We start from the raw sequence: 285,030 nt of genomic DNA, 5'->3' as shown, positions 1-285,030 counted from the left end.
TAAAGTGGGAATAAGATGTCAGGAAGTGGGGAAGCGGGAATGATCCCAGCAGAAAGCACTGGAATGCTCTCAGTCAAACAGCGATACAACAGAAGAACAAATGGAACATTCACCTGGGCTAAATACTTTACTTCCAAAGTGCCTATGAGTGTCACAAATGCCCCTGAGACACAGAAAGGAAACTGAAGCACAGATAGGTCACCTAAACAAATTCATGTTCCTAGGTAGGGTCCCCCGCTGAGATAGATTAGGGAATGTATCACCGGCAGGGGAAGCAGGATGTGGGAAAAGGCCATCAGCATAAAGATATACAATACAAGCAGAGTGTCCCCAGCATTACAAAACTGAAGACAGGTGTGTCTGCTTCAACATCTGGCCTGGTATCACCTCAGGGGAGATAGCAAGCTGTCCTGATAACCACTTTTAAAAAATATTTATTTATTTATTTATTTGTTTATTTATTTATGTGCATGAGTCCTTTGCCAGAATATATGTCTGTGCAACACACACTTGCAGTGTCTACAGCACCCAGAAGAAGGCATTAGACTCCCTGGAACTAAAGTTACGATAAATTGTGAGCTGCCATGTGGATGCTGAGAACCGAAGAACCTGGGTCCTCTGGAAAAGAAGCAAGTGCTCTTAACTGCTGATCATCTCTCCAGCCCCCTGTTGGCCACTTTCAAGGTGAGAGCTGGCTGTGCCTTTGTGAGCTGCATGCAGTAACCAGGTGTGGGGCAGTAGGAACAGATCTGGTGCTGGCTGCTGCAACTCTTCCTGGGGACCATCCACTCCAGGCTGATATCTCAGAGACTACCCTCTAATTCTCTTCCTCCTGTTTCACTGGCCCTAGGGCCGCAAACAGCAGGCTATAGGACAGGAGGCCTTTGCCTGTCTTTTTTGGGTTTACCACTTACTTCACTGGTCATTTGGTTTCAAGTGTGGTAGGAAGCACTGGCCCACACATGTCCCCAACCAAACAGAGATTTCTCTGCCAGGACAGGGAAAACTCCCTCCATGAAGCCATCAGAAGCCCAGAGTCACAGCTCGTTCTGCAGGTAGTGCACTGCCATACAGCCGTGTCCGCTAAGGAAGTGGTCTCTGCAAAGGTATGCAGCGAGCAATCAAAGCCACTGCAGAAAACAGCCTGGACCCTACATTTTCCCTGCCATGTGTCTCTGAAACTGCATTTCTTCTCAAATGCTCTACCCCATATGCTGTCTGACAAAGGCCTTCAGCATCTTCCTCCATCATGTTCCTCCTCAGCCAGTGGCACATGTGGTCTCGCTTGAGACCTCCTTTAAGTCTTAGTTCGTCCAGTAGTTTCCATGAGTTGTCACTGTCAAGTTACCTAAGTGTCAAGGGTTCCCTCTTCCTGTACCACACCCCACTGAGGAGACTGAGTTTATCACCACTGGGAACACTCAGTTAATAAATGACCCATTTGATAACAATGATGATGGCTTTGAGGCATCAACAGGATTCAAGGCTGCTGGGCCTTCTTTCAACCCAGCTCACAGACAAGCGACCACCTGCTTCCCTCTCTCCCTCAGAACCACTGGAGTTGTGGTCTAGGATCACTCTATGAAGTAATTGAACTCTACACATGGAGTTGTGTGCCTCAGGAACTTCCTCAAAGGCTATGGGAGCAAGAAATTGAAAAAAATAAAAGCTGAAATTATTCCTCCTCCTCTCTTGCAAAGCGTGTTTAGCAGTTTATGAGATCTCAATGGTGGGGAGGAAAGTGAACAGTTAGTGAAAGTCAACCATGCTGACATCCTTCACAGTCTCTTCCTGGACACTCATCACCTCACAGATTGCCTGGTCTCTTCTAAAAACACTGGAAGCACATGAGGATGCTCATTTGCATGGGAGAGGACAGTCATCCATTCACTCTTCAAGGGTCAGGCAACATCCTGCCACAAAGGTGAAAAAACGTTATCCCTACCCTTAGGCGCTCACTCTTGACAGACAGGATAGATAACGAGTAAGGGTTACAGCACAGTGGGGCTGGTATCCTAAGAGAGGAGAGTTTTTTTGGGTACGCAACGAAAGCACAGCAGATGGACCACATTTAATGAGCCACAGAGGGGAACATTTTCACTGGGTATTGAAGGATGAATAGGGATTTTTTTTTCCTAGGGTATTCCAGAAAGTATTTGCTTGAGGTTAGAGGTTAAGTCTTTTATACCTATTCAGAGACTAAGATAGCTCTACTATAGCATCAGTTTCCAACCTTTGGGTCACGACCCCTTTTGGGGGTCAAAAGACACTTTCACAGGGGTTACATAAGCCCATTGGAAAACACAGACATTGACATTACAGTTCACAACTGGAGAAAAATTGCAGTTACGAAGCAGCAGCAAAAATAATTTTATGATTGGGAGTCATTAAAGGGAGTTAAGGGTCGCAGCATTGGTAAGGTTGAGAACCACTGCTCTACACAGATGAAGAGAATGAGACAAGAAAGATTCTCTATGGGCTGAGGCTGGAACCAAATTGAGACCCTGCTACGGCAGTAGCTTCAGGGTGGTGTTTCCAGAGCTCTGCTTGGCTGGGCTGTCATAGAGAGAGCAGACATAAACTAAGCAAAACGCTTGATTAAAAATAAATTTTAATTATATGTAAGGGGTGAGTATATGCTTGTACAAGTGCCCACAGAGATCAGAAGAAGGTTTCAGATCTCATGGTTGGAGTTATTGGCATGTGATTATTTGGACTACTGGGAACCAAACTGGGGTCCTCTGTAAACAAGCCAGTATACATTCTTAAACACTGAGCCATCTCTCCAGCACCTTTTTTATTACTGAGATACTTGGTTACAAATGATTCTTTCTATCCTTTGGATGCTGGACCCTCATAACTTAAATATGTATAAAATATTTTCCCAGTTTGGAGGCTCTTTTTTTTTTTTTTTTTCTGTGTGCTGAGGGTTAAACCCAGGCCTTATCCATGATAAGCAAGTTCTCCACCCCAGCTTTAGGTCCTTTGAGACAAGAGCCTGTTACGTATCCCAGACTGATCTCAAATGTGGATACTGCTGTCCACTACTGGAATTCCAGTGGTGTGCTCCCATACCCACCGCTTGCTTTGTCATTTTATGAATACTACAGAAGCTTGACTGTCTCCAACTCTAGGGTAATTGTCTATGGTTTAGGATGAACCCCTGACTTGGAGGGCACGTAGAATGGGGCCATGATGAAAACGGCAGGGTGTATTATGGAGGAGACAAAATCCATACCTCTCATTTTTATCACTACTAAGGCCTTCAAGTGCCGGCTCCTACCCCGCTTTGCTTGTCCGTTGCCCCTTCCTCCATCCACACATTTTAATCATTCTAGTCTAATAAATTATAAATTATAGCTGCCGTGCAGTGTCCAGAGGAGACTGGATCTAGAATCCTCATGGATGCTAAAACCTGAGGACACAGAAGCTCTTATGTGACGTGCTATTATATCTCCATAGATCCTACACACATCCTCCTGTGAACCATGATTACATGACTTACACCTAATGCAGTGTAAATGCTAAATGCTTCCATCAGTTGTTGTTAAACTGCACTGTCGAGGGAAAGATGAAGAAAACAGTCTGTGCCTATTTGGCATAGATGCAGTTTTCTAGACGAGGTATATAAGTCAGCACCTAGCAAGCAAGATACTCTAGGCTCAGTTCCTGGTACCAAATATAAACTAAACCATCTAAAACCAAACAGTAAGGTGCAATTTCTCCAAAATATTTTCAACAGTTGATTGAATCTGCAAGTACAGAGTGCTCCAAAGAGGAAGGCTGGTGTTCCTTGTGGATCTCTAGTTGCCTTGATCTCTTCCTCGGGTCCTTTTCTTGTGCTACTTCCTTTGCAGGTGATGCAGTATTAGGCCAGACTGATACACCTAGTCAGTTATCCTGGTCCTGTGGTTCCCACCTAACATCCTTGTCTTTGAGAACATCCCTGTCACTAACACATCCCACCTTGCTATGGCCTCCTCACCCGCTCACTCTTAATTCTGGGCTTCTCTCTCCAGATAGACCTTTAATTTAACAATTATAGGCAATACCTTTGGCTTCTTTTGTGTCTTTTGTGTCCCATACATAGTGTCTCAGGATTCCCAATGCATTGCTATTTAATAGCCTTTTAAACAGTGAAATAAGCTGATAGTCTCTTATCCCCCACTTACACATGAGGATGCTTTCCAAGCCCCCAGTAGATGCCTGAAATCACAGATAATAAAACCTTACATATAATACTCCTTTCCTATACACACACACCTAAGATGAAGTTTAATTTATAAATTAGGCACAGTAATAATGATAGCTAAAAGTAAAAACACAGAAATTAATGAACTATAGGATCGTATATGATCTCTCTCTCTCTCCCTGGTTAAAACAATATTCTATGTTTTAATCTCCCTTGGATTGCCTTTGAAATTCATTTAGAATATTCTCAATACTATCAAGCCATTACCCTGTGCGTATGAACGAACTGATTCAAGTCAGCTCAACAAATATGTAATTAAGCACTTCTCAAAGTCAAAATAGAATAGTAAAGGCTGAGAATGTTACCAAGCCAAGTCTTTGTTCTCCACCACCTCACAGTACGGATCATACAACAGCACGTGAGCATGCCTGAGTAGAAGATATGGCTGCAAAGACACTGAGATTGAGCTTGAGTTTCAAGTCATCAGAGCAATTTCTTTGGAAGCCATTGTGCACCCAGAGTAGCTGCCAGCCAGGACACTGTCACATCTATGACATTAATGCAGCCGTGTGGAACCCTCTCATTCTCTGCCTGAGACATGCTATTGACGATGTGGGATGCCGTGGATGGGCGCCTCCGTGCCCTCCAGAAACTCATGCCATATTCAGGGTGAGGTGACAGGCTTGGAATTGGGTGTTTGGAATGGTCCCTCTATTGCAGTATTGAGGTGCCGGGTGCCAATCAATGAAAAACGGGTCACTTCTGCACCCATCTCTTCATGTTTACCCGAAGGAGAGGACTAATGACTTCATCCCAGGCTGTGTAACAACAGACATGTGTGAGACACGGGGCTTAAGAGGCTTTCAGGACGAGTAAGGTGTGGTGACTGTTGGTGGTAGCAAGTTTCCAAAATTCCTCTACACCCGAGGGGCTGGGAGAAGATGGAGGAATGGTGCAGTGCGCGCAACAGAGAGAAGCAGAACTGGAGATGTGGCTGTGGAGATAGACATGAGCCAGCGAGCTGCAAACGAAACGGTCGTGCTCAGAGGAGGGCTAGCGCCGCTAAGGGTGAGGTGGTGTGAAACAGCCTGGAGCTCGCACAGGTCCTACCTCCAAATACGCTACCCAACTACATGATCACTCTGACTCCGAACAAGATAGTCAAGATGAAGGATGGTTCATTTTCTGGGTGAAGTCTCCTCAAAAGACTTCCATGATTCACGACGTTGCCAGAACCCACGTTAATGTCCTTCATCCCTCCCGCCACCGCTGGCAGCTATGGGCAGGGAAGCTTCTTTTGCAGACTGTTGATGACTGCAGACTCGTGACTGAAAATGAGAGACAACCTCCCCCACCCCCACCCCCAAAAAGGGAAGAAACAGTTCATATATGAAGATATATGAAGCTATTGAAGAGAGTCCTTGAAAATTGTGATAAAGATGCAGAAGTGTAGCTTTTCGGGTGTGTATGTGTGTTTGTTGGGGGAGGGGGAGCTGCCGGCTTCTTTAAGAAGCTGGCCACTGGGAGTTTGACCTTGCTCCAATGATTACATGAGCAACAAAATGGGACTGGGAGGGTTTTTCGTTTCTTTTTCTTTTCTTGTTTACTTTTTATTCATAATCATAAACTTAACTCTGCAATCCAACTAGACTTGGAGGGGAATGAGGAAAATATGGAACCCAAAGAACTTCAGCGAGAGCAGAGATCACAGGGTACTGTGAACAGATGAGATTGGGGTGCTCTCCTGAGCTACAGAAGGAATGGTCTGGTGGGTAAGATGCCCGAAAGTCAAAAGAATTAGTTTAGAGTCGTCCACAGTCGGAAATTGTGATCTTCTTGCTGGTCTTGCCATTCCTGGATCCAAAACGCTCCATGGCTTCCACAATGTTCATGCCTTCTTCACCTTCCCAAAGACCACAAGCTTGCCATCCAGCCCCTCAGTCTTGGCAGTGCAGATAAAAAACTGGGAACCATTTGTGTCCATTTGCCATGGACAAGATGCCAGGACCTGTATGCTTCAGGATGAAGTTCTCATCCTCAAATTTCTCCCCGTAGATGGACCTGCCACCAGTGGCATTACGGTGTGTGAAGTCACCACCCTGGCACATGAATCCCGGAATAATTCTGTGAAGGGAGGAACCCTTACATCCTAACCCCTTCTCTCCAGTGCTCAGAGCATGAAAGTTTTCTGCTGTCTTTGGAACTTTGTCTGCAAACAGCTCGAAGGAGACGCGGCCCAAGGGCTGGCCATCGGCCTCGATGTTGAAGAACACAGTGGGGTTGACCATGACTGCAGCAATAGACAACAGGGGACAGCAGCGTCTGCAAAGCGTGGTTTTTCTTTTCTTTCTCCTTCTCCTTCTCCTTCTCCTTCTCCTTCTTCTTCTTCTTCTTCTTTTTTGGTGGTGGGGAGTGTGGGGTGGGCATTGTGTGCAAAGGTGGGAGAGTGGATGTGGGAGAAATGGGAAGCAGGATAAATTCGTGGGAAAAGGAAGAATGAATGGCATGAATGCCCCCATTAGGTAAATACAAACAGAGCAATCTGGGAATAAGGGCTAGGGCCTCCTCAAACTCACATCCACGCAAGACATTGTCTAGGGCATCAGCAACCAGCCGGCACCTGGATCCAAATTCCAGGCTTTTCCTAGCAAATCCACCCATGGACAATATACACAGGTGCCATCACCTAAGTCAGTCCTCTTGCGCTCCTGTTTTATTTTCCTGCAGAATCGGTCACAGGCTGCAGAAGGATGATCTAGGCAATGGCAGACCACGTGTGCAGAGGCTGACCCTGAAGACTGCAAAAGAGCTGGAAAACTCCCACTCCCCAGACACTGAACTGTGTACCACTGGTCACATGTCTATTAGTCTTCTGGTGTAAGCGTACCTGCTGCTCTCCCAGATGCCTGAAGGTGCAGCATGTACACCAAGCACTGGATGAGGGCTCCTGTACTGCTTATCATTTCTGGGTATCCACCTTCTACTTAGAAAGTGAGGCAGTGGTAAGCTTTGCAAAGAGCCTCACATCCCAGGATTACCGTGCTTCTTGGCTGCACCCAGAGGCCACATGAATAACTGACCTGTCCAGGTTTGGGGATGTCCCTTTAGGACGTGTGCTTGTGACAAACCTGGTATTCTCAGAATGTGTCTCCACTGTTTAGCTATGGTGTCTATGCAGGATGAGATGGAGTCTAAGATAGCTTCCAGCTATTCTAGGCTCACATTGTCCCTCGCTGTCTGTCACCTTTCATCTGCGCAGCAGGTTCTACGGTAGTTTTCTTTTCATTTCCATCTCAGAGGTGAGCAAACTCTGAGTTAAGTGATTTTAATTACAGCCACAATGCATGTAAGCAGCAGGGATGAAGTCCAAGCCTGTCTCTGACTCCAGGATCTAAATTCTTTACTGCCACACTGAGTAACAATTACGGTCGTTAATTTTATGTGTCATTTTGAATAGACCAAGAGGAAATCAAATATGTTAAACAGCGTTCTGGATATTTCTGTTGAATTGTTTCCAGAAAATATCAGTATTTGAATTAATAGGCTGAGCAAAGAGATCACACACACCCCATCACACACACCCCAGGTCCCAACCCCAGCCATGATGACTTGTGACATCCAACTGGCCTAGGGACCAAGGAAAATAAAAGGCAGAGATGGTGGAAATTCTCTTTTTCTGTCCAGCATTTTTTAAATTTTAATACATTCACTTTACATCCTGATCGTAGCCCCTCCCTCAACTCCTCCTGGTTTCGCCTTCCCTCCCTCTTCCCCCTATACCCTTTATCTGGCCTTCAGAAAGTGGGAGTCCTCCTCCCTTACTAACTGGCCACAGATTATCAAGTCTCTTCAGGACTGCCTGTCCCTAGTCCCCTTACTCTGGGATCCACATAGAGATTGAGCTGCTTATTGGCTACATCTGAGCAGGAGGCCTAGGTGCTCTCCATGCATGGTCCGTGGTTGGTGGGTGCATCAGTCTCCACAGCCCTCTTCCCCCAAGCTCAGATTTGCTGTCTGCCCAGCTATTTGAGCTGGAACATAGGTCTTCTTTTGCCCTGGGTTTTAGGCTCTAGTTATACAACAGCTTGCCTAGCTAGGCTTCAGATTAGGTGAATCCCACACACTTTCCTAGGTCCCAGACTAAATGAAAAGAAAAAAAAATATAAGAAGAAGAAAGCCTTTAGAGCAGTGTTGCTCAACATGTGGGTCGTGACCCCTTTGGAGGTCAAATGACCCTTTCACAGGGGTCGCATATCAGATATTTACATTACACTTCAGAGCAGTAGCAAAGTTACCGTTATGAAGTAGCAATGAAAATAATTTTATGGTGTGAGTCACCACAACACGAGGAACCCTAATAAAGGGTCACGGGATTAGGAAGGTTGAGAACCACTGCATTAGGGAGTTGGCATTCTCCTTTCTCTGACACAGATACTGTGCTTTCCCCACCATGACAGGCTGTATGCCTCTGGGGTGTGAGCTAAAATAAATTGTTCCTCCCTTCACCTGCTTTTGGTCAGGTATTTGGTTACAGTTTTCCTCTACTCCTGAGACTGTCAGGCACTGGCTGAGGGCCCACTGTTTTCTGGTATAACCTGGTCTTAATTGACCCCTTGAATTATTGTTCCAAATAAGAGCACATATAAAAGAGGTTAGGCCTTGAACATGTTGGGGCCTGGGGCCACATTCAACAACCACAGTGATAGGGTTACTCACTAAAGCTGAGAGGAAGAAGAGGGGAAGTGGGCGCAGTTTGAGAATGCCATCTTCCTTGGGAAGGAGACTTTGATAGGTTCTAAACTCAAGAGCTGCAGAGAGGAGTGTGTACCCAGATATAAAACTCCAGCTTGCAAATGTTAGCTCAGAAAAACATCTGAGGATGATGATATCTTCAGAGAAACTATCTTCTTAGAAACATTTACTTAAGGCTTAGCAGCCATAGGTTTTGTTCTTTTATAAAATAGATAAAACTTAGATATAAATATTGTTTATTCTTTCAGAGCTTACAATGATGTCTTATGAGATTATACGGCTAAGAAATTATGATATGAACTGCCAATCATTAAAATCACCAGAAAGGAGAAATAATGAAGGAGGGAGTAAGAGGGCTGAAAAAGGGAGAGGAATGAAGAGTTGTGGGAGGAAATGTATGAATATATCAGAGTCTTGGTCTTACTCACATCAGAGACATTAACACGAGCCTGGTTATAGCTGCCAGTTTATAACTGTTTGCTGAACCGCACCCTTTGCTGTTAACAATGGCATGCTGTACCAATGTGGACATGTCCAGACCTCTCTCTCTATAAGACCACAGCCATGAGGACCTGTGGTGTTCAGTATTCAAGGACTGCATGTTTCATTTCTCTTTTGTACCCAGCAGTCTGACTCTGATTAATTCTAGACATAGCCAAGGAGGAAAAGCCTGCATTCTCCTCACATGAGCTGACCCTGTTGCCAAACAACAAACAGAGCCCTTTCCTTCTGTCTAGAAGGTACTTTGTGTCTCCAGCTCCTGAGTTACATTCTCTTTGGCAAAATAACAATTCTTTCCTTGGACAATAGGACCAGCTGGTAAAACATAACAAAACAAACAAACAAACAAACCCAAGGTGTTATCTCTAGAGCTGTCTGGCTCAGTCCCTTTCTCTGCAGGGGACACTCTGGCTGCTCATAAACACTGTCCGGCTCAGAAATAAGCAAATGCCACAGCTGCTGACAGATGCTCTCAGCCTGTCACCGTCTCCACACCTCCTCATCCTGCCTGCTCCTCCCATGCTGGCTCACCTCCAGCCTGTATCAAAGGCAACAACAGTGACTCAGGCTTCTATAAAGAACAGGGACTGGCTTCACTCTCACCAGCAGGCTCCTGAGAAGGGACTGTCAGAGCCAGACACCTCACGCCTCTGCTTTTGCTATGAATGTCTTTCCCTCCACCAATCCCTGTCTCCCATTTGCACTGGAGCAATCATTAGTCTCAATCACAGGCTGAGGACCTATCAGGCCCACTTATCATCCTCTGCTGACTCAAATATGGAACCCATCATGAGCCCAGCACTCCATCTGGCTGGACCAGGAGCATGGTGACTTTCTAACTTAAGCCGGCTCAGCACAGTTCCCCTTTTTCCTGTTTCCCCAGAAGTCAACTAGGTCCTTACTTAGGGTACCTTGTCACCCTAAGAGTCACAGAGGCTCGGGGACCTACAGACCTGTGTGGGAAGAAACATCAAGTGTCATTGTTTCTTTTAAGTGTGAAGAAGCCACCAAAAGAAAACAGTTCTCAAAAAAAAAAAAAAAAAAAATGAAATGAAAGGCCAGGAAATACCTGAAAAAAATGTTCAACCCCTATAGCCATCGGGGAAACACAGATCGATACTGCACTGAGGTTACAGCTCGCCCACATCAGAAAGAAAAGTATCAAGAAAACAAACTGCAACAAATGGTGGAAAGGGAACACTATATATCACCGGTGAGAATGTAAATTAGCGCAGCCACTATAGAAATGAGTATGGAGACTATAACAAAAAAACAAACAAACAAAAAACAAAACAAAAGAAGAACTACCACATGAACCCACTATGCCTGGCTATGTACCTGAGGGATTCTGAGTGGGTGAACCATAGAGATACAAACATATCCTTTGCAGCACCATTCACAAGAGCAAACTATAGAAGCAGCCTAGACATCCGTCCACAGATGAATGGGTAAAGAGCCTGTGGTAAATGTACACAGCAGCATTTTATTCAGCCACAAAGAAGAACACAATGATGTCGTCTGCAGGAAAGTGCATGGGTCTGGAGATCATCATGTTAAGCAAAAGAAGTCAGATTCAAAAAGGTAATCATCACATGTTTTCAGTCATATGCAGAGTCTAGACCTTTTTTTTTTTTTAAGGTATAAAAGCCAAAAAGGAACAATTTAGGAGAGCAAGAAAACATTAGGAAGGATAAAGGAACAGCAGTATAGGGCAATGAAAGGGTTAATAAGATCAGCGTGCGTAAACTGCATCTGTGAAAACATCATAATGAAATCTATTATTTTATGCAATGACTGCATGTTAATAAAATGATTCGCATCTAGAACCAATCGGCAGCTGCTACCCTGGGACAGAATCTTCATAATCAGGTATGGTGGATAACCTAATTCTATAACCCAACTGAAAAAGGCAGCAGTGTGGAAAAATAAACACTCACTTAAATTCTATTCAGTCTGATGAATAAGGCTCGGAGCTGGCTGGATGCTACAGCTGGGCTATATTATGGGGACCCACACAGCAACGTATCAAATATTTAGTCCCCAGCAATCCCCCTGGGAGATAGCAAGACCTTTAAGAGGTAGGGCCTAGTGGAAGTTCTTTAGGCTACTTGGGGGGGGGGGATGTGCCCTCAAAAGACATTATGAGAACCCAGTATCATTTCGCCCAAGTTGGACATGATTATTGCAGTCTTGACTCAGAGCAGCTGTGACCACCAGCCTGGAACCCTCAGCAGACCCTAGCCTATTAACGTTCCTATGGAAGGGCCAGGAGGGCTCCCAAGGTGATGGGAATGGCTAAAAATGGCTGGAAGAGAAAGAGACTCTGGGAGTAGCTGCCAGTAGTTGCTCATGCTCCTGTAGATAACTCCAGTAAGTTCACCGCTTTTCCATGGTGGGCTCGGGTAGAATCATTCTCCGGTCTGATGTTGCCCTCTCTATCTGGGGTGAATAAAAGTAGACACCCCAGGAGATATCATGCAACACTCTTTTCCTTCCCAACTGTGAAATGTGTGGTTCATTCTGATATGTGCTCCTGCCATGATCTGCTGCCTTATCATAGGTTCAAAGGCCCAATCATAGCATAAAACCTCTAGAAATAAGCCCTGAATATGTCTATGTTCTTTAGAAGCTCGTGACTGCAGGGATTTGTACTAGCAATGGGAAACTGACTAACACGCTGGAGCTCAGAGAGCAATCCATCCAATCCCTTCATTCCCAGGAGGAGCCAGAGATATGCCTGCAGCAGGCTTTGCCTCTTCATGCCTTCATCCTGGCACCCCTCCCCCAGCTCACACAAGTGAGCAGTCTCTGGAGCTTCAGGGTTATTTTCCTGCCTCTATTTTGTGTGCTGCCACGTGGGTTTGCAAGCTGCCCTTACTTTGCTTAGCAGGGGGATGCTGGGAATCTTGGTGCTTGTGGCATGCTTAAGAAATAAAAACTGCTTCCATGTCAGGGTGATGAAGGAACACATGCAGCTAGGCTTGTTAGAAAAGACCAGAACAGGGAAGTCCAGGGTAGCGCTACCTACTAGCCAGTTCCTGGAGATCACAGGAAGGCTGCTCTTCCTAATCTCTATTATAGCTCACTAGCCCAGGAAGGAGGGAAATGATGTCACTCTGGGACAGTTTGAAGGGTAAAGGGCACCTAAGGTTCGTAGAGGCAGCATGGAGAGCCCTCTCCCTGCCCCTTGGAAATCCCTGCAGAGACTGTTCTCCCTAACCTTTCGTGCATTCTATTGCCCTGGATGAAGGCCTCAGGGGATAAGGGGGTAGATAAAGAAAGAGGCAGCCAGAATTGGGACATGAGACCCTCCAAGGCATGCCTGCTGTGTCTGTGTGTTTCGGAGAACAGTGTCCCACAAACAAGCTGGGAAAGCATAGCCCATTGGGCTCAAATTAAATTGCTACTCCAGGGTGGCCAAGCCTCGAGGTGTTAGTTGAAAGAGACCATGATAGAAAGCAAAACTTTGAAACAGGAAAGAAATATCTAAGGTCCCTTCTTTAGGGTCCTGAAATCGCAGGACCCTGAGCTTAGTGATCACGGGGGCTATCTAGCTGTTTGCGTCCTGGATAGGAAATATTTGCAGTCAAGCTGCTCTGAACCATGCCTGAAGAGGCAGTATATCCACTGCCCACTCGTCCACTTAGAGAGATTTAAACTCAATTTTAACTCTTCCCAGGATTCTCAGAAGACAACTTGCTACAACTTTTCAACATGTTTTAGAGGCTGTACACATGTGGGTGAGAGCACAGGAGAGAGGAAGAATGAGGAGAACTCACCTATTATTTAAATTAATAATCTTGCCAATTACCAACAACTAGCAAGCCAGTGATTTCTTTACTTGATTCAATGACAAATTCCAAAAAAAAAAAATCTTGATTTATTTCTCAGAGCTGTTTGAATTTGTGATTCCTAAACCTTATACCAGGGAAACAAGCTCAAGCAACTTTTTTTTTTTATAAGGAATCCTACATCAGTTTTATTTCTATTATTTGGGGGAAACACATATATACATATACTGAGAGCAAACTCAGCACAGCTGTTATATAATAATTATTATTATTTATTATTGTTTATTAGTTTATTATTATTATTTTACCTCTTGTTAATTAATGTATTTTCTTTTTTTTAATTTTATTTTTCTTTTTAGTTACATTTTGTTAACTCTGTGTCCCAGCTGTATCCCGCTCCCTCATTCCCTCCCCAACCCCACACTCCCTCCCTGGTCTCCTCCCTGCCCCTTTCCAAGTCCACTGATAGGGGAGGACCTCCTCCCCTTTCAAATGATAACAGTAGAGTCATAAATAAAAGCCCGTCTTTTCCCCAGGATACACGCCCTGTTAATAATGTCTGCTTTCTGTGTCCCTGAGCCCCGAACCTTGCTGTCACTGTCTCTTGTATCCTTCCTGTCAGACTTGCTGCACCCTCTGCCCTCCTTCCATCCACACCTGCATGCCTCAGTCTTCTGCTCCAAGCTCCCTGAGCCCATAAGGTCTCATCTCAACTGCCCATCTTTCAAGACCTTTCAAGGATACAGCCATTTTGAGTCACCATCACTGTGCATCCACCATCTTGCTTCTTTGTTGGCAGCTCCTGGCTGCATTTGAACTTGGTGCTGGGACTCCTGGCCTATGAATCCCTTACCCAGATATCCCTCCAATCCTATAGCCGAGTCTCACCACATCCCGCAGCTCCCCTGGCCCCTGCTCCGTAGGTCCATGTCCAGTTGGTCATTTTCTAGCCCTTCCAGTGGAAGTCCCTTTTCCCTTGTGCCATGCCATGTGCCCTCATTTCATCTGAAATGCTTTTTCTTGATCACATTCACAGCAGGGGAAATGTGACGTCTACAGTACAGAGGCAACATTCCATTTCACCTGGGGAAGGCACTCAACCCTGAATGGCTCAGCCTCAGCTGCAACTCCTTTGGGTCTGACACTGAAGATAGATTTCCCGGATCTGACAGGCTCAAGGATGAGGTGGAGCTACCTCCTTCAAACTTATCTTTGGTTCGGTTGTGTCTCTGCATGACGGCCCGGTGGTCAATGAATTTTCTGGGGCCATTTAGAGTTACTTACAAGAACATGGCTAACTTACAGGCAGAAACACCATCCAAGAAGCTCCTCTCTTCCTCTTCCTGGCACTTGTTAACCACTTAGACATGCGCAGAGAGAAAAGAGCTCTCATGACCTCACAAGCCTTCCCCTTCTCCCAAGAGAAAATGCTGTGGACCCAATCTGTGGCAGTCTAATTTCAAAACAGTAGCAACCATATCTAACTTAGAGGGAAAAGTCATTCAATGTGAACCAAGGAGACTATCCGCATTGCTGTAGGATACAGCTTGTAGCCTCCCCGGGGCCCTCCCAGTGTGATCCTGAGTTTCCTTCCCATGCCTCGTCAACATGTCTGCAAAGAGCACATCGAACTGCTAAGAGCTCTTCTATCTCCAAAGATTTAGCCTATTCCCACCATGAGACTCTCACTAGTAGTAACATGGCTGTAAATTATTCACAGTATCCATCATATTACATAATAATATACAATTGAACAATTCACATATACATATATAACTTTAAATTTTATACACCTTAAAGTGTTAATATACCTACATATTAGCTTAATATGTGAAGTTTAATAGCACTTACTATAGCATTATAGCAAATAAGAAATTAGAGAATGTTGCTAAAATATACATATAGAATTATAACTCTATAATGTTTATACATGGCATACACAATAATATACTTATATATTAAATTAATGCATAATATTTGATAACATTTAATGTTCATCTAATAAGAAATAAAACATTATTAGAAAATATATTATACATTATAATTGCATATAGTATATTGACATAACATATAGCTGTGCTAATATACTCATGTTAATTTAATATGTAGAGGTTGAAGTGTTTAGTAATAAAAATATTGGACAAGGTATTAATAGATGACTAGAACATTATTAAATATAATGCTTTAATATTATCTTAGATGCATATTGTATGGTAGCATATTATAGTCTAATATTACTTATTACTGTTATAATATATCATGATCACAGTAGTAATGTAATTATATACCTATGTGCATATATCATGGTTCACAATTCGTTTTCTGAACCAGCTACTCTGCTGAACACTTTGAATGTACTGACACTTAATGTATCACCTTATTGTCTTCCAGATGCTTTGAATTCTCTTATTTGATTTTCACAGCAGCATTCCAATTGCAAGTACTTTCATTACTCCTATACTCAAAAACATTGTACCTTTCGATAGCCCACTGTAGCTTTGAGCTCCTGCTAGAAGTCACCTCATGTACCATTGCTGCTCAGTAAGCGTGGTTCTTGCCTTCCTACCTCCACTATGCTTTCCTAAGTCTCCTTGATGCTGAAGGCAGTCCTGTGAGTCTGCGTTCTGAGTTCCTACCTGCTGCCTCTATGAGAAGGCCATGAAGGAGCAGGTCAGACCTGGTTCCTTCCATTTGACAGGAGCCTCAGAGCTTGTCCTAACAGGTCAAATTAGGTTTCATACATCTGCAAGCACACTCACTTAGTCTGGAGAACTGGTTTCTACACAGTTGGGTGAGTCATATATTTGGTAATTGCCCACTGCCACAGAATTACCTCTGCCACATCCTCCAAATGTTTGTCAGGCTCCCTAGCTGGATATAATATATCCTGTTATTTGCTCACAAAACACAAGACAGGCTTCAAACACAGGGTTAGTGGATGGCTGGGGTTGGGGGGGGTGCGGACTCCTGAGCTGACCATTTCTAAACTCCCCAGCTCCTCCACTCCACAGAGGAAAGATGATTGTCTACATTTGTACCAGAGGTGCTACTTGTCAAACATACCACCAGGAGAGGGAGCAGCAATGCCCTGACGCCACCATCTCCTCCATCAAAAATGTCCGAAAGGCCTTCAGACATGTCACATCTATTGTGCCTTTCCTGATTTCTGCAGGAGGGCCTAGATGCCTCTGTCCTCTCTTGCTGGGATGCCGATATTGGTGGAAACTTGACCCTGAGAAGCTGGCATTCCCATTAAATTGAAGTCTATTCAGTTCAGAGGAGGGGCTGAAACTACCACGAGCTCTTTTCATTCCTCCTGCACTGAGGCTCCAGCCCCCATCACTGTCCCAAGCATTTCTGCTCAGGCTTCATTGTGCATCATGACTAGAAAACAAAAGAAGCCATAGTAAGTGAATATACATTCCGTAAGTAGAGTGTCTTAAACTCTTTCTTCCCAAGCCCTTTTCACCCACAACATTTGAATATACCTATGTACTGTTCTGGGTACATAGATACATAAAATAGATCTTCAAATCAAACATTCACTGATAATAAGTCATTAAAATTTTTTGGTATGCATATAATTATGTCATTTATTAAAATGAAATTAAGTTTTCTAGTGACATTAAATCTTGGCTCAGTGTTTGATACTGCAAGATGGAAAGCATAGTCAACATTTTTCAGAGTTGGTCAATATTTTGATTTTATACTCACTAATGCTGAGAATGGTGCTTTGCAGAAATACATAGTCCAAAATTACGGAAGTGTATTTAGGACCATTTCAGACATCACTGGAAATTCCTTCTTAACCCCAAGCAAAAAGTCATTTTCTATTTATTTATGTATTTATTTAGTGTGTGCCTACATTTGTGGTGGAACCTGTGCAGGTCAGGAGAAGACATTGGATTCCTTAGAACTGGAGTATAGGTGGATGTAAGCTGCCATGTGGGTGCTGGGAACCTAACCCAGGTCCTCTGCAAAAGCAGTAAATGTTCTTATCTACTGAGCCGTCTTCCCAGTCCCTCCATTTCGCTTTTATAAGAAGCTATAGTCAACAATTCAAATAGCATCTTTAAAAATCAAATATTGTAAGACTGAGAATGCGGCTTAGACAGTGAGATTCTTGCCTGCCACCCATGAAGCTAGCAGGCAATACGTGGCACGGGCCTTGGGGCAGACAACTGAAATCCCAGCACATGGGGCATGGAGGGAGAAGAACTAGAAATTCAAGTTCATCCTTGGCCACACAGCAATTTTGAGGCCAGCCTAGGATACGTAATACACTGTCCCAATAAAAAGGAAAGACTTCGAATACAACACATTGCACAGATACACTGCCTGCTGAGGGATGGCAGAAGGAAAATGCTTAGTCTTTGTTTTCTGTAATTAAAGCACAATATTTCCATAAGGGTAGAAGACTTTGTAGGTACAGAAAAAAAATGTGGTTTATAACGCGCAATGACCTGTTTCTGAGCCGAGGTGTCCCAGGCAGAGACCATTGGTATTGAGTAGTGTGAAGGCATCCAGAGAGCAATCTACACACGTGTTCAGAACCAAGGCTGCAGCGACATGGGTGAGCAACATGGGTGAGAGCTGCCAGAAACTCTCCAGCTTTGTTACATAATTTATTTTTAATTAATTTTTGCTTGCTCTGCATTCAGAAATGTTTCACTGTTGTCAAAATCTTGAAAACCTCATACTTAGTCATGCTTCTCACAATTCAAGAATCTGTGCCAGCCCCACTCCCAAGATTCTTTCCAGTCCCTTCTGGTAAGAGCCATTTTTCTCTTCCTCCTTATAATCCCAAGGCTATGTCAGGAGTCATCTAGGTCCTGGCTACCCAGACACAGGTCCTAAGACCAGGCTGTGAGAGCAAGTGATGTTTGCAGGTAGTTCTCCCAAGGAACTCATGAGGGAGTGGAAACAGCCCAGCTGAAAAGGAAAGGTCCCTAAGCCAAACTACAGCTCCTGCCTAGTGAGAAATTCAGTGAAAACTATCTCTTTTGTGCGTTTCTCCTGCATCAAAACAAGGGCTCTAACCCAGGTTTCCATATTGTTTCCCCAAGTAGTCCTTGCTTAGGACAGAACTCCACATGTGGAGGCAAACTGGTTCTAGTTACCCAAGGGCAGCTATGTGTAGGTGTTGGCCATTAAAAGTGAAACACAGTAATGCTGGAGCTTGGTGCTGTCTTAGTCTTTTCTATTGCTAAAATGAAATACCCACGACTGGGGTAAAATGGTGGGGTTTTGGGGGGAGGGTCTCATGGTTTTGAACTGAGAAAAACATTTGCTAAATCTTGACCTGACCTTGAGCTAAAACTTAAGTCAGTCTGACCTTTTGGCATATACAGTAAGTACTTTAAGGAACTTTTGCTAACTTGCATTGTTTTGCTTCTGTAATCTCGATCAAACAGAGACGCCATGGTAACACAACTGTGTCCAATCTTGTTAAAGTTTGTACCCTGCCATGCTTGCTAGCAACTGTCACAACTATGTCAACTGCAGGTACTAAACTTTTTTTAGTTTAGTTTTTATCTTTACAAACCCCTGCTCACTCAATTTAGGGCAGCCTCTAGACTTGTAGTCACAAGAGTATGTATCTCTGGCCGGGTGTATGTGGCTCAATAGAACCTTTAAATTCATAAAGAGCTCAACCTGATCTCCTTCTCTTGGTTTGGAACAGCCTGGCTACAACAGTCTGGAGGCTGAAAATTTTAAGGCAGAATGGCTGCACCTGGCAAAGGCAACGTGCTCATTCGCCTCACGGTGGAAAGACAGGAGAGTGTAGTCACATGAAGAGGCACATCTGTGCCTCCTGGGTAATGGAAGCACCTGACTCACTTCATAACAATCTGTTCTTGAATGAACTAATCCAGCCTTGAGAAAATTAGCCCAAAGCCTCTCAGAAGGGGCAGTGATCTACCTGTGAAGGCTATGTCCCAAGGCCCTTTAAACATCCTACAACTCCCCAATGCCACTAAATTGAAATTCTGATGTCGTATGAGAGTTTCAGAGGGAGCAAATGATATTCATACTGTGAGCTAATGTTACCAAATGGGGGGAGAGGGGGAGGCTGTGCCTGTGTTAAAGTCTCTGAGACCAAATGACTGAAGTTCAAGATTATGGAGAGTTACTAGGAATTTACTACCTCAAACACAGCAGAGCTTTCCCTGTTTGCAGCCACTCGCTTTCCTGTAGCCCCACCATAAACGTATTTGGCAAACACTGATTTCTGAGTTTCTCTGTTCTGCAACTGATAAAATCTCGTGTAACTATGGAACATTGTATTTGGGGGAAACTATGTTCCTAAGACATGGCCACTCATATTTAGCTCCAGAATAAACTATCTCTTATTCCTTTTGAGACTTCTTTTGAGTTGACCAAAACCACAGCAGGCACACAAAGACAAGGAGAGTCAGATACCAGAAGCTGGGTGAAGCACCAACTATGTTGCTGAATCATGATGAGTGGAATTTGAGGAACTGCTGCCTGGATGAGCCGTTCCTTTATGTGTCTCTGTCAAGAACTAGGGATTAATAACCTAGAAAAATCTTTGATTCGTTCATTAATGAGGTGAACTTCAATTCTCTTTCCCCCCTCTCCCTCCCTTCCTCCCTCTCTTCTCCTCTCCCTCTCATCACACACACACACACACACACACACACACACACACACACACACACACACGCTTGCGCACGGGCATGGGCACGGGAGGAGGGGAGGAGGGGAGGAGGGGAGGAGGGGAGGAGGGGAGGAGGGGAGGAGGGGCACCACAGCAGGAGGGCAGGAACTCAGGGTCACATACATCAAGTGTATGAATGGCTAGCCCAGGTAGAAGCCCTTCCTCTCAGCCCCTGGGTCAGGATCATGTTGCAGCCCCACTGCCTTCCTGCTGGGCCTTCCTGTTTCCACCTCTTAGAGGTTGTGTTTGTCTGAAGCCCAGCATCTGTTTCCTTTTGTCATGGTTCCTGTGGCTTCTCTGCCATGCACATGGTTTGTTTGTGAATCCTTTCCTGGAGCTTGGAGCTTGCAGACTCCAGGCCCCTGGAGATAGAGTTCCTTGCTACCTGAAGACCAGTCCTCTGGATCATTGGTCCATGCTTTGTAAGGCAAAGACCATTACGTCCCTAGGGCTGTGGGACTTTCTCACAAGTTGTAGCTAGGAATCTGATAGCTACCTCATAGCCCAGCTTCCAAGGTGCACTTGAGTGTTCAGCAAGTAGGAACCAGGCAGAGCATACAAAGAGGCATGCTCCCTGTTGCTTGCCAAGGAATGCTTTACTCACTTCCTGCATGTCAGACGAAGAACACACAAACTTGTCAGAGTAAACAAATCAAGCATGTGAGTCATACAATATCAGCCCAATTCACTGTGAGCATCTATTTATGGTAGCAGTAATGGATGCTGATGGACAGCGCTGCTACCCTCCTCCCCCCAAAAAAAGTTGTTGGGGGAATTTCATAATGGCTTTGAAATCCAAGACCAAATATCATTTTTCTGATCACCAATCCTAGGAATACCCAACTCCCAGGAGCAAGCTCAGCTCTGACATGTCTTTCCTGGGTCTTTGCTCAGTATGTGACAGGTACCTAAGAGAGATGAGCTGTCTTGCTGCAGACAGAAGTTGCTGGAGGGGGTAGGAGTGGAGGAGGGATATATGCACATGCATGTGAATTTTAATTAAACTGGTAAAGATTAATCGAGGGGGTTGAAAATAAGGTCTATTGGCCTGAGTTGATCATTTCTGAACAATACGTTAAAAGTCAAACTCAGATTTGAATTGACTAAAAGAAGGTTCATTCTTTTGAACATCTTTCTTTGCACAGTCTACTGCTCAGTTGACCTTCCTCTCATCTTCCTTACATTTGAATAACTTCTAACCAAAACTGCAAGCATTTCCATAGTCTTCACACAGATGACCTGTGTGACTGCACAAGTGCACGTGTGGAGGACAGAGTGTCAGGTGTTTTCCTGTATTGCTGTCCACCTTAATTTTTTTTGCATATGTGTTTGTTTGTGGTAAGTGGACGTTACGCATGTGTGTTTGAATGTGCATGTATGCAGATGAGTGCATGTATGTGTGCATACATCCATATGAAAGCCAGAGATTGATGTTTGGGTTTCTTCCTTGATTACTCTCTACTTTGTATATTGAGGCAGGGTCTCTTATTTGAGCCCATAGCCCACCAATCTAGCCAGGTTGCTCTACTTGGACTACAGGCAGACCACGCACACACATGCCAGCATTTGTATGGTCATCAAGAATCCAAACTCTGATCCTCACAACTGTGCTGAAAGATCTTTACCCACTGAACCTTCTCCTCATCTCCCAGATTACCAATGTGCTGATTCCTTTAACTTAACCTTTCCCTCTCAAAGCATACATGTTATTTTTTTCTAGACAATTTAAAAAACTAATAACAAACATTGTATGACTACTCCCAAAAATTTCAACGTGAATTTGTTAGACATGATAGCCTCTCTCTCTCTCTCTCTCTCTCTCTCTCTCTCTCCCCACATACTACAGTGACCAAGCTTAGGTAAATTAAATGGAGACAATAATATGGTCCAACCCAAAATACAAATTAAATTTTCATGAAGTTGTTCTATTAACATCCTTTAAGGGCATTTCTTCCTTGAACCAGAATCCAAAAAAGACTGTATGTAACTAGAGTTTCTTTCTGTACTTTGGTCTACAGTAGCAACTCAGCCTGTCATTATCCTGAAAAATAATGACTGTTTTTTGTTTGTTTCCAGAGAGGTCTTGCTGAACATCCCAAGGTAGCTGAAGTACTGGCATTTCTTGGAGAGATCTGATTTGTATAATGTGCTGTTGTGTCTTTCTCAGTGTCTGCTCCTCTCAAGCCAATTAGCCCCACTGTTTTAGATGGTAGCCTTTCTCATGTGGTAAGACTTGATTTGTAAGTTTCCTCACAAATTGTTGCTTGCAAGGAGAAATCTAGTATTTTTCTAAATTTAGGGACTTATTCTCAAAATATCCCAACAAGTTTCTGACCTTCAGAGGTATATAAGCAGACACCTCCAAAATAATCAAGCAGGTACAACCCAGGAAGACTCTAAGATAAAAGGAAACGGAGGAGTCTGGCATGCTGGCTCACAGCTATGGTGCCAGGGCTTTGGAAGGAAGGGGAGTTAAGGCAGAAGGATTGCTAAGAGTTCAAAGCTAACACTAGCATGGGCTACAGCGTAAGAGGACAAGAAGGAGGAAGATTTCTGTTCTCCTCAGTTGTCAAAAACCACCCAAAAACTTTGGTGATGAATACAAAATTGCACATGAATTGATAGACGACAGCCCAGTGAAACAGAAGACTAGAGTTGCACAAATAATCTAATCAGTGACCATGGACTCTGTACAAACAACACCAGGACAGAAAGGTGACCATCATGGAGAAAAGTGAACTGGAAACCACATTACACACATTGAGAGCCTCACTAAAGGATCTAAGTTTTAAACGGCTAAAAGTAAAAGCCTCCAAGTGCTGCCAGGAAGCAGGGATGCAAATTCCCCACCTCTGCAGGGCTTTGAGCCTCTCCTCTCATTCTCAGCCAGGAAAACCCCCCACATGGAAACAAACCGGCCATGCCATGGGTATCACAAGACCGTAAAGAAAGGTTAAAAAAAAAAGTGTGGCCTCTCTTTCCAGGATCTCTGCCTATAGGTTTCTCTTCTGACAATGGTGGAGAGAGTCTGCTCTAGAGGGCTGCTCCTCCCAGCTCCTTCTAGGATACAGAAACTCTGCTCCCTCATCCCTTGAGCCTCATCGGTGATGACATCTTTGTTGTCTCTGGGCTCTGATTCTAGTACCATCCCTTAGGAACCCTCTAAAACTTTCTCACACTCTTATAATAAGCCCCTGGGGGGACTAAGCAGTTAGTCCCTGTACATAAAACCATCTTAAGTTATCCTAATTTAAGTATACCATCTGCTTTCTATTGGGGCTCTGACTGATGGGATAACCTTGGAGTGGATTGGCACATCTAACTGTCACAAGATCTAAAATCCAAAAATAAAATACTTCTTAAGATTACACAGGAAACAAAACCAAAGCACAAGACAAAAAAACTGGGAGAAATATTTGTGGCTCACAACACAGAAAATTGCCTTTCTCCAAAGCATGAGAAAAGAACCCAGAGATGAAAAAATAGAAAGACCACAAGATCAATAGGAAAGTGGACAAAGGGTCATGGGGTGGTTCACAGAATCAGAAATATAAATGGACTGAAATACAAGCATCCATAATCAGAGACATGAAAAATTAAAGCTATATTAAGATACAATTTTCCCTTGATCAGATTGGTAAAATTCCAAAAGTTTGAAAAATGTTCTATTGGCAAGTGGCCAGAGCTACAGGCTCTGTCACTTTTCTTTCATAGGAGAGCAAAATATTGCAGGCCTTACCAGGGTAGTAGTCACCAGCATTTCACATCAACTCCCTTTGGCCAGCAACCCCACTCCTGGGATTGTATTTGACAATTTGTAAACTGATGTGACAAGTTTACTCAACCTAGCATTGTGATACTGACACCTTGGAAATTACCCTAGTGACCATGTGAGTGGAACTGAAAAAAACTTATGATTCACTCACAAGATGGAATGCTCCGGGAGTGAGAATGGGCAAGAGCCTTGTGCACTAAAGTCAAGATAGCTAAATACAAGAGGAAAAGGAAACACTATGCAGAAAGTAGAAAATGCAAACGTACATTTATATTCACTTGTTTTGCATAAAGGAACCATGAAAGAGTGAAAAACAAGGTAAGGACAGCTGAGGCAGACGAGGAAAAGGGAAGCGTATGATATCACACTTACGTGGTCTCCGTTGGTTGGGGCTTTGGCTAAATTAAGAGGCTGAACAGCCCCAATGTGAAATTCCGAAGTCCAAAGTGCTCAAAAATCCAAACCATTTTGAGAATTAGCATGACAGCTTAAGTAAAAAATTCCACATCTGACCTCATGTGACAAGGTGGCACTCAAAATGCAGAGGTCTTAAGAATACTGTATAAAACGACTTTCTGTGTGCCCGTGCAGATACGTGCATGAAACACAGCTCATGCTGGTGTTTATACCTGAGTCTTTCTCCACCTCATTGTGTATGTGCAGATATTCTAACAAATCAGAAGGGGGAGGCATCCTAAACACAAAACACATCTACTCAAGTATTCTAGGCAAAGGATATTCAATCTGTACCTATTCCAAAAGATGTGAAGGGTTGAAGAGGGGGAAGAGAAGATGGAAAGCACTAAGAAGAAGATGAAAAAGCCATGAAGAGCACAAAGACGTGACCCACGCTCCTGTGCTGCTTGGTGAAAGCTGACTTAACTGTATCTCCTGTTATGGTAGATGTGGACCAGGATACCAAAGGGAAAGAATGTGGGTTGTGGATGAAAGCAGACCTTGACTTGGGTCTTGGCATCTCTGCTTTGGCTGGGCAAATGGGTTAACCTCTCTGGTCTATCCTGTGTATAATCAGTGAGAGGGTATTTCAGTACTCATTATTTCAAGGTGCTGTTGTGAGGACTGAATTCGGGATCACGTACACTCAGAAAGTGCTGGCTCCTTGGAAATATGAGACATAGTCCCTATTTTTACAGCCTTTAGGCAGACATGTTGAAAGGTAAGAGTTTAATTGCCCATGTAAATTCTTTGAACTGAAAATTCTCCCTGGAAAATGAAATTAGTCTTCCGAATAAGTACTGAGGCTTCTATTTTGAGATATGTTGCTGAGGGCTTTCCACTCAGCGGCAGTCACATCATTTAATAAGCCTCCATTAAGAACACACAGGGGTATGTAAGGCATATGCTTTTGTTCTCAACAAACATGATGGCAGGTTTTCTCCTCTCTTCCCATTTCCCTCTTCTCCCAGAGTTCATTTGCTCTTCCTTTCCCCTTTATTCTTTTTTTTTTTTTTTTGTGCCTGCCTTTCCTTTGGCTTCTGCAGTCATCAGTGACCAGAATGTTAAAAGCAGATGTGATCTTTGTAGACCATGTGCCTAATCCACACATGATTGCAGATGAGCAGTCAAAATCCAGAAATGAGCAGCCCCGTGGCCAAGCCATTTCCCAGGTGGCAGCAGACAGAGCCAGCTTCCCCAAAAGTGCCCTTTCCATGCATCTCCAAGGTCATCTTCTGCTCACATTGCCCACAACTTATACTGAAGAAATATTGACACTATTTCTCAATATTTTGCTTTGGTTGGAAAACAAATGGATTTATATCTATCTATCTATCTATCTATCTATCTATCTATCTATCTATCTATCTTGTCTTAAAAGTTTGAGTCAAGCACTCGGTACCCCGGAAACTTCAACTGGAGAAGGGCTTGTCAGAGTGCAGAAGGAGAGCAAAGAGTTATGGGAACTCAGCCTCTTTGGCCTAAGGACATAGGCAGCAGGCAGCTCACAAAACCTTCAATCTCCATGTTTCAAAGCCAAAATTTTTCAGTTGCCCAGATGCTGCCTTCCCTCATCAAGGCCTGGTTACTCTATCTTGGCTCTTTGGCCTGGAAGCTACAGAGCAGTAAATGCAGTTTAGAATGAAAGGACAATATCAAGAATCACAAAGATGTGGGGGCTAGCTGCTCCCTTCCGGGGATGCACTAGGGAGTCACACCTACAGCAGGTGCTGATGGCAAGAGGCTTAAAACTCAGGATGCAAGAAAGTTCGAATTTTCATTTGTCCAGAACTCACCACTTAGAGGCAAAAAAAAAAAAAAAATTCCTATCATAATTGTACTCAAGATTTCTCAATCATTTCTTTTGAAATCTCTTCACTTCGCTGTTGTCTCCTTCTCCCCACCATGCTTTAGTGCTGAGTGGTACACACAACTACTTTGGGTTTCTGGGAGGATAGTCCAGTTTGGGCCATCTCCTACCCTGCTTACACTCACATGGAAGCGTGGCTACCGCCCCCCCCCCCCGTCATCCCTGAGGGCCTCTTGCCACGTTACACAGTGGTCTAGGCATTTTTTCTTCCCTTCTTCTTTATCCTCTTTGCCTGACCTTGAGCAACTATGGGTTCACCAAACGCTGAGTTTCTCCTTTGGGTAGGTGTTGTGATGAGAGTGTGCTTTTCATCCCTTGAGGATAAGTGACCTTATCACATGCTTTGGCTGGTGAAACATGAGCAGAAGACTATGTGTCACTACTAAATAGGACCATGTAAGAGCCAGGGATTAGATCACCAGCTCCCGCCCCTGCCTCCCCCATCAGGATTGCTTCATAGGGAATCTTCAGAGGATTCACAGGTCTTTGAGTGATGTTGGTGTGAAGCAGACAAATGGCAAGAGCAAGAAATAAATTATTATTTAACCCACTGAAACGTAGTAGGAGGTGCTTGTTACTGACTGTCATCGGGAAGAATGAAGTTTTAGGATGTTCTCTTCTTTGGAGCCACGGGAGGTAGGGAGGTTCTCTGAGCTTGTATACCCAGGCTATATGGTCCTGATGGAATTTTTGCTCCCACGTCAGGATGGGCAAGGGTCTCTACAAGGTTTGTGTCTTCCCCGAGGGATGGGACATATGACTCTATACTCTCAAATTCTCAATTTTCTTTTTACAGGATCCTATTGCTCTTTCTTAATAGATGCTTATTCTACAAAGTACAAAGTATTGCCAGCCTGGAACCTTTCCCTGTCAACTCCTCTCTGATGTCATCATCTCAGATTTGACCCAGTTCTTAGGCATTGACACGTTGGCCTTTGATTCTCTTCCTGATTATTTTTTGTGGCATTACCTTATGGTGGTACCCTCAGCTAATACCATTTTAGATCCCCAAACTCACACTCCAGCAAGTCAAACGTTTTTCCTCTCAAGACAGTCCTCTCACAGTTTCCATTCGATTTGAGGTTAAAAAAAAAATCAAAGATATACAAGTGTACTATTAAAAATCAGACAGTACTACAAATCTGGCAATTTAAAATGGCACCTTTTAATTATTTTCACTGTGCCAGTATTAATAGCTATAATCTTAAGTAATATCATTAGACTGTGGTTTTTTTTTTACGATTTGTTTTTATTATTTTTATCTCTCCCTCCCCTCTGTGTGTGTGGGGGGCAGGGTGTTGAATCCCCTAACAGTGGATACAAGCTACCTGCCATCGGTACCGGGAACTGAACTTGGGTTTTTTTGCAAGAACAGTACATGTTCCTAACCTTTGGGTCATCTCTCTAAGCCCTAGGCCTTTATTTTTCACTTGTCCATTTTAAACAACATACACCTCTGGATTTCCTGAAATGGAAAATGGTCACGCAGTGCCTTGAATCATCACAGTGCTTTTGTCCACATTTCTTTTTCTCCCATCATCCCAACGGCGGTGACATTAATAGTCTCTATTTCCCTTACGTCCAGGAACTGTGACTGACTCCGCCCCTTACATATCTTTTTCCTTTTTATGCTGGTTAACCTTAATTGCCACACTCACCGAATTAAAAAAAAAAAAATGCCATGGGACATTGTGAAGCACATGTCTGGATGGGTCTGGAGAGCATTTCCAGAGCTGATCAAAACTTGGGATTCTGACCTAGTGTATGAGAGTCATCCTTGGATGGATTCATATAATACCATCATCGGGAAATGGAAAAGGATAGGAAGGGTCCTAGTTGGAGAAAGCAGCTCACTGAGGGAATGCCCTTGGGAACTACAGTTTGCCCTGTCACTTCCTGCATTTCCTTCCAGCTTCCTGTCTGCGGTGATGGGGGCTGCTCTGCTTGACCATGCTTTCCCTGACATGAAGGACAGAATCAACTGAAACCATCAGTTAAAAACAATCTCCCTTCCCGTAAAGCTGTTGCTGTCAGGTGGTTTTGGTGCTGTGATAAGCAAAGTAAGGAGGAAACCTTTAGATCTAATATCTTTTGAAGCTAATAATTTGTGTTTGTTTGTGTTGTTAATTTCTTCCATGAAATTTTGGCAGAATTATAAAACACTCCTAATGTAGTGGTGTAGCTATAGATCAAAGATATCAAGTAGCCTACCTATCAATTTCAGTTTTCTAAAGGTATATGTCTCCCAAACTATTACTCCTCCTGCCGGGAGCAAACTAAGGGGTGGGCCCTGCCCCACCCCTCCAGGCCTCTTGCTTCTGTCTGTTTTCAGATGCTGCTTCCTACAGTTTCTTCCTTGTTATTGATGAATCCTTTTTTTTTTTTTGAAGGCCGAAGGCATGGTCTCTTGTAACTTCCAAGAAAGGATAGAAGGGATATAGCTGCATGTTTCAAGCCATCCAGTGTCTTTATTCTACCATTCCCCTGGTTCAGTCATTTGGTAGGTCACTGTTGTGTGAATCTCCAGCTTCCAGCCCAGCTTTTGAGAAAAATATAAAATTTGAATTCTCTTGCTTTTGTGTGTTGCCTTTCCCTCCCCCTTTGAAGAATTAAGGACCATCTCTTGTTACTAAAATGTTAATGTTTCAGCCTTCATTGTGCTTTCATTGTGTCCAGGGATTTTGTAGAGCTCTAAGTTCAGAAATTTATGTCTTTTGTCATGCAGCTGTATGCCTAAGAACTGTGTGCTTTTTAAATACAACATCTCAGCGTAAACCTTGTCAAGAGCTTCTGAGTGGGGATGCTCACCCTCCCATGTCTGTTCTTTCTCCACTAGGTCACATGATTCTAAAAGGAGCATGTGTGTAAAGAAATTTGGCTAACAGCAGACTTTTCTCATGCCACCCTTCCTAGGATAATTTGTGCTAATAGTTGCTCTATAAAGTAGGAATCATGAGCCCCATTTTACTGAGAAAAACTCAACTCAGTTGTCAGCATGTTTAAGTAACTTCCCTGTAAGTCTACTGCAAACTCAGGCTTGAACCTGATAATCTCAAAGACTATTTTTTAAGGTTTGTTTTGGTTGTTCTATAAATTGTGTATACAGAGGTCAAAACACTGAGTCAACATTTAGATACATAGTATAATCACACAGGCAGGGCCAGCCTATGACTTGAATAACCATACCCCAAAATGTCATATGCTGACACTGGGTCATCGGCCTTTGAACCATGGAGAGGAGGTGACACCTTTAGGAGGTGGGTCCTAGTGAGGAAAAGTTCGTAAATTGAGGGGTATCTCTTTGAAGAGGCTACTGGGTTTACAGCCCCCTCCTCTCTTGTTCCATTCTTAGTCAACATGAGGTGATCCTGTGTTGCATAATTCCTGCCATGATGTACTCACCACAGGCTTCACAGCAACAAGCCAAGTGACAGGAACCCCAAAAACTCTGAGTCCAAGTGAACCTTCCATCTTCATAACTTGATTGTCTTGGGTATTTTTATCACAGCATCAGAAAGGTCACACAATGTCTTATCATCAAATTGCTGAAAGTCAGTGACAAAGAAACTCTTTAATATGGGAGTCAAAATAAAAGGTGTTTGAGGACATAAGTGAGCTTAGATTTGAATATCACACATGTGTTGAAATATCACATGGTGGGGCTGGAGAGATGGTTCGGTGGTCAAGGGCACTTACTGCCCTTCCTGAAGAGGCCCCACTTTGGTTCCCAGCATATAGCTCTGGTTGCTCACAAGCTACTTGTAACTCCAGCTCCGAAGAATCTCTTGCTCTCTTTTGGCTTCTAGGAAAGCCCAAATGAGTATGCATGCACATACACGTAAATAAAAATTAAAACAGTCAATCTTTTTTAAAAACACCATATGGTACACCATAAATGTATACAATATTTATATATCAGCTCATTAAAATAAACAAGATAAAAAGAGCCAGAGAGGAGAAAGATATGACAGAGCAACAAAGACACACACCAACAAAGTTCTTACCAGAAACAAAGCCACACAGAAGAAAAAAAGAAATTAAGTTGTTTGCTCTCATCTTCAGTTTTATTTCTTTACCATAGAGTTCCTGGTCCTGGGGACTGGGCCGAGGGCCTTTGCATGCTAAGCATGTAGCCTGCCGCTGAGCTGCAGCCCATTCCTGACCCTCCTGTTCATAATCACATTTCCCAAGTGCTTCCTGGGAACTATAAAAGGGCACAGTAAGGAAGGAAGGCAGAAGAGCCACCGGGCTGCAAGAAGCCTGCGCGGCACATGTCAAACCCCATGGAGACGGGTTGCTTTTTATGTTCTCTCCTCGTTAGGAGACACAGACTCTTCCAGAGAAATGCAAATGAAAGCAAAGTTCCCTGAAGCTAGAGAAGAATATTTGAAGACTGTTTCCTTCGTGGAATGAGTAAAACCTTCTGTTCTGTGGATTCCCTGAGCTGCCAGAGACCCCAACTCTCTTGCCCACCTTTGTTCTAAGATGACATTGTGTGGACACTGCCGTCTCCATCTCTCAGAAGTGATGAGGAATGCCCACTGGACCTCTTTCCTTTTCAAAAGCATGTTTCTTCAGGGCGTCACTTGGGACTCCTTCATATAATCATGAATGAAAGCCAGCTGGGCCCTGTAAGTCTCCTCAGTAGGTTAGCTGTGACCCTCTCAGTTGATCTGTGTCCCTTCCAACCTGATAATATGAAAATAAAGTGACTGTTCTGGCCTTCTCAATGATGCGAAGGTCTCGCTAAAATAGGACTATTCATTGCTGTAATGAAATCTCGAGAAAATAAAGATAAATATTTCCCTGGGAAATGAAATATCCAATTAGGGTTCTTTTCTCACAATTAGATTTGCTAGCCTCATGTCCTGGTTTTGCCACCTGGTGATTAATACATTAAGCCAATTAAACTCTGACTAACTCTTTATATTTGTTCGCCTATTTTTCAGAGGCATACACACACACACACACACACACACACACATACACACACACAATTAGTCTGAACCAAAGGTGTAATTTATTTGTCTGTAGTCTGAGTCACCAAGTTCCCTCAGGGTATCTTTTCACTGCTCTTTTTAGTCTCCATGGAGTATTTTTTTTTTCAAAACATATGATTTATTTAGAAACAACAGGCTCTCTATAACAGAACCCAACCTGTTGTGTGTCTTCCATTTCAGAATTCTCTGACATGACTGAATACATTTAAAACCCCGGATCTCAAGCTCTCGATTGGTTAGTAGCAGAAAAGATTACTCCGAAGGATGCTCTGTGGCAGAAACAAGATTCAGCCGCCCTCAGAAATGCACCTGCCAGCAGCTGAAAGGCCGAGGGAGGGATAGCTACCTCCCAGGCCCTTCCCCCACCCCTGGCTACTCTACATTTTGCCACCACAGCACAAGAAAGTATTGGGCTTGTGAGTTCATAAGAAATTGTCCTTCTCTGCTCTTGGTGAATCATGTGATATGCCCTGATCAAGAATGGACCATATGTATATGATGGGGAACCCACAAGATAGCAATAAGACTAAAGATGTACAGTTCCTACCAGTGGCTCCTTGTGATGCCTCCCTCTCACTCAAGTGTCTGTGTGGAGCTGGTGGAAAGAAATACATAGAACAGATTTTTAGAATACATAGAATAGAGGGAAATAATGTCATAGGATAGTACAGCACACGTAATAATAACTCACAGGATGTGGTACTTGGTGATAATTAACAAATGGATGGATGGCTTGTATATTTCCTATTCTACAATTATTATATTAGAATGTGCACCTTAAAAAAAAAGTTAATTAGAAAGCAGCCAGAAGTAGGTCCTTCATGGATAGTCCAGAGGCCTTGCTGACATAGGTGATAGCTATTGCATGCTCCTGCTCCCAAAGACCTTTCAGTGGGACAAGGAGTAGGATGGAGGATGGTGATATTAATCACGACCTAAACTAAGATCTAGGCTTATGTGTGTGGTTGTATCTTAAGGTTTTTATTTGGGAAGGGGTTTGAGACTGGGTTTCTGTGTGTAGCTCTGACTGTCCTGGAACTTGCTCTGTAGGCCAGGCTGGCCTCAAACTCAATGATTCAACTGCCTCCGCTTCCTGAGTGTTGGGGTTAAAAGAGTTTGCCACCATGCCCAGCCATATCTTAGCGCTAAAAAAAAATTATTTAAAGGTTTATGTTTAATTGTGTAAGCATGTGTGCACACGAGTGTGTGGGTGCTTGTTCACGTGTGTGTGTGTTGTGGTATGTGTGTTCATGTGCATATGTACATGTGAATTCTGATGATCGGAGAGGACAGGAGGAGGGTATTAGAGCCACTGGAGCTGGAGTTACAGGTGTCTGTGGATGCTATCGATGCTAAAATTGATTCTCCCATCCCCCAGAGGAGCAACAAGTGTTCTAACCCCCTGAGCCATCTCTCCAGCACCCCCCACAAAAGACAGGGTCTCCCTATGTAGACCTGGCTGGCCTTGAACTCAACTGCTAGAATTAAAGACATTTCTACCACACCCAGCCAAAAGAGATTTTTTTTAAAATAATACAAACCACATAATGTACATGCATAGTTGTCCAGCCCGTGGAAACACCCTCTATAATATTCATACGACAAAACTGCTTAATGAAAATACCCATGATGCCTGTTTGTCATTCTGCAACATGGCCTTGCAAGTATAAGAACCTGGGCACTAAGCCACAATTTCCTGACACAGAGGCCATGGAGATGTGCTGCTTACTGGCTTGCTCAGCCTGATTTCGTATAGAACCCAGAACCACCCACCCAGAAGTGGCACCGCCCACAATAGGCTGGCTCCTCCCACATCGATTACTAATTAAGACAATGCTCCAAGGCATGCCTACAGCTCTATCTTATGGGGCTATTTCGTTAATGGAGTCTCACTCTTCTCGGATGACTTGAGCTTGGGTCAAGCTGTCATAAACTAGCCATCACATGCTACTAAGATTTCTGTCTAACTCTGTGGCAGTGTGGCCAAAAACAGCCAGAATTCAAGCTGTAGGTCTGTTCTTAGCTAAACCATGTGACGGCCATGTGGGTGACTTGCCCTCCCTGGGCCTCGGAGTCCTAGTGTAGCAATTGGCAGGTTTAATGAGTGAATCTGTATCGTCTAAATGAGTTCATGTCTGCAGAAGCCCCCCTCAGTGTGTGAGGCTGTCCTGGCACAAAATATTAGTGTGAGGCTTTTTACCGCTGCTCTTAAATAGTGGTCTCTACCCAGATGCCCTCAGAGGGACCCTTTGCGGAGCGGTAAGGGAAAATACCGGAATGCCTAGAATATTTACTGTTGACTTTTCATCTCTCTGTGTGTGCTTGCGGGGAATGGGGTTTGGGTGTGTTTGCGGGGCTGATTGGTTTGTTCCACGGTGATTCCAATTTCCTTCTGGGTTGGCTTAGCAGATCGCAGAGGCTGGGAAACTGAAAAGCCATGCTCGAAGCCCTCTCAGCCAAGAACCAAAGAAATGGTTTACTTTTATGTATTCACCAGTTCGTATCCTGGGGGGGAGGGGAGGCTTATCCCATGCAGCGCAATAACCCCTCTCACCCCTGCTCCTCCCTAATCTCCCGCTTTTCAAATGCAGACCATCCAGCCCAGATTTCCTACTCTCTTCTTCACTGGGTTCTTACCTTCTGCTCACTATCTGCCTCTCTTTGCCCTAGAGATTGGTGAAATTAATTCACACTGGCTGGTCCTAAGCTTGTTCACCCAACCTGTTCCTTCCCACAGAAAACACAGCCTTTCTCCTCTACCTCCTAGTCACCTGGGGCTTTTCCTCAACCCCCAACCCACAAGCCATGCTGTGTCCCTGCTCCCGGCAACTGGAAGCTGGAAACTGTCTCCTGGTCTCTTTGTCCTCATTCAGATAGTCTAAGGCAACCAATTCAGGCTGGGAAATGAGGATACAGATGAACATGGCCATTTCTCAGCCTTAATTTCCACTCTATTCTTTCCCACCTGCTGAGTAATGGGGGAGAGGGAGGAGACCAGAGGTCTCACGTGACCTAAAAGAATCATACCTCCCTCCATTGACACAGAAACACCAAGCACACAGACCCTCGTCCCGACTTCCACCCCCACTCCGGTGTGTTCTGGGAAGTCCTTTCTGAGCTCTTCTATCTCCTGTATGTGGCAGGAAGTGTATGTGAGAAGAGAGGCAAGATACAAGGGAGCAGAAAAGCTGTCTTCCCTCTGCGGCTGCGCTCTAAAATCCTGCTCTCCATTTGTAACTGGGCATTTGGGAAGGCCTGGCCCCTGTGTACATGAGTTGCCTTTTGGTTGCATTTGTCTTTGTTTTTCTGGTTTGGGGCTATAAAAATGAGAAGCTGGGAAAAGACAGTTTTCTTTTTCTTTACTATTTTATTTTATTATTTTGTTTTATTTTACTGTCAAGAGTCTTACCTTGTGGCCCAGGCTGGTTTTTTATTCTACCTGCCTTGGTCTCCTGGGGGCTGGACTCTACGCATGCACCATGATACCCACCTGAGAGTAGAATTCCCACATTTCCACATTCAGTTGCAATCTTTGTGAAAATACTTCTGTGTTCTTTCACGGCTGCATTTTTCTGATCCCTTCTTGGAGGTAAGCGTGCTGGTGTTAATATTACTCTTATTTTCCCATTAAGTGATGAAGGGAACCTAAGAGATGAGTTAGAGGCCACAGAGATGTTCATTGTCTAAAAGAGAAGGGAGGGCAGGGGCAAGGGTGGATAAAAAGAGAGATGGGGGAGGACAGAGCGCCAGGCAGCACTGAGCAGGTCGGGCCACGCTTCCCCAGCCCAACCTGCAGAACCTCTTTCTCAGGATCACAGGAGCCATCTCCATCAGGGATTTATTGCTCTCCGGCAAGCTTTCTGTGGAAAAGAAGTCATCTAAGGGTAGCATAAAAGGTTATTGATTATCATCGGTCCATTTTGTGCTGGGTACTTACATAAGAGGGAAAGAGAAAAACATAAATAATCTCTAAATTTACTTCTGCAGAGAGAAATGGACCAAATACCAATATGGCACCTTCCCAGCACAGACGAATCCTTGCACTCATTAAAATTCAAAACAGTGATCTGAGCACGTCCTGAAAGGAACGGCCCATCGTCTCACTAATGGGTCCTCCCAGGCTCTTTTTCCAGCACCAGCAGAGAAGAGAAGAAAGTCTACACCAGAATCACATAGAGGGCTTGTTAACCTAATTCTATGGGCCACCCCAGCAGGTCTGGGCCAAACCAATGTACATTTCTAACACGTGCCCACGTATGTGAGTGCTCCAAGGACACTAACAAAATAGCCCAGGCTGATGATTTATGGACAACAGGATCTCATTCCTCACAGTTCTCCAGTCTGAGAAGTTCAAGATGAAGATCTGACCCCGCCCAACCTGAGGAGTTCTGTAGAAGTTATGCTTAGCTTCATCCTGAGTAGTCTTGTTCAACCAGGAGTAGTTCCCATCTCTTGTATAGTTTGAGAGGAAGGAGAAGGAAGTGAGGAGGGCTGGATATTATTCAAGCATTTCCAATATTCCTTAGGCAGCCCTCTGGGGACAGTTGGCATGGTCCCATTTTTGACACGACAAAACCAAACTTAGAAAAGCTGTTACTACCAAAAAATTGGCCAGATGGGATGTGATAAAACTGAGGTCTGGCCAGGCATGTGGTACACACACCTTTAATCCCAGCACTCAGGAGGCAGAAGCAGGCAGCTCTCTGTGAGCTGTAGACCAGCCAGATTTATATATCATGAGTTCCAGTACAACCAGAGCTATGTAGAAAGAACCTGTTTCGATATAAAAAAATAAATAAATAATGTCTGAGGTTTGACCACCCTGAAAGGAGTCCAGGGTGGAGAGTTAGGGATTTCAGACAGGCCAGAGCATACCAGAGGGTTCATGAAGCAGAGGGGTTCACTCACGAAGTGGCTCACAAACTGAGCCTGACACTTATTTGACAAGCCCTTCCATGATGCACCATCAGCATTTTATCTCCTTTCTTTATAATCTTGGGAGGTGTGTTCTTAGATGCTGGTCTACAGGGCATGGCCTTCAGAGAAAGCAACATGAGAGCAGGGGGAGCCTGGTCGTAATACTCACCTCCCTCCTCTTGTGAGGCTATCCTCATGGAGGATGCTGTTAGAAGGTCTAAGCATGGACGGAGGCAAGGCCATTGTACCACCCACAATAGAAATACACGCCAAACCCTCTTTTAGCCAAAATGAATCACAGCTATATTGCCAAATGCAGCTCCAGCCATTCTTTTCTTTCCTGTTGTGGAAATCTCTTGAAATGCTCAATTACAGAATCCTTTCAGCTTTCCAGCAATATCTAATCTACAGCCAGCCCAGCCAACATCCCCAAATAATCCAAGCAAACCCCAAAACCTTTCTGTCTATCCTCACACCTACCCACTGAGATCTGCCATGATTCCCCATGGCCTGAGTCTGCCATCACTGAAACAAATGTACAACAATTTGCTCATCAGGAGAATGATTCTGGTTGATTCAACTGGGGACATTGGCAGTCCTATTCTGTCGGCTCTGTTTGAAGGGGTGGGAGTAGCATGCCCGTTGCCTTTTGGAGAAGCATCTAGGATGCTAGGATGCTGCACAACCACATAGTTCATCTTTCCAACACAACCTGATGCCATGAACACACAGGGTACTATTGACACTGGCTTTGGATTTGGAGCGAAGAGGCCAGTTCTCACAATAACTAGGTGAAAAACAAAGAGTGTGTGCCAATACCACAAAAAGAGTAGATGGCATCTGCGGCCCCTGTGTTGAGCTACCAAGATTGCCTCTTCACCAGTCAGTCTACAAATGTTTCTAGAACATACAACCTTAATCTTGAGAGGAATAATTTAGCACTCAAAGTGCATTCAGCACGGAAGGGGCTCAGGACAGACTGAGGGACTGAGTGGCTATCCAGGAAACCCTCTGCTTTCCAGAGAAAACTGGTCATCATACTGCTGTCACTGGCAGAAGTAGCTCTGGGCTTCTGACCCAAGGCAGTCATCTCTAGGCTTCCTGCCAGTGTCTCTGCAGATCAGGAATGACAGGGTGTGATGGATCTATTCTGGTTCTTTCTTAGGGCATTTGGCAGCAAAATAGATGGAAGGCAGTATGAGCATATTTGTTCCCTGTGGCTGTTGTAATGAACTACCACAAGCTGAGTGCTTTCAACACTAGAAATTTATTGTCTTGCAGTTATAGAAGACAGAAATTGGAGATAAAGTTATTAATATTAACCAGTTTATTGTTACTATAAGGAAACACCTGTGTAGGCTACTTCACAGCAGAAAGATGGTCACTCAATCACAAGTTCAAGCAGCATGACCCATGACCCAGGCTCTAGCAAAGGATCTCTCTCTCTCTCTCTCTCTCTCTCTCTCTCACACACACACACACACACACACACACACACACACATTTGTATCACATCATAGCAGGACCGTATCTCTATAAGTCTCCCTCTCTTTATGAAGTCACCAGGGAGTGGGGTAATGCAGATCCAGAAAGACAAACATCACATGTTGCCACTCATATGTGGATCCTAGAAAAGACTCTTTGATTCGATTTGTAGGTTTAATGTGGAGTACCTCTAGAATCCAGAAAACTCAATAGGGACAGTGGGTAGGGAAGGGGGAGAAACATCTTAAGAGAGGGGAGGATAGTAGAACACAGATGATGTTAAAGGGAAGCAGAATGATGGGAGAGAGGTTTAAATGGGGAAAGAGGAGCGTAAAGCAAAGGAGGTTGAGGTACAGATAACTAATACTAAGGATGTTTGGAAAAGTCACATGGAAACTTATCTTTTTATAAACTCCCTGAATATGCATATATATTCATATAAAAGGGTTTAATTGGAGTTGCCCTACATAGGAGATTATGCTTACCCACAGGTGGCCAATAAAAAGCCTAGTTCCAGGTGTGGGATACCTCTCCTCCAGTTTTTGGTCAGTAATGTCCTAGGACACCCCAAAGCAATAAATCCTGTTGCCATTGCTCTTGTTTGCCCACAAGAACTTGATGCTGGGAATTTACTGCTGAACACACTACACACATGGGTCACAGGACATGGAGAAATCAAGCTGGTATAGACCAGAAAGTTTCCTCCCTGGTGGCTAGCTTTCATAGTACTGGAAGGCGCTATTCAGGGAGAAGGGTAGGGGGTACCTATGATCAAAGTACATTGTATGAAATTCTCAAAGAATTAATGACATTATTTTAAAAGAAAAAAAAAATAGTCACCAAGATCCAGCCAGTGGGGCTACCTCCTAATAATCTAACCTAATCCAATCACTTCCCTCAAAGTCATAGTCAGAAAACATTCCCATTCTTTTACCACCATTAGCACAAGACTTTAGGGATTGATTAAACTCCTTCATGGACTGGAAAGACAGATTAGCCCTATTCAAACACTAGCAACATTTATAGGCAGGTTCCCGCTGAGGGAACCTCTAAAGTCAGTTATCTCATTGTATGACTTTGGGAGTGGAAGAAAGGCCTTGTTCAACCTGACACAATGAGAAAACAGCAGAAGCCAAGAGAACACTCAAAGCATAATCTTGGAAAGTCCATTCAAGCCTCACGTCCCCCAGTGACGTATGAAATGCAGTTCTACTGAGTAGGTCTGTGGTGGGGCCCAACGTCTGTTTCCAAGGCCAGTAGATTTAGATGCTAACACATCTGGGACAGAAACCATACATGGAGCTCTGAGACAGAAGGACATGTCTTAAGGTTCCTCGTGCCCATGACTAGCAAATAGGACTGAATGGCTCCCTCAGATTCTCAAGGCAAGTCTTATGAATCCTCACTGTATTGGAACTTGAAGACTATAGTCATCTTCTTACCTCCTAGAGATGTTTGCCTGATCTGGAGTAGATATCAGTAATTTTTTGTTTGTTTGCTTGTTTGGCTGGTTGGTGTTTTGAGGCAGGGTTTCTTTGACAGCCTTGGCTATCCTGGACTCGCCTCTATAGACCAGACTGGCCTTGAACTCTCAGAGAACCACCTGCTTCTGCCTCCCCAAGTGCTGGGATTAGAAGTGTGTGCCACCCCACCCAACATATCAGTATTTTTAAAAAGCTTTTCAGATAACTATCCTTGCTTTCAGAGATCCCTCTCACAGTCCACAGCTTTAATATTTTAATATTAATATTAATATTCTAGCTCCTGTACAGGTTAATAAGTGACTGACGGATTTTAAACATCAGTTTCAATGGTGGGAAAATCTGCTTGGGCAGACTAATCTTTTGTTCTTCAAATAAAAATAGCATGGGTCATTCTATGATTTGTAAGAGTATCATTGGCAAGTAGTTTGGAGTTACAATGCCACATCCCTTACGGGGGTAGAGACGTGTCCCCGGTACCCAGGAAAGCACTGAGCAGTACTTAAGGCAAGAATAGCTCCCACCCTATGCACACAGCACTGTGACACCCAAAAGGCAGGAAGTGGGTTCTAAATTGTTGGTGGTGCTGTAACAAAAGGATGATGGCTGCATGAGAAAGGCTTTCTTGCCAATAGTTCTAGGGGAATGGGACCCAATAGGAAACTCCCAAAATCAGGTGCTTGCAAACCATAGGATGTGCTGTGAATTTTCCAGTGAAGGCTTACTTACTGTGTTGGCAGCAAAGGGAGCAGGTAAAATAGAGGACTGGGCTTTGGGGATGGTGATATAAAGAAGAGAGTTTCGTTAAACCTCATAAGCTTGGTCTGGTGACTTTTATCTGTAACTTCAGCACTCAAGGGGGCAGGAAACAGAAGGGCTGTGAATTCAAAGCCGACCCAGACTACATAATACGATCCAAATAAACCAAACCAAAACAACAACAAGAGTGTTATAATCTGAAACAACACCATCACATTGTACCTTCTGAATGATGCTGACTTCCGGTGTGTCTTGGTAGATGATGCTTGAAAAAGTCTCTCAAAGTTTGTATTCTGGAAATGCAATCCCCATCCCAAACAAGGTTGAAGGCTGAGGCCTAATGAAAGGTGATTCAGTCCTGAGGGAAGGACTGAGGAGGCCATTATTGCAGGAATGGACTAGCTCTCTCCACATTGGCTTCTTATGAAAAAAAAAAAAAAAAAGCCCTCTCTTGCCCTTTCAACCTTCTACACAATTTCTTCCATTTTCCTACCTTCCTCCAAGCAGGACAGACTTGATAGCAGTTGGAGGAAGAGGAAATGTTCATGGCTCTATCCCAGTGCCCAGCACAGTAGCTGCACACAAAGCAGTCCAGAAAGCACTTGGTGAGTGAGCATCACATCTCCAGGCCTTGAGGATCAAGCTCTGACCATGGGGAGTGCGCCCTTCATCCACTTCCTGCCCCCTTTGGGTACCACAGTGCTGTGTGCACAGGGTGGCCGCTGTGAACAGGCTTGAACAGGCCTCCTTGCATTTTGCAGATTGTGCTTTGTAACAGAAGGATGGATGGGAAGTGTTAAGAGTGCTAATTATGGGGACCAGGAGGAGCAGCCATCTTTGACCCTGACCTTGACTCTTCTCCCCTGGAAACAGTCTAGGTTCTAGCAGTGCAGCCGCCTACTTCCTTGGCCACCACTGAGCTCAGAGCTCTGAGCTTTGCAGAGTTGAAGCTTGAAGTATCCTTGTCACACCTCCTCTGTCTCACACATTTTCGCTGCCTCCCACACAGCACTGCCCCCTGGGCAGCCAGCTTTGCCCTCAAATGATCCTGGAAACTGCTGCTTCCTAGACTGGGAAGCACAGCATACTTTTATCCCAAGTAGGCAGCCTCAAGCCAGGCCCACACACCCAAACAGATTTCAAGAGCAAAACTGATGTGTAGAGAATGGCTAGTAACTAGGTGTTGGCACAGCTGGGCTACCTAAGTTGAAATCTATTCATAATAATCAGCTAGCTCTTGTTGAGTATTCACAGGGAGTCCGGGCTCCGCTAGGTCCCATGGCAGGAAGCACAAAAGACATGTGAGGTGATTTCCAGACTGATTGGAGCACAATTTCTTCCTTACCTGAGGTGACAAGGTTAGTACTAAGGACAAGGTGCCGGCATTCCACCCTACAACAATCTGCACTCTGACAACACAACAGAAAAGAAATAGGAAATAGAAGAGGAACAAGGACTAGAGGGACTAGATGGAGAAGGCAGGCTGGTGCTTGGGCACATGGGGCCTTGCATCACGAGCAACGTTACTGTTGGACCCAAAGTACAGGGATGTGAACAAGCATGTTCTCTAAGTGGACCATAAGGAGCTTGGCCGGCTTCCTGACAGAGTATGCTGGGGCTGGGCCACAGAGTCACTGGCTTGATTGGGCCTCGCTGATAGGGAAGTCGGAAAACTGATGCGTAAAGCTGGAACCTGAGCGATCAACTTACTCAGCAAACCAAGCCAGATGCCGCAGGGGCCGCAGCCAGAGAAGGGCACGGCAAAGAGTCATGGCAACTTGGAGCGCTGCAGCAGGACCAGGATGAAGAAAGAGTAACGCCTAAGGGAGTGGTAGGGTTTGGTAAACAGAGGCCGGGCCGCGGAAACGGCTCACTGTAGGAAAACTGCTTGGCTCGTGTGGAGTAGAAAACCACTGGAGACCGCCTTTCACCCCAGGCAGTAGAACTCTGCGGACTTTCCTCTGCCTAAGAGGAAGAGAAGTCGAAAGCCCCAGATGCTGGGGCTCCTGCTCTGCCTGGTTCTGCTCTGCCTCCACATCCCCTTGAGCAGCCATGCAGCTCAGTCTGTACTTACTTTATTCGCTGCCTGTGGCACGGAGATGGTGAGAACACGTGCTGGAACTGATTCGAAAGTGACTGAAAGCTTAGAGCACATTATAGGTTACAACTGTAACCTTCTATATTAGCATTCCTCCGGTAGTCCTCTCCATAGCAATAAAGGGGTGCTGGGAAAACGTCAGCCACGTTAATAGAAGGAAGGAGAATGACTTTTGAATATACAGACTTTTTTAATAGAATTTTTTTCACTTGAGTTTTGAACCTCGTGTATCTGTTTATTTTGTTGGAGGTTGAACCCAAGACTTCACGCGTGCTGAGCAAATGCCTTCTCACTGATGCTTACCATGCTGGCAAGTCAGAGTCTTGCTATGTTGCTCACACCAGCGTAAAGCTCCCTTGAATGGCTGGGATTACAGGTGCCGTTATGATTTGAATCTTCATTGTTTCCCAAAGACTCTTATGCTAAAGGCATGTTAGTGAGCCTGTGGCACAATTAGGAACTGGTGGAACCTTTAGAAGGTTGGGGCCTAGTGAGAGAAACCGAGGCATGTCCTTGAAGTTAATATTGGGAACCCAGCCTCTTCCTCTTTCTTTTTGTTTCCTAACTGCCATGAGGTGAACAACTGTGTTCCCACGCATGCTCCCTGCCATGACAATCTAACCCGCCACAGCCCCCAAACCAGTAGAACCAAGCAGTCATAAATTGCAACCTCTGAAACTGTGAACCAAAATAAACCTCTCCTGTTTTGTTTTGTTTTGTTTTGTTTTAAGCTGATAATCTCACATACTGTTACAGTGTCAAAAAGTTAAGAAAAGTGCACACCACTGTACCTGGCTTACCATGTGCATTTCAACAAACTCTTTTTCGTGTGCTGTATCTGAAAGATTTTTAGATATTCCTTTTATAGATACATATAGCTATCCAAAGCTTGTACATACTTACGCACATACTCTGTGTGTGTGTCTTTCTTCTCTCCCCTCCCTTCCTCTCCCTCCTATGCTTCTCTTACATTTGTCCTCGATGCGGTATATGTGCTATGTTACGATAAGCATTTCCAAGGACTTGCATTATGACCCCACTGCTCATTTGCGCTGAGCTAGATAAGCATTTGAATTAATGTGTGAGGCTTAAGTCAGGGCGCAGCGAAACCCATCAGCCATGTTACATTTATATGAACTTATATTTCCATCAATGGTGACAATAAAAAAACAATATCAAAGCAAGCCCATACTTGAAATGCTTTGAATATATTGTAATACATTAATTCCACCGAGGCTTTCTGAGGCAGCCTCATCAGGCATTCGGAAATCATTTATCTTAAATGGGGCTCTGTAATGTATGAGGGCATTAAGAGCAGCAGTCAATCATGCCGACTTCATGTTTTACATTAAAAAATAGGAAGCATCATAATTCCTGCTGGGGGTGAGGGCATTTTTTTAATCCCATAATTAGCTCTCTAGGCATCCAAAAAGAACATTTCATTCCAGTCTTTGGAATAGCCACCTCTTTTTAAAGCTGGATAATGTATGCGTTGGCAGACACAAAAACCAAAATAGATCGAGTGGTGCCTGCTCTGGTACCTCTAGGTGATGAGATATGAGAGAAAGGAACGAAAACAAGGAAGACGTTGATGGCATTTATGGCATTGTAAACTTGTCAGCATACCCCGCTCAACACACACACACACACACACACACACACACACACACACACACCATTAAGTCATTCCTCTGCTCCCTACATAACCCTAACTGTATGAGGGATTCTGTGCCAGGCTTTGACAGCACAGAGAATAATCAAAGGTTCTCCTCGTCCTCAAGGACTTCATTGTCTAGTGAAAGGGAAATCACAATCATGTAATTATGAAGCAATGCCAGATGTATATTTCAAAAGGAAAAAGGTGCTCTCAGGACACACCCATACACAATGCTGTAACAAAGGAGTGCCCGCCAGTAACCCTTTACCAGCTGTGAAGAGCCTCAGCTCTTGTCTTGTCTGAGATAAAGCATGAAGGTATCTGTTCTTTCTCGCTCAAGCTACGTATCACTGGCTGGTGATACGTCCTTAGCCACGCATGTGTATGTGCCTTGTCTGAGATAAAGCATGTGTATGTGCCTTGTCTGAGATAAAGCATGTGTATGTGCCTTGTCTGAGATAAAGCATGGAGGTATCTGTTCTTTCTCGCTCAAGCTACGTATCACTGGCTGGTGATACGTCCTTAGCCACGCATGTGTATGTGCCTGAGGGCACTCCTTCACTCATCAAACATTCCTTCAGTGTAAAGCACTATGTTAGCTCCCACAAATGTACAAGATTGACAGCATGGTAGTTTGGGATCTAAGTTGTTTGTTATTTAATAGCCATGGCACCTAGAGTTATGATTTCAAATGCTTAGGCAGCACCTATTCATTCTAGATGGAAATAGAAAAACAAGAGTGTGACAATTGACTACCAGAGTTCTGAGCGTCTGGACCAAGGATCACCTAGGTCATAGTTTGGTTTCTGTTACTGTCATAAAATGCTGACTAAAATCAACTGTGGAGGAAAGGCTTGTTTCACTGTACAACTCATTGTCACACTCTATCACTGGGAGAAGTCAGGAGAGGAAGTCAAGCAGGAACCTGGAATCTGGAGCTGGAGCAGGCGCCATGAAGGAACACCACTTTCTGACTAGCTCTCCATGGCTTGCTCAGCCTGCTTTATTATACAGCCCAGGAGCACCTACCAAGGAGCAAATAGACAGTCATTCCTGGTACCAGAAGAGAGGCCAGAGAGGTTCGTGGAGCATAAAAGGTAAGCACAGAATAGAACAAGTGCACCCCTGAGTTAGCATGGGATCAGTTCATCCCACAGATATCTCCGAGTCTTTGATAGGGACCCTCCTGAGCTCTGAGGCATGTCTTAGGTATGGCAGAAATGAAGATCTCTCCGAATGGCCCTTCTGTCTACTCTAAGATGAAACCCAAGCTCTCTGATATGGTGTACCTGGCCCAAAAGGGTGCCAAGGCCTAGCAAATATGGTGGCATCTTGCTCTTTGTAGGCTCAGCACTTGGGGCAGTCTCTCCCATTCGGGTTGCTGCATAGATGTGTGGTCAGAACTGTTGCTGTATCAGAATATGTGAGGTAATGTATGACCGTACTTCAACCCACTGCTCTGGAAGCCCATGAGCATGGCTCCTGACAAGAGCTTATGCTGCCTCAAGTTGTGGTAGAATATGGAAGGGCAAGCAGGAACACAGACTCAGAAGAGAGGACACACAGGACAGATTACTTTCAGACAGAGACATGGTCAGGTGACTACTCTTCTGGGAGGGAGAACTTACCGCCATGACTTGATATCAGTCTACTCATGAGGGCTCTGTTCCACTATCCATTACCCAAACTCTAGCCATTAGGTCCCTCAGAATTAACCTCCAACACGACTTTTAAGGAAGCACACCATTCAAGGCACAACATCTATTTTAAAAAATTCTTAACAATCAGCTGAGGGTTGTGTCTATGACTGACTTCATACAGACTCTGAAAAGTGAGGCTTGGAGGTACAGCATTTGTCTATCACATGCCAGGCCCCGATTCTGCCCCTCCGGCGTTGCCTTAAACAAAGAAACAAAACAATACTAGACTAGAATGATCATAATAAAGGGTGTGAACAACATGGTTCTGCCAGAAGGAGTCCCTGATACTGTGAGTCACAAGTTGGGGTGCAGTGATATCCACTTAGCAACGATAGTGCATGCAGATGGGGTTGGAAGAGGGCCCTTCTACCTGCCAGGATCTCTACGGGAGCTAGTTCACTGAAACAACTCTTGTGCAAATAGGTGTGGGCAGGGCTGGGGAAACAACTAGAGGGTATGGAATAAAACGTACTTCCCAAGTTCCAAACACAGGGTTCCTAACACTTTTGGAAATTCCTGGGTGATAAGAAAGCCATGTTATTCACAGCAAGTCCTCACATCACCTTGAGTTTATGCTACTAAACTGACTGTAACTTCAGGATGGGGCTGGCAGACAGAGTAACGCATATATGATGAAGCTGAAACTTTAGGTCCCTAACCCCAAACATGGGGGGGATGCCAGAGATCAATGATTTAACCAATAGTTGATCGCATAAAATGTCTGAAAAATAAAGCTCGGGGAGCTTCCTGCTTGGTGAACTTGTTGATATACCCAGTGCATCAACCTGGCCCCATGGGAATGGTGGAAACTCAAGTTGGGACCTCAGTAGACCCTGCTTCCTGCAACTCTTTATTTAGCAGGTCCTGGGTTCTATGCTTCCTATTAAAAAAAGAACTTGTAAGCTTGGAGCATTTCTGAATCCTTTGAGTCACTCTAGTGAACCATAGAACCAGCATGGAGGTCATGGCAACCTTTGTTTCTTGGCCTCATGGAAGACTGGGTTAGGTGTGGATGGAGCAGGTTAGTATGATGTATCCGTCCTTCTATTCCCATCCTCCCTTCTGCCTGTACTTGCTTACTTGCCTTTCTGCATTCTTCCATGACTCGTGTAGCAGAAGACTCTCATAAGGAGCCATGCTTGTGGGCTGAAGTGGCTTACCTGAAAACTCTAGATTCATGACTCATTTTGACTGATCAGGAAACACCAATCCTGATGCTGAGCACCAGTATTTCTCTAGCGCTGCTTCATGACTGTGAACAGATGCCTCATACCCTGATGCCAGGCCCTCTGTGCCATGATGAACAGTGGCAGCCAAAATACATGATTGGCACTGGACCTTCCAACTGGGAGCCAAAATAAACATCTCTTTTCTTAAGTTCCTTTTGTCAGGCATATTGTCACAACAATGTGCAAAATGACTAATGCGAGGCTAGTTGACAGTTTGGAGATATGGTTGAACCACAGGAGTACCTGTGTCACAAGTATATACTTTGTCAAAGCAAGCCTTGAGCCATTTATAAACAAAGCAGATGCATGACATGTTTGTGAAGTGTGCACAACACACCATGACCCAGCCACTGCTAACTCTGACAGTAAGATGGTGAAGAAATGCTAGACGGTAAGCAAGGGCTTTTAGACGGGATGACAGAAAGGATGACAGGTGTGTGAGTAAAGGAGCACATTGCCACCGGTTATTGGCTAGACTATGACTGTCCAGTCCATTGTTATTAGACATCGGGATGTCATGCCATTACAAAACGTACCTGGCATAAGTCTGATCCAGTTTCAAGACAATGGTCAGGCCATCATCCACTCTAAAAATATTCCCTATGGAACTGTCCCAGGTTGTGAAGCATTTTCACATCCAAAGCTAAGTCCTAACTGTCTTTTTAAAGTTCTAAATCTGAAACAAATTGGATCGGTTTTTAAATTATGGGCATTAAAAAAATACTGTGTATGTTTAAAATTTTGTACCAAAGTACTATCCAAGATTGTGGCACTTCTTCGTAAATCTCTCCCTTTGAGAAACTCCCCATCTTTTGAGAGGCTCAGGCCCTGTTGGAAGGCTTAATGGAAAGTTCAGAACACCTTAGACAAACACACATAATCAATATGTCACTTCAAAGCTGTCAACACAAAACAGCAATTCTGCTTTAAGGGAAATAAGAAAATTGTTTATCCTGGACCAAATACGAGCAACACATTCAAGTTACTCAAAATGGACGTGTTCCACCATGAAAGAGGTAATGTGAACTGCTAAGAGTTACCAAACAAAAGAAGGCTGTGAACCGATAGTTTGCCCAGCAGAACAGCAAATCTCCCCCCCATTGGCTTCAGATGCTATCTGAGAGCATTCTTAGCTTTAGAGTTGATGGAGGCTGGAGGTCTGCTGACATTAATGATATATTCCCAAGAAGTTTACCCATTAATTAGGAAAATGTTAGATTACATATAAAAGTTAAACGAGTTGGCTATTAAAAGGCCCAAGATAACCCAAGATAATTTGGGCACTTTTATATAATAATGTGGAGAATGATAATAATAAGCACTTTCACCATTTCTAGCTTGGCAAGCTCTCTCACTCTGAGTTAGTCTAGAATTTTAATTATGTTGCCAGAAAGAGAAAGGGAGCTGAAAGTCTTCCTCCCAGCCCCACAGCCCAACCCTAGTGAAGCCATTAACAAGCATTTAGAGAAACCACCAACTTGGGCAAGGGTGAATTACTGCTGAGTCATAGTGGCAGCCGGGGCTGTTTATTGGCTTGTTTGTGTCAGATATTTATGAAATGACCCCCAAGGGACATAAATGAGCTCTTCCAAGATTCTGAGTGCTGTAGTCACAAGTAGACTGAGAAAACTAGAAATTTTGAAAGCATTAGATAATCAAAGCAAAGCAAAGTGCTGGGAGCCACTGGGCTTCATTATGGACACCTGTCAGTAGGAGTTTGGAGACAGAGAGAGAAATTGGATGTTATATTTTTACTTTGGATTTTAATTTAAATGTTGCCTTAGGCTAGGGATGTAGCTCAGTGGTGAAGTGCTTGCACTGAAAGGAGTCCTGTGGTGTGTGTGTTTCAGGGAGGGGAAAAGAGAGGGAGAAAGGGAGGAGAGACAGAGACAGATTAGCAGGCTTGGAAGTAACGCTCTAGTTTTAAAGACAAAGACAACATTACAATTATTCCTCCTTATGATTTAAAATATTATATGAAAGGGAAGAAGGTGGAGGCAGCAGATCTTTGTTGAAACCTCTCAAGAGATCATTATTTCCTCTCAGTGAAGCATGGTTGGTGTACTGGCTAGTTTTAGATCAGCTTGACACAAGCTAGAGTTACCTGAAAGGAAGGAACCTCGGTTTGTTAGGCCCAGCACAAGGCTAATTTTCAGAAAGGATGAAGAGAACTCATGAGACCAGGTCTCATCCTTGCAAAATCGCAAGAGGTTTATTTTAACCATTGCGCAATGGGGTCACCCCAGCCAGTCAGCAAAGTGGGGCCCCCGGGAGACAAAGGCCTTGGGTTTTTAAAAGACACATCGTGGGAATTTTGAGGTTGCAGTCTTGGCAATTCGGGATTGGATGAGGAAGCTATAAAGTGAGATAATTGGTTAGTCTAAGGTGCTCAAGCTTGGCCAGTCCTGCCAAGTGTGAATGCAGCTGTAATTAAAGGTGGGGGTGGCTAGCTCATCCTTGAAGATTGGGGGCTTCAGGCTTTTGGCCGGAGGTCTGGGTCTACTCAGAAGAAGGATTGAAGCCATCTGGGTTGGTTGCTAAGAAACACTATCTTGAAGACAAGGGTCTGGTCATTCTTTTTGCTGAGTGAAGGACATTGCTTGCTCCCTTTTTTGTATCTGTCCTCACAGATAGGATCACATTCCTCTGTTCTCTGGAAAGGTACTAAGATGCTTTAGCTTAACCTGGACCTAAAACTCAAAACTATAGGCTTTAGAAGACATAGAGGTTACCATGTTAGTCTGATCCTTTCAAGTTGAGAAACTGCCTCCATAAGATCTGGGTGAAAAACATTTTTTTTTAAATTAGTGATTGATGGAGGGAGGCCCAGCCCAGTGTGGGTGCAGCCATACTTGGGCTGGTGGTACTGCAGTCTATCAGAAAGCAGGCTAAGCAACCGATGGGGAGCAAGCCAGCAAGAACACTCCTCCAAGGCCTTTATATCAGCTCCTGTCTCAGGTTCCTGCCCTGCTTGAGTTCCTGCCCTAACTGCTTTTGATGGTGAATTTTTATATGGCGCTGTGAGTGAAATAAACTCTTTGCTCTACGAGTTATTTTGGTCATGGTGTTTGATCAAAGCAACACTAACCCTAACCAAGGTGCTAAGATATTGGGGTATTGGTGTGGCAGACCTGACCATGTTGTTTTGGGGAGGATTACAGAAAGACTTTGAAACTTTGCCTAGACCATCTATTGAGTGTTGAGAGCTCAATGAACTCGGAAGATAAGAATGTTGAGAGCAGACCGAGACCTGGCTTGCGAAGTCTCAGAGGGAAGCAAAGACTCTACTAGGCGAATTTTTGTGAAGAATCTTCAGTGTCTGGTCAATTGGAGCTGAAGAATCAGCTGAGATTAAGAAGAGACCAGCATCACTGTGGTAAAGTCTTCTGGGACATATTTCTTCAGAATCAACACACAGAAGCTGTGGTCCTGAGGCAGCCAAGGCTGTACCTCAAGCTGGCAGCTGAACTTCGTAGTGTAAGGGTTGCTCAGGTGATGCTGGTTTTGAAAAGGTTAAGGGGTCATGGAGGGCAGCTGGGCTTGGGCACTGTGTGGTAAGGATAGAGTCCCTGAAGAGCTTCCAGGAGAGACTATTGGTGAAAGTGCAGCCCAGTTGCAGTAAGGGAGCTCAGAAGTTTTGGAGATACTGGTGCCATGGGATGACCACCGAGAAGAAAGTCTAGATATTTTAAAGAGCCTTTGAACTTAAGTGTTTGGATTTTTAGAGATTCTAGGACTTTTCAATTTTGAAACACTTTATATTGTGATGTTCCTATTAACATGAGACCTTGGGGATGGATAAGAAAGAAAAATTTGTGGCTTAATAGTGATGTGTTTGTGTCTCAAGTTGACAAGGAGTCACTTGTGCTGGCTAGCTTTTTATCGCAGCTTGCCACAAGCTAGAGTTAACTGAAAGGAGAAAATTTTATTTGAGAAACTGCCTCTATAAGATCCAGCTGTAAGCCATTTTTTTAAATTAACAATTGATGGGAGAGGGTCCAACCTATTCTGGATGGTGCCATTTCTGGGCTAGTGGTGGTGGGATTTATATAAAAGCAGGCTGAGAAAGCCATCAGAGCAAGTCAGTAAGCAGTACCCCTGCATGACCTCTGCATCAGCTCCTGCCTCCAGGGTCCTGCCCTGTTTGAGTTCCTGTCCTGACTTCCTTCATGATGGACTGTTACCTACAAGTGTAAGCTGAGATAAACCTTTCCTCCCCAAGTACTTCATCAATAGAAACCCCAAAACACATAGCTAGACTATAAATTTATTTAAAAATTTTCCTTAATGCATCTACACTACTACATGACCTTTTTCTTCAAAAATAAATAGATAAATAAAATGAGATCTGAGTTATGCACAAGAGATTATGATTACATATTGTTGTCTCCACCATGGAGAATACATACAAATCGACCTGTCAATCATCTCGACAAGAAACTATCCTTCTAGAAGCTCTCTGTTCCAGAAACTTCAAGAAACATGATACCCCTTAAACAGTAGGTGGTAGGAGGAACACTCTCCCTCTTACAGAGATATAATGCACCCAAGAGGTATTTATGTGTGTCTATGTTCTATCTGTATTTCCATGATATAGTTGCTTTTTTTCAGAGTTCTAACTCAGAAAGTGTAACTTTTTCTTTTTCCCTTTTCCTGGGTGACTAAAACTTAGATTCCCCAGTTAGGCAGACGGATAGGGAGAGAGGCCATGACTAGTAAATAAAAATGGCAAACTTCCAGGAAGGCTAGCTTCTTCCTTACCCTCCTGACAAAAGCCTGGGTGCTTAACATAAAGGTCTTGGCTTCTTTCTTTCCTTTCTTCTTTCTTTATCTCTCTCCTCTCTTTTTGTCTTTCTTACTTTCTTCCCTCCTCCTCCTTTCCCTTCCCCCTCCTTTTTTTTCCTTCCTTCGTCTTCATTTTCCTTTTTCCTTCTTTCTTTTCCTTCTACTTATTCCTCTCCCTCCTCCTTCTTCTTTACTCCTCTGAGAGGGCACCTGCTGACGGGCTGGTTCAACAGTTTCAAGTTTGGATGAGGATCTGCTACACAGGAGTCAGAACCAATCGGCCATCCTATCTGTTTTCAAACTGATCAACCCTAAAGTAGGGGAGGGAAACTCTTCAGGAACTCTTCTAGATGTCTAGAAGAAACTGGATTTTGGGCTTCCAGAGTGTCTCCTCTGCCTTGCAGAAGGTCTTTTTCTGTGTGTCTGTTGTACGTGTGTGTCTCCTCACCCCCAATAGCCACTTTTCTCCAACTGCTGGCTCTGTCTGCTCCTCTTTGCTGTGTTTGAGATTTCTCCACTGCTACGTTTTGAATTCAAGATTTGTCCCATCTTTTAATTATTTAATTGTCAGAAACAACACTAACATAATCAAGAACCTTGATGGTAACAGTTCTCTCTCCCCCACCTCTCTCAGTTACAGGACAAAACCCTAAGCCTGTTTGCCTGACATTTTGGGCACGCTTGTTTTTCTCTAAAGAGCCTCCTGCCCCACACACAGAGCTGCATCAGACTTCCATTGCTGAGCTGGCTTGCTCTCTTCACCTCTAATTCAGCACACACAAACATAATGTCCTTCTCCCAGCAGCTGCTGAGACCTTCTGTTTGCCTAGCTCATTGCTTTTTAGCTCTCTCTATCTCTGATAAAATTGTCTGAGTTACCTTCTGGACTAAGAACCTGCAAAGCAGGTCTCATGTTCTTGGGCTAATACTTTAAAAATGAAATTAACTTCAAAAAATTAAATTAAGCAAACATAGAAATAATAGTGTTTGAATAACTGAATTACTTAGTAACTAACAAGAGGGTCCCTCTGGCCCTTGGTAGTATGGCTGGTTTTGCCTCACTCTGCTTCCTTCATTCTCTATCAGCTGGGTCCTTCCCGGGGCTAATGCAGTGTGATCTGCGGGGAGTCTTCAGGGAGCTTAATATTTTATGGAAAAACTTGGAGGAATCCATCTTAATGTAGTTAAGGTATTAGCTACAGAGAAATGTGTTTCGAGAACGGCTGTGTAATGACCCATTGATTGTTTCCATAATTTCATGACTGATTATTACAATGCATGAGGTTCAGGTTTAGGGGACAACATGGGAACCAGAGAGACTGGGCTGGTGTCCAGTGAACGCTTCAATTTGGTTCCAAAGATTTTATTTCTCAAAGAAAATGAAGGGCATACAGCAAAAAAGCCTGGTGAATCTCTAGCTTATCTCTTAAAAATTGGATTTCCCTGGTCAAAAAGAGTTTTCTGTTGTTGTGGAAGAACCCTTCCCCCAACCCCCATGGCGTAAGGAGCAAAGGCAACCCTTACCCAGCTGGAGCCTTCTCTTATTATTTTGCATAATCACCCTTGTTTAACCATTGAAAAGACATCTCCTCCAGAGGTGCCCAGAAGTGCAAATGACTATTTGCAAAGCCACATACAGGTTTTAATTAATGTGAATTCACACTTGGGTTTAATGCAAAAGAGCCTCCTTTTTATCAGCCTAGAACGTCAAAGGATGAGGCTGAATTCCAATGATTCCAGGGACACACGGGATCAGGGTTGAAGAAGGAAATGGGAGACCAAGGGAAAGAGTCCTAAATCAGTGGTTGACTGGAGGAAGGAGATGATCTTTAATTTCCTGAAATGGCCTAAGTGGGTGATGGGCAACTGAAGCAACTGACATCTCAGAGCCTTGGCTGGGGTTTACCTAGCATGTGCCAGGCCTGGGTTCCCCGGGTCCTTCCATAGCCCCAGGAAGAAAGAAAGCAAAACATTGAAAGAGTTGTGATTGCACAGAAACTTTGCCAAATGGGCCTAACTGCTAATCCGGAGAGGAACAGAACTACATTCACACATTTACCCCTTTGAAGTCAGGAAGGAGAATCATAAAACAGGGCCTTGAGGACTACAGAGGCTGCTTTTGACTCCATTTTCTTACCTTTCATCTTAACCACTGTTGGAAAAGCAGCCTATCAAGACATAGGAAATACAAACCATCCCTTGTTGGAGAAGAATGTAAAATCCATCCCTGTGGTTCCTCTCAGTAAATAACAAGGTGAAGGACCGTGTTCTGCAAGGAGAAGACTCTCTTAAAGGAGAAATGGGGAAGCTCTTCCTCAAAGGCTGGGTCTTCCCAGCCTTCCACACACCACTTCCCAGGAGAAAATAATTACCACCAAAGCTACTTCAAGAGCTACTAAAGAGCTAAGGGAGGAGGGTCACCAAGAGCTGGAAGCCAGCCTGGGCTCCATAATGACTTCTAGGCTAGTCTGAGCTAGAAGAGGAGAGCCTGTCCCAAAAACAGAAAATAAGAACAGGAAAAGAAATTTTTATTTTATAATTAAAGTTTGTTTGAAACCCCAAATGATAGTTCTGTTTAATCTCTGACCTTGGTTGGCTTCAGTGTACTTTGTCACTTTTCCTTAATTCTCCAAAATTGATAATATTCTGAAGAATATGTTGCTGACTCAAAACACAACATCAAGGAAAGAGGGATGGGAAAGTTTGAACAATTCCAATGCCTGTACCTTTCTCATTAGCCCATGACTAAAATGTTTTACATAGGAGCCCAGGCTTGCTTGTTTAAAAATCCCATCTAAGAGGAAGTGGGATGGATGATCAATTTAAAGTAACTGGGTGAGAGAGTGGAGACATAGCTCAGTGGCAATCAGCTACCATGCATAGGCCCTAGGTTCAATTTAAAAAAATAATAATAATAATCTGAAGGGAAAAAAATGAGTGAGGAATAAAGGAAAAACGATACAACAATCATAGGCCACAGCCTTAGATGCTATTGGATTCTCTGTAGGAGGGTGCCAGACTTCCAAGGCTCTATTCTGGCTGCTTTGATGCCTCCTGGTCCCCAAGGATGGTTGATTCCCAAGGGCTACAAATGAAGCATGGGATGAACGCAAAAGGAAAAAGGGTTGGTTCATGTGTCTCTAGTGAATTCCCTTCCTATCAGTAGGACTTCCTAAGCATCTCTCACAGTCAAAGCAGAGAGGAGGATATAGGATTCTAGTCTCCACAGCCTCTGCACCAGGGAAATAAGTCTCAAACCAACCCAAAGGGGATCCAGGAAAATTATCAGGAGTTTTCACTGTGATAAGCTCCATCTGGTTTCCCTAATAAGAATTAACATTAAAATCCCCATGGCTAGGTACATGATTGTTGACAAATATAAGGACAAATATAGCAGAGCCTCAGGAGGCAAGTAAATGACAGCCTGGGGACCAGAAGTAGACATTATCCTAGAGGGAAACACTGGGGTTTTCCAAGGTCACTGGTGAAGCAGTGTTAGCCAGCGTTCCCATCACTGTAACAAACTACCTGACAGAAACCACTTAAAGGGGAAGGGGAGGTTGACTTAGGCTCATGGCCATTTGGCTCAGTGTTTACAGGCTTGGGATTGAGCAAAACATCATGGCAGGAAAACATGATAAAGGAAAGCCTGTCACCTCATGAGAGCCAAAAAAGGGGGGGGGGGGTGAAGAAGAGGGAGAGAAAGAGAGGGAAAGGAAGACGAGAAAGGGCCTAGGGACATGATGTATACCCTTCATGCCCACTTGCTAGTCACTTCTTCCAACTCCTTCATTTCCATTACCTCCTAATCATGCCATCAAACTATTCATACATTATAAGGGCAGAGGTCCCTTTGCCCAATTCTTTCCCAAAGGCCCATCAGCTGGCAAAAAAAAAAAAAAAAAAAGGTTCAGGAGGGGTTTCAAACTCAAACCATAGCAGGCAGAGAAGAAAGCCAGTATCTGAACAAAGACACAGGCCACACAGGAAGCCTGGGGGTCCACATTTCTGTTGAGAGAAGGGTCAGGATATGTCAGATCTGGACCAGGGCTCCCTGCCCAGTTCTTGGCTGCTATGACAGGTGGCGAGTGGTACAGTGTGAGAATCCCTAGTGTTGGTTGTTTTGAATTCGGTTCTGAAGCTGTATGTCCTTGGGCTTGCTGTTAACAATTCTTTATTGGTTTGTTTTGGGTTGTTTTTGTTGTTGTTATTTTTTTTTTTACAAACTTAACTCTGAAATACAGCTAGACTTACAAAGGAATCAGAAAAATAGGGACCCCAAAGAACTGCAGAGATTACAAAGATTATAAAATATTTTGAGCAGACAAGGTAAGAGAGAGTTATCTCCTGAGTTTCAGAAAGCATTTACTAGTGGTGAAGATGCACTCACAACACAAGTGTCGGCGCTGTCCACTGTTATCAGTGATGACTTTCACGCTTGTCTTGCCATTGGACCCAAAGCACCCCATGACTTCCACATCGCTCAAGCCTTCTTTTCACCTTTCCCAAAATCTACATGTTTGCCATCCAACCAATCAGTCTTTCTTGGCAACGTGGGGGAAACCTGGGAACTGTTTGTATCTGATCTAGCATTTGTCACAGACAAGATGCCAGGCCCTGTGCCTTTCAAGATGAAGCTCTCATCCTCAGATGTCTCCTGTATGGTGTGTGTGGACACCACTCTGGCACGTGAATCCTGGAGTAATTCTGTGCTTGTCACCAAGTCCTCTCTCTCCAGTACCAAGAAAGGTTTTCACTATCTCTGGAACTGTGTCTACAAACAGCTCGAAGAAGAGTCAGCCCAAAGGCTCTCAGTCAACCACTCCCTGTTGACAATGGTTGCAGGCAAGCAGCTAAAGGCAGTGGTTTCATCTGCAAAGCCTTTACTGTTCTTTGGCTGGTGCACCCTCATTTCCAGAGTAGAGGTTAGTGTTACCTTCGTGACGTCTTAGGGAACTTTAAGTGAGGCAATCTCTACGATAAGGCAGTCAGCTGCTCAAGCAGTCAAAGCCAGTTGGATGATTAAGATTATTCAGTTGGGGAAAGGTTGATCAATTGCCATGAGTTAGAGTTGGACAGAAGTAAAAAGTTCTGGCGTGCTACTGTTGTTCAGTAAGGTGACTGTAGATACCACTTTAAGAAGCTGGAGTGATTTCTTTCCCCCCTGAGACAGGATTTTTGTTTTGTTTTGTTTTGTTTTATAGCCTTGGCTGTCCTGGACTCACTTTGTAGACCAGGCTGGCTTTGAACTCACAGAGATCCTTCTCTGGCTTCTGCCTCCAGAGTGCTGGGATTACAGGTGTGCACAGCTGAGCCCGGCTGCTAGAAGAATTTTATGGTAACATATGAGATGATAAATGTTGGAGGAGATGGGTACATGTAAGGTGATATAAACACCCCATGGTATACATATATTCAAATGTTACACGGTATCTCATAAATATGTATCATTTTTGTTTTTATGTATCAGTTAAAAAAAGAAATTTACTTGGCAGGCCTAATGACACAGCCTGTAATCCCAGCTACTGGGAAGACCAAGTCTGGAAGATATATTCAGGACCTGCTTAGGGTACAGTGTGAATTCATGACCAGCCTAGGCAGTTCAGTGAATGAAAACTTGTGTCAATAAGTAAAAAAAAAATTAAAAAAAAAAAAAAAAAGGTGTTAGGAATTTCACTCAGTATACAGAAATTACCTAGTGTCCCCCCAGGAGTGTGACTTTAGGATGATCTTAGTGTCCCAAGCCTTTAATCCCAATACTTGAAGGCAGAGGCCAGCCTGATCTACACGAGTTCCAGGACAGCCAGAGCTACATGAAACCCTGTATCAGAAAAAAAAAAAAGGGGTGGGGTGGGGTGTGTGTGACTGGTTTTAGATCCCATTTTTAATTAACTTAAAAATTGGGGTGCGCTATGTGTATATGCCTTTGTTCATGTGTTCAAACATGTATGGGCATATGTGTGTGGGTACTCATGCATGCATGTAGAGGCCAGAGATTGGCATCAGGTGTCTTTTAAGTACAGCACATAATTTATCCACTAGGCCATCTCTCCAGCCTTAATTAAATTATTTTATACGTATGGATATTTTGCCTACATGTATGGCTGTGTGCTCTGTCTCTCTGTGTGTGTTTGCGTGAAGGACAAAAGAAGGCATTGGATCCCCAGGAAATAGAGTTACAAATATTGTGTGTCACTATGTAGGTGCTGGGAATCAACCCCATGACCTCTAGAAGAACAGCAAGTGCTCTAAAATGCTAAGCCATCTTCCCAGCCCATCCATTCAGTGTTTATAAGCCCACTAGAAGATGTGCATAGGTTTAAAAAAATAACAGATTATTAAGGCACGGTATCTTATCACACACCTGTAATGTTCGCACTCAGGAGGTCTAGAGGTCAAGATCATCCTGGAAAAACCTAGCAAAACTCCCTCTCAGAAACAAATAAAAAATGTGAAAATGCACGAATTCCTGTGTTTCTCAAAAATTCAAAGCAAGGTATATAAATCATGACGGGGCAAGGGGTAAGGTGGGACTAGGGATCATACTTCCCTCAGCCTAGTGGACAGACTGGGGGCAGGAAGCAGATTGCTTTGTGGAGTGGTTCTGTTGGGGGGATTCACTCTCTTTCACTAGTTGTTAGAGATACTTTCTACCACTAAATTGAACCCCACCTCCAACCTTCCACTCTTGTTGCCGCTTCCTCTGTGGATAATACGCAAGAGGGTCCAATCTCCTTTGGGGGCCAGAAAAGCACAGTGGTCTGTACCAGCAAACCTTTGCCACCACGATCTTACCTCAGGTGGCAAGCTCAAGCTCTTTGCCTATCTAACTGAACTGTAGAATTATTCAGTGGTGCTAATGGAATGAAATAGCCTCTGGAGATGTCATTCTCTCCTCTATGTGACTGTTAGAATCTGACCCTAGATTTGTAGTGATGAAAAAGCAGATTTGATAATGGCCTCCTCTCTCTAATTTATATGTAAAATATATATTTATAAATATAATTTATAAATATTTATTTATAAAAATATATTTTTAATATATAGTTTCTTTCAAGACAGGGGTTCTCTGTGTAATAGCTCTGGTTGTTCTGAACTCATTCTATAGACCAGACTGGCTTCAAACTCACAAAGATCTGCCTGCCTCTGCCTCCCAAGTGCTGGGATTCATTTTTAACATTTTTTAAAATAATGCTTCAATATTAAGGATTATCATCTGAATATTTCTAATTCAAAATACTAAACCCCAGACTTTGTGAGCACTAGCACAATGTCACATCATGCTTTCTACATAAAATTATTTTAAAATATTACATTCAGGCTACAAAGTATATATGAAACAATTCCTTTTTAGTTAACGTTAATTTACACAGTTAGCATAAGGATGTGCCTGTGTGGTGTGCTTGTGCTATGGAACACATGTGAAAGGTCAGAAGAAAACTTTGTGGTTCCCTCCTCCCACCTTGTGGGTCCCAGGGACTGAAGTCAGGATGTCAGGCTTGGCAGCAAGTGCCTTTACCTGCTGAGGCATCTCACTAGCCCAAAATAAATAAAATTTTGTGTTTAGGCTTGGGTCACATCACCCAAATATATATATATATGTGTGTGTGTGTGTGTGTGTGTGTGTGTGTGTGTACAAGTGTTGTGTGATTTCCGCTGGAGAGACATGAAAAGATCTATTCATCCTAGACAGGACAAACTCCTGATAACTACTCCATAAAACTCGGGTAAGCTCAGAAACCTGGTTAGGAATGTGGACGTGTGGACAACAGCTTCTGCAGGAAGTTAGGACCTGGGAAGGTCCTGACCAGATATCAACCTCTCCTGGTATTTACAGCTTTTGCAGGGGAACAGATATGCAAATGGAAGCTTCCATCCCAAAAGTTCCCTCTTATTTCCCATAAGATTTCCCAAGCCCCTGTGTCTGCGTGCTGTCTCCACTCCTGTGGAGAAACTGCTGCCTTTCGTTGCTCTGATTAAAGGACAGCCTGCTTCTGTAGAGATCAGTCTCCCCTTTCTTTGATTGTCACATCGCCTCCATCAATCTTGATCCAACACACTCGAGTTTAGCTTCGTGAATCAAAGTGCACTGGGGTTACAGAAGTATGAGTGACAGCTTCCTTGCAGGAACACGGATGACTCAAGGGCAGCTGAATCATCCGAAAGCCCACTCCATCAGGGGCAACAATGCACAAAAGCTGCGTGGCTGGAGCTGACTGAAAAACTTGTAGGCAGCTCAGCCCGGCCCCATCTCACTGCTCCAGCAACCGTCACTGCTTGTCTGAGGAGCAGCCTTGCCAACCTTGTGACTTTCAAGAGATTCCTGATACTTCCAAATTTCGTGCCTTTTCTGAGTCTCACGAGGAGCCTTTCTGCAAGAGGAAATGTTTCAGTTTGAAGGGAATAGCTAAATAACATTTTCCTTCCCCAAAATCCAAAACACCCTTTTGGTCCCAGGCATTGAGCCTCTGGGTTCACATGCTCTCACCACGCCTGTGGAAGGGTACATGTGGGAGGTGCAACGATTATTCCTAAAGTACAGGTGACAAAAGCAAGACGCGCCGAAGTAACAGGACATGTTCAAGGGCACATAAGCAGAAGGTTGCATAGCCTGACCCGCAGAGGCTCTTTTTTCTCACTGGACCTGCTGTCCTTTACAACTTGCAACTTGTATCCAGCCAGCTCAGGCTTTGCTCCCTAGAAAGAGATCTTGAACTTGGGGGGTTTCTTCTACATCACAGACAGGCTTTCTGTTACCTTACACTGGTTTCCTGTTTCAGGTTACAAGGACACTAAGCACCTGGGCATTTCTTGCTTTTGGGGGGAGAGGTACAGGGCGTGGGAGGGCAAACCAGCTCCAAAAATCCACTCATTGAAAAATAAAAAATAAAAACAAAAAACTTAAACTGGAGAATGAGGGAAATTAAAGGCCCCTAAGGCCAGCCCCTTTCCCTCCTAGCCAAAAACAACAAAAAGGTTTCCCAGAGGACCTGAGCAAAACCTGGCTCTAACTCTTGCTTTGGCTTGGAAGACTGGCGAGCTCTGGTTCTGGGTCCATTGAGCTTGGATGTGTCTTCAGCGCTCCCGCGCATGCGTTAGGTGAAAGATGGCGTTGGAGCAGCATGGACTCATCTGTGTTTGGTTCATTCTGATTTATTTGCTGAGTTATCCTGGCAAGTAGAGTATTTGTTTCTGGTATAGTACCTTGCCATCCCTCATCAATTTTGTTTTGTTTTGTATTAGGATCACTGAACAACAGCCATATATTAAAAAACCCAAATTTGTGCATCTAGATGGCCATCATTCTTTTGCCTTTGGTAGCTGCCTTAATTTTCTTTAAAATACAAACAAACAAACAAAAAAACTATTCTACTTCCACTGACCATATTTCAAATTAGGCCAAGGGAGCTTTCCTACCATGTGCTCAGGCCTGGCTAATCAGAGCCTTCTGGCCTGGGCGCCATAGTGTTAGATTCCAAACCGCGCCTGGGGCACACAATGGTCTCGAGGTCAACAGACTCCAGGGTGATCTGGCTGGAGTCTGTAGAGAGCACCCTCTTTGTTGGAATAGCGAAAGAGAGAGAGAGAGAGAGAGAGAGAGAGAGAGAGAGAGAGTGCAAGGAAGGCATCCCATTGAGCACAAACAAGAGGGTAGTGAAGAAGAAAGCACACCCTGAGACAGAGAGAGTCAGGATTCCACCACGGGAAAAGCCATGCAAATCTCAGCTTCTGGACCTCTGAGCCAAGCAATTCCCTTCTCCCACAGCCACTTTGCCTTGCGTTTTCTGCAGTTTGCTGTAAAAATAATACTGAGGTAGACACCATAGACAAGATGCCTAGAGGCTGGTGGCCATTAAGACAAGTATGAAAACTGACCTAAAATGTGTTCATTTTTCCACACTGACATGTAAAGTACTCTTTTTCGCTTCAGATTTCATGAGTAGCACAGGGTGCTATCTCCCCATTGCTGCTTGTGTCCTGAAAGGCTGTGAACATTATTCTAATTTCATAGGAACACAAGCTGTTCTGTGCCTTCTCAGATGATGCTTTTTCCAGCCCTAGGTTCTTTTTCTAACAGCAGCCCAAGGACAGTTGGTTTAGAAGGGTGACCTAGAGCCTGGGAGCCACAGTGCTAGGTTCCAAAATAGCACCTGGCTCAGCCAGTGGCAGTCAGAGCCAACAGACTTCACTGTGATCTGGGCTTACAGAAGACACATTCTTGATGACACCTAGAAAGGTGTCATTTTCAAAAGGTGACATACAGCCTCCGCTATAACCAATCCTGCTTGTTCCAGAAAAATCTCAGTCCCTGTCTCTGTGAACTTACCTCTGGATGCTGTGAGACTGAAGAAAGGAGCAAACAGACCCATCCTTGCAGAACACACTCCATAGGGGACTTTCTAACAGGAGCATCCATAGTAGCATCAAGACCACGGATCCCCGATGACCATGGGTCAGAAGAAAAGGGTGATCAGGTCAGAAGTGAGTCTATTCAGGTGGCTTATCTCAACTCAAGGTCAAAGACATCAGTCATGTTACTGGTGTACCAGGGTCTGGCTGAACAGCTCCACATCCTACTCAAATGTGTTTGTGTGTTAGTTACGTTTATATTGCTATCATCTAACGCCGTGACCAAAGCAACTTATGGGGAGGGGGACTTTATTTTGGCTTTATGGTTCCAGAAGGATAGGAGTTGATCGTGGTCAGGAAGCATGACAGCCAGCAGCAGGCAACGGTGGCAGGAACAGGGAGCTGAGAGACCACGTCTTCAACCACAGCACAAAGCAGGGAGTAAGCTGGAAGTGGTGGGGAAGGTTTAAACTCCCATGCCCAACCCTTCTTCCAGTGAGGCCACACCTCCTAAACCTCCCCAAACAGTGCCACCTACATGAGATCAAGTGTTCAAAGGCCAAAGACTACAGGGAGCAGTTTTTCATTCAAACCACCACAGATCAGTTTCGTTTTTTTTTTTCAGATTGTATGCATTCATTCTTTCTTTCTTTATTAACTTACTAATAAAGAATGAATACATTTAATTAATAAAATTAATTAATCGACAGTGCTGAGGATTGAGCCCAGGACCTTACATGTGATAGTCAAGTGCTCTCCACTGTTGAGCTACACTCGCAGCTCTTGCTTTTTTGTCCATTTATTGCTCCCTGGAAAATTATGGGCAAAACTGAATAGGGTTACTCAAGTCATGTTAGGCTGAATCCCAAAGCATACCTAGATGATGTACTCAGGAGAAATGAATTATATTGGTACAAAGAACTCTCCCTGGAGGTTCAACAGTAGTTCTACTCACAAGGGCTACAGGCTGGAAAGGACCCAAGTGCCCACAAATGGGAGAATAGATAATGAGGCATAGTCATACAGTCAAATACTATTTAGCAGCAAAAAAGGATGAAATGCTGGTACAGGCACCATCACACAGCGGTGGATCTCATCAAGCTGTGCACGAAGTGAGAAGAGTGGACATGAACAAGCATGTATTGTCTGCATCTGCTTCTTCGGGATCCTAGAGCAGGGAAATACAATCTGTCGTTTGAGCAAGCTTGAGAAAGAGTGTCATCTGGCAGTAGGAGACTGGTTGCAAAGAACACAACAGATCATTCTGCCAGAGAAGGAAATGTTTTGCTCTTATTTGGACTGCAATGATACATATCCATCATCAAACTGAGCGTTTGAATCATGTATGTGAATCACATCTCAATTAACTTAGGTGGTTAAATGTGGTATTTCCCTATTTTCTTCCGTTTCTTTTAGACGTATTTTATTATATGTATATAAGTGATTTGCCTGCATGTGTGTCTATGTATCACATGCATACCTGGTGCCTGCAGAGGTCAAAAGAGAGTGCAGAGGTCAAAAGAGAGTGTCGCATCCCCTAGAACTGAAGTTACAGATGGGTGTGAACCACCCACCATATACATGCTGGATACTGAACCTAGATCCTCTGCAAGAGCAACCAGTGCGCTTAGTCATTGAGCCATCTCCGAACCCCTAGACTTTTGCTTTTAAAAGCTTGTGCTGTTTAGAAGATAATCAACTTCAAATCTAGCTCACACTGCCAGAGGTTTCAGGCCATGGTCATTTGCACCTTGTTGCCTCTGCATCTGTGTGAAGCAGCACATCCCAGTGGGGAAGGGTGGAAAAAGAAAGTTGCTCACTTGACAATGGCCCAATAAACAGGGAGATGATTGAGGGGGCTGATAACAAGAATCTGCCAAAAGCCATCCACCTAGAAGATGCAGCCGGCTCTATGATGTTACCCAGTATCTCTTTCATGGGTATGCCCCAGTGACCTCCACTTCTTCCCACTACACCTTACTCTCTAAAAGTCCACAACATTCCAAAAGGACCATGGGCTGGGGATTAAAGCCTTTTACATTAGCCTTGGGGAACATTCCAGACCCAAATTATAGCAATTACTGGAAGTAAATCACACTGTGGAAAAGCCATCCCCCAACCAGACACATAGATCTTACACATTCCTGCACACGCCTTAGTCCTCACCTCCTTTAGGGCTTTTACTCTGACTTGGAAGGTCTGTGACTTCTCTCTCTCTCTCTCTCTCTCTCTCTCTCTCTCTCTCTCTCTCTCTCTCGGAAACTGCTATTTGTCATTCCATTCTTCCTTCCTTCTGTCATTTAGCAAATACTCCCAACTGTCAGTCCCTGTGACATGCAACAGGGCTGCAGAGGAAGATAAATCAGGGGCTCTATCCTTTAGGGGCATATACCAGAAAATGGAGTATTACCTGAATGTAGATAGATTTATATTCACAGGATTTTTGTGGCTGATAAAAAGACTCTGTCAAAGGGTGTTTGCCTGGAAGCTACGACCTGCTTTGTCATTCGACCTAGAAAATGTGCTGGTTCTTCTATACGGATGTATTTTGCAGCTTCCCCAGAGGTTCTCTATTAACTTTAAAGAAATGGAATCACCAAGGAGGTTGACAAGGCAGAGGACGCTCCAAGAAACAAACAAACAAAAATCCTTGGTTTAAATGTACGGTTACAGCTGGGCGTGGTGATACACACTTGTAACTTTAGCACTCTAATAGCTAAGACAGGAGGATAAAAAGTTCAGGGTCATCCTCAGCTACATAGTGAATTCCAAGTTAGCTTGGACTATGAGAGACCTGAGACCTGACTCAACAAACAAACAAACAAACAAACAAAACAAAACGAATCCATACCTGAGTATGGAGAAAATGTGCCAGAATAAGGAAATACAAAGACAAATGGAAGAAGACAGTCTTCAGGTTGCTCTTCCCCAAATCCCCAGCTTAGGAACTAAGAAAGTGTTTGTAGGTTTTTCTACTGGCCTCACTCTCCCATTGTTTCCCCCTCTCCCCCTTGCTTCCCACAGCTCCCTCCCTGGCAGGAAATCACTGTGTAGCCCATTCTCAAGGACAGGGAAGTCATGTTCCACCTCTTTGACAGCCAAGCATCTTTGTAAGTTATAATTCTTGGGCATTGAAGATCAGCTCTTCCGTCTTTATTAAGTCATTTATTTCACTAATTTTCAAGTTAGCATACAAAGTAATGTTTCCATTTACATCTTACACATGTATGTCATCATGCTTTGTTCATTCTCATCATTTTCTCCTGTGCCTCCTCTTGCTGACCTTCCCCCTCTATGCAGTGAATTCCCTTTCCCTTCTGCTTCTATGTCACTTGTATATCATTGTCCTTTCTTCCGGTCCCCCATCCCCAACTTAAGATCTCTCCTCCCCCATAGTCCTCTTTCTACTTTCATGATCTACACACATACATGTATAAAAACTTCAAAACTAGACTGTGGGTATGAGAGAAAATGTAGTACTTGTCTTTCTGAGTCTGGCTTATCTCACTGAACATAATGATTCTCCAATTTTGTTCATTTTCCTACAAACGTCATTATTTCCTTTTTCTTACTAAAGGAATAATTTTTTTATTTTAATTTTTAATAACATTTTGAGTCTAGGCAATGTATATTCATTCATCGGTTGAAGGGCACGTTGGCTGGCAAATATCTCTGTGGTGTGTTATTAGTCATTTATTGTGCTATGTATTTATTCATTTGATCTCGTGTTTTCATTAATATAGACCCACAGCTATGTTATGCTCTGGGTTGTCATCATACGGCACTTCCTGTTCAAGCTGCCCCAGAACTCAAGCACTCCTCTTACCAGCTCTTTCAGTCAGTTCCAATGTCTATGTGATTTACTCTACATGTGGTGTGTATAGTAGCACAACTGCTGCTCTCTGGCACTCCGTGATACCCTAGGATCATCTTGTATATTTCTACTGCAGTCCCAGGCTCAACCATTCCACCACGGAGCCATGGATCCTTCCATGGAGAGTGGTATTAGCTATTAAGTTCTGAATACTAGGTGCCTTTGTTGATATGACTGTGTTGAATTGCTTTATCAATTTTTTAAAGTGTTTTTAGAGTTCAAAATTTTTAAACTTAGCTTCATTAAAAAAATCATTAACAAGGCCTACAGAGATGGCTCAGCAAATAAGACTTGGCTATGCTTGCAGAGGACCTGTGTTTGGTTCCTACCACTCACATGTCAGCTCACAACCATCTGTAACTCCAGTTCCAGGAGATCTGATGTCTTCTGACTTCTGTGGGGATGGCATGCCTATGTCATGCATACATATACAGGCAAAACACACGAACATATAAGAAACAATCATAAAATTTTAAGAGTTTAGTAGCAGTATCTCAGTTACTTTACATATTTATAGTTTTTGTTACAGAAACAACACAATTTAATTAGGACCCCTCCAAGAAGGTCCACAGTTTAGGCTGGAAATAGTAAGCAGACACTGTGTGTTAATCAGATTCCTGTTGCTGTTCCAAATAACTGAGAGAAATCAACTAAAAAGAGGGAACTTTTGTGTCAGCTTGCCGGCTCAAAGGCATTGGTGTAAGACTACGTGGTGCCATTGTTTCTGGGTCATGAGTGAACTAGTCCATTACACTGGAAGCAGGTGGTAGAGAAACATTTTTGCCTCATGGCTTCCGGGAAGATAGAGAGAAGAAACACCACCTCATACTTCACACTCTTCCAGGGCCACCCAGGAACCTACTTCCTCCAACTCACAGTAAACCAACGGTCCAGTAAGTTATGAATCCATAAATGGGTTAATCCATGATCAATGATCTCCTAAGGTCCCACCTTTCAACATGGATGCCTAGGAGGTGAAGCCTTCCACACTCAACCTTCAGAAGGGCGTTTACTATCTATGTATAGCTCATTTTTCAACTAAGAAAAGTTCTTTATGGTTACCCAGGTTATGTGGTCAGCACCACTGAGTGTAACACCTTTTGTCTAGGGCTGAAGTGGCTCAGTGGCAGTATGCTCCATGCCCTAGAGTCTGCCTCCAGCACTTCAAAGAAAGAAAAGTGGTTTTTTGTTTGTTTGCTTGGTTTTTTTTTTTTTTTTTTGGTTTTTTTTGTTTTTTTTTTTTTTGTTGTTGTTGTTTTTTTGCCTAGTGCCATGCATATTGTTTTCAATTTAAACTGTGAGCCATCTTATAGGGTCTATCTATCTATCTATCTATCTATCTATCTATCTATCTATCTCTCCAGTTAATTGGTTTGTTGGTTAGTTAGTTAGTTTCTCTTAAAGTCAGGGTTTCTCTGTGTAGCACTGGCTTTCTTGGAAATTATTCTGTAGACCAGGATGACCCTGAACTCAGAAATCTACCTGCCTCTGGTTCTCAAGTGCTCTTTGAGGATTGTAAATTAAATATTATTTCTATAGCAAAAACTCTAAGTATAAATGGGTAAAGCCACTAAGATGGCATGCTCTTACAGCTGAAACTACTCAGGAGGCTGAAACAGAAGCAGGAATGCGCATTCAATGCTAGCCTAGGTATACGTGGTTTCTGTTTCTAAAATGGAGAAACAAGTGTGTAAAGTTTATCTTAAAAAAACAACAAAAAGGTATTGGAAAAAGCATTCAGTTTCAGGAGGTATATTACGGGTCTACAGTGCACTCTGTCTTTTAGGGGTATTGATTATCTTTCTGTAGGTTCTAGCCATTGAGAGATATTTATTTACTGACTTTAGATTTGATTAGGCAGAGCCCAGACCACCTGCTGGGAAGTTTTCTTCATCTCTATTCCAGGAGGAAGAAACAGAGACAAAGGCTTATTTCAAGGACCGTCTTTTTTCATCTCAGGAAGTGAAAATTCCTTGCCCCACATCTCACTTAATTAATTTTCTTTTCCCAAAGCCTGCGAGGCAATGGCACTCTCCACATGGCCTGCCCATAACCAAAACCCAGTGTTGGTCCTAGAAACCAAGTTCAGGATGACTCTCATCAAACAGAAACCATTCCAGTGCCGGGACAAAGCATTTAATGTTTACCTGTAAGGCCTGGCCTGGCAGTCCATCTCATATTCTCACTCTCTCTCTGTCTTCCACAAAAGCAACAGACTTCTTATAAATAAAAAGCTAACACTGAGCTCTACATACATTTGATAGATGAATTTTTTTTAACTCACTAAAAGAGTTTGAAATTAAGTGAGCTTTGATGTTGGTGGTGGGGTTTTTGTTTGTTTTTCTTTTTTTTGGTTTTTGTTTTTTTTTTGGTTTTTTGTTTTGTTTTGAGATTGGGTTTCTCTGTGTAGCCTCTGTGTGTCCTGGAATTCACTCTGTAGACCACGATGGCCTGGAACTTACAGAGGTCCTGCCTCCCCAGTGCTGGGATTAAAGGGGTGCACCTCCACCCCCGGGTTTGAAACTAAGTTTTAGCAAAGCTTTTGAAAGTAATTGGGCCTTGCTGATCCCACTGGCAGTGGAGTATCTTTTCGCATGGAGGACTTTGTTACTTTCCTGTGAGTTGTGATCAGGAAAGATGAGTTTGGCTCTTAGCAGATAAGCAGGCGGCTTCTCCTCCAGGTATTACCTGCAGCTTTCCTTAGTGGAGCTTGTGTGACATTTTTATTACTTCTGCTACGGCAGAATGAAACTAGCTTTTTCATTTTGATTTATGATAGGTTTTGTAAATGTCAAATTCCTTGTTAAAGAGTAAGAGTTGACATTCCAGAAGCCAAAGGATGATAAAAAAATAATGTTTGAATACTATATGCACAGCTCTAGCTGGGGGTTGCTTCATATCACAATAAGGGGACACTTGTGGAGAGAAGGCGAACCTATCTTTCAAGCAAGTAACTGAAGGGAAGAAATTAAGCTGCCATAAAACAAAAGAATGATGCGATGTTCAAGCTATCCACCTAAAATTCAAATATAAAGAAAATGAATGGATGAGCAGAAACAATTCAAAATCTACTTAGAATGATGTGGATTCTGGGCAAGGTTAGTTAATCCTGACATCAATACCTTGGGATTGACTTTTAACATTGGGTGTCCCTCAATTTTAGAGGTAAGCCAAGAGTCATTTGTGTTCCCCTGCCGTCTCCAAGGAGAAAAAAGTATGCAAGCATATTGCAGACTAGGTTGTATCTTATTTTCATTTTCTCAGTTTCGGGGAATGGCAAAGTGATAGATTACTTAACAGAATGTCAAAGGAAGGGAGGATGACTCAGCTTCTTTATGGGCATCAGTGCACTCAGGATGCTAATATGAATAAGGGTCATGAACTCAGATGGAGATGTTTCCAGGGGCCAGATGATGTGCCAGGCAGCTATAAACACAAGCTTGGGAATACTTGCCTCCTTACTGTATTTCGAGGGGGAATGGCCCCACAAATAAGGCCCAAGGAAAAGTCCTGGCATCTGCCATGTTCGAAGAATTTCCGAACATTTTGAAGACACATTTAGTCCTCCCAGTTTGAAATGTTGGCAGTGATGTTTTTGGAAACCTTGCATGTAATCTGTAAACTGCACTCCACCGGGAAGCCAATGAGAACTTCATATCAGGAGCTAATTCATTTACCACAACAGCTCACAAGGCATGCAATTGTCAAGTTCGCCTGAATTCTCATGTTGGCTCAGCTGAGCACTGTTTGAGAGATTAAACAAATATGAAAAGCTTGCTTAATGACTTAAGAATCAAAGTAAAGCCAGTTGTAGATCTTAATAGATGGCATCATCAGATGCTAACAGCTGGGTGCACTCAGTCATTCGACAAGTATATATCAAAATTCTCACATGTGCCAAATACTGTTACAGCCCTCAGGAATAAAGCTGAGGGAGGGAACCATGAGGCTATTACATTATGGAGGTAGAAGGTAGTAAAATCAGCAGGTAAGCAAGACAAATGACAGGCAATAGCAAGGGCCATCCAGAAAATTAGGGGCGGGCTTTCCAGAGCTGGTGTCTTTTGGGCTTCTCTATTCTGGCTGGGTGGCCTTTGAACACCTTGGAGGCCATCTTCCATTCTGGAATGTCAATTTTGCTTTACTCCTTTCATTCTAGGGCTAATCATGAGGTCACTTATGGTGCCTTTTAATAAATAGAAGGCCAGTTTACTTTAAATTAGTTACATTTTAATCATCTTGACTAGATTTGGGAGAAATTTTGATCCAAGAGGGATTTAGGAAAACCCCTAATCTAATCAGTAACTTAATTACAGTGCCTGGGTTGAGGCCGCTGCTGTTGCTGAATTCCAAACATTTGGTGTTGGTTTCATTCTTTGTCAGCTTTAGAGGGCACCATTTTTCAGCGTGTCTCCGAAAACTCAGAATGTACCATTTGGGGATTGTTGCTACCCTTTGCAATAAGAACAAAGAGCCTTTAAGGTCCTTCAGGGCCACCTACCTAAATGCACACATTAACAAATAGCTTTTCTTAAAAAGGCAAACAGACTTCATTTTATAGACTCTACTTTTTGTAAGGTTCTAAACTTTATTTCATTGTATATGTTTAATGTGGACAGTACGTTTTGATAGATACATATGTATCAAGGTGATTACTAGTCAAACAGTCTCTTATCTCTCCTGTCAAACATCTTTGTAAGGTCTTCTATGATTGGTAATCTGTCCCTGTGTGTGGAAATGAAAGAACGCTGGAAGTTAGATGACTAAGGATCTAAAACCAGCACGTTGTCAGGCACCCGACTCTCACCTCTTCTCAGCCCTGGATGTGAGAACTGAACGGCTGTGGCTCTGAAAGCAAACCCCTCCAAATTTCTTTAGGATTATCATTTCCGTTAGATGAGCCACTACTGAGATCAATGGCTGTGTTTTGTCAACTAGGGTCCTAGTGAACAGAAGGTTAAGAGGCAGAACCAGACACCAAGTGGGCTTCCTTGGAAAGGATCAGAACTGAAGGGGAATGAAAGAACGCCTGGCCTGCCACATTTCAGTTCAGATAAGAAAATGTAGGTTGTGCGCAATGGGTGGGTCCACTAATAAATGTCTAACATTCATTCGTTGAGTGCTGACTCTATTCTGGGAGGTGGAGTGGGGGTGGGGGTCAGCACTTCCCTAGAATTAGCTCTTCAAGTGAGGAGGGGAAGAACAGTTTAACCAGTAACGTGAAACTGGAAAACAACAACAACAAAAGAACACCACCACACATGCTGGCAAGGCGCACTGTCCCTCCCAACTGATCCTTTAAAATAACACTTTATTAGATTATAATCATTATGCAAAGTGATGGGTCTCCTAATGACGTTGTTCCCATTCAAGTATGTCATTAAATATGCTTAAGTTTCCAGACTGGGTTTCCCAGACCTTTAGTGCCTTCTGCGGCTTGTGTCTCTTCCTGCTATTGTTACCTAATCTCCCCTTCCCAGCCACTCAGGAGAGTTCACAGCCGGGTTCCCCAAAGTCCAGTTCTCCGGCAGTCTTCAGAAATAGTTGTCTCCACGTGCCTTGCCAGAATTTCAGCAGTAAGTACGTGTTGCCTGGAACACTGAGCTGCATGTTAAAAAAAAAATAAATGTCTCCCACTAAATTATACAACATGCAGCTGAACAAATAATGGAGACGCTTAAAGAACGCGTTCCATACATGCACTCGCAGGATATGCTTTTGGAAAGAGAACGCGAGCTCCTTCCCCTGTGCTACAGAAGACTGGAGATAGATTGCTCCATTTAAGATTTCCATTAATTCCATTAATAAACTTCTCAGGATATGAAATGTCTCCAGAATGCAGTGAGGCCAGGACGAAAGCCACATAATTCTCACTGGTGTCAGGCCCTGCACGCAGGACAAGATATGCTAATGCGGCCGTTTGCCGCAGGGCTGGTGTTATTTATATAGCGCCGGCTGGGGCAAGGCTGGCGCTGGAGTCCGGAGCGTTTGGATCTCCTGTGAGGTGTAGATGTGTGCGCCTGTGCACACAGCCTAAGAATCGTGAAGCCGAGACCTTGGGGAGGGGGTGGGGCAGGCCGCCCTCCTTCACGTTTGCATCCAGCGTGTGTCTCCCGTGGAAGGTATAGCCTTCCAGCCTTGTGTTTATTTGACATTCATTCTGGAAGGAAATGGCGATTCGGGGTGGGTGCTGCAGTCGGTCGCGGGTGACCCAGCGTTGTGAGGGACTGGCAACCTAAAACTGGCAAATATGCCTCCCCGCCCCTGCCCCACGGCCCTAAAAAGCAGCCTTATTTGAGTCTTGGAGAAGCACAGAAGGTTGCCCTGGAAGGCAGGCAAGCTTTGGGCTCAGGACCAGGAGTGGGGTGCCAGCCGCCGGGCACCTCGGAAACGAACAGAGGTCACGGAGAGCCGGTGCGCCCGGGGTGGGGTCCCACGCGGGCTGTGGGACTCGAGACTGGCAGACGACCCTGTCCTCCCGCTCCCCGCCAGCGCCGATTCTGTAGGGACCACCCCCTACCCCCCACCCCGCCCCTTTGCGCCGAAGGGCCGCCCGGGGATTCTGCGGAGGCCGGGGTGTCCCTCTCCCCGCCGCTGCGTCTGCCCGGGCGGTGACGGCGTGGCCCGGCCGGAGGGGGCGCTAGCGCGCAGGAGCGGCGCAGCAGGTGCCGCGGTTACCTCCACCTCGGCGGGGGGAGAGGGGGCGGGCCGGGGCGGGAGGCGGAGGCCCGCTCGGTGATCCGAGAGCGCGGCCGGCTCCGCAGGCTGGCGGCGAGCTCGCGGCTTCCGGGAGCGCCCCGAGTCGGCGGAGGATCTTCCAGCCCGCGGCCGGCGGCGGCGGGGGCGGCCCCGGCACAAGGCGCACCGGTGTCCGCAGGGCCCCGAGTCGCCACAAGGACGCGGGTCCGGCGCGGCGCCGGCTCCTCCTCCTCCTCCTCGGCCGGCGCGCGGCAGCGGAGAGCTTCGGAGCTCGGCGGACGCCCGGGGCCGCGGGGCGGATGAGCCGCGGCGGCTGAAGGCTCGACCGGCCTCTGCCGGCGCCCGAGCGGGGCCGCGACGCCCAGGGCGCGGGGGTGCGCGGGTGACATGGGGACGGCCTGACTCGCAGGGCCCGGAGCGTTCTCTCTGGCCGCGGCGGGCCCTCCTCGGCGGCGGCTGCGGGCGCCCGGCCCGGCGCGCTGTGCCGGGGCGCCCGCCGAGCTCCGCCGCGCTCTATGCGCCTCTGCGGGCGCCGCGGGCCCTGGCCATGGCGATAGACCGGCGGCGCGAGGCGGCGGGTAGCGGCTCCGGGCGGCAGCCGGCCCCGGCGGAGGAGAACGGCTCCCTGCCGCCCGGGGACGCGGCGGCCTCGGCGCCCCTCGGTGGGCGCGCGGGCTCCAGCGGCAGCGCGGAGATCCAGCCCCTGCCCGCGCTGCACCCCAGCGGCGGCCAGCACTCGGGCTGCTGCGCAGCGGCAGCCGCCCCGAGCCTCCTGTTGCTGGACTACGATGGCTCGGTGCTGCCCTTTCTCGGGGGCCTGGGCGGCGGCTACCAGAAGACCCTGGTGGTGCTCACCTGGATCCCGGCGCTGTTCATCGGCTTCAGCCAGTTCTCGGACTCCTTCCTCCTGGACCAGCCCAACTTCTGGTGCCGCGGGGCCGGCAAAGGCACCGAGCTGGCGGGTGCCACTGTCACCGGCCGGTGGGGCGACATGAGCAACTGGACCAGCCCCCCGGCCACCCCCTTCTCCACTGCCGCCTGGGGGACCACGAGCGACCGGAGCAACAGCAGTGACACGCCACCCCTCCCGTCTCCTCCGGGCAAGGGGAACAACGACTCAAATTGCGACTGCCACGCGTGGGACTACGGCATCCGAACTGGCCTTGTCCAAAACGTGGTCAGCAAGGTAAGGGCCAAGACTGTCGCGTCCCCGTGTTCTTCTTGTGAACCTTATCCTTCCGACCTCTGTCGCCTGTGCTCTGCGCTCCATCTCCTTCTCTGCAGACCTAGGTCCAAGCCTACCCAGCTGAGGAACCCGAAACGCTAGCCTGTGGACGCACAATCCCGCAGTGGCTGGGCTCCAGGCTGTCCCCCAAAAGAGATGCTCTTACTTGGATATGAAGCCAAAGCTTTTTGCCGCCCTCTGCGGTGCCCGTGACGCTGCATCCGCTTCAGAGAGACCAATTTTAGCCTTTTCTAATTTCCACCCAAACTCCTGTCCCGGTGCACACATAAAAAAGGGCGCCCCTCCCCCAAAAGGTTCAAACCCTCTCCTCTGTCTTGCTAGGTGTGAGGCTCATTGATGCCTCAGCAGTGGCCCTGGAAGACTCAGTCCCTCTTCTAGGTCTGCTCCATGGAGCCGGGACATAAATGCGTTCTTTCACAGGCCGCCTGTCCCCGTGTCTCCCACTAAGAACTAAATACCTGTGAAAAACAGTGTTGTGCTCCCAGACCTCAGCCACCCACACGTGCCTTGAACAGATTAAAGCCAGTTAAAGAACTGAAGTTATGAACAAAGACGAAGACGGGGGCCCTTTGAAAAGTTCCCTTGCCACCCCACCCCTATCCCGGCCATGCTCTGTCCTTCCCACAGATCTGACTGTGGACTTCAATGTCAGGGTGTTCCCTCAGATGCTTTCTCAGGACTTCAGGAAATAGCCCCACGGCATAGGAAGAATGTGGCAAGCTTTCAGGGTGCCATCACAGCTCTTGTAAGCAGCTGCTGCGGTCTGAGGTGTTGAGGCTTGGTGAACCCGTCCCCGGTACCCACTTTGTCCTCTCTGTGCCTTGCAGAGATCTTGCATTCTGTGTAATATAGCAGGAGTGTTCTGTAAGAGAGTCATATCACCCTAAGAATGGTCAGTAGGTATCGTTAGATAGCCGTGACCCGAGGTACCCATAATTTTCAATGTTCTTGGCCTGTAGGAAGTACTGGATGCCACCTGGTCAAGCCATTCGTGAAACGCTTCTAGTTTCTGTCCTTTTGGGCGTTTTAAGCAGTGCAGTTAGAAATTGGGCAGTTCTGAGTTGTTGGTCTAAATGTGAGAATGGCCCTGGATGGTTTGTAATTGTGTGTGTGGGATCCATCCCCACAGCCAGTGTGTGTTAGTAAACAGTTGTATCTCATGGATGTGTAAGATGAAACTCTTACATCATCATAATCATTGTTTTAATCTTGTACCAACCTGGCCAGAAATGCTGTGTCCTGTGGGAATCGTCTGGCTTAGTGATCCCTCTGCTTCACAAGATAATTGAGAATCCTCCTAGCTTGTCTCATCTTGACTCATCCCCCATAGCCTCTCCCTTCCAAAGGTGCTTCAGTAACTGATGCTCATTCATAAAGAGCAATGTTGCCTTTTCTCTTTCTCTTTCTTTCTTTCTTTCTTTCTTTCTTTCTTTCTTTCTTTCTTCCTTTCTTCAGCACAGACAATTTTAAAACTATTTAAATTGCCATGCATGCCTGTCAGAATAAGGATTTGGCAACACTGCTGATTATTTTAAGCGCCTTTCTAGAGTAAAGGAAGGATAAAGGTGTGTGTGTGTAAAGAGCGCTTTGTGCTAGAGCCAAGTTGGAAGTTAGCAGGTGGAGAAAGCAGACCATCACTCTAGCTGTGGGAACCAGGAGCCGGCTACTCATATCCTGCCAGGCATGGTGTGAAGCTAGAACAAAAATAGTTCTTGAAAACAGACTAGTTAGAGGCATATTGGAAAGCTGGGCAAGTTTTTAAAATTAGCACACGGGAGGGGGGCTGCATGTGTGTAGGGGGCAGTGGCTGACAACGCATGACAGTTACATGTTACGGACAAGATAACACTGAGCAATGAAGGCCTGGGCACAGGAATTAGAGGTATGCTTTCTCGTACTGTAAAGGCTAGGAAGGACATATTGATTTTCACAGGCAAATACGCTCTGCATGGAGGACTGCCCTTCCACCGTGTTCTGTTCTGTAACAATGCCTGAAAGAGCTTTTCCAGCACATTTTGCTTCTCAGGCAGACTTTTCCCTCTGCTAACTGTGCTCACTGGGTTCTGTGTCCATGGACAATTGTAGAAGTCTTACTATGATGCTCTTGGCATTTTAACAGCCAAATGTTTGTCTGCTCTGAACACAGTAGGCAGAAACAGAGGAAGCCTTCACCTTCTGTCAGTGAATACAAGTTCAAGGTTGGAGAAGTTGACCCGTGTCCCCTTTCCCTGCACTATAAGCCACAGGCTGTCTTCAACATTCAGCATGGCTCCTTCAGCAGCTGTGCTCCTGAGACAGGACCCTGTCATTTCTAGAGCTGTTGTTTGGGAAGAGGTAACACAGTTGCTGCCTTCATACTGGATGAAGTTAGCACAGACCAGCTAGCCTCAGAATATCAGAATAAAGAGCCCCCACCCCCGGCCTCTGAACTTCTTTCCTCTCCAAGTTATACCCGTGATACGCACTTACTACTTCAGTTTAAACCCTTCTACAAGTGTGGCTCTGTTCAAAGCAGGCCAGCCTGCCCTTCCTTGTAAAGAAATGTGGACTTGGGTGAGTTCCTATTAAATTCTGCCATGCCTGTCTGCAGCTCACTCCTGAGAATGCTTGGTTTTCTGGCATAGAAGGCATATTTGGTGATTTGTCTCTTTCTTTACTTCCTTCCTCCTCCCACCTGTGTCTCTCCCTCTCTTTTTCTTTTCATTTTTGTTGTCATCTTGTTTTGTTTGAAACGGGGACTCACTATGTAGTTATGGTTGTCCTAAAACTCACTCTGTAGGTCAGGCTGACCTCATAGAGTTCTACTTTCCTCTGCCTCCCAAGTGCTGGAATTAAAGGTGCGTACCAGTATGCCTGTCTTTATTTAGTACTTTCTTACCTGGCTGAAAAAAAAAAAAAGTCCACCTACTTCTAGCTGTTCCATTCATGACAAAGTCTGCCATATTGACTACTACATGGAATACATGGCTCTTAAGTATGGTAGGAGAGGACAACCAAGCAGGCACTACACGTTCTACCTCAAAAGAGAGATGGATGAGTGCCTCCACTGATGGAGTCTATGGTAGATGCACCATCGCTTTTAGCAGCTATGACATACTTCTGTCTGAAGACTGTGGCCCTCAGCCCATCTTGCTTCCTCTATTAGATCGCATTCAGTGAGGACGTCTCTGCTTCTTAGTAGTATGGGATACAGCTCCAGTTTTTTCTAAGTAGTTTTGAGTGCTAAGATCTCTCCTCTTGGTTTATGTATGTATGTACATAGGTAGGTAGGTTTGTATTTTAAGACAGGGTTTCTCTGTGTAGCCCTGACTGTTCTGGAATTCACTCTTTAGACCAGGCTGGCCTTGATCTCAGAGATCTGCCTGTCTCTGCCTCCCAAGTGCTGGGATTAAAAGTGGCACCACCACGCCAAGCTATTTTCATCTTTTGAGTTGATCCTTGCCTCTGTTATACACACACCAGACTTTTCACCACATGATTTACAGTTCCTTCAAAATTATGATGGTGGTGGTGATGATGTTGCCACCACCTTTAATTTGTGGAGCCTTTTCTAGTTTCTGGAGCATTTTATATGCATGCCTCCTTTGATTAAGAACAGTAGCCCAAGGCCAATTTTAACATAGCAATATCACTGAGTACAGAAAAGGAACACACACTTGAATGGATCCTCATGGGAAGCAGGTTTTCAACCAAGTTCCTTATCTCTATCCTAGCATTCTGTACTTCATGCTGAGCTGAGCTGTCAGTGCCTTCTTGAGAAGATGAATCAAACAAATCCCTTTCCCAGTGTAGCAGGCTTGGGGTTCTGAAGATAGGTGAATCTGGAGTAGGCTCCTGTGGCTTCTTTTTCTTATTTTCTGTGCTGCAGCCCAAAGTTTCTCATGCTTCTGAGATGTCAATTTCTTTCTTTTTTTTTTTTTTATTAAAAAAGAGAAAGGAACTCCATGAATATAAAAGTTTTGCTCTTATTGGCTAACATCTCATCCTGCATGAGTATAGCTGGCTGCTGAAAGTCACTGCCTTATTGAATAGATTCCAGAATTTGGTCAGGAAGCAATGCCAGCTTACCTCCCCAAGTCCTCCTTTTTTCTTGTAGTTGTAGTTTAAATTGTTCATTCATTCCCATCTTCTCATGAATTTGCAGAGATTTCTGATCTTTGTCTTGAAAGCTGTTTAATATCCTGGGAAGTAATTTGTATCTTTTTTTTTTTTTTGAAGTTATTTAAAATGACTTCAGTACAATGTAATTAAGACTAAAACTAATTTTGTTACCATTGCAATAGCAATATTTTTTAAAAGAAGTCCACAGTGTTATCCTAAACTAGTGACTAGTTTCCACTTTTGAGATGCTTAATACTCATGTATATTTTTACTCTTCCAGAGTGTTTATTTCATGGAATGTGCCAGTATTCTATATCATATCAAAAGTATTTGTTGATGCTTAGAAACATTTTATATTTTTAAGACTTTGTTTTTGTGTGCATGTCTGTCTGTCTGTCCTCCCCCTACCGTGTGTGAGTGTGTGTGTGTGTGTGTGTGTGTCCTGTGGAAGCCAGAAGAGACCATGAGATCCATTGGAGTTACAGGTGGTTCCAAGCTTCCTGACATGGGTACTGGGAACTGACCTAAGTCCTCTGCAAGAGCAGTAAGAGCTCTTAATCAACCAGCCATCTTTCCAGTCCCTCAGAAACATTTCATGTCCTTGCTTATGTACAGAACTTTCTTGAGTTATTTCCTAGTATCATTTTGTCATCCCAGTATTGGCTTTTCTATGGTATATATAACACAACAGTCAACATCTTTATGCAAATGTCTCTTTTCAATTAACTATAATAGATAATACATTGCATGTTTAGAATATAGTATGAGCAGTGTATGCCTTTACACCTACCATTCAGACAGAGTCCAAGAAACGTCTGTGAGTGTGAGGATAGCCTGGTCCATATAGTGAGTTCTAGGTCAGTTAGAGGCTGCTTAAGACAAAACAAAAGAAAACAAACAAAATACTAAAGTGTAAGTCACACCTGCTTGTTCTCCCTGCTCCTGAGGTTCACCATGGTTACCAGATTGTCTGTATCTTTACAAAAAATATTCTATTTTCATTTCTATATTTACCTCTTGTTTATATCAGAATTGAGTACATATCCGTTTATAGAGAAGGCCCTCCTTCTCTTTTATGTCTGCGCAGAAGTTCCGTTATCTGACTGGGCCATAATTTATTAAGCTAGTCACTGGCTAAGAAAGCTCTGGGGTCATTTCTCGTCTTTACTGTTTTATATATCTGTGTATGCAGTAAGTAATGACATCCTTACACCCGGAAACATTTGCCACACACATACAAGACGTAAGGAACAAAAGTTTAACCCCCCTAATGTTCCTCAAGTCTTCGCTACAGAGAACTTAGCAATTTATATGCTCACCAAAAGTTTGTGTGGTTCGGTCCCCCACACCTTCTGTGGTTTGGAGAGTTGCCAGACATTTAAATGTTTGCTAGTCTGATAAGTAGGAAATAAAGTTTGGCTGCCGCTGTAGTATTTGTAGTTGTCTAGGTCTGCAGCTTCACCATCTTTGTGCAGGTTTTTGCATTCACCTTCATCTCTTTGCCTCCATGTGCTTGCATATTCCGGGTTTATTTCCTAACTGACTGACGGCAGCACTGTGTTCTAAGACTGTCTTGCCCTGGGTAATTACCCGAGCCTCTGATTCTGCTTGTGGCGCTCAGGTTGTGCACACAGCTTGGTTTGGATGGAGTGGAACGACTTGGTCTTTCCTTTATGACTTCTGAGTTTTGTATTGTTAGGTTTGTGATTTCCATAATCCTAGATGACTGGGGGGAAATCCCACGTTTTCTTCTAATATCTGTATGAGCTCAATGACCTCTTCAGTTCTGCATTACAATTCTGTTTTCATGGTACTGTGAGGACACATTTCTAGAAATGCTAAGACAGGGATAGAAGCCACATTTTGTGCAAACCTCCAATTGCTTGTAAGTTTTAATTCAGCGGTACAAAAGCCAGAGCTGAGAAGCCGTGGAGAAGCCTGACCCCAACCCCTCCCTCAGGGAACACAGCTCTCTCTAGGGCTCTAAGACCTTCTCTCTTCTGTCATCTTGTTCTGAATAGTTTGTGTGATGGTGGTGTTGTTGGAAGCCACTTCAAGCTCTTTTTTTCCTGTCATTAGCAGTTTTTGCAAGTAGTGATTTATTTCAGCCTTTAATCCAAGGTAGAGCTGAGTCAAAAAAAAGTTGGTGTCATTTAAAAGCACATTGGTTTTTCTGAATGTTGTTCCTGGCATTGCCAGTGGTTGGCGTACCAGAGCCACTGTGGGCACCTCTGCCCATCTTCACGCTCAGCATCATGTCGGTGGCTCCCAGCGGACCATCGAAGGGTATTTATACCATGGAAGCTGGCGAACATCACAGACGAAGGATTGCCATTTTCTTCAGAAAGCCAGTTGTTAAGTGTTTGTCAAGGAAATCAGTGCAAGCCTGCCCACCCTGCCCCCGGCCTTTCCTTCTAGTCCTCCCCTTTTCACGTGCTTATTCTGAACCTGGCATTCTGCCATGTGCCGGGGGATATAATGCTGGGTGAAAATGGCTCAACTTTCATAGGCCGGGAAGACTAATGAGGAAAGCACACCCTAACTGGCCAAGTCATGGTCTTTTCAATTCAAACTGAGATAAGTGTATGGAAAGACGGGGGAATGGAAAACCAGAACAAAGAAACCTGACCTGGATGGGCTGATGTATCTGAGATGGGTTGAAGGTTGTGTATAGGGAGAGAGGCAAAAGGGAAACATTATGTGTTTCCCAGAGGACAGCGTTTGCAGGGGCCATGTGACATGGGGGAACTTGAGACTGCCTGTCATTGGTGTGGGAGCAGGACAGGGGTCAGGGCACATCACCCGTGTTAAGAATGTTCTCTGTAATTCCAGAGCAAAGGAAAAGCATCAGTGTGCTGAGCAGAGTTGAGGGGGTGAGGGGGTGAGAGTTCATGTTTCTAAACAGTTTTCTCTCGCTGCAGCGTCAGGATTTGGTGGTGGGATGTGCAGAGCGGACTGGGCTGTGCCAGCCAGGCCTGCAGAGGACACAGTTTACCAGGGATATGAACTCAGTCAGAGAGGTGATGACATGGGGATGAGACAGGCAGGAAGGTAGAGTGAAGAGGGCCTGGGCTCAAACAGTGCAGCTGCTATGGACTCTCAGTGAGGAAGGCAGCCTGTGGAGCCCTGGGGCACCTGGTTTATATGTGCTACCGAGAGGTAGGGAGGCTCTAAGAGACAGCAGAAGGTTATCACACTGGGGCTCTTGAGTCCATGGCAGACATTGAGTACCTGTAGTGAGATAGGAGGACCTGACATCCCTTCCCTGGGTGTGGGTAGGAAGTGCTGGTCCTTAGGAGACTTCTAGCATCTCATTTGCTCTCATGCTAAAAGTGAAAGGGTGCTAGTGAAGTTTCTACAAGGCTGACAGAACAGATGTGAGAAACCTTAGGAGCAGAATGTACATCCACTGCCCACTTTCCCTGTACCCCTAGGCTAGACAGAGGCCACTTTGGGTGCTGGGTATCATGTCAGTAAGACCGTCATGTTCAGAGTCTTTAGTTTATAGAAAGTGGAGCTGAGGCACAATTGATATGCCCAGTTCTTGTCACCCACTGCCTTTTGTGCCCTAAGACTGAATGCCCCCAAGCACACATTTGGATTATTGTGTTTGGAGTTTTATTGTTCTGTGGTTCTGTGGGGGTAGGGTTTTGCCTCTGGGCAAATTTCTCTGACCTGTGCCCCTTGGCCTTTGTAGACCCCTACCTGGCCTCATCTTGCTGCCTTTGAAAGCACAGACCCAGAGACACTAAGTTGCAAACCGGTCCTGTGGTTCTCCACCTGCAGCCTTTCAGGACTCCCTACCATTGCTATGTAAACTGCCCGGCTTTGACTTGAACTCTACCTACCTGTCCATTCCTCCGTGATACCTCTCTTGTTGTCCTGGACTCTCTAGCCCCCAGCTGGCCTCTCTTCCTCCTCGACATTTTACCTAAGGTGTTCCATTAACCTGGACTACCCATCCCTTCATTCTTCCACCCACTGGTTTCACTGGCTCAGCCGTCATCTGACTGACTGACTGACTGACTTGACTGTCAGATGGACTGACTCCACCCAGAGATGGTAAGAGTCACTCAGAATGCAGTCTGTCTCCCTACTTTGACCCCCACAAACTCTTACATACATACTTGAACCCCTTGGACATGGACAGAATGGTTGATGTGAGGGAGTTTTTTCAGTTGGTGGGTGTGGTTGGCACAGTCAGTGCCCCCGGCTTGGAACCAGCTTATCAAATCTAGATTATTCTTTCCAGCTTCCTCATTGGTAGGGTGGGGTACCTCCTGCCTTACTTCCAGCTGGTGAGAGGACAGGACACCTATGAAGTATCACCCCACCCCTCCACCTGGCAAACAGGAGGTTCCTGGCTGGCTGGGTGAGGGCTGCTGGTATGAGAAGCCCTGAGATGGAGGAGGTGATAGGGCCATCTGGAAGGGTGATTTGTCTCGGTGGAGCCTTAAGCTGGAGGTGTCTCTCCCTGGAGAACTGGGTGTGCCCCGTATGCGGGAACCCTGCACCCAGAGTGGTGTGAGCAACCAGGCTACCAAGGATCCTCTCGTGGTTGGCTGACTGGTAGAATTCTAATCTGAGCACTAAACAGGTCACTGGCCACAGGGCCTGAGGCTCATGGGATGTATGTGAATCAGAGAAGGAAGACGAGTTGGGGAATGAGTTCAGCACACGCTTATATCTGACTGAGCTGCACTGGGGGACAGTACAGAGAGAGAATGGAATTTGAGAAGGGTGTCCATGGTGAGAGCAGCCCACTTCAGGGCTAGGTGGAAAGCAGAGTGAGTTTCTAGGCGGGACACTTCCACCTGGAGCTCCCCCTGGGCAGAGTTTTCAAAGCCATTGCCTTTGGCCACAGTAATCATTGACCTTCTTCCAGGGTGGTGGATGTTACTCGTTCTTTTCTTTGCTCATCTGACTCAAGGCTGGCGGTCCCCAGTAGCATAGCTCCCTCCACCTAAGCGGGCAGAGACTAACAGGGCCTGTGCTTCTGTGAGGGGTGGCAGTTATGGAACTGATGAGGGTAGGTTTCCCCTGGACTCCATCGCTGCTGGGCTAGACAGTCCAGCCCCCTGTCTGCACAGTGTGATAGCCCATCAGACCGCTCATGACACTGGGTTTACAGGGAACAGAGCAATATTGCAGATCGTGCAAACCGATAGAAAAGGAGTTTGTTTTTGCAAAGATGCACCATGGTGAGCGGGATGGGATCTGAGATGGCCAAGTCAGGCAGGGGCCCTTCAGGAACCCCAATGTCACTGGCACAGGTCTTTCCTGACATCACTGTTATTGTCCTTGTCATCATCCTCTTGTGAGCTGTGTTTACTCTCATCCTTGTTTTCAGAAGTTGTCCTCCTTTCCCTCCTTGCAAACCCCAGCCTGAAATCTGGGATAGCAGTTTCCTGACCAGGCATGCAGTCACCTGAGCTGGGGAACTCCCTGGAACCAGTGACTGGGTGTGGGACCCTTTCTTCTCTGGCTGGGATTGGGTTAGAGGCAGACCTCTTTGGTAATTAATTGAGAATAACTGACTATTGCTGATTTTGTTGATAAATGCTTTAAGTAAGTATCCCTTTCCTTCTCAGTCACTCAACCTGTAACTAACTTATCTGGCCATTCAAACTGAGTGTGCTATTGGCAAGGGATCTTCTGAGGCCTCTTTTGGAATAATTAAAAATGACCTTAGGCATTAGTTCCTTTATCACCCAAGGAGCTTGGAAAGTGCCCCTGTGTGTCAGAAATTAGAAAAGAAAATTGCAAATTCTCACCTCTACTCTGCCATCATCTTGACACCATCTCCATAATTTTCAGAGCCCCCTTTCAGAGTGAAAGTACATTCAGTATAGTAAAATACCAGGGCAGTGACTGTAGAGCAGGAGGCCACATGTGGGTACTTCTGAAGATGAGGCTAGATGTGCCTGTGCCTGCTTCTAGTGGCCCTAGGCTGTCACTGTCAAGAAACACACACACATGTGCACACACTCATAGACACAGACACACACAAACATATGGATGTCACTGCTGCAGAACTAAGCAGGCCTGTAACCTGAGCTTTTTCAAGTCTGTCTGCCTCATTTTTACCTACTTGTTCATATTCATTCATACCTTCTCTCCCCTCCCCCACACACCTTCCTTTGTATTATTTCACATCGTTTTCTACACTCCTTTTAGTAAAAGGCCAAACTCACTTTGGGAGAGGCCGCACTCTTGCCAGGAAGCAGCGTCACAAAGCCCTGGCAGGTATGTTTTAGGTCTTCCGTGGCCGAAGGTGTATTGTACAACGTGGAGGAGCCCCAGAGCCGCTTAGGCTGGAGAGTGTGTCTCCAGCGGTCGGTTCACTTATCTGGACTGAAAACCAAAGCGCTGAGTCATAGGGACGTGTGGCCGAGAATGTTAAGTCATAGCCGTGCTAGCGAAGTGTTTATCAGACTTTTGTTTTTGAACTGGAGAAAAGCAGAGTCAGCCCTCTGCATGATCCTACTAGCCAGCAGTCATACTTTACTTCTCTCAGTGTCATTTTTAAAATAAGACAAAAAAAAAAAAAAAAAAGGAGAGGATGTCAGAGAGGCTCCCAGAGGTCAGGCTGAATTATAGTTTATGCTTTCTGCTTCATAATTTGTACACCATAGTGTTTCCTTTCAGATTAGATTACAAGCTGCCTCTCTGTGTCTAAAAGACACCCAACACTTTGAGCACCCTTGATTGCCACTTACTGACGAGGTCCCCCGTGGCAGCTGTGCATACATAGCATGTAAAGTGAACACAAAGATGTCTCATGTTTAAAAAGAAAAATGTCTCCGTGTTTTTAACGTTGATAGCATACATCACAAACTCGACTATCATTAAGTATGTGAGGTGGCGTTATGCTTGTACACACACTCATGTAGCCTCACCCAGTCCGTTTCTTTTGTAGCTTACTTAAACAGTCATTTCCCATCCTTTGTCCCCCGAGCTCCCAATGGCCACCATTCTACTTGCTTGTTCTATGATTCTGACCCTTCTAGATATTTCATGTAAATGAAGATACGTAACATCTGTCCCCTTGCAACTGTCATGTGCTGTTGAAGATGTCCTCAGGGTTCATCTGTGTTGTAGCATGTTTCAGAATCTTTCTTAGCATCTCAAATATTTTTAACATTTATTAATTACATACACAGTGGTCTGCCTTCATGTGTGCCTGCACACCAAGAGAAGGCACCAGATATCACTCTAGATGACCATGAGCCACCATGTGGTTGCTGGGGATGAACTCAGGACCCCTGGAAGAGCAGCAGTAGCACTCTTCACCTCTGAGCCATCTCTCCAGCCCAGAATCTTCCTTAAAGTGAATTCTGCTAGATTTTGTTCAGCCTTTCATCATGATTGACACTTGGGTTGCCCCCTCCCCTTATTGTTCAGAACATGGCTGTGAATTTGAGTGTCTTCTTGAAGATAACTAGTATAATTTTTTTTTATCATTTTCCCTCTTAGATGCAATCTTCCCGTCCTATGTAGGGCCTGATTCTGGTCTTTGTCTCAAAATATCACCATAGGCAGTTGACATAGACCAGGAGAAGGAGCTTATTCAGAGGTACATACATTTGTGATGTGTAGATCCAGATGCCGGGTGGGGCTAGGAGCTGAGGGATAGAGGTGGAGAAGTGGGCTCAGCTGGGAGTGGTGCCCAGGTAAGAGAACAGATTAAAGCATAGGAGCCCAGAAGAATTGCAGAGGGCCGAAGGAGACAGGAAGGCCCTGGCAGGGTGTGCCGTATCAGCTGCCCTGGAGAAGAACTTATGTTTTGATAAGTAGAAGATGGAGACAGAACTTCCTCTGCCAAGGAGCTGGTGATAGCTAGAGGGGACATGTCCAGGCTGTGGAGTCGCAGCCTGGATGCAGACACGGGAGTCCACCCTTCTTAGTTCTGGAATTTATCCCTTAGCTGGAGTTCAGTTCCCCTCCCCCAGTAAACAATGAGTCTCCTGAAATTTGTAAACAGGAAGATGACAGAGGAGGGTGATTCGATGATACAGGAAGACCCAGAGGAGAGAAGCCAGTCTCGTGCTAGCCTCAGGCTCCTGTCTACCCCCGGGTTCCGCCCACAGTCCCCCTGGTGCTGTCCCCATCAGACTTTCACATTACTCACTACCTTTTGAAACCCTCTCACCAAGCTCCTGTCTTACAATGTGGCTGTGTTCCTGCCTGCATGTTGTTGTCTTTTCCTTGTGTGTGTATGGGCGCCTGGGAGGTGGCAGTGCGGTCCAGTGTGCCCACTGGCCCCTGCATGGTCTCTGCTGCTGCAGATGACTATTAGGCTAGCCAAATGACAGATCTCACAGGACTGCTGAGAGGCTCCAGTTGGCCTCCCTGAGTTAGCTCATACAGCTGCCATAACAGACCACACAGACCGGGCAGCCAAGGACCACGCGTGGAGATCGCCTCGACCCCCTGCTCAGATGTAGTCCATAGGCAGCTCAGTCTCCAAGTGGGTTCTCTAACAATGGGAACAGGGGCTGTCTCTAGCATGAACTCAGTGACAGGCTCTCTGATCACCTCCCCCTGAGGGGTACATCCTTACCAGGCCACAGAGGAAGACTATGCAACCAGTACTGATGAGACCTGACAGGCTAGGGTCAGATAGTAGGGGAAGAGGACCTCCCCTATCAGTGGACTGGGGGAGGGGCATGGGAGAAGAGAGGGAGGAAGGGTGGGATTGGGAGGAGACAAGGGAGGGGATCACAGCTAGGATACAAATTAAATAAATTGTAATAAATGATAATAATAAATAAAAATAAAAACAGGGGGCATGCATTCCCTCAGTTGTGCCTGCTGAAATCCACCCAGATCAAGGCAAACACACACCTCTACTTGCAAGGGGTTGCCTTTTCTTGCTTCCCCTCAAATTTAACCCCTGTGTGTTCCTGTCCTCATCACTCCCTCTTTTTCCTGTGCTGGGAGCCTCCGTCATACCAAGCCTGTACCCTAACACTGACTCACCTCCCCCAGCCCCTCCGCTTGAAAGGCACCAGTCATATTGGATTAGGGCCCACCTACATGACTTCATTTTCCTTACCTCATTGAAGGCCCTGTCAGCTAAACTCACTCCTAGGGATTAGGGCTTAAACACACGGGTTCATGGAATACAGTTGGGAGAACAACCCTGAGGTACCAACCCTGCACAGAGCAGTCCTGTACGGATCAGGTTGGCAGTGTGGACGTTTCTGGAAACCTTAGACTTGTTACTTGCTGGATGGAGCTCTGTTGAGGGCCTGTGATCCTATCTTCTTCTCTTTTGCCCCAAATCTCAGCACTTGGTGCCCACATTGCCACTGAGCAGCTCTTGCTGTGGGCTGGACTTCCACAGTCCATGGCTGGCTTTCCTTCGTCTGTCCCCACCCAAACCTGTGTACCAGATGCTAATCTGTTTCCAAGATAATACCAGGCCTTTGCAAATCCAGAACCCACCCCTCTGTGCTATCCCCTCACCTCCTTCAGCTCTTCCTACCTCCCTAATCCAACACTCCCATCCCCCACCCCACTTCCCTGGCCAGTGTGTGGACCCTCAGCTCTTGGACGTGCTGAACGGCACCAGGAATGAGGTCATTAAGGGGAAATGGCTTCTATCTGGGTGAGGTCACATGACTTAATTCTAGCATAAGCCACACACAGGCCACCTCAAACCCCAAGTGTGCATCCTTGTAGCTGCTGAGGAGGAAAGGAAGTTCTGTTTATCTTAAGAAGCCACTGGATATCTGAAGCCCCATGCCAGGCTGGGGTCTGAATGGTTGTCATTATGAGCTGATGATTTTCAGAACTTGGCATCAACGTGCCCTCTCTTATAGAACGAACAGGTTCCTGAGTTGGGAGTGGGTTGGTCCAGAGCACTTAGGCTGACTTTGGGAAATCCCTGAGACACCTGTGGATGCTTCCTGGATAATTCTATATGGGGTGATTCTCCCCTTCCCCAGGGACATTTATTCTCTTTATTTGGTTGTCATACCTAGGTGAGGAGTGTGGTGGTATGGGTGCTATTGGCATTTAGCTGGTAGAGGCCAAGACTTCTGCTCATCCTACAGAGCTGAGTCCAGCTCTATGCCCCAAGTGTAGAAAGTCTGGTTTGGGCTGATAGTACGGTGGATGGATATTTCCTAGCCACACCCAGCAGATGTCTGTGCTGTGAAGAATTGGCTCTGTGATCTGGGCTCCTCTGTTTCTCAGGTGAGACCCTGGGGAGGAAAGAGGGGTCACCCTGTCCGGGTGTCCTGTGGTAATCATCTCCTCCAGTTTCTCCGTGGTAGTAAAGGTTAGCCATGCTTACAGCCTGCAGTATACCTGGAAACACAGCCTTTACCTATTTCTGCACAAACAGATGTTACCAATAACCAAGACTTTCTTTTCTCTCTGTTTTTTTTTAATTTTTTATTTTATTGGCGTGCATGAGGGATTGAGAATCTACCCCAAGGCATCATGCTAAGTGTACACCACTGATTTCTATTTCCAGTCCCTCAGCCCCTCTTTTTTTTTAACGTATTTTAAATGATTTTTTTGAAATTATAATTGCACCATTTTCCCTCTTTTCTTTTCTCTCTCCCACTCCTATGTACCCTCCCACTTGCTCGCTCTCTCTGTCTCTCAAATTCATGAGCTCTTTTTAATTGTTATTAAACACACACACACACACACACACACACACGATCCTCATATATAAACACAACCAGATCAGTCAGTAGTATGTATCATGTCACTTGTATGTATCATGTGTATATGAGTTCAGAGCTGGCCACTTGGTATTGAGGCCCCGTGAACTTTTCTCTTTCCACGTTAACATGTCTTTTGGTGTTGTCCTGGTTCAGTTCCTGTCAGGAAGCCATACTGATGAAACATCATAGATGTCGATTCTCTGACATTTCTAGGAGACACAGTCTCACAGCAAACTTTCTATCCCTCTGCCCTCTAACAGTCCTTCTGTCCTCTCTTCTGCAATGTTCCCTGAGCCTTTGGTGCAGGAGTTTTGTTGGAGATGTATCCATGTGGGTTAGGCACCTTGATTTCCTGTTCTCTGAATTTTGATTGGTTGTGGTTTTCTGTAATGGTCTTCATCTGTTGCAAAGACATGTTTCTCTGATGAGGGGCAAAGCCCACTGTTACCTATGGTTATAAGGAAAATTATTTAGATTGCAGTTAGGGGCCACTCCTAGCCCCTTTTAAAAGTTGGTGCTTCGCCCTTCTCCTTAGAATACAGGTTACCAGAGAAGGAAACATTTATTTGGAAATAAATGGCATTGTGTGCAAAATGTCTCTAATTCAGACAACCCTTCTCCATAATTAATTCCTAGGGAGGTGGTTTCCTGGTGTTTAAGGCAGCAGGAAAAGAGAGCTCTCCTGTGGGACACAGCCGTGGTACGCTGGAGGCCAGGGCTACTCATTAGCCCTGGTGACATTTGCTCGGTAATAGACAGGGACCCACTTCCTTCTGCAGTGTCAAGCAGTAAGCCTCAATGGTCCTAGCATAATATCTCTAACTTGGGCTGAGGATGAATTAACACACACTTGTCTCCTCTTCAAGGAAGTATGTTGTCTCCACTCTAGAGGCGGTGGGACCTATCTCATGCAATAGCTAGGTTTATTCAGAGCATCAGACAGTTTATACTCCGAGTGTTAAGAGTCACATGAGCAAAATATCCAATCACAAGGGCAAGCCACATGTGATGGATAAGCCACATGTGGCAAAAAGAGTGTTTCTCTTTAATAGAGGCATATAAACAAATAACAAAAGCCAGCTGCAACGAATAATCTGAAGTAACTTTACTCTTACCTGCTACACCTGAGAGGCATGAAAACACATTCCAAGAACCATTCCATGTTTTGAAGAAGCTGAGGTCACAAGATCCTTGTCTTGTTTTCTTGGAGTCTTCTCACAAGCACTCAGAATTCTTTTCACATGACTCCACGTTCTTGGATTGTGTTCCGACAGTATGCCAGCCGTTACACAAGACTGATATCTACTTGCCCCTGTACCCAAAATGCAGAAGCCCCCTAAGAGTCTGCCCCTCCTTATTTGCTCAGTGCACTGTCTGTCCACTCCACTTGATGGGCCTTTGACCGAGTGTCATTGTGTCCTTTTCTGAGTGTGTTTGGGGTTCTTGATGTTGCTGGTCGAGCCATTCATTGGCTGTGGACAGTGAAACCTGGCCACGTGTTGGCATCCGACATCAGTCTGGCTGTCAGCCACCAGAAAGGATCCTCACAGAGGTGGGCCCAGCGAAAGACGATGGCATGCAAAAAGGGATGTGCTTTTTGGAAGGGTCCTTCTACGGTTTGGTGATCTCTGCAGCTTTGGTGCATGGTGAGCCTTCATCCTATGCTCCAGGTTAGGTATTGTTTGTTTGTTTAAATTATGACCTCATTTGTATAGAAGATTTATTTTTAATAATTTTCTGAGAAGTCCAATAAGATTCTTGTTTATGTAATTGATTTCTCACTTCCCTTCTGTTCTGTGTATAGACTCCAGTTCCTCTTAGGCAGAATCTTAGATAAATGGTCAAAGGGAGGGTTAATGAAGACGTTGAGACTCTAGCTCTGCTGATGAATCTTGTTTTCTGAGGTAGTTGTGGAGGAAGCTGAAATGAATCACACTTAACAAGCAAAGGTGTGTCAATCAACCTTCTATTTGTGAAACAACAACAACAACAACAACAAAAAAAAGCCAGAGCTAATCAACTTAAGAAGAAAGATGTGTTTTGACTCACCATTTTGGAAGTGTCCATCCACAGTCAGTTGGCCCTTTGCTTCCAGGCCTCCATAAGGCGGTATGTCATTCTGGAGTGTGTGGTAGAGGGAGATGATCTCCTCTGAGGGCATGGAAGCAGGACCAGAAGAAAAGAAGGGCTTTATACCCTTCCTAAGGCTGGTGTCTTAGCGGATGCATTGTCTCTTAGCAGCACCACAGACTCAGACCAGGTCTTTAACACATGGGTTTTTGAGGGACCCTTTTCCAAGCTAAGGCAGAGGGCTGCCAGAGACGTCAAAGACCCATAGTTTACCACACTGAGTGAGGTTTTAAAGCCCGCAAAGGCATTTTCCCCCTTAACTACAGTGAGGTCATAGTACATAGCAATTTTTCTTCCCTGATCTCTTTGAACTTATTCAGCGAACATAATAGCTGACTCTCACAACTTAAAATACATGAGGTCTTGAAAGACCACACAAGAAGATCCAGAATGCCACATTCAACTCAGATATTTAGTGAGCAGCTACAAATGCACAGAGCACTGTTAGCAGCAGCTGGTGACCGAAGGAAGACAAGTGGAGGTGGAGTTGAGGCAGATGAAGAGCAGCCTGGGTGGAGGGGAGCTTGGAGTGAAAGGATAGCCCTCGGGCTGTTAGCATAGTTGATTGAGTTCTTCCTTCCCACCTCTAACCAGCCTTCTCTGTCAGCAACCACTGCTTTCAACTCATGCCAGTCACTGCTATTTTGCCTCTCCCCCAAAGTTCTATATGTGTGAGGTTAGGTAGTCTGTAGTCTTGGCACTAACATCACCTTTGATAGTCTTTTCATGTCACTGCACACATTACTAATTGTTCCTGTTTGGGGCTGAATGATCTGGCCATCCCTCAGTGTTTGCTGGACATCACTTCTAGGACTCCCGAGCATAGCAGAGCCCAAAGATGTTCAAGTCCCTTCTGTAGAACCTACACCTGCTTTCTTTGTACACTTCAAATTATCATCTCTAGGTTAGTTAATGTGTCTCATACAAGATAAATACAGTGTCAGTAGTTACTAACCTGTTTTGTTCAGAGAACAATGACAGAATAAAAACTCATGTTTGGTAGAGAGGCAACTTTAAAACGGGTTTTGGATAGCTTCTGTTGCAATGTATTGCTACAATTCTATTTTATTCTGAACTGTTATTAGTGTCTTACTATACCTAATTTCAAATTAAACTTTGCCATATGCACGTCTGTGTAGAAAAGGTATAAATAAAACTTAACCCTATTTGCTTTTTCAGTCTCCCACTGGAGGCTCTAGAACTTGTCCTTCTCAGATAAACGGGCCAAATGCTTTGCAAGTCCTGTGGGGTGCGGCAAAGGAGCAGTGGCCATGGCAGGATTGGGTAGGAGGTTCTCTGTTCCCCACCTTTCTTCTCCTTCTGCGTGAACAATACGTCTTCTGCAAAATGGATTCTCATCTAGACATTTGTGTGTACAAGCACACACACAGACATACACACACATGCTCACCTGCATAACAGGTTCCTTGGTCCGTGTGGCTTCCATTGCTTTTTAAAACTTTGTTTTACATTTTATCTGCACACATTAGCGATGCATATTAGTGGGTTTTATTATGTCATTATAGTTCATGTATAGACTGTACTTTGATCAAATTCACCCTCTACTTCTATCTCACCTCCTCCCATTCCTTTTCCCAACACCACACCCTCCAATCTCCTTGTACACTTTCTAATATCATGCTTTTGTTTCTTTGGTTGGTTGGTTTGGTTTTGGTGAGCCGATTAATTTTGTTAGGGTTTTTCACATGAACATGGGTCAGGGGTCATTTATAGGAGTACAGGCAACTTATCAGTTGTACACCACTGAATAAAACATCTCTCTCTCCTCCAGTAACTGTTAGCTGCCTATAGATCTTCAGATAGTAGTGGGATCTTGTGAACCCCTTCTTGCCCCGAAAGGGAATGTCACACTCACTCTTGTGCCCATAATTACAACTACTGTGAGTACAGAAAAAAATGTCTAGCCCAGAAGTCAGAGTTCCACAGCACTCTGGCTCTTGCAGACTTTCTGCCCCCTCTCCTGTGAAGTTCCTTGAGTCTTGGAGAGGGAGGTGTTTAGGGCTGACCATTCAACAGTCACTTATTCTCAGTGCTTTGACTAGTTATGAGTCACTGCAGTAGTTGCTGTTTACTGCAAAATGAAGCTTCTCTCACCAAATTTGACGGCAGCACTAACTCACAGGCCCAAAAATAAATACTTAGAGGACAATTTGATAGTCACAACATATCAAGGAAAACAGCTATAGTTAGCTCTTCCCTGTTAAGCCCTAGAATCTCCCAGCCAGAGACTCTGGAACAGCTTTACAATACCTGTGGAGCAGGCTTGACATACAGCTGGAAAACTGTTAGTCTTGTATAGTCATGGCATCATTGTATCAAGGAGTACTCTTTACCCAGCGCAGGATGATATTGTAGTTGAGAGGTGACAGCCGAGTAAAATTATTGGCTTTTTTTTTTTAACCTACTAGCTTGTATAGCACCTTCTGGCACCGTGAAAGCTGGCTAAACAGGAAGGAAGCTTCTAGCTGAGTTCCAGTTTGATTTCCTTATCTCCTGTCACTAAAAGTATATGGTGCCTTCAGCAGTAGCGCCCTCCCTCACCAACAACTCCCAGAAAGGCTTGTGAATTTTTCACTTGATGACCCATGGCTTCTGAAAACAGTTTTATTATTATTATTTTAAATTAGCTTGTAGGGCAGGTTTTCTTAGAGAGTTTTCATACACCCTGGGTTTTGCTTGACTTTCCCCTCCTTTCCCTATTTTCTTGTCTCCATCCATACTCAATCCTTTCCATTACCAGTATTCCTGCTTTTGGTTTCCTATCACATTTGCTGTACACACCCCTGCCCCTAGAGCCTCTATTTCCTAGCTCATAGGTCCCTTTCTAGTTTCCTGAGAGGCCACGTTCTTTTATTTGTTTGTTTTGTTTTAATATTGCTGACCCAAGAGTATGAAACTCTGATGAAGGCTTGTCTTCCCTGCTACATATGTCTTCCAGACTGTGCCTCTCTCCACACTGCTGATGTGCGTTTGGTTGTTCAGGCCCATAGACACCTGTGAATACTGGAATCTTCATCCTGCTCATCTTTTCGATCCTATTTCTGTTACTCCCCTTATTCTTCAGTTCTAATAGGAACGAGCTGATTGGCAGAATCAGGCCAGCTTAGGAGCCAGGCAAACTCCCTTCTTTTCCCCTTCTTTTCAGAGGACACTGAGGTGGTGAGAAGGGGCTGTGGGGGAGGGGGCATGTCACCTCCAAGAGGCATGGGTCCTCTGCCCTGCCAGTTGTGATGCCACTGCTTCCAGGCCTCGCACCCCCTCCCCCAGGGCTGATGGAGAGGCCCTGAGACCTAATGCTGCCCTGTGGGTGGGGGAAAGCCACATCGAGATGTGATGCTGCCACGCAGCTGCTCTGTGTGAGCACAGGGTGACTTAGTAGCTGACTGGGTTGAGTTTCATCTTGTGTAGGCAGCATGTGAGAGAGGCATCCCTCCTTTTCATAGCCTCTTCATCCTCCCTTTTGTGAAAATGGCCCGGTGTGGGCAAATACCTGGGGGCTGAAAAATCCTTAGGCAAACTCCCAGACAACACAGACGCCATGCCTATTCTTGTGCAGCCCAGTATAAAATGCAGAGGGTTAGAGAGTCCTGTTTGTAGAGAAATTCCAGTGAGCAAGGGACTAGCCTTCTTTGGTGATAACGCCTGCCCTGCAGGAACCTACTTGCTCCCTTTGCTAAGTTGAAGAGGGACCAAGGAAGAACTCCCCAAGCGTGAGTCAGTGAGAGAAGCCAGCTGCCTTTGCAGTTCACCTCCCACCTAATATCTTTGAGCAGAGCAGTAAGGGTAGGCGGGCATCCCATTTGGCCGGGATGTCCAAGAAGCGAGGCTGTTCTGCGGGATGTTCGTGCTGCTCCGGTTTGTGAGCCAGCCTGAGTGTTGTCAGGAAGCTTGTTTGTGCTTGTGGAAGCATGTTACCCTGACTGGGGCTGTGCCCCTTACAAAGCAGGTTAAGCGACCGAGGATGCTCTTTCAATAAGATAACCATTTAGAGGTGGAGCCTCCAAATATTCTGAGCGAGGGGTGCTCTCAGCCTGTGGCTGTTGAAATGACAGTGCCCAAGAGGAAAGACGGGTGACAGGTGACCTACTGCAGGTTCTGCCTTGCTTAGGTCCAAGGCAGCCAAAGAGCAGCTCTGCTAAAACATGGAAGTGAGGGTATTTGGAGGAACAGGGGCCAGGAGTTTGGTCTTCTTCCAAAAGGCTGAAATCCTTGATTGGGATATATCTAACAATAGTAGCACCTATCAAAGGATCAAAATAAGATGATTTATTTTGTCTTCTTGTGATGTGAATGTCACTCAGGACTTTGAGCATGCTGAACACATGCTGGAGGTAGAGTTGCAGAAAACCTGACTTCTGAGCTGCAGAGATTAGAGGAACCTTTGCTGACACAACAGAGAGAGGCAGGTGTGTTCTCACTGATACCCGGAACAGAGGTAGACAAGGGACACTGAGCCCAGTGCGGAAGGACTGAGTTTACACCTGAGCTACAAACTTCTCATTGAATAGCCGTAGCAAAAATGTTCAAGATTGGACCTACTCTCCCAAGTGGAGAAGACACTGTTCCCTGAGGATCTGTGGGGATTTCTGTGATGCACATAGAAGGCCCTCTGCAGAGTATGTGCTTGGCTGGTCTCTAACCCCAAGCCTTTCTGCAGGACTTTTCCGTGGACTCTTAGTCAGGGTTGACCCCATTTCTTTCTGTACTTACACTGTCTCAAACCTGTTCATCAGAGACTGGACAATCGTTTATAAGCCTCTCATGTCCTCTGATAGGTGACATATTCTGAAAAGCTGGCCTTTAGAGTAATGTCCTTGATTAGGACCTTTTTTTTTTTTTTTTTTTTTTCCCAAATAAAGTCTCATTGTATACTCCTGGCTGGCATAGAACATGTAGATGAGGCTGGCCTTAAACTCACAGAGATCTGCCTGCTTCTGCTTTCCAAATGCTGCAGTTAAAGGCATGTGCCTCCATGCCCAAATCCTAGATATCTTAAACAGTTAACAGGATCCATCAGAAGCCCAAAGTAATTGGACATCTTTTGGTGATGAGAAATAAGCCTAAGGCCTTGTACATGCTAAACACACACTCTGCCACCGAATCACCCTTGGCTTGAGGTTGGATTTTTAATAGCTGTTGACTGCTACCCTTGATGAATGTCCAACTTTATAGTGCTATGTGCTGGAGGTTACCCAAGGATCTGCCCTGAATTCTCTCCATTCTTTCTAGCTCACTGTCCAGCCCATGTGTGGCTCTTTTTCTTCCCAGCCTCACCTCACTTGCCTCCCATTTCTTAACCCTTACACATGCTGATGACTCTGGGCATCTGTGTTTAATATAGGTCATACAACATTTTTTTTCCATCTTACTGGTTTTTAACTTGTGCGGTTCGTTGGTGTGAAGTACATTCACATTAGGCAGAAGTTGCCATTCTCTACCCCCAGGGCCTCCCCATCTCCTTAGATGAACAGTCCGCACCCTTCACCTTCCGACTTCCTGTGTCTCTATCCATCCCTGGCCAGCCCACATGCTCTGTCTTTATGCATTTGGGTCCTCTAGAGACTCTGTGTAAGTCAAAATGTACGGCATGCATCCTTCTGAGACAACAGCACTGAACGTAGTGTCCTTGGGGTCCCCTGTGTTGGAGCCTGTGTCAGGTTCTCCTTCCCTTTCAGGCTGAGTGATAATTAGATCTCCTGTGTAGACTACACTTTACCCTTGATTCCAGGGATGGCACCTGAGCTGTTGAGACTAGTACTCCAGACACATGATCGGGCAGCACTTTGTGCCATGCTGCTTTTATTGTTTTGGGATAGCACAGTGAGTTTGGAGAGGCAAAGGTCATGGAAGAAACTGCCCACACAGCACAGAGCCACCACTGAACCTCAGCTAGCTGAATGGTACTCCTGTCAGCGGCCTGCTGCGCTGTTGGACTTTTTCAGAAGGTGGACTTTTCACAGTTGACTGCTTTCCGCTGTGGCTGACCTTTTGCGGGTCACATCCGAAGGGCATTTAGTATTTGGCCATGTCCTAACCGGTTAGTACTGATGACCCCCTGAGAAGACACAGAAGCATCATCTGTTTTGTTTGTTTGTTTGTTTTTGTTTTTTTTCTCTGAGGGAGGGCAGGAAGCATTCCTCTGCTTAGTGTGAGCATGCTTCAGCACACAGGAACCCGCCTTCTTTCTCCTCAGGATTGCTGTACCCCAGCCTTACAGGTAGCACGTCCATGTGTTACAATTTGCGTTGTGTTCGTAGACAGCATTAGATCACGCAAGGCAAGCAGAACGTAAGTATAAGCCACTCTCGAGTTCTTTAGTCCAACTCTCTGCCATCAAAAGTGTGTGTAGAGGACAGAGTTTCCAGATAAGCTTAGAAAATGTATCTCACAGGGCACAAATCCTCTTCCATGATTTATGTTGGCTTTTTAGAGCTGCTGAGAAAGCCCTGCAAAGGAGACAGCAGCTTAATTTTCTTTAATTGAGCATTTCTAAAAATTATTTAGCCATTGATCCCTCTCTCCACCTCTTTTTTTTTTATTTTTTGTTTTTGCTTTTTTTGCTGCTGGGCAGTGAACCCAGGGTCCTGCATATGAACTCCATGTCCAGCCTGATTCCTTTATTTAGATGCCCACCCAATGATGCCTTCTGTGGATTGATGCTTTCAGCAAACACATCACCTGCTAATGCAGCAGTGACTGTGACTACAAAGGGTTCCCTTCATGGACTGTTTACTTATAAAATGATGATGATGATGATGATGATGATGCTACTGATGTGTATGAGTGAGTGAATAATGTATGTGCATGATCTATGTGTTTATGTGTGTACCTGCAGAGGCAGAGCAGTTCTGTCCTTCCACCTTTACATGGGTCCTTTAGCTCCAGTTCAAATTGACAGGTTCTTACAGTAAGGACTATGACCCCCTGAGCCATTTCTTTACCAGCCCCATGGATCACTCGGTTTATCGCTTCACCTTGTCTTTTGATTCTGATTTGATTTGGAGGAATGCTGCATGGGTCAGCTTGATTGTCCTCTGCCACACTTTGGCAGGGCTGCACTGTGTTGACTGATCTGTACGGCATGGAGAACCTTACTTGGGAAGGGCTGTGAAGAAACTCCAGTGTCTTCATTTGTTAAGTCCAGCCTTGTCACAAACCCCATCTATCTCCAGAGTGTCACTAGAATCCCAACCCCAGTGCCAACAGGAGATCCATGCCTGTTACAGACTTCAAAACCTGAGGTGGCTGGGAGGGGCTGAAGCTTACCAAGAGTCAAGGCTGTAAGATGTGAAGGCCATATGTGCACAACTCTGCTGCATCTTAGCTTGTGACAGACTCTCAGCTAATGTGTGAATTTTCTTTAGCATACTCCATTTCTCCACTCTATGCCCATCCATCTGGCCCCAGAAAACTGATCACAGGCAGCTGGCAGCACCCTTCAGGAAGGCTTCCCGCCTTCAGCTTGCAGGTGCTTTCCTCTTGGATTTGAGAAGACATCTTGGACAACCGTTTCTTCGCTAGCTTGTCCCTGGGATGCCAGAGGCACCCACACGGCCAGGGTCCTTTCTCCCCAGTGTCTGACTCTCTGGACTGAAGGGCTGTATCTGAAGGGTTGAGCCCCAGCTGAACCCTGGCCAGCCGAGGAGCCAGACTGCCTGGTCACCTTCTGTCCTCACACTGCTGACTCATAGTGTTTGTAGGAGATGAATAGTTTAAGAGGGGGAAACTTAGCACCCACTGGAGTCTAACACATGAGCTTCTGAGAGCCATCCTGTCACTCTTTCTCAAGGTCAGGGAGATGGTATATTTAAGGGCTGATTGCGGGAAGTGCTGAGGAGAGCCAGATTACAATTCCTAGGATACTTCTGGGAAGGTCAAAGTGAAGGGCTTCACGCTCAGATTTAGGAGGACTTGAAAACTGTGGGGACTACCATGTAACATTGTGCAGTTTAGGAGCATAACTGATCCCCACATGCCTCTCCTCCCTCCTACCCAGTGCTGGCTGTGTGGACATGATGTAGAAGAGTAAAGCGCCCCATAATCGGAACACCTCAGTGTGACTTAATGAGTAAATCAAAACCTTTTCTGGGAGTTACTCTATTGCTTTCAGACTCAAGTGTTACTCACCAATGGCCAGCAAACCCAAGGACTAGCCCAGCATGCTAACGAAACAATAGAAAGCATCAGCATGTGCCAGTCACTGCTCTGGCACACGCCCAGCATTGCCCTTGACCCTCACAACAACTGTGTATTGTAGGGTAATGTGCCTCCCACACCACAGATGTTGAAACAGAGCTTGCACAAGGTCCAATTCCTTGGCCAGGGTCACACAGCTGTCAGAAGGCAGAACTGGACTGGAGGTGCCTCCCCATCAGGCTCAAAAATCTGTGCTCTCACTTTGAGTCACTGCTATACCCACGATCCCATTCTAGCACCCTTCTCGACCCCTTACAGTTGACAGTGCCCATGAAAGAGCTCTGTGGGATGAGTGAGAGATCAAAGCAGCTGGCAGAGTGCCTCAGAAGAGTGCATAATTAAGAAATAGGTCCATTCTTTTGAGAGAGAATCCTTTTTAAAAAAAATAAAATAAAATTTCCATGCACCTGTTTCTCCATCAGTTTTAATAATAAAGCATTAGTATCTTTCCCTGGGGGGAAGCCACCGATAGTAAACAATTGAGCACAACATTTCAAAACTACATTCTGGCATAAATTTTGCATACTATCATATATTATTTAAATAAAATATGTTTGAAGAAATCATGATGAAGCAAAGGCTTAAGGAGACAAACATCACGGCTCAGCAAGTATAACACAGGTGAGGAACCCTCTGGCTTCTGGGAGTAGGAGCCCTCCAGAGTAATGCCCCTCCTTCCTCCCCTGTTCCAAGTCCTTAGCTTAATTAGTCAGCATAGAGAAATAAGATGAAATGGTACCTCGCACTTGTAATACATAAGGCTGCGACAAGGCTGGAGTTAGAGTCCTGTGTGGGCCACAGGTAAACACCCAGTCTCAAAAAGGAACAGACATTTGGCATTACTTTTCTACTTGCAGGAACAAAACACTGACAAAGAAGCAACTTGGGGAAGGATTTATTAAGGCTTATGTGTGTGTGAGGTTGTAGTCTTTCAAGGCAAGACAATGAGGGGGCTGGTCACATGGCATTCACAATCAGGGAGCAGAAAGAAACAGATGCATTCTCCTTTTTTTTTCCCCCTTCCCAGTCAAGGACCCCCAACACATGGAATGGTACCATCTGCATTCTGGGTGGACCTTTCCCAAGCTTGAGTTTTGATGGTGATGCTATAAAGATCCAATAGTAAACGTTTTTAATCTGTGGGCGTGGGGGCTATGCTGGCATCTTCACAGCAGCCCCAACTGCTACTGTAATGCCTATGCATGCATAGTTAACACATAGGTGAAGTGTGGCTGTGTGCTAACGAAACTGTTTACAAAAACAGCTACAGAAGTGCACTGGGCCTGTAGGCTAGAGTTTTCCAGCCCCTGAGCTAGTGACTGGACTTGTAAACAGGCAACTACAGTATATTTGATCATCTGGGTGTTTGTCATGAAGGCGGAATGTTCTCGGAGCACAGAGGAGGCGCCTCGCTGTAGCCTGGGAGGGAGACCTTCAGCCGAGATGATTGCCCTGTTGGGAATGGAGGTCTAGATTCACTATATCCATTTCCACATTTGTATTTTATACCTCTTTCTCTTAGTCTTCTGCTTGCAAAGGTGCCATCAACTCATGGAAAGGAAAAAGAAAAAAGTATAAGCAGCAGTAAGCTCTAGCATACTTTGACTGGTTGTAGTGAGCATAGGTTTTAGTTGGTGGGGTCTTTTTATGGTGATGGGAAGGGAACTCAGAGTCTACCCCACTGAAACACCCCACTGAGCTATGCCTTGCCCCTGGCGGGGAGAGGTGTCTTATCCTTTCAAGTAGATGCTAAGACAAGCATGTCGGGGGCAGGCAGAGTGGGATGCTAGATGGGGGAGCAGTTCTTTGAAGAGTCCCGAGGCTTTAGGGAGCTGGTGAGGTCTAGGGTATGACTCAGTCATAACAGGAGTTGGAGTTCAGGCTTGTGAATAGATGTGGTGAGTTGGCGCTAGAGAGAAAATCATGGGACCATGTTACGCCCAGCCTTCTCCCTTGTAAGTCCTCATCATGGCTAATCAGTCTGATGGTTTTCTGATCTCAGTCAGAAGTTTCCCACCCTGAACTCTTTTCCTAAATGAGTGTGCTTAAACCCCAACGTGACAGACCAGGTTTGCTCATGTGTAGTTACATGAGGAAAGGCCCTCTGAACTTTGAGTTTCTCATGTGTGCATTTCTTGATTGTGCTAAGGACATGGGGAGTGTCTTGATGCTCAGAGCTTTGTGGAGTTGCCTTCTTTCCCTCCCCTCATTCCCTTTAAACGGTTGGCTCTTCATTCCCTTTCTTAGAGATGGTGGTCACTCATGAAACAAACGTTGACGATCAGGGCAAGATTTCTCAAAGTTTGGTTAATAGAAGGCATTGCTTATTAGCAGTTTCTGCTGCCTTGTGGATATCTGTTGGATTTCTCCCAAATGACACAGGGGTTTCTATGGAGAGAATAATGCTATTCCATAGTATAGATCTGTGCTTAGAGCTACCACATAGTATTTCCTTAAAGAAAAGGAAAAGATGAAGTGACTCCCTGCATTGTTTTTCCAGCAATGGCCCCACATCAGCTGAAGTGAGAGTACAGCCATGTGATGATGTTTCAGTTTCCCTTTGTAAGCCCTGCTGGAAAGCAGTTCTCCATCTCAAGCCCTATGAAAAATGATCCAGTTTGGTGGAAACTGGCACCCCCAACATCAGTAAATGAAGCGTCATAGTTTGGTCTTCTCATGCACCAGAGAGCTGTAAAAGCAGGGAAGCCACCCCCAGGAATACTTTCTGGAAAAGGAGATGAGATGTTGTTTGGGGTTTGGATAAAATGAAAAATCACAGTGTTAGTTGTAAAAATGGGGTCCTACGATGTTTAAAAATTCTAACTAGCTTTAATGCTGTGGCTTTGGTGGGTATATCCAGAAAAAAAGAAAGAAAGAGAGAAAGAGAGAAAGAGAAAGAAAGAGAGAGAGAGGGAGGGAGGGAGGAAAGAAGGAAGGAAGGAAGGAAGGAAGGAAGGAAGGAAGGAAGGAAAAAGAAAAAGGAAAACTGGCGTGCAGTGTTTCTAGGAGGGGTGCTTCCTCTCTTTAGCTCCGACAAGCTTACAATCCATTTTTTTCCCTACAGTTTCCTTCCTCTACAGTTGTTAGTTTCCTGTTATTATTTTGTTTTGTGTTTTGCAGTAGGTTAAAGGGGGGAAATAAAGATGAAGAACAATTGCAATTAACAAAAACCAGAGACGAAACTTAAAAACTCCCCAGAGTACCTGGCAAGGATGTTGCTGATGTCATTTAAGGAAGCTCACAAGCATGCCAACTCTAATTGGCACTTGTGTTGGCTACTGTTGACAGCAGGCCTTCTGAAACTGGAGGATGAGCTTCAAGGCAAAATACACAGAGTTTGAGGTTTTTCAAATTAGGCAGTATATCTTGAATTTTGATGAAGTCTTTTAAGAAAAATAGACTCTATATCCTGCTAGAATAGACACACTAAAAATGGTGGTTTGGCTGCCTCTCTGTGGAGAAGCTAATTGTAGCTCATACACTCCCCCAGTCTGGTTTGTGGAGACTATTTCTTTTGTCCATATGTGACTGATCTTCACATGTGTATGTATGCTTCTTTTGTGTGCACTTATGTATATAAGGGTATGTTCATAAAATTCCAATTGTTTCTGGTTTAAAAGCAGTGCATTCATAATGTATAACACACGGATTCCTGAGAGGCTACGAAATGCTATTTTTGGAGGGAAAAAGCGATGACCCCTTATTTCTGTACATTCCCGCAGCCCAGTTGGGGATTTTGTTTTATTTAAACCATTGGAATTTGAAGCCGTTCTGTCTTCTTTGTAGTATTGTCCTGAAATATTTCCTTGTATCTCAACTGACTGTGCTCAGGAACAGAACAGGCAGCTGGCACAGTGGCTGGCAAAAACCCTGTGGTGTGCTAAGGACAACAAGCTTACATGGGCATTTCCATTCTAAGAGGTGAAACTTTGGGGCAACCTATATTCATTTAAACACGCACACACATAGCTTGACTTCAGGCTATGAAGTTTGTTGCAAGCTGCTTCTTTTACAAGAAAAAAAAATTAAATTTGGGGCTGGAGAGATGGCTCAGAGGTTAAGAGCACTGCCTGCTCTTCCAGAGGTCTTGAGTTCAATTCCCAGCAACCACATGGTGGCTCACAACCATTTATAATAAGATCTAGTGTCTTCTTCTGGCGTGCAAGCATATATGCAGATAGAACATTGTATACATAATAAATAAATAAAATATATATTAAAAAAATTAAATTTTTTTTTCTGTGTATGAGTGTTTTCCCTGCATGTATGTCTGTGTACCTTGCATGTGTCTGATACCTGTGGAGGCCAAAAGAGAGTGTCAGGGTCCCTGGAACTAGAGTTACAGATTGTTGTAACTGCCATGTGGGTGCTGGGAATTGAACCTGGGTCCTCCAAAACAGCAGCCAATGCTCGTAATGGCTGAGGTGTCTCTCCAGCTCCCATCCCCTTTTTGAGCCAAGGTCTCACTTGTAGCCCTGGCTAGCCTGGAACTCACAGAGATTGGCTTGCTCGTGCCTCCCACATGCGGGGATTAGAGGCAAGAACCACCATGCCCTGCTGCAAAGCTTCTGCCTAAAACATCGGTTTGCTCTGAAACAGCAGTGTGGTGACTTACCCCCGGCTAGCCTTGAGCTTTTAGGTTCACGAAAACCCTCCTCCTCCTCTTCTAGCCATTGGGTAGCTGGGACTGTGGGCATATTCTACTGTCCCCGACCCTATTTTTAAAAATTCCAGTTGACAACCAAACATTTTCAAAACAAGCTTCTCGTAAACATGTTATTTGTTCACTTACGGATTGTGAAGATAGGATCTCATGTATGTGAGCTGGTTTTAGGCCCCATGTGTAGTCTAGGGATTACCTTGAACTTTTGATTCTCCTGACCTCACCTCGAATAACAGACACGTCCTACCACACCTATTTTTCTGCTGTGCTGGGATAGAGCCTAGAGCTTTGTGCATGCCAGGCAAGCACTCTACCATCTGAACTCTATCTCCAGTCTCCAATTTTTTTAGACTGTATGAAAATATTTATGCTCCCAAAGGTGAAAGGAATATGTGCTCTTTCGTTGTTGTTGTTTTTATTGAATTTCGTTTTTTTTCTTACTCTTATCACCACTTTTTCTTTTACTTTATAGTTCACAGTTAATCACAATAAGTTTAGGGGGTACAAGAATAATATAAACTGGGAAATAAAATTTGGTTTCCGTTCTTTTCTCACCTCTTTTTCTTCTCTCTCTCTCTCTCTCTTTCTGTGTGTATGTGTGTGTGTTCAGTACATGTTCAACAGCAGGCATTGTGAGATCAGAGGGAAAGAGTCCATTCTCTTTCCACTGTGTGAGCTCTGGCAATCAAGTTCGGGTAGGCAGTCTTGGTAGTAAGCTCCTTCCCTGCTGCGCCATCATCCCTGCCCCATCCCTGTTCTGGTCTTGATGTTCTGGGGTGTCTCCTTTTCCCTGTGCACATCAGCTTTTGTCTTCACCTCTTTTCATTCTGGCACTGTAATACATAATGATAGTTTTTTTGTTAGTCGTTAGTTTTTGAAAGCAGAATTTTCAGTGGTCACATGGTTCCCTGTGACCTTTTCTCATGCCTTGATCTTGTAAGTGTTAATTGGTGATGTCATTGCATAGGGGACCGCTGTGGACATCCCTGATAATTTCCTTGCTAACAAGTTACCCAAAGTGAGGTTTGCTCTGCCAAAGGGTAGATAGTACGTAAAGTAATGAGCTGTATGTTGTCAGGTTTCTTCTAGAAAAATGGCGCCTGTTACTTCAGCTTGTACAGATCTGAACAGATCTGTCTCTCTTTCATCTTTAGAAAGTTTTATATATATATTAGATTTACATTAGCAGAATCAAACATTTTTTTAGTATTTTCTAACTCATTTGTGTTTTGTATTTTGTCAACTGTCTGGGTGTTCATGCAGACTTCTATTTAAAATGTTATTCTATATTGCTAAGAAAATAAAACAAGAGGAAAGTAGCTGACAGTTAAGTGCATGTAGTTTTACAAATGTGGATATCTATGAATTTGTTTATGATATTTTTGGTGCATAGAATTTTTAACTAATTCAAGTTAGTAGTGAAGAAATAACAATTAAACCAAAACATTTACTTGTCTTTGAAAAAAGATTTATTTTTACTTTATGTGTATGAGTGTTTGCCTGTATGTATGTATGTATGTATGTATGTATGTATGTATGTACACCATGTGCATGACTGGTGCCTGTGGAGGTCAGAAGAGGGCAATGAGTCCCCTGAAACTGAAGTTACAGACTGTTGGGTGCTGGGAACTGAACCCATGTCCTCTGCAAGAGCAGCCAGTGCTTGTAATCACTGAGCCGTCTCTCTAGCCCCTCCTGTCATTTCTTTAGGTCATTTTTATCATCGATATTAAATCTCCACAATCAGATAAGTAACCTATCTGCTTCCAAAATCTTCTCAAAGATTCTTCTTCTAAATTTTATTAGAGAATTCATTATTACTGGTAATTGTTTTCTCTACGTCTCATTTTTGCGTCTTCTTGAGAAATGTGACTAGTTTCCTTGATGCCTATTCTCCACTCTAACAAATTGAGAAATTTGATAATTTCCTTAAAATGATACAACTTCTATTCCTTGCAGGCTGTCCCTTATAATCTATAGATACAAAAGCAGGCTTTCAGATTTATTTTTCTCTCTCTCTTTAATTTTTTAATTGATTTTTGAACAGAGCACACAACAAGGGGTTGGGGATTTAGCTCAGTGGTAGAGTGCCTGCCTAGCAAGTGCAAAGCCCTGGGTTCGGTCCTCAGCTCTGGAAAAAAAACAAAACAAAAACAAAACAAAACACAGCAAGTAACATGTAGCATGGGATGTATGAAGTCATTTGTCTTGCCCTTAAGCCTGGGGCCAGAGTCCCCTGTGGTACGGCAGAATGCTTCTGGTGGCAAAGAAGGCAAGAGTGGGATGGTGGGATGGGCTGTGGCTTGAAGCTTTTATGATCCTCTAAAACCTGCCGCTGGAATGTTAACCTGCTTCATTAGAGGGCTGTGCCCATTGTTCTCCAGGGAATGGATTTCCAGAAATTGGACTTAATGCCAGGCTCTACTGCTGCTGAAGAGTGGGTGCTTGGCCCACATCTTTCTTGGGAACTCTATTTCAAGGACACCCAGTCAAGAAAGGGGCTCAATTGGCAGTTATCAGGCACAGCGGTGGGTATTGGAGGAGACAGTGATTAAATGCAAGGCCACAGGGCCTCTTAAATTCCTAGAACAGCTACAGAATGACTCTCGGTGTAGCACTTTACACCCAGCCTGCCCACTGTTTCAGTTGGAAGCCTAGAACTTAGGAAGTCACTGTCGCATCTACTGGCTCCAGGCTCATGCTCTTTGTAAAGCCCACCATCGGAGCTGTGTGCCCCAAGACCACACAATCCTTGCCAGATCTGCCCAGCGGAGCAGAACATCCCCTGACCCACCCCAACTACTTATACCTTCTCAAGTCACGTCAACCCAGAGATCAGAACTAGAGAGCATGGAGAGTTATTTGTTGTGTGGGCCTGGTTAGCAGACCCTAAATCACGTTTGAAACCTCTGTAAGGGTCTGCAAGTAGTGTTTTTTAGCCTCGTGGCATGTGTTATAGGAACATACACCAAAAGGAAGTTTCCACCATCTTGTGTGTCCAGTGAATAGCTCCCTCACCCCTAGAAATTAGGGTGGCCATAGCCGCAGTGGAAGATGGGAGAGACATATTCAGGTTGTATATTTGAGAGGTTCTGTTGGTTCTACTGTTCTGCTAGTGTTGGTGATTGATTGATAGAGGAAGGAGAAGGGGGGAGGGGAGGTAATCAAAGGTCATTAAGTCTGGTCTTAACACTTTCACAACCTCGTGGTTGTAGACATTTTGTTTTGTTTTGTTTTCATTTTTGACGGAGTGTTTAAAATCCTAAAAACTCAGTTTAACTTCCTGCCTAACTAATCATCAGCATAATCTTATCTATAGCAATGAGAACAAATCTGAGAGCCAGGTGATGGCAAGCTTCCTCATACTTCTGAAATTCTTTGGTGGATTGTTTAAAAGATAACAATGCGTGACTATGCACTTCATGAGCCCGGTACATTTTTTGGTAGAAGTTAAATGAGAGAGCCAGCTCCGCAGACTTCCCTCAACTCTGCTGCCCATTTCCCCACCTCCACCCCACCCCAAAAGCTCAATAGATGCCTCCAGGGTGGACCCCCAGAATGGTGCTGGTGTAGGTGGATCCCCAGGCATGAGTAACCCTAGGTGCTGTGCTTGCTGACTCAGGTATTACCCAACTGAGGAAGCTGTAGGGCACAGGTGGCTGCCTTGCCCTGGATTCGCTGGCCCACCACCCCCATGTGGGTGTGTCCCCACAGAAGCTGAGCTCATTGATGCCAACCAGGCTTCCCTTCCGAATTGACAGCGTGAGTTGTTCGGTCTTCCTCCATGTTCTAATGATTTTCCACTCTGGCATTGTTAATTGATAGGGGTCATGTTGGGATGACTGCTGAACAACTTATTAGGTGGCAACTAAATTGGGTCTTGGCTGCCCCAGGCCAGGTTAATAATTGCTCAGGTGACTGAGTTGGCAACAGTGCGGGCTATTTTCACCACTTCCCTGGATGCTTTTATTAAAGTCTCCAGTCTCCCGGGCCACTTAATATAAGTGTAATGTACTCTTTTGCATCACTTAACCTTGAGTAAACTTATCAACGGGGAGTCTTGGTGGAGATGTGGAAATAGTTAAAAGTAGAGAGTGAGTGAAAGAGACGGTAGCTGGTGTGTTTCTCCCAAGCTGCAACCTGGATCAGGCCAGCTTTGTGCTTGCCAAGAATATGCCGTGCTGAAGTCTATGCAGGTGCAGTGTGGCTGGGAGATGAACCGGTACAGGTGCGGCCTCTCTCAGAATGTTGAAATGGAACTGGGAAAAACAGAATGTGCTCACATGGCTTATGACAAAGCTGTAACCCACGCTTTAAGGCCAAATCTGCCCTTCTGGCATTAGAAAGATATTGATTATTAAATTTTTCTTTTAGAAACATCAGTGAATCTTGGCTTCCTAGGCTGTCTGCAAGAACCCACTTACGCTCTCTTGGAGCGTCACGGTTCACTTACAAGTGGACAAAGATGTAGTCAGCAGTGATGTTTGTGTTTGCATGTGGAATGTTAGCATCTTCCTTTCTTGGAAGGTGACTGAACCTCGGGGGTTGGCTCCACTGTGGAATGGGAAAGGAGAGTAGGATCTTGTGGATGCAAGACAGTCAGTCCGTGTAACTCAGGCTCACCTGGCTCATCAGTCCCCACTGCTGAGCTTTTCTATAAGAGTTTTCACACAGAGCCCAGGGGATAGGGGGTCCCCAGATCTGTGCTTCTTGCTCATTCTCCAGTGATGGAGTCCCTGTTTTTCTGTAGCATTTTGAGACCTCCTTTAAGGAATGCCTGCATCTGAGTACTTGAGTGACATTCCAAGCAGCCAGTAGCTTTCTTTCCCAGACACATGATTACCTCTAGACAACAGGCCCTAAACCATCCTTCTTGGCCTTGGTGTGGCTTGTGCTTGACCTTCCTGCTTTTCCTCCTAAGTTCTGGTTCAGACCGTCTGGAGCCAGCTCAGTAGATGATGAAGTCAGTTACTCTCTCTAAGTCTCTGGATCCTGCCGTGGACCACAGGCAAGCAAACATCCCTTGGAGTCTTATGACAGGTGTCCCTTTCCTTGTGTCTAGGCCAGGCTCTTTTCTTGGCAACCGCTGATACAGGCAATCTCTCACAAATTCCACTAAAGCCGTGACCTATAGCTGTCATCCTGGGATCTTCAGAATTTGGGAAACAGTCAGACCTGAGGGTACCGGAATCCTTGGCATTACACTTTGTGTGGAGGCTCAGAGGTAGAGAGAGACACCTAAGAAGACAGCATCTAGCTCAGGTTTCAGCCCCATGCCTTTCCCCCTTGCTGACTCCCTCTAACACACTTCTTGTTCTGATGTTCCTAAATTTCCCCACGGTAGGGTATGTCTCCAGCTGGGATCAATCACACACACACACACACACACACACACACACACACACACACACCACCCTTGTACCTCCTTTGACTTGGGATCAAAAGCTTCAAGCTGTAACATTAGCCAGAAGGGCTTCTCTGCCACTGAGGGTGGATGGCAACACAAAACAGCAAGGATGGGTGATGATATATTCATTTCACCAGCCAGTCACTCCCCGTGTAGCTGCCCCTCTGACCTAGAGGTAAGCTGTGTGTGCTGTGTGTGCCGCAGTTCTGTTCTACTTTGGGAAATAGGAAGGATAATAACTGAAGATATCTCTCTCCCTTCCTCCCTCCCTCTTTCTCTTCCTACCCCTCTCTCTTCAGCTCTCTCTCTCTCTCTCTCTCCCACCCCCTCTCTTTCCCTTTGTGTGTGCATGTGAATGATGTGTGTGTATGAATGTGTATCTGTGAGTGAGCATACATACATGCTATAACACAGGTGAAGGTCAGAGGGCAACCTCATCTTCTGTCTTGTTTTGAGACAGGGTTTCTTTGTCACACACCACTGTGAAACTGATTCACAAGCTTCCAGGGATTCCCCTGTCTCCACCTTCCGTCTTGTAGGAGCCCTGGGATTACAGACGAGCATTACCATTCCCAGCTTTACATCAGTTCTGGAGACTCAAGCTCAAGTCCTCAACATTTATATAACAAGTCCTTTACAGACTAAGCCATCTCCCCAGTCCTGAGGATCATTCTATTTTTTTCTATTAGATAGTAACACTTTACTGCATAAAATAGACTAATTCTAAGACTCTAGGAGTGTAGTTAGCCATACAACACAATTCACAAGAAAAGGAGAGAGAGAGAGAGAGAGAATGTATAAAGCTCATAATTTAGCATTCACTATTTACTCCTTTTTTTTTTCGAGACTGCTGTTTAGAGGTATAATGGGGTGAAAATGCAAATGTTGCCTCTCATTTCTTTATGTTGTTATAGCACCCCATAAGAAACTCCACTGGGCCTTCCCATCACCTGGATTGCAGCAGCTCTGTGGGGTGTGAAGGGATCTGGTCACCAGGGTGTTGCCCATCTCTTTGGCCATTCTCCTGCCCCTCCGTTTCCTGTGGTGGTTGAGACAGAAGGTGCACATGTCCCCCAGATTTTATGCGTCTCGCAGACATAGATAATCCATTTAGATTAAAGCACCCCATTTTATTTTGTGGGCAAATTAGAGTTCCCACTGGATTTTCAGCAGCCTAATGATGGTATTCTTAGTGGCACTGGCCCCAACAGTGCCAAGACCCTGTAGGGTTATTGTATTGTCCTTGTGATTGAGTGCAACTAGCTCTATGTATGCGTCTTCTCTGATTTATCTTCTGTTTGCCCCTCTCTAGTGGGATCTTGTGTGTGATAATGCCTGGAAAGTCCATATCGCTAAGTTCTCCTTACTGGTTGGATTAATCTTTGGCTACCTAATAACTGGATGCATTGCTGACTGGTGAGTACCAACACACCTGACACATGGACCTTTGGAAGGCACAGCACACCTTTGCTAGCTAAAGAGGCGTGGTCGGTGTTAGCACAGGGTCACTGTGCCTTTGCTCTGCTTGCCATTGATGCCAGAGTAGAAGCTACCATATGGAGAATGCAGAGTCAGAGCAGAATTGACCGGTGCACACAGCAGACCAGTGGGGAGGAGGATTTGAGTGCATTCGAGACCAGACTGCAGCCCCGTTTAATTAGGATAATTTATGCTTAGTTGGGAGGAGCTAGAGAGCATGGAGCTAAACAGTGGGTCACCAAGTGGGTAGATGCACAAAATACATTAAAAACTGGAGAGCTGGGTGAAGTGGCATGTGCCCATAGTCTCTGCTCCTGGGGACTGAGGCAGAGGATTGAACTCAGTGAGATTAGCCTGAGCAGCATAATGAAACTCCATCTCCAAATCCTTAAGAAAAAAAAAAAATGGTGACAGAGATGGAGACCTTTTCACCGTATGAATGGAGATAAATGTCAGTCTGGATTAACACCTTAAAATATCATGCCCATTTTAGAGAGAGTCCTTGGCTTAGCCAGGTGTTGCCTCTGTGTTGCCAGTAGTGAGGAAGACAAAAGAACGTAATGGTATTTGGATAATGGATAGGCATTGTGGACCAGGGAAGGGTAGCAATCAAATGAGATAGAATGTGTATTAGGTGGGTAAGGAGGGGTGGATTTGCAGAGCAAAGTATGTGGTTCAGCAGGAACTGATAAAGACGGCCAAGAGGAGACAGAAGCTGAGTTAGTGATGATAATAATGGCAACAGCATCATTAGAACCCACCGCTTAGGGACTAGAGAGATGGTGTAGTGGTTAAGAGTACTTGCTGCTTTTCCAAAGGACCCAGGTTCAATCTGTAGCACCTACATGGTAAGACTCTTGAGGGCACCAGGCACAGACATGCATGCAAGCAAAGCACACATACACGTAAGAATAAATGAGTAAACTTTAAAAAGCAGCCCATTGCTTACTGATTGCTGTGTGCCAGGAGATGTCAGATTTTCCCATGCATTGAAGTAGCCCATCCTCACAATACTTCTATTAGATAGCTACTGTTATGGTCATTGCTTATTGCTGAAAAGCTGGAGTCCAGAAGTCTGTTCCCAAGCCCACTCAGCTGCATGCTGCAGTCAAGACTTGCCACCACACCGCATGGCCCCAAACCGATTCTCCGACTGCATGCCACAGCACTTTTATTTAAGGCATTCTGTGGTCACAGGAACACTGTGGTGCTGTGTCCAAGAGGGGAGACAGTTGCATAATGTCAGGGGTTGCCCAAGGATAAAGATGTGGGGTGGTTGTTTCCTATCCCACTCCTTTTACAAAAATCTTTTTTTTTTTTTTATGTGTATCAGCATATCTCAGGCCTGTTGACATAGGAATGTCAGGAATGCCAAGGGCCAACTGTGTGTGTGTGTGTGTGTGTGTGTGTGTGTGTGTGTGTGTTCCTGGTGCCTTCTGTATCCTGGTCAGCTGAGAAAGGTAGCCAGGACAGTGGGAATGGCGACAGAGAGGTCTCAGGCCACTTTGAGTGGTGGAAATTTCCTTCCTCAAACTAGTGTCTATTTGTGTGAGCCATACAATGTGATTTCCTGTGAGCGCAGAAACTGCTCAATCACCATTTCTGGGGCTTCCTATAGACACAGTATTTGTGTTTAGCAATGAAACTGTCAGTGACCCCTGCAGGCCTGTGCCAGGAGCTGTCTAGTTTTTGAGGGCGTGGATAAGGATGGGAAGCAAGGTTTGATTTAACCAAATGCTTGGGTTGCTAGCTTTTTAGCACAACCTCTACTGACCCAGTGGGAGCTGCTTCCCAGAGAACTTCACTGACAGAAGATAGACATGTTAAACCACTATGACCCATGGCCCTCCTCTCTGAGAAATGCAGGCTTGATGGCGCTTGTAGTGTCCCGATCCTGCAGGTGATTCACTACAACGGGAAATATGGGGTTTTATTAAAGAACCCATCTGTGGAGGTGTAAGTTGGATCAGGGTTTTTCTTGCACATGTATGCATACCCAGTGGCCTCCCTCGTCACACTCCAGGACTAGGCCTGGGACAAAAGACTAAAGAGTTTGGATCTTGCTTAGTGTGACCAGTATCTGATGGCACAAACCCAGTTCTCTGTGGTGGCCTTTTGAAGGGCTAGGACAAACAGTCAGGGGTACCCCATGGAGTCATCACACATACTTGAGCAGTAGCTCTGGGAGAGTTTGGGTGGTCTTCCATTTCCGTCATTTGTTATGTTTTTCATACCTCTCCTACCTTAGGGAAGCATATTTTACTCTCTGCTTAAGCCTTAAAAGAAATCACCCCCATTTAAGGGAACTCCATATCTCACAGCAGGGTCAGTTTCAGGGCTGCGTGAGGAAGCTGATCAAGTCATAGGGTAAGATTTCTAAAATTACAGACATTTAAGTGGTAGGCTGTTTTTCTTAACAAGTTTCGGAGCTGCTGAGATGGCTCGGTGGGTAAGAGCGCTTGCTATGTGAGCATGAGGACCTGAGTTTGAATCCCCAGCACCCATGTAAAAATCTGGGTACGGCCACATTCACCTAATCCCAGAGCTGTTGAGACAGAGGCAGGAGGATCTGGGGAGGACTCACTGGCTGCTGACCTACTCCCAGGTTAAGTGAGAACATGCTGGCTAGATTTATGTCAACTTGACACAAGCTAGAGTCCTCAGAGAGGAGGGAGCCTCATTGAAAAAAAGGAAAAAAAAAGTGCCTCAATAAGATTGGGCTACAGGCAAGCTTATAGGGCATTTTCTTACTTAGTGATTGACTGTTGTAGGTGGTGCCATCCCTGGGCTGGTGGTCCTGGGTCCTATAAGAAAGCAGACTGAGTAAGCCATAAGGAGCAAACCAGTAAGCAGCACCCCTCCATAGCCTCTGCATCAGCTCCTGCCTCCAGGTCCCTGCCCTCCTTGAGCTCCTGTCCTAACTTCCTTCCACGATGAACTGTGATGTGGAAGCATAAGCTGAAGAAACCCTTTCCTCCCCAAGTTTCTTTGGTCATGGTGTTTTATCACGTCAATGGGAACCCTAAGATGGTGAGAGACCTTGTTCCAAGGAAATATGGTAGAGAATGCTAGAGCAGGATAGCTGACCTCCTCCTCTGACCTCCTCAGGTCACACGTGCTAGACACACCCACAGCATGCACACACTCTCCCACATACAAACACACATGAAAATATTTAAAATAATAAAATATTTTTAAAAGAAAAAAAAAACTAGTTTCATTCTCAACCCAGATTTTTGTTCGGAGGACGTGTTAGTTCGGCTGTGCGTGAGCCACTCAGGACAGGGCTCTGTTGAAGGATTGTCTGTGTTTATTACAGCAATCATGGGCTGAGTGAAGGAAGACATAGCTAGGGGGGTATAAGCTGATGAACATATTCAGGGAAGAGGGAACATCTCAGGCATTGGTCCCTGCAAAGCGACAACGGACACCTGCCAGGTCCCCTCGACACAGTGCCCCTGTCTCACACATGGCCTCTTCCCCCGTCCCCACTGATAGAAACTTCAAAGTGGATTTTGTCCCGCAGGTTCTCTGCCAGCTTGCCCCATCTTTTATAAACAATCCCTGAATTGAAATCCTCCCAGTCACTTCTTTGGAGTGGGATGTCTGTCTGGAGACCAGTATCGGCTCCCTGTGGACTGCTGTCACTTACTCTTACATGCTGGGTGGCTTCAGCACAATTAGTCATGGCTCAGTCACAGACACACCTCCTGGGCATCACTGGGACATACACGGGATAGCGCTAGGGAAGAGCCCCTTTCCAAGGATCAGAAGAGCAGTCATTTCTGTTCTACTTCTAGCCCAAGTAGCCACCTCTGTTCTGGGTTCATGACCTCTTCATCCATCTTCAGAACCAGTAGGATGGAGCCAAGGTCTTTCATGGTGCCCTCCTTGGAAAAAAAAATCACCTCAGTTGAGGTCCTTAGCTGTAATTCCATTTTCAGAGTCCCTCTTGCCCCGAAAGGCTAAAAAAAAAAAATCTGAGAATTCAATTCAGATAGGGGCATTTTGAAGATCATAAAAGGTAAAGGTCTTTGCTGTCATGCTCACCTCTGATCCCACTCTGGGGAACCAGATCATATGAAGCTTGTAATTAGCTCGTAGTGAACGGTCACTGAGTTGCTGGCACGTTCTCACACTTGACACAAACCCCATAGACAGCAGTTGGCCCGTTGGAGAGAGCGTGGACTTTGCCAAGATGACATAGCTCAGAAATGATGTGATAGGAGCCTGGATACAAGGTGTTCTGACTTCCTAGACCTCCAGTGTCCCAGAGCCCCCACTGATTGATAGGTGTGATTTACTGACTTAAGTAATCAGGGAGAGAGGTACTTAGAATGTGCTTTTCGTAAGATTTAAAGTTTTCTAAGACAAACTCAGAGCAGGGAACAAAACAAAACAAAACATGTTTGAGCATCATGGAGAGGTGGTCTGGTACCATACACCTGAGATCGGAGGGGGTTTAGAGAGGTTGGAAGTGGGAGGGTTGCCAGTTTGAGGCCAACCTGAGCTGCACGGTGGGTTCTAGGACTGCACAGAAAGACCGTATCGAACAGCAGCAAGAAGTGCAGGAAGGATGAAAGCTGAAACGTTTAGCTTGGAGATTCAAGCCAAGCCCACTGTGCCCCTCCATGGAATGAAACAGCCCATGTCCCCACTCACAGCTGAGGTAGGCACAGGGAATTAAAAGTAGATGTTAGATATTTCTGTACTCTCCTTCCGTAAAGCCATGCTTTAAATGTACTTCTGCAAGTGAGTTAGGTATGGACAATACATCTGGTAAGGTCTTTCCCAGGAAAGATCTTGTGACCCCAGCACAAACATGGGACACGGGCTTTTCATTGTTATAAACACATAGCCTTGGCCACATACCCCAAATCAAAGAGACAAATAGAAATGGGGAGACCCTTAGTCTTCTGAAAAAGACTGCTGGCTTGTTGTGCCTGCCCCATGTTTTCTTAAAATATGTTACTTGGTATTTATATTATTTTTTAAGTGCCATGCTTTTACACGTTATATTTTATATTACATGTTATAAAAATTGAAATTATAGGAGGCCCAGAGCAAGTAGAGCAAGACCTTGCCTTACTTTTTCTTAAAAATGAGCTTTAAGAGAAAGATCATTTACACACACACACAAACACACACACACACACACACACACACACAAAGCCTGCTGTTTAATGAGCACAATTCAGTAATTTACAGAGTTGGCCACTTTGAGTTTCAGTCATTTTGCATTGTCCTTGTGAAGATTGTGAAATGTGCTCATAAGTATTCTCTATTCTCACCCAGCCCTGGGCAGCAACCATTCTACCATCTGTTTCTTTGGCTCCTTCCCTTTCCCCTTTTACTTGTATGTCAATGCCTTGTCATGAATGTCTAAGACAACAAAAGTTTTTTAGCTATCCTATGTCATGTTTAGGGCACTGAGCCTGCATTTCCTTGCTTCCCTCTTCCCCCAACGTCTCCATGAACTATCCTTCTAGCCCAAACCAGTCGTGTTAAATATTAATTTGTTTGCTACAGCTTGACATAGTTTTACTTGTAAAAAGTAGAGAAAAGTGGATGGTTAGTCTGGGAACCAGGGAACTTGTGAGTTTTTCAGTTTCCATGGACTACCCCATCTGCCCTCTGATTGCCCCCAAGTTCATTGTCCCCTAGTGGCCACTGATCATGCCGCAGTCACCTCCTTGGGAGGTTTGTGGACTCAGTCTACCACTGCCCTTTCCTGCAGGTTCTACTGTGGGACACCAGGTCAAAGTGTTTAGGCTTAGTGTGTGAGCCCCGTGGTCCCTTCAGCATTACATGTTGTCATGTAGCTGAAGCAAATTGCAGCTGACCCATGCCTAGACCTATAGGCCGCCAGTGAAACAAGATTCCTCCCTGAGGTAACAACTGGAGAATAGAAATAATGCCTTCCCTCCATTTCTACGTTGACTTTTGGGCCAGTTCCAAAGGTCGGCAGTTTCTCAAGACATTTTATGCTGGGTGTGTCAAGGTTTGTGTTTGGGGAGTTATTATTGATTTTGTTCTCTTGCCTTGAGCTCTCCCTGTTTATACACAGAGATGGACTCAGCAACAGCAATCAGGGCCACGTCATAATTCTCTCTCCTAGTACCTGTTTGAGCTCTGCTCTCTTAGTTTTAGAAGAGGTTGTGGACTTACTGCACCGCAAGAGGCCTCTACCCCAAGAGTGTAAGCCATGATCTAGTGAAGTGGGTATAGGTCGTATGAAGACACTTAGCCCATACTCTTCAACATACATAGAGTGCTGAGTGGAAGCCGGGTATCGGCACTTATCATTGCCCTCTTGTTTAACACTGATGCCTGATTTTTCCCCCCTCTTCGTATGCAGGGTTGGCCGGCGGCCTGTGCTGCTGTTCTCCATCATCTTCATTCTGATCTTTGGACTGACTGTGGCGCTGTCAGTGAATGTGACAATGTTCAGTTCACTCAGGTTCTTTGAAGGATTTTGCCTGGCTGGAATCATCCTCACCTTGTATGCGTTACGTAAGTAGGAACCGCCATGACTAGACCCCACAAACGTCAACCCAAGTGTTGCTGCCTAAGAGGTTCTGGATGGGAACTGAGTGTGCTAGTTGGGGAACACATACTTTGAAGCCTTTATGGTTAAGAAAGAAAAAAAAGAAAGAGAGAAAGGAAGAAAGAAAGAGAGAGAGAGAAACACTTACAGCCTGGCCTCAGTGCTGGCATCAAGGAGAATGGAAGTTTGTGTAATGGTTTGGAGATATGGGGATCAGCTCAAGCTGACATGGGGCTGCTGATTTCTCTGAAGTTTCTGTATTGGCATTCTGTGCACTTCAAAATACACCGCTGGGTACCCTAGTCCTGGATCCTGCAGAGCATGCTGACCATCTCTGTGTGGACTGCAATAGGCATATCCTGGACTCCTTGAGATCTTTTCTTCTACTTTAAGGCCATACAAAGGTCACATTTCTAGCATTCTTTGAGGCCTGTGCATAAGTGGTCTGGATTTGAATTGTCAGCTTGATACCAGACCATTAGGTCTGAGGCTTGGTTTTGTTTGCTCTGTTGAAACATGGAGCAAGCATTCAGCGGATCAGCCATATTTGTTTCCCGATGATCTCTGCTGTCAAGTATGGGTAGGTTTTACTTACTTGTCTTCGATTCTCTAGAAGACAACCACACACCTGCAAACGAAGGAGACTCTATAGATGTTTTACTTTCTAGTTCTGTGCTTCAACTGCCACCCTTCCCTCCCATCCTCCCGTCCCCCCACCCCCACCCCCAGAAAGACCTGTTGGGTCACTGGACCGATAAGGTTCTGGCTTTCTTGATCTTTGATAACAGGGAGAAAGTTAGGTCTAGATTAGGTAGTGTTCTAGAGTACTAAGGTGAAAATACCTCTTAATTTGCTGCAATTTGCATATTAAAGACTTCTTTAGATAACCTAAACATAATCAGTTCATGATATAGCATTTCAGCTCTAAGGAAGGAGTGGATACAGGAAAGGCCCCAAGTATATTCTCTTATCTCATTCTAACAGTGAGCTGGATTGTAGTTTCTTGGGTTACAGTGTTTGCCTTTATTTTGGAGTACTTGTCACATAGAATTCTTTTAAGAGATGTGACAAGGCAGTGGGTTTAGGTGATGAGATCTGGAGTTTCTTCCTTTGAAGAGACAATGTGTTGGGACTTGAACACATTCAGAGTGGCTGTGGTGTCCTTGTGACTTTTACCTACACATTGGTCTGTGTAATAGGTCAGGTCTGAGGCGTGCTTCCTGCAGTGACTCCAGGCAATGCTGGAAGTCACCCCGTGTGGTCCTCTCTCCAGGCAACTAACTGTCTCTGGTTGTCACAGATCTGGCAACCTTGTCCTTCCCATGGAGTGCCTCTACCGGAAGAAGGCCTGTACCATACAGCCTCAATCTTACACCCTCATCAACAGAGTTCAGGAGAAAATGCTGTAGAGCAAAGATGGCCTCTCCTTTTATCTTACCTATCAAGCGCTCGTGCTTTGCTGAGGATATTTAGATCTCAGCAGAAGAGAGCACCAGATCAGTAACCCCATCAGCCAAAGGAGATGAAGAAGGGTTGGGAAAGGCTGCGTTTGCATTTGTGCCTGGCAACTGCTTCTCTGAGTCTGTCCCAGGATTAAGCCGGCCCATGTGTGAATGGTACCTCAACTGAGTACTGCCTTTTGCTGACGTAGATCATTGAGCTATTGGCCCTTTGAAAGTCATTGCTGTATCTATGTTGAATTTGAGAGAGGCAGGTTTCATAGGAATATGTGCGTGGTAACTCTTTCTTGCCCTGCCCTCCTCCATCTTTGATATCTGGGCCTTCCTGCAGCACACACCCTCTGGGTTGTGCCAGCTCTAGGGCTTTCCCATTAAATGCTTGAGTCAGAGTTTAGCACAGGCACCTGACAAACCATTTTGGTTTTGTTTGTTTATTGGTTTATTAAGCTTGAAGAGAATTTTGGAGCCTGGGGAGATGGCATTTTTCACACAAAGGCCATACCAAATGGGTTTGCTTCTGTTTTGTAAGCAGAGAATCATATAACCTGGCTATTTGCACACTGTCATGAAAAGAGCCAGGCATTGTGGGCCATCTGGTCTCTGTCATAGCTACTTAGTTCTACCACTGTAACATGAAAGTAGCCATACATATACATAATATGAATAGCTGTAGCTGTGTTACCATATAACTTTATTCACTGAAGCAGACTGTAGACCATATTGAGCCAGTAGTCTAGAACCTTCCAAGCACCAATGGAAGTGCTTCCTGTGTTAGACTGACAACACAAGCTTTAAGTCTTGTCCTTTCTCTTGGTTTCACCATAATTTCCCTACTTTACTCTCTTCTATATGCAATTTTCTGTCTTTGGTAATTATCTTATTGTATATATTTGTCTAAGCAGCCTGCCAATTTTTTTTTTTGAAGTAAAATAAGCTATAAAAAAATAATTGTGTTTGTGGCAGGAGAGATGGCTCGTGGTTAATAGCTCTTACTGCTCTTTCAGAGGACCGGAGTATGCTCTCCAGCACCCATGGTTGGCAGCCTACAGCTCCCTGCAGCTCTAGCTCTAGGGCATCCAACACCCTCTTCCAGTCTCTAGGGTTTCCTGAATATACAAAGATGCACACACACGTGTGCGCGCGCGCACACACACACATACACAAATAAATCAGTCTCTCTCTCTCTCCCTCTCTCCCTGAGTCATGTTTTTCAAAGCTGAGAATAACACACAAACATCATAACACATGTGAGTGCAATGAATACGTGCAAGTGTCACACAGTGACCTCCTGTATGAGCTAATCCATTATCTCAGATTTAGCACAACTAAAATGAAGCAAAAGAATGCGAACAATGGCTCGAGTGGCAAAAATTAGGATGATTTTATTAAGAGATGCCAGACAAGCCACCTCTGACAATGGAGAATTGACAAAAAGAAAAAAAAAGGAAGGAAAGAAGGAAGGAAGGAAGGGAGGGAGGGAGGGAGGAAGGAAGGGAGGGAGGGAGGAAGGAAGGGAGGAAGGAGAAAGAAGAGAGAGAGAGAGAGAGAGAGAGAGAGAGAGAGAGAAAGAAAGAAAGAAAGAAAGAAAGAAAGAAAGAAAGAAAGAAAGAAAGGGAAACCAAAGTCATAATTGGCAGATGATGAGGTTGGGGGTGGTTGGGGTAGCTGGGCTGCAGAAGCCCATTTCCCCAAATCCCTGGACCATCTTGAGGGCCAGCCATCAATATAGGAGCTGATGACAAGACATAAAGAGATGCTTTCAGTCAACAGAGCAGGGAGTTATGAATTTCCAATTAGCTTTTTATATACACTTGGTATATGCACTGTGAGTTTTGCCTAGAGGAGTTATTGATAAGTTGGGCCATGGGGTAAAATAGTTCTGAGCTCTAAAGATGCATGTAAAACTTCTGGACATTAATTCTTGGCAAGTGACATTTTTAATGGTTCCCAAATTTTCTCCACCTTGATCTAAAAACTTCTTATATCACTTAAGTGCTCTGCTGGGAAGGCCTGGCCTTTGTTAAAACAGACCTGGGCTTTAGTCTGTTTTTAATCTTGCAGGTGCTTGATAGTGGAACTAGCAAAATAATGATTTTTGCCACTTTGATTTTTTTTAAGATTTATTTATTTATACAGATGAGCACTCTATTTGCATACATGCCTGCATGCCAGGAGAGAGCATCAGATCCCATTACAGATGGTTGTGAGCCACCATGTGGTTGCTGGGAATTGAACTCAGGACCTCTGCAAGAACAGACAGTGCTCTTAACCACTGAGCCATCTCTCCAGCCCCCATTTTGATTTTTTATGTAGTTTGCCATGAGGGTGGGCTTTTCATTTCAAGAAATGCTACTGCCTAGGCAGTGGTATTACAGGCCTTTAATCCCAGCACTTAAGAGGCAGAGGTAGGCGATCTCTGAGTGGATCTTGAAGTTAGCCTGGTCTACAGGGCTAGTTCCAAGACAGCCAGGGCTACATAGAGAAAGCCTGTACTGATAAACAAAAAGCAAACAAACAACAACAATAAAGCAATACTGCTGACTAATGGATATTTTCTGCTTCATTAGCAAGGCTAACTAATGTTTTAATTTTTTTTCTGCTTTGGATTTTGTTCTAAGGTACACTGTGGTTAAATATTTTACCCTTTAAACTTATGTTTTCTTTGAGTTGCCAACGGGATAAGTGGTTGTGTGATTAGGACATAAAATAGAGAGATTATTGATGTCTTCCCAGAGCCTTTGAACAGAAGCAGAATGTATGTGATCAAGAGAACAGGCCAGGGGCTGGATAGATGGCCCAGTGGTTAAAAGTACTGCCTGCTCTTCTAGAGGTCCTGAGTTCAATTCCCAGCAACCACATGGTAGCGTACAACCATCTATAATGGGATCTGGTGCCCTCTTCTGGCATGTAGGTGTACATGCAGTCAGAACAATTATATACATAAATAAATAATTAATTAAAAAAGAAAAGAGAACAGGCCAGGTTTGCACAGGACCATGGCTGTGGTCCCTGCCCCTGACACTGAGCCATTGTGAAGCATCCAGGTACTTAAATACACTTGGGCTACATTGGAGGGCTGATTTTCTTTCTTTCTTTTTTTTTTTTAAACCTGTGAATGTGAGTGTGTTTGCATTCACACATACCCACTCACATATGGTGAAACATTAGATTTAGTTGTAAGAGAAAAAGAGAACTACAATCACATTTCCCTCTTTATGAAAAGTCAAGAAATCTTATCAAGTACTACAGAGGTAGTTACATAAGCAGATTCGACTGACTAAGGCTTGACTCTCAATCCCTGCTAAGATCATACTGTCAAGGTGAGGTGATCCAGCCCTGTATAAAATGTGTCTGTCTTCAAAGCAAGCTGCAGCATACTGTGGTTCCAACTCCTCAGGAAACTGAAGGAGGGTGATGTCTTGAGACCAGGGGTTTAAGGCCAGCCAAGGCAGCATAATGGGGCATGTCTATTTAAAAACAAAACAAGCAAGCAAACAAACAAAGCAAAAGCTAAAAGAAAACAGCCAAGATTATTGCCTTGTTTTTTTAAGTTGATTTTATATAGGGTATAGTAGGGTTTTTGTTATTGTTGTTTTATTTTTTATTTGTTAATTTGTTGGTACACTTTGTTTTTTCAGTGCTAGGGTAGGATACAGGTCCTTGCATATTCAACTAAGAAGTGATATTACTGAACTGCACCTCTGGACCATTAAAAAAACCCACTTTCTTCAATTTATTTATTTGTGTGTGTTTAATGTCTTTTATTTCTCACCTTTCCTTCCGCCTTCCCTTCTTTCCTCCCCACTTCTATTTTCTCCCTCCAAACCCTTTTATCCCTTTTCTCGCTATCTTTCAAATTCTTGGCCTCTGTTTTCCTGAATTGTTGTTACATACATGTATGTGTGTATAGTGTATATGTATTTACATGTATATATTTCCTCATGTAACTCACCCAGCCTGTATAATGTTACTTGTATGTGTGTTGTCATATTGTAAGTACCGTTTTTTAGTTTCTCTGGTCATTAAATCTCTACCTTCTCCCTTACTATCACTACCTCCCCTTCCCATAATTCTGCTTTTCTGGCTTGAAACAATGGGTGTTACCTTTTGCTAGCAGTCCTTGCCTGGAGATGGACACGTGACTATAACTATGTATCTTTTTTTTTTAAGGATCATTGAATAGTTTTCTTTAGAAGTTCTCTCAAAGAGGTTCTCATTATGATAACTCTTCTTAAGCCTAAGCAGCCAAAACTGGATGAATTTTACACATAGTCAAAGGATAATCAGGAATCGTAAGGTGCCTAAGTTACTGATGACATTGCAAAATTAGAATCCAAATCTTGACTTAATTGCTGTATAGACTAGAAAAAAAAAATCTAGGGTTTGCTCTAGATGGTGTGTTGTTGTTGTTTTTCCCTGATACGACACTAATGAGTTTAAACTCTCAAGGAAACACTGAAGAACTTCTAATCAGTGAGGACAGGATGATACATGTGTTCTTACTACACTTCATATTTTTATACTTATATATTCTTCTGAAGTCCTGCAATTTGTATTGTATGATTTTCTGTATTTGTCTGTGTTGCTTAAAATTAGGGACTTATTTTAGTCAACAAGATTGCTAGACATCACCCTTACACTGTTCTCATTTTTTTTTTTTTTTCGTTTTACTTGAATGACTGCACCAAATGTCTCCAAGTAGTGAGTGGCAGATATGTGGAATGAAGAGAATGGAGCTTGTTGAGCTATGGAATGAAGAGAATGGAGCTTGCCTCTTGAGCAAGTAGTTGAGTGCCTCTGGAGTGCAAACATTTGCCATGCTTTTGCGGGAGGCAAGTTCCATGAGAATCTGTGCTTACTGGGTCTCTTTTTTTGTGCTGTCTTCCTCCATCCCTGATACCAGGGTCTTCCCATAGCACAGTCTTTGGAGCTGTAATTCTGGTTCCCTGTGGGCCAGCTCTACTGACAGGGCCTTTTCTGTCAGTTCCCATTCCTATAATTCTGCTTTTCTGGCTTGAAGCAATGGGTGTTACCTTTTGCTAGCAGAGTCCTTGCCTGAAGATGGACAAGATATGAGTCCGACTTTTCCATTTTATTTCAACTGGACCTTTTTTGGGGGGAGGGGGAGGGAAAGCTTGTACAGCATGAGAACCTGTTTTCAAATCCCCAACACACGTATATAAAGCTGGAGGAGGGGCTGGGATGATGGCGCAGAGCTTAGGAGGACTTACTGCTCTTGTGGAGACCCTAGTTTGATTTCTAGCACCTACATGGCGGCTCACAACTGCCTGCCAATCCACTCCCAACAGATCCAAAGTGGCCTTTCAGCCTCTGTAGGCACTGGACACACTTGTCATACACACACAGAGCCAAATACTCACACATATAAACTTTTAAAAGTTGGGCATGGCTGCATGTGCCTGTAACCTCAGTGCCATAGAGACACTGAGGGATAGAGACAAGAGGATCTTTGAGACTTGCTGGCCAGCAGCGTAGCACAGGTTCACTGCAAGAGCATGTCTTAAGGGAAGAGGTGATGGATGATAGAAAAGTGCACTCAGCTTTTTTTCTGTGCTTTCCACGTGTGCATAGGCACATGCTGCTGAACACACATGCAAATTTTAATTTTTAACCCCTCTGGCGCAACTTGGCTTGATGAGGGAATCTACTAGTTGAAGGTTCTCTACCAGTCTTTCTGCAGGTAAATTATGAAAAGCAAAGCAATACATTTATCAAGGAAGAAAAAAAAAATAAAACGAAAAAGATTGTCCTCTGAGAGGTGTGACCCAGCAGCGCCTCAAAACAGATGCAGAAACTCACAGCCAAACATTGGGTGGTGCATAGGGCATCTTGTGGAAAAGTGGAGGGGGGGGGTGGGCCATAATTTGCCATTCAGGACTGCTTTAAACCAAAATCATTCATTAGTGCCTGTAGAGCATATACAGATGTGCTGTACTTCTGCATGCTAAGACCTCGCCCCTCCCCGAGAACCACCTCATCTTTGCAGAAGCTAGGAGACAAAAACAAGCACTGGCTGCCTAAAAGTACAGACAGGTTTTGAAGTTTTCAAAATCAGAGGGGGGAAAAACATCAAATATTTTGAGCCTTTGTCATTTTGAAATTCCAGGGTTTAGCTGTATTCTCCACATAGTCAAACAACATTATTAAATTGTGTGCTTCCTTGTGGGCCAGGATTTGTCATGCTAGAATCCCAGTGCTGCCTCTGTACTTTGAAACAAAACTGTCTATGCAGCAGAAGAATCCATAGAATGATCTAGAAATCGATAGATCTGAGTTGCGGCTTCAGTCCCTCAGATGGCTGTGACCACAACAGAGGACTTAAATTCTGCCAGCTTCCAGTCTCTTTCTCTGAAGTTAGGGGATGGGTTTTTCTGATGTGTCCAAAGTATAGATCCACTCCCGGAATAAACAGGGACTGGGGGTGGGAATGAGGAAGAACAAAAACATAGAGGAATCCTTCCAGTTTTAGTGTTTCACAACCTTAGAGTCCTAAACTCAACCATGAGCATTGGTGGAATTCTGTCCTGCTCTGCAGGGTGTCACATGGAGTGGCTGCAAAGGCCAGCTGGAAGAGGTGAAGGAATGGGGTGGGATTAATGGTTAACACTTTGTCTTTCCTGTGGTCTAAGCCCTTACTTTCCTGTCAACATCAGGGCCTCCCCTCCCCCATCTGCATTTTCCTTCCCTGATGCACATTTACTTACTGGTTTAACTTGACAGACAGTCCTTGGATCCTGTTGTACCCTCCAAGATTCCCTGTTCTCTCACCCGCGGGACACAGAGCTGGGAACCAGAATTCCTAGAAAGAGCTCAGGATTTTAAGATAGCAATGTGTGGCAGACTCCTTTTCCCTCCCTCCCTCTCCCCTTTTCTCCACTCTTGACTGAAAATAAAAATAATGAAGTAAAATCGATCATGTTGAAAGCAAACAAATAGTTCCAGGCTTCTAAAAACCTTCAAAACATATGTGGGGGAAGTGAGACCATGCCTGGTTTGCCTGGGTGTACTGCTAATGAAAAGAAAGCCACAGCTTTGCCTGAGAACAGAGAGAAATATACCTTAAATTATATAGAGCCATAGAGCTTTGCTGCCAGTGCTCTTATCCAAATCACTGTGTAATGCCAGATATTTTATTTTATTTTATTTTTTATTTTATTTGGCTCACACAGAGCTACTTCTTCCTTTATGCATTCATTTGTTAAACATTTGAGGGCCAGGGAAGTAGGAATTTGTCAGTTTGGATATACATTAAACTCTGAGTACCATCAGGCTCTGAGGGTTTAGAAGCATACATCTTCTTGCTTCCCAGGACACTCAGGCTTCAAGAAGGGGAGATGAAGGCCACACTCTGACTGGAAAGAAACACCTGAGCTTTGGCTTGTGTGTTCATTACCTGATGAGAGTTCTCAAAGACCAGTAGAGCCTAGTGCCTTCTGGGTACTGTGGATCGTTAGAATTTGGCTGGAGCCTACTGCCTTCCGGGTACTTTAGGTCATTTGGACCTGTCTGGAATCTGGGTCATGACTAGAAAAGCCCAAGGAGGAGGCTGGGACAGGACACAAAAATTCTGTCCTCCATGAAATTAGGCTAGTGAAATTAGCAAACCAATGCAAGAGTCCAAGCAAGAGAGGGAAACTTTCAGATGTTTGTTTTGGAGGGATCACTCTGGCTGCAGTTGTAAACAGGCCAACCTGGCAGGCCAAGCTAGTAGCTGGGGGCTGGTGCAGTGTCTGTGTAAGGAAGAGGAGCCTGAAAAGGCCAGGGCCTTGGCCAAGGGATCCACAGCCAAATAAAGAATTTGAAGACCAAAATAAATAATTGAAGACTGAGGAGAAGGCAGAAAGGTGGCCATGTAACTGCTTGCACCTGGATAGGTGTGTGTGTGTGTGTGTGTGTGTGTGTGTTTCTAAATATAAGTGCTTTTGATCCCAAGTCCTAGAGACTTTAAGCAACCCACCACTCCTTCCTCTGCAGGCTGTGGGAAGGGAAGATGATGACTTCCCGTTTCAGGAAGGTGAGTTGGTGGTCACCTCAGGGCATCTTCCAGCTTTGCTACTGTAAGGGATTCATAGCTCAGAATCTCAGGGAAGAAGGCCTGTGGGTCTTCAGCATAAAGTAGCAGCTAAAAGCTGCTGAGATAGCTGAGATCACCCCTGGACCAGGGCGTGGGAACATAATGGGTGCAGGTGGGTGAACTAGCTGAGGAATGGCCAGACTGGTCACTGGTGACTCAGATAAGCTGGTAAACAGGGAGCCAAGGAAGGGGCCACATGATGTCAAAGGATGAAAGACTTGGAACAGTGTCCTTTAGGTGAAGCAATAGCTGCATGGTAGGTCAGAGGTAACTGTGGCAAAGGCAGCTTTACTTCAGTTTAGTGTGAATATGAAATACTTCAAACATAGGCTTTTATTCATAGCGGCCTCAGAATACCGTCTTGTTTCTATGTTATATGTCTTGTTAAGTAGCTTACAATTATTTTCAACTGTTGTAAAACATAGAAAACCAAATTTTCGACCATTCTTAAGCATCATAATTTATGCTTAACGTGACGCATCCATCTCTTTGTACTGAAGAATAATTTTTTTATATTGATAGTTTGTTATTTTGTAGAAGGAGAAAAAAAAAACCTTAGCTTATAAGGCATCTCAGTCATGATTTTCCTTCAAGTCCTTGAAGCACATTCAAATGTTTTAATGCAGAGTTGAGACACACAGCTGAGGTGCAGCTGCAGTCCCACTGATGTGTTGTCCACACTGAACGGTAATAGATGACCAATCGCCATACCCACCACCTGCTTCTCTCCAAGACACATGCAAATGTGCACACACACGCATGAGTACCTGTAAGCTGCTCATAGTGAGCTGGATCTACCCAGCGTTAAACTGCAAGCCGAGCCCACTGCTGTATTTGTCTTGAATGACTTTCTCCTGCACTGCCTTGAGTCTGTTTTCTCACCTCTGAGAGACTGGGCAGACGGTGGCAGGGGTGAATGTTCAGAGCTAAGTAAGAAGCGTTGGCTTCTGTGTGTGCTCCCTGTGACAAGGTGGAATGTGACACCATTCTGCTGAAGGCAGTAGATACAACCAGCCTCTCCTCTTCTACCTGGACCTCTGGGTTTCTTCCACTCAAAGCGGGCATGGGACACTCATCGAGGAAAGAGACTGGGCTATGGGTAGCCTCCGGCTTAGCAGTGCAAACCAGGCTGAGTGAGGTGTGCAGAGGGAGGGAGCTAAGATTCTGCTTTGTAATTGCTCTCCTCAGCCTGTCAGGGCTTGTCAACATTCTGTGTGTGTGTGGGGGGTTGTTTTGTTTTGTTTTGTTTTTTAAGAGTTCTAGCCATTTAAAATGTAGAAAAATTCTCCTGGACCACCATAATAGCATCACCCAGAGCAAGCCATAAGAAGTGCAAAAGAAAGAGTAGAAGTAGCCACTTCTTAGCTTGATATACCCAAAGCAGCCCCCCTCCCCTCCCTAAATTATTGATTCTTAGTGTTATAAATACACCAGTTGTCCATTTCCCCCATGTTTTTATTTTTGGTCAGATCCAGCAAACATCTGGAATGAAATGGCAGTGCCAGGTTTCCTGTGTGTGTGTGCTGTCCTGTCTGTATGAGCAAGTGCCCAGCCCAGCTAAGGGACAAGTGCACCAAGGCTGATCAGGAAAGGGGTCTGCTTCTTGCCTGGGTTGTGTAAACAGAATCAGCCCTTCCTGCTGCAATTCTCCAAACTCCCTAGCAGGCAGGCTGGCCTTGCTTGTGTTGTTTGTACCTCCTGCTGGTCTAGGCTCAGGCTTTCCTGGTAAATCTCTTACCTGGAGAATCAGACTTGGGCCATGGCCAGTTTTAAAGCTACAGCAACCTCCATTGCACCGGACTCAAAAAGTCTGAGAAGGGCAGGGGTGTGTCTGGCTCCTGATGCTTCCTGTTGTCAGGAGTGGAGGGAATAGAGACAACTCCACATTGCCTCCCTCAGTGGCCTGAAGCTTCAGGAAGGCTGACTCACACTGAATCAAGATTCTTAACATTGATGCCAACAAGAACTTCAGAACTAGCCTGTTGATGAAACAGAGTTGGAGGCTTTATTAAAGAGACTCTCATATAGGCTTAAGCACTACCAGAAGGGAAAGAGGGTCACTCGGAAGAAAGAAAAGCATGTCCGAGGGTCTGGGGGTAAGGCTTCTCTCAGGGTCCCAGCTCATTGTTTTACCAATAGTCAGATTTAAGATCTTGGCTGGTCTCAAGTTACTCTCTTATCACTGGGTCCCTGGGGGGAGGAGGGCAAAAGGATTACAGTTGATTGATTTGGTAAAAGTCTGACCCACAGGCAGGGATACAGGAAGGTAGGAGTTTTACTGTAAAGAGCTTTGGGGTTCTTAGACTACTTCTGGGGAAGAGAATGAAGCTCTACCAAGGTCATACACATTGAGGCCTTAACTTCTGTTCACTGTTACTTTAACTTTTATTATCTATACATGAAAGGAATATTAACTACACCGGCAGCCTTTGCAGCACATACTGTTAATTTTTGCTGGAGTTCTCGACTGGGAAAAAGGTTTTAATCAGATTTTGAGAAAAGGGGTTCCTTTCCCCTCCCATGTAAGCCCCTATAAATTTCCTTTTTATCCTGTCTCAGTGTGATGGCGTGAACAGCACAGGGGCCCAGGCGGGGAGGGCCTTTGAACTGCCTCATGGAACACAAGGACAGGAAAATCAGGGCTCTGTGCTTGGAGCTGTGTTTGCATTTCCCCTCTGCGGAGCCTTTGATGGTTCCTGTGGCAAAGGGTGCTTTTGTGACCAAGGAAAGCTTACTCCAGTGCTGTTGTTTGAGAGACCTACAGAGCTGGGTTCCTCTAACCTGGGCCTTTTGAAATCCTGTCGTTCTTGGTATTTGCTTTGTACTGGTTCTGGGAAAGGGCTCACAGCTCCCTCCAAACTGAAGGCGTGTTGTCCTGGTGGGGCACGGGTGAACTAAGGGCCCTTTGGCTCCAGCCCAGCTCTGAATTCGTCTATTTTACATAACAGAGAGAACTGTGCAGAAGTTCCGCTGTGATTAGGGGTTGCCGACACCCTTTTGTCCAGCTGGTGTTGCTTTTTATGTAAAGAAGGCTGTGGCTTTATGCAGCAGGGCTCTCTAGGTGGAGGGAATCCTGGGGAAGATGAGAGTTGGCTCTTCGGTAAATAGAATTGGCATCTTTATGTTAGGGTGGGAACACGCAGCCACCCTTACTGCACAGAAGTGCCTGCTGGGAGGTCATGGCCTGCTATCCTGGGCCATTTGTACACTATTCTCTGGACTCACTCCTCATCACCAAAAGGCATTGTTTGGTCTGATTTTAAATCCCCCTTACTCCTTATTAGAAGGACTAAATCCACAGCTCTGACATGAGGAGTTAGGCATATCGTGAATCCTGGCCTGTGCATTCCCTTTAATGCTCTCTGGTATGTAAAACCATGGATGAGACAGTCCTGATTCAGTGGAGCAAACAGGAAGGACTATTGATGGTACCCTGGTGACGATGGCTTGGTAACGGTTTAGCATCTTCCAGGTTCAGGTCCTCTGCTAAGTTGCACGTGCCTAGTTGATGTAGCTGACTTACATTTTATATTAATCATAGAGCCTACCAAAATCCTTTTCTTCAGATAAGGAAGCCATTGCTCTCACCCTTGGATCCCCGAGTGTGCTGCTAACGCAGGGAGGTGAAAGCTGCTGTTACTGAACTTGAATGTTGTACCTAGGCGCTTCTGAACACTGCCCGTGTTTCCACCCAGTGAGCACTGTTGTCTCCATTGTTGAAGTTTTGCCTGAGATTTAAGGCGAGAACTTGCCCAAGGTGACAGTCAGTGAGGAAGAGGAACCAGAACTCAAACCCCTATCTCCAGGTGTCCACATCTGTAACTGCTGCGTAGAACTTCGTGGCTCTACTCTTTGTCTTAAAATAGGTTGTTAAAATACGAAAACGTCTACAGACACAAGGCATTCGCGGTAGTGCGTACAACTTATAAGTGACTATAAAAACAGAATTTTGACAGTGTACAGTGCCAAATAGAGGATGTGCTGTGGCCAACACTGGCCTCTCTGAAACGGAATCACATGTCCACCCTGGCCTGATTAAACAAGAGGAACCTTAGCATCAGGTTCAAAAACCTGAAGGGTTTTATGGTGCCTCTTCGAAACATTGTGCTATCCAAAACAGCATTAACAATCTTAAGGTTTTTGCCACCACAGAATTCTTCAGCTTCATGATTCCCTACTCTGGGGTGCACCTCAGTCAGTCCCTGTAATGTCTCCATCTCAGAGAGGTGGTTATATTTGTGACTTAAAGGATTCATTAAGTAGACATTTAACCTATGTATGGCCGTCATAAAGCCAGGGAACATTATTATTGCCCATTCCTGTATTCTTCCTGCTAACAAAGATGACCTTTAATGGAGAGTTGTGGGGTTAGTAATTGCCTCAGTTCTTGACCTGACCTCTAGGCTCAGGGGTGTGTCCCTCAGGCCTGTGCCCATCCCTGCTTAACCTGCAATAGTGCAGCCAGTCATGGTGACATTGGCCTATGTTTATCAGAAACCTAAATGGCACAGGTGAGTGGCTTCAAAATTTTTGTTTTGTTCTTGTTTTTTGTTTGTTTGTTGCTGCTGCTGTTGTTTATTTTGTTTTGTTTTATTCTTGAAACATGTCAAACTGTTTCTGAAATGTGGTGTCCATATTGAGCTTTAGCATCTTAGACAGAGAACCTTGAAAACACCTTTGTTAACCTAGTCAAAGATTTTCACTAACAGGAGAGGACAACTTAAGAACTGTTGTTCAAGAACATACCCCAGTGGCACACATCCGTAACTTCAGCATTTAGGAGGCTGAGGTAGGAGAGCTGTGACTTCAAGCCATCTTGGGTTGCATAATAAAACAAGTAAACAAAATTCAGCCACACATGGCCATAGTCCTCTCCCCCTACTCCAGAGCCAGTATCCTGGCATCCAGCCAACCTCAGCAGACCCACTCCTTGTCCTGGATCCTGCTTCCCTCAGCCTCACTAGTTATCACATGGCTTGGCCAGCATCTACCCCCTTCTCTTCTTCATTCTCCACCTGCTCCATGATTCTCAGGCCTCATTATCCATAAAGACATAGACATATTAACAGATATGGCAGGGAGTGGGCCTAGCTTATGAAGGAATGTGGATGGCACAAGACATTTGGTCTGCAAGCAGGAGAAGGCTGCTGTCAGCTTTTTAAAGGAAAAAAGTCTTGGGCCCTAGTCTGTGTTTGGGGAGATAAATCTTCCCATCCCATGAGCTGCTGTGAGGAAGTTGGTGTTTGTCCATCTTAACAAGTTCAGTCCAATAATTCATTTCTGGGGCAGAGGATAGCACTAGCCCATATTTCCCATAAATGTCACTTACCAAAGCCACTATCTTCCTGGCAATTTATCACCAACAAGTTGGTCTTCTTTGGAATCTCTATTAAGTTTTCTCATGTATCTGGTGAGGTGTGTGTGTGTGTGTGTGTGTGTGTGTGTGTGTGTGTATTGTAGGTATCCACAGAGCTGCCTGATGTGAGTGCTGAAGAACTAAACTAAGGCCTCTGGAAGAGCAGTAAGTACTCTTAACTACTGGCCATCTCTCCAGCTCTGATAGGGTTTCTTGAGTCCCATGTATATGGTACCTACAAACCACACATGGAAATTATTGAGAGAATGTTAACATGAACCTGATGTTGCTAAGGGGAGTTGCAACTTACTCTCTGATACACGAATGTTGTCCTTGAAAGAAAGTCTGAGTGAATTAGAGATTACACTGCCCAGCATGTCAACTCTGCAGCCCTGGGACATCACAGCATTCATTTCACATCTCTTTCTTCCTTTGTAGCTCTTACCCCCAAACTCAGTGGTGTTCTCTGACCCATTCATGGTTGGTTCTTATTTTCCATTTCTTTTGTGGGGTCACTGTGGGGTATTATTTCATGTTCTCGTCAGGGGGTGATTGCTCTCTGCTATTTTTCCAAGATCTCCTTTTTGGCAATTTTCCCTTCTACCTTGTGACATGGAAGTGAATGTTTGTACAGATGGCTTTTCCGTTCCATTGCTGCTGCTTTTGCATCTCTGCAGAGCTCCAGGAGAAGAGTCCAGAGGGTGAGGTGGGCCAGTGAATCAGAGGCTCGCTCCCAACCCTTCTTCCAAAGGTCTGAATGAAAAGTTGCAAGTCAACAGACAGATGAAATTGATGCACACCTCTGATCTCCTCAAAAGTCAGAAGTATGGACAGCTGGTAAATATGAGCCTGAAGACTGCAAAGGAGTGAAAGCAATGCTGCATTGTCTAAGTGGTTAAAGCAAATACACCCAGTAGTCTAGTTTCTAGATCCAAAAAATATGTAAGGCTGGATGGTTCATGGTTCTAGATGCCCAAGGGCACACAGTTGGCATCTGCTTGGTCTTTGGTGAGGACCTCATGGCAGAAAAGCACAATGGAGGGCAGGCATATACCATGAGCCAGAGAGTGACAAGAGACTCCAAGCTTGCTTTATAACAAGACTCTCTAATCCAGTTCCATATGAGGAAAATCGTCCCCAAGACCCATCAGTGTCTTCATGAGGGTAGAATGTTGTAGCCTTACCACTTCCTAAAGGCCTCATCTCCCAATATGGCTATGTTGGGCATCACATATCACCATGAGTTTGGATGGGAACAAGCCATATCCAAACCAAAGTATCACCCAATTGAGAAAGCATGGGTTTGTTTGCTCTCCTCTTCTCTCTCACATAGTTTGAGGGTACAAGAGAAAGGAAGCATCATCCATCATCCATCAAACAAGAACCTGGGGAGTGTTGAGGTCAGACTCATTCAAGGGAACTCACTGCTGTAGAGAATGTGCCTTCTCTGTGCTGTCCAGTCCTTGGAGCTGAGGTACTTGAGTTGTGGCCAGATTGACCAAGAGACCAACCATGTGTGCTATTTTTATTCATCTTAATTGAAGTAGCTAAAAGCATCTAGTGTCTCCCACACTAGGTTGAACAAGAGCAGAATTAGAGGATTAGAGACAATGGCTTCATTTCTGCCCTCTCATAGAAACAATTGCCTCAACCTGAACTCCATATCATATCTGCTCTTCCCTCTGTCCACTCAAGGAACAGTATCTTGCCCTTGGGGTCAGGCCCCTTCTGTGGTGATAATGCAGCCATCGTAGACAAATGTTAGCTAGCTTCCTACTGAAACTGCTCAGGCATCCTACCTTTGCTTCTTTTATTCATTGGCCAGAGTTCAGTAACCTCTCCACACTGATGGCACAGGAAGCTGGGGAACACAGTCTTACCTGACGTAGGCAGGAGCTTTCAGGATCAAAGGCTCCTGGGAGTTGACTAGCAGTGTGCTTTGTCCTTCACTGGGCATCACTGCACATTCCAAGCTCCTAGTGGGATCCTGTGGATTCACGCCCCCGCAGGCTCACAAGACGTCCTAGCCAAATCGGCCTTCCAGCTTGCTTCTTCCTCCTTTTTAGGTCAGGTGTACCCACGCCTCTTCTGCCTGAGTGTTCTACCTCACATCCCTTTGTACCTGGCTGTGTCTTGCAGTTGTGATCTCTGTTCGTATGACCCCTGTGAAGCTTTCTTTGTCTGTCTAATCAGTATATTACAACTGATTCTCTAAAACCACGCTGCCTTTGTTTTCTTGCACATTAGTGTCCCCATGCAGTCCACCACCCTAAAGAAGACGCTCTGAAAGCAGGGATGGCACCTGTTCTCTTCACCATATCTCTAGAGCTAGGTCATTTCTTTGTGTGGATTGGATGTGGAAAAACTAGTCGGGTGAACCAATGACTTCATGGAGCATTATGAAAGCCTGTGCAGCAGGATTATGAAGTAGATGGACCTGTGTGGTTATAGAATGTTGAAGCTGGGAGACACCAGACCTCCAGCTTAATCAGCTCACTATCCTGCCCTATCAATACGTCATATTAGCATTGAAGCAACAAGACCACGGCTGTTTCACTGATGTCCTTGAGCAATGAACGTGCTGAGATTTCTCATGAAAGATTCCTGACCTAGATAGGTTTGAGCTAAATGCAAAACAGTTGGTTAGATTTCAATCTGATTGCTCAATCCTCTTGGAAGTATTGACTAGCAACATCGGTCAGAGTAAGTCTCGGGGAGTAGGTGGGAACGTGTGCACGCAAATCCCACTGCAGCGAGCACAGAGAGAGGAAATGTTTGTGGTCGCCTCTCTTTTCTTTAACGCTTGGTAGACTTCCCATGTGTTGGAAAAGTCTCATCAGGATAGTTTGGGTGAGTCTGAGAAACCTGTCAGTGTGAAGAATCGGGATATGATTTCTCTGCATTCCTTCGAAGCAGTTCAGCAGTGTTGCTCAATCACAGAGCCAGCATCCCTCGTCAGCGCTGCTGGGTGGGCTTCTACCTTCAGCACTGACTCCTTAGCTTTTCTGCAAGGGAAATGCTTTGGTGGATGTGCTGCGTGTTGTCTCAGCCCCAGAAGCTGAAAGTGATGTTTAGAAAGCAGAGGGGCGGGGTTGGGGGGAGGCCAGTGCATTTGATATTCTCCCTCCTGATCTACTTATGCACACCAGGTTCAAGAATGCCGAGCTACTCATGTTTGGGGATATACCGTGGATAGAATATGACATGCAGCCAAAGTGGTTCATAGTGCGTTAGGCTACTGCGTACAATGCCCTCAGCTGTGCACTAAGTATACCTGAGAACTCTAGCCTCCAGGAGACTAAGGGCGCTTCAGTCTTGGGCACTTCTCCTGGGGCATTCTTGGCCTCACACACACTAGGTTAGAACTTGGACTTGATTAGAGTTTGGAGAGTGAGGTTGGGGGTTAGGGAGAACCGCAGGATATATCTCAATCTCTGTGTTCTTATGGAGGGGCATCTTGCTTTTTTCTAATTCAATGTGACACTTTCTGTGATTTGAGGCTTGTTTGGGATGGCTGAGTACATACGGGATTTTCAGGCAATGATACCCTTTCTTCGATATCTTTTCCTTCTTGGTATTGCTGGAGGCCCAGATATTCAAGAGAGATCCCAGTTTCTTTGCCTGGCTCGTAGATCACATTTGGCTACTGTTCTCTGGGTGCTAACAGATAGATGGTAGCATCTGGCCTGATATTGCTATGCTAGAAGAGTCCAGCTTATATCATCCAAAACAGGAACAACTTCTGAAACAGTGATGTGACTTACATAGTTTGACCATTCTTTGAGTGGTGGCATATTATTTTGGAAAGTGGGTACAACTTTGCTAACTTAGCAAAAAGCTAAGGACTCAGGAAGCAAGTCCTTACTCATTCCAGCAAGGCCACTTACTTCTAGGAGCAGGCATCACACAGCTCTTTCTCCCTTTCTGCTCTTTTATCACTGACCCCCAGAAATGAGGATGCGAGTGCACACTCTTGATTTCTTGTTATCCCAAGCTATGTCCCTCTTAAACTCACACTTTTTTTTTAAATGAAAAGGTTGGTAGAGATTTTATGGAAAATTAAGGTTGGAAAAAAAATCCAACTGCATATGGTTAGAAAAGAGCCATGGGTTTGTTTGTCTGTTTGAGAGAGGGTCTCACTATGTAGCTTTGGCTGGCCTGGTGCTCACTAAGCAGACTTCTTGGCTGGCCTTGATTCACAGAGATCTGCCTGCCTCTGCCTCCCAGATGCCAGGATTAATGGAGTGTGCCACTGTACTCAGTGAGTTGGGTTGTTGTAAAAGGCTAGCTTGGTGGCTTACACAATGTGTCAGAGGAAGTCGAAACCCTGATACCCCTGAGGTACCCAGCCTTGTTCTTCATGTCTGCTTATGATGATCAGCAGGTGAGGAGAAGAGCATGCACCCCAACCCTCAAGCACCCAGATGCTACCCTGGCTAGGAGAAAATGACCTAGAGCCAGAGATCTGGTCCTATTGCTGCTGCTTCCACAGACTGAGTGACCCTTGGGCATATCACAGGCAGTCCAGTACTCGCTTCTTCATCAGTGAAGCCACTCAGCCCTGGGACTGTCCCCAGCAGTGCTTAACATTGCTGCTGCTGAGCAGTGGCTCAGAGTCCCCAGGCTGTAGGATGGCTGCGACCAGGCGGTGCCAGCCTCTGCAGCACTAAGGACAAGGCTGCCTTAGAAGAAGTGGGAGCCTCCTGCTGGCTTTTCCACTCCGAGTTCCTCCCCCACTCTACGAACAAGGAAAGTTGTTGAAGTGACAAAGAAGAAATGAGTTACTGATGCCCACTTGACTGAATCCCTGGCTGAATCCGTGTATAGAATACATAAAACAATGAGGCTCTCTTTGTCCCTCTCTCCTTCAATGCTGAGGCTTGTCTGCCTTTCCTCAATGCCTGTGTGAACTGTCAGTACCTACACACCTCCTTTCCTGCCTGCCTCCCTTCCCTTTCCTCCCTTGTGCTTCTAAACTCCTGATGGTTTGTTGTCCAAGCTTTCACAGGATACTTCTAATTAATGTTGAGCTGGATCATTGAGTAACTCTGCCTTGCCAGGTAATAGAAGACCAGTGAGGAAGTGTGGAAGAGGGAATCTTTTTAAAGCCTGGTAAGCCTCCCCTGTGGACTGTCAGAGATGAGTTTTTAATGGGGAATCTGAGCACAGGATCATTCTGAGTGACATGTGTTCCATCGTCAGCATCCCACGTGTTGCATATCTTGGCAGCCAAGTGGATGATTCTGGGGGTGTCCTTTGTGAGAAGAGGAGCTGAAGACAAGAAGCATTCCAGCTCTGTTGCATGCCTTGTCCTGGCAACAGAATGCACTCTGAGGAATGCCGTTTGCATTGAAGACAGGAAGCTCTTGTCTGCGTGGACCAGCTGCAGGCCCATGTGTTGGCCACATCGCAAGGTGGACAAGGATAGCTGCCCCTGAAAGGCCGAGGCTGTAACCGGGCTTCAAGAAACCAGCAAGTCATAAAAACAAAACAGAACAAAACAAAAAACCACCAGTGGGGTGATGCCCAGTAGTGTGGGAAGGGCTCACCTGCTGTGGGGTTCACTTAGGAGTTCTGTATCCTGGAACTTCTTGTTTCAATTGTGAGAAGTGTACCAAACTTTAGCGGCGTGAAGTTCATTCACCAAGTTATGTGGTCACCACTACTGTCTTTCCCCAGAGTACCTCATTCCATAAAATGAAACTGCACCCTTCAAATAATGGCTCCCCAGGTCTTGCCAGAGCCCCTGGAGGTTCCCATTCTGCTTTCTGGTTTTGTTTCTTTGTTCGTTTTTCCTTTTTGTTTTTGTTTCTCATGACAAGGTTTCTCTGTGAGCCCTAGCTGTCATAAAACTCACTCTGTAGAATGAGCTGGGCTCCAACAAGAGATCAGCCTGCCTCTGCCTCCAGAGTGCTGGGACTAAAGGCGTGTGCCACCACTGCCTAGCATCCACTCTCTGTTTCTATAAATTGGACCACAACTGGAATCAAACAGTGCTTGTAAGCGGCCTTTTTAAATTTAGCTTAATGTCACCAAGGCTCATCACTGACTGAGTCATCACTGGATGGAAATACCACATTTTGTTTACCCTCTCACAGGTGGGTTGCTTCCACAGTTTAGTTACTGTGAGGGACGGTGCTGTGAATGTGGGTGTGCAAGTTATCTCCTTCAATTCCTCCTCAAGTTTCTTTAGATGTGACTCAGACGTAGAAACGCTAGATCCTATGGTTTGGGGAGCATTTAATGCCACCATATTCTTTAGAGACAATCTTTCAGTTCTAGTTTAATTCGTTGTGTAGAATAACAAGTTCACACACACACATTTTGCTCATGCTCATACATGAGCATCTGCTGTGACAAGGAAGTGTTGTGTGTGGTTCTGGCCTGGAGCCTTGTTTCCAGCCATTCCTGCCCACACGTGAAACTGGGTTATTTTGAACTGAGCAGAAGCCCTGTAGGTATTCCATGGTGACCGAGTGAATGGATGATGCCCCCATCCTAAGAATCCTTTCAAACTGCAGCTCTGGCTGTGACGGCACATACCTGTAATCCTAGCACTTTAAAAGTCGAGACGGGAAGATTAAAAGCTCAAGGTTGTCCTTGGTCACACAGCTGAGTTTGGGGACAGTGTGAGCGTCGTGAGAGCATTCTGGCTGTGACCTGTCACATGGCTGACTGCCAGGGTTGATTTGGCTGATCTGGATGGTTAAGCACTCCATGTATGTGTCCTCTCACAGCTTTCCTCATAGTCATGCTTTGGTCACGGGTACATCATAACACAGGTTACTGTAGCTGATAGAATCCTCCAGCCAAGCTCTCCTGGGCCTGCTTTACCCTGGCGTGTCATGGAGCACCACAGCTTAGATACTCGAGAGGACCCTGTTGCTCTTGGCACCAGGTCCTCGATGTAGCCCGCAGGCTCACAGCGTGGCCATGGCTGCTGTCTCCCTCGATTTCTCTACTCGGTCTGCTATTTTTGCTAAGGTGGTTTCAGTTCCTTAAAAACTGTGTTGATATCTGCATCATCGTGGAATTTTTGCTGGAATATTCCCCCGTGGCCTTTTCTCAGAAATTTGCTTATGAAATCCTCAAGGAATGCATGTGGCATTTTCTCTGGAAACTTTCTTTTGAGTTTTCTCATCTGAATTGGAAGCTGCACCCATAGCACACACTACTGTCCTGAGAATTATAGCACAGCACACAGATCTTCCAGCCCGTACAGTCTGGTTTTTATTTGGCATTAGGTTGATGTAAACTACTAGTTTTGTGTGAGATGTGAAGGATTTTGACACTATGTGTATGTCTCTACCCGGCTACGGTCCTTTGACACACCCTGTGTGCTCCCTGCTCTCCTAGAGCAGCAGTGAGCTTGAAGTTTTGCTTAAGGCACCCATTGCATTTCTTTATAATTTTATCTCTTGTACTAGTAGTCTCTGCTAGTTTTCCATTCGTGTGGTGAAATGAACAAGGTAAATAATGTAAAAAAAAGAAAGGTTTATAGCCGGGCATGGTAATGCACACCTTTAGTCTCTCAGTACTTCAGAGGCACATAGAGCTCTTTGAGTTTGAAGACACACTAGTCCACATAATGAGTTCTGGCTTCATAGAGAGACTCTGCCTCAAAAAAAAAATATATATATATATATATATATATATATGGAGAGAGAGAGAGAAAGAAAGAAAGGAAAGAAAGAAAGAAAGAAAGAAAGAAAGAAAGAAAGAAAGAAAGAAGGTTTTTGTTGCTCATATTTTTAGATTTCAGCCCATTGTCATTTTGCTCTGTTGCTTTTGGCTTGGTCCTGTGGTATAGGAGGACAGTATGGTGGGAACACAGGACAGGGGTCACCTGCTCACTTCACAGCAGTGCCAAAGCAAAGAGAAGGGGCCAGTGTACCCTCACAGAACACTCCCAGTGAACTGGCCTCTTCCCATCAGATGGCACCTCCTAAAGGCTCTATCCCCACCCCTCAAAAGTACTGTGATTAGCATTTAAGCTTTTGACACACGGACTTGCAGACTACCATGGATCTGAATGGCGTGTTCGCAAACAGCACAGCATTTGGTTTGTGTATTGTGCAGTGTTAATAAGTCACATCATGCTATGCATGTCCCCTGTGTATTTTTTTTCCACATGGCACTGTTCCTGAGGTGTCATCTCTGTTGATCTTCATAGCTGTAATTAGCTTGTTTCACTGATGTCTGAAGTCACTGCCATTATTTGGTCTGTAATTGCTTTATTGTGTACCTCTACTTCTTATCTGTTCCTTATCCTTCCATTATATTCACATTTTTGCCCTAACCCACAATTTTAAATTCTAAAAGAGTACTGATTTTATCTTGCTGTGAGGTCTTATAGGAGAACATTTAGATGGGAAAGGACAGTGCGCTCTCTGAGCTGAGGATCTTCCTGAGACTTGTTCCATATTCCATCACAAGTTAGTAGCTCTTACTTGGGAAAAACTCTTTCCTTCCTATATCTTTCATCACTACAATGCCCTAGACTTAGGCTGCAGAACATTTCCTATGGAATGCCAGATGGTAAATACTTTAGGCCTCCTGGGCCATCTGTTTATGTCATAAACTACAAAAATCTACCTTGGTATCAGGAAAGCAGTGATGAATGAAATACTTTTTTTAAGATTTTTTTAAAAATTTTTATTAATTACACTTTATTCACTTTGTATCCTCCCATAAGCCCCCCCACCTTCCCTCCCGATCTCACCCTCCCACCTCCTTCTTCATGAATGCCCCTCTCCAAGTCCATTGATAGGGGAGGTCCTCCTCTCCTTCCTTCTGATCTTAGTCTATCAGATCTCATCAGGAGTGGCTGCATTGTCATCTTCTGTGGCCTGGTAAGGCTGCTCCCCCCTCAGGGGGAGGTGATCAAAGAGCAGGCCAATCAGATTATGTCAGAGGCAGTCCCTCTTCCCATTACTATGTAACCCACTTGGACACTGAACTGCCATGGGCTACATCTGTGCAGGGGTTCTAGGTTATCTCCATGCATGGTACTTGATTGGAGTATGAGTTTCTGTGAAGACCCCTGTGTTCAAATTTCTGGTTCTGTTGCTCTCCTTGTGGATCCTGACCTCTCCAGATCTTACTATTTCCCACTTCTTACATAAGATTCCATGCACATTGCCCAACAGTTGGCCATAAGTCTCAGCATCTCAGACCTGATAGTCTGCAGGGCAGATCTTTTCAGAGGCCCTCCGTGGTGGGTTTCTAGCTTGTTTCCTGGTTTCTTCTTCTTCTGATGTCCTTCCTCTTTGCCTTTCGGGATAGGGATTGAGCATTTTAGTCAGGGTCCTCTCTCTTGATTAGTTTCTTTAGATTTACAGATTTTAGTAGGTTTATCCTATATTACATGTCTATATGAGTGAATATATGCCATGTGTGTCTTTCTGCTTCTGGGACAGCTCACTCAGGATGATCCTTTCCAGGTCCCACCATTTACCTGCAAATTTCATGATTTCCTTATTTTTCATTGCTGAGTAATATTCCATTGTTTAGATGTACCACAATTTCTGTATCCATTCCTCCATTGCTGGACATCTGGGTTGTTTTCAGGTTCTGGCTATTACAAATAAAGCTGCTACAAACATGGTTGAGCAAATGTCCTTATTGTATACGTGAGCCTGTTTTGGATATATGCCTAGGATGAAACATTTTTTAAATGGTTGTTCCAATAAAACTTTATTTACAAAATTAGGAAATGGGTCAAAATTGGCTATAGTCTATAGTTTTTCTAAGGCTGCTGCCCTGGATGACTTCCATAGTTAGAAGAGAGGACAGTTCTCCTAAGACATAGGAAACCATGTTCAGAGTTGAAGTGGACTGTCCCAACCTCAAACACATAAGCATACCGAGGCTAGGCTTATGATATCTCAGGAGGCCATAATACAGGAAGTGAGGTAGGAAGCAAATTTCAGGCTGTGACCAAAGTTTATCTTAAATGTAAACATGTTATTCAGATGGACTGCATTCGTAGGCCTTTAATAAAAATGCTACCATTGCATTTGGCTTTCAGGATGGGGAAGAATTCAAATGTTCTATTCTCTATCTTCTATCCCAAGCCTGTTTTCCCCAGTTTATCTCCAAAATCCTGGTGGCTGTGGATCCCAAGACCTGAGAGTTGGTGGTGGCTCAGCTCTGTCATTCTGTCAAACGTATTCTCATCAAGAAAATAGTGGTTAGCTGGGTAACGTGGCTCATGCCTGTAATGCCAGTAGAGGCAGGCAAGTCTCTGTGAGTTCAAGGCCAGCCTGGTCTACAAAGTGAGCCCAGGACAGCCAAGGCTACATAGAGAAACCATGTCTCCAAAAACCAAAAGAAAAGAAAAGAAAGAAAAGAGTGGATTACAAGCTAAAATGAGCAGAACAGCATACTTGAAGATTTCCAGGTAGAAGGAGAGGAACAGTGCTTCCTGAATGACTTCCTTGTGTTAAATGCCTTCTTCTGTTCATAGCATGGTGTAGACAAAGGAGAACATTACAGGGAAAAAGCCCAGCCTGGCCAGATGGTGGACAGATTGGAATCTGGGCCAGTCATGGTGTTCTAGTTTAGAGGGCGGTTTAGATGCCAGCGTTACTGTGAGGAACATGACTTGCTCAATGAGGTACAGATAAGTAAAATAAGTGTGGCTGTGAGCGCTCTGAGATGAAGATAAGAAAAAGAACAGGAGCCACAAGTGCCAGCGCTTACTAAACAGCACCACACAGAGTTCTAATGCCTTCTCCCTTCCATCCTCATAGTGACCTAATGAGGAAGGCTGCACAATTTTCCTTTTCTCGCAGACAGTGAATCTGGCCTACAGCAGGCAGTACTGTTCTCCAGCCTTGCTTGCCTGTATAGGGATAGAATCGGCTTCAGAACACGCTACATCTGACCGGTTGATAACATTATCTTCACTCCTGTACTGTCTGTCATAGTGCTAGTGCTTATATTTAGTTCGGTTTTGTTATTTTTACCTTATTTTTTTAAGGAGTGCTTTTGAAACCCAGACTGAGGCAATTTGGCTCCATCCTGCTGTATCATATGCTCATGGCAAACTATGGCAAAAATAGACCTAAGTTGTTCCGGTGAATGGTCTTGAAAAGATTGGAGTATAAAGTTGAAGGCTGCCGGGCTGCTACTGTGATAGCACTGAGGATGATAGACAGATAAAGCTCAGGAAGCCAGCATCTTTCTCACCTCCTACAGTGGCGCTGTGTACACTGAGCGGATGGTGTACCTCAGTGCCTGACGGTCATATCATGGGACTTCAGTTGGACCCTGTATTGGGTACAAAGCTCAGATAAAAGGACGTAGGCAGAGGTGGGCTTGAGTTCTCAGCTGCTTCCTCAAGGACTTGCAGGAACAGACATCGACGTTATCATGTGCAGTGCGTCTTCAAAGCAATTTTAAAGTCCTCGGTGACAGAGTGGAGAGTATTAGTTCCACTTGCCAGTATTTCCATGAAGGTTAGGCAGGCCCATGTGACAGGTACAGCTGAAAATGGAAGTGACTTGTCCCTTCTGGCCCGGAGTGCTTAATCACTTGTGAAAGATCCCTGTGCCTCTTGTGTACCAGCCAGCAACACTTAAGATGAGGGTTATTCTGTGGCCTCCATCCCCAGGTGATAATGAAGAGCAGAGACTCCACTGTCTTCTGTGGACATGGGCGGGTAGCTTTGAATATACTTTTGCTGTTTTAAGCCCAAAATCTAAGTTCTTTGTTACAGTAATGTGACACCACCTGGCAGATACACAGAAAGACCCCAAAGCTCTGTTTTTGACTTGAGTTAGGATTAGCATGGAAGAATATCAGTGTTGGATTGGGTGGATTTCAGTCTTGAGGACAGTGCATAAATTCCGAAAGTTGCGTCTTCTTTCTGTGACTCTTCTATATTCCAATTCTATCAACAAGACTGATTTAATGACAGTGTCAAAAACAAATCTTTGGGCCATTGGTCACGGCATTGTTAGGGGACTCAAGTGAATATTATTAATGTGTCCATGCAAATTAGCTACTCCTTGTAATATTCTCATGTTGTTGCCACTGCTTTATTTTTAGTATTAGGGATTGAACGCAGGGTCTCACATGCCCTTCCCTGTCCCTTCAGCCCTGGGAATTCTCTTAGCAATTCTTTCTTCTTGTGGTATGATATAGAAAGGCCTTATGCTCTTATCTTTCCAACTCTGGCAGCTGTTACCGGAGAATGCTGTAATCGTAGGATGCTGTATTTCAGAATGTCATTCCGATTTGTCCACACAGATTTCTTTGAGCTTTAAGTTTCTATCTATATACTTCCAAAATATGCTGAACTTGAATTTGGCAAACTGCTTACCCCTATAGAGTCAGAATCACTGTCTGGCCATCAAACTCTGTGTTGGCTTAACACTCAGCATTTCCTCTCCCTCTGGCCTTCCAACCTGTCCTTTTCCCTTACCACTTCCTTTCTTCCTCTCCCCCACCCCCATTTATATCCATCCTATCATAAGGTCCTAGATCCTGGGGAACTGTCTGAACATTTTTTTCATTAGTCCTCATAAATGAAGCTGCAGGAACTTTTGAAATATCCACCAAGAACATCGAGGCTGGCAGTGTCCTCATCAGTAATCCGAGGCCACCCAGCTGCAGGACTCCAGTTTGAATTGCACAAGTTTCCACTTAAGCACATTCTGCACAGGTTTAGGCTTTCAGCTAGTGTTGAAGCTGATCCAAGTGAGGGTAGAATTAGTAGGAGAGTTTCAGTATGGGTGATGTGCATGGAAAGATGGCAGAGCTCCATCCCACACATATATCGACCTTTCTCTTTTACCCAGTCTCCCTCCCTCTACTCCTCCCCTGCCCTCCATCTTCACACCCTTGGGACATAATATATGGTGTTCTTTAGTTCTGCAATGGTCAACTGCAGAAGCTAGGAACTTCATTCTTTACAAGGGAGACATACACTGAGCTTCTTGGGGAGCATTCGGTGTGCTTTCAGCTTATATAGATTTTCATCAAAAAGGTGGCGCTTTTCCTCATCTTAGCAGGGTTTAAAACAGCTTTGCTAAGCAAAAAGCATTTGTGGGAAGGGGATTAACCTCTTCAATGGAGAAGGAGTACATTTTAGAGTTCCTGCTTTGGACTAGACTCAACATCAGAGAATAGCACCTCCCTCAGAGGCAAGCCAGGACAGGAGTGGGTCCCTCGAGAGCTAATTAAGGGCATTGGGTTTACACAGGGCTGAAAACAAGGCTGGTGGGCAGGCAGGCTGGCAGGGAGGCCAGCTGAGCTGAGCTATCCTGTGAGTCAGGTTCTGCCTGAGCTGTGGCTGGGAGCCCGGACCTCACAGTCCATTTCCTGCTGCTGCTTACCTCTTCCATGTAAAGAGGTTGAGATGTCCCTGTGGCTGGACAGATATTATCTGAACTGGGGTCAGAGTGCGGACCTTCTGAGTAGCAGTTAATGGCCTACAGATGGTGGGGGAGGGTGGCACAACTGTGGCATCCAGGGTGCAAGTCAGGAAAGGGACCCAAGTGTTTGGGAAATTTCAGTGATAGCTGCCATGGATTGCCTCCAGCAGAAACGATCTTGAAATGCCTCTCAGGTCTTTCGAGAGTGAGTGCTAACAGCAGGCTGAGGCTTTCCTGCCCTTTTTAACCTTCCACATATAGAAGAAATTTGAAGGCCACTCCTCCCACCCCACCTCCCAGGCTTGATGGACTTTTGTCCATGTTGACTTCAGAACTCAGTGTCACGTGATAGGTGTCCACTCAGGAGGAGGACAAAGGGTTGGAGGTCATCTGAGCATCAAGCACAAAGTCTCCGGGACTGTTGGCCAGCCACGGTAAAATGTTAAAGGAGGAGGCAAGGGCACAGGGGGATTAGTTACAAGTGTCTTAGGCATGTGCTCTTGCAGCTGGTTTCCAGGGAAACGGATTCCGTAACGATGTTGCTCAGCCTGTCAGACACCTGGGACTCCTGGTGCATGTCCTGTTCCATGGAGAAGCCACTCACAGAGGCCATGTAACCCGACATCCTGGGGTCTGGCTGGTGTTTCTGCAGCTGATAGGCACTGTCGGGGGTGCAGCTGCTCAGGAGTGGCTGTTATCTGGAAGACGCAGACTCTCCATTTAAGGCGTTCATATGGTCCGATGGGCTGGCTTCGCTGAATTTTGCGTAGTTCTCAACTGTCTCTGCTTTCCCGGCACTGTTTCTGTTGTGTGTCTTCCTACAGCTTTTCTTCAGCATAGGACTTTCCCTGGTTTTACTCTCTGGATATCGTGCAGCTGCAATGGAGACGGCAATATGGAAGGCATGATAGAGGCCATTAAGGTTCACATCTCTGTTGCTTGCCCATACAAGAGAGGAGGTGTGTGACCCCTGATCACTTTCTCAGGCAACATAAGGGAGAGCCTGGAGGAAGTTGGAGGTTGGTGACTCCTCACCTGCCCCAGTCCTGCACCAACCCCCTGTGACCCTCCATGGTTTCATCTGCACCTCTCCTCCATCTTCAATGTCTTTCTTCCTCTATCCACAGTATCCACAGCCAAATGGACCATGCTTCTCTTTGGGCCAACACAGCCAGCCCTTTTTTATATATCTTTTCTCCATATTCCCTACCTTGAAGTGAGGGCCCAGCCTCCCTTTCTAGGTCTCTGTGCTGTATTTAGCAGGCCCAAAATTTGTTGTAAGCTAAGCGAATGAGGTAAGGCGGGCGGAAGGTTGGCTGGAAGCCTTTGGAAACTTAGAGGGGAAAGGGCAAAAGGTCTAAGACGGAGGAAAATCTTCCCTTATGGTTTTCAGGTCCACAGTGGAACAAGGTCTGCTCTGGAACAAGAGACAGAGAGATTGAGCCAGGAGCGGGGGTGCTGTGAATACATAGAAGAGGGAAGAGAGGAAGTCTAAGATGAGGCTAGGTGCTGGGAAGGGCTTTCGCTAGAGTCAGAAAGGAAGGCTGAAGAGGCTCATCCTGGAGCGATCGCTTGGTTCTTGAATTAGCCTGGTCCCAGGTAGCCAGATGAATCTCTCTGCTCATTGCAGTGAAGGGGGGGGGGAGAGGATGAGGAGCCCTGATTCAACCTTTGTGCAGATTCCCTATTAACAGGTACTCCTCTCTAAGATGGTGTGATAAATGTATATTCTGAAACTGCATTAGTATTTACTGATATGTACTTATTGATATGCTTGTTTAATAAAATCTGTAGGAACTACCCCAAGGCAGTGTGCATCCCTAAGGACATGTATGTGCTGATCACATATTCAAAGATGAAATATAGAAGAGGCTTCCCAATGCCTCCTGCAAATGGAATTGAAGTACACATAGCGCTAAATGAATTTATTTCTGCTATTAAAATTCCTAGTGTGCCATCTACTTAAAAGAAAAATTTAAGTAAATAGAAGAAACATGATTTCCTCTATGGGGAGTATTTTAATAAGAATGCAGACAGTCGATGGGTGTTTGAATCCGTGTTCCTTCTCTCTATCCCATTAAACTAGAAATTGGTCTTTGCCAATAGTATCCTAGTATATGTATCCAAAGCAAGACAATTATCTGGAAAGGAGCCAATTGCAGAATTGCTCATCCAGTCATATTTAGTACCACTCTTGTACATTCAAGATGGATATACACATTATAGGTTTTACATTCTCTCCCTAGAGAGAGAGAGAGAGAGAGAGAGAGAGAGTACACAAAGCAGTAAATTACATCTGCTGAAAATAGATTGTGCCGTTTCTCCCCAGAACTGAAATCTCTGCCCACAGTGATAGCCTGCGCAACAGCCCACTGGCCTGTATTGATTCTGGCAATAAGCTCTCTGTAGTACGCTGGCAGCGTAGTGAGTGAATGGCTCAGCCAGATGACTAGCTGTGCTGCGGAATATCTTAAAAAGCAATTAGCTTCCTGAGGGTCAGTAGATGATATTCCATTTCAAAACACAGAACGAGCTCTGATATAATCATGAGGCTTCATCACACTCAACAGCAGTTTTATGCGCAATATTTTGACAGGGGTGGTTTGTTTTGCAGCTAGAAGTACTGTACATGTTAAATGATGAATAGAGGCGGATAACCCAGCCATCAGTGGATTAGCTCTTCTCTGGAGCTTAATTTTTTTCTTCGTGATCTTCTTCTTCTTCTTCTTCTTCTTCTTCTTCTTCTTCTTCTTCTTCTTCTTCTTCTTCTTCCTCCTCCTCCTCCTCCTCCTCCTCCTCCTCCTCCTCCTCCTCCTCCTCCTCCTCCTCCTCCTCCTCCTCCTCTTCCTCTTCTTCTTCTTCTTCTTCTTCTTCTTTTTCTTCTTCTTCTTCTTTTCCCCCTCTTATTTTCACTCACAGTCTTACTTCTTGTAGCTTTGTGATGATTGGTATCCTTTTGTGCATATTTTTTATGTGTGATACAATGTATTTAAAATTTTTCTAAGACGTCATTAACCCATCCTTATCATCATTTTTTTTCCATTTCTGCATTCGTTCTTTTACCAGCTTTAAAACTTCCACCACTGAGAGAAATGGCTCTTAAGAATCACAACTACATTCTTAACCCTAAACTGAATCTAGTAAATTCCTATTAAGATAAAACAGGGAACATTGTCTCAAGCCCTTGTCTGTGCTCTTACTTGTTATTTAGCCTCAGATTTATCATTGAAATCACCTTCACTGCTGACTTAACCTGTGTGCCTCCATCATACTTGATGACCTCTGCTTCTCAGCTCTGTGCTGCTGCCCATCTAAGCTTTTCATCTCCCCTGGTGATGGTTTGAATGAGAATGTCTCTCCTAAACTCAGGTGTTTGAATGCTTAGTCCCCAGTTGGTGGTACTGTTTAGGGAGGCTTGGGAGGTATGGATTCTAACTGCCTAGAACTATAAGCCCAAATAAACTCTCTTCTATAGGTTGCCTTGGTCATGCTCTTTCTTTCCCAGCAATAGAGGTGACTAACACAACCTTTCATCATGGCTGCCTTCCTCACTATTTTCCCATTGCATTTATTGTGCTATCTTTCTCCTTGAGGGCCACTGCATTTGATGCCACTAATTTCAGCAAGGTACATTCTTTATACCAACCTGCTTTGGGTCCCCTCAACTCATTGTGCTCATTGCTGACTCCAATACCCCAGTGTTGTTATACTCCCACATGGAATGCCAGTGTACCCTTCAGATCATCTGGAACTTACCTTTGAGGCCCCCCTCAGTGTCCACATGTTCCCTAGAGCCTGTCATCATCTAGATCATAATGGCCTTGGTCTTAAATGTTTCTTATTCATCCATCATTGATCACTTACCATGTGCAAAAACTGGTGTCCTGGAGGAAACCCAAGGTTGACCTAGGCTTAAACCTAATCACACAAATTAGAATCTTGCACAGGTACTGAAAGTCAGGTGCCAGATGTATGAATATATTTAAAAAACCTTTGATATAAAGGAGGTCAGCTTCAGCACTCTACCTGTGTTGGTCCTGCCATGTGGAGTGCCTGTTTGCCTTTCTGGCTATATAAAACACACCATAATCAGTCAGGATGTTAATATTGCTCTGAACGTTTAGTCAAAATGAATGAGGTATCCCAGAAGCAGAAAGAAACACATGGTATATACTCACTTATAAGTGGATATTAGACATACAATATAGGATAAACATACTAAAATCTGTACACCTAAAGAAGTTTAGCAAGAAGGAGGACCCTGGGTAAGATGCTCAATCCTCATTCAGAAAGGCAAATGGGAAAGACATCAGAAGAGGGAGAAAACATGGAACAGGACAGAAGCCTACCACAGAAGGCCTCTCAAAGGCTCTACCCAGCAGGGTATCAAAGCAGATGCTGAGACTCATAGCCAAGCTTTGGGTAGAGTACAGTGAATCTTATGAAAGAAGGGGGAAATAGAAAGACCTGGAGGGGACTCTAGCTCCACCAGGTGAGCAACAGAACCAAAAAATCTGGGCCCAGGTATCTTTTCTGAGACTGATACTCCAACCAAGAACCATTCATGGAGATAACCTAGAACTCCTGCACAGATGTAGCCCATGGCAGCTCAGTCTCTGAGTGGGTTCCCTAGTAAGGGGAACAGAGGTTGTGTCTGACATGAACTCAGTAGCTGGTTCTTTGATCCCCTGAGGTAGGTAGGGCAGCCTTACCAGGCCACAGAGAAAGACAATGCTGACAGTTCTGATGAGACCTGATAGGCTAGGGTCAGATGGAAGGAGAGGAGGACCTCGCCTATCAGTGAACTAGGGAAGGGACATGGGAGGAGAAGAGAGAGGGATTAGGAGGGGATGGGGGAGAGGGCTACAACTGGAATACAAATGAATAAATTGTAATAAACAAAATATAATTTAAAAATTTAAAAAACAAAATAAGTTGAAATCACACACACATACACACACACACACAGAGAATAAAAAACCTACTAACTGGCTTCTGCTCCCTTTTCATTCAGGGTAGCATATAGATTTTTTTAGCTTTCTGACGGTATAATAGAATACCCCAGATACAAATACCTTATAAGGAGCTCGGGCCTGAAGCTCTAAGGATTCCAGTCCATTATCATGTAACTTTACATTTGTAGGCCTGTAGCAAGGCAGCACATCATGGTTGGAGCACGTGGTGGAACAGAACTGGTTTGCCAAGAAGTAAACAGAAAGAGGAGGAGCTGGGGTCCCATAAACCCCTTCAAGGCTAAGCCCTCATAGCCTAAAGACCACCCATGTAGCTCTACATGATAATTGTCCATGGAGAACTTCCAACATTCAGCATCCAAACTCCAGCAGTATAGAAAACAGTCTGCTCCTCTCCCCCAGGCTATCTTATGTCACACACATTTCAGAAGGACAGCATTGTAAGATGAGTTGGCTCTGGGTAGCTGTGCCAAGAGACTCTAAGACCACCCATGGGTCAGATATCTCACTAGGAGGCCTCACAGGTCAGCAGATGGCTTTTCCCCTTGTTGATGATTTATTTCAGTGAAAGGATACACAGCAGAGTCAGCGAAGGAGGAGAGCAGCTGATGGAGCAAAGTTCAGGCAGACCAGGTGCATACTTGCAAAGTGCTCTCCCTGTGATGTCACATGCCTACCTTAAATTGCCCCAGCATGGGCCTGTGATTGCAGGTGTTAAGCATTGTCTACCGGGGAGGCTCAATGAGGACTAAGTCACATAGGTGTCCTCTGCCTGACATGTGCCCAGAAAGAACACAGGTACTCGCCACTACACACAGTGTTTATGCAGATAGTTGAGGCATATGCAGCTCTCCTTCTCATCCAGGGGTCAGAGAGCTCTTCCAGAGTCACAGTTGAGCCCCTGGGGGCTGGCCCTGCACACAGGCCTTTCTAGGGAGAGCAGCTTTGGCCAGTGTCACTCTACTGTACTGTACTGCAGGCTAGGAATACATCGTGGGCATATTTTGGACTAATCAGAGTTTTGCAAGAAGAGGAGAAATGCTTTCTCTCACTTAACATATTTTAAGTGTTTTATCGATTGGGGATAAAATAATAATGTGGAGCAAGAAAGATTTAAAAGAAATTTTTGTGAGGGCAATCTGTGGAAGAATTTGAAAGAGAGTGTTCTTGATTCACTCCCCCTGTATTCTGAATGTTCCACACTGTGCCCCCGGCTTTTGCCTCCTCTGACAAGTACAAGGCTCAAGCTGAGCCGCCAGGGCCTACTGTGGAAAATGCAGGGGGAAGTTTGGCTACCTGGCCATGCCGTCTGTACACCAGACTTCTGTACAAAGACTTCCTGGTATTGGTATTTGAACTCCATAATACATACTGTTCCTGGAACACTGAAGCTCAGGAGAAGGGAGCTCTTCCAGCCTCACTCTCCTTTGCCCTGTGCAAGCCACTGCTTACCACCTACCTTCAGAGGGCATCTGTCAAGAGAGAGCTGCAAGCTTCTGGTCTTCCGTACTGCAACTGTCCTCCGACCTGGATGTCCCAGAAGCTGTGCCTGCCTGTCCTGGTACAGGGGACGGGTGCATACTGACCAAGGAAAAAGCTCACATGCTTAGGGTAGGATGGTCTTCTCTCTCTCCTGGGATGGTCATAAGAAGAAAGAGAGTAACATGGATTTAAAGATGCACCTGCTCCCTTTGTCTCCTGTTAGCATTGGTGATGAAGTCCTGTCTATAGCTGATGCTGTGCTGGAAATGGACTGCATACAGCCTTGTCTTTCTGGATGATCCATTTAATAGTGAGGCACCTCAAAATCAGTGGTTTTGTTTTACCTTTGTTTTTAGATAAAATGCAAGTATAAAACACTTTGTACAATGCCCAGCAGGAAGTTTTAGTTCTTGCCGTTATCAGTGTTGTTTTCAAGAAGATATGAGAGGCTAGCCAGGAATGCCATATGATCTACAAGCTGTAAATGGCTTTTGCATTTTAGATGGTTGAGAAAATGTGAGCGATAAATGTTTTGCAACCCGTAAAAACAAATTAAGTTTAAGTATAAGTGCAGCAATAAAGTTGAACATGGCCTCGTACATGTGTTTACTGGTAGCCTGTAGTTTCTTTTACTCTGCAGTGATAGAGCTAAGTGGCCACTAAGCAACCACGAGGCCCGCCACATTTACAATATTTGCTGTTTGGCTGTTTCAGGAGAAGCTTGCCAATTCTCCATTTACTGCTCTGCACTGTGACTCCTGTCCTCAGGAAAGAGGCTTTCTCATTCATCTTTTTTCCTTTCACACTTTATGGGTACTCCGTAAGTAATTGAATTTCTGCCATCATTTCTGAGTCCAAAAAGTAAATCTCAACTCCCGCTGGTTACCATGGCACCAGATAAACATCAAAATGAAATGCTCATCAGCTAAGGGAAGAGAAAAACCGACTCTCCAAGACACTCTTCCAAACAAGTTTCTATTTGTATTGCAATATCTGTCAAGGAGCAAATAAAATAAGTAACTGTAAAGAGTAAGGTCGTGTCCCCTGGAATGGCTGAGTGGGGAAAATGCTTCTCAGGTGGGAAATGTTTTCAGGACACTGATTGCTTCATAGTTCCTGCTTATCTTGAAAGGGCTGCTGAGCACATAGGACCATGTACAGACAGCCGGGGGCAGGAGGGGGAGCACAGCAGCACAGGTGCAGAGAAGTGACCTCATGACATAGGACCATGCACAGAGTGCTGGGGGCAGGGGCAGCACATATGCAGAGGAGTGAGCCCAGAACATAGGACCATGCACAGATGGCCAGGGGGCTCTCAGCACATATGCAGAGAAATGAGCCCATAATATAGGACCATGCACAGATGGCCAGGGGGTCCAGGACATATGTGGAACAGTGAGCCCCTGACAGCTTGAAAAGCCCTGCTGGTTTCCAGAAATCAATCAGGCTATCGCAATTAAACTACAGCTGACATTTTCTCTATGTTAAATGTTAAGCCTAGGCATATTCAATGTTGTGCCGAAGGTTTACTCAACATGGAGTTAGAGTGAGCCTTGGGTAAAGGCAGCCATGGTTGAGTGAGTGATGTTGAGGTGAGCATGAGGCAGAGGACTTTGAGAAGGAAGGAGCTGCCTTTCAGGCTCTGGTAGGTGTGCTGTCTTGCCTCTGTGTGTGTGCATGTATAGCTGTAGGAGCATGGATGGACCAGTCGTGTTTATGGGATGATCTTCCCTAGTGTCTGCAACTTAAAGATACGATGTAGGGAAGCCAGCTCCCACATGCCCATGTGGAAGAAACTTCATACAAAGCTAGAAGTAAGACTCACATTTTCTCCAAGTCCAGGGTCAAAGGTCTCCAAAATTTATTTAAGCATTTTCATTATAATGCCAAATGATTCCTCATTAAGTCATTTCCCAAGAAAACATGATTTTTTTAAAATGATTTCTTTTTCTTATTTTATGTACATTGGTATTATGCCCACTTGTGTGTGTGTGTGTGTGTGTTTGTGTGTGTGTGTGTGTGTGTGTGTGTGTGTGTGTAAGATCTCTGGAACTGGAGTTACAGACAATTGTGAGCTGCCATGTGGGTGCTGGAAATTGAACTTGAGTCCTCTGGAAGAGCAGCCAGTGCTCTTAACCACTGATCATCTCTCCAGCCCAAAGAAAGCATTTTTTTTTTAAGTTTTTGGTTTTACCTTCTTAGGTGTGACTAGCCACCTTTAGTTTCATAAAAATCAGTGGAAAGAAATAAGTGTAGAGGAAAACAGCATTCCCAACTGAAGCCTTTAATGAATCAAAGTGTTGGCCGGTGATCCCAGCACTTCAAGAGGCTGAAGCAGAAGGGTCACAAGTTCAAGATCAACCTAGGCGATTTGTCAAGACTATCTCAAAGTAAAAAGTAAAACAAGGACTGGGGTTGGGCCCATCTTACAGAGGGCTTGCTTAGCATGGGCCAAGCCCTGGGTTCCACTCTCAGCGCCACCACAAAAAGAAGAAGGGGAGGGGAGCATACGGCCAAGAAATTCAGCAGCATTCCCTACAGCCCAGTCTCTTTAGCAGCTATCCTGATCAAGTTGGGTTTATTTCCTTACAATTTGTTTCTTTCTCCTAAGAGGAAAATATGACATTTAACAAAGATTGTGGTTAGAAAACAGTTTTTCTTTTGAAAACAAGGCATATAACCTGTATAAGAGAATTTTTCCTTTTTAAATATTTATTCATTTATCTTTGTATTTGGATGTTTTGTCTGTGTATACATCTGTACACGAAGAGGGTATTGTATCTCATGGGACTACAGTTATAGATGGTTGTAACTCACCCTGTTGGTGCTGGGAATTGAACTCAGGACCTCTGGAAGATCATCAAGTGCTCTTAACCACCGAGCCATCTCTCTCCAACCCCAAGAGAATTTTTCACAAGAGAAATTATTCTCAAGATTTGTTTAAATCCCTCTATAGGACCAGCAAGATGGTCTAGCAGGGAAAGGCACTTGCCACTAAGCCTGACAACCTGGAATTCAAACTCCGGGACCCACATTGTAGAAGAAACCTCTTACATATTATCCTTTGACCTTTAAACTTTCTCTAAAGAAAATATAATACATTTCAAATCTCTAATATGAAAATAGTAGTAGCATTCCCCCACCCCCCTATAGCAATTCAACACTCCTCGAGTTAAAAGGCTTGTGTGGACTAGCCTAGATCTCTTTAAAACAAAACAAAACAAAAAAACAAAAACATGGCTTCTTACTGAGATTCTGAGTGTATGCTTATACCATTATTACTAATAAGCATGTTACATATAAACTCCAGAAAAACCCTGGCCTTGAGCACAGTGTTGAAGAAAAGTTCCAGGGGGCATTGGTGATTCTGTGTCACCATCCTTCTGTTTTGACTCTTGAGATGTAATCAGAGTCTCAGCCGAGTGGCCCACAAGAATTCACATGGTTTCTACCCAGTCCCTCTGCCTGGGAATGTCTCCATGTGTCTCTAGAAGCAGGCTGGAGGATTATCCGCTAAGCTTGAATTATTCATGAGATGTTAAGAAAAAAAAATATTTTCTTAAAAAAAAAATAAACCTCCTACTCTACTGACAGAATTAAGTTAAAAATAGAACCAGTGCTGGGAAAGACTGTAGAATTCTAATTAGCTCAGCCCTGAGCGGGTCAGGCCTATCTGCAGGCCGGGCTCGGTGGGAGGACAGGACTGCTGGGTCTGTACATGGCTAAGTATACACAGTTAAGAGCTTGCATGTAGCCTCCACAAGCTACTTCCAGAACCTGCCTTCCCAACAGCATCCATGGAGGAGATAAAAGGTTCCTACTGGGCCATGCTGGCCTTCACTCTTGCCTGTATTGCCACAATCCCACCTCCCTTTCCTGACCCCTCTGGTTCCTTCCCCTCCACAGAAAGGGTCTCCATTCTACTGTAATCCTTTTGTATAACTTATTCTATTGAAATAGTTTGTTTTATTTCTCTGAAATCTTACAATTAAATTGTCTTTCTTGACTTAGTTACAGCTTCTAATCTGACCCACTTTATTTTGAAATTTGGCTAAATTGACTGAAATAATAGGGCCTTTTGAGCATGTCTTTCTTGCTTAAAGACCTCTTCCAGAATTTGAAAGAAACATGGGTCCTTCCCCTGGGGGGGAACAACAACCATCCTATGTACAAATGCATGTAGCTTTATAGAATTACACCCGTATCCTCCCAGATTGAAATTATGTGGTGGCTGTGGTTTGACTGCATCTCCCAGATATGTGTCATCCAGTTATAAAGCTAATCTCCAAATTCATACACTAGTAGTGTTTGGTAGATGGGAGCTTTGGGCAGTAATAGGGTTCAATGAAGTCATGTTAGTGGGGTCCCCACAATGACACTAATGGCTGTATAAGAAGAGGCTAATACTGGCATGCTTGCGTTGCATCTCTCTGTGGTGCCCTCTATTACTTCCAAGAGTTCACAGGAAGGGCCTTGCCAGGTACTGAACTGATACTATTTGTTTGTTTGCTTCTTTGTTTCCAGCCTTCAGACTCACGAGCCACATAAAGCTCTATTTCATATAAATTCCCTAGTTACAATAGCAACAAAATAAGAACCAAGAGTGGCCAAGGAACAACTGTGGTGTGAAGGACAAGGGCGTTGGGGGGAGCCTGACTAGCATTGTCACCAGTGCTGGGTTCCTGTGGAAGATACGGTGTGAAGGGCCAAAGACAGGAAAATTTTGCCATTAAGTCATTTGTCATTAGAACTAAGGGTTCAAATAAACCTATTTTCAGAAAACACCTTTGTTCTATAGAATAGGAAATTAAATTCACAGTTGTGACTTCCAACCCAAAAGGCTCTCTACCCTTGGTATCAGTTGACCTCACTCGAATCCAGGGTTTTCTTGGTTGGCTGGTAACCATGCAGTGAGCTGTGATTTTTTTTTTTTTAATGTATCTTGACCTATCTTGAGAGCTGCATAGAACTTGGTTCCTGTTTTTTAGCATGGTGTATACAGGGAAAAAAAAAATGGGTTTGGGGGAAGGTCATGTGGATTTGAGTTTCTGTCAGCAGTAGCACTTTGGAGATGGGAAGGAGCAAATTCCTTTTCATTTTATGGGAGTGATCTGAAGTGCTAATGAACAGTCAGGAGCCCTTCAACATAGCAGCCATTAGCATCTGCACCCAGGATCATTCTAAGCCCTTCTTTTGTCATCACTACCTGTATGGCTTGGGCAACCTGACTTGCCTCCCTGCAGCTCAGTTCCATCATGTGTGAGATGGGAGCTTAATTCTTCTGGGACTGATACAAGTCTATCCTGTAAAACCATGTAAAAGATACCTGGTTCTCTTGTATCTTCAAGACCCTGTTCTGAACAATACTCCAGCCCCAATGGGATACCCAGGTAATTAAGCCAGGGCAGCAGGAAGGAAGGAAGGAAGATGCAATCAGTGATATCCGTACGCATGGCCTAAACATCCCACACCTCATATGACCCAGGTGAGAGTGTGTCTGGTGCTCTTCAGAAGTTATAATTGGGGGACACAGGAAAGGATCCAGAGGACAGTGCTGGGTGGACATCTTCAGAGGAGGAATGTCACCTGCTGCAGCCTCAAGCTGGGGTGACTGGCCTGCCTGAAGTAGGCACAGAGCAAGCTTCCTAAGGAGCAGGACTCTGTTTTCTATGCTGTGCTGAGAAAACCAAGCGGGAATGCATGTGGATCACAACTCATTTCCCTGGCCTCCGAGCATCTGCAGATGAAAAGCTGCTAGTTGGCTTCAGAAAGGCTGTTAGTTGGCTACCCCTGTGTAATATTACACGCGCTCTCTCTCTTTCTCACACGCCTATGGTAGAAGCTGGCCCAGAACTTTCCCTGCCACCATGCCCCCCCCCTCCATTCTCACGGTTGTTGTCTTTTGATCCTTGCAGTCTGCACTTGCTTTCTCGCCTGGGTCCAGGAATCTGCTTGCTTCATGTGCTACACCCTTTCCCTGGGAGAAGAGCCCAGCTCCTGCTTCCTATCTGTTCTAGGCAGTAGAGGGATGGCAAATAGTTGAAGGTTTCCACCTGCCCAAGTTCCTGTACAGCCTTTTTTTAAAAAGTAGGATGGGGTTTCTGCCCTACTTATTTATCCTGATGCCATGAAGCCTAGCTTTATGGGTGAGTCCAGGAAGATCCTGGCCCTTCCCTGCTAAACAGCACTTTGGCTCTCCAAAGGGTTTCCTCAGTGGTGTTTCTGTCCCTGACTAAAATGTAAACTAATTTATTTTTGGTTTTGTTTTTTAAAGTGTATATTAAGATGAGAATGGGGAACCCTCCTCCATTGCTGGTGGGAATGTAATCTGGTACAACCACTTTGGAAGTCAATCTGGCGCTTTCTCAGACAATTAGGAATAGTGCTTCCTCAAGACCCAGCTATACCACTGCTAGGCATATACCCAAAATTTGCTCAAGTACACAATAAGGACATTTGCTCAATCATGTTTGTAGCAGCTTTATTTGTAATAGCCAGAACCTGGAAATAATCCAGATGTCCATCAACAGAGGAATGGATACAGAAATTGTGGTATTTCTACACAGTGGAATACTACTCAGCAATCAAAAAGGAGGAAATCATGAAATTTGCAGGCAAATGGTGGGATCTAGAAAAGATCATTCTGAGTGAAGTATCCCAGAAGGAGAAAGACAAACATGGAATATACTCGCTTATATAGACCTAAAAGATAGGATAAACATAATGAAATCTATACACCTAAAGAAGATAATCAAGAAAGCAGACATGGGGTATGATGATCTATCCTCATTTAGAAAGACAAATGGGATATGCATTGAAGGTATGACAGGAGTCTACCGCAGAAAGCATCTGAAAGACTCTACCTAGCAGTGCTCCAAAATAGATACTAAGACTCACAACCAAACCTTCGGCAGAGTGCAGGGAATCATATGAAAGAAGGGGAGTTTGATGTGGAAAGGCTAGGAGCTCCACAAGGACCAAACTTATCTGGGCACAGGGTCTTTTCTGAGATGGACACTCAACCAAAGTCCATGAGAGGATAAAACCTAGAACCTCTGCTCGGATGTGACCCGTGATAGCTCAGTAATCAATTGGTTTCCCATAGTAAGGGGAACAAGGACTATTTCTAACATGAACTCAATGACTGGCTCTTTGACCTCCCCACCTCCCAAGGGAGGAGTAGTACTGTTAGGCCACAGAGGAGGACTTTGCAGCCAGTCCGGAAAATACCTGACAAAAGCAAGTCATATGAAAGGGGAGGAGGTCCTCCCCTATTAGTGGACTTGGAAAGGGGCAGGGAGGAGATGAGGGAGGGAGGGTGGGATTGGGGAGGGAATGAGGGATACAGCTGGGATACAGAATTAACAAAATGTATATAATGAGAAAAATAAAATTATAGGAAAAAAAGATGAGAATGTTTAACTTGTGTTATTGCAAGGCAAGAACTCTACCACTGGACCAACCCCAGGTAAATTTTTTTACCAGAAGAACTCACAGATTTAGTAATTTATACTCATGTTAAGAAAGATGCATGGAACGGCTCCTGTATTTTCCTCAGGTTTCTGTGATCCTGGGGTAGAGCTTGTGCTTAGCAAACAGCTCTGTGCTGCTGTCTGTAACTGCTGGACCAATCTATTCCGCTGAGGCCTAGCATGGGAATCTGCTTCCATCCACTCTGCACCAGTGTTCCACAGATGCTTTTGTGGCTCAGTGCGATGGTTGTGTTTCTCCTAGCCCCCATGGTGTGTTTCAACAAAGATTACAGGGAAACTAAACTATTGGGCATCTTCGTGGATCATGCAGCCCATGCTTTGGAATCTGTTTTCAACAGAGCGCAAGGTGACGTTGGTACAAGGGCACATTCTCTGGGCCTTGTCCCAGCTTCTCATCCCTGTGGAAGCGAGGAAGGAAGTATTAATATGAGCACGCAGCTCCAAAGGTCATGGTTTGGGGGGTGGAACTGGTAGTAGATGAGGTCACCATCTTCCAACGCCTCCTGCCTGTGTGACCTCTCCCAGCTTTTAGCCTCCTTGCCATGGCGACTGGTTCTTACCTGGCTCTCGTCAGCCAAGTCCTGGGTTGAAGAAAACTTTTGAGAGGACAGACTGTGGGTGAATGAAAAATCACCCAACCCTTTAAAACAGGCACAAGAAATGTCAGACTCCATACAAGGCGAGGCTTTGGGTCCTTGTACCTTCCTCCTCAAGTGTGTTTCCCCTGTTTCTAGAGGGGCAGTGTGGAGAATGTAGAAAGCACTGGTTTGAAGCACATCTGCCTGACCCCACTGACTTCAGCCTTCTGCTCCCACCCACCTGGCCCCTTACCAGCAGCCAGGTGTGAGGAAATTTTTCCTCTGCTTTGATGCTCCTGTCACATACTGCCACCTGGCTGTACAGATCTCTGTGGACACCTATGTGGAGGTTGCCTGTACCTCTGCTATATCTGAGGCCCAGGCTAGCTCACAAGCTTCATCTGTCTAGGACAATATATAGGGCCTGGTGAGCAATGAACACAGGACAGAGATGTGCAGAGCAGGGCTGTCAGGGGCCTGAAATCCACCCAGTAAGACACTGGCCCCTATTTTAAGCCACAAAGAGGCATGACCCTTGAGAATGGTCATACAGCCAACTCCACCACTGTATGCTGGAGACTGAGCTCACCTGACCCTCCTAGACATGGGACTCCCGAAGGAATACAGGTAGGGCCCAAGCTTCCAAGAGCAAAGCCTACTTAATATCATTTTTTGTTGTTGTTTTTTGTATTTTTAAAGGTATGGAAAGGGTATAATGAGTTTTATTGTTAAAATAATTATAATGTGAAATTTACCTGCTGAGCTGTCTCACTGGCAGTCTTTGTTCAATCCCCAGAAGCCACATAAAGGTGAAAAGAGAGAACTGACTCCTGGAGGTTGTCCTCTGACCTCCACGTGTACACACCATGACATATGTGCACACATATTCACATACATACATTCTATGTGCATATATACACACACACACACACACAGTAATAAAATAACAAGTTTTGAATGGCCACTGAGCTGTATGCTCAGACATGGTCAAGATGCTATTCTAAAAAGCACTCGTTCTAGCTGTATGGAATACAGTTTCCGGTTCTGTATTCCACATTCCCTTGTCAGTGCCCACTCTTTTCTCAGCTGAAACGATTCGTATTCTATGTGTGGCCTCTGTTTCTATGTGGCACTATAAAGTCACAAAGGAGGTCTCTTTTGTTCAATAGATAGCCGAGGCTCCCTGTCCTAAGTGACTGAGACATGGTGGGCACTAGTGGGATGACCTGCCATGAAACTAGTGTGGAACCAGGACGCAGACTGATTCCAACGATGCAGTGTGACCAAAGGCAAACACCATATAAACACTGCAGAGCCCCTTGCCTTGTGATGTCTAGCCTCCAGTTCTGCTTCGCTTCCTCATCAGAGCTGTGGTGCCTTCTGATGCCTTCCCTGACAAATGGCGTCAACCTCGTTGGGGGCCTTTTTCTAAAGGTTAATGAGATCCACCCCTCGCCTAGCCTGTTAAATAACCGGCAAGGTATCACTCCGCCTTTAGGTGGAGCACCCCCCAGCAGATCTGTGGGGCTCGTTCATCCCGCCCGACTAAACTTTGTTCTGACTGTTTAGCGGTCCCCCTTCCCTGACCCCGGCCGCCACAGCCATCATTGCACTCTGGTTCGATGACTCTGCATATTTTCAGAGGAATTATGTAAGTAGAGTCACACCGTGTTTGCCTTTTGTGACTGTGCTGTCTCACTGGCCAATACTGTCCCCGGAGCTCATCCATGGGGCATAGTCTCTTTCCTCGTTGAGCTGACTGCTACTTCACTGTGTGGTTTTTGTTTTTTTTTCTTTTTCTTTTTTTTGCCCAATTTGGCTTATCCATTCATACAGTAATGATGGTAGAGTTGTTTCCGTGTCTTGGCTATTTTGAGTAACACAGTAAATGTGGAACACTCACAGGGGGAACCATTGATTCCCTCACTTCAGGATCCTGGTTTTAGATCTTTTAGATATAAATTAAGACATGAGATTTCTGGGTCACATAGCAATTCTATTTTTATTTTTGAATAACAAGTGTATTGCTTTCTATAAGGCTTTCCATTCATAGACCACCAATAGTTAGGTTTGCTTCTGAGATGCTAGCTGGTCTCCGGGCCTCCTTCTTTGCTTCTGCTTGAGATGTCAGTCTGCTCACATTCCTGCCACACCCCCTCAGGCAAGACAATGTGGTCCTGGCCTTCTCGTAGGGCAAAGTTCAAATGTTGTTTCCTTGGCAATGCCCTCCCCTGGGTCTGCTTCTGTCCTTTGCGTCGCTGCATGCAAGGCTCACACACCAAGTGAGCCTTTTCTTATTGCCACACTTGAGAGCAGTAATGTGCCTTGGTCACCTTGCCATCTCCACAACGTAGGGCTATGACATGGCCCACTTGGAACGGGTACATGGGAGGCCTTTGATACGTCACTTCCTCCTGCTTACAGTTATCGGTCATTATTCAGTATCCCAATGGCCAAGGGACAAGGTGGGATGCTAAAGTACAACACGTTCCTCATTCGTTTTGGTGACTGAAAAGGTTCTGCCCAATGTTTTTGTTATGACATGATTTAGGTATCTTTTTTTGCTATTTAGAAAGAAGTAAGCCAAGTATAGAGAATTCAGACGTTAAGGCCCACATGTTTAACTCACCGGGGAGAAAGCCGGGAAAAGTGTACCTCCTGTGTCTGAAGTGACTTCCTTACGCTGGTTGATCAGGAAAACCTTCTTCTGTCACAAAAGCCACATGCTTTTGCAGAAAGGACAATGAAGAGGAGAAAGGTGTCTGGATAATTATTAGCAGACTCAGCAGGGCTGTGAAGAGTCCTCCAGCATGTTTGTTTGGCAAAAGCAGTGGTAGCAGTCCCTGGGATGTTGAAATGCTGTTGGCATTTAAAGCTCTGGGATGAGATGTGGGCCCTGCAGCCACGTGGGTTTTCTCACCAGTGTGTGCTTTGGGTCTTCCTTCCCATTCAGGATAAGCCTCTCAGCTTGCTTACAGCCACAGATCGCCTGTGTGGTCCAGTCTGGTCCTCTGGCAGAGCTAATCTGTGCATCACAGTGACCGTGACCTTCCCTTTCCAGGTGTCACTTCCTTCTTGGAAATGGATATGGTACCTGATATCTTTATTTATAGTTTCTGCGAGGGCTTCTGAGGTGACGCGTCTATCTACATGTGCTTTGAAGGTCCTGGGTGTGATTTGCACCTGATTATAGATGCTTTTTTGAGATCTTGGGCAGATTTCAGAACCAGAGGGCCAAGCAAGTCCATCCTCACTTCTGAGCTCCTGACAGTGAGGACAGCATAGTCACAACAAAGGGCTTCAGGCACAGAAAGTCCTGCTCCAAGATAAACACTTCCGTGCCTCACCCTGATGGGCTGCTCACGATGGAGAAGCCGGTTAGAGTGGCACTCAGGCCAAGCGTAGGGTCAATTCAGTTTACAGAGGTAAAGGAGGAAGTGCCAGGCTGCCAAACCCAAGGGTGATTTCCCCTTCCCTGGGCGAAGGTCACTGCCTGACAAGGCTGTTCTCACTAGCCTTGTAGACATTAAGGGTAGACTTATGACAGTGTCATATGATCCAATTCTGACAGCTGTGCACTCCCTGACCATTTCCTTTTGAGTGTTTCTGGTAGCTGCAGTCATCAAGAACCTGCAGGCTGCTGTGTTTCAGGAAGGTGCTCCCACAAAAGCTTTGCTCTGATTTCCTTCATTATTGACTATGATACATTTTTGGTATTGAATGTATCAATGTCTTACCCTGTGAAACAATCTATTAATGCACCCTCTATTAATCTATTAACACAGCCCTCTGCTTCCAATCTTTCCCCACTCTTAAGGCCACCACTTCCCTATTTGTCCTATCCCAGTCCCATCATTTGCTTTTAATTAGTCTACATCTGTGCTTCCCCCACACAGTGTCTAGACCTCTGAGCTTTACGTAAATGGTGCCCACAGTATTTGTCCTTTTTAAATTCAAAAAGTGTGTGTGCGCACACGCATGCATGCACGCACGCTTCCTTCTATGCCACAGTACACCTACCAGGGTCAGAGGACAACTTGTATTAGGTTGTTAGATTTGCCAGTAGATGTATCTACTCACTGAGCCAACCTGTCAGCCATGCTTAAAAGAAGAAGAGGAGGAGGAGGAGGAGGAGGAGGAGGAGGAGGAGGAGTAGGAGGAGGAGGAGGAGGAAGCAGCCTTGCTGTCCTGTCCCAGAGGCTCTCCTGTGTTACTGTAGGGAGAGAAGGAAACAGGAGCCATGACTGCACTAGTGCTGGGCACTGCCTGGGGAGTAAGCCAGGTTTAGAACTTCTGACTTTAGAAATATAGAGGGAGTTAGAAGATGATACAGAAAATGGTGAGATTCTGTCTTCTTTCTGTGGATATTAATGTTGGAAGAAACGAAGAAATGTGTTTGGAAGAAACATATCTGGAAGAAACGAAGGAGAAAGCAGCCCATGCATGGCCTAGTTCTGGAGCCGGTAGAGGGCTGATGGGAGGAACAGGGCCCAAACTCCTAATAACCATGCCTTTCCCTGTAGCTACTTCCCACTACCCTGCACCCCTGCTCACTTTCTTTTTTGTATGTCAATGACAAGAAATTATGCAGAGGCCTCGCACATATACACACAGCTTTTGCATGAGCTTTTTGCTTTGTTTTCTATTTTCATGTTTTGTTTTGTTTTTTGACTAAGGAAGAGTTTCTTTGTTGACAGGAATGGCTCTTAACAATGAGCCAGGCATTTATTTTCTTCTTCCTCTTTCCACTAATACTCTTACTGTTGGTATATTGATGAGAAACTGATAGTACTTGGGCATCTCTATCCATCTTACTGTGAGGTTGAGCTTTGTGTGGTCCAGACTAACTTCAAACTCACTGTGGTCCTTCTGCCTCAGCTTCCTGCATGCTAGGATTATAGTACTCAGTCCCCACATCTCCTCTAGAGAACTGGAACTCAAAGGACCACTTTCTCTCTGTGAGTTGTGACCTGTTGCCATGACAGAAAACTGACTGACACAGGTGATAGGAATCACTGACATCTCAGGCACTTCATTCTCTTTCTCAGAGACCCTGTTCCCCATCCTACCTATCGTTCATTCATTTTAACAGATGGTTCATTCACCACCTCCTGAGTACTTGCCACATGCCGGACTCTGAGGATGGAGAGACACTGCGTTGTTATTGAGACATGCAACACCATCCCCAGTATACCTGTGGGTCTGACCACAATGCAAGAGGTCACCACCATAGAAGCACACACTAAATGTTGTGGGGATGGGTGGAGAATCTTTCGTTCCTCCAACCTACATCGTATAAAGGCACATGCAGAAGAAGAGAGGAAAACCCCAAGAACTCTCAGTCTCTTGTGTTTGTCTCCTGTTAGTTTGTCGCTGAGATCTGGGGAGAACCTTTGCCTGTCTTGTGCCCTGACTGCTCCAGAGTGAATAGGTCATATCATGTGGTTCATATGGGAGCCCACAAGCGCTGTGACCTTGAAGTTCCTCTAAGTCCTCCATGTGTCTTCTGATCTTGGCCATGTTGACCTTCAGAAGACCAAAATCCCCACAAGTCTACCAAGGACGTTTACATAAGGAGTGAGATGACTTAGCACCTCTTACTTCCAGGCTCCCATCAGGGAGTTCAGTCATCTGACCACAGAAAGGCCTTTCCCTAGTATCTTCTTTGAGGAAAGCAAAGTTACATGCTTGAAGGATAGTGGGAACAATCGGTGCCTAGAGTTTGAAAGGTACCTTTGCATCTGGCTTCTTACATGCTGTCTTACTCTGGGCCAGATCTGGGGACCTGAGAAACCTTTGGAAGGGAGGGTCTGTCTCTAGTTAAGAAAGAACTGTCTCCCTTCTAATAACAGTGCTCCTGGGGATCAAAGGTGCCAGGAGCACATTTGAGTGGCGGGGCAGAGAAATAACTTTGGTCAGAGGAAGAGGAGGTCACAGACCCTTGTTCAGGAAAGTAGCAACTGATTTGGGAGCAAACATTTCAATGTGCTTACCTTTTGATTCATCTTTAAATGTTTTCCTGATATGGGTCTGATTTAGGAAACTTTAATAAGCCCGGGAATCCTAGCAGCTTGACTCTGCAAAGCCTAGCACCAGTGTTTCACATTCTCTGTTGGGTGTTAGAGCCATCAAGTTGAGAAGATGTTGAGGGGACACAGGAAGTCATTTAAACTCAAGTGTCATAAAGCAGGCTGTAATTGGCAAATGGAGATATGGAGGACCTCCTAACAGAGATCCTGACTGGGGCTTAGGAGACAGAAATGTTTCTCTCTCTCTCTCTCTCTCTCTCTCTCTCTCTCTCTCTCTCTCTCTCTAATTCTAATACTAGAAGAAAAAGAAGGGGGGGGTGAAAGGTTGGGCTTGGACAGTAGGTAAAGACCCCAGTGCTGTCTTTTACAGCCCTCTACTGACTGCTCTTCAAGATCTCTAGGAATGAAGGATTCTTTCTTAAAACAGGGAGACAGCCAATTGTTATGTGCGTTTTAGATTAAGTGGAACGCCAGCTAGTCTTAGATCCCATGAATTGTGGTATTCGTCAATATTTGCACAGCAATCATATTTACTCCCACTCTTGTCAAGACTTTTCACCCTGTTCATCAACCAGCTCAGAGTTCTGTTGGAACATGGCTGATGGCCAGAGGTTCTGTGAGTGGCAGGAAGTCTCTGGGGTCTGTGTGACAGGCTCCCAGATGTCATGGGAAGGTTGCAGCCATCTGACCTCCCTCCAGATCTGTGCAGCGCTCTGTCCTTATCCAGATGTCATACTAAGGGGTGCCCACCTGCTCAAGTTGTTTCATTGTATGCTCTTCCTTCTCGGCAAAAAGCCCACACTGGGATTAAGGTCAGATTGCAATTCCTTCTTTATTTTTGAACACCAGTAAGTCACACTAAGTCTCAGGTCTTAAAGAAGTCTGATCATTTTCCTAAGGGGTGAGAATATGATTTACAGACTCACATGATGCTATTTTCCATGATTCAGGGGAATCCCAACTAGCAAGTTTCTGATTGTCAAGTGGGAAAGTGAGAGTGAGGTAGAGCTCACAGCCGGGAGAAACTGAACCTTTAAAGCAGTTGCTCTTGGCATACACTTACAAGTGCACACACCCTCTCTCGTTCGTGTATGTGTGTGTGTGTGTGTGCGCGCGCTTATATATCATGTGTGTGTTTACTTCTATGTATCTCATGTGTGTGCTTTTGTATTGATGCGTATCTGTGTGTGCAGATTTCCCAGTTGTAGCAGGACAAGAGGCTTTTGCATGTCTTCCTCTAGAACAGTAGTTCTCAACCTGTGGGTTGCGACCTCTTTGGCAAACCTCTGTCTCCAAAAACATTTACATTACCCTTCATGCCACCAGCAAAATTACAGTTATAAAGTAGAACGGAAAGAACGGGGGCCACCACAACATGCGGAACTGTGTTAAGGGGTCGTTGCATAAAGAAGGTTGAAAACCAATGCTCCTGAACATGCTCCTCTTTGTCTCCCTGCTCTGCTAATGTGGCTGGGTTTCCTAGACTTCAGGAGCTCTGGAGACAGAAGGAAGACAACAGAGTGCTTTGACCTTAGCTTTAATTACAAAGAGTGGTTTCACCAGTTGGGCTTTGGGCCACCATCTCCCTGGGGCATTCTTCTCTCCTGTCCCGCTAGGCTTGTCCACAGGGCATCTCTGGCAGCCTCAAAATGGTTCTACCATCTGCGTCGTGTAAGCACAGGTCTTGGCATCATTGCCTTTGATCCTGCACATCGAAGGACATGAATCTCTGTCACAAATGTGTTACAACCTGCGTCTTCTGGGTATCCTCAAGGAAGCAACAAGTCTCCTTGGTGATGGTATTGGTGCCAAGTAGTAGGAATGTGGCGTCCGTAAGGCCCTGTGGCTTTCTTGGCATAGAGTTGGGTGGGAAGGAGACAGGGGGGAGATTCACTGTGGCTACTGAAGTGCCCATGGCCCCGTCTGAGGCAGAGCCAAGAAGAGTGAAGGCTAAGAGAGGTTTCCAGAGCAGCAGGGAGGGAGGAGGGCTGGGGAATGACAGAGAGGGCCTTTCATCCAGTCTCTATATCCAGTGGCTATGTATTCAGTGCCTGTTGGCCTAGTGCTATGCACAGCCTGGCATTCTCTGGACACAGCCCTGGGGTGCCCAGCTCATCACCCCCAGCCCCATAAAAATCATGGCATGTGCCATTCTGCCAACACTAGTGGTTAACAGGAGATTCCCTCCCCCACCCCCCACCCCCAGCTCTTCTTTTTTCCACCCAAGGAGGTTAAATCACCAGGCGCTTTCTTTCCACAGTCCTCAGATTACACTGGACAAAGAGCCCCGACTAGAATGCTAATGGGGAGCTTTCTTTTCCATCAAGGGGGCCTTACAAAGCCTGGGGCTAAAGGGCCTCTCCAGCCTTCACTTTCTTTCCTGTAATTCTAGACAAATAGCATTAGCCTTTTATGAGGCCTTTGTCTGCAGGCATTCCGAGGGTACTTTTCATCTGATGCTGGTTTCTTGAATTTTAAGTGGACGGGTGTTCAAATCGCCCAGCCTGGCATCACTTCTGGTAGCGGAAAGACAGGCTCACAGTGATCAGTTAGTAAATTTCAAATGGGATGGTTTTAGAAAACACATCTTTCTCTCCCACCACAAATTAAATGCCTCAAAAGGAGAAGCGCATTAAAAATTAAAATGTTCTTGGATGGTCCTAGATTGTTACCCTCTCCATACAGGCAGGGAGGCCTTCATGCTTTCTCCCATGTCCATTTGGGACGTCTCTGATGTGGAGGTAATCTGGCCTTCCCTTATTCTGAGAGTCATCTCTCCTAGTAAAGCCACCATTTGCATTCTTATAGTGTTACTGGCTTTTCTGCTAGAAATTTGAAGCACATGATCAAAACACACCACTTTGAAACCCATTTGACAAAAATGGTCAGACAGTCCATTCCACAGGCTTTGGGGCAGGTGTAGTCACATTTTTCTATAAAGGGCTAGAGAAAAAAAAAGTTATAGCTATACAAGGCCCTGCAGCACAACTCAGTGATTCCCTTCCTTTTTTGTTTTGTTTGTGACAAAAATCTTACTTTATAGCCCAGAATGGCCTTAAACTCAAATCCTCCTGCCTCATCTTCTCACACATACTGCTGTTTAGATGCAAAAGCAGCCAGGACCATCCAGAATGAACTTGGATGACTGTGTTTGTTCCCCATTGTTTATAAGGGCTAAAATCTTAATTCCATGTAAGCTTCACAACCATTTATAAGTGTCACATTGTTCTCAGCTCCCAACTGGCCACGAATTGTATAATGACAGGGCAGAAGGCAGACAGGGCTTGTGAGGGGGTGGAGGACACTCTTAAGTTTCTGACCCTTCTTTACAGCAAGGCTATAAAACTTCAGTTCACAATACGTTCCAGTAGATTAAGGTTATGGAGCCCATTGGATGAGTCTTGTTCAATGTTTAACAACAAAGGGACTTCCTGCATTGCACATAAGACAAATTAAAAGCTTCATGGAGTTTGTGTATGTGTGTGCACATGTGTCTGTATCCAGGATCACTATTATTCAGCATCTGGAAAGACTCTTCCATCTATGATGCTACCTTGCTCTCCAGGTTGTTGAATACTGAAGAAATACAGAGGTTTAGAATCTATGGAAAGTTAACACTGGGGCCAGAGAGAGGGAACCATTGATGGTGATCATCTGTTCCAGCACGGGACCTTCCTTCAAGATCTGTACAGAAGAATGATAGAAGTAGCAAGTCTATCCTTGCTGAGTCTGTTAGAGTTCTTTCTACTTTCCCACTTGGCTCATTTCTACATTATTCCAAGAACATCTCTCCTCTCCTCCTCCACCTCCCCAGACAGTGTGATATTTAAACTACTTGGTTGGCTGAATATTCAATATCCTTCACCAAACAGAAGCACAATGGTGTATGGGAAAAGAGATGATGCATCTTAATATAATAAAAGTGGCTTATACTAATAGCTTATAGCGACGCTGGCAGCCTGACTACTCTGAAAAAGTTCAGGGAGAGGAAAGAAGGGATAGTCTGACCCCGTATAGCTCCTGCATGATACACTATAGATGATTTACATCATAGAGCAAATACCTCAAATTCTAGGGGCCACAGGGCTGCCATGTGTTTGGATAGAAGAGTTGAGTCATTGCTTGGACCAGATTCAGACAGGAGAGGAAAAAGCATTCGGGATTCCCAGTAGCCAGTACTGTGCTATTCAAGGGTTGGAGTATAGGCCCCCTCCAGCAGAGAGAACTGGGTGGGGAGAGGTAAAAGGTGGGAGAAGAGGGCAGAAGAATAGGAGAGACTTTACTTCCTAAAGTTCTTGAGTAGAAAGCCCTGATGTCCTTAACAGGCCACAGTAGGAAACACCATCCCTCCTTATTGACCTGCTCAGAGGAGGCCCTGTGGCCTTCATGTTTACCCTGGGGGAGCAGTTGTTTACTTTCCGAAGGGGTAATGAGAGATTGGCTTCTATTTCCAGCAGGCGATGAGGTCTGAGGAAGCAGGTGGAAAGGAAGAGGATCACTTGACTTCCCTCTGGAACAAGGGTGTCAGCTCTGTCCTGCCCTGGCTCTGGGGTATGGGGACTTTTGGTCTGTAGCTTTGGGGAGAAGGTGCTATCTCTTTATAATCAGGTGAAAACCCTGGCAGGGATAATAAATTATTTTCTCTGAGTGTATAAGGTTTGAAGCCTAATTTTTCTGTCATCTCCTAGTCAGATCTCAGAAGTGAGCATTGACTAAGATGAGGCACATGTCCTTAGGAAGGGCCGACTGTGCCCTGCTGTAAGGGGAGAAGCTCAGTGAACTAGAGAAGTGATGAGACACACTAGTTTTTTCCTGAAAATATTATTTTAACTGAAATGTAGCTGGTTAGTTACTAATACCACAAGAGACTGTTGCAGTTGGCTAACCAAGAGGGACAACAGCCTAGATCAGGGCAGAAGGGACAGGAGACAAGGAGGTGGAGAAAGAATAAGTGAAGCCTGGTGAGATATGATCAGGAGAATAGAGGCATGCTTGAGAAGAGTCGCAAGTGTGATGAGTGACTGGACAGACGGGAGCAGCCTAGGAGATCCGGCCAGATCCAGGAGACCTACCAGGGATCTAAGCAATCTAAACAGAGAGCCAAGAGATCTGAACAAAGCTCAAGGTCCGTTAGACCCAAATAGAGCACAAGGAGCGCCGAACAGAGAGCCCCAGCATTTGGGAACTCCCCTTTGTGGTTGAGTCTTGCTGCCTCTCACCAAGGGGAATGGTGACTGAGCACTGTCACCGGAGTCACCGTGAGCACTCCACAGTTCCTGTGTTAGAAGTAAACATCGTATAAAACCCAGGCATGCAAGGCATAGCATCTGTCAGTCTGTCAGCCCATGTCTGTCTTCATAAGAGCCATGGAGGTTACAAGAGGGAGAAGGACCCATCTCCACAAGGAAATCAGTGTCCTTTAAGGAAGCTGGTATGGATGGGGTTGTGATAGTGAGACTACAGAACAGGAAGCAGACGGAGGCCCAACCTGACCATGAGTGCTTAAATGACATAGCCTTCCAGCCAGACCTTACAGGAACACCTCAAGGGGGCAGTGTTTTCAATGACTTTGAGGGATGTTGATGATGAAAATTCTTAAAAAAAAAAAAAATGCAAGCTGATAATCAAGCTTTTAAATAACTCTTAAAGATCAGAAGGAAACCACAGTTTGATTGTGCTGTTTGGAGTATTGATGATCATTTCACATATATTTTTATATTTCTGTATTGTCCCTTGGTTCTCACAGTGTGTGTTTAATTTAAAGGGGTAAATTGTCTGTTCTTTAAATGCTAGTGGGAGACATAGCTGTATGTCAAGACAGCTTCACCAGGGTTGAGGACTCTCACCTGGATTTTAAAACTGTGAGAATTCCTCCTGGTGCTGTGAGGACTGAATGCTTCTCACAAGAGGACTGAGACAACAAAGGTGTGGCAGAAAGGCATCTGGAGGATGCATTTGGGGAACTGGAAGTCAGTGAGTGATGCGCCATGGTCCTCCAGGAGAGTGGGAGGGAAGCCGGAAAGGAGCCTCAGGCATTGGAATCCCAGCCAGAGATACAGTGCCAGTAGCTCTAGTCCTGAAGCTCTGGGAGGCCTGGAGAGGCTCCATTGCCCTGTTAAGCTGGAGGGGGCCCTGACCTCTCTGTATCAAAATTGTGGCAATGGGTAGAATGACTAGAGCAAAGAAAATCCATACACAGGAAGCTTGTGCTAGGACCATGCAGGGGAGGAAAATGTGGGATCTGATATCTTTAGCTCAGATCTGAAGCAACTGTGGGAATCTGTGGGTAACAGGCAGGCATAGACATTGAGGCTGAGCTAGCATCTGTACGGGTAGGGCAGGAGTGAGGTCCATTCCCGTCATACATGTGGAGTTTAGAAGGGCGGAAGCATGTGATCAGAGATGCAGAGATGCGGGACTCGAACTCTGGGCAGACAGCACCGTCATGTCACACTGACAACTGAAGCACTAGAGGTGCAGTCGGGTTCCTCTCATGGACATGGGGCCAACCCGTGCCGCTAGCGTGGGGAAAAGTTCCTTCGGTACCAGGCCAAATTGCCCATGAGTGGGACACAATCAGTGCTAACGTGGAGGGAGCCTGTCAGAAGTAGAGTGGCTGGCAGCAAGGTTGTATATCATGACACTTCACTGTCACTTGCCATGGTCTGCAGTACCAGAGAAGCCCAGAGCAGTCTCTGTACTTAGAGAATGGGAGGTACTGGGCTAAATAACAGAGCTGCTGGTTGTAAATAGAAAGACAAACCCAGAAAAAAACAAACAAACAAAACAAGAAAAAGGTCTGTTTAGCATCATGTAAACCAGTTTTTAGTAACAGAAAGATGTTCCTGCAGTCCACAGCATTTGACATGAGATGCTGCTTCATACATGTAGCTATGACTCCTGTGTTTCTCATGTGCCATGTTTTGAGGATGTAGATTTCTGGTACTTTCCTCATGACAAAAATGATCTTCCTCAAAGAGTACATAAAGGTGGACCATCCAGAACTCAAGCAATCTTTTTTTTTCATTCATTCGTTCGTTCGTTTAAATATTTATTTGTTAATTCATTTATTTCTGGTCACTTGCATCTCTGCACCCACTGAAATTCATCTTCCAAATGCTGGTGTCAGGCTGGAATCTGCTGGCTGTGGGGATATAATGGATGTGACACTGAAACTAAAAGAGCGTAGAGAGTCTGGACAGAGCAGATAGATGTTCTGTGCATCTGCATATAGGGACAATTCGTTACCATCTCCTCAGGGGATCTTGTCTGGCCAGCGCTCAACAAACAGCCGCTTTCTTTGCACGAGACATGCTTGCCCAGTGATGAGCCCACCTGCTTCCTGATATTTCAAACACATTGAAGGCTTCACCAAGACTAGAAAGATAGTTCCCTTGGCCCAGGCTCCCTATACTGCCTAAAGACCATCTTTTTTTAATTTTTATTTTATTTTTTCACTTTTGCCGTAAGCTAACACACACACACCTTTATTCTCCTTTAAGAAGGCAGCAGGTGAGCAGATCTCAAGAAGCTTACTCTGAAATTATGAAACCCAAAGGTGCTACGGAAGCTGTTTCTGGTGGCCAAATGCTGATACTATACTAAAAATTTAGAGTTCGCTCTTACAAGACACACTCTCCATTTCTGCCTCTAAAAAGAGATTATGTGTGCATTATTTTGTGCATTTGAATGAGTTTTACCTTAATCCCTAATGGACTTCCAGATATTCTAGAATTACTCTGAGTTTTCCAGGATACTCAGAACTCAGGCTGTCTGACTCCAGGGCCAGGTTTTTAACCATATGCCTGTGCCACTTGTGTCCTTTAAACTTTTCAATGCAATGCTTATATGACTCATAAAAGGCTCCATCCAGCGAGAGGATGGGGAGATGACTCAGTTGGTTTAGTGCTTGCTCCATAACCCTGAGGACCTGGGCTTGGACGGACAGCCAGCACCTATGTAAAAGGCCAGATATTTCAGCACATACCTGTAATTCTAGTGCTGAGGAGGCCGAGGCAGGAGGATCCTGGGACTCACTGGCCAGCCAATTGATGAGCAGAATTGGTGAGCTCCGAGCTCAGAGAAAGACCCTGCCTCAGAAACCAAGGTGGCGAGCAGTATAGGAAAACATCCCGCATTAACATCTGGCCTTCACATGTGTACGCACACTCATTTTCACATGTGGGTGTGAATGTGCACACGTACATTTACACAAAGAAAGGATCCTATGGAACTTCTGTTTCCATGGTGTTTTATTCACTCAAAAAGGAGGGCAGTAGAGAAGGGGACACAGTATGGGAAACTGCTGTGGTTTGAGTGTGTTCTCCAAAAGTTCATGAGCTAGAGGTGTAGTCCTCGGTGCATTAGGATACTGTAGACTCTTTGATAGCTCCTAGCAGAAAGTCTTGAGGGCACCATCTTTACAAGGGAGTAATGTGGTTAATTAAGAACCTGGTTAGTACGCTGAACAGTGAGTTGTTATAAAGCGAGGCCACGTCATGCGCTCAGTTTCTTCTGCACGTCCTGGTTCGCTTTCCCACCTCTCTAGGTGGGTAAAGCTCCGGATGTCCTCTCTAGATTCAGGTACCATGCTTTTTGGACCCTCCAGCCACCAGAATTTGGAATCTGTATAAGTACTCTGCCTCAGTATTTTGTTATAGCTGCAGATATACAGACCGAAATACAAGTGTAGAGATTTGACCAGGTTAAGCACTAAGCTGTAAGTATTCCTCATTGTTCCATATACCTTCTCAGAATACGCAAAACATTATATAATTTGAAACTTTAACTTTGTCTTTTCTCTCCTACTTACATATGCTGGAGAATGCTGGCTTAGTTTCTTCATTTCAATATTTTAGCATCACATTCTAGGTCAGGGCTGGGGAATAGAACACTTGAAATATAACTAATGCAATGGAAAGCCTGAATTTTAAACATCATTAAGCTTTAATTGATTGAAATAGCCACAGATACCTACACTTTCGGAGAGTGTAGTTCTAGGAAAAGAAGATGCAAAAGCTGGTCAGTGTATTCCAGTGCTGTTGAAGACAGGGCTATATAATCTAGTGTCTGTCCTACTCCCTTCACAAAAACAGTTCCTAAGTCAGCAGCAAATGACCAAGGCTAATGTTTATTGAAGGCAATACTGTTGTGCTTATTGATATCTGTAAGGCCATTCTTCCCTCATGCCGTCCAGCTTGTCTCTTCCCAAATGAGGTGTTTCCCTTCACTCTGGCACACACCAGAGCTGCTCTCCAGAGTGCAACGATGCCTGACAGCGATTAGCCCTGTGCCGGCTTCTCTTCCTTAAGGTCATCAATCATTGCCGTTATGCGTGGGGCAGATGGGTAATTCAGGAGCGACCTGTGTCCTCAGCCACTTGGCTGCTTGCTGGGTGTTTAATTATGTCTCTGCAAACATCAGAGTGAGCCCTGGTTGATAAGCTCAGTTCATTAAGGACTGGGTTTTCTAATGTCCATGCTGATAAATTATGCTAATCTGATTAGAAAAAAAAAGTTTAAAAGGAAGACATGTTTGAATGATGACACACACACACACACACAGAGAGAGAGAGAGAGAGAGAGAGAGAGAGAGAGAGAGAGAGAGAGAAGAGAGAGCAACTTGGCAAGGGGCTAAATCTTGTGTTTGAAATGAGATCTTCCTCCAAGTCCTGGGTGCTGTAGACTGGGTGACCCAAAGCCCATTTGACAGCTGGCTTAGAAGGGCTGTCCTATTCCTAACCATGGTGGTTAGCAATACCTGGAAATGTGGGTGACAGTAAGTGCTAGAACACATCTCCGGGCTCACAGAGTATTGAGAGCTGATAACCTTACAAACTGACAGATGCCAGAAAACACTCCATGTGAGCTCCTGTCTCCACCTAATTGGAGAGCCCTCTGAAAGAGTTCAGCTGTCACAGGTCCCCTTTAAGAGAGGTTCCGGAACCTTCCAGGGACAAAGAGTGACTCTGGTCCACAGAACTAAGCTGGTGTCCCAATGAGAAAGTGCAGAAGCAAACCTTACTAAAATTTTTCAATATTTTCCCTTTGTGTCTCTAGTCATTGAGACCTTACGTCCCCCTCTATGTTAAGACAATATACAAAACCTCAAACAGTAACCTTTAAGCCACTCCGTGAGCTTCCTTGGTGTATCACTCAGCTTTCCATCACTATAACAAAATACCTGAGACAATCATCTATAAAGAAGAAGGATTTACTGTGGTCTGCAATCTGTTGACTCTGTCTTTGGGCCGGAGGCAGGGCCGCACATCGTGGGGAAAGTGTGTGATCGAATGAAATGTTTTACTGCGGGGCCAGGGAGCAAAAGAGGGAAGAGGAAAGACAGACCTACACTCTCCTTTGAAGGCAGCTTCCGGTTGGCCTAAGGCGCTTTCCACAAATCCTGTGTCTTTTCTCCCACCTCTAGGGTGACAACCCCAGCTCCAAACCATCAACATCTGGGCCTCTGGGGACATTTAGTGGCCGAGCTACAGCTCTCAGATTGAATGCCTGAGGCGGCTGTGTCTCTTTCTCGTGTTTCTCTTTTTATCGGTGTAATTCATAGACTTCCACATGCTGACCCTGAGAAGGAGAAGGCGGCTTCCCACGGCAACACCAGCATGAAGGTGTTGCTTCTGTGATGATGGTTTGGGCAGCTGGAAAAGTCACCAGATACCTACCAACATTTGATAGTGAAGATTGTCTTTTTTTTAGAAAGATGTATTTTAAAGATTTTAAGTGTATAAGGGTGGGTAGGTACATATGAGTGCAAATGTTCAGAGTCGAAAGGCATCAGAGCCCCTCCTGGAGCTAGAATTGGAGCGGTCGTGAGCCTCCTGACATGGGTGTGGAAAACTGATTCCCAGTCCTCCTGCAAGAGCAGTATGTGCCCTTAACTGTGAGCCACCCCTTCAGCCCTTAATGATGAGGATTCTTAAGCTTTAATGTATACCTGGTTCCAGGGTCCTCCTGGAACATGTGGCTTCCTGGGTTGATCTGGGTATAGGACTCCAAGATCTGATGATAGTCACGGAAGTAAGCACCGCTCTCAGAGGTGTGTATACGTAGGAAGAAAACAGAGTGATAATGAGGGAGAGAGAGAGAACAAGAAGAGATGATGTCCTGGGGCTATATGCAGAATTTCAATTTTACTTTTACCTCTTTTTTTTTTTTTTTGGTTGCAGGATATCTTTGAGGAAGTCAAATCATGTAGGGAAAAAAAAAATAAAAGCATGTTCTTAAGACACTGTCTTACACTTTTACATCCCGGTTGGTCACTGAAGGAAGTCAAGACGGGAACTCAAACAGGGCAGGAACCTGAAGGCAGGAACTGATGCGGAGGCCGTAGAGGGGTGCTGCTTATTGGCTTGCTCCCCATGGCTTGCTCAGCCTGCTTCCTTATAGAGCCCAGGACCACCAGCCCAGGGATGGCACCACCCACAGTCTAATTAAGAAAATAACTAATTTTCCTAATAACTAAAATCCAACTAATTAAGAAAATCCCCCACAGGCTTGCCTACAACGCAGAATTACTGAGGCATTTTCCTAAATGAGGTTCCCTCCTCTCAGATGACGTTAGCTTGTGTCAAGTTGACATAAAACCGTCGAGCCCAGACACCAAACCACTCTGGGTTTGGTTTGAAATTAAGAGTTCCGTCTAGGGATAAAACGGTAACCAAAAATAAGTTTTCTGAAATTTAAGCCTCCCTCGTTGGTTTCAAGGGTAAAAACCACTGGTTTTGGAAGCGCTAACTTTGGTTTTTATCTTCTTAACTCTGCTGAGCAGATTCGTCCTCTGCCCACAAATCAAAACGTATATAACCACTTAGGAGCTTGGATTTGTTTAGGCAGTGGGAGAAATATACAGAGATTTAAGTTATAAAAAAAAAGAAAAGAAAAGAAAAGAAAAGAAAAGAAAAGAAAAGAAAAAGTGTTGACTGTTATTTTAAATAACATGATGTGTTTTTCCCAAAGCATATTACATGGGTTAAGTTTTAACCAAGTGTGAAGATAGGCCAGGCCTGGGCTTGCTCTCCATTTTGCTCTGCCATTTCTCCCCACCCTCACACTCCACTGGGATCTTTGCTCACAGTGGGTGTTCCTCTATTCTCTTTTGTTCTCTTGGTGAGTGGTGCCTAAGGAGACTCAAAAGTGCAGGCTGAACACTGGACCCCAGATGTCTGCTGTAGTTCCTCTCTGGTGACATTTACATCTGAATGTCACCTGATACCCTGGGAACAGCAGTTATGACTCAAATCTCTGTAGAATACCCTGATTTCCCCCCCCCCTCCATGTTTTCAGGGAGAGAACTCATCTAATCCAGTAGGGGGGTTCCAGGGAGGTCTGACTGACATTTCAGTAAAATTGAACTTCAAATGTATCTTTATAACTTCACCTTGACAAGAAGGGTCCCTGGGCCCTGTAAAAGTTTGGCTTTGGGATAACAGCTGTGTTTGGTAATTCCCCAGCTGCTAGCATTTGAGTCACTTCGCATTTTCCTCCCAGTGGATCGAATGCTTTCTAAAGTTCTCTCCCCTTGAGAGGGCTTCTCGAATCCCACCAGCCCCTGAGAACTCAGGCTGGAGCCCACCTCTTTCTGTGAAGTGCTTTGCATTCCGAATGCATTTCCTTCAGGACCAAGACTCTGCAGGACCCCTGTGATCCCCACACTCAAAGCAGTCTGATTCAGTGGTGTTGAGTGGCTGGAAGTGAGTGACAGGCATGTGTGATGATGGGGCCCCTACGTGCATGTACAATTCGGTGGTGGACTTCAGTCCAGTCCATTTAACACTGCGCCCTAGAGAAAGAATGCGGTGTGGAAATGGGGCTTTCATCCAGAGGAACTTCACCCTTTGTTACTTCTATTTCTTGACACATGCATGAAGTACCCCTGCCCTGCCATTGCTCTCAACCCCCAGATTCTGTGGTCTTAGATTCCAGCACGTGACAGGCTGGCCTTTCACAGGCAGCCTTGTCCTCCGTTTTCCACAAGGACTGTGTTGTGTCGCCTTAGAAATCTACTCCTGCAATTGTCTAGTGATTTTTTATGTGGGACTTTGAAAATCGGTTTTTTGCCTTTCTACAAAGGAACATTTAGGAAAAGGGCTGTGGTTAAAAATGAGGTCACTTTGCAAGCTGCCATTTTCATGCAGAAAGCCCCCAACTTTTGCCAATCATAAGCATTTACAGAAGTTCATTTGTGTTGATCCTTTGGAACTAAAGGGGCATTTTGTCTCAGATGCTGTCACTGGCTAAAAAAGGAGGGGGAGTGGGGTACAGCCAACCGTAGCTGTTTGTGCTCCCGAGTCTCCACACTCAAGGGCTGCTCCAGGCACTGAGTGAAGGTGCAAGCATTTTGCCTGAGCTCACCCTTAGAACCGATTTACCCAGGCTGTATCTACTGTCACTTTTAAAGAGTACGGAACATGTTTAAACACCTGGCCCAAGGTCACATGACAGTATATAGAAAATGGAAATTCCAGCCACCTTCAACTCCTGACGCCTGCCCCTGCGCTCCAAGTCACAGTGGCTTTGTAGGAGGGGTTTTGTGGCCTTGAGACCTCCCCACAGGGAGGTAAAAAGGTGGAGAAATGAGTTCTGGAGGATTCAGTCAAGTTGTTTTTTTCTGTGTATGCATGCATGTGAGTGCATGTGTATGGTATATGAACATATGTGTGTTCAGTCGTGCTTGCTTATGTGTGCACATGAAGAAGCCAGACTTGGATGTGTGGACTCTTCCCTTATGACCTTCCACCTTAAGTTTTTTGAGATGGGGTCTCTCCAGACCTAAAGCTCATGATTTTAGCTGAACGGTCTAGCCAGCCAACTCCCAAGATCGACCTGTCTTCATCCTCCAGTGCTGGAGTGACAGGCATGTACAACCACTTCTGGCTTTTTAACATGAGTGTGAGGGATTTGAACTCATATCCTCTTGCTTTCATAGCAAGTGCTATTATCTACTAAGCTATCTATCTCCCCAGCCCTGAGCACAGACAGTTTGAATTGCACATGTCTACAAAAGGATGCTTAGCTAGTCTTCCAACATCATAGCTTAAAACACTAAGGCCCTCACCCAGGGCCAGGGCTGCTCTAGGAAAAGAAGCAAAGGCTCAGATAAAAGCTGGGTGGAGTCAAAGAATGAATGCCTGCTCTCCCCATCCACTAAAGGCCTGTGTTCAGGACAGTTTGTTATCATCTTGTTGCAGGGAGCAGGAAGATACTGCTTATATTCTCTCAGAATTACAAGGCACTTTCCACAGACGAAAACATTGAATTGCCAGAGGCTGACAACAAAAGGACCACAAATCGTTGGGGAATGGTTGGCTCCTCCCTCTCTTTGCCCTTCCTTTACCTTTGAGATAGGTGGTGTGTACCTCCACCCCTCCCCTTAGCACCTTTCCATGTCTCTTGGGGTTCAGCCTAGGCATCACTTCACCCACGGACCCCTTTATCAGTCCCTTTCTTGCTCCCCATTCTGTGTGTGGCCACCCTCAATGGAAAAGTGACTCTGCTCAAAGCAGCAGTGTTTTCAGACTAAAGCAGGAGCCCTGGATGTCTGTATTGCTTACAGAGCTGAGCTCGTCTTCATGCTACCCCTTTTCATCTTGCATAGAGCTCCAATTCTCTCATACCACTGTTCTCTTTATAGTAAAAGCTAGCACACAAGTATAAGTGGTATAATTTTAAAGATGTAACTGCAGGGTCATCTACATCCTTAATATTTTTTTAGTTTAGTTGTATTTATGTGTGTTTGTGGGTGCATACATGCCATAGTATTCATGTGGAGGACAGCTTTTGGGAATCAGTTCTCCCTCTCCGCCATGTGGATCCCAGAGATGGAATTCAGGGCATCTTCACTTGAATAAATACTGTATTTATGGAAGCTCTGAGTTAGATCTCCTGGGCTGCAAATAAGAATGTTACTGGGTACAGTAGAGGGTTGCTAAGAGGGAAGAAGGGAGGGAAGGAGAGAGAGTCCAGGAATGATGGCATATCTCTATAATCCTAGCTTATATTGTTATATTATATTATAGTGAATCCTACAATTCCTTTTCAGGTGAAGCCAGGAAGATTAAGGTCATCCTTGACTATATAGTAAGTTTGCAGCCATGCTGGGCTACATGAGCCCTTGGAAGGGTGTGGCACCAGCATTAGGGATATAGCTTGGTGGCAAAGTGCTTGCCTACCTTGCTAGAACAAGGCCCCGAGTCCCAACCCCAGCACAAGAAAAGAAGGAAAAAAGATAAACCCCTGCCACTGAGTTGGTCAGTACAGTGAGGAGGAGATTAAATAAGATACATGGGAAACGCCCAGCCTGACCCTTAAAAATAAGGGTCCTAATGATCATAATTGTTTCATGATTAGGTTCCTTCCAAGTTTAAATGAAAGACACCAATGCCAAGCCCTCAGTAACTGCCTAACCGCTGCCCCGACTCTTCTTTTGCAGTTCTGTAACTCCACCTTCTGCCCTGGGCAGCAAGTGCTCACTGAGAGCAGTGGGGGGGGATGGGTTGGAAACCCAGATTAAATGAAGATCCCACTTGTTCCTCTGCGGTGGAACAGCATTGAAGAATTCACTGCTTTTGTGTTAGAGGCAATCCTCTGATCTGGGCCCTTGTGCCTTCATGTAATTGTGTTAGTGAAGATCCTGGTGGGTTTGTTTTGTTTTGTTTTTCAGTTACCCACTTCAAGGTGGCCCTCGTGGAAAGTGCCTTTCCCACCCATATAGACTCGTGGTTGTAACTCAGTAGGTGTTGTTCGGGCATCCAAGTGTGAATCAGACGCCAGGCATTGATAAGGACACAGATAAGCAACCCTGCTTTTCTTTTCACAGTTGTGAGGGAAACCAAGGCGCAGAGAAAGTTCTAGAACGTGGTTCTAGGGGTCCAGAAAAAGGGGGAAATGGAGGAAGGGTGGCCAAGCTAGGCAGTGATGGCAGGAGGAGCAGGTTTAGGTGGACCAAGACAGCTCGCAGGGAGTGGAAGGAGGGGCCCACAAAGCCTAGAAACATCTTGCTTGGCAAGAACATCGAGGAGAACAGCAGGTGAGAAAACAAACAAGCCGATAAACGGGGTGGAAGTGTGGAAAGTGGAACGTCACACGAGGGATCTGGCCTTTACGGCATTTTCACCTGTGAGAGCAATGGGGGGCCAGTAACCACCAACAACAATGTGTCAGTTGAGTTATTACAGGAAAGGGCTCCCCAAGGGGAGAGTTCCTCAGAAGACACTGAGAGCTGGTTGTGATTGGGTGAGCCTCTGTCCCCAGCCTAGACATCATAGTAAGATATCCCCCCCCCAAGAAAAAAAGTAGCAGCAGGTCCTCAAATGGGTGTGCTTAGAAAAGTGGACAGTCTCCCTCCTCCAGCCCCCGTCAACAGTCACCCGGCAGTTCTGACTCCCAGATCTGCAGGTTGGTGGGTGAGGTGCAAATGTCTATGTGCATTCTCTATAGCTTGTAGGGCCCTGCAGAGCAGCCCGGAGAAGCCCAGCTCACTTATAGCTCATCTTAGAACTGGAGGCAGATGGAGCCCCCAGAGGTGGGGGGAGGAAGGGGAAGAAACCCTAACTTCCAAGAAGAATGCTCCACTCTCCCCTTAACCGAGCTAAGGTTTTAAGAGGTTAGGGCTGCCCTGAGGCCACACAGCTGTGAGTGGAGTCACAGTAGAATAAACTTGAGTCCAGCTGAGGAAGAATTTGGCTTAAACACTGGGGGATTTAACTAGGGGAGTGTTTTGTTACTTGAAGGTCATTAATGTTACTCAGCGTCTATTTACCGAACCCACACTTGGCACACTGCATGACATGTGTGGTAAAGTCCCCTACTTAGGACCCGGGAACATTCTGCCCTCTGAGTCTTTGTTCCACGGGGAACACACGGGCATTCGAACAACAGAACTTCACTGCAGATACGGCTGAGTGGCTAAATTCCTGAGGCAGGACCTGACTGAGGACTGGGGTGTAATGGTATCCAATTACTCATGGCCCATCCTCACACGCAGACACAGCGGGCTAAGCGTTGTTAAAAACAAAGATGGTGCTGAGTCCTGTTCAGTCTCAGAACTGCTCCTGCTGAAAGTATTTCAGTTGGGTTGGGCAGAAAACCACTTACTGGAGCTTGCTGCCAACATAGGCCCTGCCTGACCTGACTCCCCATTCAGCTGGCTGGCCCAGAGGGGTTTCCCACTTTGGGGGAGGGATGCGCTAATTTTAACTGCCGTTTGCCCCACCAGGTTTGATTTCGGTTTTTATTGTCATCTCAGTTTAAAACTGAACCCAGAGCAATCCCTTTTGCTTATATTCTCCAAAGGCAATGTGGTGAGGTCAGAGAGCCCGAGGCTTGGAATCCTGCCTTGCCTTTACCACCAACTGACTCCCTGACCTTATTTTCCCCTTGAATGAAACAAGTTGGTTGGATGGGGATCAGTGGCCCCAGACTGGCAGTGTGACTCGGGCCCTGACCCTAGTCATGTTTTGTGAGACCTCGGCTGTGTTTTATTTTCTAATTAAACTTCAAGATCTTCAAGCAAGGCAAGAGCTCGGCGGTTGTCATGTTCTCCCCTCTCACGCCCACCAATTCCACATGTGTCTGATCTGACTAGTACCAGGCTCTACCAGCCCTGCTCCTTATTCTCTGAGATTTCTTTCATCTGAAATAGATTTTTTTTTTTCAATTTCTTTGCACCTCTAGGGCATTTTGGGCCTCTGCCTGCCTTGTTCTTTTGGCATTGAACATTATGGTGTGCTTTTCTTCCCCCAACAGAGAAAAGTCACATAAGGCAGCAAAGCCAACCTCTGATGGTGCCAGGGCTGGCAGGGCACCTGGTGTTGCGATCCTTCCAGCACCCTGTGCTGCTGCTGGTGTTAATGTGCACTAGCCAGGGGCCTCAGCGCTGGCATGCATGGGCCTATACTGTAGGTCCTAGAGCGTTCAGAGCCCTGTTTCTAGTGGAGTCCCCGAGAACTTATCAGAAATCCCTGCCCTAGGATTCCCAACTGTGTGTTTTTCTCATCTCTGAAATGAGCTGGTAGAGTCACACCTGCTCTCCCCAGTTATGAGGAGGGATAAGTAGCACATCTGTAGGGCATGACAGGGTGGTCCTTAGATAGGGAATGCACTAGAGTCATCGACAGGTGTGTGGCCATGAAGCTCTCTATGCCAAAGAGACCTCTTCCGCTACAATAGGAACAAGGGGAGGTGAGAAGCAGGAATCACCAACTGCGGGGTGGGAGGCCGGGACTTGGTATCACTCACAGCACAATGACAATTGGGTAGGAACCTCCTGGGCATGTGGACCTTAAGGAAGCCGGTGTGGCGGAAGTGAGTGATGGGGATGGCAACCGGAGAGGTTAAAGACAGGGGAGGGGTAGACAGTATATTGATACTGGGGCTGGAGTCATCCTGAAACCCTTTGCTTCTGTTCTGAGTGACTGGGGACCCCTTGGGTTGGTGGGGTAGATGGCATGCGACAGCGACATCGTTCTATAGAGGGACTGTAACTATACGGTGCCACTGCTGCCGACAAGACTACATTTTTAGGGTAAGGGAATAACCCTCACCGGAAATCAAATTCTTCTTTACAAAATAACTGAACATCAAGAGTGATGTCCAAGGAAAGATGGAAGGAAAAATCAGATCAGCTTTCCGTGCCCAGTGACGATGTTGATTCTGATCAGCCGAGGATGCTGAAGCTGATAAGGAGTTTTGATGAATAAAGCCAGGGCAGGAAGCTAGGAGCAGCCTATAAATGCACACAGCAGCCTTGTCTCAGAGCTGAGTCATAATCTCCCCTCAGCGGCTTGAAGCACAGACACAACATCAGTGGAATCTCCTTCCAGAATTCTCAAATTAGTCAGACTTCCAGACTAGAGATTAAACTGAGACATGGGAGACAGATTAACAGTCCCATGGGGAAGTAATTTGGCCAGATGGAAGCCAGTGGGCTTCTTCATCAAAGCTATTCCAGGAGGAAGTGGGTACAGGTAGGGGCAGCTCTAAAGGGAAGGAGACACTAGATAGGAGAGGACCCCAGATCCTCGGGGACTGGACAGTTCCAAGCCACCATCTGGGTGCTGAGAATTGATCCTGGGTCTACTATAAGAACAACAAACCCAAGAAAATTATTTTACAGTTTTATTTTTATTTTTAAATCATGTGTATGTTTGTGGGTGTGTGAATGTAAGTGCAGACATCTGGGGAGGCGAGAAAAAGGCATTGGATCTCACGGAGATGGAGTAACAGGCAGGGGTGGGCCTCCTGATGTGGGTGCTGGGAGCTGAACTCAGCTCTTCTGCAAGAGCAGCAGGCAGTCTTAACCTTGGAGCCATCTCTCCAGCTCCAAGAAAGGTATTTTTTTTAAAGACAGGCACAGCATAAGACGGAGATTAGGAGTATAGCTCTGGTCGGGCACTAGGCCAGAATACACCTAGACTTTGGTTCCATCCCTGATACAAGGAGTGGGAAAGAGAGGTAGAAACAGAGAAGAAAAGCACCTGACAACCTCATCAAACAACTGTCATTGGTTAAGACACTTCTGCCAAGCCTGATGACCTGAGTTCAATCACACTGTGGAAAGAAATACCAACATCCACAGTTGTCCTCTGGCCTCTTCACACATGCATGTCCCACATGTACCAGAAGTGCATATACATGCACAATTGCATGTATGTGTATGCATGCATGTTCACTCATACACTACAGAGAGAGAGAGAGAGAGAGAGAGAGAGAGAGAGAGAGAGAGAATAAATGAATAAATGTGGTTTAAAACAACACTAGGAAGGATGCTGATATTAAGAAATACAAGCTGGGAAATCTTCCATACCGGCTGGCAACTGGGGAGCTAAGTGTGTGTTGATATGGGGCACAGTTGGAAGGAACTGAGGGTCATTCTATTGGCTAGCACCCCTCTAGGATTTCCAGCTCAAAGTCCTGTGAGGCTTTCCTTGCTGGAATGCATCCTCTAATCATTCATCCATGATCCCTTATTGAGTGTGAATTTAACCCATAGCAAAGCTAGCGCCAGAGGAGCTGAGGGAGAAGAATCTTTACTATGAAAACTAGAAGGCAGCCTCCAAACCGTGTTCTGGATCCTGCAGCCACCCAGCTCCCTCTGTGGTCCTTTTTCTAGCTTAAAAACACAGCAGACAAACCTGGCATGCAAGAAATCGCATTTAAATGAAGTTGTTCTGATATTTAACGTCATTTCTCTCCTTTACTTTCTCTGCTTTTATCAAATATTAGGAACCTAAAACTGTCATCTAATTCTTAAGTACATGCTATCAAGCATCACCCACAGTTTTTAAACAGACTGTAAAGCCAAACTGTTAATGAGCATTTGAATCCTTGCTTCTAATTTGAGCTATTGTAATATTAGTTGTTGTTTTTTTTTGAGCAAATGGTAATACTAGCTTTATTTATTTAGCCTTTATTTATTAAATAAGCCTCTTTCTTTTCTTCCTTTCTTTCTTTTTCTTTATTACAATTTATTCACTTTATATCCCTGCTGCAGCCCCCCTCTTCGTCTCCTCCCAGTCCCACCCACCCTCCATCTTCTCCCCCTATGCCCTTTCCCTAGTCCCTTAATAGGGAAGGACCTCCTCCCCTTCTGTCTGACCCTAGCCTATCAGGTCTCATCAAGGCTGGCTGCATCATCTTCCTTTGTGGCCTGGCAAGGCTAAACCACCCCCCAGGGGGAGGTGATCAAAGAACCTGCCACTGAGTTCATGTCAGAAACAGTTCCTGTACCCATTACCAGGGAACCCACTTGGAAACTGAGCAGCCTATGGGCTTCCTCTGACAAGGGAGTCTAGGTCCTGCCTATGGATGGTCTTGGTTGGAGCATCGGTCTCTGCAGGGACCCCTGGGCCCAGGTTTTTCTTTGGCTCTGTTGTTCTCCTTGTGGAGTTCCTGTCTCCTCCATGTCTTTCTATCTCACTCGTCTTCCATAAGGTTTCCAAAGAGATGGCTCAGCTGTTGAAGGGTAATATAAGGATAATATTAGTTTTAACGGAAAGACAGAAGGCTGAGGAAACCATTTCTCATCTAGAAAGGAAGTGGAGCTACATGGTTCACTGTGCCTTCATAGTTGAAGGTTATTATCAGCATGTGAGAGCATGGTATGGATTTTGATGACTTCCATGTGTCAGGACAGCTTCCATGGAGTCAGTGGCAGAGCTCAGCGGAGACTGATTCTGTTGCAAAAATCCCAGAAGAGAGCTGAGTCCCATGGCATGTACCTGTAATTCCAGGGCTTGGGGAAGCTGTCCTGGTTATGTTCATTGTCAGTTGGACACAAATTAAAGAACCCCAATTAAAGAAGTGCCTCTAACAGATTGGCCCATGGGCATGTCTGTGGGGTATTTTCCTGATTGCTGAATGTAGGAGGGCCCAGCCCACTGTGGGTGGCCCATCCCTAGTCGGGTGGGGGTAGGGTATATGAAAAAGCTATATACAGTGTTCCTCCACGGTCCCTGCTTTAGTTCCTGCCTCAAGTTCCTGCTTGGCTTCTCTGATGATGGACTACATCCTCCAAGTTAAATTAAAGACTTTCTTCCCTGAGTTGCTTTAGAACCACAAGGCTGAGGCCAGCTTGCGCTATAAAGGAAGTCCCTGACATCAAGAAAGCAAAGCCCAGGTTGGAAAGATGGATGGCTTAGCAGTAAAGAACTGGGTTCTGTTCCCAGCAAGGCAGCTTACAACCATCTGTAACTCCTGTTCCAGGGGACCTGGACCCCTCTTCTGGCTTCCTCAGGCACCAGGCATACATATAGTTCATATACATACATGCAGGCAAAATGAAAATAATAACATCTTTTAAAATATAAAACAAAGCAAAACTTTAGCAATCTCAGAAAAAGACACAGGTTTTGTTTTTGTTGTTGTTTTTTATTGTATTTAAACAGAAAAATAAACTGGTGTTCAGTTACTGTCCCTAGCCCATTCCTGGGTTCTGAGGAGCATCGGTGATCACTTACTTTACCTCCTCAGAACTTCGATTCTAGCCCATGTATAGACAGTTCCTGTCTACAGCAAAGGTGTGGGAAGCATGGGAACATACCACAATTCTTATAAGATTCTCAACCACTCTAAGCCTTGGTGTTCCTCTATGTAAAATGAACACTGAAAGTCGTATCTGCATCATAGAACTGTGTGTTTTAAATGAGTTTAATTTTATTAGAAAAGAAAACCTGCTTGCTGGCACCCTGGCCTCTCATGCTCAGAGCACTGGCGATGTGTTAGGTACCAACCGTTAGCGATGTATTGCCTCTCTACGTCTTGGCATTCGGCTGTCCACATCTGCATGCCTGGCAGAATGTGGTTTGTAGGAAATCCTTAAAAGTTCCCCTGGCTTTCTTTTCTTTTCTCTGAAGGGAGGGGACCATTCTTTTCCAATCTCTTTGGTCATACTGGTCAGTTGGCAGGTCTTAGCTAAGAGGAAAGATGAAGTCCTCCTCTAGAAGGGAAGGCTTAGAGCTGTCATGATAATAGCAGCTTTCTACCTTGGGATGCTATTTGGGTCTCTGTGCCCAGCAATTTTGGGCTCTCTTGCTATAATAAGGATCCCACAATCACATGGTTGACGATCTGGTCTCCAAGCTCTCAGAGCCCATGTCCTTCCTTGACCATGCACTAATCATTAAATGTTACCTGTACTTCCAGGCACAATGTGGAGAGAGTCGGGTAGGAAGGAAAGAATGGTGGAAGGAGAGAGGGACACAGTGGGACGAGGGGCAGCAGCTGCCATTTTCTTCCTGCTGAGGAATGGCAGGTATGAACATGATGGAACTGTGGTCTAGGACATGGTTCTCAGGGGTTGTTATCAGATATTTACAGTACGATTCCTAACAGTAGCAAAATTATAATATGAAGTAGCAACAGAATAATTTTGTGTTTGGGGGTCACCTCAACATGAGGAACTGTATGTATTAAAGGGTCACAGCATTAGGGAAGTTGAGAACCACTGTTCTAGGGGCATCTAGTGGCTACCAGATGGACTCGGTGGTTCTAAGGCTGAACAGGAGCTAGGATACAGGAAGTGGTACCAGAGAAAGCAGGGTTTGTCTTTACTTCCCGTGTTTCTTCCCCTGGCTGAAGAGGGCTGCCAATCTGTGTTAGGTCAGAGGAGCATGGAGAGAGCACATGAGTCCACTCAGTGAACAGCCTTAACCTGTATTGTTACAACTGAACTTTGTAACTTAGACCCTGAACCAAAGTAGCCGTGGGCCTGGCAGAGTTGTGGGCTTTGTGGACTGCAAGCTCTGCCTTTTTTGTAAAGGTCTTTGGGTGTAGAACACTCCACAAAAATTCTCCTGTGTCCTCGCTCAACTCACCAGAAACAGCATGTGTACCTCCCTCTGGGGAGCCTTGCCATACCTCCATTGAGAACCATGGCTGCTCTTCCCGGATTCCTGTGTGAATAGGAACAATGGGAGAGAAGACGCGCGAGAGAGGGTTGCATGTCCAAGGTGACAGGAAGGAGGGGGCGGCTCATGAGCCTCACCCCATCTGTAAACCTCACAACCCCTGGGGCAAAGACTGACCCAGAAGACCTTCTTCCCAGTTAGCTTTTGCGGCTTTATCTGGCACAATCTTTGTGCTTCCTAGCTGTCATGAGGTGAGCAGTCTGTTCCATTACACCCTTCATGCCATGAAGAAAGGACACCATGAGCCAAAACAAACCCTCCCTCCTTCAGATCATTCACTTCACACATGATTTTACAACAGCATGGAATCTGACCAGCAGGTCTCTGCGCAGACACGGTTCAGCCTTTTCCATGTGTGGTGCAGCTACATACATGTTGTGATTATCATTTCCAGTTTACTCAAGGAAACAGAAGCACAAAACTTCTCTAACTCGGAAGAGGCCCGGAAGGGATTTGAACACCTGATCTCCTACCCCTCCCCCCACCCACACACCAGCCAGTCCCCTGCAAGGCACACTTTGTTCCCAAGACACAGATTCTGAGAATTTGTACTTCTCTGGCTTAAATAGCATCCACCGGTTAATATATTTCTTTGTTGCCAGCCGAGACAGATCCAGAAGAACCCTGCGAACTCAAAGAACTCCAGAACACTTGATCCCAAAGGAATGTTCATTTCTCCTACCTCTGTCAGCAAACATAGCATTTTTCAAACAAAGTCAAGGGCCGGGAGAACAGCTCCACTCGGCTGCGTAGTTCTCGCCCACCGTGTGCCCTGTGCAGATTGGCTTCCACACCCACCACCTCCAAAAACAAGTACTTAGTAAAGAATAAAGGCATGCTTTAGAGGGCGGGACCCGCTTCTCTAGGAGCAGTGTGATCAGGGTCGAGCGTTATCGGTTGTTTGTGTTTGCTTGTTTTCAGCTAAGTGCTTAGGACTGCTGACTCCAGGGGAAAGTTAAAAGAGTGTGTTTGTGGAGCCTCCCAGGATATGGGAGGAGGATGTTAAACCTTTGCTAGCTAATTTGTGTCTCTGACAAGGTTTGGAAGTCAGGTGAATGTTTTGTCAACCCGTTCGGGCGGCAGCTCTGGGGCTCCTGCTTTAACACGGAAAGGTCCTGAGCCAGAGGACTCAGAGCTTATCAGGGGATGTGCTTCATGGCAGTGGTTCCAGCTGTCACTGAGGATACTGCTATCTACCGAAGAGGTGCCTCTTATAAACATTAAACATAGGGCATGGTTTTAAACTACAAGCTGAGTGTTGCTCAGATGTAGAGTGCTTGTTTGACAGGTATAAGGCCCTGGGTTCCATTCCCAGCATTGGAAAAAGAAAAGTTACATCATCCAAGCAAGGAATGTCTAAAACCATGACTGGGCATTAAAATTAGCAAAGCAGTAGGTCTTAACAACTCATCAGGTCAAATGTAAGTGGCCATGAGTGAGTGAAGGGAGAGATGCACTCTAGAGCCTACACTTAGTTTATGGATGGGCCAGAGGCATCTCCTTTCTGTAAGAGCTTCCTAGTCCTGGTGTCAGATGCATGGTTTCTTTTTAGCACCTTAACCAGGCTTTTACTGCACTTCAGCTAGCCAGCAGCTCTTCTTGCTAGCCCACAGAATGTAGAAGTCATGAAAATGCCTGGTCATGATAGAGCCAGATCCTACTGATGCTGCTCCTATGGCCACTTCAGAGCTCTCCACCCTCAGACCCTCTGGGCAGCCATGCATGGTTGGTTCCTGCTAGCTCTGCTTTGGCACCGTCCCCTTAAAGGACTTTAAGGGAAAGTGTTTGGAATATGGTCCACCAGTATATACAGCCTTTGCCACAGTACTGCTGTACAAGATGCAGGGATTTCTGAGGAGGGAGGCCATCAAATTCCTAGTGTGGTGGAGGTAGATAGAGCCCCTTTCCACTGTCCTCAACCTTCCCACTCCGAAAATGAGTTCGTACAGCTTCTGAGGCAGGCTTCCTGGAGGTTCTGTGTGGCCCGCTGGAGCAGCTGGGCAGCTGTGGGGATCCACCCCCAACCCCACCGCCACCCTAGCCCCATCCGCCTCGCTCCTCATCATCCCTAGAAGCGGCTGCTCTAGCAACACAACTTACTTTTCTTCCAAGAAAGTTGTGCCAGTTTGCGAAAAGCGGATTTTCTTGAATTGCAGCCTCCAAACAAGGCCATAATTCCTACAGAGCCCCTGGCAGTCCCCACAGCCTGGACTCAAAGTGTCCTGGCTACAGTCCCAATTATTATTTATTGACCAAAGGCCTCCACTCTGTCTACTCATGAGCCATTTAATTCTCAGGGCTTTCAGCAATTTCTCTGTGTATCAGCAAAGCACTGCTAGGTCATGAGTTAGTTTTCTCAATACTATGACAATATACCTGACAGAAATAATGTAAGAAAGGGTTCCTTTGGGTTCACAGTTGGGAGGGAAGGCGTGGTGACAAGAGTGGCTCTGGCTGTGGGGTTGAGTGTGAGGTAACTGGTCACATGAATGCTGGTTCTCAACTGGCTTTTTCCCCACCTCCCCTTCACTCTGGGACCCCAGGGGCTCCTGAAATGGTGTCAGCCATATTCCAGGTCTCTTCCCTCCTCAGTTAAATATTTCTGGGAAAGCCCTTACAAGGTGATGCATCTCCTTTATGTCCAGACTCAAGTCATGTTGACAGCGAGAATGGACTGTCACAACCAGTCTCTAGTGGTTCCTTATAACCCTTCTCTATTGCAGCCTGAGAAGAAAAGCCATTTGAATAATGAGATGTTTGATATGGTCTTCTTGGATTTGCCTGTTTCTGTTCCTTGTTCTTTTGTGTTTTGCTTTGCTTCTTGCATTGCTGGGAGTCCAAGGCCCTCCCTATACTAGGCAAGAGCTGAACCACTGAGCTATATCCCCAACACCTTGGTTCTGACCTTCCATGAAATCAAATATGCAGAGGAGCTTATGCATTATTCCCCTTCTCTTGACTTATAAAACAAACTCCATGCCTTCTCTGAAAAACAATTAAAAAGAGCAAGTGTGACTCACTGTGGATAGGTGAGACTTGAGTGAGTGAGAATGGACCGTCATTTGTAGTAACATGTTAGGCTACTGCTCTTGAGTGCTGACAGATGTTTTCTGTGCTCTCTCAAAGAGGCTGATCGCTCCCATTCCAAAAGGAACATGCAATTAATGGCAAGCTTAAAATGCACGTGGTCTCCAATACTTTTTTTTTATTCTTCGTATTTTTAATGCTACCATCATAACAGTTAGATTCCTACAGTTTGGAAAGACCTTCTGGTGTGTTGAGGCACAGAAGAGTCATTATCAGCAAAGGCTCACACCTGTGCCCCTCTGAAAGACCACTGAGTCCCCCAATCTCCCCAGCAGGAGAGCTGAATAGTAGATACTGGCTGGCCCACTGTGCATTTGCCTAAAATCAGATCAAGTCTGATTCTGACCACACGCAAGGAGGGGAGGTCAGAAGATGGTAGGCGGCTTCATCCTCCACACTCTATGAAAGGCCCAGATGCCCACAGGGAGAGGCTGAAGAGAGCTAGGCCTGAGGGTCTGGTTCAAATGTAGGTACCACAGGCCTGGCTCATTCATACATGATGCAGACAATGCATGTTTGTGAATCCCCCTTGGGGTACAAGAAGTAAAACATACAGCCGCTTACAGAAGAGGACCTCCAGAAGAAAAGGCATGAGTGTTTGACAGTTGTCATACTGACAGTCACACTAATAAATACAATCGCTACCACAACTCGTTTGCAGCCAAGGGAGAGTGTGGAGGCACCTTGCCTATCAAGGGACCATTGTCCTCACTCATCTTCAGATGTTGATCCGGATCTGGGAAGCTTCCTCGTTGTCCTTGCATGACTGCACAAAACTATAGATTCGTGGGTGGGACTAGGCATCCCCAGGAGAGCTGTGCTGAAAGAATCGAGTAGCAGCTCCAACTCCTTCCTTTTGTGTGGGAGTAGATGTCTGAAAGTTAGGCAAGAACCAAGCCCTGTAAACACTGTCGAACTTAGCCACCTCCATATGTCTTTTTCTTTTCCGTGGTTTTCACCTGTCCTCTTAAAAAGAAGCCCTTTATTGCATCCCTTTTGTATACTAGTTTCAGGCATTACTATTCTTGAGGTCCATGGCCATCATAATGTTTAAAATGAGGCTCACCTGAGCACAGCATCCTTTGGACAGGTGAAATGTCACCAGTGGCAAGAGCTTATGCAGGGTGGACATGTAGGAAAGAGGAGTGAATCACTGTCATGGAGTGGGGTGGCCTGTCATTTACCCTGAAAACTGAGACTCTGCTGGATACAGCATGATATGTCAGACAGAGGAATGATTCACCCCCGTGGAGTGAGCTATCATTGTGGTCAGTCTGTAAACTGAGACAATCACTTAATGACTCCAAAGCAGGTAACTTGTCTACCATGGGTATGTTGTGCAGAGAAATGATTCACACACGCCTACACCTGTGTCGTGTGACAGCAAGACAGTCAATCTGAAAACTGGACATCACTGAGTGACTGGCTAGTAGGTGACAGCATGGGTCCATTGGGCAGAGAGCTAAGTCACCCCAGTGATTCCATCCTGCCTCTCGGAACTATGGGCAGTTTAAAATGAGCTGATTATAGGGCAGTGAGACGGCTCAGAGCGTAAGACTGCTTGCTGTACGAGCCTGGCAACCTTCAAAATCCATGGAAAGATGGAGAGAGAGGTCTGACCCCACAGACTTGTCCTCTGACATCTACAAGTATGATGTGTGGCGTGTGCACACACATGCACAATAATTTATAAATCAGTTCTCAGCCTGATTTATCACGGCCCCTGTAGGGGGCCAAATGACCCTTTCACAGGGGTCACCTAAGACCATTGGAAAGCACAGGCATTTACATTACGACCCATAACATAGAACAATCACAGCTATGAGGTGACAACAAAAGTAATTTTACAGTTGGGGGTCACCACAGTTTGGGGGACTGTGTATTAAAGAGTGGCAGCATTAGGAAGGTTGAGAACCGCTGCTATAAATACATATTTTGAAAACCCGTGGGTTGTTTATTTATGGGCTCTTCATTTAATGTTTTCAGATTGTGGTTGACTGTAGGAAACTGAAGCATGGGACACAAAAATCACAGACAGTGGAACACTGCTGCAGTTGTAGATATTAATGTGAAAAGAAAAGCAGCAATCAATACAGTCTAGCACACTCATAGCATGAAACCATAAGGATCCTCCAACAGCATCCCTCTGGCTTTGTGTGTGTGTGTGTGTGTGTGTGTGTGTGTGTGTGTGTGTGTGTATGAATACTCTATCTGCATTACACCTGCATGCCAGAAGAGGGCATCAGACCACATTATAGGAGGTTGCTGGGACTTGAACTCAGGACCTCTGGAAGAGCAGACAGTGCTCTTGACTGCTGAGCCATCTCTCCAGGCCCCCCTCGGGCTTTTTTAGAAAGGTGACAGGTATAGTTAATTTTCCTACCTGGATTCTGTCTGTACCCAGTCCTCCATTGCTGAGCCTACTCTGGTGGATGTAGATTTCTGGTTCTCCCGTCAAGTCTGCTTATGCTTAATAAGTGAGGAGTAGAAGCCAGAGCTGTTAGTCTGTCCAGAGAGACTTTTCTTTATTATCCTGGAGAGCAGAGATGTCATGCCCTGCCATGCTGAGAAGTATCACCTAAGTGAGCCTGGGCTGTGACACAGAGAGGGACAGCATCACAGCAAATGGCCCAGGAGGGCCCTGCAACCTCTTTTCCTAGTTAAATGTCAAAAATGTTCTTTATAAGGTCTATCCAGTAAGACCAGGATTCTCCTGTGTTCCCCAGCAGCTATGATAATGACCATTTGTGGCCAAGAAGGAGCAGAAATTGCTAACAGGATTATATTTCTCCTGTAACGAGCTGGTGTAGATGCTGGCTGGCACGGTGCCCTGCGCTTGTTAGGACTGATGATGTCCTTGCAGCCAAGTGTGATTTATCCACTCTCTCTTTCATCTGTCCCCTGCTTACTGACGTTAACCTCTTGACCTGGGATGGTTTCTGGACAGCCAGTGGATAAACTATTGTAACCAAGCCACAGGGCCACTCCTTTGAACAGTCTCTGGACATGAAGGCAGGAAGAGGATTTTCTCCTAAGGGGCCTTTCTTCTTTTTCTCTTTTAATCCTTTTAGCTGCACCCCCCCCCCAAAAAAAAGCAAGTGAGAAAAATGTAGTGACTATTGTACAATGTAGAAAGAGAAGAGCAAATAAATTTGCATCATCTATAGGTAGATGTGTGTGTGTGTGCTATTTTTTCTAGTATCAAGGACCAATATTGTTATAGGTATTTATGTAGTAGGTCCATATTGATTGTCCAGTAAGTGCTACAGACTAAAAGTTCTGGAACTTACCTTTTTTATAAAAGTTCAAATTCAGAGACTGGGTTCTTGTGGACAGGAGAAAAGGGCCATTTAGTTCTATTCCATTTAGTGGGTCTTGGTCAGCAAGATTCAGTATGGTGCAGGGGCTTTCCTGCTAGGTCATACATAGTGTGCCTCAAACAGCTAGCTTTGCTTTTGTTTTGTGCAGTGTGGGCAGTCTGTCTTGGTTTCACAGTGAAGATGAACTTAGGGTCTTCACTGAGTTCATCTTCACTGAGTGCTGGTGTAAGGCAAGGAGCAAGGATGGCTGTGCAGGCAGGGAGTGAATAGAGAGACCTTGCAGAGGCTGAGGACCTCCCTACCACAGTGCATATCCTAGGTTGGAAGGAAAGGGGAAAAGTGCATGGGAAGCAAGGGGTCCTGCTGAACAGCAGACTCTGCAATGCCAAGGAGCAAAGGAAAGAGGACAATGAGATGCAAAATCTGTCTTCAGCAGCAGCGGCAGCACATCTTCATTCCTGAGCAGAGCATTCTTAAATGCAATGTCCTTCCCACATGCTAGGTCTGTGACCTTGAGCAATGTCCTCTCTCTCTTCCCCATCAGGCCTCAGTTCCCCCATGTATGCAATGACATACTAGCACAGGACTCCCCAGGCATCAGGCAGGCAAGCAAGTGGCACTCAATCTCCCTTATTATTTCTGTTTTCTAGGAATAGAGCTATGCCCTCCAGGAAAACGGTTCGTGATTACCATGGTAGCAAGCTTCGTGGCCATGGCGGGGCAGTTCCTCATGCCGGGGCTGGCTGCACTGTGCAGAGATTGGCAGGTGTTGCAGGCCCTCATCATCTGTCCCTTCCTGCTCATGCTGCTCTACTGGTCGTGAGTATCCTTCATGATGTACCTCACCTGTGCCTGGCTGCAGGCCCTGATCTCCACAATGTTAATATGATTTTCCTGATAGGATCGATCTCACCTCAAATCTCTCTCTCTCTCTCTCTCTCTCTCTCTCTCTCTCACACACACACACACACACACACACACACACTCACACACACAGACACTAACTGTTTACATTGTTCAGACTGTGGAATGAGCCCTTTTGTGCCATTCCCCAACCCCAATAGCTACCCATGACGTCACACTAACCTGCTACTCTCTATCACATAATTACATTGAGATGAATACCTATAAGTGGCCTTTCCAGGTGGCAGGAAGGTCTTTTGTTAGGACAGGACATGTGGAGGGAGTGATTTTTTTTTTTTTTTTTTTTTTTTTTTAGCTCCATATCTCCTCTAGGTGAGGGGTGAACAAATTTCAGCTCATTGCCCAAATATGGCTCATCCTCTGTGTTTGCAAATAAAGATTTCTTGGAAGGCACCCATTCTCATATGTTCGCAAATACATTGCCTGTAGTTACTGTGTCAGCAATGGGATGGCCCTCAGAGCTGAAAATACTTATCTGATCCTTTACAAAAAAAATCTGCTTATGATTAATCGAATCTGACTTTTAAAGCCATATGTAACAAGTTTTTGAGTTGACAACTCTTGTGAGGGCATTGAACACACTGTCTCAGTTATGACCTAACTGTCTAAGGAATAGGAATATTTTGTAAGAAGAAAAACTTCAGCTGAATGCAGTGGTACATGCCTGTAATCCCAGCAGGCAGAGGCAGGAGGATCTCTGTGAGTCTGAGGCCAGCCTGGTCTACGAATCAAGTCCAGGAGCCAAGGTTACAGGGAGCAACCTTGGCTTAAAAAACAAAGAAAGAAAGAATTCAAAAGATACAAATTTAAGAACAAAATTGTTTTTATCTTTGAGAAGCACCAGGGACTTTAACACTTGCAGTATGCCTGAGTGTGACAGAAGGTGCCATGCCTTGTGCTTGACTCTGGCTAGGCCAGCCCAGCAAGTTGTCCCGTCCCTGCTTTGTCAGCTCTATAAAAAGTGGGTCACAATCATTCTACCTCATGGGGTTGTTTTAAGACTGAAATGATGCATGCATCATGGTGCATGAGGAGCCGATCTGAAGGGCAGCTTGAACATAAAGCCTCAAGCCCTACCCGTGAATAGGCATGTAACCTTTGGCAGGTGGTTTAACCTCTGGACCTCAAGTTCATCAGTGCCCTAAGTCGTAATAGTAAATAATTGGGCTGGGAGAATTAATACAGACACCTTTACTGGTACCAGTTACCTAGTCCCGCTTATGTTAATGGTTATGATCATTGTAATTATTATATTTTTATTTATATTGATACTTTTTAAGAATCTTCACGTCAGGTCTTAAAATCCCATAATTATTAACTACTGCTGTTGCGGCCGCATCACCCTTAATAGAAGCCCTTGTGTAGGAGCAGCAAGAGCTGTCGGGAGAAACGTAGTCTACCTTTTTCTACTAGCCTTTAAAGGCCCCACAAGAATCAGTGGCTTTGAAGACTGTGTGGGTGCCTGCCCTTTATCCTCGCTTCTCTCATCACTACCTTTCTGCAACCTCCTCCTGTTGGCTCAGTTCTTTGACAGTCTTCAGGGACTGCTGCAGGGAGAGGTGAACGGTAGCACTAGCCAGCACAACCAGCTGTTGGTGGCAAAGTACAGAGAGTGACGCCCTTTTTTTTTTTAACAAGAAAATATTTGCTGCCTGCACTCAGGGTGCCCAGCAGCACTTTTAGTGGCTGCCCACCCTCTGAGGAGCTAAGGGGAACGGCACTTCAGTTGCCCAGCACAGAAATCTCAAATGGTGATTTGTGCTGCAAATGGTGGGATTGGGTTATGCAGATAAAGGTGTGGAAGGGAACTTCTGGTCAAGGTGGTAGATAGACAGACAAACAGACAAGGCTCTTTCTGTATGTACATGGTTGCTGAAAAAAAAAATAAATCACTTCAAAAATATAGTGCTGGGCTGCACTGGAATACGGAGGGCATTCTAACAGAACAGTCATGGAGACAGCGTGAGGTTTCCTGAAAGCAGCCTCAGGAGCTGTATTTAGGTACCTGCCCACGGGCTACAACTGAGCTCTTGGGTGTACTTGTTTTTGAGTCACTGACTCTAGTACCTGACAGAAACAATTTGAAAGAAAGGTTTACTTTGGCCCATTGGTTCAGAGTTTCAGTCCATCACAGTAGGAAGGCGTGTCCAAGCAGCTCAATTCATGGCAGTGGGGGTGCATGCAGACACTGTCCACAGCACAGTAGACAGGAAGCAGAGACAGGAAATAAACATGGATAAACCCCCAAGGACTCACCTTGAATAACCTCCCTACCTTCTCCCAAATTTCCAGAACCTCCCAAAATAGTGCCACCAACTGGGGATCAAGTGTTTAAAACATGAGCCTGTGGGGACACTTCAGATTCAAGCTTAACCCTGTGGTTTGGCTGTGGATTGTGTCACACCCATTCTTGTGCCAGAGGCTTGGTTTTCAGTGTGTTGGTGCTGGAAGGAAGTGGGACCTTTAAGAGGTTGGGGGGTCTCATGGTTTGTTCATTAGGGGTATGTTGATTGAATGGATTGACACTGATCTCACAGAGTGATTGAGATTACTCTGACTCCTAAATCTGGCATCCCTCTGGTCATGTGATCTCTGTCACACACATTCTGTGATTCCACCCACCTGAGGTCCTCACCAGAGGTCTAACTTCCCTGTCTTAGACTTTCAGCCTCCAAACTGCAGGCTTTGTATGGTGCACTGGCATAGGCATTTTGTTTTAGCAACGGAGAAGGGACTAAATATGGGCTTGGTATACAATTAGAGCCGAGCTCCTTGAATAAAGCCAAGAATCAAAGACTAGAAAGTCTTTGCTCACCACAGGGTCTCCACCCACAGCTGACTAACTCCCTGAACTGCAGACAGAAAAAGATTCTCTCAGGAAAAAAAAAAAAATCAAAGCTTTGAAGTCTGTACCGTGCATGTGTGTGTGCGTGCATACACAAATTTTAGCCACTTGCCAAGGCTGAGAGGCAGACCTTCTAGAGTCAACAAAGCTTCCCAAGGAGGCATACAAGACTCACATGGAAGAACGTTCTTGGCAAAGGTGAGCTCACAGACAAAATTCACACATTCCTGGGGGAAGGTGTGATGAGGACCAAAATCTGTAGATTTCAGACTTTGCACCTCAGGAACCTCTGAACACAAAAAAAGTCTAAAAGGAAAATTGTATATTATTTGAGTACCTACCCCATGCTGCCACTATTATTCTAGATATGGCACCTGCACACAAACAGGTTGATATTCTCTGGAAATACAGAAGGCAGGCACAGGTGAAAGGCAGCATACAGATCACAGCCTCATAAACAAGCCAGGAAGAGGCTTGTCTGAGGGTCACTATTCCTGTAATGAATCATGACCAAAAGGGGAAGGAAGATGGCATTTATTTTTTCAGAGTTCCATATAATAATTCATCCTCAAAGGCAGTGAGGGCAGGAACTCAAACAGGGTAGGAAGCTGGAGGCAGGGGCTGATGCAGAGGCCATGGAGGGGTACTGCTTACTGGCTTGCTCCTCATGGCTTGCTCAGCCTACAGGCTTGCCTGCAACCCAGTCTTTTTTGTAGGCATTTTCTCAGTTGGGGTCTCTTCCTCTCAGATGACTTTAGCTGTGTCAAATGACATAAAACTAGCCAGCACAATTGCCCCCCTTGTCAGCTCGACACACAAACACATCACTGTAAAGCCACAACCTTTCCTTTCTTGTTCATCTCCAAGATAACACATTAATATAAAAATTATAATATAAAACATTTTACAAACTTTAAAGGCCCACAGTCTTACAAATTCAAACACTTAAAAAAGGTTCAGTCTCTTTATTAAATAAATAAATAAATCTGAAGCCTCTTAAAAGTCTCTCAACTGTGAGAGATAAAAATCAAAAATAAGTTTAATACTTTCTTCAAGAGAGAAGACCCAAGGCACAGCACAATCAAAGCAAAGCAGAACTGAACTCCAACTGTGTAAATAACTCAGCGTCCAATGTCTGGAATCCTCTCACAATCTTCTGGGCTCTTCCAAGAAGCTTGGGTCACTTCTCTGGCTCTGCAGCACAAAGAGCTTGTCTTCTAGGCTTGGACAGACTCTACTCCACCACTGCTGCTGTTTTTGGTGGTCATCCCATGGTGCTGGCATCTCCAAAGTGCTGGAGTCTCTGCTGCAACGGGACTTCGCTTACACCAATAGCCTCTCCTGGTCTTTCTTCACGTTACCAAGCCTCCACTTCTCTACGACCCCTTTAATCCCAAAGCATCAACTGCTACTGAGGATGCACCCTCTCCAGTGGCCTATCCCAGCCTCTTACAGTTCCAAGCCTCAGCTGCTTTTCATGACCCTTTCATGCTTTCAAAACCTGTACTACCTGGGTGAGTCTTATATTACCAAGTTCAGATGTCAGCATGAGGTATGACCTGAGCAGCCCTGAGGAAACACTTCCCAAAAGAATTCACCTCAGTGATGCTGGTCTCTTGTTAATCACAGCTGATTCTTCAGCTCCAGCTGACCAGCATCCATTGTCCCAGCAGAGCAAAGGTTTTACTTTAGTGGTTTTGGTCCTTTGTTGATTACAGCCAAGTCTTCAGCTCCAACTGACCAGACACCACAGCTTCTTCATACACATTGCCCACCAGAGTCTTTGCTTCCCTCTGAAACTTCACAAGCCAGGCCTCCATCATCTGTACTGTTCTCAACATTCTTATCTTCCAAGCTCCTACGAAACAGCTCACCAAACTTTGGACACTCAATGGCTTTTCTGGCCCACAGTTCCAAAGTGCTTCTAAAATCCTCCCCCAAACACATGGTCATGTCTGTCACAGTAACTCTCCACTATCTGGTAACAATGTCTTCTAGTTAGGGTTAGCAGCTTGGGGAGGAAAGGGTTTGTTTGGCTTACATTTGTACATCACTGTTCATCACTGAAGGAAGCCAGGACAGGAACTCAAACAGGGCAGGAACATAGGGGCAGGAGCTGATGCAGAGGCCATGGAGAAATGCTACTTACTGGCTTGTTCGCCTACAACCCGATCTTATGGAGACATTTTCTTAACTGAGGTTCCCTGTTCTCAGATGACTTTGGCTTGTGTCTAATTGATATAAAACTACCCAGCATACTTATACTCTGAGATCTGTCCTTTTGCCCTGTTGGGCAGCCACAGCCACTGTGCTTTGGGTTGTGTGGAATGAGGCAATGGCTACACAGGGGACAGCAGACTCACCTGCAGGTCTGATTAGAGAGGTATTTTGGAAGTGATCCCAGGAAGATTTATCAGTGGACCCAGTGTGGCTCATGAAGGTGAAAGAGGAAGCTGTGACTGGGGCTGGGCCTTGGAATAGGAGGGGCTGAGGAGTAGGGAGGTGTTGGGTGTCGGTAAGAAAAATAGTTTATTGCTTACAGTTCTGACGAGGAGGGGGTCACACAACACCCCGTGAGGACATATGAGGAAGTGTCAGAAATCAGGGGGGAAGGGGACAGTGTATGCAGGAGCCTTCGTTGTAGTTTCTTCAAGAAAGAGTAGATGAGGCATAGTAGGAAGATTCAGGATCATCTAGTGTTGGGGCATGGGGCTGTACCCAGTTGTCTGCTACTCAGCCCTGGAGTTATCATAGCTAGTGGGGTAGTTCGTCAGTGGAAGAGTCTGATCCAGGTCTAAGAGATGGTTAAGGTATGGCTTCTAGATTAGTAACTTTGTGTATAAAACATGCAGTATTACTAGTATTACAAGGAATGAGTTGACCCTCCGCCCAGCTGGGCAGGGTGCCCAGGATGAGCAAGGCTCCATACATTCACACTGGAAATTTAAAAGTCACTCTTAGCATACAGCCAGCCCTTCCATACAAGTGCAGGCCGAGGCCACCAGCACAAGAAGGCATTAGCAGTGTGACTGGGTAGGGATTTGACGAAGACTTTCATGAGTGCAGATGCTCTTTGGTGATGGGAAGCTCTGTGTGACTCAAGGGTAAATTTTTGCCCCTGCGCCCAGCGAGTCTGAGAACCAAAGCCAAGTGAGCTGCTTGGGCATGCGTACAGCTCATTTCACCTTTGGGTGAGGCAGCACCGGCTGACATTTCCCTGTGGGGTGGAGGTGAAGGTGCTGCAGAAGGCAAGGGAGGAGAGCACGGAGAGAATGAATGTGGGCTTGCCTGTATACACGGAGGCGTTGAAGCTCAGGAAGCAGGTACAGAAGGGACTGTACCTAGGAGCAAGCCCAGTCAAAGGTGGGTGCAGGTGTCCACAGCCTCCAGGCACCCTGTCACGATGCCAAGTAGAAAGTCTTTAGTCGTTTGCTTAGCCATTCGTTAGACCTTAGGAAAGGGCAGCACAGTTTAGTCCCAGCGCAGAAGAGAGTTGTACTGACCCATCCTTTCCCCAGGTAAAGCCTTCCATTCTCACAGTACACAAACAAAAGAGAAGAAATAAAACCAAAATCAAGAACGCCAGAGGGCAGAAGAATAAGAGGAATTCTGCCAGGTGCGGCAAGAAGATAAGTGGGAGGTGAAAGAAGGATGAAATAGGCCTCAAGAAAGACCTGCTGCTCTCAGAGAGGACAAGGGTAGGAAGGGTGCCTCCCCCAGTAGGCCCCAGCCTACTGGCACTGTCACTTGGCAACAACTGCTTGACAAGAGCCCCCATGCATGGCAAAATCTTGCCCTGAACCTCATCACTGTATCAAGGTCCGTGTTACATGAGGCTATCTCAGGAGACTACAGGTGTGGAAGACGAGGAAGGTAGTAGGAGGGGTAGGGAGTATGAGTTTTTCTGGTTGGAACTTACTGCTGAGGAGCGGCAGAAAGAAAAAGGAAGAAAAGAAAAGGATGGTGCATGCCAACATCTCACTCACAGTGAAAATGACAGGTCCAGAGGGCATGGTAGGTTCAGTAATACAGACACTCCCACATCTGCTGTGCCCCCTCCTGTGCTGGTGAGCATCTGGATGCCAACTCAGGGAGCACCCCTGGAGGATATGTGTGTGCTTGGTATGTGTTTCCTAGGTACCAGGGCTGTCATCATAAACAAGGCGGACCCAGCCCTGCCTCCATGAACCAGGGAGGCAGGGAAAGAAAACCACACCTAATATTTATATCCCAAAGCACCCTGGGGTGTGGGGATTTCAGTGTGCCTGAATATTTCAGAGACATTCTTTCTCCAAGATCAGCTGCCAGCTTCCTCCTGGAGGCAGCATCGAGTGCTATTCAGCAGAGTGATCCAGTTTTGCCTGAACACACACACACACACACACACACACACACACACACACACACACACACCAGAGAATTAAAAAAAAAAAAAAATGCTTCACCAGGAAGCTGGAGAGATGGTTCAGTGAGTAAAGCTTGTGCCACTGAGTGTAAGGACCCAGAGTTTGGATCCCTACCACCCATGTAAATGTTGGGTAGGTGTGGTGGCCTTCCTGTAATCCCAGCATGGAAAGGTGGGAGAGGTGCTGGGAGCAGAGAGGATTCCCCCAAAGCAAGATGGCTAGATAGACTAACTGAATCAGCAAGCTCTGACCCCAAGCAAGAGAATATGCAAGATGGAAGGCAATCACAAAAGACAACCGCAGACCTCCATGAGCATGTGCACCTACAGATCTTCTCATACATATGCATACATCTATACACAACAAACACACAGGAAGAGTGACCCAGGGCTGCAGGTGAGTCCTGAGGTCAGAGGAGCAGTCCTGTGCCGGTTAAAAAGCGGGACTCTTGCTTATGACATCTGGACCTGTTGTCCTTTAGAGCAAGGCATAAAGGATGTGCGGATATGCTCAAAGTTGGCCCAGTCCAGGCCCATTCACAAACCAGGACCTGAAGACCTGTATTGAGAAGCAGGTGTTGTTCCTGAGGACAACAGGCGTCACCGTGGCCATCTCAGACATCCTGTGACAGAGGTGTCTCCAAAAGTGCTTGCAGGAAGAGACAAGCACTTGGTCCTAAATTTAAGCCCCTTACCTGCACTCTGGGGATTTATACACAGGTGACACATTCTAGAAGCTTCTGTCCTGGCTGTGTTCTAGTTGCCTGGACTAGGTTACCTGCCTAGCTTACCCGAAAGCCCCATCAACATGCCTCAGGGGTCTTGCTGTCAAAGAAGTTTCTGCTCCTGGCCTGTCTCACACCCCTGCGGGGCAACAGCCGTGGTGGCCTTCTTGCACTCTGCCAAGACTCCTCATCGTCAACCCGCTGGGAAAGATCCTCGGCTTAGGTTCACCCTACGTGACTGCTCCATGTGAGGGAGACATGTACCAGATGGGTGGAGATGGTGAATTATTAACTACACCTTGTTCTGCTGGAATTTCATCCTGATGAGAGCTTCCCAACCATCACACTCATTAGAAGCCCTGGGGAGGGCAACGAGAGAGAGGCAGCCAGATGAGAAATAGGAGGAAAGGAAGAAAAGCATAACATTAGAGAATAAACGCTCTCGCTAGTTCTCCAGGTGAGTCCCGTGTCAGTGGGAAGGAGGGCGAGCCGGCCTACACTGCTCAGCAGCTGGGGAAGGAGCTAGCTTTGGAGCTTTCGGAAAAGGTGCCTGTGCCAAAGAGATTCTAACGTTTACATTTTTCAAGAGAAATACTATAAAAACACATACATGGCCTCAAGCTGGATAAGTCCGGTTAAAAAACGCTAACAATTCCATCATTCGTGAAGATAATAAATGGTCTTAATTTATAAATGTCACTAAAAACATTTGAGGCAGAATCAAATTTATTTGTATCACTTCTTGGATTTAGTCTTAGAGGTTTTGGTGGGGTAGGTTGTTGGTTTGTTTTTTTTTTTCTTTTTTTAAATGGAGTCTTGCCATACTGCCCACGCTGGCCTCAAACTCCTGAGCTCGAGCAGTCCTCCTAAACAGCTGAGGCAGCAGGCATGCTTCCCCACACCAGCTGACGGTGACACTTCAGAGCCAGACTAAGCGCTTTGCATCCCTGAGTTCCGTTGATCTTCCCAAGGACCCTCGAAGTTGTCCCAGTGGTAGCTTCCTCATGCACACAGAGAAACTGAGGCACACAGATAGTCCATGATTTGTCAGAGGTTCTTCAGCTGGAAGCTCAGCTCAGTCCCACAGGCTGTGGTGCTCCTAGGCCCAGGAAGTACGCAGGCCACCAAGGCTGGCATGTACTTGGCACAGAACTTGCTTCTCTTCCTGGGAGATTCCATGACCCCATCTAACAATGACCAAAACATTTATTCAAGTCACCTGGATATCGCTACCTATCCTAATAGGGGCACAGTGAAAGTGTGTTAAATGGATTAATGGTGCTGCTTATGGCTTAAAAATGAGTTGAAAAGGTGTGTGTGCATGTGTGTGTGCGTGTGTGTGTGTGTGTGTGTGTGTGTGTGTGTGTGTGTGTATAATACATCAGTTATCACTCTGCTTTTCTTTCCCAGGCATGAGTTGCGCATCATCCTCCACCAAAATCAATTTCATTTCAAAATACCACATTATACAGAGAGATTCAGTCGCAGATAAAATGAGGTTGTGGGATCCCTGTCACACAGGGAACTCGGCTATATTAACAGTTACTCACACAGGAGAAGATCTTCCTCACAGAAAAAGGGGAGAAGTAAGTCACAGACCCTACTGTCTCTGGGAACCTGAATAAGTACGCAGTAATCTTTTCACAGGCTTTGGCGATTGTTTCATAATTGATATGGGGCCTTAGTGGCTGGGCTTCAATCCCAGCATATGGGAGGCAGAGAGAGGTAGAGTTCAAAGCCAGCCTGGTCTACGTAGACAGTTCCAAGACACAGGGAGACGCTCTCTTAGAGAGAGAGAGAGAGAGAAAGAGAGAGAGAGAAGGCTTTACAATCCTTATTATCTCTACATATCTCTATATTATCTAGACTGGGTCATGAAGCATCATGTCATGCTAACCAAAGGCAAATGTACACCAGCAGAGAAGGCCTCATTTTCCTCAGTGGCGTAGCCTCTATTATGTTTTCCTGACTCAAGTCTACTAACTGCCACCCAGCCTATGTTCACAGAAGCAACCCTAATTAAATCCATTGGAGTATTCTGGTGCATTTACACACACACACACACACACACACACACACACACACACACGCAGGAAAGTAGGAAAAAGGGTAACAAGGGGGAAATGTGATCAAATTATATATATATATATATATTCATGTTTATGTAATTGTGAAAGAAATAACTAAAAACACAGACGGAGAAATGGGAGTGGTGGTGCACATTTCAATCATGAGAGTTGAGCGAGTGTGGTTAAAAGTAAGCTGGAAATGTCTCAGCCGGTGTTTGAGGTTTGCTGGTGGTGTCGGATGTTAAAGAGCCCTCACGTGAGAAGCTGCCTCATTTTTAAGCTTCTGAGTACAGAAGTTTTGGACAAGACGTGAATCCCAGTGCATATACCCGTGCTTACAGGCAGAGGTAGAAAGTGGCCTCAGGAAATTGGGAAGTGTGGAACTCTTACACCGTGCAAACACTATGCCAGGGTAGTGAGCCTCTGTTGCCCTCAGGGCCAGGACATGCTCCACAAATCCATCTCACTGCCCCACCCCAGCAGCTAGGGCTACTAAAGGCCAGCTTGAGGGCCACTGTACCCTGGAAACTCGGCAGAGGGCAATCAGAGCGAGCACATGTGTTAGATCCTGAGCTGTCAGTGCCTGGCTCGGGTCAGGCAGACCTCTGGAAACAGGTGTCAAATGCTAAGTGCTAAAAGCTGCACTGGCAGCTGGTCAGAGTCCACACAGATGGAGAATGAGGCTTAGGGGGGCCCACGAGACCAGTACCACGAGAGGGCAATTCAGGCTCACTCAGGCTTTGGAATTGGCTGACCCGAATCAGGGTAAGTTTCCGTGGTAGCCGGGAGAGGTGTGCACAGTGATGAGGAGGCATCTGCCAGAGCCAAGTGTGAGGACAGATCAGGGCCAGCAGGAGGCTCCCATGTGATGAGTAGATAACCGTAGCCACAGGATCTGTCTGCCTGTGTCTGACGGACATAGGATTAGAGTCCAGGTTTAGGCCAGAAGCCGATCTCCTGGAGTAGTTGATTAAACCACCCACAGCAAGCTACAAACAGAGGTGCCAGTAAAATTCCAGCCAAATGCAGACACAGCAAAAACTCATCTCTTCTGCCTCTTTCCCTCCTCATTTTCCTGCCTCCTTCCTTCCTTCCTTCCTTCCTTCCTTCCTTCCTTCCTTCCTTCCTTCCTTCCTTCCTTCCTTCGTAATTAAACCTAGAACAGTGTACATGCTACATGAGCACTCTACCTCTGAACTAGATTCCCAGCTCCTTACTATTGTATAGTGTTAGACAAGGTCTTGTTCAATTACCCAGCCTGGCCAGGGACTCACTATTGCAATCCAAGCTAGACTCGAGCCTGCAATCCCCCTGTCTTGGCCCGGCAAGTGCTGCGATTACAGGCCTGCGCTGCTTTGCCTGTCAGAACACTACACTTTATCACTTGCAAAAGATGTCAGTTCAGCTCCCTGTACAGCATTGCACCTTTAATGCCCTGTGTGCTTTCCGATTTCTGTGGCCAGATAATCACATCCACAGTGACTTTGAAAGGAGAAGAAGGGAGAAAGTGACTTCTTTTAAAGAGGCTAATGCCAAAGACTTCATGGGCCCTGCTCGAGCCTGCAGCACCCTGAGAATGCTGGACACTGTGTAATCCCAGCCAACAGCACAATGAGGCCGCTGTGCGCAGCGTGGCATAATTTCACCTCTCAGAAGTGACTTTTAGCCCCAGATCTCAACAGATAACATGGGAGATCTGGCCTGCCAAGGCTTCTGTGGCATTCCACTGACCTCATTTCATAGATTCAGGGAAATTGAGGCCCGGAAAAATAGAGTGGCTCATGTAAGGTCAGAGCAACTTCCTGACTTATTTCCACCATCCTTCCCCCCCCACCCCCTCCACGGGATATGGAGCCTTGGTCTGTGATGAGCTCTGGATACCTCTGAATAACTTCCAATTGTGTTTAATTCCATTCAGGCCTTTGGGTATGTTGCTGCTTCTTTGTTTTCTTTTGGGGCCTCTCTAGAATATTTTTTAACTGTACAGTACTTAGTCATACGCAGAGGGTCAACAACCAGAGCCACTATCAGACGTGCCCCAAGCTCCTCTTACACTCGCTTCCTCAAAGTTTCATTGACCTTGCTCCCTCTCTGGACCCGATTTTGCATCCTTCCTATGAGGCTGCACCAGAAGTTCCACACGGGGCTGGGGTGTAGCTCAGTGCACCATTTGTATCCCATGCTTTCCTTCCCAACAAAATAACTTCTTGGGGCCTAAAGTATGGCTCTTCTCCCTAATGACCCCAGCTGTTCCATGCATGTTTATTTTGTGACTGACATCCCTTCTGAGTCACAGGCAGGAAGGTGTGTTTGTGTACATGGGTATCGCCCTAAAACTAAATACTTCACAAAACAAATAAAGAACTGACTTACGGGCACAGCTAATTTAATAAAGCGTTGGCAGTTCGTTTTATTTCCTTCCTGTATTTTATTTATGAGTAAATGTCCTAGTACAGTGAATTAAACAGGACACATGTGCTTTTTACTCGAAGAACTACCCACCTGGCCTTTCAACAGAACATGTGTTTAATGAATGCTCCAAAAAGCAACCCTAGCCACCTATTATCACTCCTGGATATATGCACCAGAAGGACTAAGTCAGTGAAGACAGAGTCAAGCACATCCGTGGCTCTAGTAGCATTGTTCATAATAGCAAGATTGGAATCACCCATCAAGGGCTGACCAGATAAAGAATAGACATGATGGAGATTTATTTAGCCATAAAAAGAACAAAGTTATGACATTGGCAAGAAAGTAGATAAAATGGGGGGTCATCATGTTAAGTGAAATAAGCCATACTTAAAAAGACAAATAGCATGTATTTTCTTTCATATGTAGAATCTAGATTCATAAATATGTGTATAAGACATGGAAACAGAAAGAAACTAGTTGGGAAAAGAACAGAGGGGGTCATTATGAGAGGGTGATGGAAAGGTGTGATCAAATGTATGCTATATATTAATGAAAATGTTATAATGAAATCTTTTCCTTTTATAGTAAATGTATATTAATGAACAAAAAAAAAGCCTGTCCAGATAGGAAGCATGTTGATGTTAGATTCTCCCATTGGATAAGAAAACAGTTTATTACTTTTAAACCTTAAGGGAAAATGGTCAGCCTTATAGTACCATGTACCAACTTTTTAAAACTTTAATCAGTTGTACATATTTATTACTAAAAATTGAAATAACAAAATTTACCTTATTGCAAATTTCTGAAAACTAGAAAACCCAGTGATCTACTCTGATTATTTATCATCTTCTCATCAAACTACCCCAAATTTTATTTACATTCATTCTAGTTATTATATTTCATCTCAGACTTGAGAGTCATCATGCTTCTTTGAATTGAAATAAGACATAAAAGAATAAAATCATTTGCGAGCATTCAAACTGCACACATTCCATATAGATAACTGGTGGAAATTTAGAAAAGGCCTGCAGCACCCAGAAAAAAGAGAGAGAGGGATAATCAAAATAGGAGAACTCAAGCACAGATTATTCAAATTAATTGTTGTACAGTTTAAGCTCAAAGAATAGCTTTCACACCTGCTGCATGGCAATACCAGCAATCAAGGACAGTGTAAGACTTAGGCTTAAATTGACTCTGCCTTATTTATCCCCTATTCTAGTATTCCCAGAAGGAACCCACCTGTGAAACCAGCAGAGAATGCCAGCACAGTTGAATGGCACACTTCTTTCTTCCTCCTGATCTCCAATAAGACCCATGCTTCTTAGTTTTCTTTCAATCTGGAAAATATTTTCAGCTTTACCATATGGTCTCTGCACTGACTGTAATGTCCAGACTCCTCTCTGCATGAGAAAGATGCCTTTAATCTCTCCCAGAATTCTCTCACTTCTGGCCTGGGTCTGGTGCTGACATTGGTACTTGTTCAATGTACCAATTAACTGCTGATTTCACCAGATAATTCCACAGCTTATGACTACATTGTAAAACAGACCTGGGAAGGGTCTGGCAGGCCTGGGGTTAGCTCGGCTGCATACCAGGAAATAAAGGAGGATGGGAATGTGAGTTAGAAACCTGTTACTACTGTCAAATCATGTCACCATGCTCTGTCATACATATGCCCAGGCAAGCGCAGGAAGAGGTTACCTGAGCTGAATTCAGCTTAAAGAAACAGCAAGGGAGTGGTCCCGTATGCCTGTAATCCCAGCTGTCAGAAGGCTAAGACAGAATGATTGCCCTGAGCTCTAGTCAAGTCTGGCCTGCCTTGTTGGACCTTCTTGGAAAAGAAGAGGGAGAGAGGGACAGAGCGGTAGCAAGCACACCTACTTGGGAGACCATTTTCTCTCTTGATATAATAGCATCACTTAGGAAGAGCGCCATATAAAATGTCCATAAGAAGCTTTAGAGCCACACTTCACTGCCACTATCTGTTACAGGATCTTTCTAAAGCACATTTATTCTGCTTTTAAAAAATTACCGAGCTGGGAGCTGATAGCTTGGTGGTTAAGAAAACTTACTGCTCTTGCAGAGAATACACCTTCAGTTGCAGCTCCCACATTGGGTAGCTCACAACAGTTTGTGGCTCCAGTCATAAGGTATCATCTGACACCCTCTGGCTTCCACAGGCACCTGCATGTACATGTTGCATATGAACTCCCACAGGCAAATACATGCACATAAATACAAAATAAATAATTTAATTTTATTACTTTATGTATATGTATGTATAATCTCTTTGTGTGTGTGTGTGTGTGTGTGTGTGTTCCATAGTGAACATGGGGAGGTCAGAAGACAACTTGCAGGAATTGGTTCTCTCCTTGCACCATATAGTTCATGAGGACAGGACTCAGGTCCTCAGGCTTGGTGGCTAGTATCTTGACCTCCTGAGCCATCTCACTGGCCCTCGTGCTGCTTTTTAAGAATACCATAAACATGTATGATATAGAAAGAATCCTAAGGTCAAGTTCCAGACCTGCACTGGATTTGGTGCCTAACAGGATGTCAGTCCTAGAGCATGAAAGAAGGTTTAGGTCATTGGCCGTGTGGACACATGCCAAACCGAAATCCCTGTGTGGTACTGAAGTTTTCCTACTTTGCCACTCCTGGACATTACCAGGGTCGTATCAGAGGCACCTGTTGTGTGTGAAGCTCTTGTGCCCACCAGAAGTAGTCAGAATGCCTCTGCACCCCTATCACTGACTGCCACCTTTCAGTACCAGTGTCTGGCTGTTGGCCCTCTGTTCTCCACAGCATGGACCAGCATTGATCTTCTCCTAGAATTCTGAGTCAGCTCTGGGTGTACTTCCATCAAGAGCTGTTTCCAGTGAACCAATCTTGCCACCTCCATGCCACCCAATCAGAGATCCTTTTACTTATTTGTGCTTCACGGCCATTCAATCATGAGGTGCACTAGGCAGATGTGTTTTTTGTCACCTTATGTGGTTTTATTATCTTTGGTTGAAATAATTCATATCTCTGAGCTTCAGAGGTATGTTCCTCCGAGATTCCAAGCTGTGACAAGGTTTGGATTCTTGAGACAAGGCCTTACTCTATCTTGCAGCCTGGCCTGAAGCTCACTAGGTAGCCCCAGTGGCCTTGTATTCAAAGCAAATCTCCTGTCTCAGCCTTCTGAGAACTGGGATTATAGGAGTGAACCTGATGTGGCAAGTTTCAAAAGCTACCTCAGGGTTGACAAGGTGGCCCAGTGAATAAAGGTACTTGCCACCAAGCCCAGCTCTGTCGGGATTTTTGAGCTTTAGAAGGTTATTACATCACATAAGTGTCCTGAGAAATTCCATCAAGTTCCCACCACGTCATCCAAACTGAAATGGGCTCCTGGGCCTTCTTATGAGCCACAGCTCAGTTCTTTATGACTTTGCATACATCGTAAAACCTGAGTGTTCAGAGCATGCACCCTGGGGCTTGTGGTTTTCTGTAATCCCCAAGAAATCTTCAGTACTTCCCCAACACCAGCTGGGGATGGTTTGGCTTGCTGCTTTGCTGTGTCTGAGTTAAGGAAGTGAGCTCTCAACTCATGCAGTCTCCCATGTGATGGCTGCGTGTCCTGAGCAGTGCTCTTGGGCATTCTCACCCTGAACTCTCCCAGCTGTCAAATGAGTAATAACAGTACTGCCTCATCAGAAGCTTGGCCTGTAAAACTGGTAGGACAATGCCTGCAGTCACCAGTCTGGTAATGGAAAGTGGTTTGAGGGATTGCCTGCTACTGGGGGCAATTATGTGGCTGTTATGAGTCCACCTTTATCTCCTGAGAATGCAGTCCTGTATTTCCTTCAGCCTGGTCCTGGGGCACTGGTCCTTACATTTCACACTATTGTTATATCCGTATCTATACCAGCTCCTTCCTCACTCCTCTTTCTTTCCCTTTTCCCCCCATTTCACCTCATCTCTTCCCTTTTCATACACAGCCTACTGTTTTACCGGCTTGTAGCGCTACAAATCCAGTACATATCCTCCCTCTGGGTTCTGTCCCCACACACAGCACACAGCATGCTGAACTGAGCCCGCACTCACTCATTTTCTAAAATAGCTCCAGTAGGGCTCTGCCTCTCCTTCAGGTCCCAGCCATTGTCTTTCTCAGTTGCCCTGCACCATCCTAAGTCTTCAGAGTTTGGTCCATGTCACTCATTGAGTGTGTATATGCACATTACCTTATTACCATATTTACAGAGGTTTCCCTCCACCAAAGATAGACCTATAGAGTGACAATTCTCAGTTCACATTGAAGAAAAAAATACTACATGGGGCCCAGCAAGAGTCTGAGCTTTTGAGAGGCCCACGCCTACTTCTTCAACCATGAGGGGTCACCATGCTGTAATCCCAGCCTACAAACTTTGCAATCCTAAAAGACCTTCAGGTAGAATATTGACTATCAGTTTTAGCTATTCAGACCCTGTTGTATGAGGACCCAGTATTAGAGATAACAAAAATGAGCTAAACACTGAATGGCTACTTGGGATAATGCAGTGTCCCAGAGACCTGTCAGCTTAGAAGCCACTGACCTTGCCAACTGAGTGCAGTTTGATCTCTGCCAGTTGCTCTGAAGCCTGGGACAAGGGGAAGAATCATCTCCTGAGATGTACCCTAGGTCTAGCACTATTCTCCTGGGAAATTCTGAGAACAAAGACAGCTGCTTTGTGTGCATAACATGGGCCTTGATTTGAATAAAATGATACTACTCAAACACCACTGGCTTATGACTTTGATTCCCTGCTGTGGCTAGTATCCATAAACATTGGGTATAAATGATGTTACTTTGACCCTTCCCTGCCCCCAGTGTTGTATATTTTAGGGTTTTACAGATAATCAGTAAAGTAACTTGTACTGTCAACTTAGCAAAGGGAGGAGGAGATCCTAACAGAAATCACTAGAATCAAACACAGATGTGGTTACACTGACATTTACATTAAATCGTAAAGCCTTAAATGTATATATTGAGGAAAAAAATGAATGTTAATGATCTAAAAATCTCAATAAATTAAGAAAAAAAAAAAACACTGCACCCAAATATATGAGCAAGATGCAATTTAAGCCATGGGAATTGGCCTGTGTTCTATTATTTCATTATAAAGAAAAGATCTGATTTTAAAATGTCACATTTTACTGATGGCATTTTTAGATGTTTTTATTTGTTCAAATTTTGTCATCCAAAATTAATTTTTAATAAATAAAGACCTTAAAGTAAACATTAGTTTTTGACTATTTTTTTAAATGCCTGCAATTTGAGATATATTACAGCTTTTCATTTGGGGATGGAGGAACCAATGCTCAGATCATAGCAAGAGCCACCTTTTGCATCTGCTAGATCCACTCAAAGACTGTCCTGATCTAGCAAGGCAGGTGTCAGGTCATCACAGTAACTTCTCACCAGAATCCATCCTGGCTTGCTGGATAACGCATGACTGCAATGAAACAGAATGGAAGCCATTCAGCCCTTCCCATTATGTCTTTGAAGGATTTTCCCTGAGTCTCTCCGATGGCTAATGGCTACCCAGCAGTTTGAGTCAGCCAAGAAGTTGATCCTGTACCTCACCCAGAAGAACTGTGTGAGCCCTGAGAGTGACATCAAGGGAGTGATGCCTGGTAAGTGCAAGGCAGCTGGCCAGGAGGGCCTGAGGGCTGGTCTTGTCTGAAAAACTGTCCTGGCTAATGTCTGTCCTGTGCTCCTGTGCCCACATGGTTTGCAGAGGCTTGGAAAGGCAACAGTGACCACTATAGTCTGGAGGGAAAATAAACTGAAATTCTCTCTATTTTCTGGGAGCTGGTTTCTTTCATGATCAAGTTGAACACACTGTCATGTTCCTCATAGCCCACACAAAGCCAGAAGCAAGGTATGAGAGATGGATACACAACTGATCTTCATCAGGTGTATTTCGCTTTGTGGCACTCAGTGCCTCCTTGCCCTTACTACCTACCAGGTTTAAAGCTTTGGCTCAGGGGATGGATGGTGTAAGCGATCTCTCTTCTTGAATATAGTGTTCAAAGGGCTGCCATTGTCTATTTATGGCCATGACCTATTTGTTGGTCAAGGGAAGAAATGGATGCGTGAACTATTTTTGTAGAGTGGTTCAGATCCATAGGATTCTTGTGAATCAGGGCATCCACATAAGCTAAGTGGGGCTTTCAAGCTGAGTGGCCGTAAATGGCACCCGGAGGTTCTTCACAGCCAAGTCCCTGGATCCTCCCTCACATGCCAAGTCACTGATCTTGTAGGTGTGAAAGAAACCCTAGAAATGTACACTTTTAGTAAACCCTAGAAGAGATTTCTAATGCAAGCGACCTAGAGAGTCCCTTTGACCTACCACGTTAACTGAAATCCTATATGCTTTGTAAAAGCTGCCAGGAAAGTAAAGCATAGTGAGGCGACAGGGAGCACCGTGGGAGGGAGGGAGAAAATGAATGACTTGACTGTCTCAGTACCTAGAATCATGTGATGACCATTCATTCATTCAGGACACAGACATTTATTAAGCACCTGATGGCACATGACACTGTGGAGAACAAGTAAGCAGGCAGGCGAGGCCTGACTCTTAAGGCACCCACAGATGGGGTACACACACAGGGAGATCTGAAACTTCCACTCAGTAGGAGGGATGAAGCATTAAAGCAGAAGGGGGAAAGGTGGTGGCAAGTGGCTGCGGCCAAAGTGACTAAGTAAGCCTAGCTTTGCGATACAGGACCAGTGCCAGGCAGGAGAATGTACCGCACAGCTCTCCATCTTCAGTAGGGAGGGGAATGTGAGCCACCTGGATCTTGAGAGCTCTTAGCACTCAATGGGCTTCTTAGAGGATTCAATGAGGGCAGGATCTTTACCTGTGCCCAGGACACAAAGGCTGGGCCACAACCACTTGCTGGGTGAGATATCCTTCAGCTCAGGCAGAAAAAGTCAGGTCAACCAAAAGCTCTGAATTCCCTGAAATGAAGGATGCAAGCCATGGCTGGCCTACTTGAAGATTACTGAATGCTGGCTCTTCGGAGGGCCACCTGCAGCCCCCTTTCTCAGTGGCTGTGACAGTAAACAAGGCAATATATGATGCTTACGTGCCACCCTCCTTCTAAGTGATGTGCAAAGATCAACTCGTTCCTAACGTCCCATTCTATATGTGGCACACCCACGAACCTATTCCTTCCCGGCACTGCCTTTACAAGGGATGCTGTGCTGCTCCTTGTTTGCAGATACGAAAACCATGGCACAGAGGGGCTGAGCTGCTCTGCCAGGGGTCAGTTGGCTACTAGATAGTAGAGTGGGAGTTGAACCCAGGAAGTCTAGCCCAAGTGGCTTTATTGTGCTGCTGAGAAGAGGGTGATCATGAGGCATGTGAGAAGGATGCTATCAAGGAACACTTTGGGCCAAGCTTGCCTGGTTTGGACCATTGCCTAGCTTCCCGGAGGCTTCTGTTCTCAAGCCCTATTGTACTCTCATCTCTGGCCTTCTAATTAAATCATCACACTCTGCTTCTTTCGGGTTAAAATATTATCTGGGAAAAGCTTGTTTTCTCAATCCTAATTACACTGATTCACGTCCCTATTTTTGGAAAGTGATATTAGGCTCTCCTCCTCCCCCATCTCTTTGCTTACAGTTTGGTTGGTGTTTATCTCTCTTCCATGCCCCAGGCAGGGGGCCAAACAAGAGGTGATTGGTCCCCTTGGTGACTAACAAAGAGGAGAAAGGCTTCACCCTTAACCAGGATGTGTCATTGTGGTCATTGTGGGACACTTATTCACCCTGGCTCTCTATGCCCCTCCCCGTCCAGTCAGTTGCATTCAGACAAAAATATACAAAACTGCCAAGCACTTGGGGGAGGAGTCTGTCTTCTCTGGGACTTCTGGCTTCCTTAGCTCAGAATGATTAGCTATAATGATTGTCCCCCATGCCTCATGTAGTCCCCATCAAGCTTGTAGGCTCTTACCCAAGTTCTTGGGGTTAGGATTAGTGTTCTGTCCGCCTTCCCTTCATCAGCAGTCCAAGAACAATACAGTCATATCATCACATGCTCTAGGGCCACCCGGAGTCCTCAGGGAAGCCTCCCATTAGAAACGCTAACTAATCTCTACCTCCCCAAGGCCTCTGGTCTGTCTTGGGCTCCCATGTTCTTCCTTCTCATAGGTGTCACCTCAGGAAAGTCCCACCCCTCAGGCCCCATTCTCCCATCCTCAAGGCTGGCACCTCAAGCCCAGATCAGCCATCATACTCTACACAGCTGCACCCCCATCTCAGCTGCAAGCAGGAGTTTGTCAGCATTACCTCTACCTCAGAGTCTCTGCTCCAGAGCCCAGGCTGTACCCCAACACCAAAGGAGACCCATGACATACAGGAATCCAGGGTTCCTCCAGCCAAGAAGAGGCTCTTCCTTGGGGTGCCTGTTGGTAGAAAAGTGCTTCTAGGTAGAAAAGTGCCTTGGACTGGATGGAATAATAAGGAGGGGCCTCATGCCCTGTTAGTGCATGCTAGTCTTGGGCTTAAGCTAAAAGAAAACCAGATCTTCCAAAACTTCCCATTTCTATTCTCTTAAAGCTGTCTTCAGTTTTTCTTTGAGCATGAGTGATGGTATTAGTGACGTGTACAACTGCACTTGGGTGTGTTCTTATATGTCATTCTCACAGTGTCATGATATGCTCCGGTATGAAAGCTCTCCCTCCCAGGCCGGACTCAAGGTTTTGAACATTTGCAGTAAAAGTGAAGACTCTCCTGTTTCTGTGTTGCCTGTAGACCCCAGAAAAAGAAAGGAAGGCCAGTTAACCTTGTGTCAGAGTCCTGTTAGCCCCTTGCTCTCAGTGATGGTGAGACCAACAAAGAGACACAGGACAGAGAATGGGAGGCCCAAGGAAACCTCCTGAGAAAATGTCATCCTTCTCAGAGCCTCATGGGGAGGGGAGCTTCAGTGCTCCCTGTTTTATAGGTGGACAGTGGGGACCAGAGAGGTTGAGTATTGGAGAGTAGTGAATTCCCACTCCTAATATGCTCCCTGGGAAGTAGCTCAATGAAGAAAGTTCACCTGGTGCAGAAAGAGCACACGTGTGGCCCTTTTATTCTTGCTGGGAGCAGGAATCATTTGACCTCTGTGGGCAGCCTCACTGGGGAAGAAATCCAAAGTCTGACCCAGGCCTCTTAGAGTCTGACCTAAGGCTCTTAGTCTCAGGGAGGCTGCCCAGGGTATGGTTCCATTGCCTTCTCTCTCTCTCTCTGCTGCCCTTGGAGAAATAGAGAGGGACCAGGACCTCTTCACTGCCTTCTGCATCCAGGGCTCAGAGAATGCACACCAGCCCTGCCATGTCCTCAGGCGTAGCATGTGCCAGGACTGCCCTCCATTGGTGCCTAAAACTATGGCTAGTGCCCAACTTTAGACAGGCTAGGTTTTCCATAAATACAGATCTACTATAAGGTTTAATTTACAATTTAGGCACAGGAAGAGACTAACAACAACTCATAACAAAACTAGAACAATTATGGTAAGACAATTTATGAATCTTTCTCTTCTGGAATTTCCCATTTAATATTTGTAGACAGGAGTTAGCCTTAGAGAGTTGAGACCTCCATACTCTGGGCAGCTTTTCTAAGGAGATTAAGAAGAAGCACAGAGCTGAGTATCTTCCCAGGCCAGGGGACCCTCACTGTTCCGACTTCGTGCACTGACCACAGTGGTCAAGGAAATACAGAACAGGGCTAAACACACCTGATTTGCCGGCATTAAGTCTGCCTGTGTCTCCGTTTGAAATTCTCTGACAGCACTGAGCCAAGAAGGCTGAGGCGCTCTGCTATGAGCTCTAGTGAAGCAACCAATGTCCTTGTCTTATCAGCTGCCTGGCACCTGTTTGCTTTCATTTCATAATGCAAGAAGTCTGTGGCAGCTCCTTCCTTTCCACCTGATAGTTAGCGAGACAAGGAAGCTCCTTATTTCCAGCGATCTCACAGGGTCTCAGCAGTTAGCTAATACTTCCTACAGTTTGGAACACATGGGTTTCAACCCAGAAGAACACACTTGAAGCTTCAGCAGTTTGATGTTGTAGATGATGGGCCAGCGCTATGAGAAACAGAGACCCTGACAAAACATCAATAGTGCAGGAAAAGTTAATTTAATTCCCTTTAGAATAATGCAATTACAGCTGTAGACTACAGTCAATTCTTAGACTGGGCTCTAGGGATTAATGTTATTAAAAAAAAAAAAAACAAAAAAAAACACAAAACCCTCAGGTCATAATGCAATTGCTATAGCTTCCTTAACATGTGATTTCATCCGCAGTAATACATTAGCAGTCACATAGGGACCACTTGGAAAAGAAACAACTTTAAACTCATATAAACTCATATTTGAATTTCTCTCTCAGAAGACCGCTGAGAGGGGGCGCTATGATAGCTGACTCCTGATGTGTTTGTAACAGTGAAAGTGCCCAGATCACTGGGTCTGAAACCATCTACCAATTGTGTCTCCACACTCTTTAACAAACACAGTCTTGCACTATGCAGCTGCAAAGCGTCTGTCACCAGAGACCCCCCCACACAGCTACAGTTCCTAGGCTTTTCACAGAGCACTGGAGCTGTCCTAGAGTGAGGTGCATTCTCTCGTGCTTGCGATGGTCTCATGTGCGTGAGTTGCACTGTCAGGTCTCTAGAAGGATGGCACACACCGTGATGGACAGTGCATAATAATGAGAAGACAGGTGGCTTGTGTTCTTCTAAAGTATACTTTTTACTGCCGTTTTAGAATGGCTTTCACATTTTTTAAGTGTTTCTGACACGGCAGTTTACTGTATGAGGTCAGCAGAAGCCTCACGCATCTCCTGTTTTTCACATCTCTGACTGTACCCAGAATCCACCTGGTATCATCCAGATTTCTGTGAGCCCTCTGTGATGTTTAACGATGACAGAATCTACCTGATGACATGATTCTCAGACTCTTATTTCCTGACCCGCTCATTAAGTGATTTGTAACTGTACTAGTTCTTTAATCACAGAGAAGGGCCATCAAGAAGTCAATTTAGCATGCTTTTGCTGAGACAAAATGGGTCAAGAGCCTTCTGGAGCTGAGAAGGCCTCTGGACAGGCAGCCAGCGTACCAGCCATGTTGACCCGTGCCAAGTTCTCATCCCACACTTAACTATGAGAAGGAAGAATGTTCTGGAAACTTACCGCATTCTCCTTCAGTCTGAGGAACAGTTTACTCTGCCTTTTCTATGTCCTGACTGGGGTGACAATTAGTCTAGAAATGTAATTAGAGCTAGGTATGATTGCAGATGCTCATAAGCCCGATAAAAGGAAAAAGAATTTATTTATTTTTTTCCTTCAAACTGTTATGGATGAGGTTTGTGACAAGATGAAATAGAAGGAGAGTTGAAACATCCAGGATAGGTGTGGCTGACCTGAAGCGTACTGCAGGAGGTGTAGCCTCAGGGGAGCAGGAGGCAACTGCCATCATGGCTCTTACATCTACGGTCTATTTCAGAACCTCCAGGAAACCAAAACTCACAAGGGCTCAACTCCCTTGTATGTAACGGTCTAGTGTATAGAGCCCACACACAGCCTGCTCTGCACTCTAGATAATCTCTGTGCCGTTCATGCCAGTGCTGTGGAAGAGGTTGTTGTGTTAAATGTTTAAGGACTAGTAACAAGAAATGAATTGTACATGTTCAGCCTGTATACAGTTTTTTTTTTTCAAATAATTTTGATGATCATTATTAAAATCCAAGGCATCAGAACCCAGACAAACAGAGAGGGCCATACGTGCCTCTAGGTTCTGAAGGTGTCCTCTGTCCCCATTGCCACAGACATTTTTAAATTGTTAAATGTTTTATCTTGGAACTATCTCATATATACAGGAAAGGTGAGACCGTAATAGCATTTTTTCTATACTCCTGAATCACTTTCCCCCATTGCTAAAGTCTGCTGTTACATTTGTCAAAACTAAAAAACTGGTCACAAGTGTTCACTAATAGTAACCAAGTGCCAGGCACTACTCAGTGTCCCCGCTCTTCCTATAATGCTCAAGGATCCTGTCCAGGCCTGCAGTTAGCCATCACCTCGGCACTGTTTTCCCCGTTTGACAGCTCTTTAGTCTTTCCTGTTTTCATGACCTTGACAGACTTAAGGGCACTGGCTCCTGGGACCTGGGAAGCAGCTTTCTGTTTTAGCGTCTAAGTAGGGGATAAGGACATGCCAGCTAGAAGGCAGAAGGGCCCAGAAGGCTGTGTGTGAGCATTGCTCTCAGGTACTAACCTTACAGCAACTTTTACCTGAGGTATTTCCCAAGCTCTGATCTTGCCTGTTAGATTGCCAAGCCAGCCCAGGGACTAGAGTGAATTCCCAGCTAGGTTGGGGTAACGCTGGAGCACGCTTAGACCATCAGAGCTACTATGAGTCTCCCAAGCGCTCCAGTCCCGTAGCTCCAGACTGTCACATCTCAAAGCCTAATGCATGTGTTCATTCTGTTCTAGGAATGGAACCGAGGGCTTCATGCCTCCTAAGCACAGGCTGTAGCACTGAACTGTACCCCATTCCCCAGAGAATTTCAACTGTGAACTGGAGCATGTACAAATGTGTGTGTGCGCACACAAACAGATGTGTTTTTATTTGCCTTTCAAAGATTTACATCCTCTAAGGACAGCTGTGTGTAGGTAGCTTCCATTCTAACGCCTTCTATCCCCCTAACGTTAATGTGCATATGAGCCTGTAGCTTTGCACGCCTCTGAGCTGTGAGTGACATAGGTGGATGAAGTTTCTAGCAGAAAGAAACTTCTGTGTGTGCGGGACCAAATTTAGACCTCGGTAACCTAGACTCCCACCATGGAGTGATGTGTCCTGGCAAAATGAATGGAGCTTGTCCGCCATCTGTGTGTGCTTTGCTGGAAAACATTCACTGACAGTGCGCTTTGTGCCCTTACCGTTGTGGGAAAATATGTCTGCTGAGTTAGTTTCATGAGCATATTTCCAGCCCAAGAGCCTAGATGTTTCCCTGGCTTAAAGGCAAATGGCTTTCTTCCTTTCACATGGTCCTGGATGGGGAAACCAAAGCTATGTTATAGCTGTGTCTGGAACCTCCTTTCCTGCTCACACCTGTGGGTCTGTCTCTTGCAGAACTAGAAAAAGAACTTTCACGGAGGCCCAAGAAGGTGTGCATCGTGAAGGTGGTGGGGACGCGGAACCTGTGGAAAAACATCGTGGTTCTATGTGTGAACTCGTAAGTCACAGGAAACGTGTAGTCAGATCCGGAGTGACCCTCCTCCTACCCCTAGATGAACTCTGAATCCCAACTGCCTTTGCCCTCCTGTCTTAACCTGTCTCTATGAAAGAGGCCTCAGAAGTATGCCTGGGCTGCCCATCTGTGTGTTTGAAAGATGACAGACCTCAGAGATACCTACCACTTCGCCAAGAAGCCTTGGGCAGTTGGCACTGAATATTGTCCTCAGCCCAGCAACCTGCCCCATGCCAGTGTCCTGCATAGTGCTAGAACTCCTAGGGCTTTGAGCATAGGGAAGCCAGGAAGCCTAGTGAGGTCCTGCACACGCCTATGTCCTCAGAACAATGCCCTCCCTCTCTCTGCATTTTATGAATGACTCTGATAGTCACCTTCATCCCAGTTCTAGGAAAGTCTGTAAAGGTGGCCACATGTTGTGCCTCTTAAAGAGACTGTGAGCCACAGGGCATGTAACTGCATGCCAGGAGAAGTTCCCAAGTCTGTGGGGTTCCTGGCACTGTCCAGGGAGAATGAAGTTGATCACACTGGGGCCTTGGACAGAGCCCCCACCTAGGCTCCAAAGGGCTGTTCTCCCTGCATTCCACCAGTCCAGGCCACCTAGCTACCAGTCCACCTGCTCAGAGGTCCCCACTCTGCAGAGGGCAGCTGCAGTTCCTGGCAAGATGCCTGAATGCAGAGCAGGAGCTCAGGCTTCCTCAAGAGGCCTCTCCATAGGGCTTCACCCCTGCCTGCTGGGGCCATGGCTTGTGTAGTTTCATGGTGCCCCAAGCCCAGGGCTGGGTGTGTAATTGGAAGCTCCTTCCGGTCTCACCTCATAGCTCCACCACCTTATTCCCCGCAACCACCAACTGCACAGAGTGGACCTTCGGTCAGAGTAGAGCTCATCTAGGAGATTAGCTCTCAGCAGGCATTGGAGGTCATGGGGAAGAGGGGCTTAGACTTTTTTCTTTTTTCAAGTAGGGGGGCCCGAGTCACAGCCTCCCATTCTTTATAGCTCTCCTGCTAGAACAGCTCTGTGAAATCAGAAATTCTGAAGGACCCAATTCAGCTTCACTTTTGAGGTACAAAAGGCTCCATTAGCCATCAACCGAAGAGCGGAAGATTAATCACAGTCAGATCCTACAGCACTTAACCAGCCCAAACACACAGAGGCGAGACCAGAAACCCTCAGGCCTCTCCTCCTTCCCAGCTCTGGCCCGGGTGGTCATCACACTGATGTCCATTCTCAGGAAAGTGCTAGCTAGCTAGTGTCATTAATATCGACAGAATGACTTTGCCCACTTTTATGTTGAAAAAAAAAAATCACAAAACCAGGCATAAATGAGATGAGTTTTCAGTACTGTGATTCTTGTGGGGGCAAAGGACGAACGTCCCTACTTTTGTAATCACCCATTGTAGCCAGAGTTCATTTTTCTCAGTACAAAAGGTGGAAGATCACTGAGAGATGGCCAGGAAGGAAGAAGCTCAGTGGGATCCCAGGAAACTGAAGCCCTTGAATCTATGGCTAGACTATAGAACAGTTATGCAGAAAAACTGAGCTTTCTACAGAGGATAGTGCAAGGGAATCACATTCAGCTGACAAAAGGTGGCTTCTCTCTGCAAGGGGTGGGGCCTGTTGCTGCTAACCTTGATGCTTCCTCAAGGTTGGAGGAAAAGAACTTAGCTTTCTGATAACCTCTACTCTTGCCTGATACGTCTAAAACAAAAAGGGGGAACTGTAGAGAGCTGCAGAATGCTATGCCTTAAAGATGGAGCTGGTTTCCGCCTTCCACCTTCCCGATGGTGAGTGCTCTCTGTCAGGAACAACTCCACATTTGGCTAAGGCCGAGGATCTGGCTTGCTTCCATGTATGTGGACCTATCTGCATTGCCCCCGTGGCATGCCTGGGTTGGCTACCCAGAGGCTATTTAAGCTGTGGGCTGGCTTTCCCCGGGGTCCGAGGATTGTTCAATGTTCCTGAATAAACTGCATTGAAAAAAAAAAAAAAAAACACAGAAAAAAAAAAAAAAAGAACTTAGCTTTCCCTACTGCAAGAGAGGGCAGTGGCAGGGGCAGGTATCTCCAAGATGGATGGGAATGGACAATGAATGGGCTCTCATGCACGCCAGGCATTTCATAAGGAGCTTGTCCTTGACAACCCTTCAGAGCCCTGGAAATACTTGTCTGAGCATCATCAGCCTCGTAGGAGATGTAGGAGATGGACCTAGTGTCTTCATTTGGCCTGGCTTCTGGCTTGTTTTTCCTTCTACCTTGGATGCGTAAGAGACAGTATGAGTGGATAGGTCGTTTTCTGGATGGATCCAAATTTTTCAGAGCCCCGAGTACTCAAAAAGGAAGCAGAAAGCCAGACAGGCAGTGTGACTCAGAGGTGGTCACTAACCCATCAAGATAGGCCCTGAATCTGCTGCTGGTCTAATGAGTGGGTATGACGACGCTCTTGTGCTGATGCGAGAGTAAATCAGACACAGAGGGCACCTTGTCCTACACCCTGGGTAAACAAAGGACCTCCCAGATGTTTCTTTGACATCTCTTTGCATTTAGCTCCCCTCACAGGTCCACGGCATGGTTTCCTCTCACGTGGAACATGCTTCCCTTATCTCAGAGCGTTCTGCCCACCCTCTCGGTGTGTGTGTGTGTGTATGTCTCCTGCAGGCTGACAGGCTACGGGATCCACCATTGCTTTGCCAGAAGCATGATGGGCCACGAGGTGAAGGTGCCACTCCTGGAGAACTTCTACGCTGACTATTACACCATGGCCAGCATCGCACTGGCCTCCTGTCTGGCCATGTGTGTGGTAGTCAGGTTCCTCGGGCGCAGGGGAGGGCTGCTGCTCTTTATGATCCTCACCGCCCTGGCCTCACTCCTGCAGCTTGGGCTCCTCAACTGTGAGTAGGCTGGAAAAGGAAGGCCAGGGAGGGATGCTGGGGAAGGGGAGCTGGCATAGAACCAGAGAACTTGGGGGCATGACAGCTTTCTGTTCCTGTAACAAAAAACCAAGATAATCACTTGAAGAGAAAAGGGTTGTTTGGTGTACAGATGTGGAGTTTTCATGTAGCCCATTTGAGCCTGTGGCAAGACGACATGACAGGAGCATATGGCAAAGGAATCCGCTCACTTCATGGAACATAGAAACAAAAGAAGAAAGGGACCTAGGGTCCCCTTTGAGGGTTTACCTCAAGTGTGTGAATTTGCTCCCGTGAGGCTCCACTTCATGAAGGTCTGCATCCTGGTACTGCCCTGGGTGGAGACCAAGCCTTTAACGTCTGTCCTTCGGAGCACTATAGTGGAAGGGCTAGAAGGGAAAAGTTTTCTGTGACCTGAGTGGTCATTCTAAAATGGACAGCCACAAGAACTTGCTCCAGGAAGGATGGAGTTTAAGTAGAACATCTTGTCCTCTGCCTCTGAGGACTGCTGGCTCTCCCATCCTCCTCTTACCCCCGGGCCTATGGCCCCAAATCATAACTCTCTGGCTGCATGCCCCAGCATGCCAAGCCCTATGTACCTGTAAACATGACTTCACTATGGGCAGAGTGTCTGTGTGCTTCTCACACAAACAGGACAAAGACATGTCTCCCTCTATGACAGCAGGGGGAGAATCTGAACAGTCTTATATGGGACATCGCCTTTCTGTTGTTGTTCCCAGTTTTATCACTTACCAGAGTATCCTTCTGTAAATGTTACACGTCACCTTAACACAAATTTCAAGAGTCCATTCAGTCCTCCAGAAAGCTTTGTATAGTCCTTATAAACAGTCACCTGTGTGCAAGAAATCCCCCTGCCTCCTCTCCACCATCCTGGAGCACCACTGGCATCTTCTCATGCTCAGACCCCTTCCCTGGGGCAGGCTCAAGGTACTGCTGGGAAATGGGTGCCATTGAAGAAAAAGCTGACCCCAGGTGCAGAGTGAGTTTACCTACTGTCCCTTGCACCACAGGCAGAAGAGCTGGTTTCAAATGCAAGTGGTTTCCTAATTTGGGCATATTCTTATGCATTCTGTACCTTGCTGGGCAATAACCAAAATGTATACATTCTTCTGTCCCCCTGGATGGACACTGCCTCGCTGCCCTTTCAGAAAGCTTCCGTCCAATTTACCCAGTTGGGACAGATGTAGCCCGGTACCTCAGCCCTCAGAGTGTCCCACTTGCCCTCTTTGGCACTGAACAAGAATGTCACAGGGATTCCAGGCAAAGGGAAAGTAGATGTGAGGATTAGAGTTTGGGGAAGCAGAAATGTAGCCTGACTGACCCTCTCACAGTGCCCAGTGCCCCTTTGCACAGACCAGGAGTATGGCTTGGATAACTTTCTATGCAGAGAGGCTCTTTAGATTTGCTTGGGTCCTCTCTGCAGGATTTTGCTGTCTCCCAGACTCTGTGGCCAACAGGACCATAGCCCTCCCTTCAAACAAAAAGGTCTTTGTTTAGTCCAGCGTGAATTCCACTGCCCCAGCAGCCAGACTTAAAAGGAAGTTCACTTAGAAACAAGTGAACTTGGGAACACTCCGGCAGACGCCCGTACCTAACAAGCCTTCTTCCTCTCTCCCGCTCTCATTACCCTGTGCGTGTGGGCATGCCCATTCCACGGTTCCAGTAATCGGCAAATACAGCCAGCATCCAGACTCAGGTGAGTCCCAGACACTTGTGCTTCCCTCTTTTATTTCGTTCACACAGCCGTCGTCACAAAGACTCACCAACTGGTTTCCATTTTTCTTTCTTGCACTCTCTGCCCTTCAAGAATTGCAGCTGAAGTTGGCCGTAGGTTGGACACTATAAGCATACATTTGTATTCTCTACCCCCATCATGTGCTAGAGAAAGCAACTCGTGTCTCCCTGTTTTTGTGCAGCTTGGCATGCATGCCTTCCCAGTCCCCTGATCCAGCACCCGTGCTGTTTGTCCTTGGACAGCAGCTAGTCGGGAGGAGAAGGCAGGAGGGTTTCGGCTTGGTCATCTGTGCTCTAGGGAGAGCTGTTATCGCCTCATGACTCGTGCAAGCTTTCTGCTCTCCAACTGGGGAACAGCAGAGGTGCTGCCCCATACCCCACGCTGCTATTGTACCTGCTTGGCCCAACCAAACCCATGCCACCAGTACCCATGGCAGGACTTGCACTCCATGCAACCCTGAGGGAAACTGAGCTGAAAGAGGCGCAGCTCCCTTGCATGCTAAAACACTGTGTGCAGTGCTGCCTGGAGCTAGCCAGGATCCAGTGCCACCTACAGGCACAGACATCGCTGAGCGCTTTCCCTCCCTCGGGGCCCATGAATTATTTCATTGGGGTCATGTGTGGTTTTGTACACTTAAATCAGCATTTACTCTGGATTGGGTGGGTCCAGGTTGCATTCTGGAGTCCAGGGCAGATAGTGTACCACTAAGATGGCAGCAGGGGCACCTTAGCCTGCCTTCTGCCTGGCATAGCTTCTGGCTGAGGAATTCCACAGGCCACTGTGAGCTCAGCATGCTTGGTGCCCAAGGTGCTTGCAGATGCCAACAGAAGAATGCAAAAGGGCTCCAGGCTCCTCAGCCGAGGGGACTGCCCACCCAGAGGCTACTCAATGCCCAACTCACTGCAAACTGGGATACCCAAGGTTACCCTACCCTTATCCTTATTCTAGTTCACCCCTTGCCTGGCTTCCATTCTCTTCCCTTCTCTCCTACCTCATGGTCCTTCTTTGGGTTCTCTTCCAGGGATGAGTGACAGCGTCAAGGACAAGTTCTCCATCGCCTTTTCCATCGTGGGCATGTTTGCATCCCACGCAGTGGGGAGCCTCAGTGTGTTCTTCTGTGCAGAGATCACCCCCACAGTGATAAGGTGGGTGATGGGATAATGTGCTGGGGGCCTTTTCCTCAGAACTCAAGACTGACCCTTGTCTAGAGAGGCCTGTGTGTAGGAACTGCCCTAAGCTCTGCCCCACCTTGGCTTCTAGACCAGGCTGTGGTGGTGTGCAGGGCATGTTGGCTGCCGGAGACGCGGTCCTGTGGGTCAGGTGGGAAAGTAACTCTAGGTCTCATCAAGACAGTTTACCAGGGGTACGGAGACAGAGAACTGTTTAAGGTCCAGGAAACATGTCAAGGAATAGAAAGGGGAGAGATAAGTAAATCATTCTTGCCAGTCTGAAGTCAAAATCAGCACTGTCCACAGAGAGACCTGGAGCAAGCAATTTCAAAAAAACAGGAAGCTAGGCGTACATCCTAGACTCTCAGTAGGCTGGAGTAGGAAGGTGGAAACTTCTAAGCCAGCATGGCCTACACAGAGAGACCCATCTCAACGAAAAGGTGAGGGCTCGGGATGTAATTTCAGTTGTTTGCCTATCATGCACAAAACCCTGGGTTCAGTCCCTAGCCCTCCATAATGGACATGGTGGTGCACCCTTGTAATCCAGCCCTTGGGAAGGGGAAGCAGAAGGCTCACAGAAGTCCAAGGTCCTAGGCTATAGAGAAAAAGTTAAAAAGATACAAAGTTAGATAGTACCATTTTTTTTCTTCCTGGCCTGGGAAGCCAATCACTAATCCAAAATTATATCAATGATTTAGTTAAGAAAAAAATCAAAGGGGCTGGAGAGATGGCTCAGTGCTTAAGGATACTGATTGTTCTTCCAGAAGACCCAGGTTCAATTCCCCACTCCCACATGGCAGCTCACAGCTGTCTGTAACTCCAGGATCTGACACCCTCACACAGATACATATGCAGGCAAAACACCAATGAACATTTAAAAAAAAAAAAAAGGAAATAAATAATTTTTAAAAAGAAAAGAAAAAAATCAAGGTAAGGTAGCCCAACCCCCAACCTGGCAGAAATTTGTCTGTCTCTCTTTACCTTCCTAAAAGGTCTTCAGTGTTTGTCTGTAAAGTGAAGTTATTATCCTGTGTGCTGGCCCATGAAGCACAGCATTAATCCCACTGTGATTGTAGTCTAATAGAAATTATAATACTTGAAAGAGCATCATCGCTTAACTGGGTCCCCTTTACTAGATAGCCTCTCCCTAACACAGGTTAAACATTCCCGAGCTGAAAATCTGACATCTAAAATGCTCCCATCCCCCAACGTGGTTTGTTCGTTTTGACATAGCAACAAATAATTCTACACCCTGAAATTCTGTGGCATGAATAAAAACTGTTTTAAATGTTGAATAAAAAATGACCTTCGAGTTCCACAAAGCATATAAGAGATGTAAACGAATCTATGTTTAGATTTGGATCCTCTCCCACTCCCAAGATATCTCAGGATGTATATGCAAATATTCCAAATTCAAAGGTGGAAAATCTAAAGCATTTTGAGTAAGAGACCCCACCATTTGTTACTTACTGAAGGGCTTGCTGCGCTTCATTTCACACTGAGCTCCTTATTGGAATATCATTAGCATTTCTAACGCACATGCTTTTTTGAAATTGTGAGTGTGGGCAGTTATTCAGCTGTGAGCTGAAACCCAGAAGTCAGTACGATGACACCTTTCAGAAGAACAAGCAGGCATTCCAGTTCAGATGGGACTCAGAGACACTAATTATTTTAGGCCCTCTGGTGCTGGGAGGGCTTGTGCGGCAGATAGACAGGTCTGTGGACTTCACTCCTTGCTGACAACAGGATTTTCTCATGACCTCATTTTGACTCATTCTCTTGAATTTTTACAACACAAGCCAAGGGTGCTGGTTATTGGTTCCTCTAATAAAACACCTAGTCATTGTATATTTAAGAAAAAAGCAATTAGGTATCTAGGAAGCCCTCCAGTTTCCTGCCTTCTGCGTGAGCTAAGGCCAGGTGGACCAGAAACTCCTTTTGTGCCTGCAGTTGCAAACCAATGAAGACACACAGCAACTTACTCTTTCCCCATCTAGTTAAATTCTCCCCTTTATGAAAGAATCCACAAAGACAATCTCCCAGCAAAAATGCAAGTCTCTACTGGTCCTGGGTTTCTGGTAATCACTGTCAGCCATTGCATGCCTTCCTGTGTTTCTCTGGGGAGGGTACCCCTTACCTCTGGCCTTTTTGTCTGTGCACTTAGCAAGCTAGTTTGAAAGAAATGTACTATCCTTTTCCTCTTTGATGCAAATTTGGAAAAAATTATTAGGGGATAGAAATTGATACATTCTAAAGTTCAGCTTGCCAAGATGACAAACCAGAAAAATATTTGGCCCTGGGTGATGTTTTGTACCTGGAGAGGATGAAAGGGAATTGAGTCCAGTCCCAAGCCAGGCTGGAAGAGTCTCTATGGGAACTCTTCCTACCCAAGGTTTACTCAGCTTTTTCTTACAAATATACTCATAAAGAACTCCACTGAGAGCCCTAGGATAAACATGCAGCTTCCCTACCCCCCACTCCACACGGAAAAAAGAAAACAACAGGATAACTGAGGGTGAGGTCCATGGGCTTCCTCTTTCTTATGAAAGTCTTGCCTTTTTCTGTAACACTATGTTGAAAAAAAAACTTTTGAAGTAAGAACAGCAGTGTCTTAGAGTTTCTGTTCCTGTGATGAAACACGTGAGTAAAAGCAAGTTAGGGAGGAAAGGGTTTATTTTGCTTTTGATTCCATATAGGTGTTCAACATCAAGGGAAGTCAGGACAGGGGCTCAAACAGGGCTGGAATCTGGAGGCAGAAGCTAATGCAGAGGCCATGGATGGGTGCTGCTTAATGACTCATGGCTCATGGCTTGCTCAGTCTGCTTTTTTGTAGAATTCAGGGCCACCAGGCCCAGGGATAAAACACCCACAATGGGCTAAGCCCTCTTCCTTCAGTCACTAATTAAGAAAATGCCCTACAGGCTTTCCTACAGTCTAATCTTATGGAGGTATTTTCTCAATTGGGGTTTCCCTCCTCTCAGATAGCTCTAGCTTATTTTAGCACATTGACATGAAATTAGCCAACACAAACAGCAAAAATTAAGGTGCCAGGGAACAAGAGACTGGACATATGCAAGGATATGTTTTCAACACAAATTCACGATAATCTGTTTTCTTGTGGATGGTCAGCAATAGTTCTCAACCTGTGGGTCACAGCCCCTCTGGGGATCCCATATCGGATATCCTGAATATCAGATATTTACCTTACAATTCGAAACAGCAGCAAAATTACAGTTATGGAGCAGCAATGAAATAATTTTATGGTTGGGGTCACCACAACATGAGGAACTATATGAAAGGGTCGCAGTATTAGGAAGGTTGAGAACCACCAGACTAGAGTGGACCTTGTCTCATCAAATTTTGTTCAGCCTGTAACAGGGCACCACTTAGCCTCAGTCCACTGATGTTTACCCCTAGCCAGGCAGCAGCTTCCAAGATTCATGCCCTAGGCTTTAGGCATTAGTTGAGTAGAAGATGGGCCAGGAAAGACAGGTTTCCATCCTTCTTTCCTTCCCAATGTCTCTCCTTGTCTTGGGCAGAAGTGACTCATGCATTCTAGGGTGATCTAGAACTAGCCAGTTGCTTTTTCCATGGTAGGTCATCTTTCCTCGTCAGCTAGCTGGAAGCTGAAGGTCGGAGCTCCTGCAGCCTGCACTGACTTCCCCATGACAGTGGGACAAGGGAAGAGAAACGGCAGGTGCTTGTGACCCTGACAAGCTGGCCTCATGGTCTGCATGACTCCTCATCAGTTTGTGGAGCCTGGGCCATGGACTGTCTGTCCTCGCCCATGTATGACCCCAGTTCCTCTGTCCACTAACTACAGCTTGCCTGCTGCTCAGGTGGCCCCATTCCCTTACCGTAGTGCAGATCCTTTGCATCGGACTGGCCTTGAGACCTTCCCCCTCAGAGCAAGGTCCCCATGTCTGCCTTCTGCCCTAATGTTGCCTCAAGACAAGGCAACGCGGGGAGAAGAATTTGCTGAGCATCCACCAATGGACAGCTTTTGTTTATAGAAATGACGCACCTGAGTGTAGCTCAGTGGTACAGGTGTACTGAGCATGGACACAATCCTGGGTTCAATTCCTAACACCCACATCCAACAAACTGCATTCTGGACATGTATAGTTCTTACCCTTGGCCCGTAAATACAGCGAAGACTTACGGACACAGCATGCGCATCGTGCTCGCTATTATGAATAATAGTAAGTGGTGTAGAATATGCAGAAGGTGTGTATGTTCCATGCACCACCCTAGCATTTTCTATAAGGCACCTATAAGGGGGCATCTGAAGACCTGGGGGTCCCGACCCCAACAGATACCAAGGAAGAACTGTACATGTTACTCAGCAAGTTGCAGTTCGTGTTACTGTTCATACATACTGTTCACGGATAGTTTTGCTAGTTCTTCATTGCCGTGCAAATGACTACAACTTTGTGCATCCTTAACGTCACAGAAATGCAGTCAAAAAATAGCTAAGAAACGTAAAAGAGGAAGTGAGACATAGGGAGGGGGCGTGTTCTTGTTTACATGCATGTTGGTGATTCACGTGTATTTCTGATTCACACTTTGCTTTTCCCAGTAAGTCCTCCTGTAGGCAGTGGTTGTAGAGGTTGTTCCCCAAGGTAAACCCAGCCGGTGGGCAGTAAAGATGTTATGCTACTAAGAAACAAGGTTCTCTTTCGGCTAGCGAAGCCTCCCTGGTGTACAAACATGGGCTTAGGCTGCCCTCTAGTGAACTCTCAGCACAACAGGAAGTACCTGTGACTGATCCGCCTTTTGCAGGGAAATGAACAAAGCTCTTACCACTAAGCATGTAAAGGTCACGAGAGACTTTAAAAGACAACAAACAAAACCAAAAATGGCATGCCATCTTCTTTTTTAAAAAAATTGTCTGTAATAATATTAAACCCAAGGAATCGCTGATAGTGAAACAGAAAAGTATTTTCATAGAAAAAAAAAAGTGAAGGCGTACAACTGTTTCAGACGTTAACAACAGGACATGTGGGGGAGATGAATCACTAGCTGATGCCATACAGAAATCCTAGCATCATTTATGTGCACCTAGATGTTCAGCATTATTCACTTATGTGGTCTCTTGATGCAATCAAGAGACAGTAATTGAAACCCGGAGTGCTGCTGTGTAGCCCAGGTTGGCCTTGAACTCACTGTCCTCATACCTCAGCCTCCAGAGTGCTGGGATTACAGGGCATGCCACCACATGTGGCAAACTTATTTTTATAAGTAGAAATGCTTTGTTATAACATGTAACACAAACCCACAACAGAATCATTTCGCATCCAAGAGTATTATGTATTGCATGTCATTCTATGCGCTGTCCTTTAATCTGACTGACAGTACAGTAGGTCGGCTACATCCGCTTCACTACAATCATGTAGGAATGGGTTGTGCCATGATATCTGTGACAGCAGCAGCTATAATATCCCCGGGGATATGAATGTTCCCCTTCACTGTAATCCTACGAGACCACTTCTGTGAATGCAGTTTGCCCCTGGCTGGAGCATTATGTATCACAACTGGATTCTCTATTACATATGTATATGAACATACTGAGGATGACATACATATATCTACAATTTAAGTCAGCTGTAAATTGAATATATTTCACTATTACTTATTACTATGGCATACTGCTTTGATATTGTTCCCTCGGTGTCGTGTGAGAGTTGCCTGGGGCTTAGCAGCCTCACACACTCCCTGTGTAGAGAACTGTATTCTGCTTTCCTGCATGACAGCTATAATGGACAAAGTTCAGCAAGAGAAAGCAGAAACCAGAGAAATACAATCTTATCAATGGTCCCAATCAAACAGGGCCCTGACATCTGATAAACCGCTCATGTCCTCTGAGACTTGCCAAAGGGGCCATTTTTACCAGAAATTCTGAATGGCTACTTAGGTATTCATATTATTCACTTGACAAATGGGCCCGGTCTCACTGCTCTCTGCTCCATGCCTATGAGTGTGTTAATCTTCCTGCCTAGAAAGTCAGCATGATCCATGGGCATCCAGTATGTATTACATGCAAACTGTGGGACGGCTGATATTCCAGGTCATCATCCTTGTCCTTGAAGGGTTCGTGGAGGATCGAGAGCAACAGGCTTATCATGAGCCCATGTTGGCAGAAAGATGCCAGTGTCTTTAGAAGGTGGTCTAGAACACTGCTTGGGAAAAGGGGTGTTACCTGGACAGCACCAAGAACAAGCCTGTCCCTCATCAGTGCACCCCTTCCTGGGCCAGCAGTATGTGTTTCTATGTGGCTCTCGAAGTGCTCACTTGGTGAAGAATAGTCTCATACCAAGTACTGAGGACATGACAGTCTGGATGAGAGGTTCAGTAGCTAAGGCTACTATTTATCTCTGCATAACAAATACTTACATTCTAGGACCTATCTATCGGTCAGTGGTCTGGGCAGTATCCTTGCTCCAAGCTTCATGACCTGTAGTCCTCTGAGGCAGGATTCGCCATCAGGCTCAGCAATCATTGGTAGGATCCAGTTCCTCATGGCTTTCAGAATGTTCACTTGGGGCCAGCTCATTTCCTGCCGTTTATGCTCCCAACTACACAGGTGCTTGTTTAGTCATAGCCAGAGTCTGTGCACCTGTTCATGGAAGGGACATCTCATTAGCTTTGCAAGAATTTATTGGCAATTACCTATTTCTTCCAGCCCACACATAAGGCAAAGGTTAAGAATCCTGGAAGGTGAGAACCATCTTCTTACTATTCTGACACAATAGCAAGTAATGCCCAAGGACCAGCTGGCCAGGTCTTACACAGCTGCCGAGAGAATACTAGGAAACTCAGATTGAGCAGGATTTGGTCTTGCCCTTGACTATCTCTCAAGGGCAGGCACACTCAGACATGTATGCTGAGGATATAACCTCCCACAGGGAGGACTCAGGGAAAGCCTGGAGTACCTCCACAGCTTACATAGCCTGGCTTCCACAGAGCTCACAGGGGAGTCCCAAGAAAGACAACAGGAGCCACGTGTACTGTGCCTGGGATGCAGTGAGAACATCAAATCATGTCCCCTACATCAACACAGAATTGGTCTGAGGGCCTTGTTCTTCATAGAGCGACTGAGAGGACCCTAAGCAGCCATGGGTGACATGGAGAGGGAGTACAGTCTCTGGGCTGCTTTGAAGAGGATGTGAGGCTGGTGGCTGCCTCACAGATGGTGAGGCAATGGGATCTGTACCAGCAGGCCTTGGCTCCACAGCTAGAACAGCTTGGGAATTAACAGCTTTAGTGCCATGTACTTGACATAGGATTCATCCAGTTAGAGTTATAGTTTACTTATAGTCACTCCTTGATAATAGACCACTTCCATCTCTTCCCTAAAAATACCCTCCTGTCCCTTTACAGTTTCTACCCTCACACCTAGCCCCAGGTAATCACTGCCCTCCTTTCTGTTTCTCTAGATCAGCGGTTCTGAGATTTCACATAAATGGAATTGTGCAATCAGCATGATGTTTTTCATGGTGTAACATGTCAGCGTTTCATGCCTTTAATGGCTAAGTGGTATCCCATTTCATATGGATAGGCCACATTTTATTTCTCACCCACCAGTTGATAGACATTTGGATTGTCCCCAGTGCTATAAGGCATAAACATTTGCTTGGAAATTTTGTCTGTGAAGATGTTTTTAAGTGTTTCCTACATGGAATTGCTGGTTATATAAAAATGTATGTTTCATTTTAAGAGAATGTGGACCTGTTTTCCATCCTGCTACCAGGAGGCCATCTGAGAACTCCAGCCCCTCTAAGTTCTGGCCAGCATCTTGTTCTGTCCTCCATTCCTGGCTTCCTTGCTGGGGTAAAGTGGCCTCTCACTGTAGTTTTGACTTGCAAAACATTGTACATCAACTCAAGCTTCTCCCTCTCTAAGCGTTTGCAGTGTGTGTCATCTGTGTGTGTGTGTGTATATGTGTGTGTATGTGTGTAGTGCAATGCCTGTTGACACCTTTTCCTCCATTTTTCAAGCCAAGTTGAGTCCTATCTATATTATGGACATATATCCTTTGTCAGAGGCAAGCTTTGCAAGCATTTCTCCCAGACTGTGTAGTTTCTACTTTTTACTTATGTGTCTTCTGATGGGTTAAAAAATTATTTTTATTAAGTCCACCTGCTCAGCTTCCATGCTGTGGCTTCATTTATAAGAAATCTCTGGTGACCTGAGGTTACAATGATCTTCCCCGATGTTTTCTGGGAGTCGGTTCATTCTGTGTGGCAAGGAGACTCTGCCTTCATTCTTTTGCACAGACTACCCTACTGTGCCAACATAGCTTGTCACACAGTTGCTCTTTGCCCCATAGTGTGTGCCTTTGTCAAAATCCATTGACTGTATGTGTAAAACCCCGTTTCTGGACCCTCACTGTTCCATGGGTTTGCCTGTCAGTGCCACCACACAATTGACACAGCTTCTAAGTTTCACAGTTGGGGACAGTAAGTCTTCCTACATTCCTGTCTCCCAATCCCTTCCTGACTATTTCAGGTCCTTTGCATTACCATGTGGATTTTCAGGGAAGTGTATTTTCTGCTGAGATTTTCATAGGGATTGTGAAGAATCCGTAGCTCAATTCAGAAAGACCCGCCATCTTCACAAGTTTGAGTCTTCCGATCCATTTGCTTTTAACTTCTTAAACTTTCCATCAACAACACTGTACTTTTCAGCATGCAAGCTTCGCATTTGCTTTCTTGGGAACATTTTAATTTCATTTCTGAATCTGATGTTAATATACAGACAGGGAGCAGACTTCTGTGTTGAACTTTTAGTACTTTGTAGGGTAGTGTATCTTAGTACTTTGTAGGATAATCTTTTTTCATTTGGGAACAAATGACAGTACCAAAAATAAATAAATAAAACTAGATAGATAAATTGTTCAAGAGCTGCCTCTCAGCAGCAGCTGGCATGTCCCTTTCAGCAGTTTGCACTCTGTGTTTGAGAACAAGGTCCTTTGCTGGAGGGGTGCATTAATCTTGAGTGGCTCCTTTGTAAGATTCCTCCTGTTCCCCACTGCCCTTGCAGATGGGCAGGCAACTGTATTCCTCCTGATGGAGATAAGACCACCTCAGTCTGTCCCTTGAGCCTAGGGACTGGAGACCAGCAGTCTCCTTGCCCCTTACCTAGGCAGTGTTCTCACCCCAGCACTGTATCACTTTCTTAGTACCTACAGAGCACCTTAGTCCCAGGAAGGTTTTTAGTCAAAGTAAAGAAGTTGGAGCCATGGAAGGAGGGGTCTTAAAGTGTCACATACCTGCTAACCTCTCTGGGATTCTTGAGGGTTCCTCACTTGGCAGAGGAAGAGAGGTAAATGACTCCCACTCTGGCTTTGGCAGGGTTGCGGGAATCCAGATACAGCTAAGGTGAAGGTGGCTTGGGACGTCACAGCTGTGGGATATACCAGGTGGTAGCAACTAGAGTGGAGCCCAGCACAGAGGCAAAACTTACTTGGTGCCTTAATCCATTTTCTGTTGTAGCAATAATTTATAAAGATTGTGGTTTAGTCAAAGGTTCAAGGTAAAGGGCTGTACGTGGTGAAAATCCTAGATAATGGGGACTGCAGAATCCAAAGGTAGTTAAGGATGGCATGTGGCGACACAGTAAATATACTAGCTTAGGCTTCTCCTCTCTACCTAAAGGCTTTAGATTGCGTTAAATTGCCATCATCAGGGCCACAACCACATTCAATACTAATTATTCTCAAAGGCCCCACATCTGAATCCCACCAACATTTGAATTTGAGGATTAGATTTCTAATACCGGAAGTTTGTGGGACATATCATATCTAAACCAGAGCAGTCCTACGGGTTTACCCTAATAGCCCCTACTGTCCCACTCCCCCCTCCTTGTACCAAACCCCATATGCTCCATTTAAGCCTATGCTCTCTCTCTCCTTGCAGGTGTGGTGGGCTGGGGCTGGTGCTGGCCAGCGCAGGCTTTGGCATGCTGACAGCGCCCATTATTGAGCTGCACAACCAGAAAGGCTACTTCCTGCACCACATCATCTTCGCCTGCTGCACGCTCATCTGCATCATTTGCATCCTCCTGCTGCCAGAGAGCAGGGACCAGAACCTGCCCGAGAACATCGCCAATGGGGAACACTACACGAGGCAGCCCTTGCTGCCACACAAGAAGGGAGAACAGCCATTGCTGCTCACCAACGCTGAGCTCAAGGACTACTCGGGCTTGCACGATGTGGCTGCAGTGGGTGATGGGCTGCCAGAGGGGGCCACTGCCAATGGCATGAAGTCCATGTAGCTTGCTGGGCCACACCGCCATTCCACCAGTCCCCTGGGGTGTGAAGGGCTGGGGAAAGTTTGCACACAGGTTTACAGACCAGAGAGAAGATGTGTGGCTGGGGGAGGAGTCCAACTCTGCTGCTGACTCCACTCAACGGGGAAACCTCCAACTGGTGTGGGGCAATGAATTCTGTCTTTCCAGATATCCGAGGAACAGATCTGAACAGCCAGATGCTTTGGAAATAACCCTCTGAAAGACTTTCTTTTCTGCCATTAAATGTTTATATTTATTTTGGTCATTTTTACGAGAAGCACTTTATTCCCTTCCCTCTCACTGATCATGAAGCAGCATCTCCTTCAGGAGTGAGGCAGGGTCACTCTGAGGAAGTCCCTGTAAGTGACCAATGCAGTGGCCAGTCCCCTCCCTGGAGGCGACACTCAACTTCCTTCTCCACTCAAGAAGACAGAGGTCATCTGTAGGCCAGGACCCCTACCTCCAGGCTCGCTGCCATGGACAGTTGTGCCTCTCAAGTGGAGCATCCTTGGGACTACATTTTAGACAGAAGAATATGTACATGAATTGGGTTTGTTTGTTTGTTTTTCTAGAGTCTTTATATTTTAAAGTTGGGTTCTTTCCTTTCTGTTTGTTAGGTAGTTTCCATCCCCTGTGTTGGGAAAGCAGCCCCCAAGTGTCAGAAGAGCCAGCTTAATATTTCTTTCCTTCAGGATCATCCTTTTGTACTTGATCTGGAAGTTTTTGTGGGGAAACTTCCATACTTCACCAGAAATCCTACATGATGAGAAAGCACCAGTTTCCTGACGCCGGATTTGCTTAGTTAAGTCCACAGTAGGTGTCCTGTTGAGGTTGGAGACATGTTTGTTTCTGCTAAGAAGCTTTCCCAGACTGAACTCCAGCAGCAAAGGTCCCTCTTCCCCAGTCAGCTTTGTTGCCAGCACTACTTGAAAATGTGGCCACTCTCAGAACTCCAAACATCAGGAAAATAACTGAAAAAGACAACTAGGGCAAATCCCAGGAGGGAGCCTTGCTCTCCCACACAAGGCCGCCACCCACATCTCCAGCACACACCATAGAGAGCTCCAGCTTGGATGGCTGTCACTCTGACATCACAACAGTGCCCACAGCACCTGGAGGCGGTCCACCTCATGTCTTCCTCAATGGCTTCCTGCCTGTCACTCACTCAGCACAAAGGGGCCTTGGGCAAGAGTGCAGGCTGCTCATAGGTGAGTCCATGTGGCCTCTAGTCCCCTGAAAGCAGCAAGAAGTGAGAGAAAGCAATAACTCACCAAAGCTCAACTCCCATCCTGTGCCAGCCTCCCAGGATCTCCCTTATCTGTATCCCTCATCTTGCCCAGACAGCAGGGCACCAGGGCTGCTAAGAAACCAGCCTCTGGACCTCTGGCAGCAAGCAGCTCAGGCACCAGCTTCTCTGTGTATCGTGGCTTCTTCTCAACCACCTGCCTTGCCTCTTGCCATGTGTCTCTACCACGTGTTCTTCCAGGGAAATCACGGTCTCGAGCCTATGTAGGCAACTAAGTGACTTCCAAGTGACAGTTGCTAGAATTCAAAGGCCAGAAAAGGGTTGAGTTTATCCCCTTCTAGCTCCTTGTCTGGTTTGTTTTTTGCAGTCTCACCTGCTTCTCTTCCACATCCAATAGATACATCAGCAGAAGCCAGCTGCCTTGATCAAGACCTCATGAGGGTAGTGACGCAATATCCAGCCATGTTTCTGGCAGCTGGCTTATGTTCTCTTTGATGCCTGGGGTCCTGAGTGCTTTGTTTGAGGACCAGTGTCTAAGGGAGAGGCTGTGTGGCCAGTCCCTGATACCTGCTCCAAGTCCAACTTACCTTCACCCTCCCTGGTGTCTTAGTCACCTGTCTTCCATGCCTTGGTGTTAGTACACATCCTCTTTCCAAAGCCTCTCTACATCTGTGCAGCCTTTGCGTGCCAAACTTGTAAGTTACCTTTCACCTTTCACCTTTCCCAGGGTGCCCGCTACCAAGTCACCTGGCAGCGACCTCTTGTTAATGAGACATATAGTTGAGAGTAGTATCACACTGGTTGTGCTGGCCTTCTTAAACATGGAAGCCACAGACAGAGTACTGCAGGAATCACTAGGGAAATAGTGTCAAGGTATAGCACTTCTAAACTTCTTTTCAAGGACCTCAAATGGCAATGGTAAAAAACACTGGGCCAACGCTGCAGCAACCGGAGGCAAGGCAATCAACCCGACAGGGATGAGCAGAGAAGCTGCCAGTGAGGCAGGGACCAGGGGATAACCAAGCAGAGGAAGTTCAGGAGGCCAAGTGCTGGCAGTGTCCTGCCCTTCCCGTGGCAGCCTCAGAGGAAGGCTAAGCAGTTCAGTTCCTGTTTCGGTGCACAGATAACTGAAGCTGCTAGAACACCTTCAGAAAAGGAAGCCACAACAGGAAAGCTTGCTTGTAGGCAAGCCTGCTGCGTGGTCTGACCAAGTGAGAATGGGAGCAGGACACCCAGGCCTCAGACACTCTGGCCTAGCTTCATGAGAAGACAGCCGCAGCCCAACTCCCTGGCACCAAGCTGCCATCCCTAAACCCAGTCCTGTGCTCCCGGTGGGTCGATGCTTCTCAGGCACTGGCCCTTTCTGTTGGGCCCCTCCCTCCCTGGGGAACATCAGAAGGTATGTAATCCTACTCTCCACCCATCCCTGCACCTGTTTGGGCTGGATAAGTTCTTCGTTCTGCTCTTTATTAAGTCAAATATTATGAAATATCTAATTATTAGCACCCAAGACAAATAGGAAAAAAGGTTTAGATGTTTTTGTGTTTTGAGACTAGAATCACCTGCACCTGGAGGACAGGGCTGGTAAATGGGTTTGGCCACAAAACGGAAAGCAAGCAAAACCAGACCTCGTTAAGGGGAGTATCACACCGGTCATGACTACTTCCCAGAGCCAAACGAGAAGTCCCTGAACTGGAAGTGCCATTCAAAGAATCCCATGACCATCACACACCCAGGCTGTGGGTGCCACATGGGTTGAGGGAGGCCCACACTTCAACTCCTCCTTGTCCCGAAGGACACCACCTCACTCTAATGTATTGTGTGTGTTTTGGAGAAGCAGTCAGTACGCTGTGTTGTGTCCAGTGAGGGCCGCTTCCCTACCTCTGTCCTTCCTGCAACCCGACCATGCGTGCTTCTCCTCTAAGAGCCGCATGACTGTACATGTCGATGGGGGCGGTACCCGTTCACAGCACAAGTTCATGTTGCGCTCTGAACTGTCAATTCACAGCTGCGTGTCTGCATGGTGTCGCATCTGTTGTACCTTTGGGGAAAATTTGTATGTAAATGTACAGAAATAAAAAATGTTGCCCCATGAACAGATTTCCTCTGGAATGTCTTCCCTACCTCACCTGATGGTATCCACAAAGGGCATCTCACTACCACTGAGGACGAGTAACAAATCCTCCATGCTGAGCAGACCTCCCTGGGTCACTCCTTTCAAGGCTTCTCCTGTAAGCGGCCTTCACTTGCCCGGGGGCCTTGTGGCATCTCATTCTGCTTTACGAATCCTAGTCATAAAAGGTAGTCAGAGGCTGAGATCGGATTAAGCCTAAATGTTTATGTAGTGTCGTTCTCAAACCATCTGAGAACTCGGCACATTTAAGAGAAATTTTTTTTTCTCATTTATGTTCTGCTAATCCGTGGCCTGAGGATTCCTAGAGAGGTCAAGGAATGACTATCTACACTGTGATTCTGTGAGGAAAGACTGATAACCCAAAACTCTCTTCTCTAATGTAGTATTTTTTAACAAGAAAACAATATTTCTTTAATAAAGCATTTATACCAAACTCTTCTCTCCATAGCTGCTTTTGTGTCACTAACTACTCTGTCCTAAGGAGCTATCCCCTGGGCCTTCCACACTGTACAACACAGGCTGGTGCCTCAGACGTTGGCATGGAAGGTATGCAGGAGGCGGCCCCTCAAGCCACAGGCACCACTACTTCTAAATGCCCTATTCCTGCCCCTGCCTGACTCAGTGCAGAACCCTTGGAACTGTGCAAAACAATTATAGGACCTGAACTGTCAACTCAAGAGGGTCTAGGGGGACCCCAAAAATTAGAAAGCTCTTTGTCAATGGTGGTCACCTTTTGTCAAAACATGGTTCTCAACACATGAACCTCAGGTGGAAAAAAAACCCACAATTAGAGCCCAAGTAGTAGACAGGAAAATGCAAAGGATTAAAAATGGCCAAAGGGCAGGTACTAGGGAGAAAGGGGAGAGGGAAAGCAAAGGTAGCTGAAGGGGAAAGAGGCCTGCGGCACTGGTGTCCATAAAAACTAAAGCTAAGGCCAAAACTGACACCTGCCACAGCCTTTACTCTTGGTGGAGCCTTTCTTCACACTTAACACAACAAGGGATCACTGCCATTTCACAGATGGAAAGAACAGAGCCAAAAAACCTAGACTCCACCGAGACCACAAATCTAGAAAGCTGCAGTTAGGTTCTAATGTAGCTTAAACACAGTAAGGTGTCCAGGAAGAGGCTTACAGAGAACTCAGGGAAAGCACACAGACACCATCAGTTCACAAGATGGAAGCCTCAGGCCCTGCCACACGAGCCTAAAGCATTTCCACAGCAGCTGTTAGCTCTCACTGGGAATTACATATGAAGCAGCGACTGACTTAAACTGTCCGATTACACTTTCTCTAGCACTGAACAGAAAGTGTTTGTTGCCTGCTCCCTTTTGTTCCTTCCCTGAGCCCAGCAGTTTGAGCCTTTTGATACCCACACTGAGAAGAGAAGACCCATGAAATGCACCCATTTAAAACAAAGTATACTGCAGCCTGAGGACAAAACCCAACCTGTTTAATTCAACGTAATTTATACAAAGGTTACAAACTCTTCCTCCTGCTGCTCAGAACTTTTCCGGAAACGTCTCCATTTCTTCCTTGATCCTGTTTTCTACGAGTAACGTGAAGTTACTGTCTGTGTTGGGGAGGTTGTAGCTGACAAACACCTGTTTGCTGGTCTTCCTGGCTAAAAAGAGAAAAACACGTTGACAAGTGAGATACCATGAGTCCTGTGTTCCACAAACCTGGGAAACCTAGAGCTGGGAAGTACTTGAAAAGAAAACGGGATTTGGAGAAGACTCAAGGGCTGGACATGCAAATGGACATCTGGCCCCAGCTAGGCTCTGGGACAGGGGATTTGGTAGAGGCCTAGCAGCAGCTGCTGCAGCTTAGCAAGAACTGCCTGACTCCTGCAAGAGAAAGAAACAGTGTGGTGGTCAGCAGTTAATGCTAAAATGCTCTCAGGTGGCCACACAGTAGTATCTAATCTACATGGGGCTTTTGGCTTTGGTGATTGGGGTTGGGGGGGGTTTTCAAAAACATTAAAATATTGAGGCTCTCCATCACTACTACCCACCTCTATAATTTCCCACTCTCCCAGAAGTGCATATTCTATGCACGCACATATTTGTATATATGCACACGCATCTGCCTGAGTATGCATTTTCTAGAACTGATAAAAAGGTGAGGTGCTGACCAAACTGCAAAAGTAAAGCCCAGCTACATGCTCAGAATCTGGAAGGCAATACCCTGAGCAGAAGCAGGCAGCAAGCCCAAACCCAGTGTTTCATTCAACAATGACTGGACAGTGGCCTCACCCATGCCCAGCAGAGGCAGAAACTACTCCTTGCCCATCAAAACACCAATTCCCCCTCTAGTTCACTGACCTCACCCTCATCCTCAGCCAGAAAAGCAAGCAGGAAGGCTGGGATAGCCCCAACACCTTAACTAGAGCCTGCTGTAGACTATACCAAGCTTCATCCAGATGGTGAGTCTGTGCAACCCCTACCTGTGGTGGCAGCAGAGTGAGGGCAGAGGCAAAGCTACCTTCAAGCCTAGGTCTTTCCTTGCTCCACCACAGCCTGAAACCTCTTTGGGCTCCAGATCCTCCTTTGTAAATCAAAGACAGGCCTCTGAATCTCACAGGCCTTTTTAATTATTTTATTAGATATCCAGGGCTGTGTGTCTGGTTTGTTTGGGCTTGTTTTTAGAAAAAGGGATCTTGGGGAACGTCCCATTGACTGGGCAACTGGTGCATCTCTAGAAGAACCCAGCCTCTACCTGAACAAAGCTGGATGGACTGTATGGCACATGAATCACATTTCAATAGAGCTAGGGTTTGTTTCATTTTATTGGGGTTGGGGGGTTAGTTTTTTGGAGAGAGGGTTTCCCTGTGTAGCTCTGGCTGTCCTGGAACTAGCTCTCTGTAGACCAGGGTGGCCTCGACCTCAGAGATCATCTGCTTCTACCTTCCTAGTGCTGGGATTAAAGCCACCACACCCAGCCACTGGTTTCTTAAAAAAAAAAACAAAAAAAAAAAGGAGGGAGGGAGGGAGGGAGGGAGGGAGGGAGGGAGGGAGGAAGGAAGGAAGGAAGGAAGGAAGGAAGGAAACAAAGAGAAAAAAAAGAATATAAATAAATGAAGGGATGTAGCCATGCTGGCACACATATGTAATCCCAAACCCCACCACTTAGGAGGCAGAGATGGGAAGCTAACCCTAAGCTCCAGCCAATTCAACAAAGATAGACCCTGTCAGAAATAAAATAAAAAGAAGAGCAGGAGGAGTATCTGGACAGAAGCAGCTGTTCGGTCAGCACAGGAGGTAACGTTTTATGAAGGCTTATAGCACTTACAGCAGGACCAGCCAGTATGCTGCATGCAGTGTGCCCAGGGGTCCCAAACCATAATCTGCCCAAACATAGGAGTGGAGCAGGGAGACCTACAAGTCTTCCCGAGACACCTCACCCATCCCATTCCTTCAGGTGTGGGAGGGAATCTGGGAATTCCCAGTTTAGACAATGATCTGAGAAAAAGTAAAGTATGGCAAGATAGTGGGATCCACCAAGACGAACCGTAAAGGGGCCATAAAAATCACACTGTGCTTAGTCTAACCTCTCAGTGGCAGTGGCATGGGGTTTCCCCCAACACCACACACACCACACACACACAGAGGCCCACTCTAGTGTACTTCCAATCAGTCTAATTCAGCAATTCTCAATCTGTGGGTCACAACCATCAGAAAACACCTGTTTCCAATGGTCTTTGGAACTGAGCCACCTCTCCTCTATAAAGTTATAGTTTTGATGTAGCAACAAAAATAATTTTATGGTCAGGGGGTCACCAAAACATGAACTATATTAAAGAGTCACAACATTAGGAAGGTTGAGAACCTAATTGCTAAGGAAGGTCACTGTGCCTGTGCCTCAACCTTCCAGACCCTTCTCTGCTCTGAGAGGACCAGAGCTCACGGTCTCCTCATCCATGCAGCATTGTGGTGCAATGTTCCCATGGCCACTGAGAACCCTGCAGCCCAGATCTTACCCTGTCTGCTTTCATCCTCCAAGGAAGATGTTACTGCAAGACACCTCTATCTTTATTATGATATATTACTGATATGTGTACAGGACCAAGAGACCAGTCAACCCAGGACTTTGCTAAGTCCTTAATCTGAGCATGTGCAGCCCACACCTTTCAAAGATGCCAACAGGTCACCAAGTTACTGAGAAATACTTTGCACAAAACCAGGTATCAGGCCTCCTGCTCACCAATATTTTTGAGCCAACTTTGCACATTTTTTGATATAAAATCTTTGGTGGCACACTCTAGTAGGATATGTTGAAAAGGCAGAGACAGGGCAATCATGAGTTTGAGGCCAGCCTGGGTTACACCTTAGGGGCTGTAGAAATGGCTCAGCCATTAAAAACATACACTGTTCTTGTAGAGGACTGGAGTTTCCTTCCCAGTACCTGTGTCCAATGGTTCTAACCCCAGCTTCAGGGGATTTAGCACCCTCTTCTGGCCTCCATGGGCATTACACTCACATGCAAAAGCCCCCACTCAGACATGCATATATATATATACACATTAATTAAAAAAAAAAAAACTTTTATTAATGCAGAACAGACAAATTTTGCCTCCCTTCTCTACCAGGGACTGTCACCACAACCCAACCCCACATCCTGCCTCCACATATATGTACCCTTCCTCAACTCTCCAGTAGACATGAGCAAGCACACAATAATCTGCTTGACACAGTGTGTTAACACTTCTGTGTTTAAAAACACACAAGGAAGCACTTAGAAGCAAAGAAGCATCATGTCCCCAATTGACTTTCATATGACTCAAGGTGGAGAAAATATAAACACAGAAAGGAAAGGACAAAAACTAGAAGCCTTGGTGTAGGCTCGGCAGAAATTCTTTCCTATAAACTCAAAAATTACTTCCTAATAAAACATTTCCAAAACAACCCATGAATCAGGTCAGCTTCCAGGCTAGTAAAGGACCCTGCAAGCTCCTATGACCTCTGTTCTCCCTGGCCTCTGACCATAAGGTAAGACAAGTGTGGAGTCTTCCTAAATTGGTGGTATTCCTCCTGAGCTGTGTGTTAACTGTTCGTGTGTAGGTGACTCAAAGTGACAGAACTTCCTACTTGTCTAGATAACACAATTTTCTTTGTACAACTGGGGCCTGGGCTCTTTCCCTCCACATCCCTCTAGCCAGGATTCCGGGGAACCCTGGGGCTGCTGGAAACACAAAGACTGAACCATTGATGAGGGCATCCTGTGCATACCTGCCATGGGCAACTGGGGCTAAAGATTACAGAACACACGCTATTCTTACCCAAATCACCTGAGTATTTGTAATTAAAAGAAGAGGAAAAAAAAATGCACCACGTGGGAGGAATGGAGCCTTCAATCTCACGCTCTTTTCTATGCATCCGCTTTATGCTGCACTCTCTTCACAAAGCTCTGCCTGTCATCCTGAGACAGAAACAGTCCTTCCTGCAGTGGTGACTCTGCCACAGGCTCCACAAAAATTGCCATGGGACCCAGGGAGCCGCCCTAAGCAGCTGCCCCTGGGCAGGATTTATTCTCTCCCACAAGGAGATGAGGCACTCACTGAAAGAAAATAAATCAGCTCACAGATAGAAGAGGGGAGCCAAGAAGGATAGTGGGAGTTCCCTAAAGTTCCTGGAGATGATGATGATGAGACTGTTGAGGCTAAGTAAGTGTCCCATAAAAAGACCCAAAGGACAGACGTTGGCTTCCAATGGTAATGAGGTAGTAGTCCCTAATATGAAGATTCTTTATATCTGAGGCCATTTGCCCTAGGAAATGAAACAGTGGGTCACACCTGGCTGGTGTCAAAGCATTAGTTGTAGGTACATACCCAAGCGCTGGGCAAGGCCAGATGAGGTTGTGTCAGAAGTATCTCCAAAAAGAGAGGTGCACACAGGGATGGAGTCCTAAAGGAAAAGAGAGCAAAGAATATACAATGGGTTCTCCTGCTGGGTCAACCAGGCAGTTCTGGTTCTTTGTCAGAGCAAAGAAAGGACATACAAGTATCCCAAAGGGCTGACATTTATCAACAGCCATGCCAGGTGACCGCGGCATAGAAGAGGTAGTAGAACTAGAGCAAACAGAAGCCACCTGTAATTGGACCCATGGAGCTGACAATGATTTCTAGGACTCGTTTCACATACAGGGACTGTTTTTGTGTTACAAACTCCAAAGTATCCTGAAGGGCATTCCAACCAAGAGGGAAGCAAACGAACTCAGTAAGGCCACAGCAAGAAGTGTGACCAGAGTCCGGGTGTCCAGTCTGGTTCCTCGGCTGAAAAGCAAGGCGCCTGCCTTCCTCAGGAAAGCCTACGAGAGCCCAGCTCCCATCCCCTGAAGGCTTGTGTGGATTTCTGATGATAAGTGACCTAGAACTTTGAAAAGACACTAGCTACTGGAATCCAAGTACCAAAAATAAAGCCTTGTATAAAATGGTTGACCAATCTTGTTTTGGCTAAGAATCAATAAATTGTAACACAGTAGTGTGCTCGCTCGCCTGGAATGAACAAGGCCTTGGGTTCAACATCTAGCACGAAAAAAAGGAAAAAAAAAAAGTTAGTTTGAGCAGGAAAAGGCCCTCTCACTAACCTGCTCTGGCGTTTGGTAGCCTTGCCTCACTAACCAGGTAGAAACAACTTAACTGATCAGACAGTATGGCAGGGCACAGAGACTACCATTCATCTCTTAAGGGTTTAAAGTCACTTTCAGAATTTCTTCATGTATATAGCAAACATGATAAAAAAAAAAAAACAGCAAGAAATTAACAAATCCATTTCTGTCAATTTTTTTTTTTTTTTGGTTGAAAAAGATACACAAGTATAACTGTAAACTTGCTGTTTGCAGACTCTGAGTTCAACATTTAACTGATATAACGGTATTTACACATAAGCCTCCTGAAGTAAATTTATCTTACCAGCTGGCTTTGTGACACCAAAAATACATTTTTAACCCCCTTGTTACTGTTCTTAATATAATTCGTTACTTTCAAATAGGATATTGGTCTCGCAGTAGACACACGCTCAAGGACACATTTATTAAGGCGGGAGCATCTCCTTCAATTTCCTGCAGTAGGTCAGAAATATCTTACATCCTAGGCCAGCCATCCTCGGGCTGGTTTGACTCAGCCTCATCCTTTCTGGGTACCGAAACCAATGCTACTATCAAAACAGGCCAACTTGAGATTTCTGTGCTCCACAGTTTGTTGTGGACAAGTTTGAGGGTAAGGGAAGGAAACACACACACACACACACACACACACACACACTTTGTGTCGGTCCTTCATGGACCAGCACACCTTTTCTAGGAATGATCAGACAGTAAATAGTTTAGGTGTCAGTGGCCAAAAGCCCTCTCAACCCTGACATCAAAACACAAAAGCTGCCATAGTCTCTACTCGCATACACTGACGTGGCCACGTTTTAGTAAAACTTGATTACATAGTGAGCCCTTACTGCCTGACTAGCTACAACTTAGGACTCCCTGAAGAGCTTTCAACCATTCTCCACATAACTTCATGAGAAGCCTGACATGCGCTAGACACAAACCTTGCCTTGGAACACTAATACCTCAGAGGAGGCCAGCATTGCAAGAACGACTGGGCACGGAAGAACACTGAGAGACGACAGGCCCTGTAGGGAATCACTAGAAACTCCGGCTCATATCTGAGTTCATCTTGAAGGCCTTCGGCAGAGGAATGGCAATGCTTGACCTGTCTTTTTATTTTATTCTAATTTTTGCCTATGTGTGGTGTGAATACATATACACATACATGTCCCAAAATGTGGGTGCATATGTATGCAAGTTCATATGTATATGCACACACAAGGTGAGCTCATACCAGAGTATGGGGATCCCTTCATCCAATATGAGTGGTGGGTTCGATCAGTGGCCGAGCACTTGCAGAGCACATGCAAGGCCACAGGGAGAAAGGAGCCATGCGCCTGGGAAGGAAGACTACGGTGTGGCATCTAATAACCAAGGGCTAACAAAGAGGCTGAGGGACACCTGGGCCTTCACCCAGCCACCCCCCACCCCCAGTCTCCAGAAGGAGGCTGCAAGTTCATTTTGCTCTTGGGAATCTCCAGAACTTACAAAACAAATCTGGGCTTTATTCCACCCACTTTGTTACAACAGCCCCAGGAAAGGCATGCAGATGGCAAGTGAGAATCAGAAAAGAAGTTGTTTTATCTTTGGGTGACAGGCATAAAAGAGTGGCACTAGCTTTGTTTTCCACCGAGGGAAGTGCCCAGGGTTTAATAACTGGGCACAGAAATTGTGAGAGAAGGGCCAAGGCAAACCCAATGTAAATTTTTTAAACTTCGGTATGGCTGAAAACTGACTGACGGCAAGTGCGCGCTGGTGCAAAGAGAGCAGATGTTCTGGTGGACTCAGAGCTCAGGGGCTGGGCTGAGTTCCTTTTATGGTGGTTTAAGGACGGACTGTCTCCTGAGTTCCCCACCGCTCAAGAAGCAGGCCTTGGGGACTCCAGCCCGCGGTCTCCCGGCAAGGACCAGAGGACGCACGCGCTGAAGCCCCTCAAGAAAGCATCTCAGGGCTACACGTGGCCAGCTTCACTCCCGTCAGTCTCTTGTCCCAAACCCCTCCCCTGGGGGTCCCAGCTGTCACACTCCATCCCGAACCCATCCCCTTGAGGTCCACTTGTCCCCCATCAGTCCAGGCCCCGCCCCCAGGCCCCCACCAAGTCCCTGGACCATCCCCGCCCCGGTCCTCTCCAGGCCCCGCCCACACTCACGTAGCGGCTGCACATGGCCACTGCGAGGTTGCGTAGATGCGGCGTTGCCCCCACCCACAGGAAAAGCGAGTCCGTCAGCCGCATGACATGGAAGTGGACGAGCTGCTCCCACAGCCTTGCACTGAAGTTGTGAAGCGACACGTCCGCGCCCGCGGCGGCCCGGGGCTCTTCCATCCCGCCGCCCACCGGAACCGCAGAACAGAAACCAGCCTGGAGCGGGCGGGCGGCCAGACCAGAGAGAGCGAGCGCCGAGGAGCCGAACGCTCTTTCACTTTCAGATGCGCACGCCGGAGTGGGGCGGGGCGAGCATGAGGGGGCGGGGCCTAGAATACGGCCTTGCCCGGTGCTAGATCCAGTACTTTCACACACGTGCTGCTGGGAGAAGACCCTGGCTTTCCCAGCAGTCTGGCAACGACCTCTGAGGGCCCGCTGACCCTTGTCCTGTCCCTTCTCCCCAGGAGATCATGTTGGTGGGCTGAAGCCAGACTAGCGTCTTCCTTTGCTCAGGCATTCACTCTGAGCAGTTTAGCGGCAGCCACCTTCCCATTCAGCCCTCCCACTCCAACCCCTGGCCATCTATACCTCTGCAGCAAGCCTTGGACATAGCTAACCCTACGTAACAGCAACGATCCTGGAAAACAGCAATAAAAAGAAACTACATAGACCATGACAAGAAGACGACAGACTCAGACAAGCACGCACACCCGAGCTGTTCTGTAAAGCACAGGCCTTGATCTAAACCTTTTAACTTCTCTGACTCGGTTTCCTCGAGTAAAAATGGAAATACAGAGTAGGGAGCTTTTAAGATGTTAGAAAGAATGTGAGAATGCATGGGAAGCCCTATGGAGGATGGTGACATGCCTGCCCAGGGGACTTTTTTAATTACTGGGACAATGAAGTGTTTGGAATGAGACCCTTGATGGGTTGGGAGAGACATAAAAATCTGAGTAACCTTGCCTGTTTCCTCCAGTTGTATATTTGCATCTTTGAAGAATCTCTCAAACTCTTTCCCCACATGTTCCTCCGTTCCCATCAGCAGTGCCTGAGAGCTTTGGGTCAATCACATCCTCACCAGACAGCAACGGTGGAGTTCAGCCATTCTTTTCCAGGTAGCCATTCTGACAGGCATGTACTGGAACAACACTGATATTTTAATGCATATTTCCTTACTAGCTAAGGGACCTCAGTTCATATCTGCCCCATATACAAAGGTGAATGAAAATGGTTCATAAACCTCAGCATAAAACCTGAAGCAATGAAACACAGAGCAAGGCACAGGAGAAAACCTGTGATCTAACAGAGACTTCATGACAAGAACGTGATTCACAAAAGAACAAACTGATCAGTTGGGCTGCATCAAAAGTTAAAATTTTCTGCTCCTACCAAAACCACTAAGAAAGTGAAAAGACAAGCCACAGACTAGAAGAAAGTATTTACAGAGCAGATGTCTTACATAGAATTTAGACAGAATATATAAATAATTGTCAAAACTGTATTGAAGTTCTGAGAATTCAATAAAGCTAATGTTGAATTTAAGAAGGGGTGAGACTGGAGAAATGGCTCAGTGATTAACTGATTGATCTTCCAGAAGATCTGAGATCAATTCCCAGCACCCACGAGGTAGCTCTTAACTGTCTAACCCCAGTTCCATCACCCTCTTCTGACTTCTCTTTGGCACCAGGCACATACTGGTATACAGACATACATTCAGGAAAAACACTCTCACACATAAAACATAAAAAGTAAGTGCAAACAAGTAATCCAGACATTGTGGTTCAAACCTGTAATCCCAGCACTCCGGAGGCTGAGATACAAGAGGATTATGAGTTCAAAGATAGCATGAGCTACATGGAAGTTTCATAGCCAGCACGGGCTACATAATGAGACCATGTCTGAAAAACAAAACAAAAATCCTCTTTTTAAAAGCTTGAGGCTGAAGCCAGGTGTGGTGGCATATGCCTTTAATCACAGCACAGGCAAGGCAGGTAGATCTCTACGAATTTCCAGGCTACCCACTACATGGTCAGATAGTGGGACTCTGTCTCAAGAAAAGAGGGAGCATGGGAAGGAAGAGGAGAAAAAGAAAAGGTAAAGGGGTTGACTAAATGCCTCAAAAAAAAAAAAAAAAAGATACATGATGGTAAGCCCCTGCTCAGTCCACAGCACTGTAAGCTCTATGAAGATGGCGCTTTAATTCCTATTCAGCTCAGAAAAAGAGGAGCAGAAACAGTTCATACTCCCATGAGATGGACATGATGCATGTTTGTAGTTTGGCCCGGGGTTCTGACTTGCCACCCTCTGTCAGAAGAGATTGGAATTGTGTAGACATCCTCTAAGGATCAAAGTAATGCACTATGTCATTGTGATCACCATCTCACTGATGTCCTCCTGTGGCCACAAGGAGAGAGTAGTGGCCGAAGCCAAGATTGGCTTTGGGGTGGACCAGCAGAGATGTGCAAGGTAAAACTGAGTGGAAGTGATACAGCTTCTCTCATGCAGCTGAGCATGTCTATCCATGCTGTGTGGTAAAGCCGTCACCCAAGGCTGGAGTATACACAGACTCATAAATGTGGCCACACTTGTAGGGGCCCTGTTGATAAAAATACCTGGAAGAGCTGGCACTCAAGAAGGCCTGGGGTGCGGCCTGAGGTGCGGCCTGAGGATGACAAGTCCAGGACATGTGAGAATTGTTGTGCTACACGTCATCACCCAGCAAAGGCGACAACAAAGAAGATGACAACGTGCCAAAAAAAAAAAATCTTGCTTCCAATGCCACCAAATATCCTATGACCAGCCCACAGAAACCCTGCCCTGAAGCATCAATATCTGGTCGCTAACAGTGGCCACATGGCAGCAGCTGGTGACTGTGTTTCTTCTATCCCGAGGGACAAGGACAGAGCTACGTTGCAGGTGTTTCATTGACTTTCCTAGTCACAGGCCCCAGATGGTGCCACTTTTTCAGTGTTCCTGAATGTGATTCACGTCACATGTTTGAGTCAGCTTTACCTGTCAGCTTGACACAACCTGGGGTCATTGAAAGGAGAGCCTCAGTTGAGGAATTGCTTCTGCCATGCTGGTTTGTGGGATGTTGGAATACAGCCCAGAAGTGGAGCTGAGTGAGAATCCTGAGTGCTTGTGGGAACACTCCAAGAAAACAGGACAAAAGTCTTATGGCTCAGTTTCTTCCAGACACAAAAAAATGTTCTTGGAATGTGTTCCTGGGCCCCCTTTAGCAGAGCAGAAAGGAGTAGGTTTTTTCTTTCAGGTTATTAGTTACTGCTTACTATAGATTATCAGGTATGTTTAAACTCTAATTTGTACAATTCTATGGAAAAGCATGGTTTCTGCCATGCTCAGCTTGTCCTTGTAACTGTATACAGCTTGAATGCGTATGGACTTTACTCATGTGACTAAATTGTCTGCTGTTCTGAATAAAGTTGGCTACTGCAGGAGACTTCAGTCTGTCTCTTTCATTGGCTCCATTCTCCCAGGTCCTGCTGTCTCTGGAGTGTTGGCAGCGAATGTCTTAGCTAGGGTTTTTATTGCTGTAAAGAGACACCATGACAACAGCAACTCTTATAAAAGGAAACATTTAGTTGGGGCTGGCTTACAGGTTCAGAGGGTTAGTCTGTTATTGTCATGGTGGGAAGCATGGCAGCATGCAGGCAGACATGGTGCTGGAGAAAGTACTGAGAATTCTACCCCTGGATCGACAGTCAGCAGGAAAAGAGAGTGACATAGGCTTGAGCATCTGAAACCTCAAAGCCCACCCCCAGTGACACACTTCCTCCAACAAGGCCACACCTACTCCAACAAGGCCACACTTCAAAAGTGCCACTCCCTATGGGCCTGTGAGGTGCATTTTCATTAAACCCACCATAGTGGGCAAGTCTGTGAGGGATTGTCTTGATTGGTCTTTGATGTAGTAGGTTCCAGCCCACTGTGGGGTGGGGGAGGCACCATTCCTCAGGCAGGTGGTCCTGGGCTATATAAGAAAGCTAGCTCAGCATTAGCCTACGAGTGTGAGAGAGAGGGCACAAGCAAGCAGTGCTTCCCCATGGTTTCTCCCTTTGGGTCTGCTTAAATTCCTGTGATGACATCCCTCAGTGGTGGACCCATAGATTAGTTAACCCTCTCCTCCCCTAAGCTGCCTTTGGTTGAATGTTTTAGCACTACAACAGAAAGGAAACCAGAACACAGGACACAAGTCAGAGTAGATGAGCGACTGCCACCGGATCTAGTGGCAGTACACTCACCACTGTTGCCCACCAAGGTGACTCTTCAGGGCCCTGACTCACAGGGCTTTGTAGAGATTATGTCACCAACAGGAATATCGGGAACCAAGGGACGTGGGAATGGAACACTCACCATCACTCACCACAGCCCATTTAGAGGACTTACGTTCTAAACGTGTGCAAGCAGGACATGGGACCAGAATCCTGCTTCCATCAGGGAATGCTGCAGGAGACCTCCAAGCAGGTAGCTTGGCTGCATCCGAGCATTTGGGCTTTGGGCTAGTTACTTTTCTCATTGCTATGACAAGGTACCTGACAAAGGACAGCTTAAGGAGGGATTTTACCCACTCACAGTGTGAGGGTACAGTCTACCGTGCCCAGGAAGGTTTGGGGGGAGGCAGCCAGCTGTAGCCAGGAGTCAAACAGAGAGCTGACTGCTGACATTCAGCTCATTGCTCGTTTCTATTTTTTTTTAATAATTTTTTTATTTTTATTTGATGTGCATTGGTGCTTTGCCTGCATATTTGTCTTTGTGAGTGTGTCAGATCTGGGAGTTACAGGAATTTGTGAGCTGCCATGTGGGTACTGGGAATTAAACCTGGGTCCTCTGGAAGAGCAGTCAGTGCTCTTAACCACTGAGCCATCTCTCCAGCTTACCTCTTCTCCATTTTTATTCTATAGACTCCCATTCCATGAGTTGGTGCTGCGAATCAGGGAAGGACTTCCCTTCTTAGTTAAATGTCTCTAGAAATACCCTAGAGGTGTGTCTCCAAGGTGATTCTAATCCATTCAAATTGACAATAAAGATTTATGTTTTGTTAGAAAAGCCTAATAGCCCAGAACAGTCACCACCTGGCAGCACAGAATTTACCCTGACCACCAGGAGACAGAGCTGTTGGTATCCAGTAGTGGAGAAAACGTCATGCTCCCCCTCCCTACACCTGTGTCTCTCTTGCCTGGTCATAGAGGTAAATGGACCAAACAGCAGTCTGGACAAAGGGAGATCCTTTGATCCAGGCAACGATCCTTGCCCAACTGATACATATCAGGTCTCCCCAAGGCCATGCCCTGTGGGATGATGTCAGCAATTGAGCTTGGCTGGCCTAAAGGTCTTTCTAGCCAATAAAGATCTAGCCACATGGGCCCACTGCTGTCAATCACTCTGTCAGCCCAGAGCTCCACAGCTGTGTCTGAGGTGTTAGAATCTATACCACAGCCACCCTCCTATCCAATCTCTCTTTCTCTCCTTCCCTGCCAAGAGTAATCCCTAATAAGTACAATAAATATTCAGGCTAAACTCTCTCTGAAGTCTGGCTTCTGCTGAACCCAAGCTGGTTCCAGCTGCTTCCCTGGCTTTCTCCTGTTAGTAGATTTTGAGGTTTGTTGCTTGCAGCTTTATTGAAAGAAAATCCAGAGCCAGGCACAGTGGCACATGCCTGTAATCCCAGCACTTGGGGAGGCAGAGGCAGGCAAATTGCACTGTGAGTTTGAGGCCAGCCTGGTCTACAAAGCCAAGGCTAAACAGAAAGACCCCCATCTCAAACTTACTCTTCTCCACCAAAGAAAGAAAACCCAGAGATAAGAATTGATAAAGAAACTTATTTTTGTTTACAATCTTGTCCAGAATTGAGGAGAGAAAAGTTCTTAGTTTCTCTCCACCATTCCTGGAGCAGGATTAAAATTGTCTTTTCAGAAAAAGAACAAAATCTAGGAAGTGTTCATTTGGAGGTTAATGGATGTAAGTTCTTAGAATGGTAAGATCAAAGGGAAATGCTCTCCTTGCCCTCAGAGCATCTTTATTTCTGGAGGAGGATATCCTTGGAGAAAGCTGAATTCTCTAGAGGTCATTCTTTCAGAGTCCTCATGCATTCTCACCTGACTTCTCACCTTGGGCCATTGAGTCATCACCTAGTCTCTGATGTGTGAATCCAAAGCCTGTGGTTCTTCAGGCCACACACATACACAGTTGTATGCTGGCCATCCTGACCCAGTTGTTACACGGTGCTTGTCCCCACAGGGTGTCTGTTGCAGAACTCATCAATCTCCCTTCTCTCTGTCCAGCCCTGGCCCACTCACCTTGCCGTTCCCTGCAGTGGTGGACACATCCCCACTCACTCTGGTTTCCAGCCACGGACTTAGGAATCTTCTTCCTAGCTGCAAAGAGCAAGATTGCTCACGTCCACCAACACTCTCCACTCTGGGACTCCTGTCACTGCCCTGGTGCGAACCTACCCATCTCCCTCGTGGGCGCTGCTGTGACATTCTGGCTCCTTTTCTTAAATCTTCTTTTGATGGCTTCCAATTTGTTATTGGTACCATTTTCAGAGAGATCTGTGCTTGTTTCACTAATGAAAAAAAATTTGCCATGGTGTGTAGCCTCAATGTCTTTGCTGACAGGCAAACACCACTCCCTCCAAAGTGCTTACTTTATGCTGGCTCCGGGGGTGGTAGCAGACCCCCCCCCCATTTCACATTGCCTGTGTACCACTGAATATGATGCTGAGAAACTTTAAGGGCTGAGAAATTTTAAGGGCTGAAGCTGTTACCAGTCCTCCATCCCCACCTCTTGCAGAGCAATGCTCAGTCATGTAGTGTAATGCTTGTGTGTGTGGCCATGCTAGCTCTCAGAGAGCTCCAAATGACAGGAACAGGGTCATCCCACAATGCCCTGGTCAACCGGAGACACTGTTAGTAACAGGCATAAGGCAGATGATAGAAGTGAGTGCAAGGTTCCAGTCAGTGTCTTGGGCTGTAGTCATGGTTCCTCCACTTATTAGCCCGATGCCTCCATTGTAGGTCTGTTACGTTAACTGTAAATTAAGATAGTTGGTTCAGGTGCTCTGTAAGTGAGTACCTTCCAGGTCTAAGACCTGGCAGGAATGTAGTATGTTAACAAGAGCCTCACGCAGGAAGGTGCAACTCTAAAAACTGCCACCAGGTGGCAGGTGGGAAGGAAGCGATCTACGCGCAGAGGGGCTTTTGCTTTCAGAAAGCCAGTGTCTGTGTGTCCTTGGGAGCCTGTTCTTAACTGGAAAGCACCGTTTAGGAGTCTTTCCCCAGCTCTGCAACTGTAAAACGTGCCAGGGAAACAGTTAGCCCTGTCACCTGAGTAGACCCCAGCTCTAACCACAAAATTATGCAGAAGGCCAAGACAAAGAGTGTAAAAGACAAAGAGTGAGTTGATGGTGGAGTTTTGATACATCTCTTTCTGCTACCACCGTCAGCCTCTAGAGAGGATTTCTTTAGAATCATAAGGGGTTTTGTCTTGTTTGATTGCTTGTCTGCTTGTTTAATCTCGGGGCTGGGGATAGAACCCAGGACCTCACGCTGTGCCTCTGAGTTACACCTGCTGCCCCAGTCAAGGGATTTTAGGTGGAGGATTAAAAAACTGTTCTGTGGGGCTACAGAATTAGCTGATTTCAAGGTCCTGGGTTCAACCCCCAGTAACTGAGCTGTGAAGGGCTGAGAGGAAAGATTGAAAATGATTGCTGTGAGCGTCTTTCTAGGTGTGAAAACAGAATCGACCTGCAGGTGGCGCTATCTCCCGGGATGTTCCTGCCGCACCGTTAACAATCCTTAAGAACTCCTGGGGCGCAGGCAGCATCACGGAGCTGCTTGTGAACAAGATCCTTGGGGTTTTTTGCCAAACCAAACTCAAACCCAAACTTGGTTAAATGCCTTGGTAGGTACTGTGGTCCTCAGGTTAATAATAGACTAGTTTATGCAACGGTAAACCTTTAGACCCTGTTGTATGAAGGACTTGATAAGAAAGGTTCTATTTTTACTTTATCTATTTTTTTATTTTTACTATTATCTAGCATGAAGGCCCCCTGCCACCACAGGTCACAGCCGCAGAGATGAACACCAAGGGAAGGCTCTCAGTGCTTTTTGCTCTGACCTAAAAGTGACATATCATATTCCCTCATACTCCATTAGTTTAGTTCCCTATTGCTGCCTACCTGCTAGGTGGGGGGAGGGGGAGTTGCTGGAAAACAGGAGGATAAATAGAATGTTTTCAGAGCAGCACTGTGCCTGCCAAAGTGACAGCATTGAGGTTGGGGGCTGGGGGGGGGTATAGCTGTGTTAGCATGTGGCATGTGCAGAGCTCTGAATTCAATCCAGCACCAAGAGAAAAAAAATCAGATTGACTGAGAGTCGCTGCATCTACCAGCCAAAGCTTCTCCAGACTTTTAATGAGGAAGCTCTGGTGGCCTGGGGCCAAACTTGTGTTCGCCCTCCCCTGGCCATCAACCTGCTTTAAGTCTTGTTCTAATCTTAAGAGCTTATGGTAACCTCTTCCTATCACCGCATCCACAAAATCAGCAGCCTCGAAACCCAGAAAGTGTCCTTCTGGCCCTGCTACTGCACATAACAGGACTGTGTTCTGGCCTGAAAGTAAGCCTTCCATTCAGGCAGAGCCCCCATCTTCTCTCACCTCCTCCAGAATATCATATGAGCAGTTACGACCCCTTCTCTCATGAATTCTCCATCCCTGCCCTCGTACCAAATCATTCCTATAACACTCAGACATATGATCATTTCTCTCCTTTTAATAATAATGATAATAATAATAATAAAAGCTGGGCATGGTAGTGTACACCTTACACTGATTCCAGCAGAGTCAGTTGGATCTCTGTGAGTTCAAGACCAGCCTGGTCTACAAAGTGAGGCCAGGACAGCCAAGGCTACACAGAGAAACCCTGTCTAGAAAAAAAAAATTCTTCCCTTGACTCTGCTTTCATCCTTAGCTGAAAGAATATCCCTGTTCCCTCTTGTTTGAATAAAACTCAGTCATGGAGTGTGAGAACCAGCTGCAAAGGCAGAAGGGGCCCAAAAGCTAAGGAAAAGACAGAGCATGCAATCTATTAAGTCCTTACAGACAGCAAGACAGGAAAAAAGTCACACTCTAAGGCAGGAGGGGAGTATAGTCTTGTTACACAGAGGTGGCCATGGCCAGCCGCAAGTTTCTGGTCTTTCTCAAAAACTATTTATTAACATGTCAAACATCAGGTTAAGAGGCAGTCCATCATCAGTGAGTCTTAACTGCTTTGTTTATGCCATAGCATGTGGAATGTATGCCTGGGGTCATCTGGCGGGCAAGATGGCAGGTTACAACTAAGATGGCTATGGTCACATAAAGTTGCCTCCCACCTCTACCCCACCCCCAGAAAACTCCTGAAAGGAGGTTTCTGTATTTCCCTCCTTACCTCCCTACTTCATTGCTTTTTGTTTTTGTTTTGTGTGTGTGTGTGTGTGTGTGTGTGTGTGTGTGTGTATACATGGCCCAGCTCTCCTGGATCTCATTATACAAACCAGTCAGACCTCAGACTCACAGAGATCTGCCTGCCTCTGCCTCCCCAGTACTAGGATAAAAGGCATGTGCCACCACGTCCTGTCTCTTGATTGTTTCTCTCTAACATGGGGACCTCTCTCTATGTTGCCCAAGCTGGCCTGGGGAGTGGGATTGTCCTGCCTCAGCCTCCTCAGTACTGGGGTCACAGGCCTGTGCCACCAGCCCCAGCCCTTCTCTCTTGGACTCACCATTTCCTTCTCCAAGTGCCACTGAGCTTCCCCTGGCAAAGGCACCACAGCCTTTTAGGGACCAAGCTGGCATTCCTCATTCCTCATCCCTTCCTTGCTGCATGTGACAGTGATGGGCAGGGTGGTTGTACTGTGTTGGTGCCCTTGTTCCTCTCCTCTCAGCTATACTGTCTGGTCTTCATCATAGTCCTGCCTCTGCTGCATAAGTTCCTGTACCCCTGTTCTCTTCTGGAGCTCCTCTTGCTCAGCATTGCCCTCAGAAAGTGCCTCATTGTCTTTTACATGCCGCTGGCTGTCCATTATAAGTCTCTGGAACCAGCATCCAAACTCCAGTGCTCTGCAGTCAATTGCCACTCTGACATCTCCGTTGGGTGTGTGCTTGAGAGCTGTGCCTCTTGAAATGGGGTTCACCCATAAAACCTGCTTTCCCCATTGTATTAGCCAGATTCTGCATCATTGTGACAAAAAAAAATGCCTAGCATGAATGCCTTAAGGAAGGAGTGGTGCATTTTGGCTCACGGTTTCAGGACACAGCCCTTGTTGCTGTTGATTCTGGGCTGAATATCAAGACATCAGAGCATGTGAGAGAGCCTACTCACCTCGTGATGGAAGGAAGAAACAAAAGGGAAGGCAGGAAGGCCCCAGCACAAGATATAGCCCCTGAGGACACGGCCCATGCATGTGCCTACCACATCCATGAATTCAGTACCCTAGCTCAGTCAACCAGCACTGGGAGGTATATGCGTTGTTCACCATGCTGGCTAGAGGACTGCCTGGGAGTCACAGCTCTAAGTGGCTACCCATCATGGCCACAGAGGCTCCAAACACCTATCACTAGCCCAAGCAAAGATCTAAATTCAAAATCCAGCCAGGTGTGGTAGTAGTATATGCCTGTGATCCTAACCTTCAAAAGGCGGAGGGAGGAAGATGCTACAAGTTCAAGGCTAGCCGGGGTTACATAGTGAGTATCAGGTCAGCAAGGGCCATATAGCAAACCGGACTCAACACACACACACACACACGCACACGCACACGCACACGCACACGCACACGCAAGCTTGCGCTCGCTTTAAAGCATCATACGCTGGCAAATCTATTTACCTCTCTTTTAAAAACCCCACAGTTTTAACCAGTGCAACTTCTTCAACATGGCCTTGCCCTGTCTAGAGGATAACTGTTCTGATCAGCCTTAGGCCCTGGGCTCCCGCAGCAGCTCACTCTGATTTCTATGCAGAAGCAGAGGCAGCAGGAGCCCTGATTCAGCTTCAACCCTTCCCCCACCTAAAGGACACCTCTAACTCCGCCCTGATGAACCACGAGAGATAAAAGATTGCTCTCGCATGGGGCAGGTTCCATGACAAATAAAAGATTCCTCCCGCGTGGGGCTGGTCCATGCAGGAAAAGGCAGCTAAAAACCCATGCGTGGCTTTGTTTCACAAAGCAAAGCAAAGCGCGCCTGTGTTTCAGACAGGAATACAGGCTTGGCAGCTGCGGGGAAGAAAGTGGACGCTGGTAGCAGCAGAAACCACGGATGTTGCTTGGTTCAGGAGCAGAGGGGATGGAGTAGGTGACACAGGGTCGGGTTCAGGTAGATGGGGCCAGCGAAGTCCCCAGAGATGGGCAGGGGAACTTTTGGGAGAACCAGAGGTGCCAGAAAGCACCTGGTCACCGAGGAGGGGGCGGGGCCGCGCCGCCGGCCTCTCCCCAGAGAGAGATTCCATTTGAGAACCTGAGCCACCAGCTCCCGCCGGGGCGCTCAGGGAGTTGGGGGTAGGGAAGATAAGAAGGAGCGCAAACCCATCTGTCCTGGATTTGGGGGCTCACAGGTTTCCAGCAGTCAGTCCACACGTTTCGTAAATGAGAGAGGGCTCTCAGCTCCCCCCCCCCCAAATGAGCGGCAGAGGGTGTTATTTACTTCCAGCAGGCTGGGAAAGGGGGTGGGGGTGTGCAGATAGAGGGCAGCGGGGAGGACGATAGGGAGAGAACGCTGCTGGAGTCTGGGGGAGCCAGGAGCGGCGCTCCACCCTGTTGATTTAGAGTCTTGATACCTTAGAATCCCCAGTGTTGCCCCCAAGGTTTAATATTTCAAGTAAATGCGGACCCCAGTGTGATTTTACTTCTGGAATTGTTCCTGCTCTCCAGATAAGAGCATGCATACGGGAGACTAATCCTCTCCCAGATGGTGGATGCTTGTATTTGGGCTGGAAAGTCTGTGAGTGCTCGTAAGTGTGTATTGAGTATTGAGTATGGCGTGGCTATAGCCAGCCATCTTGAAGTCAGAAGGGCTATAATCACCAGTACAAGACCCCCACACACCCCACCCCCGGCAAGAGGGGGCCTCCTAAGAGTCTTCCATGGGAAGTGGGGAGGGGGGGAAACCCGAAGCAAGGGGCCCCTCCCCTCCCCCAGGGGAGATGGAGGAGGCTCTTTTTCAAAGGTATAGTTGCTAGGGAGTCACCCATGCCCCTGCCCCAATTGAACTATTGGTTCACCAAGCCAGACTTGAGTTGAAAGGGCTCCTTTGGGCTGTTATTAAATGTGCCTTGTCTGGGGTGAATAGAGACGTTTGTTAGTTTCTTCCCAGGAACTACAACACATGTAGTTGATACAGGGAGGTGACTTGGAGGACCTGGGACCCATTTTATAACGAACGCGGTGCGATTAAGGCTTAGCCAGGGTGGACAAAGGAGCAGGCAGGTGGAACTGGCAGTCCTTAGCACAAGTAAGTGTTGAGGGAAAAGGTCATCCTGCCCCCTGGGTAAATCTGTTATTTTCTCAGGAACCTCGGGCTGACTTCGGAGCTTTGTGCTAGAGATAGAGATGCCCAGTCCTGGGAGAAGGCAGAACAAAAGCTCTCGCTCCTTCCCTCCCCCTCTCCCCAGCCTGTGAGGCTGAGGCAGATCCATCGTGAATCCCTGCCTGGGGAGGAGGGGCCAGATGGGCCGGTTGCTCCCCTCAGTTCAGGTTATTACTGTGAAATGATTAAAGCGCCCTTCGCACATTGGCGACTCACAGCCTATTGGTGAGCCCTGCCATCCGACTGCCCCTCTGGTTCCCCACAGAGGGCCCTTTGAGCGCAGCGGACCCTACACCTCCACCAAGTTGTGGGTGGGTCCGTTCTTGGCACAAAGAGGCTCCTTTGCTGAGGCTATGGCCGCCGAGGCAGGGGCAGGGCTATTTCGGTGCTTGCGTTCTCTTCGTGGCGACAAAAAAACAAGCACATCCACCCAGTAAATAAAGGCGAAGCCAATGAAAGCAGCTGTATTTCAAGGAGAGCCGGGGAACAAGCCAGGGAATAAATGAACAGAGCCAGCGACAAAATGTCCATTCATTGGGTTCACTCGGCAAACATTTACTGAAGGCATCTGTGCACCCGGCACCGTACTGAAGGCTGGAGAGGCACAAAGATGCCCTTGAGAACTCTGACCACCGCCTCCCCTTCACTGCATTGGCTGCATATTAACCACACACAGCACCTTAAGGAGCTGGGGATACGTGGGATGTTTGAATCATCTGCAAAACATGAATGAATTCCACAAGTGATATTCAGCATCTGCTCCAAAGGTCTTGTTTGTAATCCCAGTATATAACTCACTGATTCTAATGATACTTGTACCTAGTTTTATCCAGAACCCCTCCCTTTGATTGGTGAGTAGCCAATCCTACAATTTTTGAAATCCTACCATGTGCCAGGCCTCGGGCACATCACAAAATGACAAAGCACTTGTACTATATCTCACACGCCAAGGACATCACATGGCAAGAGTGTCATCTTAGGTCCTTCCTTGTCTTAAAAAGTCACTAATGGGAATCTCTCACTCTTAAGACTGAACTCTGAATCCTCCTCAGAGGATCCATCTCCAAACAATTACCAACAATTTGGGATCAAGTGAGTCTTGGAAGGACATTTAACCCCACATAGTTCTGCTCGGTCCTGAGACTGGAATCACAGCAGCTTTGTGGGCACCATGAGCAAGTCTCGCCTCCCATTTCAAGACGTCCTTCACCCCAGTAATTTTCCCTCAAATTCTGAAGTAACTTGATAATTTTTGAACTTCGAAAGTGTTGATTAAAGCCAGGTGCGGTGGCACATGCCTGTAATCACAGCACTCAGGGAGGCAGGAGCAAGTGGATCTCTGTGAGTTTGAGGCCAGCCTGGTCTACAAAGGGACAGCCAAGGCTACACAGAGATGTCAAAGATCAACTTCAACACCACAAAGTAAACTGAATCAGGGTGTCGATCCATCTGGCTGCTGGCTGATGACTCAGCAGACATTTTCTGAGGATAATTTTCCAGGCAGGAACTGATAGTTACCGACCGTGGCTTCCGTTGATAGTGGCAAACTGAGGGGTCAGAATTATGTTGCAGGTGGTAGGCCAGTGCTGGTAGCTTCCAGAAATGAGCTTACACCTGTTATGCTAACGGGGGCTCTTAGCTCTAGCAGGGGGCTTTCCACTGATAGTGGCAAAACCTCTGAAAAAGAAAAGGTAGAAAGAAAAAGACCACACAGACATACACACACTTGATAAAGTAAGACAGACTCCAGCAGTTAGGCTTCAACAAGCTTCTTCTCTTCATTTAGCTTCTCTTACAGGCTTCTTCTCCAAACTTCCCTAACTTCACACATACACACAAGCATACATACATACATAGACACACAAACACACACGTATCTTGGTGGATGGAACAAACTCTGAAGAGCAAATTTTTTATGTATGTATGTATGCTCATGTTTTATGTATTATGGCTGAAAAACAAATATAAAAAAACAAATTATTCCCAAAAACCCATATACATTTGTAACTAAGCAACTTGTTATAAATTAACAAGGTGACCAAGCAAGGTAATTTCTCAGCCTTTTTTTTTTTTCCAAGCAGGCTAAAGTTTGAGGTTACAAAGAATCAATTATCTTAAAAAGTAATCTTATAAAAATCTTAAAAGAATCACAAACCTATGCTTTTATATAAAAAAAATCAGCCATCTCTACTTTAAATCTTTAAGGTGCACATCTACTCATTAATAATTTTTATTAAATCATATTAGGAAGCTGAGGGCAAAAACAGGCATAAGAAAATTGTCTTAGTCTTCAGCCCAGCTTGGGAGCCTCATGTCAGCCAATGTTACTCTGGGCTATTGTCTTTGCTCACCAACCTTAAAAAGTTCCTGGCTTTACTATTAAGAGTGTATATTTTCCTGAACTTCAAACTGTTTCCTAAGGTTTTCTATGTCAGAGCCACTAGCAAAAGCATCTTTACCTAACCTTGCTGAACAAATTATTTCTCCAAATTCTTTCTGAGGGTAGTGGTCACTGCTAGCAACCTACACCTGTAGGTTCTTTCCAAGGATGGTGGTTGAATCATTAATCTGCTCCAGCAGCAACGCCTGAAAGAGATCAAGCCTTGTTATTGTGAGTGACAGTGATGCTGCCCCGTGAGGGGCTGGAAAAGTGATTAGTGTTTTCATACAACTCATATATTATGGGGGATGTGGTGAACACAGGGACAACAAGCAGAGCTGTACTCCATAACTGCATGGAATCCTGAGGACATAGTATTCAGGGTTATGCCTCTCCAAGACACCCACTATGGGTCTGCTAACTCATGGACTGCATTCCACAAGTTCTAGGGCAACTTTAGAACTTATTCCCCCTGCAAGTCCCCTGACACAGAGAAACCCTGTCTCAAAACAGTATTGATTAAAGGTACATTATTCTCCTGATGTATTCATTACGTCTAGGTTATTAACCCTTGGTATTGTAGTCATTAAAAACAAAGAGATAAATACTGAAGATGGTTCGTCTTCAGGATCTTCATCTATGGCTAAAGATACACAATTTAAAGATATACAACTTGCAGTAAGAGGAAGTAAATAAAAAATCTCGACAAGATGGAAAGACGGGAATTTATTTGTTGAATAGGTGTGTTGGTCCTTTTTCTGTTTATTTTTTATTTTTTTTAATATAAAAGAGCTGGGTATTTTATTCAGAAAGCAGGTCATGGTCTGGAGGTCTGAGAATATGGTACTGTAACAACCGCGACCTGCAACTGCAGGGTTCTAGTGACGACTTTCTGAGGAAACAGCATGGCTAGTGGCACCAAGGATGGGAATATGATCACCTGATAAGACAGGAAACCAGAGAGCTTCAAGGGCTAGGCTCATATATTTATAATGGCGCGCTCTTTAGGGAACCCAGCTGGGGTCCCTGGAGAAACACATTAGTCTCTCCTGTGTGCCAGGCTCCCAGTTACACCCCCTTTACACGAGGCCTCACCTCTTAAAGGTTTGCTCACCTGAATATCATCACACTGAAGAACAGGCCTGTGGCACATGAACTTTTGGTGCACACAGTCAAGCTGTATTCAAACCGAAGCAAACGGAACTGCTCCACTTGGCCACTCCTGTCACACTCACTGCCTGGGAGGGCCTGTAGACACTCCTGTCAGTAGCTACAGGAACAGGGGCAGCTCTAGAGCCTGAAGACATTCGACATGAGTCTTTCAAAAGATGATCCAGATAATCTTTGGGTGCTGGGTGGGGAGAGGGCAGAATGGGAATCTTCTGTCCTAAGTACAACACTTGGCTTTGGAGTTCAACTTCCTCAGGAACAGAAATCATGAACTTTCATTCCCACGAAAGCCCAAATCACTCACAAAGTGCCCACTAAGTAAAGAGGAGGAGCCCAGCAGGAGCGTGGGGTAGACAAAGGCCAGGGAGGGCTGGGAACCCTCCACCACAAGGACTCCATAAATCTTCTGATGATGCCATGTAGGACACTGGCAAACTGCCAGGGTCTCCAACACATTCATTGCGCTTTCCTGAGTTTTTTGTTTTTGTTTTGTTGTTTGTTTTTAAGTTTGCTTCCTTTTAGTTCAACATGCTGCTTAACTTGAAGTGTAAACAGATATAAACGCCTCCCCCCACCCCCTGTCCCTCAGAGTCCTTGTCACCCACTCTGCTTGGTCGCCAGCCTCCTGTCTCTCACTTCGTCGATGGTAAGGCAGATTCCTTTTCCTCGTGGAAGGAAAAATCCACGGCTTGTTGCCCTGGACGAACAGAAGATGTTGGAGAGGCGGGTGGCGAAGCCATTGCCATTGGCATCTTTCACGTGCACCGGGTCGAAGGGGCTAGGGTGGCGCTCGCGGTTGGTGATGATGCCGAAGCGCTCCAGGTTGGCGCCTTCGGTCACCACACATAGGTGGCCAGTATCGAACTTGATGGCATCGGTGATCTTGCCAGTGTCCAGTATGATCTGCACGGAGTCGTTGACCTTGATGAGGTGGTCAGGGTAATGGATGGTACGCGCGTGCAAGTTGCCCTTGGTACCCATGAAGACCTTCCTCACCTTGCACTGCTTGCACTTGGTTGGCCTCCTCAGGCGTGATGTGGTGTACCGCAAAGCAGCCCTTGGTATCGGTGTCGTAGACCAGGCAGAGGTTCCCGTTGCTCTTATCAATGCGGATGACCTCCATGGAGGCGTGCTGGGTAGGCCACATCAGCTGCGGCCTTACCGTCAACCTTAACGAGGCGCTGCACTTAGAGATAGACCTCTTCACGTCCTTGCCCATCAGAGCGTACTGGAGTCCGTTCCTGAGGAAGGTGCCAAGCCGCAGGCACTCCCGCTGGTGATGTGGGCCGGCAGACGGATGGGGCTCAAATATGCCTGTCTGTTTGGGACAACCAAAGGCTTCAAGGTGTTTCTGAGAACCCAGAGCCATGGCGGAACTGCAATCGGAAACAGGCCCTTCTCCTTCCCAGAGCACAAGCGGAGTGAGCTTTCTCGAGTTTATTGCTCAAGTTCTCTAAGACCATGTCCTAGACATATTTTGTTCCAGGCAGCCCAGGACCACCCTGGGACCCATCCACCGAAGGTTTGTGCTTAACAAAAGAGTAGCTTAGAGCTGTGACACATCACACCTGTGGGTGTTGGGCAGGGTTTGTGTATCCCTCCCGTTAGTGGGTGGAGAAGGTAGAAAGCCTCTCTCCGGAAGTTTTTGGTAAAACTGTATTCATTTTCAGCCCCAGGTTTGCTACATTATTGCATAGCTCCCAGAATATGATCTGACTGGGGCATTGAGGGAATGAAAAAAAGAAAGAAAGAAAGAAAGAAAGAAAGGAAGGAAGAAAGGAAGGAAGAGAGAGAGAGAGAGAGAGAGAGAGAGAGAGAGAGAGAGAGAGAGAAAGAAAGAAAGAAAGAAAGAAAGAAAGAAAGAAAGAAAGAAAGAAAGAAAGAAAGACACATCAACAGAAGAGCTTGAATCAGGTGGACTGGACTCTGATGAAATGGCTGCAGCAGCCCAGAAATTCAGTGTGCTTATTATATTATAATTGAATGCAGAGGCGGGGTGATTGCATATTGAATACGGAGGCAGAATTCATGGTATGCAGCTGAATCAAAAAGACAGGTTTTGCTAATCTCTGTAGGCGTAGTCTCTATAGGGGAGTGCTCTTCAGGCCGTAAATATTGGGGTGGGAGGGTCGACAATGCTTCCGTGGATATTTTCTGCACACGCTGCCAACATCCACACACCGACCAGGAGGGCAAGTTTTGGTATATCCCTGAGCCTTGCCCAGGTAAGACTTTGCCATTCGCATGGGACTGAAACATTGGGGTCGTTGGCATGGCTGGCTCACGTCTGTACACCTCCACTCAGGACATCATACGCTCAGGGCTTCCTCCACTCCCCACACACACTGGCATACTTCACTGTCTGCTTCAGTGAGAACAGCAAAGCAGCTGTCGTGAGTTTTCTTGCCATGAGGCACAATCTGGGACTTGCTGCGTCTCTCTGTTGGCCATAACTCATCCTGATTCCTCGCTTCCCTGCTCGTAAGTCCACACTACTCTAGCTGGCTTTCTGATGTCTTTTCCTACTCTGCTGGCCATGAATTTGCTTCTTTTCACAAAACAAGTATTTCTCTCCATAGAGGTCGTTGAGTGCCACAATATTTTTCTTCATAGTTTTTCCTCTCGTTTCTCCAGCACAGTTTAGCCAAAGGCGTGTGCCAATGATCTCTCATTGAAAATGAGGCACATGGCAAACACTGAGCCATGAGAATTTCTCCTTCCTCTTTATTTTCTTTATAAGAAAGAAATTGTGTTTGTTGACCATGTACCGACACCCCTCTCTCCCCCAAACAACTACTGGCAGCACTTACTAATTCTTCTGGAAATGACTTAAAGATGACTGTCAGTTTTTTGCAAATCCTAACACGTTCTATATAAAAGTCTTAAGCTCCTGAGGATTTCAGGGTCCTGTGTGCCTCTTGGAATCAGTTTCAAGGGAGTGATTATATGCTCACGGTAGCATGACTATCTTGAAAAACGGAAACACTTTGCTCATTACGTAGCCCTCATTTCCCCTTCTGCAACCCCTGGTGGCCCCCATTCTACTGTGTCTCCTTGTCTTTGCCTCCCCTGTGTAACGCTTATGAATGGAACCGTATAGTTTTGTCTTGTTATCACTGGCTAGTTTCCCTAACATGGAAATGTTAATGGCCTCAGGATTAACTCTTGTCTAAGAACTTCTTCTTTTAAAACCTGGGTGATATTTTCATCATATGTGCAAACAGACCAGGTTGTTTCGTCATCCACTCACGGCCACTGAAAGTGCTTACATCTTTTGGCTCTTGTGAACTACACCGTCACGAACATGGGGAGACACACAACTCTTTCAGATCCCATTTTCAATTCTCCTTTTCTTCTTTTTTATGTTTTGGCACACTAATCAAAAGTGTGCCACCAAACCCAAATAATTCTTTTTGACTATGCATACCAGACTAAACCTTCTGGCAAGTTTCCTTTTCAATAGGCTAATTTGAAAGGCGCAGCAAATTCTCTCAGACATCCTCTTAATGGAATAATAATAATAATAATAATAATAAATGCTGTGACTATTTGTAGCCACTAATCGGGAAGTGAAGTAGAGACGGCTTTGCTGAGAGGTCCTGGTACGGGCTCAGTAGGGCAAAGGGCAGGGGGTTAGTGTGTATGTGCAGTCTCATCTGTGGTAGATCTTGGAGAGAACGTGAGCTCTAGAGACACGGCCAAGCAGCAGTTGCTAGTGGAACAATGTGGGTGGCAGCCTGTGGTCACACTGATACTACAGCAATCTGCTTCCTTTACTTAAAATGGCTCCCGCATTCTGTCTTCTGCCGTGTACTCTACCATTTGAAAAGGGGTCCATTTTCACACCAGTGGCTTTCACGGACAGCACCTTATCCAGGCAGGCTGGCAGTGTTCCAGTGTGCCTCCATTGGAGCACTTCTGGTTTCGTTTTCTTCCCGGGATGGCTCTGTAATACGGAAATGCCATTTACAAGGCTCCACTGGGAACATTCCTGTGCTTTCCACACTCCAGGTCTAAGAATCTTAAAATCTCTGCTAGAGATGGAGGAAGGGAGGCAGTCCATGAAAGGGAACTGATGCCCTGGAAAATCAGGGGTTCCCCGTCTCCTGCTGATTTGTGTGACAAGGACCACAACACTCTTTTGTGAAAGGCTTGCTGACTGGATGTGGGCCTTTAAAATCCAAATTCATGAGCACTGGCCGTGGGAAAACACCCAGCCTCGAGGAGAAACAAAGACTAAGGTGCCCAACCCTGGATGCTTTTGCTGCATTCAAGATGCGGAATTTTCTCTGCAGAGCTCAGTCTTTTGTTGCCCTAGTGGCTGATTCCTACAGAACGCCACAGCAGCAGGACGACAGGGGCTCCGAGGCCCCCACTCAAGTAGTGCCTTCATTCTCAGGGCTCCAGACAGACAGCTGTACAATAGCTACTCATTCCTCAGAGGGAAGGGGGGGAAAGAGAAAATCTGGAAGCGAACCCTGGAAAAGGCTGAACAGAGGCAGCCTAGGAGTCCTTTCACAGTGTCCATCCATATTTGGGCTGCGACCCCTTTCTAGCCCACTTCTCTGGGTATTTGGCCCTTTTTACATACACATTAGGATTGATAACTTCCCAATATTTCTAACCAGAGAGCAAGGAGGACAGCGGATGAAATAACCAGGGACCTGCAGCCTTTTCAGCCTCTCTTTCAATTCCTTTTCATTCATTGGCAAAATGTGTGTTGCCTAGGAAACCGCGTTCATCTCGGCTGTGGGGGGTGGTGAACGGAACTTCAAGTAGCGAATACAGGCTAGCTACGGTCAAAAATGCTGAACTAATGTTCCGTGATTGCAATAGATGGCTCAAAATACATTTTTTTTTTTTGCATTAAGAAAACAACGCTTTCAAAATTTGCTACGTATGTATTTACAAAGTCTTTCTATCCAACTTCTTCGGTTACTGAAACAATGACCCTTTGTGTACAATAAATGCACAACTGAGGATTTGCCCTTGAACATAACCTGGCATTTGTAAAAGCACATATCATTGTGACAGCTTAGGGTCCTTCCTGTAGGAAACAAATGTTGGATTCGGTTTTGCACAGAGATGCCTCTGCACCTGTCTTTTAAATGTTAATGAACCATTAAGACTAATTGGTATGTAGAGAGAATGGAACGCATTCTCTCTACAAGTCTGGTACATGACATAGGGGGATAGGAATCTAATATAAAGAGGCAAAAATAAAGTCTGGGGACCCGTCTTATTTTGCTTCCTAGTAGCTCTTTCTTCGAGTTATATGAAATGAGGCTTATTTTTTTTAAATTCGCATATGAATGGAAAACCTTTAGGGAAGGACGAGGCTGTTGTCAATATTTCACTTACACAAAAAGCAGCTCTTTGCAAAAATTCAAAATGCACGGCGCAGTGATCCCAGTAAGTCGGGTGGGGAAAATGAGGCAAAAACGCAGGAAAGGAAAGCTGACCCGGTACCCACAGGCTGGATCCCCAGGACCGTCCCGCTTTCAGGATGATTTTTAGTCACGATGTTCCAAACCTCTTCCGATAAGAGGAAAGGCCCTTTCGTGTATATAATTATAAACACGAGTTTTTAATCAGCCACTTTGCAAAGATCCGGCTCTGAAACAGAAGCCGAGGAAGGAACCCATTAGGTGAGAGAGGCAGGGTCAGATTACCGACTTTAGAGCTGAGCCCCGAGGGGCCCGGAGCTCCCGGATTGCTCTTGGCTGGCTCAGCCGGGCGGGACCGCTGCACAGAGGCACTGTAATCGCAGTGCGGGTAACACCCTCTCGGTGTTAACTTCCAGGTCTGGTGAACACAGCAGCCACCACCTTTATTTAGTGTCTACGCCTTCAACAGCTCCTTCGGCTGTGAAGGTAGTCACGGTCCCTGACGGCTCGGGGGCTCGGGAGACAGTCCGAGTCCTGTCATTAACTCGCCATGTGACCTTGCGGAAGTATTCGCTCTGCACGCTTCTAAATCGGTGGGAGGATTGGGGTGAGGGAATCCAAAGTCAGGACCTGGGTCCTTGGAACCCTGTCACTGAGCATGTGGGCACACCTTCTACCGTTCCGCCACTCTCTACTCTACCCCACCCTGACCTGGCTGGCGAGCTCTGGCTATTAGCCTGGACACCATGGCAATCACCGGCCGCAAAGCTTTTGTTCTGGCTGCTTCCCTTCGTACACTAGAATTGAGTTTAAAGCCCACCCCACCCCCATCCCCCTTGCGGAAAGGAGAGGCGATGACAGCTTGTGGATGGTTCTAGCAAGCCCTCCTTGGCGCAACAGCTGCGAGCTCTATGCTACAGTGAGACCCTGAGTCATTTGGGCCTCTCTTCCTGGAGAATGAAAAGGGTCACACCGCCTCCTAAACCACTAGCCCCGACCTCCAACCTGGGATAGCTTTAACACTTCCCCCCCCCTCTTCCCTCAGAAGCACGCAGGTTTATCTCACACGCGCGCGCACAGATAGTGACAAAGAGCTCGGTTTCTTCCTGGAGAATACCTAGAAAACGTGGGTTTGAAGGGAGTATGGGTGCACCGCGTCTGCGCACGCGCCGACGTGAGTGCGCCTGGGTCTGCGGTGGTCTCTTGCTAGCTCACGGTGCTGCAGTTTTTAGGCGTGTCCCCGGACTCTCCATCCGCAGCATCAAGGCTAGGACCTCGTGGACCCCGCAAAGGTAGAAGAATGCCCTAAGCGACGACGGCTGTCAGGACCCGAACACTTTCCTTACAACAGATGAGCCAACGCTAGGGAGGACAGCGCCGGGCTGGCTTTTAAATACTCAGTTGCGGAATACACCCCCCCCCCCTTTTTTTGTGAACTCTTTGTTTCCCCGACAGGCCCGCCCCCGGGACTCCACCCTCACTCTGCCCGCAGCTCGGTTCACTCCGCGCGGCCCGCCACACCCACTCCATCACTCCAGAGGAACAAAAGCCAATCCCAGGGTGAAAGGAGTCGTTGGAATCCGGCTGAGCGCTGTGTATTCTTGGAGTGGGTCAGGCAGGGGTGGGCTCAGGGGTCCTCCTACCCCTGAATGCTGCTACTGCGGCAAAGGACCAAGCATAGTCAGCAAAGACAAAGGCAGGGACATCCGATGCTGAGATGCTCCGAAGTGTCCTAGGTCAGGATCTTTTGGACCTCTATTTTTTTTCCAATTACACTAGGCTTCCTGGGAGTATCTGTCTTTTCCTAAAGTTCTCTGTAAAGGACCTGTGTGCACGGACAGCTGTTGCCCTCCAGGGATGAGGAGAGGGGCAGTACTCTGGTCAGGTGCATAGGCTTGACGAAGCCCGCCCGGAGTTAAAAGAGAAATCACTCGGGCAACGCAAGTCGTTACTTTAAACCTCGCATTTAAGGAGGGACTTAAATCGGTCCGTGCTCGCAACTCAGCACTGCACCTGCTGCAGCTGCCGTCTCTTCCCCGCCCATTACCAGCTCTTTTTCAATCCCAGCCTGTGGTATTAGTCAGAAAGGCCTCGCCACACTACCGCAGCCTTGACGTTCCCAATCCCCGGTTCCCCATACTCAGCTTGCCCTTCTCAAGTCCCAGACAATGCTCGGGTCCCAGCTTCTCCCAGGAACCCCCACCCTTTGCAAGGTCTTCACGCCCGCGCTGATTGGCCACCAGCCCATAGTCCAGCCCCCTGGACCGTCCCTGGGGCTCAGAGCATTACGTCAACCCGGCCTGGGGAGCGCCAGCGAGAACGGGACTGGGGGCTTTGGCTGGGGGGCGCGGTCTGTTCCGTCCGCCCCACCCTCCCTACATAAAAGACCGAGCCCACTCAGCCGTCGCCCTCAGCCCGTCGGTTCCGGAGTACGTTCCAGGTGGCCCAGCCGTGGGTGTGGAAGAGGAGGCTCGGCAGACCCACTGACCCAGACCCTAGCCAGCTAGAAGCTAACGAGGCACCATGCGAGAGATCGTGCACATCCAGGCGGGCCAGTGCGGCAACCAGATCGGTGCTAAGGTGGGCTCGCTGCTTAGGGGCTGGGGGAGGGACGCCAGAGAAGCGCCCTTCGGGATGCTTGGGCACTACAACACGACGCGGTCCTAGGTAGACACCCGGTCTCGCCAAGGGCGGACCTGATTTGCAGCTTTGTGCGATCGGATGGGCGTGGTCTCAGAGGAGGCTTTAAGGCTCAGGGGTCTCATTCATTTTTCCCTCGAACTGTTCGGAATTTGGGATGTCCCCTCTTCTTTTCCTCTCTGATAGCCACGCGTGCCTGAAGAAGGCGCGGCTGTTTCTGCGAGGCTGTGCGCTCCAGTCTTCGGGAGGGGCCAGGACAAGAGGAGAATTGATTTTACTCGCTTGAACACCCGGCGAGCTGCGGGGGAGGGGAGGGGAACGATTGCCTGGCGGTAGCTGAGCGTGCTTTGAATTTAAAACATCCTCCTACAGCTCCCTCGGCTCACTCTCATTGCCTGCCCCCTTCTTTCCGCACCCACAGTCCCTGCTCGTTTGTCTTCAGCCGCCACTGGCGTCTGTGACCCAAACCCAGGCTTGGGCTATATTTTTTAACCGTCCCCCCCCCTAAACCCTCCCCCCCCCCCGGTCCCTACCTCCTGCCGAGAGCAGCTGTTCGCCTGGGAAACCGCCCAGCTTCAACTTTCTGATCCTGTACAATGCAAGCCCTAAGGCTGTGCCCGGGTCACGCCACTCATTAAAGCTTCAGCAACGTTGAGTTGTTAAAACTGGGTGGTGGCTTCTCATTTCGATTGGGGGCGGGGTCGTGCATAGCTAAATGCAGCCTTTTTATGCCTCAGTTTTGGGAGGTCATCAGTGACGAGCATGGTATCGACCCCACTGGAAGTTACCATGGAGACAGCGATTTGCAACTGGAAAGAATCAATGTATACTACAATGAAGCCACTGGTAATTTCTTTCAACATCCCTCCCTCAATCCTGGCACCCCTATGCACTGCTCTTACACGCGGTCCTGGGATAAGATGGCCTAACTACTTTAGGATGACCACGCTTTGGGTGGGGTAGCCTCTTTCTGTGACAACCGAACCCTTTGAAAGCCTGCTCACAGACCTTTCTTTGTTTGGGAGTAACACCAATCAGGAAGAAGGTGGTACCAAGCCCCGCGTTATAGAGCTCACTGCTGAAGGGCTGAGCCAGCTCTTGTTCCCCTGCAGGTAATAAATATGTACCTAGGGCCATCCTGGTGGACCTGGAGCCGGGCACCATGGACTCAGTCAGATCTGGACCATTTGGGCAGATCTTCAGGCCAGACAACTTCGTGTTCGGTGAGTATGTGGCACAGCTGAAGACAGAAGGGCACAAGGCACCAATTACCAACTAGCCCAAGGGGTGGAGACGTGTGATAGATTGAGAGCACAAATATAGCATTCAGGTGTGGGGTGGCTAAGCCTTAGTTCAGGCTTAGAGACATGAATCTTAGCTTTCTTAGACCCAGGTGTCCCCTGTTAACCCATTAATGATTGTACTGATAGCCAAACAGTCTATTGTTTAATATTCATTGGCTGTTTGGTGATAACTTGAAACAGCCATATATATCTGAGTGGTGATTTTTTTTTCTTTTTAAGAATAAATTTCCCCAATCATGGCTGACTTAATCCTCCTTTGCTCTGGCAGGCCAGAGCGGTGCAGGAAATAACTGGGCCAAGGGCCACTACACAGAGGGTGCCGAGCTGGTGGACTCTGTCCTGGACGTGGTGAGGAAGGAGTCCGAAAGCTGTGACTGTCTCCAGGGCTTCCAGCTCACCCACTCACTGGGGGGAGGCACTGGCTCAGGCATGGGGACCCTGCTCATCAGCAAGATCCGAGAGGAGTACCCAGACCGAATCATGAACACCTTCAGCGTCATGCCCTCACCCAAGGTCTCTGACACCGTGGTGGAACCCTACAACGCCACCCTCTCCGTGCACCAGCTGGTGGAGAACACTGATGAAACCTACTGCATCGACAACGAGGCCCTGTATGACATCTGCTTCCGCACTCTCAAGCTGACCACACCCACCTATGGCGATCTCAACCACCTGGTGTCAGCCACCATGAGCGGGGTGACCACCTGCCTGCGCTTCCCAGGCCAGCTGAACGCAGACCTGCGCAAGCTGGCTGTGAACATGGTGCCCTTCCCGCGCCTGCACTTCTTCATGCCAGGCTTCGCACCTCTGACCAGCAGGGGCAGCCAGCAGTACCGAGCCCTGACAGTGCCCGAGCTCACCCAGCAGATGTTCGACTCCAAGAACATGATGGCCGCCTGCGACCCCCGCCATGGCCGCTACCTGACCGTGGCCGCCATTTTCCGGGGCCGCATGTCCATGAAGGAGGTGGATGAGCAGATGCTCAACGTGCAGAACAAGAACAGCAGCTACTTCGTGGAGTGGATCCCCAACAACGTCAAGACAGCCGTGTGTGACATCCCTCCTCGAGGCCTCAAGATGTCAGCCACCTTCATTGGCAACAGCACGGCCATCCAGGAGCTGTTCAAGCGCATCTCGGAGCAGTTCACCGCCATGTTCCGGCGCAAGGCTTTCCTGCACTGGTACACGGGCGAGGGCATGGACGAGATGGAGTTCACCGAGGCGGAGAGCAACATGAATGACCTGGTGTCTGAGTACCAGCAGTACCAGGATGCCACAGCTGATGAGCAGGGCGAGTTCGAGGAGGAGGAGGGCGAGGATGAGGCTTGAGTTTCCCAGGCCAAGCAGGTTAGGGAGGGCGGAGATGAAAGCAGGGGGTGGGGGGGCTTATCTGTGAAAATACCTTGGCATTTGAAGGAAGGAAGATGGTCTTAGGTTTGCGCTGGATCTCTGGTGCTCTTCACTGTTGCCTGTCAATTTTTTTCCCTCTTTTTGTAATATTGATAACATCAATGTAACACTTGAGATCTTTCAGAACTGTTGTAATGGCTAAAATTACATAAACCTTTGTGTCCTAACGGTGTCCTCTTTTCTTTCTCTTCCTTTCTCTCTTTTAAGCTCTTTATTATCACCTTAAATCCACCTTTCTGAACACATTTTCTTCCTTTAGAAAAGAATAAAAGCCTAGAGGCATTTCCTTTGGGTATGGTATTACTGTAAGTTGAACCAAAACTGACATTTGCTTAGTCCAACAGGAGGCAGCAACCTGAATTTTAAAATGTCCTTTGGTACTTAACTTGCTTGTTGCAAGTGTGTTTTTATGTAGATTTTACCAGGCCTTTATTTCCTTAATAAAGTTTTATTTGAACAGTTACTTAGAGGCACACTGCACAGTATTTGAAGGACAGTGCAAAATTAGCCTCCTTGATCCAGCCTTCCTCCTTGGAAGACAGGAATACCAATAATGTTAATTATTGATAATAATCACCAAGTTATATCATTTTTACAATGCTGGGAATCAAACCCAGGGCCTTCTTGCACACACTCAGCAAGCATTATAACCATGAGATACCCCTGCAACCCAACAGCTGTGTTCAAAAGACAGGGCATTCATCATGGAGGTAGGCTGTGTTTTACTTGGCCTGCTCCTCACCAGTGGGCCTTCAGGTCATTTACACCTTTTTCATATAATGCTACAATGAATACTTCTGTGCATGTATCATTGTGTACACATGAAAAGCTATTCATTTCTGTAAGTGAGATTTCCAGACTTTTTAAGTTAACTAAGTTAAGAGCACTTTGGAACATATATTAGATATTTAATAGGTGCATTGTCAGGTTTCCTCCTAGCCATAGTGTTCACAGTTTTACAAACTTTGTGCTGACCTTTATTGTAGTTTATTTCTTCCTTTAAATAATAATAAAAAAACCATAAGAATTTTCATAGTTTATTATGTTCTTACTATGAAGGCCTGGGATGAGATTTGCACTCAAACCTGATCTAGACTTGAATTTAACAACTAAAGGAGCAATAGGAGTTCAGTCGCTCACAGATTCTCAGTTAAGATATTTCCATGGCTGTAATTGTACTTTATTAAAATGGCCTGCTATTCTGCTTTAATCTGGGCCAATTCGTTTCTCACTTGAGGATGAGAAGTACAATATAAGTACAATATACGAGTGTGCAGAACTTATATGTTCCTATAGAAAAGAAAGTAAGTCAAGAAAACAATGTTTAGGATTTTCTACTCTTTTAGATGAATTCAAAACTAGAAAAAAAAAAAGGATTGCTTTGTATGTGACCTAATTTTTTTAAAAGGAGGGATAACGAATTTCTTATTTTAAAAGGGGTTAAAATATATCTGGAAGCAGTTGCAAGGGGAAGTGGGAGCAGTATCATTCTAAATAGTGTTTAAAAAAAAATTTTCATCCCACCACTGGGCTCCATAAATGGAGACGAACAGCAGCTCACTGTGTAAGTATAGATCACAGAAACCTGACAGTGAGTAGGGTTGAGTAGGTCACGATCTTTAGCTCCAACTTTCTATATTTAATGGCAAGCCGGCAGGTGTCAGTCCTGATTGAGCCGGTGTACAGCTTCCAACAACCTCACTGAAGCGTGGCTTTGGTTGTAAATGCCCGGAACACTTGGACAGCTGCCAAGGCCCCCTGGACCCGTCCCTGGCTGTGCATTAGTGACAACCAGTCAGATCCGTTGACAGTAACTTTGGAAACGTGGGGAATGACTGCCGAGTACCTCGTGGTGTACTGGAGCTGTGCATCTCTTTCATACCTTGTGAGAGGACAGGCAGGTACCAGCCAGCTAGCCCTTCATTCAGCACAGCCGTGGCTGCACACGGCTAGAGGTTATTTTGGCATGATGGGAAGGGTGGATGCTAAACTGAGCATTTATTAAGCAGGATGCTCTGGATCTCATGTCAACGCTAAGCGCATTTTTAGAAAAAGCACTCAAAGATGATAAAAGTGTTTAGATACTTGGGTGAAGACACACTGTTTTTTAAAACGCTAGTTTTTGTTTTTGTTTGTTTTTTTTTTGGTAGATGGCCATTGTGTAATGGGATTTGGGATGTGTGGGAGTGAATGTGAGTGTCAGGCAGTGGTGTTCAGGTTGGTGTTGATGGTGGTGGTAGCAGTGGTTGGTTTTTGTTTGTTTGTTTAACTTCCATAATGTTCCATGCCTCCCTACTGTGCTGAGGAAGGTATTCACCTTGAGCAACTAGGGCACCCAAATTATATCTGCTGCAAGGTCCAAAGGTTGGGATTAAAGACTGGGGGGGGGGGTGTCCATTATCTTGAGGCAATGAACCAAACTTCCAGTAGCCACAGCAGCCTAAGAAGCCCTAAGGTTTCATTAGACTAATAGCAGTTTGGTCTAAAATCTTCAGAGATCTCATTTCATTTGCTCTTTTTACACAGTTCAGGCCTCAGGGTCAGAGCTCTCCCATAGTTTGCTTTACCGGGGTGGTGTTATGTTCAAAATGAAATGAGCATTAGAAAAAGGGAACATGGACTATCATGACTTCAAGGAAAACCTGAAGATGTGTTTGGTTTGGTTCTGCTCGCAGGGCCAATGGGTGTCCCTAATGAGGTCTCTGAAAAAATGATGTCGAATTTTCTTGGTTTTAAAATTATACGTGCCAATGCAATTATATTTGCACGAATACTATCTTATCAGGAGTCAACACTGTAAACATTAATGGGGAATTAAAGGAAGCTGGGAGGGGGGACATGAGTGACCCTAAAACAACTGTCCCAGAAAAGACTCCCCTCCCACACATAAGCTTTCACACCTCCTAGTTAGCACATGACTTGTCCACTACAAAAAGCTACTTGACAACTTGACAAGCTGCCCTGAGTGTGTCAGCAGTATCCTTGTTTTCTAAAGATGCTTCAAGTCAAGCCATGTGTTCACTTGGAAACAGATTCATTCCTGCCTTCGTTTCTTCCCTGCCCTCTCCCTCTTGTTTCTTGTGAGGTATTCTGTCACATACCCACAAAAATTTTTTTTGGTGCAGTCTCTTTCACATCATTTTTTTTTTTTTAATTTTTAAATTAAGGTTGAACTGACAAACCAGAAAAACTGACCACTTAAAAGAACACAGGTGTTGGAGAAGACCTACTTTCTGAGTGAAACAGACGTTACCATCTTCGAGCAGCTGTGACTAACAAGAGACCGTCAGGGTGGGGCCTGCTAAGGGTCTCCTAAAAGGAGGGGGAGGATCCTTGCACCCTCACCTAGAACCTAGCTCCTCTGTTCTATGTCCCTGGCTGTATGTCTTCCTGCACTCACTGGTTCACCGAGCTAGACTTCCTTCAGTCTTCCTTTAGTGACCCATCTGGGGTGAAGAGTGGATTGTTCACATTTTTCCGGGAACTGTGACACAACAAAAAGCTCTCGGAGAGGCAAGGGTGGAGGTTCCTGGAGGTCGTATGTATATCCAGGAAGGACATGGACACTGTACTTTTTTCCACATGCCCCGGGCCGTGCATCCCTTCATCTGATGCCCATGGTTTATGAATTCTTTTATAATGAACCAGTAAGCTTGAGCACTTCCCTGAGCTCAAGCACTTACCTGAGCTGTAAGTGGCTCTAGGAAATTAGTCAAGTCTGAGGTTAATGGAAGCCACAGTTTACAGCTATTGGTCAGAAGGGTAGGGAGCGACCAATTGATTGCTGCTGGCCTCTGCATTGTAGTGCTGTTCTTGTGGGTCAGAGCCCTAAAATTGTGTGATATGGCACATCGCATCTGGGTTGAACTAGTGACCATCCCGGTGGTATCCACTGTAGACTGACTTGCTTTGGTGAGGAGAATTCTCAAGTTTGGGGTTCTGGAAGTATTCTGTATTAAATGTGGTGTGAGAGCAGAGGGATATATCACAGAGTGATATAAATAAGGGTTTATATCACTAAGAAAAAAAGATAAGTTTGAGAAATGATTTCTGTTGAAGAGAAGCCTTATTTTCTAAAGCAACTGAAGACAAAATTGAAAACTTCTTGGCCCACATTTCTGGTGTGAAGAGTGTTCACATGGAGAGCATTCTGGGTTGTATGGCTGTAGGCATCGTCCATTTTTGGATCCAAACATTTCTTCTTCCTCCTCGTCCTCGTCCTCCTCCTCTTCCTCCTCCTCCTCCTCTTGCTCTTCCTCCTCCTCCTCCTCCTCCTCCTCCTCCTCCTCCTCCTCTTCCTCCTCTTCTTCTTCTTCTTCTTCTTCTTCCCTTGGGGTCTTCCTAATTTTAAGCTAATAGATACCTGACATATTCATGACTTACAGAGGACATATTGCAGTGATCTGCAATGAAATATTCATGTTGGGCTGTGCTGGTCACAAACATTTAATAGCTAAATAGGTGGATTTCTCTCTCTCTCTCTCTCTCTCTCTCTCTCTCTCTCCATCACAAATGTGTTTGCTGTTACTCTTGTGTCTGGTCACTAAGGAGAAAGAATCTACTTTGATGGACTGGGTGATAAGAGAAGGTGTACACACACACACACATACACACACACACACACAAATGAGCCTTTGTGGCCACATGGAGGGTGTTCCCAGGAAATTGGTTTTGGGACAGGAATTAACATAGGCAAAAGGCTGGGGAAGGAGTGAAAAGGAGTATATGGGATGTCTGTGGCCAGAGTAAGTAGCTGATATCTGGCAGGCCTGTTGAGACATAGGAGCCTGTGAAAGTGAAGACAGGAAGACACAGTCAACATTCAGCAGCTACATTACTCATGGACACAGCTCTGAGGAGCAAACTCTCCCTAAAGGTGATAGAATCTAGCACGCTGCCTTTCAGCTTCACAGCTTCCTTCTTTCAGTTCTATGACTTCATTCTCCGATGTAATGATGGTGACGTGTGTGACTTTTAAGGATGATGGCTGGGTCATAGGGCAGCATCCTGGGAAAAGATTAATGTGGTTCTCTAAGACTAGATTAGCTCCTTGAAATTGGGTGGTTATGAGACTGAACCGGGTTCTTTTTTCTTTTTCTTCTCACACATATGTTCCTCACACATATGTTGTGGTATAGCTATGATGCTCACTAAAACACAGAAAATGTTGTTAGAAGCTTAGAAGTGTCAGTAAAATGAGCCTTTATCCTTTGTAAACCAGTAAGATTCCGAATTTTATTATAACAACACAAAACAGAACAGCACAACATGCTTTTAGTATTACAGTTTATAGGGGGAAAAAAAGATGAAATCCACACTTACTGAGCACCTACTATGTGCTATGCTTATTATCATTTAGTCTATACTATAGAGTGGAGAGAGACTTCAGTTGCCAATGATGAATTTGGGAAACCTTTGACATACACTTTGGCCTTGTAAATCCCTGAATAAAACAATTTATAGTATGTGTACAGAGGTTCAAATGACATTAATGTACACAGAAATAAGAAAGTGGCATGCCCAGTATTTGTGAGCATGTGCTCTCTGCCATACTTTATGCCACTTAAAATTTCCAGGAATAATATATAGTTTGGGTACTACTGATTTTATTCCAAATTAATTTTAAACTTGCTTCCAAAAGAAGCAAGGAAAATTATTGGCTTACACTGTTGAAAAACCTGGAAGTAGATCTTTCACAGGCATTACCTAAAGTCTAGATGTTTATACCCCATGATAGCTATGAATGCACAGCAATACAAAATCATAAACTCACTTAAGATATTATGAGGGCTGGAGAGATGGCTCAGCCATTAAAGGCTACGGTCACAACCATAACTATAAGGCACTGTGAGACTACTCTTTTTATAACTCTGTCATGCATTTCTTAGGTGTGAACTTTGCAGACGACAAATCATGTTACAAGATCAAAAGTTGGCTGGGCCTGAACTAGACTCATTACATCCCTAGAACTTCTTCTCCTGGTCACTTCTGGGCTCTGCACTCCTTGATTCACCTTCACTCTTTGCAAGGATCTCCCCAGTGGTGACTGATAAAATTCACTGATGCGGTGAGATGAGTTACTACAAGACAAGTTAACAGATATAAATGCAGGTTTATTGGAAGCAGCTCTTGGCTGTCATGCGGGGGGTGGGGGAGGAGAGAGAGGAAGAAGAGAGAAATGCAGAAAGAAGGAAGAGAGAATGTGCAAGAAAAAAAGAGTGAGGGAAACTAAGATATCTGGATTATATTGTGAAGAGCCTTTGGGAGAGGGGAAGCCCTGGGCCTGGGTTGGAAAGTTCAGGGTAGAGGGCCAGGTGTGCCAGCCATGTCCTGGAGCTGATAGGGACTGAGGGATGCTGGGAGAACCTGGAGGTCTGGTCCATCTTGGTATGTAAATATGCACCTCAGAAACTCTTGTTTCCAGGTCTGAAACCCAACAGTGACAACTTGAGGCTCATATCACACACACACACACATACACACAAGCTCCAATAACTTTATTTTTTTCCTCTCCCATATATCCCAGCAAAGTCCTTCAAGCAGTACAAAAATCACAATGTGGTTAATTCTATTTTTCTTTAAATGAATGACTATAATAAGTATATGTATATTTTTAAAAAATGTGCCCCAATAACTTCACGTGATCAAATGTCTTATGTATAATGAGTGAAAAACAAATTATTCCCAAGAACCCACATACATTATAACTAAGTAACTTGTTATTGATAAACAAAGTGTTAAGCAAGCAAGGTAATTTTCTCACCCATTTTCTTTTATTGGCAGGCTGCAATTTGTGTTTACAAGGAAAGAATTACTTTATTATTTATCTTAAAAAGTAATCTTATAAAATTTTAAAAGATCCACAAATCTAAACTCCAAGTCACTCCTATTTTAAATCCTCAGGGTGCACATCCACTGATTAACATTTTTTTTTTATTAAACCATATCAAGAAGTTGAGAAAAAAAAATGGATACAAGAAATTAATCATCACCTTGAGCACCAGCCCAGCTTTAGCAAGAAAGGCATGTCAGCCAGAACTAGTCAGGCTGCCACTGTTCTTGTTTCCAGAACCAAAACAACAACAACAACAAAAAAAAAAACCCCAAAAAACTGAATGAGAATGGGAGCTTCCTGCAGGATGAAAGAGGAAAGCAGACTGGGCTAGAAGGCTCATTGTGGACCAGCCTGTACCAGGCACTTTTGGAGCCCCTGGAGCTCCTCGGTGGGGTGGGGAGCTGGAACAGCCAATTTCAAGAGAGAGGGTTAATCTTGAGGCAAGTGTGCCACCAGAGGAGTGGCCTAGGATTACAAAGTCACCATGGGTTCTCCAGTAACTGTGCAGCACATGTCTCCTGTTGGTGCTGATCATAATTATGACAAGATAATAGGGCATCTGATAGAAATGATAGATCTGAGGCATTTTGAAGAGGCTGTTGTTTCCTACCAAATGCATTCCGCCTATCTTAAGCAAATATTAAATAACTGGGCTACCCAAATAGAGTTATTCCTCAGAATGGAAAGGTTTGGGAAACAGCTGTGCTAGAGGCTGGTCCACAGCTACAATGATTAGCATGGTGGAGGGAGGAAGCCACAAATATTGAACAGCAAAATAGAGCAAGGCGGATGAATATTGTTAATATAACAATGTCTTTCGGCAGCTTTAAGAAATTGGGACCATAAAAAATTAATTTAAAAAAATAGAAAAAAAAAAAAAAAAAAGAAAGAAAACTTTGGGACAAGGTTGAAGAGCCTAGGAAAAGATGTATCTCAATCATTAAGATTGTACAAGGGGGCTGGCTGGAGAGACGGCTCAGAGGTTAAGAGCACTGGCTGCTCTTGCAAAGGTCCTGAGTTCAATTCCCAGCAAACCACATGGTGGCTCACAACCATCTGTAATCTGGTGACCTCTTCAGGTGCGCAGATGTACATTCAGGCAGAACAATGTATACATAATAAATAAATAAATAAATCTTAAAAAAAAAAAAGATTGTACAAGGTACTGAGGAAGCCTTCACAGATTTCTTGCAAAGATTGATTTCCGATGTAAACAAAGCCATATCAGACCCTGATGCCAGA

At 45.7% G+C, this 285,030-nt stretch overlaps 3 protein-coding genes and 2 pseudogenes across 6 annotated transcripts; 2 read left to right on the top strand and 3 right to left on the bottom strand.

Annotated features, from left to right (window-relative positions):
- Positions 1-5,805: 5,805 nt before the first annotated feature.
- Positions 5,806-6,518, bottom strand: LOC110557930 (peptidyl-prolyl cis-trans isomerase A-like; annotated as a pseudogene).
- Positions 6,519-72,102: 65,584 nt separating this feature from the next.
- On the top strand, positions 72,103-241,775 carry Slc22a23 (solute carrier family 22 member 23). Of its 3 annotated transcripts, XM_060372461.1 has the most exons (11): positions 72,107-73,239; positions 109,815-109,918; positions 116,340-116,494; positions 195,853-196,021; positions 214,110-214,237; positions 221,724-221,826; positions 224,497-224,729; positions 226,432-226,464; positions 226,576-226,599; positions 227,525-227,648; positions 237,590-241,775. In XM_060372461.1, exons 1-11 carry the CDS (start codon positions 72,601-72,603, stop codon positions 237,945-237,947), a joined length of 2,070 nt encoding a protein of 689 aa, XP_060228444.1. In that variant the 5' UTR covers positions 72,107-72,600; the 3' UTR covers positions 237,948-241,775. The 3 variants fall into 3 exon arrangements, with proteins under 3 accessions (XP_060228446.1, XP_060228444.1, XP_060228445.1); XM_060372463.1 differs by lacking the exon at positions 237,590-241,775 and having other exon boundaries at positions 72,103-73,239; positions 226,576-226,595; XM_060372462.1 differs by lacking the exon at positions 226,576-226,599 and having other exon boundaries at positions 72,108-73,239.
- Positions 241,776-242,772: 997 nt separating this feature from the next.
- On the bottom strand, positions 242,773-250,389 carry Psmg4 (proteasome assembly chaperone 4). Of its 2 annotated transcripts, XM_021627090.2 has the most exons (3): positions 250,090-250,380; positions 247,168-247,243; positions 242,773-242,964 (listed from the first exon to the last, which is right to left on the bottom strand). In XM_021627090.2, the coding sequence occupies exons 1-3, from the start codon at positions 250,261-250,263 to the stop codon at positions 242,843-242,845; spliced, it is 372 nt and encodes a 123-aa protein (XP_021482765.1). In that variant the 5' UTR covers positions 250,264-250,380; the 3' UTR covers positions 242,773-242,842. The 2 variants fall into 2 exon arrangements, with proteins under 2 accessions (XP_021482765.1, XP_021482766.1); XM_021627091.2 differs by lacking the exon at positions 247,168-247,243 and having other exon boundaries at positions 242,890-242,964; positions 250,090-250,389.
- A 16,004-nt stretch (positions 250,390-266,393) lies between these two features.
- On the bottom strand, positions 266,394-267,901 carry LOC110540283 (small ribosomal subunit protein eS4-like; annotated as a pseudogene).
- Positions 267,902-273,895: 5,994 nt separating this feature from the next.
- Positions 273,896-277,120, top strand: LOC110540284 (tubulin beta-2B chain). The gene is made up of 4 exons (XM_021627089.2): positions 273,896-274,179; positions 274,977-275,085; positions 275,352-275,462; positions 275,812-277,120. Exons 1-4 carry the CDS (start codon positions 274,123-274,125, stop codon positions 276,870-276,872), a joined length of 1,338 nt encoding a protein of 445 aa, XP_021482764.2. The 5' UTR covers positions 273,896-274,122; the 3' UTR covers positions 276,873-277,120.
- Positions 277,121-285,030: the final 7,910 nt, after the last annotated feature.

The sequence above is a fragment of the Meriones unguiculatus genome, chromosome 19, assembly GCF_030254825.1.
Source record: "Meriones unguiculatus strain TT.TT164.6M chromosome 19, Bangor_MerUng_6.1, whole genome shotgun sequence".
Taxonomy (NCBI): domain Eukaryota; kingdom Metazoa; phylum Chordata; class Mammalia; order Rodentia; family Muridae; genus Meriones; species Meriones unguiculatus.
Note: the sequence above shows the minus strand (reverse complement) of the source record. Positions and strands in the feature narration are given on the sequence as shown.

What these genes read in the sequence shown, in the direction of transcription:
- Slc22a23 (XM_060372461.1), top strand. Translation starts at nt 72,601, where the DNA reads ATGGCGATAGACCGGCGGCGCGAGGCGGCGGGTAGCGGCTCCGGGCGG. An exon ending in GTGGTTCTATGTGTGAACTC is followed by an intron (nt 221,827 to 224,496) that starts GTAAGTCACAGG and finishes TGTCTCCTGCAG; the next exon opens with GCTGACAGGCTACGGGATCC. An exon ending in CAGCCAGCATCCAGACTCAG is followed by an intron (nt 226,465 to 226,575) that starts GTGAGTCCCAGA and finishes CTGCCCTTCAAG; the next exon opens with AATTGCAGCTGAAGTTGGCC.
- Psmg4 (XM_021627090.2), bottom strand. Translation starts at nt 250,263, where the DNA reads ATGGAAGAGCCCCGGGCCGCCGCGGGCGCGGACGTGTCGCTTCACAAC. An exon ending in TGGCCATGTGCAGCCGCTAC is followed by an intron (nt 247,244 to 250,089) that starts GTGAGTGTGGGC and finishes CTTTTCCTTTAG; the next exon opens with GACTCCATCCCTGTGTGCAC. An exon ending in TGGCCTTGCCCAGCGCTTGG is followed by an intron (nt 242,965 to 247,167) that starts GTATGTACCTAC and finishes TTCTCTTTTTAG; the next exon opens with CCAGGAAGACCAGCAAACAG.
- LOC110540284 (XM_021627089.2), top strand. Translation starts at nt 274,123, where the DNA reads ATGCGAGAGATCGTGCACATCCAGGCGGGCCAGTGCGGCAACCAGATC. An exon ending in ATACTACAATGAAGCCACTG is followed by an intron (nt 275,086 to 275,351) that starts GTAATTTCTTTC and finishes GTTCCCCTGCAG; the next exon opens with GTAATAAATATGTACCTAGG. An exon ending in GCCAGACAACTTCGTGTTCG is followed by an intron (nt 275,463 to 275,811) that starts GTGAGTATGTGG and finishes TTGCTCTGGCAG; the next exon opens with GCCAGAGCGGTGCAGGAAAT.